The sequence below is a fragment of the Mytilus trossulus genome, chromosome 1, assembly GCF_036588685.1.
Source record: "Mytilus trossulus isolate FHL-02 chromosome 1, PNRI_Mtr1.1.1.hap1, whole genome shotgun sequence".
Classification (NCBI taxonomy): domain Eukaryota; kingdom Metazoa; phylum Mollusca; class Bivalvia; order Mytilida; family Mytilidae; genus Mytilus; species Mytilus trossulus.
In genome coordinates, this window is record NC_086373.1 from 19,610,985 (window position 1) to 19,899,342 (window position 288,358).

Consider the following 288,358-nt stretch of genomic DNA (forward strand, 5'->3'; position numbering starts at 1 on the left):
TACATCTACCACACAAAGTGTTCAATGGGAACTTAACTTAAACTTGATATGTAATTTCCTATCATATGAATATACATTAGTGTATGATCATATTGAATCAAGTAAAACAGAAACAAGTGCTAAAAGCTTCATATGGAATTCCAGAGCTTGCATTTCCCATCGCAATTGCCTTGAAAGAGTACTTCTGCTTGCAAGTTTACGCTATTCAACAAGAAGATGACATCGTTCTATCCAAATAGTTATCAAAGGTACCAGGATTATAATTTAGTACGCCAGACTTTTAGTCTACATAAGAATCATCAGTGACGCTCAAATCAAAATATGTATAAAACCAAACAAGTACAAAGTTGAAGAGCATTGAGGATCGAAAATTCTAAAAATACAAAAAAAATGTGCCAAATACGGCTTAGGTAATATATGCCTGGGATAAAAAAAATCCTTAGTTTTTCGAAAATTCAAAGTTTTGTAAACAGGAAATTTATAAAAATGACCACATTATTGATATTCATGTCAACACAGAAGTAATGTTACGGCTGCCATCGTGAGCTTGTTGGCCTTTATGCAATATTTGCCTGTAAGATAACCACAGATATATTCCAATTGTGATAACCACAATCCCGTCCTTTTTCATCGAATGAGACCCTCCGAATGAAGCTTTTTACGTACTAGCATAAGCAAAGATACGAAATATCTACTAACGGTAACTTGAATACGATTGATTCAAACTGTCTTCTGTTTTAAAAATTAAGTAAATGTCTTTTAGGTTTCAAGTTACTTTTATATTTGCATCTGTTTAAACAGTTATGGTATGGTTAAAGATCTAAAACACATGTAACAGCCAGATTGTCAAACGATGGATGTATTCTTGATATAAAAAAAAGTATACATCTTTGATCACACAACTCAAAACATGTTAAATCCAGCATTATCGACATAAGGAAATCCCTGTACTAAGTCAGGAACATGGATATGACAGTTGTTTTTCGTTTGTTTAATGACTTTTCTATTTGAATTTTCATTGAAGTTCGGTATTTGTTCTATTTTACTTTTTACATATACATTATATATGAAGTAGTATTTTATTTTGAAATATGAAAGTGTTTAAATTTTTTTAAATATTACAATATTTTTATAATGATAACTTAGTCTCCCTGCACCCACAAAACGTAAGATTGTTCATAATGTAGTTTAAATATTCTATTAGATCTATGATAAAAATAAGCCCAGACACACGTTTCACAAAATTATGAAATTTTCGTCTATAAATACACAAAGCATGCACGTAAGGTTGTAATAAATTCTAACTTAATTATAAATAACGCTTTTTGTATATAAATTATGAGAATAAGTACAGTTTTTGAATAACAATGCACTTTCAGTTAGAAAAATTAGAAAACTCCCAGTTATCATTTGTGTTAATTGAAAATCCTCTTTTTTGTTCCTTTTTAGTTTTTTTGTAGGGTTGATTAATTCTTTTAAGTTTAAAAACAAACGTTGTCTGCATATTTCAAGACATTATTTCATACAATTGCTATCCATTCGTTTGATGTGAATAAGCTTTTGAATTGCCATTTGTTTTGAGAAGTTCCGTTTTAAATTCTCCAAGCATTGTATTCAAAACTGGATTTTTTTTTGTACAGTAATAAGACCGTTAGTTTTCTTATTTGAATTGTTTTACATTTGTGATTTCGGGTCCTTTTCTAGCTGAATATGATATTTGAGCTTGCTCATTGCTGAAGGTCTTACGATGACCTGTAGCTGTTAATTTCTGTGTCAGTTTGTCTCATTTGCAATCATACACCATCTTTTTTGTATGTTAAGGGCTAGCATCAGATCGAGTTAGATAAAGAATCGCCAAACATGATTTCTACTTTTTTTACTCACAATGGATTACATCGCAATACACAACCAATGTCGTTATTTTGTATTATATCGTATACGCGTTGATATCCTCCAAATTCAAAACTACTGGCTACACCAGAAAGATAATATACATATACTACTGCTTTGTTTAAAACTACATGAAAAACACGAAACTGATTTAATTTATCGACTCTCGACCAAAATGAAGTACAAGAGGACAACAATACTAGGACGATTACATCTATGTTTTTCACTAAGATACATCTTATTAATTAGTTTGTTTCAAATTTACTTGTTTTTTATTGTGGTTTTGTTTAAAACTCGTTCACAAACTTAAGTTAATCTGTTTTACTTGATAAACTTTCCTTCAAAAGTAAAGAGGAAATATATTACTTTAAAAAAAATTTACCATTAGTGCATAGTGACAATTATCTAACATTAAGGTGACACATTTTTGCAAACTCTGTAAAAACATAAAATCTATTACGTTAGCTGTATTTGGCAAAACTTTTGGGAAATTTAGTCCTCAATACTTCGCACTTCTTTGAGGCCTTTTTAACTTTTTTTATTCGATCGTCACTAATGATTCTTTAGTTGACAAAATAAGCGTCTGGAGTAAATACAAAATTTAATCCTGGTATATATGATGAGTTTACTTCAATAATATACACTTTATGAGCATGCTATTGTTTGTTCTTCTGTATCTGATAGTATGTCGTTGGTGGTATAATGTTTTATTCAAGAATCTATTCATGTCAAGTTTTCGAAAGAGGAGGAATCACCGGCTGGAAGCCCGCTATAGGGTATAAAATATTGCGGCAGCTCTTAAGCAACTACGATGAACGAGTATCATCAAAAAAAGGGAATCTGCCAGCAAAGAAAAAACCTTTAGGCAGAATACTACATTTTCTTGTTTCCAACCTAAAGACAAAGGAAGTAATACCAACAGAATGGAATAAAGGCATAATAGTGAAACTAAAAAGGAAGACATTTCTGGAGTTAAATTACTGGCGCATATTCCCCCGAGTCATGCAATCAAAAGTATGATTCGTGAAGAATGTAGTTGTTTAGATTAACATAGGTTCTATGGGTCATATATCATAACACCATAGAACGGTGCATACTCTTGTCAACAGGTGCCTTATTTTCAATCATACCATATCTTCCTTTTTATATAGACTGGAAGAACAGCATTTGACAGTTTAAAATGAGATGATGGGAAATCGTAGAACATTCGGGGTTCCATCAACATTCGTAAAGCTGATAACGATATGCTATGGTAAGTATTAATGCAGTCTGTAACATAATGATCAAATCTGGTTAAATCTCAGTTGGAAAGGGTTCAGACAAAGATATGTGAGCTCTCCTCTCTTCTGATAGACGTCCATTGGTTTATAAGATCAAAGCTAGGAAATCGAAATACCGAAATTACGACTCAATATGTTATTTAGCCACATTGTTACATTTCACAATACCTGCTTGCGAAAAATCTATAAAACATGTTGATCCAATACAAAATCTAACCAAGAATTAAATAGAATGGCATTAAAGAGAGACATTAGAAAGCATATCTAAATTAGATAGAGATCGATTTGTCACTTCTATAGGGAAAAACATACATAAATAAACAAAAGTGTCACGTATAGGTGGATACAGAGTTGAAAGCGGACGATCAAAAGAAACAAGGATACGATCAATGAATAGTTAGATGAGGTGTTTTGGCTAGAAGCAGAGAAGAAAGCACAATTTAAGACAGAGGGTTACGAAAAGAACTGAAAGAAAGTACATGGCATTTGTGCCTCAAACTAATGATGAACCTTGAAAATGAGATCAAGTTCAGATTATCCGTTCCAGAAGGATATGTACACTTTAAAGTTAGTAATGTCAATGAATCGGCAGTAGCGACTACTAGTATCATATTTCTATCTAATACTCGATTCATCGGTTTCAAAAACAACTTAGTTCAAAAAAGCGTATCATAAGTTTGTGCTATATTATCATTCAAAGAGCTTCCGAAATCTTCCGTTCTTTTGTAATACTTTGTGAAGATAAACGGAAGTTGTTTTAGGCCGGGATCTTCAATTAAGCGTGGAGCACCATAGAAAAAAATCGTTCTGTAGAACAAATAAAAGTTAAAAAGACAATGAGGCATCTCATTCGTGACTTTGTATTACATAATACCGTAGTAAATTAGTTTTCTTTTCGATTATAAATTTAACTGTTGTTGGATATGGTTTGACATTGTAATCGTTCATTTACAACAGGTGTTCTATTATTTGTTTAATTAAGGTATTGTTTACTAAATAGGAAGTGACTGAGCGATTAATTATGAAAGATCACTGAAGGGACAATCATTATCTAGACCAAGATAACGATGAAGTCAGTTTTGTGTCAATTAGGTAACGACCACCAAAGCGTAAAATTCGTATTTATATTGGTTACCATTTTGTTGATACTTTCAAGCACCCGATTATCGATCGATAAAAACAAACGAGTACTCGATTGGCAATTCTTTCTCGGGTTATACTTTCTATATCAAATCATTCCATACTCCTATTATAGTTTTATAGCGTTTGGCAGTGTTTGGGGAACATAGTTGGTCACGAATACGTAACCATGAAATAAGAGCAGGGTCAGGCGAACCTTGAATATAGACCTTCCAATGATTCTACATAACAAAAATAGTTATCCAATCACGGCTCAAAATAAATAATGCGCAGAAATTAATACGACCGCAGAGGACGAACGCCTAAATGTTTGGACAAGTAAAGACACAACATTCAAGCTTAATACATATCTGAATTTGGATTGAGACTAAATATTCGAGAGCATAGATTTTTGACACAGTAAATAGAAATTGAACATTTCCCTTTATGGTTTAATATCCATATTTTTCTGATATAACGAATCAAAGAACTACAAACATTCAATTTATAATAAAAATCAAACGAAATTTAATTATGGACTATTCGGACCTCAATGTTGATCAGTTTGATGACAGGACACAAAAATACCAAATCAATTATTTTTACCATATCAAAAACATTCAACAATTGCTGGAATCGATCTCAATTTGAATCCGGACAACTTGAAAATTTGAATGAAACAAAAAACAAGGTTTCAATTTCTGTTAAACTCTAACTAAGTTTTGAAACCTTTGGACCTTAATATGCACCAATTTGAAAACTGGCATGTCAAAGAATACTGTCCTCAATTTTAAGTACATGGTAAGATTACGCATATTGAAGAACCCTAATAATTCAATTTTTAATGAAAGCAAAAGTTTAATTGTGACCCCTTTTGACTTCAATGGTGACCCATGGGGCACCCATGAATATCCGAAATCATAAATACATGGTTAGATTCAGTATATTGAAGAACGCCAAGAATTTAAGAATTTAAATTAAACACAACAGTTATAAAACTAATGAAAATTGAACAATTTATACAAAGTATTACAGAAGTGTTGTTTTTTGTCCCTTTTCTTCGACCGGTTATTTCGTAATCCCCATCTTCCTTTTTTTTGTACCAAACCTTGTTACAATTGCATAGAGATCCATACACTTATACACCATTTATTGTCCAGATAGAAGAAAAATGCTTGTTTTGACCACTTATTTTTAAAGAGTTATTACAATAACCATGAAAATTAATCCTAATCGTCCTTAAAGTTGTGTTGTTGAACCTTGTGGGGATATAGAAACTATAGAACATGAGATGTCTTTGGGCATGGATGGAATGAGATGGAAAATGCATATACTTCTGCAAATATCATTGACTTAACATTGAAGTTTCATCTTAAACGAACATCATCACAAACATTACCACATAAATATGAACATCCATTAGTACACAATTTTCCATGGTGGTCTTACAATAATCAATGATAAATGTTAAGTAATAGTAAAAATGACTTTCATTATGTAAAAGGTTGATATGAAATTGGATAATAAGTGCTTAACAATCCTTGACAAAGACCTTTTTATGTCAACTTGTTAGACTGCCGTCGTCTGTGTTTCTATATTAACTTTTATTGTTCTATGTTTTTATGTTTAGTGGTTGCACCTTTGACTTTTGCTGTATGATTGTATTATGTTCACAACATTTGTTTTATTTGTTATAAACATATAGAAACGAGATGTGGTATGATTGCTAATGAGACAACGCTCCATCAGACCAACAGATGTAGAAGTTTACAACTATAAGTCATTGCATCAATGAGCAAATCTTATACTGCATAGTCAGCTATTAATGGCCCTATATGAAAAAACAATTCAACCAAGAAAAGTAATGGCCTGATTAAGATACAAAACAATGAATGAAAAGAAAATATGATATATGGTATCAATTGTAAGACAACCACATGTTTGTATTTTGACATATACGAAGAAAAAAAACCAACAATACAACTGTAAACAATAATAATTTTTAATGTTTTTATTTTAAAAGTGCAAACATATACATCAATGTATTTTTGAAAACAAGAAGATAAATAGACACATGACAAATAATCCCGCTTCAATGAAGGCAAGAGACATTGCGGTTAACATTTTCTGTAAGACTTGAGGTTGTTAGAATAAGGACTAAGTATGGATTTAGGAAATAGGCCTTCATTTACTGGTTGTAATCACTAAGGATACAAGTACATTGAAATTTAAATGCATGTAATTGTGCATGTTTACTTAATACAATATATTACAAAATATTAAACATCAAATTTATAATTAATTAACAAATAATTAAATGCATACACCATAGAATTAAGTTGCATATGGATTATGTGTCGAAAATCCCCTGCGTATCAAACATATGGATGTTTAGTACCTCATTAAAAAGTATGAAGATAAAAAGTAAAATCACAAAAATACTGAATTTAGAGGAACATATTACAATACATATATAATTTCATAGTACAGAAAGTCTATCCTTTCTTACACAATGACCATGTACATATTTGTGAGGACTGAGGGACTATCAATCATGAGATATATAAGGCATAACATGGGTCAATTCTTATCATTATGAAATACATTTTGTAATTAGGAGTAAATTTCAGCTACTAGTTCTACAAGATGAGATTCTGAATATAAAAGTAAAAATAAGAAATTGGAATGTTAAAAAAAAAAATATTCTACAAGTATCTTAAAAAATTATTTACATGTACTGCAATTGCACATGCGTAGCTTCAAAATATTTGAGTAACCCGTAATGTTTTGTTATACAATCACAGCAGGGCTTTGGGTGAACTGATAAGCTATGCAAAAACAATGGACTTACATACATGACATAAAAAGAGATTCACGAAAATAGTTAAGGTTTGCTCCTAGAAGATCAAGTTATACTTCTGATCTGCAAGGCTACCCACAGTAGTATTTATTTGTATTTACCAAAGCTGACTTTGTGAGTTATCTCTTTAACAGAGTACAGGATGAGTATCAACACCAGATAAATTATTCTGGCCTGCATTGGGCTAAACAATCAATGTCTTACTTCATTTACATAAACTTCAACATAGTATTTCTGGAATATTTAAAAACTGACAACACATAAGATACCTGGAAAATATAGAAGAACTTTTTTTAAATGTATAACAGTTTAAGGTATCAATTTCAAAAAATATTAGCAAAAATAATTTTTAAATGGATTTCAAAGCTTTAATACTGGGTAATACAAAATTGATATGGTAGTCAGGTATACAACATATATCTGACAAAAAAATGTTTGCTACATTACAATTTCCAATCCATTTATTATATGAGTTCAATAAAAATATTTTGACCTCATCTTATAAGAATATTTTGTCTGACATCTAGAATAGTTAACATAGAGATAAGTATATTTTGTTATAATGCTGGTCGCTATTGTTCAGTGGTATGATCTTATTTGGAGATGAACCATATTTCATTATGTCTGTTGAAGATCCTGAAGGGACTATCATAGCCTGCTGTGAAGTAAAACTCAGTATGATACTTGCTGGGGTCATTTATAGACTTGATCAATTCCTGGGCTTCCTTGATCCAATCTTCAATCTTCCTATAATACCCTCCAAATTGTCTATAATTAAAAAAACAATTATATTATTCAATATTTACATTGCTTTCTGTTCAGAAGTTAGAACTAGCAGTAACCTTTTTGTTTCTTTAGAGTTCTTATCTTTTGATTTTTTCATTCTTAATGAAGTTGCTGGTCTACATGTACATAATGTTAATTCACATTGCGATAAGACGTGTCACAGTACTTGTCTATCCCAAATGCGTGTATGTATTTGGTTTTGATGTTATATTTGCTATTCTCGTGGGATTTTGTCTGATGCTTAATCCGTTTCTGTGTGTGTTACATTTTAGTGTTGTGCCGTTGTTCTCTTATATTTTATGTGTTTCCCTCAGTTTTAGTTTGTTACCCCAATTTTGTTTATAGTCCATGGATTTATGAGTTTTGAACAGCGGTATACTACTGTTGCCTTTATGTATCATAGTCTAAGGTGATTACATAAGAAACATTATATTGTGGATTCATATTTTTTTGTGGGTACCAATTTTTTCGTGGATTAAGGAAAACCTGCATATTTGTGGATATTTTACATGTTTAATTTCCTGGTTTTGCTGCAGTCTGCATACATCTATAGAAAATTCATCATTCATTGAACATTTAATTTCATGGTTTAACTGTACCAACGAAATCCATGTTAATTGGTACCCAACAAATAATAATGATTTCACAGTAATCAGACAGAATATTAAATAATTTTTTGAATCTTTTATTTAACAATAATATCATTAGATATTTTTAGAAATTTAAACTTATAATTAGCCCAAAAAAGTAATAAGGTCAAAAATATGTGATATTAATGCAGAAACTTTTTAAAAAGTCTTAGAAGTTGGAGCTATTTAAAGCCATTGTAAGACCTGTTACTTACCGAACATATGCCCTAAATGTTGGAGCACTCTTTAATGTCACTGTAGAGTCTGTTGGTGCTGGTGGATCTGCGACTTTGTTTGACATGAAGAAAGACATTGTGAAGTTGCTCTCACATGCTGGCCCCTGACCTGGGATAAGTCGAACCAAAACTGGAGCTGTCATGGCTATTTTTTCCTCTAAAAGAAATTATATTTATTAAATATTTATGCAGTTTTAGGTAAATTAATTTACTGATTCAGGGTAATGTTGTCAGGCACTGTAGCCTTTGGGCAACATGCTGCATTATAATTATAAGTAATAATTAAATGTGTGACCAGCATGACAAATGATTAGTACCCTTTTATAGAACAAAATTCTACTGAGCTTTAAAGGTATCAAGAAATCAATACATTCTGCAAATTAGGAATATCTGGACACATTGAAGATCAAGAATTCCAAAGTAAATCAAAAAGTATATAGCACATCTCTTTAAAACGTATAATGATTTCTTGAATGTTTGCTGTTGTTGTTATGCTTGCTAATACCAGTATATAATTTGGCATGTGACTTTTTCACCATCTTTCATTTCTATAAAGCACTATAATATATGTTTATGACAACTATAATTATAGGAACTATAATTAATTCATTGAAACTTCCTGTTTATTTAACCTGGTTACAAAGTTGAAACTGTGGCTAATTACCAAGGTCTGTCACCCTAAAGACATGGACAAATAGTGAAAGATAATAAATGGACATGATTTACATTATATAGCATGTATAGTGAAAAGTTCTAAATCAATGTTTGTACTGTAATTACTGTTAGTGAAAATTCAGCAATTTTGGATCATTTGTATACATTGCCTTACTTTTAGCATTTTTCCCTTGGATATATGCAAATAATTTCATAAACATCTCGCTGCTTGCTTTGCTGTAGTCTATTCCAGCTAGGGCAGTGGACACCCAGTGTGTGGCTGTATATTCTCTCAACTCATAGCCCTGAAATTGTCAAATTATTCTAGTTGACGAAAATCATAAATGATTAGAAAAAGAATTGTTTGAATATCTTACTAATCATGATATCTATTATCATGAATTATCCTGATTATAGACACTAAGATAATGTTCTTTTGTATGTATTATGCTGTAAATTACAGATAGTATAATGTTGCCTTAACTTTTTTCTGAACTTATGAACTGAGCACATCTTTCTTACATCATTGATCAAGTGAAGTTTACTGAAGTGTATACATGTAAATTATAATGAATTAAATATTTTAAGTTACCATGAAAACTGTCATATCACAGTATGGGAAAAAGTCAGCTCAAATCTTACATGAATTAAGGTTAAGTTTAAAATGTTCATAGATGCAAACAGCATCATGTATAACAGATAATATATATATGTATTATACAGTATATCAGTGTTGAAGGCCTCACTGTGACTTTGATATGAATAGCAATTAAAGAGCTTTTCCATTGCTTTTTGTGTGTTTTGGCTGTGCATGAACTGTATTTCTGTCTCGAATGGATACCCCAAATCCCTTGATTTGCTATTAAAAAAACCATTACACAAAAACAAGGAATTTGGGGTTAGATCCATTAGTCGAGTGTTGCAGTTATCATGGTTATAGTCATTATACATTGTAATTCTACAAATAACATGAATATTAAGGATCAGCGTTAACACTTTTAAAAATTGTTCCATAAAAGATCTTCTAAGTCAAATAAAACTTTTATATCTTATGTATAACAGATCATACCGAACTAGATTCTATGACTTTGTATTCAGGGCAGTCAAGTTTGTTGCAAAAATCTGGTTTCTTTTGAGGTTCAATCTCATTGCTAGGAAGAACTTTTATCATCCTGGGCTTGTAGAACAGTTTTTCTCCTTGGCAAATAACTGCCATCAGGAGGACAACTGCTAGTTTTATTAACATGCTGCAAAAAAGAAAAATCATCACGTTAATGTCTTTCAAAAAAATATACAGTATACCCAATAAGCCTAGTCCTTATAAAAACCTAGCTTAGACCAACAGTGATTGGAGAATCCCATATTAAACTTCTAACTTTAATTCAATCTTAAAAGAATTTAAACAATGTAAAAACCTGAGAACAAGACGTACCTGAAATATATATACAATGTTTGAAAATTTGAAAATAATTATAAAGTGATACTAACAAGAATGCACACGCTGAAATGTTTCGCCTTCTTACTAATTCAGATATTATGTTGATAGTCCTAAATATAAAGCTTAAATATTATAACAACTTATTGTCACATAAACTCAACATTAACTTAGAAAACTAAACAGTAAACATTGATCTATACATGAAAATGAGGTCAAGGTCAAATAAAACCTGTGTGACTGACATATAGATCATAAAATATTTCCATACACCAAATATAGTTGACCTATTGCATAAAGTATTAGAAAAATACACCAAAACTCAAAAACTTAACTTTGACTACTGAACTATGAAAATGAGGTCCAGGTCAGAGGACACCTGTCAGCTAGACATGTACACCTTAAAATCAATCAATACACCAAATATAGTAGACCTATTGCAAAAAGTATAAGAAAAACAGACCAAAACACAAAAACTTACCTATAACCACTGCACATGAACTATGAAAATGAGATCAAGGTTAAATGACACCTGCCAGTTGGACATGTTCACCTTACAGTCCTTCCAAACACCGAATGTACTAGACCTTTTCTTATAGTATCTGACATATGGACTTTACCACCAAAACTTAACCTTGTTCTCTGATCCATGAAATGAGGTTGAAGTCAAGTGAAAGTTGTCTGACTGGCACAAGGACCTTACAAAGTATGCACATACATTGTACCAAATATAGTTATCCTATTACTTATAATAAGAGAGAATTAAAAACATTACAAAAAATCTGAACTTTTTTTCAAGTAGTCACTGAACCATGAAAATGAGGTCAAGGGCATTGGACATGTGATTGACGGAGAGTTCACAACATGAGGCATCTATATATACAAAGTATGAAGCATACAGGTCTTCCACCTTCTAACATATAAAGCTTTTAAGAAGTTAGCTTACTCTGGCGGGGGCAGCTACGGATCACTATCCTCTGTTACATATATAGAGCTTTCTGCAACAAAAGTTGCAGGCTCGACAAAAAAATGGCAACACCAATGAACTGAATAAATTTCATCATAATAATAAAGTTTTGTAGACTATGACATGTCATGCATGTGTGAGGTGTACATGGTGTAAGGGGAGTAAGAACAACAGCATTAGCCATGTTATCACTTTCAATTCATTTGTGAAAAAAAAATCAACTGCAATTTATCTTTTACAGGTTTTAAATTAACACAATATGCACAATGCAACTGTAGAAAATTTGTTGAAATGTCAGTCGTCAAAATCTTCAAATTATATTTTTTTTGTTACAAGTTTTTTTAAAAATTAAAGCGTATTTAAAACTAAGAAATAGATTTCTGTAAAACATTACTCATGATTCTGTTTGACAAAAGAGCAAGTAGGTTGGGGACAACCCACCAACTTACGAACTATTCCTCAAATGAGTAACACTTAACACCTCACTTGCATGACTTGAATAATCATTTGTTCATTTGATAAAGCTAAAAACTAAATATTCTTAAAACAGGTCTCTTTACTTAACATGCTTAACATATACATGTAGCACAAATTCATAGATGGAACAACTTCTTCCAAAGAACAAGATTTTTGTTGTGGGCTTCTAAAAAGTTATAGAGGTTTGAACATTATCAATTTTTCGAAGTTTTTATGGAAAATTTGCTGCATTTTTCATGAATATTTGTAAGAAAAAAACTTTAGAGAATTTGAAGAAATTTTCTTTAGCACTAACAAACCTATCCTCAAATGAGGGATTCTCACTCGTCTTGGGAATAGTTCCCCATTTGGTGAGTTGTACCATAACAAGAAAATGTAAGCCTATAATATTATAAAAGAATATGTACTGCATGGCCACTCTCTCAAATCTCTTAATTCTGCAAAGTACCTTCGATGCACCATCAACTCCAATTTAAAATGGAATGAACACATCAAAAACATATGTGTTAAGGTAAACATATGACCATAGGCTTCCTCAAACGTAACTTGAACATCAGTAACAGAACAATAAAAGATACTGCATACAAACATTTGACAAATCACTTATAAAACCAACTCTAGAATATGCATGCACAAGTCTGGGATCATATATCTACAAAACAACAAAAACCAACCTGCTGGAAATGGTACAGAGAAGAGCCACCAGATATGTCACTAACAGATATCATAACACATCATCTGTTAGTGACATGCTTAACCAACTAGAATGGAAAACCCTCAAAGACTGTAGGAGAACATTAAGGCTTACAATGATCGATGTATAAACTTGCCAAAGGGATGGTGAAAGTTGACACCAGTACTGTACAATACTCTCCTTCCACCATATAGGCAATCCAGAAATATCAACACTAATAGATACCAAATACCTTCTTGTAGGACCCAAGTGTGAAAGGAATATTTTTACCCAAGACTTGCCTATATGAAATGAACTAGATCAACACCAAGGCCACAATTAAAAATATTTTGGTTTGCCCAAACACTTAACCCTGAGGTTAAGACAGTCGGTAGTTAGGGTTTGGGCAATCGAACCCATTCTTTTTATGGCTAAAGATATTTTTAAATTCATTGTATAAATGATGCATAGCACAATTCAATAGTTTGTCAAAATTTTAAATGCACATCCAAAAGTGACAAAATAATCAACTTATTGATGGTGGCCGTGTATTGGCAGTTCTAAGTAGAACTTATCACAGGGATAATCAGGTTAGGGACAATCCTCCAAATGGGGAACTATTCCCCAAATGAGTAACAATCCCTCCCTTGAAATCATCATGTTTATGCAAAAAAAATCTTTAAAAATTGTCTTTTATCATGTTTATATGTTTAAATTCATTTTAAAGCCATTAAAAATGGCACTAATTTGAAGAAAATGGAACAACTTTTTGCAAACAACTATATTTTTTTAAATTTTTTTTTTAAGTTAGTTATACGTCCTTGGTTATATAGTAGCCTTGAAAATTAATAAAGTCTACAGGTATGTAAACAGTGTTTACCTTGAAATATACAGTTTACCTGATAACTGAAAACAACTGTGTTAGTTTGGTGTTCAAACGCCTTTTTAATTTCTTTATCAGAGCTTAAGATAAAATTTACCTGAATATATCTCTCTGTCTGTTCAATTACTGTCTGAGACTGTGTATCATTCGAATAACTGGAACGTGAAGTTGTATAACCAAAGAAGTTCACATGTACCTGTGGTTAAAGAAGAGTCCAATATAATTTTAGAGGGTAAAATCCTATCACAACAGTAGAGACTGTCGGTCGTTTCGGCATTATTTATCAGTGTGAAATACTACATTTGTATTTAGTTATCTTCTATCAAAAATCTATACTAAATGAAGATAAAAATTAACGAATACTACCTTTGCTTTGCGCTTTGTCTTCTCTCCCTTACCTTCAACATTTGGTGTCGTCCAAGTTAACTTTAGATCAACCCGGAAGCATTACCCCACGTGTTTCTTCACGTGGTGGATGTAAACAAGCGGCTTACACAACTAAACTAAAGTGGTAATTGGTATGTCACAAGACATAAGATTTCTTGCATGATTTAATCCAGAAACTTCATTTTATATAACTTTTGATGAATATTTTAAACAAGAGTATAAAATCATCCGTTTTATTTAAATTTCAAACAATTAACCATTTGCAAGCATCTGAGAAGTATTTAGAGGTAACTATTTTATAAATAGAACACATTTATACCACATAAAAGTTCAGCTCTGTATTTACATCCAATTAATAATTGTAAATTTAACCTTACTTTTTTAAGTTAAAAAAAATCCTCATATGGATATTGTGAGTCGATGAAGCCAATTACAGATGGTTATGTACAATGGATTAAAACAAAAGTTAAATTAGCCACACAGGATCCTCCCAATGTTAAGTTGGATTTACCACCTTTGAAATCAGAGGCGGATTTAGGGGGGGGGGGGTTCTCTTTTGGAAAACATTTGGTTGCTTATGTATACATGTATAGGGAGTGACTGGAGCGGGCTCCCTCTTGAAATCTGTTTCTTTGAAATATTTTTGTTTTGATGTTGGCATCATGTTCCACTTTGTCTTTATACAATTAAACATCATTAAATGATGCCAGGATTCTATCTTCAATTACATACATAATGAGAATATCAACATTAATTAAGCTACAACTATAAACAATGACACGAATGACTAATACATGTATGTTAATAAGTAACTTATAGTTATCTTAATAAAAAAAAATTAAAGGATCTGAATCTACAAATTCTTATTAGACAAGGGTAACCATCAATTTCACAATATCAATATATTCAGGGGGCGGGGGTCTCTTTTTGGACTATCAATGCATTTGAATGTAGACATGTTATGACATCCCCCCCCCCCCCCCCTTATCTTGGGTCAGGAAAACCCTGCTATTGAAAAGGGCTGGATACAACCTGTGTTAATTGTTCTGGAGATAGATTTTACCTTTGGTTCATATCATTATAGACATATATATATGAAATTCAAGTCCTTTAAGATATTGAAGTAGATTAGTTTGTCCAAAAGTGGTCTTAAAATGCCCCTCAACTTTAATTAAGTTTTAATTTGACATTCTTACATATTTAATATTGGGATAATTCCATAATTACATAGTCTCCCTTGTAATCCTAGTTCATTTTGTATATGACTAAAGTGGAAAGTAATAAAAATAATCCCCAATTAACTCAAGAGCTCTTCAATTAAATCATTTTAAACTGTAACCAAAAAGGCAACATTTGGAATGGGACATGTGAAAGCCTATGCATTAATCATATACATGTCTTAAATCTTTTTAAACTGTTAACAAAGAGGCAACATTTGGATTGAGACATGTGGAAGTGTAGGCAATTAACCATATACATTTATTTGCAGCTCTAATTAACTTGGGCCCAGATACCCTACCCCGTCCCACCTCTGCCTCTGAAATTAATGCATTTAAAATACCAATGATTGTACATAAGTACAGGTCAATTTGTCTAGAAAACAAGAACATCAGGCATATAGCCATGACAGCAGAAATTCTGACTGAAAAATTCTGGATATATAAATCAGAAGATGTGGCATGAGGCAAATAGAGACAACTTTAACATCAAATGCTGTACAGGTCATGTTTTGATTTTATTTTTTAGATAAACAACAAGATGACCAGTATATTGAAAACAGTAGGATCTGCTGTGACCGGTAAATTCCTGGAGAAACCAAAGTATGAGAAAACATCTACCAGTAGTTCTGAGGATGTAAGTACATGTACATGATATATGGAGGTATAAAACTACATGTGTGTCACTGGGGTATTAACTGTACATTGCTTAAATAAATTGAAATTGATATATTATTTTATATAGTGACTATAAGTTTGAAGACTATACAAACATGAACTTGTATGAAACAGTAGTAGACATTTTAAGATTTTTGAAAGTTTGCAATGTTGCCTTCACATAAAGTAAAAATAGTAGTGTCTTATGTCAGAATCTAGATTTTTCCATATTATGAAGTGTTACCCGGTACTAGCTGAACTCAATGAAGGATGCATCTAGTATAGTATAAAAGACCTATTCAAAGCACGCTTCATTTTTGTATATTTTAAATGAGTTAACACAATGGTTAAGTTTATACCTAATTTTAAAACTTCATACTTCCAATGACTTCATGTACTTAAAATTACCATCAATAAAATTGAGAATGGAAATGGGGAATTTGTCAAAGAGTCACTCACCCTATCAAAGAGCAGAAAACAGCAGAAAGGCCACAACTGGGTCTTCAATACAGCGAGATAAATTCAGTACTCGTAGGATTGCTTCAGCTGGCCCCTAAACAAAAATGTGTACTATCACTGAACATCTTACTAAACTCTGAAATATATATAAGAAAAACCAAAATTAAAAATCATACAAGACTTACATAGGTCAGAGGTTACTGACTTGGGACAGACACAAAAATGCGGAGGGATTAAATATGCTATGTGTGAGATCTCAATCCTCCCTCTTTACCTCAAGCCAATGTAGAAAAAACAAACACTAAACAATACACACATTACAAGTCAGAACAGGTAACCAATGAAACGAAACAATAGGACAATAATGCATAAATTCACAAAGGACTACTAGCAGTTACTGACATACATGTATACCAGTGGCCTTTTTTTCAGAATTCTAAAATTGATTTGAATATTGAATACTCAAACATAATATTGTAATTAAGTTTCTTATTTTTAGGGTGTAGAGGAAAGACATTATGAAGCAGCAAAGTGGGTTAGTACCAAAACAATGGGCATGAACCGTGAAGAAGCAGTGAGCGCTGGATTTCAAAAACTGTTTAAATACATCACAGGAACTAATGAAAACAGTAAGTCCTACAAGATTATGAAGGCTGTTGAGCATATAACTGTCATATGTCTGATAAATATATTTTTATAATTGCTTCAATTTAGGAATCTGTAGTCTGACAAGTTATGTCAAGGTCTTTGTGCCATATTCATGATTCTTTACTTAAATTTATCTATTTTAAAATGTAGGTGTCTCTAAAGTTATATGCATTTAGAGCCTCATGGACTTATTCAATATTGTTGAAGACCAGAACTGTATTATGGATTGCTATAGGACTAAATGATCAGATATTTGAAAATTGCTTTAAGTAAGCTGTACCAAATGTTATTGGTGTATGTACTAAAATTTATAATCACTATATGTCCATCAATTTATAAATTATGTGAGAGATGAATGCAAGGATCTTCAAGTGTTATTTTGTTGTGTTTTTTTTTGTAGATCAAAAGATAGATATGACTGCACCAGTAGCTACAAAGATTCTCCCTGGAGCAGGTCCAAACTGTGAAAATACATTCACCACATCTTTCTATATCCCACCTGAGCACCAAGACAATCCACCAAAACCAACAAACCCTGATGTGTTCATAGAAGACAGACCAGCTATGGATGTATATGTTAAATCTTTTGGAGGCTTTGCAAAAGAACAGGACTGGCTCTCTGAAGCACAAAAAATGACTGAACAAATTAAGGATAAAACTACAATAAATCAAGACTATTGGTTTACAGCTGGGTATAATAGTCCATTTCAATTGTTTGCAAGGACTAACGAAGTCTGGTTAATCAAAAATAAGGAGAAGGAATAAAAATGTTGAATACAACTTATCATGAATGTAACACTTGTTCAATGGTGTTGTTTAATTATTGAGTTTAAACTATCAGCAAAAAAAATGTAACTACATGTATTTAGTATTACAAATTATTTGGTAAGGAAATCATGTTGCTGTGTCTAACTCTAGTCTCATTAGTACTCAGCCTTCAAATCATATCATCAAATGCAATCACATAAAAAAAAAATCGAAGGGGGAATTATCAATTTTGTTTCACAAGAGCAATATAAACCATTAAATTTACAAAACTGTTAAATTAAGATTTTTATATATATATAACATATTCTTGCAAACACTTTAAAAATTAGCTCATTACCTTATTCTGATTTCTGATGATAATAAAATCATTCCTTCTTGTAAATTCAGCATGTGCACGTTAAAAGCAGGGCTCACCATAAGATATTTATGACCATTTATGTAGAACTTGATATAGATAGTTTATTTTTAATAGTTTAAATTTGTTTAGAAGTCAATATATGTACGGGTAGAAAAAGGAAAAATATTACAAATGGAAATTATTTAAAAAAAATGAAAATAGGCAATCATACAACCTGTTTATTTATTGTAATAAGTCTGCAATTGTTAAGCAGTTTTTGTTATATAGGTCAAAGGTTGATGTCTTGTGTACTTTTCCTTTATTATAAAATAATGTACAATGTATGTGCCTGTTGATAGAGAATTCTATTTTGACATGCAAATTCAATATGCTATAAGAGGCTGCAAAATTGCCTTATAAATGCTTTTTTATATTATTATTGAACTCCTTATCTTGTGTATAAAATCTGAATCATAGTAGATTGTGGGAGATCTCAAAGCACATGTTTGTATATATTTTTTTGTTGAAACAATATAAATTGAATTGTCAATGAATGGTTTTATTTATTTTTGTTATAAAATGGGAAAAAATAATTGATCTTATTTTTTATGAGACTACTGTATTCAGATGGCTTACACATTTTGAATTCAAATTTTTTTTGTCCTGGTCTATCAGACTAAATTTCAAAGAAAGATAACAAACAAAATAAAAAGGGGGAGATAATCATATTTCAACTTTTTTTTCAAAAACAATGTACAACATTTTTGAAAATTACTGATTGCAATCATGATAGAATAATTAACTTCTCAGAGCCCTAGATCTGGCATAAGTTAATGGATATTTTCTTTCTGTTATTTTTTAAACATATATGTACATGTATAAACTATTCAGATATTGGAGAGAGAACCATATGCATTTTCATACAAAATTATAGTCACATTTTTTGTCAATTTGGGCATTAGCGAATGATTATATGTTGTCTTTTGTTATGTTTTATATTCATTTACACAACCAATAAAGGAATAGAATATAATTATTTTTTCATAAAAACACTCATTTCAGTCTCTTATGGTATTGGTGGGCTTCAATTATCTTATTGTATGTTTATTTCTTAATTTTTTGTCCAGTCAGGCAGTACAATATGAAACGAAACACAACTTTGCACAATAGGGATGGTAGAATAAGTTCTGCACATACTGGTTACTGAAAAAATGTCTAGTATTTCTTATTGCAATCACTTGATGTGCGTCATTTCATGATTTTGTAAATCCATGTCTGTTATCTATTCTATCATTAGACTCCCGCTTCTTTTACTGTACATATTACTGTGGGGTTTTTTTCCACATTGGCTAGAGATTTAGGAGAGGATTGATATCTCACAAAACAGGATTAACCCGTTACATTTTTTATGCCTGACCCAAGTCAGGAGCCTGTGGATTTTGTAAGTCTTGTAAGATTTTTGTCTAGCCTGCGACTTTCATCACAAAAAAGCTCGATATAGGGAGTGATCCAGCGGCGGCCACTACATTGATAGCTGCGTTAGCTAACTTCTAAAAAGCTTTATATTTAAGAAGGTGAAAGACCAGGATGCTTCATACTTTGTATAAAGATGCCTTTTGTTACGAAGTTTCTGACAGTCACATTGACCTTGTTTTCATGGTTAAGTGACTACTTATATAAAAGTGAAGATTTTTTGTAAGGTTCAATTCTCTCTTATTAAAAGTCATTGGATATCTATATTTGGTATGTGCAAACCTTGCTAGGTTCTCATGCCCATCAGATAGTTTTCACTTGACCTCGACCTATGGATCAGTTAACAAGGTTAAGTTTTTGTGGTAAAGTCCATATCTCAGATACTATAAGCAATTGGTCTAGTATATATGGTGTATGGAAGGACTGTAAGGTGTAAATGTCAAACTGGCAGGTGTCATCTGACCTTGACCTCATTTTCATGGTTCAGTGGTCAAAGTTAAGTTTTTGAGTTTTGGTCTTTTTTTCTAATACTATATGCAATAGGTCAACTAAATTTGTTGTATGCAACATTTTTAATGATCTATGTCCTTCATGCAGGTTTTATTTGACCTTGACCTAATTTTCACAGTTCATTGCTCAGTGTTAGGTTTTTGTGTTTTGGTCTGTTATTCTTAAACTTTAAACAATATAGGTAAACTATATTTGTTGTATGGAAGAATTGTGAGCTGTTCATTTCTGCCTGGCATGGTTCATCTGACCTTAACCTCATTTCCATGGTTCATTGGTCAATGTTTAGTTTTCTTGGTTAATGATAAGTTGTGACAGTTGTAATGAAGCTTTATAATTAGGGCTATCAATATAATATCAATTATTAGTAAAGAAGGTGAGACATTTAACATTTCAGCGTGTGCACACTTCCTAATTTTAGTTTATGTATATGTTTTGGGGAGTTTAGTATTGTCTCAATTATCACTGAACTAGTTCACATTTTTGTTTATGGCAAGCTGAGGTACAACTTCGGGTGAAGGAGTTTGTCACTGAATTGAAGACCCATTTCTTGCCTTCTGCTGTTATTTTACTCATTGGTTAGTTTGTTTTTTTACACATTCCCTATTTCCATTCTCAATGTTATCATACCCTTAATGGTGCCACTTATTCATATATAAATGGCAAGGTTTTTTTTTGTACAAATGCATGGTAAAGTTCAACAACTTTTTCTTACCCTGACTTTTAATGAACAGCATCTTCCTTGTACAAGAGTAACTAGTTGTGGTGAATTATCATGCCAAGTGTCAATACCTTCTCCATGGGGTTTGAAAGTTACTTATAAGACGTATGATTGCCAATGAGACAACTCTAACCAAGGGACCAAATGACATAGAAATGATCAACTATTTGTCTCCGAACAACATAGTCAGCTATAAATGGCCCATAAATATACTTAAATAAAACAAAGTTTTTACCATGCCCTTTACACTACAGTACACATTCTGGTATATTGGTGTATAATCATGCCTGTCTACTTTAACAACTACAAGGGTATGAAAGTTACAGGACAAAAATGATTTTGTACATATGGACATAGGTGACTAGGTAAACATGGTTAAATAAGTTTTTGACCATAATTTAGACTACAGTTTTCTATCCTGTATTTGACACATCTTTGTAGTAGCTTATAATCATTTCAGAAGTTTTTAACTATATTCTTATTTCCTTAACTGTACTTCTTGCCTACATAATGATGATAGTATTTCTTAATTGAAAGATCTATACAGAGACCAGGATGTAAGCATAATCTCAACTTCAGCCAAATCTAGGATAAAATGTTATTTAAACCTGTAGCAGGCCATGTTCATTTTCTAAAATCAGAGAGTGTAGGACAATGTAATACTTGTCACATAATGAGGGCATAAAATATATAAACTATGAAAGATGACAATTTATTAGCTAATACTTGTCACATAATGAGGGCATAAAAATATAAAGATATGAAAGTTAATATTTTTTATTAGCTAGATATCATTTCTAGGTCATATGTATTGATCAATTCTCCCACAATTTGTTTGATTATATCTAATGTAATGTCTTCAGCAAACACTTTCCACCATGGTGTAACAGCAGTATCCTCAAAAGGTATGTCTGCACCATGACTTTCTAATGTCATATATAAAATGGCTACTGCAATATGTTGTGGTTTGTATTGTAAACACAGGGTACTATGGTAACTGTCTCTAAGCAACGCCCATGAAGTTCTTGCTAGGGGTAGTTCATCCCACTTGTAGGGTTCCATCCACTCTTTTATAAATGTCAGATAGTGAAGAAGATACTGAAAAACAAACAATTATAATTACACAATGCAAGTAAACAGGTAAAAATATAAAAACAAAGGTATCTGACTGGGATCTTTCAACTGGAAAAAAAAATACTGCTTATTATATTCACCAAAATGTACTAGATAAAGCCATAGAAAATGAAAATTTTGTAAATTTAATCAAATAGCTAGTACAGGATTTTAAGTTTGTCTGTTTTGATGATGTGCAATTTTGAAGAAAACAAGAATGTGTCTCAAGTGCATGGATGCTCCATCTGCACTATCATTTTCTATGTTCAGTGGACTGTGAAAATGGGATAAAATCTTTAATTTGGCATTAAAATAAAAAAAGATCATATCATAGGGAACATGTTTACTAAGTTACAAGATGATTGGACTTCACCTTCATCAAAAACTATCTTGATCAAAAACTTTACAGTGATATGCAATGAAGTTTAGCATTTGATAGTTCATTGATAACATTCTGGCGTAATCATAAACAAACAACTTGTAACGTCTCATTTCATTGGCAGAAAGATTTAAATACAACAGCATTGTAGTCAGTTTGCACGTGAATTGACACAGGTGACCGACAATGGAATTTACTATATGTTACTACGAACGTAAAAACAATGATTTGTATAGTTTATAAACCTTTGGCCAAAAGATTTAAATAAATGTTTTGTTAACTTCAAATAGTGGGGTCGAAATAGTATACTGATATTCTAAGTTCTTTATGCATGCAGCAACTCAATTATCTTGTACCCGGCATGATGAGAAATATAAGGATAAAATAAAATACATGTGCCGCTTTTATACAGATGAATAAATGAACCACTTTTAATTTCTTTCATACCTACGATAGGTTATTATCCTTACAATGTCATAGTCACTTATAAAGTATTTCATAATACTGACCCCGCTTTACAATAATTAATGATGGGTTGCACTGACATTCCTCTTTTATTATTGTCATGCTAAAACACACACAGTAGCAACCATAAAAGGAGGAAGTTGTCCCCCAAAGATAGACACAAAATAACTCTAATCGTATCATTTGTGCACCTGAATGAATTCAGTGAAGATTATTTCTTTCGCATGTTTGGAACTAAATAAACATTAATACTTGTGAGAAATGTCGAAGTTTGTAAGGAACAACTCCCGTTTGAATTGTTTTACATTGTTATTTCGGGGCCTTTTATAGCTAACTATGCGGTATGGGCTTTGCTCACTATTGAAAGCCGTACGGTGACCTATAGTTGTTAATTTCTGTGTCATTGTGGTCTCTTGTGGAGAGTTGTCTCATTGGCAATCATACCACATCTTCTTTTTTTACATATATTAAATGTACTGTTTTCGATTATGAATGGGTGAATATTTATTTTTAAAATTTATACTGTAAGAATAGAGTTGCATAACATTGTTGAACAATCCGCTAAGGAATATGTAGTATGTATTCGTATTTAAAATAAAATACAAAACGAAACTTGTATGATAAACTGAAACTCACCTTTTTACAAATACATTTAAATGATTTAATGAATACAGACATTGTTTGTTTCTATTTACATAGATATAGGAAGATGTGGTGTGAGACAACTCTCCATCCAAATAACAATTTATAAAAGTAAACCATTATAGGTCAACGTACGGCCTTCAATACGGAGCCTTGGCTCACACTGAACAACAAGCTTTAAAGGGCCCCAAAATTACTAGTGTAAAACCATTCAAACGGGAAAACCAACGGTTTAACATCTACAATATATAATTTACGTTCGTTTTTCAACCGAGAATAGTAAAACCTCATGAATTATATCGTTTGTATAAACTTCATTTAATTATCCGCTGTGCTATGATTGGCCATCTCCATTTTTTCTTAACTAAGCCGTGTGTTACATGTTATGAATTTACTTACAATTTCGGGATTTAATTTTTTTCTTCAAGTTAATGGAATCAGAAAAAAATCTCTATTCTATGAAGAATACCTAAAACTTGGCAAATAATATGAAAAGTGTTTGTAGTAAAGTATACAGTTTCATTTTTCAAGTACAACGTTAATTCATCGAGTCCATTGAGTAAAAGACAAGGCAGGATAAGCAACTTTGGTGTGTCAATGAAAAAAAAATGTGAATTGATTTTTTTTTTTATCCTACATCAAACTTTTGATGTCGTCCCTTGATTAAGAGGAGATATTTAAATTTAGTATTTTAACTGTTAAGATTTTAAAGTTTAAACTTTACTACCAATTAATTGCAGAAAATTATAAAACAAATGAATTTCACATGCACTGCACATTTCTAAAGCTAGAATTGTGATTAGAATCATGTATGCGGATACGACGATAGAAGCTTTAGACGACCTTGACCAGCTACGTGAATATTAATCAGTCCATTCAACGTTAAAGTATGTGTGGTTTGAATTGACCAATGAAAACGATCGTTCATTAGAGAGTTAATCTAATAAAGTTTGTTTGTCTGATTATGTCGCACGACCCTTCGCGAAGCTTGGCCGCATTTGGGTATAACCTGAAGCCGGAAGATGAACTACAGAATGCACAGATCAGGAAAAATAATGCCCATAAATGGGGCATAATAAAAATACATAAAACTTACCCTATGTGGATGGTTGTAGACAACTCTAAACTGTAATGCTCTCAGGACAAATAGTTCACACTTAGCTATAGTCTCCTTCAATGCAAAGAACATGTCCCCCATTTCTAATGGAGGCTTACTTCTGTGTAAAGTTCTGCAAAACATATTTACATTAAATAAGGGGAAGTGGTGTGCTTGCCAATGAGATTGACTTATGCAATGTAAATAACTTGTAACATACTTATAAGGTTAGTACAATGGTGGAGTCAAAATCAGACAATGCATGCCAACTAGTGTGAATTAAAAATGCAATTTTCTGCAGGAAGATATATTAAACTATAAACTCAATTGATGCTTTGCTTATGATGCTGTCTGACTTCTTGTTCTACCATATCTTTTTTAATTTCAAAAATTCATCAGAAATGACAAACAAAATATTGCAAAATTTATCATGTTCATTTAACATGTTTAAATAGTTTCAAGGGTACAAAAATTTCAGCAATATTTTAAACATTTTTTTCCATTACAAATCTTATTATTTAGACTACTAGTTGTTACTTTAAGATATAGTACAAAAATCAACCAAAAAATTCGATTTGTTTTGGCCCCAGATGACTTTTTAAAATGTTTATTTTATTGAAAAAGCTCTAAATTATCTCCCTTTGGTGCAAAAATGTCATTTATTTTTTTGCATTAAAATTGAAACATCTTTTATAACTCATCAGTGACCTTTATTTTTTTGTATTTTCTTCAAATAAGCTGTTCTCAAACTAAACAATTGTTTAATTTCAGCGATAATTTATTTATTTTTTATTTTGATATTACCTCTATTTCTTCTTATATTAGTTAAAAAGAAAAAATGTACCTTAAACAAAAATACATTCTTCTTTAAAAGGCAAATTGTGAGCTTAAATGAATGATGACACATTTTTTTTAATTTTAATTTTTCTTTTAAGTATACATGTATTATAAAGTTTATTTATAGAAAAAATAGCAAAATCCTATGTGTAAAAACAAAATAAGATTTATATCCTTGAGCCCCCTTAATATTGAGAGAGACTTATGATATTTTTCTTGGTGTGACATTTTAATGGCCTTACCTATAACAAACATTGACTACATCTCTAAGAGTGACTTGATTCTCCTCTACTTTTCCTGCTATGTATAATGTTGTAGAGGCTATCAACTATAAAACAAAGCAAAATAAATTAAATACTACATGCTAATGTTGATTATGTAATCAAACCCTTCTCTAAACTGATTTTTATAGTTTGTTCTTATGTTTTCCCAGGTTTGGGTGAGGGTTCACTTCCAAAAACTAGTTTAACCCCACCTCATTTGGTATATGTATGTCATATTGGGGCTTTTTTTATAGCCAACTATGCAGTATTGGTTTTGCTCATTGTAAGCAGTATGGTGACCTTAAGTTTTAACTTTCTTTTGTCTTGTTGTATCATTAGCAAGCATACTACAAATTTCATTTTTAAATACTTATAACATTAATAAAATTAACGGTACCAATTTTCTTGCACCAGATGCGCATTTCGACAAAACATGTCTTTTCAGTGATGCTCGTGGCCAAAATATTTGAAATCCAAAGCTTACATAAAAGATGAAGAGCCATGTATAATCCAAAAGGTCCAAAAAGTATAGCCAAAACTGTGAAAGGAATCAGAGTTACATGATTAATGGATCAAAACTTCTGCTTATGATAACAATACAACTTAAATATAAACAGCAAGAAAAATACAACACATCAAAAGGTACAAATGTATCCTGTCATCATTGTCATGATTACTTGCCAACTATTTGTTTATTTAACAAAACATTTGATACTATCTATGATAATACTTACATAAGGATCGTATTGTTGTAAAGTATATTCTTTGAAAAATCTGTGATAAACAATACAAGCTGTGGCAAGTGGCACTGACTTTAAACGTAGTCTTAAACCTGCAAAAAGAAATACATGATTAAAGTAAAGGTTTAAGTTCTCTTGATTTTTCAGCATTTACAAGCTAAGTTTCTTGAAGATTATCAAAATTTTAGTCTCCTATAATTACTGTTTAATTTTATCTAAAACTAAAAGCATAAACTTTTTGAATTTGTGCAAATCGCCTCTGTCATGTCTATTAGCTTAACTGCTTATCATTGTGAACAGTAGCAAGTTTAAGATTATTTTAAGTTAATAAATGTCTTATTCAAGCTTAAGGATTCAGAAATTTTTCGCACAATTTCTTCATTATGATAGGAATTAAAAGTTGGTATCATTTTTTTCAAACTGTCAAAATTATTCACACAAGATTCCCGGCATCAACAATTGACTGAATTCATGAATTTTTCATGATTTGCTATAAACATTCAAGTTCAATTGAAGGAATATGGTTCATTTTCAATTGAAATGATTCTTATGATTCAAAATGGTCAATTTTCAAATTGAACATGTTGAAAGTTAAATGAAAAGAGAATTCAAAATAAAAAAAAGCTAAAATTTTAATACATTTTTTTTCCAAATTTTTAGCTCTAAAATTCTTTGTTGGCTATACACATTATCGTCTTATTTTGTTGGTGTACATGTACCTTGTGTTGTGTTTAATTTTTACAAACCACTTGAAACTTGTTCATGTTGTTTGCAATTCATTCAGTTATTTCTTTTTCAGAACCCCAAACCCTTTATTATTAAGTTGCACACAGTATCAGCCATGTGCCCTCTGTATAAATGGATATGCCCTGGGCCCTTCCCCAAAGCACTAGGACAATCAGTGATTAAACATGTAGTTGGTGAATACAATTATATTCTTTTCATATATTTAACAGTACAAAATTCACAAGATCAGGACACCTTATCACTAAACCTGGCTGACCCCAGAATCTGTCCCGCTCAAACTATTGGGTATCAGGTCTGTTCGCGCCCAATATACTTATGCACCCTACATGTTGGCACCTCGCACGTTCTCACCCAAGGTCCGTTTGCACTCTACACGTTCGCGCCCAATTTCAATTCGAATTCCAGTTTAATAATTGGAAAATCAAGATTGTTGTTTTTAATTGCTTTCGTGTAAATACTGACAATGACTGAATGTATTTATAGCTTGGTATGTGTAAAAGATTAAAGATTTTAAATGAAAAACACAAAAGATAATTGTTTTGAACAGCTTGGTCCCTTTAATCTGAAACAATGAAACAATAAAATATAGCAATACACTATTATCATGATTATAACCAAAATATGATCAAACATGATAAAATTTATTCAACACCCAAAAATAAAACCGGTCAGAATCTCACTCCATTTTGAAACAAGATAATGAAACAAAGTTATAGCAATACACTAAATATAACCAAAACATGATTAAGAGTTATTCAACACAAAATAAAATGTTGACAGAATCCCACTTACATGACTTAATTTAAAAAGGAATATTATTTTTTTAACAATACATACACTATCCAAAACATAATTAAGATTTATTCAACACAATAAAAAATGCTGTGCCACTTTATTTTGAGACAACAAAAACAATTCTACTTATAAGAATACTACTTGCAAAACTTGATTATAAAGTTATTAAACCCAAAACCAATTAAAATTGGCCGCGAATATGTAGGGTGCGAACGGACTTTGGGTGCAAACATGTAGGGTGAGAAAGTGAAAAGGGGCCAACATGAGTGGGTGCGAACATGAATGGGCACGAACGGACCCAGATTCAAACTATTGAAGTTATACAACATCAACAATCACTTTTCCATACACCTTATCGCTATTAGCCTACTTGGCCGCTTGACCTTTTGACGCATACAACAATCACTTTTCCATTGTGGCGTCAGACATTTAATTTTATGACGTCAAAATGTTACGGGAACCTGTGTGATATCCAGTAATGGCGGACAAATAGCGATAAGGTGTATTGTGGCTTCAGATATTTTGTATTATGGCGTTATATATTACAGGAACCTGTATGATGTCCAGTAAAAGGGGACAAATAGCAGTAAGATTTATATGAAAAAATTGGACCGATTTGACTGCGCCAAACTGGTAGTGTGGACGAAATGGTATCGTGGACGAAACATCTCGAACTGTCGAAAGCTTGCATTGTAAACAATTTTTTGTACCTGCTTCATGAATGAATCTTATCACTCTAAAGTGGACTTTTGCTGTGTTATCTGTCATTTTTAGATTTTAAAATTCTTGCTTCAAACCACAAACTACACTCTTGTCTATTAAACAATGGATTTATGGATATTTATTTTTAACAAGCTTCTCTGTTTTCCATAATGGTATAGTAAAGTGTAGATTACCGGTTGTTATCCCCAATTTCTATATGTATCATCAAATATTTTGTTTGTACTCGATAAAAAAAACAATTTTATTTTTAAATCTCAAAATAAATTAACATTTATTGAAACTGATTGAGATACATATTTATAGTAGTAGAAATTTTAAGTTGAATGACCACTTTACTTTTTGATAACACAGCCGGAAGTGCAGTTGTTTCCCTTTTGTAAACAACCGCCAGTGTTTGAAGATTAGAGCAAGACTGGACCTGATTCCTGACAGTTTCTTACAACCGATCAAAACAAAGTTGGACAACCTAAGAACAAAATGACAAATGTTTTGGTTTGTTTCTGATAATAATTGTTAATTATCCTTGCTTGCATTACCATGTTACTGCATTCTTTTGAAAATGTTGAATATTTCAATTTTAAACTTCTTTTCTATTCTAATTTATGGGTTCCTGCTCTGGTCAGTTCAATCTTAGATGTTTGGAGTTTAATCATGCTGTCCCTCTCCTCATATTTCCATGAACTTAAAAGGCAGAAAATATCAAACAAGAAATTTACTTGCCTCACTTTATTTGATAATAATAGTCTAAGTAATTGTGTCAGCTGTCTTGCAAGGCTGTTTTTTCCTGTCACGCCGTCTTCTTTCCCCAATAGTTATATAATCATTTTCGATTGCATTAATGCCATTACTGCATTCTTTTAAAATTGTTATATGGCCTTTATTTATTTGACAAGACAAGACCTACCTATTGTATTTATTGTGAACTTGTTCTTGTCCTGAATATGCATGAAGTATTTGCCACTGGACGTTAATCAATCAATCAATTTTAAACTTCTTTTCTGTGATCTGTGGGCATTGAGCATCACAGATTTTTTTTTAAATAGCCTTGCATGACTTCATAATTATTTGGACTAAAGCGTCACAGAAAGAAAAAAAAAATTGCAAAATTTGGTATCAGTTCTGTTCGCGCCCAAAACACGTTCCTACTCAAGGTCTGTTTGCTCCCTAAACATGCTAAAGGTCTGCACCCAATTGTATATCAAATTCCAGTTGAATAATTATAAAAAAATGATTGTTTATAATTGTTTTAAATTGCTGTAATGTAAATTAAATAATGTATGTATTTAGCTTGGGTACATGTATTTAAGCAAAACATTGAAGATTTTAATTTTTTTATTTTAATGTTTTTTGTTGGATTACTGATTTCAAAGTTTTGATGTACTGTTTGTAATTCATGTAATTTTTTTTGTTTAGAATCTTCTTTATATTAGCTATATATATAGATATTAATATTATTATGATGATCATGATTGCAGCTGATTACCATGTTGTGATTTTTTTTAGGAGGATCCCTCTCTTGAGAGGCACTTCAAGGGACACAGGGATACAATTACTAGTGTTGACTTCAATCCAAGTATGAAACAATTAGGTAAGTACACATGTATATATCCACATATAAAATAAATAGGAAGATGGGGTCATGGTGGTATGAATGTGAATGAGACAACTCTCCATCCAAGTCGCAATGTGAAAAAAAGGTAAATAATTTTTTGTCAAAATACAGCCAAAACACAGATCATTGGCTCACACCAAACCTCAAGCTATAAAGCTCCTCAAAATGACTATTAATGTATTACATGTACATGTATATAAAACAATTCAACAGGAAAACCAACAGTCTAATCTACATGTAACTTTAAAATGAAAAACACTTATGAACCACATACACATGATACATATTAACAATCTGATGATACATATTAACAAACTGAAACAACTGAATACATGATATACATGTTATAAGACCTTTCTTTATAAGTTCATCAACAACCAAATAGACAGCAAATTTTAAGTATCTTCAGTTTGTTTACACCGTGATCAATCAACTACATCTGACGTTAAGAATCTGTTCATTGCCTGAGACAAATAAAACAGGTTTGGATTGTTAAAACCACCTGTGTGTCACACACTGTGCATATAATAAAAATGACTGCCAATTTGAGGAACTATTTTTTATGAAATCTATATTTTTTAGCATCTGGTTCTATGGATTCATGTCTGATGGTATGGAATTTCAAACCACAAATGAGAGCTTACAGATTTGTTGGTCACAAAGTAAGTTTTCTATAATGGGTACAAATAATTTAGAATGAATTTTAGAGTAAATGATTTAAATAACAATGACAAAACTATACACATATTTCCAAGTATTTGAGTAATAAAAATGAGTTGATACATTTTGTTAGTTTCTGTGTTTAGAGACAAAAAAATGTAGCTGAACATGACACTGGTGGTAGAGTGCTAATGCGGAGTAAAGCAACCAACAATCAATTAATCACTGGTGGTAGAATCGTGGTTACATATATTAATAAAATGACTTGAATGGCTGTACAAAGTTTTTTTTAAATTCAATTAAACTATTCTATGTCATGTATGTATTGTGGTATTTCCTGGTGATTTTTTTTTTTGATTTTTTAAGTGCATTTGTAACATACAATTAAATAAGATATTTTCATCAGAAAAAATATTAGTCATGCCAGTAGATATTAATTTTGATATGTTTCAATACTAACAGTAACAACGTCATACTTATTTGTGGTTTCAGGATGCTGTTATGGATGTAAAGTTCTCACCGTCAGGACATCTTGTTGCTTCAGCCTCAAGAGACAAAACTTGCAGATTGTGGATACCTACTGTGTAAGTTAAGTTCTCTATTGATAACAAATGTGTACATTTAGACAAAAAAGTAGTCACATAACAATAGGACTTCAGGTTTTTCTATTCAATATTAAACACTACTAAATTATAAGTCAAAACAAATATACTTGTTTCGTGTCTCCTGGCAACAAAAGGGAAGTTGTTAAAATATTGTGCATACACTATAAAGGGGAATATTATGGACTTAATATGGGCCTAATTGACCATGTGACAATGATTGTCCATAAAATGTGCTAGGGAAAGTATAAAGTATAGGATAGCCTAGGTATGGAGGTAGAAAATGCAAGAAAATGTATAATGTTTGAGGATTTTTACCTCTTGTGTTCATAAGAGATTAAAACGCAATATGATATAAATGTTTTGAATAAAATCTTCAATGACAAAATCATTGAAGTCCTTTACATATGGTAATTTTGTGATTGTTTCATTACAGGAAAGGTGAATCAACAGTATTTAAAGCTCACACCGCCACAGTTAGAAGTATAGATTTCTCTAGCGATGGCCAAACATTACTAACTGCTTCAGATGACAAAACTATAAAGGTATGGTATAATTCACAAAGTTCAACTTGGTTTTAAAAAGGTAGAAATTGTTTATTGTTTTACTTTATTTATCTGATTATATAGATATTTGAAGATGTGGTATGAGGGCCAATGAGACATCTGTTCATTTGTATGCATTTATATTTTTACATCATAACATTGTGAGTTTTATCAACAAAACACCATTAAAAAAAAATCAAAGTAAGACTCAAATTCATAAAACATAGATTATAAAATATAATACAGCTATTTAACAATAAAACTTAGTAAAAAGCAAGTGACAATATGTGTATTTCCACGTGAACAACAGATACAGAAAAGTGAAATCCCTTTAAAAAAGACTATTCAGCAGACAGATATTGTTTATCCTACAATATTTTGTAGACATAACACACATCTGTGTATACAAGTGGAATAATAGTATCTCTGATAAGTTTATTTTATACATTTAATGCAAAAACACACCACATTCCATTTGCAATGTATTAAAAATATGTGATTTATTTTTCAGTTATGGACATGTCATAGGCAGAAGTTCCTGTTTTCTTTAAATCAACACATAAACTGGGTCAGATGTGCTAAGTGAGTTAAAATTTGTATTTTGTTATGATGCTAAGATTGAAAAAAGAAGAAGTTGCATTTCAAAGCCTTATTTGTACGCAAATGAGGTCTTTTAAATTCATAGTACTGAAACTTTGAGTTAGATAGGCATTTACAGTGCATTATATATGAGATGTAATACCACCATTGATTTTCCCCTATTAGTCTTTGTTAAATTTGCACTTTTCAAAAAATTGTGCAGAATTCATCTTTGTTTCAAATAAAAAAATACTTGGCATGAGTAAAGTTTTATCCTGTCCAGTTCTATAGAAAAAGTTTCACATAACATTTCATTGCATATAAGAAAATAACCATCATTGGAAGTTAACCAATCAAATTTATCCCCTTATTCTATCTGTGTACAAGGTTTAGTCACCATGTAACCTCAAGATTACAAAATTTTCTATAGAAATCACAAATAAAAAATAATGGTGTTTTGAAATACCCAAGACATATGTTTATGACACAGAAATAGTTTTACTGCAATAAAATGTAGGATTAATTACCTACAACGATCAAATTCAAGGGAATATTTTTTTAGACCTACTTTCGTATGCAACCGGATGTGACGTACCATGATTTGGTGGTATTACACCTTTAAGGTTTTTATTTCATTTTTTGGTATAAGATTTTTTTTAATTTCTTAGATTTTACATTTATTTTTTTAACTGGAAAATTGAATTCACACATAAACAAGTGTCCACATATTAAAACACAAGATTTTAAGATTATTCTTTTTCTTATAAACACAAACTTTTTTATATTTAAGAATCAACCAAAAGAATTTTCACAGAAACATTTAAGTGGTTTTTAATGGCATTTTTTTTATTTTGATGCACTAGCCAACTATTTTTTTGTTTCCTAAATCCTTCTTACATATGATTCCATAATTGACCACAAACTAATGTATATTATCAATTTATTGTTGTACACATAATAGTTTAATCTTCTTGGAAAAAAAATATTTCGATAAGAAAAATAAATGTTTTAATTTTTTCTCCAGATTTTCACCAGATGGAAGATTAATAGTATCAGGTAGTGATGATAAAACAGTCAAGTTATGGGACAAGAATAGTAAAGAATGTATCCATACGTTTTATGAACATGGAGGGTAGGTATATTGTTGATACAGTAAAGAATGAATCCATACATTTTATGAACATGGAGGGTAGGTATAATGTTGATACAGTAAAGAATGTATCCATACGTTTTATGAACATGGAGGGTAGGTATAATGTTGATACAGTAAAGAATGTATCCATACGTTTTATGAACATGGAGGGTAGGTATATTGTTGATACAGTAAAGAATGAATCCATACGTTTTATGAACATGGAGGGTACGGTAGGTATAATGTTAATACAGTAAAGAATGTATCCATACGTTTTATGAACATGGAGGGTAGGTATAATGTTGATACAGTAAAGAATGTATCCATACGTTTTATGAACATGGAGGGTAGGTATAATGTTGATACAGTAAAGAATGTATCCATACGTTTTATGAACATGGAGGGTAGGTATAATGTTGATACAGTAAAGAATGTATCCATACGTTTTATGAACATGGAGGGTAGGTATAATGTTAATACAGTAAAGAATGTATCCATACATTTTATGAACATGGAGGGTAGGTATAATGTTGATACAGTAAAGAATGTATCCATACGTTATAGTGTTGATACAGTAAAGAATGTATTCATACGTTTTATGAACATGGAGGGTAGGTATAATGTTGATACAGTAAAGAATGTATCCATACGTTTTATGAACATGGAGGGTAGGTATAATGTTAATACAGTAAAGAATGTATCCATACATTTTATGAACATGGAGGGTAGGTATAATGTTGATACAGTAAAGAATGTATCCGTACGTTTTATGAACATGGAGGGTAGGTATAATGTTAATACAGGTAAAGAATGTATCCATACGTTTTATGAACATGGAGGGTAGGTATAATGTTAATACAGTAAAGAATGTATCCGTACGTTTTATGAACATGGAGGGTAGGTATAATGTTGATACAGTAAAGAATGTATCCATACGTTTTATGAACATGGAGGGTAGGTATAATGTTGATACAGTAAAGAATGTATCCATACATTTTATGAACATGGAGGGTAGGTATAATGTTAATACAAGTAAAGAATGTATCCATACGTTTTATGAACATGGAGGGTAGGTATAATGTTAATACAGTAAAGAATGTATCCGTACGTTTTATGAACATGGAGGGTAGGTATAATGTTAATACAGTAAAGAATGTATCCGTACGTTTTATGAACATGGAGGGTAGGTATAATGTTAATACAGTAAAGAATGTATCCATACGTTTTATGAACATGGAGGGTAGGTATAATGTTGATACAGGTAAAGAATGTATCCATACGTTTTATGAACATGGAGGGTAGGTATAATGTTGATACAGTAAAGAATGTATCCATACGTTTTATGAACATGGAGGGTAGGTATAATGTTGATACAGTAAAGAATGTATCCATACGTTTTATGAACATGGAGGGTAGGTATAATGTTGATACAGTAAAGAATGTATCCATACGTTTTATGAACATGGAGGGTAGGTATAATGTTGATACAGTAAAGAATGTATCCATACATTTTATGAACATGGAGGGTAGGTATAATGTTGATACAGTAAAGAATGTATCCATACATTTTATGAACATGGAGGGTAGGTATAATGTTAATACAGTAAAGAATGTATCCATACGTTTTATGAACATGGAGGGTAGGTATAAATGTTGATAAAGGTAAATTGGAAGTTTGATTACTGAACATTGGAGGGTAGGTATATGGTTAATACAGGTAAATTGGAAGTTTGAATGCTGAACATTGGAGGGTAGGTATATGGTTAATACAGGTAAATTGGAAGTTTGATTACTGAACATGGAGGGTAGGTATAATGTTGATACAGGTAAATTGGAAGTTTGATTACTGAACATGGAGGGTAGGTATATGGTTAATACAGGTAAATTGGAAGTTTGATTACTGAACATTGGAGGGTAGGTATATGGTTGATACAGGTAAATTGGAAGTTTGATTACTGAACATGAAGGGTAGGTATATTGTTGATACAGGTAAATTGGAAGTTTGATTACTGAACATGGAGGGTAGGTATATTGTTGATACAGGTAAATTGGAAGTTTGATTACTGAACATGTAGGGTAGGTATATGGTTGATACAGGTAAATTGGAAGTTTGATTACTGAAAATTGATCAAGGATTGAGTTTTGGTATCATACAGAAAAACTTTCTGAAATATATACCAGAAAAGGCAATATGAAATTAATCATCTTGTTGACAATGTGCACTTTTTAAAAATAAAGTACTTGTGCACTTCATACAAATGGTTTTGGTCAATGTTTTTACAACCCAATAAATTAACAAAAAGAAGCATTCAACTCTTTATTGAATGGACTTACCAGTTTGTAATGTATTTTGTTTATTTTCAGTTTTGTAAATCATGTAGAATTTCATCCCAGTGGTACATGTATAGCATCAGCTGGCACAGACAGTACTGTCAAAGTCTGGGATATCAGAACTAATAAACTACTGCAGCATTATACAGGTAATATAATAAACTACTGCAGCATTATACAGGTAAACTAATAAACTACTGCAGCATTATACAGGTAAACTAATAAACTACTGCAAAATTACACAGGTAATATAATAAACTACTGCAGCATTATACAGGTAATATAATAAACTACTTCAGCATTATACAGGTAATATTATAGGGTTATTGCATGAATATTGGGGAATATTGTCCTGAGTAGAATTTTATATTGCACAAGCTTGCGAGTGCAATATATGTTCTATGAGGGACATTATTTCCCAATATTCATGCAATAACCCTTTTATTGTATAGCAACATAATATTTAAAAGTAAATTGGTTTTAATTAAGATTTTGTCGTTGATGATGTCATGAATTTTGAAGATTTATTGCACTAGTGCAATATTATACAATTACTGTCTTTTGGTGAGGTAAACAAAAGACAGTAAATGTTTTATTTCATATTCCGAGAGAAATTGATGTAATGGAAAATATTAACCAAAACCAATTGTACATCAAACGTTTTTTACCAAAATTATACACGTAAAAGCACGCGACGTTTTGCCCGGTGAATATCCTTTTTCCGCAGGTGAATATGCTTATTTATTCAAAATCCCATTCATATACAAAAACCTACTAATATTTTATCAATATGGAATAATAGAATTTATTGCATGCTAACTTTTGGTTACTTTCTGTGGGAAATATTATATTGCTATACAATAAAATAAGATACTGCAGCATTACACAGGTAATATAATAAACTACTGCAGCATTATACAGGTAAACTAAAAAAAATACACTGCAGTAGCACTGTACAGGTACAATAATAAACTACTGCAACACTACATAGGTAAACTTATAAACTACTGCAGCTTTATACAGGTAAACTAAAAAAAATACACAAATGTAGCATTATACAGGTACAGTAATAAACTACTGCAGCATTATACAGGTAAACTAAAAAAAATACACAAATGTAGCACTATACAGGTACATTAATAAACTACTGCAACACTACATAGGTAAAGTTATGAACCACTGTAGCATTATGCAGGTAGAGTTGTTAACTACTTCAGAATAACACAAACACCAGTCAACTATTGTGCACCACATGAAACATATAAATAAACTTTTGAGACAATTAGAATAATTAGTCTGTGTTCTCCTCGGACCTTTTTAGCATCTTGGTAATGTGATGTTATATTGCTAGGATGTGATGCTTTCTAATGATTTTCTTAGTGTTATGGATGTAATGCTATATTTTCTTGAAACAAGTTGGTATATGTTTTTCATTATTTCAAGTCTACCAAGATTATATTAAAAAAAATTTGGAAAATAGAGCTGATTAATCACTATATGGTGTACTAGATTTGCTGCATTATACTGTTTAAAACCCCAAAAAAAGTTTTACTATATTTTCTAGCCAAAGTGTTGCAACATTGTAGAATATTTTTTGTAAGATATTGCATGCATGTAGAAATTTCCTAAAGACCATAATATACATGATGGTTTGATCAAAAGCTAGTTAAAACTTAAGTTATACACATATATAGAGTGGACAAACATAGACACACATAAACATTCTTCAAGTTATATGTGATGTATTTTGCGTATTGAAAACACCTACTCCGACTTAAATTTAATGTATTTATTTTCAGCCCATTCAGCAGCAGTGAACAGTTTAGCTTTCCATGCCAGTGGTAATTATTTATTATCAGGGTCTGACGATGCTACTCTGAAGATTTATGACCTATTAGAAGGAAGATTGTTTTACACCTTACATGGTCATCAGGTATTACATTATTTTAGATATTACTTATAAAAAAGATATGTGGGATAAACATCAATGTGACAGTATTGCAATACATTGTAGTACCAAAACAAAACACACAATCTTTTTGCTTGAACAATGTATAAAGTGTGAAAGGGAGTTTAAACAAAAACACCAATTCAACCAGAAGAAAATCCTCAAAGAGATAAAAGTTGGTGAATTATGATAAACAACAATTTTAAGAAATAAAAACAATAGATATTTTTCTTACTGTTTGTTAAAGAGGCTAAAATTAAAGGCTAAGTAATCTATCAGATAATTTATTTTGCTTATTTCTATTAGCCAATAAGTTGAATATTTTATATTTGACTGGATTAATTGTGTATTTCTAGGGTCCTACCACAGCTGTAACTTTTGCAAGAGATGGTGCTTACTTTGCTTCTGGTGGTTCTGATGAACAGGTAAGACTTCAGTTAATGAAATATTTGATGTCATACAATCTGATTTAAATTAAGATCCTGTGTTAAAGCTTTAGTTTATACAAGGTTCTGAAAGTATTGACTGCTAGGCAGTTGCATTTGAAGTGCTCTCACACTCTGAATTTATTGTATTTTCAAGATCAGTTGCAGATTTTATTGTTCCAAGTCTGGTTCACTAGCAGCATGAACAACCAGTGTAAGCTATTTGCGTCAACATCTTCTTTCTATTTTAAATGTGTAAACTAGGAAATTTTTTTCAAACGATTTGGAACGAATCCTTTTTTAAACTTGAAATGGTGTCAAGCAGATGGCATCTTAAATTGTGCCTTAGATATCCATGGAGATAGAATCATTTATGATATCAACAATTCATAATGGACCCAGATCTGATGCTTTAAATGATGAGTCTCCTGTACAAATGAATGTATAAATCTTATTGTAGGTCTTAGTATGGAAGACAAATTTTGATCAGCTAGATTTTGATGATGTCTTACAATCACATAAAGAGAGGGCAAAATCAAAAGAGCCTCCGAAAGTCAGTGACATTCCTCCAAGAACACAAAAGAGATCTGGAACACCTACCAGAGTAAGTTTTTGACAAATGAAATGGTTTGTTGTGTTTCACAGTTTTAATGTATAGCTTACTACTGTTAAATTTAGAAGGATTATGACTTCTGACTCTTATTTTATTTTAGAACTTAGATCAATATAAATCTTAAAAACCATATTTCTGTGAAGCACAACATTTTCATTTCTTTAAAGCTTAACATATTTATTTACATGGGTATTATATTTTAAAAAATGCTTCAATTGTGTTTAATGCATGTATTGTATTTGTTGTGAGAGACAGCATGTTATTGCTGCATGTCAACTGTCAAAGATATATATCAATTAATATATGATTTTATTTTGTAACTGTATTTGTTAAGACTGATTTTATATTGAGTATGTTTATTGTGGCATACATGTATGTAAATATGATGCCTTAAAAACATATACAAATTACTTATGAAAATAAAAGTATCAGAATTATTGTTTGTTCAAACTGAGTTTGTGTAGAGTATTTATACTATTTGTCATATTTGACAGTTGGATTGTAGAGCAGAACTTAAAAATATGGAAGATGAGCAACCCTTAGTTACAGAAGTGGGACCGGCATTATTTTCTACTGGACAGGTAGTGTGTGTGCAATGTGTGATCTTTCTTTTCTTTAGAAAACTTTTAAGCTTTAGAAGTTAAAAAAATAGTTTCTTACTTTGCATATTTTAGTAGCGCAGTAAAAAAATAGCTGCACCAAATATACAACTTCAGCTATAGTATTTTCAGTTGAGTTTAGAACTTCAAAAAACCAAGGATGAAGGTTTTGGAAATACTAAAGAATTGTGATTATAAAATATACAGTTTATTGGGGAACTAAGAAAGACTGGTTCTATTTACAATACATTCTGGAACATTGTTGTGTAAAATAATATCATAGAAAGGCTGCTTCATCTTTAGAATCCAAAAGGCTCTTCTGCAGCAATTACAAGATTTGATGCATGTTCATTTATTCTTTTTGTTTGTCAAATAATATTTATTTTACCAAATATAACAAACCAAAATAACAATTTTATTTGAATTAGAGTTGTCTTTCTTAAAATGTTATTGAATAATTTGCCACACAGTTACACTCTTAGGCTCTTTCTCTCATGAAAGTTACTTGATTTTCTACAGCAATGCCTTATTTAAACATTGCTGTGCATGTTTATTTTTTAACATATTTATTTGATAAAATTAAGTGTTAATGTGCTTAAGTGGCAATCTGCCTCAGTATCAGGCAGTGGTGAAAGCATGACAAACAAAAACCCATTCAAGTTGACATTTATGTTCAAATTGAGAAATGGTGCACAAATTTTGATTTGTTTCCTCTTCCTGTCCTTGTAATTCAAGGTATAATGAGGTTGAAACAAAAAGAGGGCTAACTCTGTAGTTTGCTATCTTTCAAATCAAAAGTTATCTAGAGATTTCTTGAACTACCAGGCAAGCCAAAACGAAAACCCTACCATACTAACTCAGGATAAGAGTAATTCCAAGATAAGATGGTGAGGTCAGTGTTTTTCTTTTCAGCCTTGTTTTATAAATTTTTCTTAATTGACTTGCACTTAATTCACATTTTCCCAATATGCACTCAACGAGAAAAGTTTATTTTTAGGGGATCGCAGGTATAAATATTTCTTTTTAAATATAGGATTTTTTTTTTTTTTACCTTAAATAAACTTCATCCTATACTAAATAAATAAATATTAAAGAAAGGTATGGTGTCACCATTTATTTAAGCTCACAATCTGCCTTCCAAAGAAGCATTCATTTTTGTTGAGGTACTTTTCTTCTGTTCAACTAACATGACTAATAGGAGAAAAAAGGTAATATCAAAATAAAAAAAAAAGAATGTATTACAAAAAAAGTTTTATTTAAGTACACCTTATTTAAAAAAAGTAATAAAAAATATAGGTCAGCAATGAGTTAAAAAAGATATTTCAATTTTAATGCAAAAAAATGGTTATTTTTCACCAAAGGGAGATAATTTTAAGCTTTTTCAATGATATAAACATTTTAAAAGACATTTGCCGCCAAAACTATTTTTTTTGGTTGATTTTTGAACCAAATCATAAAGTAACAACTTATAGTGTAATAAATAAAATTTGAAATGAAAAAGGTTTTTGTACCCTCGAGCCTCCTTAACACTAGGTATCTATGTTCCGTAGCACATAATAAATATTTATTAATTCTATTGCTATATATGAAAATGTTTATGTTAATATTTGTTAAGACTTGTGTATTGAATTGATTACTGATTGAAATATGACTGCACAAATTTTTCGCTACATTGAAGTCCCATTGGTGGGGTTCAGCTGTTGTCTTCTCTTTGGATTGGGTTGTTGTTTCTTTGACATTCTTCATTTACATTCTCAATTTTTATGCTAATGATACAGATCATGACCAATGACTTTTTTTTATGCCCCAGCTACAATAGTAGAGGGGCATAATGTTTTCTGGTATGTGCGTCTGTCCGTCTGTCTGTTCGTCCATTCGTCCCGCTTCTGGTTAAAGTTTTTGGTCAAGGTAGTTTTTCATGAAGCTGAAGTCAAATCAACTTAAAACTTAGTACACATGTTCCTTATGATATGATCTTTCTAATTTTATCTAGCCAAATTAGTCTTTTGACCCCAATTTTACAGTCCACTGAACATAGAAAATGAAAGTGCAAGTTTCAGGTTAAAGTTTTTGGTCAAGGTAGTTTTTGATGAAGTTGAAGTTGAAACTTAGTACACATGTTTCCTATTGTATGATCTTTCTATCTTTAATGCAAAATTAGATTTTTTACCCAATTTTACGGTCGGTTGAACATGGAAAATGATAGTGTGAGTGGGGCATCTGTGTACTTTGAACACATTCTTGTTTTATAATCCTTCATTAAATCATTAAAATCAGAGATTCCTTTCCTTTAAGAAAGAAAGCAATGAATTATTTATTGAATGGCTATTAGATGAAAAAGATCAATTGCATCTAAGAGTAAGTTCGGTTAGGGCCATAAATGGCCCTGTTTATAAAGTTCAATGTAACCAGATGAAAAATGATTTAAGTTGACTTAAAGACATGTGTGAAAGTTAAATAGAACTATTTTTGTTAAAGTTTAATTCCAAACTGTTGATTTTTACATCCAAAATAGGTAAAGATAAGTGATTTTGGCCAAATTTGACAAAATCAGCCAAAATTTCAACCAAATTTATTACAAATGTACCAGGAAACCAGGAAGGCGTCGACAAACTAAATATTCAAGGTTACCTTGAAGGTAGACATGTAAAATGTTTAAAACACATTTTTGTTAAAGATCTTTGTTGTTGACGGATGTGCTCTATGTTTTCTGTCCAATAATCGATGGCAATTTAACCATTTTCATTGACTTTTGCGTGGAAAATCAAAATAAGTACTATTTGAGAAAAAAATGCAGGAATGTGAATTTTCAAAAAAACGGCTTATTTACCATCTAGGCTATATATTAGCTATGTTTCATTGTGATATTGGTTAATAAATCCTAATTTGAAATTTAAGCTAGAATAGGGAGGCATTTTAGGACCTTATCAACCTATTCCTTTGTCATTCAAATTGAGATGCATATAGTCTATTTACCATATTTCCTCAGCCTTTCTTTCAGTCACCACTGACTTATATAATTTATGTTGCTAGCACATTTCAAATACTGCATGCTTGTAACTATTTTACTTCTTATAATGTTAGAATCAATTTGTATTTTAATTAGAAAATGCTGAGAGTCAGATATGCAACATGATGACATTCTATACATAATACTGTGAATAGGCTGGATTCTTTCCTTCAAATAAAATAACATTATAAATAATTGATTACAAATAATTGCATGTAACAATAGAAACATTTGAATAGAATGGAACATTACAATTATTTCATGCAACCTGCTCTTCATTTATTGGGACATAGAATGTCACTAGTCTCTTGGGGGAATTTAGCTAATGAAAATATCTTTTATTAAAAATATTGATTCTCTTTGAAACATTTAAAGAGGTTCCTGGAATTTGAATATCATTTACTCAATTGTTATATAATCTTGTAAAGTAAAAAAAACTGTGTGTAACTTTTGCACATCTAATTTGGCTTTCTCTTAGACACACAGACTTTATTTATTTAGAATATCATATCATTTGCAAATACATGTATAAGCATTATTTTAACCGAATGAAAAAGAAATTAAAATTTTACTCTATCCATGCTTTTTATTTGTTGATTACTTCCACTTTTTAGTGGTTCCTTTTCGTCAAATAACAACTTTGATTAGATTTTATAAAATGTTATGCAGTTTTTATCATTATTCTTTAATTAATTACCCTATTTTTTTTTAGTTTCTCTGAATCATGTCTTTGAATAAAAAGTAGTGTCTGATGGGTTATGTATAACTATCATCTAAGGTGGTTAAAATTCATTGTCCGCTTTCACATTAGTACAAGTATTGCCAGATTTGGTGAAACTATCAAAAGTTAATATCAGCAATGTCTTGGACAATTTTGATATAAGTGCTGATCAATTATTTTTTAACAAGTTATGCCTCTTTGATATATTAATTGTAACAGAAATCATATTGCATTTGATCTGAAGCCTGCATTTCCATAAGATATATAAAAAAAAAAAAGTATAAACGAACAAAATAGAGTGCTTTTGTTAGTAAGGGCTGTTCCAGAAAATACTATGTCCCCCCCAGGGAAGGCAATTTTTTTAAATATTATGTGGGTGGTTGTATTTGAAATACCAAAATGCAAAGGGAATGCTGTAATAATTAAATTTTATTTCTGTGGGTAGTGGGGGTTAAAAAAAAGTGCCGTCCCTGGGGGGGACATAGTATTTTCTGGAACAGCCCTAATTTGCCCTTGTACTGGTGATAGTTAATTAAGTATGTGCAACACATTGGACATTTAAACTCTGTTCTTTTATTGAAACAGAAATGATATCTGAACATTTCAGTGGATTGTGTCTGCTTTGACCTCAGTGTTACATCATCAATAATTATTTTCTGTTATGTGTTTATTTCAGTCATCCTCAGCAGTAAATGGACTTACACAAGAATATGATATAACAACGTCAGAACAGTGTGTGGGATTTGAACCTGCCTCGAGATCTAGATCTTCACAGAATCAATCTTCACGGTCCACTACTCAACAGCTAGAAGCTAAATCTATCCCTCCACAGTTATCCAATACATTAGAACAAATTGTTGGTCAGCTAGATGTTTTAACACAGGTTTGTTTTGATAATCAAGTAAATTTGTCTAGACCTGTCTTACAGTTTTGTGGCCTCCCACTATTGTTTTACCCTGACTCCCTGAGTAATTTGTTATACCATGAGATGTGTTTTTACATCCATCACTCATCCCCCTTCCTGTTAACATTAAATACTTATGGCTGGAATATCATTAGTGAGAAATAGTTCACACCACATTTCATTATTGGTTTGGTGCTCATTTACAGTTTTATTAGGTATGTGAAAAATTATTTAAATATTTTTGCAATTTGTAGACCAACACTGGCTCTTATTATACATGCTCCTCCAAAATATTTATAGTTATGTCAATAGAAGTTAAAATTGTTAATACATTTATTTTAAATGCACTCAGTTTCCAAAATATCAGGTTAGCAATTATAGGCTTTCAGGAATCTGACACCAATTTTTAGCAATACTCTGCTGCCCACATGGTAATAATGCACACATAAAATCACATGCATATTAGTTTAAATGTTGTAAAATACAATTACAAAATTGATTTATTATTATATCAATATCTAATTAAATAACTTGAAATAGATTTGCAAGTAACATAAGTTTAAGTATTGATCTGTACATGTAGATTTCTAATAACAAAGTTTATTTTTGTTTGCAGACAGTTTCACTATTGGAACAAAGATTAACAATGACAGAAAACAAATTACGTGAATGCCTGGACAATCAGCAGAAAATAACACTACAGATTCGTCCCACAGATTAGAGCGCCATGATATGTGCTACTGTCACCCGTAACAAGATTTATGCCAGATAATAATCACTTGACTAATGGACCTACAGATTGGATAGTATTATGTCAAATAGATATGTACCAACTACACATGTAACAAGATTTTATGTTGAAGTTTGTAGGTGTTTTAGTAATCTCAAATAAAACGATGATCTGAAAAACAATAAAGTTTAAATTAAATTGAGAATGCATTTTACATAAATTTTTATTAAAGTTTGATCTTTTGTTAAATGCACATATTGTAGAACAAAACAGAAGTATTTTCAAATAATTGAATGCGTAGTTTTATTTTAATGTATCTATTTATTGTAGCCTTCATAGGAATAGTGAGTAAGTTAACCTGTTTGAACATAAATTGTTTGAGTCATGATATCATTCAAGTTAGTCTGGAGTAGGCAGTTCATATTTTTATTATGAATCAAGTTATCATGCTTCTGTCTCTTTATATGTTTATGAACATAATTTACTCTTAAATTTATGCATCGCCACAAGCACATGTTCACCTAATACTTGACTAGAATCTCCTGTTTCTAAAATAAGATTCTGTTTTGAAACAGTACTATTTAATGATTTTATGTTATTTTATTTTCCTCCTTTTGGTGAAATGAGGCATAAAGTTATTTTGTTTGTTATTTGGTCTATTTATAAAACCATCCACACTCTTTCTTGATTATTGACACAATCTCCACTCCGTGATGGTATTGTGTACCTCCAATTTTATTTGTTGGATTATGTTTTTTTAGATTTTCATGCGGCAAACGATACATTTTGCCATGTCTGTTGAAATAGGTGATTTAATTTGTGATCTATTAAGCGATGTTTGAAGTTCTAGTTGCAAGTCTTTTAAAAAAAAAAAATCAACATATATCATGCCAAATAGAATGTAATATGTTTCCCTATTTTTGATCAAGAGTATATACTCTGGTACTGTGGATTCCTTTATTTTCATGGATACTAATTTTTGTGGATTGAGATTCCTGGATATTTGATTTGAAAGATTTGCATAAGTCTGCTTAGAAGTCTACAGACAATCTATTACTGGTTGAATATTAAAATTGTGGTTAAACTACACCCTATGAAAACATGAAATTGGTATTCCAGTAGCATTGTTACTAATATTGATATGTCTCGAAAAGATTGTTTAATTAGATTTGTGAAGATATTATTGTTTGTTTGTACAGCTCTGTAGATATCTTATAAGAAGATGTATATAATCATTAATTTTATTTGTAAATTGAAACTAATACATTTTATTGTACATATTATATCAGTAAACATTGAATCAATTATGTTTTGTTTATTTCAATGGACAGTTTTATATTGACACAATTTGGCTAGAGTTATTTCCCTTTTTTGCAACCCAGGATGTTATTTTGCACAAATATTCATCATTCAGCCCTACCCAACTTGTTATACTGACTGCTAGACTGCCTAAGAAAAGATTTCGAAATTTTAAATTTCAGCCTTGCTTAATTTATTACTAAATTTTATACTATATGTGTACTGCATGTTTAGTTATCCAAATAAGAAATTAAACAACACAACAAACATGACTGCCAAGTAAAATATCTCAAACCCAAATAACATCATATGGAAACACATTCTGGAAAAAAAAAATACAGACCTAGTGAAAAGGAAGGCTCTGTTGTTGATGGTCAATAGACGACAATGATAGATTGTACTCAGAAATAACCAAGTTTTAAAGAACAATGGATTTTTCTAGCTTGACAGAGTCAAAAAGTAAGACATAGGTATGCTGTTTCCAGCAGCGTCACAATTGTATTAGTTTGTGATTAGGTCTAGTTTATGGTGAACCACAAATCAATCATATTTGGTATGCAGTTGTTTAAGCATTGGCACATCTCATTTCCGTGGGAATTATTTGGGCATGCCCTCTCAGTCATGATCTATTAACTTTGAAACTTATAGATATAGGAAGATGTGGTGTGAGTGCCAATGAGACAACTCTCCATCTAAATAACAATTTAAAAAGTAAACCATTATAGGTTAAAGTATGGCCTTCAACACGGAGCCTTGGCTCACATTGAACAACAAGCTATAAAGGGCCCCAAAATTACTAGTGTAAAACCATTCAAACGGGAAAACCAATGGTCTAATCTATATAAAGAAAATGAGGAACGAGAAACACGTATATATTACATAAACAAATGACAACTACTGTACATCAGATTCCTGACTTAGGACATGTGCAAACATTTGCAGCGGGATTAAACGTTTTAATGGATCCAAACCTTCTCCCTTTTTCTGAAACAATAGCTTATTTTATGCTTATTTTACATGTATTAGTTTGTGATTAGGTCAATTTATGGGGAACCACTAGTGATAAGTCAATGGTATTTGGTATGCAGTTGTAATAGCATTAGAACATCTCATTTTCATGGAGATTGTTTAGCCATGTACATCAGTCATGGTTCATTGACATTGAATGTTTGCCTTATTTGTGTAACATATAAAAGTATTGCTGTTTTGATTTTAACATTTGCCAACAGATGGTTTTTCAAAATTATCTAAACAGCTCATCAATTATGAAATACCTTTTGAATGAATTAATAAGAGCTGTCCTAGGCATCTTTACATTACATTGAATGGTTCGTACGAAATAATAAAAAAAAAAGTAAATTAAAAAAACTGGGGAATAAATTGAAAATGGTACTTCAGTTAAGTTTCTGGTCCATAAAATAATCCATCTTCAATGGGTCAACATAGAAATAAATTAGAACACTAGTGAACAACTTTAGTTTCAAAAATAAATTATTTAAATACCCAATTTCCTTTATATTTTTACTAAAACTATGTTTGTCATTTTCTTTGTTGATAATGTTTATTTTTGGTTATGCCAGTGTCATGCTAATAGTCAGTCATGTAACTAAACATTAATTGCAGTTCTTTTTTACAACTCTCATTTTTAAGCTCACCTGTCCCGAAGGGACAAGTGAGCTTATGCCATCACTTGGCGTCCGTCGTCGTCTGTCGTCCGTCGTCGTAAACTATTTCAAGAATCTTCTCCTCTGAAACTACTGGGCCAAATACTTTCAAACTTTAACTGAATGTTCCTTAGGGTATCTAATTTATAAATTGTATCCGAAGTTTTGATCTATCAACAAACATGGTCGCCATTGCTAAAAATAGAACATAGGGGTCAAATGCAGTTTTTGGCTTATAACTCAAAAACCAAAGCATTTAGAGCAAATCTGACATGGGGTAATATTGTTTATCAGGTCAAGATCTATCTGCCCTGAAATTTTCAGATGAATCAGACAACCCGTTGTTGGGTTGCTGCCCCTGAATTGGTAATTTTAAGGAAATTTTGCTGTTTTTGGTTATTATCTTGAATATAATAATAGATAGAGATAAACTGTAAACAGCAATAATGTTCAGCAAAGTAAGATTTACAAATAAGTCAAATGACGGAAATGGTCAGTTGACTCCTTTAGGAGTTATTGCCCTTTATAGTCAATTTTTAACCATTTTTCGTAAATCTTAGTAATCTTTTACAAAAATCTTCTCCTCTGAAACTACTGGGCAAAATACTTTCAAACTTTAACTGAATGTTCCTTAGGGTATCTAGTTTGTAAATTGTATCCGAAGTTATGATCTATCAACAAACATAATGGCCATTGCTAAAAATAGAACATACCTAGGGGTCAAATGCAGTTTTGGGCTTATAACTCAAAAACCAAAGCATTTAGAGCAAATCTGACCTGGGCTATATTGTTTATCAGGTCAAGATCTTTCTGCCCTGAAATTTGAATGAATGAATCAGACAACCTGTTGTTGGGTTGCTGCCCCTGAATTGATAATTTTAAGGAAATTTTGCTGTTTTTGTTTATTATCTTGAATATAATTATAGATAGAAATAAACTGTAAACAGCAATGATGTTCAGCAAAGTAAGATCTTCAATTAAGTCAATTTGACCAAAATTGTCAATTGACCCCTTAAGGAGTTATTGCCCTTTAAGGACTTTTTTCACAATTTGTTCATCATGTTGACTTACTTTAAAAAATCTTCTCCTTTGAAACTGCTGTATCAATTTCAGCCAAACTTAGGCTAAATGAGTTTCAGATTATTTAGTATAAATTTTATATTTTATTTCCTTGTATGTCAAGAAATATAGCTACTATGGCTAAAATAGAACATAGGAGAAAATTATTATTTTTTTTGGCTTTTGAAGAAATTAGGACGATCCAAAAAACATTTAAATAAATTGAAAAGCCAAAATAATCATTGATGAGAGATTTAACCAAAAGAATTAAGGTGAGCGATTCAGGCTCTTGAGAGCCTCTTGTTTATGAGATACAAGCAACATAAACAGAAGGATATGTCTTATGATTGCCAAACAGACAACAATTCACCAAAGACCAAAGGATGTAAGGTCAAGTTACAGTTAATTGACTATATCACAAATTTCAGTAAAATTTTGCCTATACAACTTTGGCTCGATGAATTTCAACTGAAAATCGAAAAAAATAATGAATCTATATCATTTATCATTTGAAATGTTACTGATTAAATTCAAACAAAATTGTTAAATAATTGCATAGAAAGCATATAACATCGGCGAAAAACCTAAAAATTGTCTTAAAACTGCCAAATTTCTTATTCTACTCCATAAATTGTTGTTGATACATTTCAGATAATAAAAGAGAAAATGCAATATTTTTTCGAATTTCAGTTGTAGTTCAACGGACCAAGATTGTATGCAAAATCTTTGACATAGCCTATTTACTGTTCCTTGACCTTAAACAACTATAGGTCATTGTACAGGCTTTAATAAATAGGAACATACCATAACAAGACATGATTTTTCATGAACACAAAAGTATTGCTTTGGATGTTCAGTTCTGACTTGTTCAATGATAACTAAGTCAGTAAGACCTTTATGTAGTAAGATGTAGTGTGAACAAGTGCTTACTTCTTTATATCTTCATCTCCCTACACAGTGTGGAAATATAGAAATGAGAGTAGATGAGCATACGTTTTACAAACCGTTGTATTCCTATGAGAACCAAGTGTGCTCCTCTTCTTTCAGACTATTTTCTGTCATGATTCAATCCAAGTAGCCTTCATACAGGACTTTTCAAAATTAAAATACAAAGAGGCTTGAATTATCCTATAACCTTACGTTCTGACATATAGTTAATGTTATGAGTAAAGTCAAAGCTGACTGACTTTGCTCATCTGATCTATCCTATTGAACTTTTACAATGAAGTATATTTCAGATACAGATTGATCTGATTTATATAACATTTGATTTACAACTATTGTACGGATATAGTCCGTAGTGTGGACAGTGTGTTACTTGCCAATCTTTTTATAACCCCTCCAAATTTATTTCCTCATGTTTTATGCCTCAAATAGGGGAATAAAATTACACTGTCAAAAAATGTTATCCATAAATTTTAAAGTAAAGTAGTGATTTGATCAAGCTGAAAAAAGGTTAAAAATAAGTATTTCGGAAGCTGTCAAAAGATTTCAAGACACTCGAAACATAAAATTGTCCATATTTTGAGTTAGAGCCGATGAAGTTTTCTATAATTTTGATATAATTTGTTCCATAAGTAGTACATAACCCTGTAAAAATATTATTGAGAAAGCGCAGGTGAGATTTTTTTAATTTCCATTTATTGTCTAAAAGAAATGCACTACGAAATAACTGTGTACTAGGACCAACTTCTAGATTTCAATGTATCTATTTGTCAATGTTAATAATAAGTTATTATTTTTCTGCTGTTTCCTAATTACTATAGCTATTGGCATAAGGTTGTTAGTTTTAGGCAAGCAAGAGAAAATTAATTTATTTACAATTGAAGGATGTTGAACATTGTAAATCAAGAAACTACGGACTAAGCTGTATGAGTTTTATTCATTATTGAAGACTGTACAGTGACCCATAACTTCTGTGGTGGCATTTGGTCTCTTGTGAATAATTGTTTATTGATAATCATATCACATCTTCTTATTTTCATATTTTCATATATATGTTTATACATGATTCGTTTAAGTCAATACTTAAGTATGTATGTTAATACTTAAATATGCATGTTTATACTTAAAAATTATGTATATTCGATTTGTTAGACCATTTACCCAACCATATTAATTTATTGATTATTCTCTTTTTCTATATAGATATATTTTTTTATTCTATCTTTTAACTCTATTTCTATATCGCATTCAAAACAAACAATACATATAGATGGAAAGTATGTGAACAGCGGAACTAAGAAAATTAGTTTGATTTTATTTTCTTTGACCAATGAATTCGTTAAACTTACATTGTTTACGACTTATATGGAATGGTTAGTTTGTTGGATGCTTTCTCACTACTCCATATTTCCTTTTATAGACTTTATATAACATGTAAATGTTTGGGTAACATAAAAGGTCTTCTTCACGCTTTATATGTTAATTTATTAATGACATAATAGAAACTAAAAACAAAAATAAATAGATAGAAAGTTCATGTAGATGTTGACGATGGTTATTATTATAAAAATGTTAACTTGGTATATATTTATCGTAGCTGTATACATTGACTATAGCAGATGTATGACCGCTGGGGCCCTCACTAGCTCACTAAGAGTTGACTCGGCCAAGGTTCTGTCGCCGCGGCCGGTCGCGTGACTATATCCCAGTTCACACTACTCACAATACAATACTTCTTCAGAGATTGGAACCTTTAAGTGATTTAGGTAAAATTCGTTTCAATAAGATTCAGAACGAAAAGCTACATTTTTCATCACGCATTCAATGTACCTCCTTACTATCGATCGAATCAGAGAACTCTCAGACTGACTCTTGTTCCTAGGACTTGTTCATTTTGACTTGTGGTTTTCATGCTATCTGGGTGAAATAAACTTAAGTAATTTCAATTAGATTTCCTGGGTTGCATGTGTCATTTTTACTCGTCTCCAGTTGTGTAAATTTTTATTTGAAATTCAGCCTTGTAGTTTTCATGTTTTATACCTTGTAATATCATATTAGAAGCACCATGTTGATGTTGATGTCAGTGCCATGCACTAGCGAATCATATATGCAATTTTTAATCGAAGCATAATTGACGGCGATGGTGGAGATATATCTGTACCAATCTTTTGGAGTCTACAGCTTACAAATGAAGAAAAATTAAATTAAGAAAACAAGAATTAAAATAAAATGAGAAAACCACTAGCTTAAATTCAAATTACGAAAGGAAATTTTGGTTTTATGAAATAATCAATCAATGTTAATTTGAGACAACTTAAAAAAATGTAACTATGGTAGAATTTATTCATATTTATTATTCTTAACATGAATGAAATGTGCCCATAAAACGGAACACCGACAACAGAAAATTAAGTGACGTGACATCGATTTATAAATATTTCGTCACACGATCTAAATACAAATTAGACAAAGATGCAAGATATATCATAACATAAGTCTGAATCAAATATATATTTATTTATTTAAAACAAAACATTGAAATAATTACAATTGGTTTTACTCGGATTACTTCAAATCAATATCTCAATTTCCCACATCAAATCATTGTTCGCGGGGACAGCTGTCGCAGACGATAACGTACACCATTGTATGGAGCGGCTATGTGGTTTATCGACCATTTACAAAATGGAAAAGACAATTTAAAATCAAAGTTATACTGTACTTATCATTCGGAAATATTGTATAATAAAATGTTTGACAAAATATGGAAGTGAACTTGTTGGAAAGATGGAAGAGGAGAGAAGTATGTCCGCTGATCAGAACAGGTGTTGTGAAAGTTTGGTTCAAGAATTTAAGCCAGATAATATCGGATTGGAATATGAAAACCCAGCAGATCTCGTAACACCCCAGGTAGGTCTTTATAAACTATAAGGAACTTATCTATGTCCAAACAGTTACTGTTGTACTGTAGGTTATGTTGTCAAGAGCCCACACACTACTCATCCTCTGTTTGTTTTTAGCTTGGTATGAAAGATCCGTCCACTTCTCTTTTCAATATTATTTCTTTGTAATTTGTTCTAATTAAGTGTATTTACAATTTGGAAATATATTTCTAGTTTTGCTTGAATATCAAGTTACTAATGACTTCAAAGTTTTAAACTTTGAAAGACATGAAAGAAAGCACCAATTGTTTTACAAGGGAAACACAGATCTCACTATTTCAAGTGCGAAGAGACTCAAGATCTTTGATTGTGTATCCTTCTTTTCCAGTTTAAGATCATTGATGGTTTATTGATGAAATGCAGTTTAATATTATTCAAATTAACATATAGGCATGCCAAGACTGGCAGAACCCACAATTTTCATACTAAAGTGTCCGTGTTCTTAGTTCGTACTTTTACAGCTTATTGTAAGGGTGTCCTTTTAAAAGTAAAATCACAAAAATACTGAACTAAGAGGAAAGTCAATTCTGAAAGTCCATAATCACATGGCAAAATCAAATAACAGAACGCATCAAAAACGAATGGACAAAAACTGTCATATTCCTTACTTGGTACATGCATTTTCAAATGTAGAAAATTGTGGATTAAACCTGGTTTTATAGCTTGAAATATTAAAATAGCTTTCCTAAAATTTGCCATTGATTTTAATAGTGTACTTTAAAGCAAGTACATTGTTGTTCCCTATCCTTAAAGTGGTTCAATATTAAGATGTGACATTACAAATGTTAAGTCAGAGTCACATGATTCCGTCATCATTATCAATACTTGTAAAAATGAATACATGATTGATATACACGATACAAAATTGAAAACAAAACTGAAAAAAATAACCTAATATGAACGGAAGCGCGTTTATCTACTCTTGATAGTCATTTCTGAAAGAGCATAACGTTGAACTAAACCGCATCTATACAGAAAGTGCAATACGCACACTATATTTTTTCATCGTTTATCGTGAAAAAATATGTTTTGAAACTCTGAGATAAAAACGAGTTCTGCTACAGCTAAAGACATATCTATTTTGATTTTTCAGCGTATTTTCTCCCCTGCAATAAAAGGAATGGCTGCGATCAAAGAGGATTGTATATTTTATCGTCATGATTTCAAAATTCGTGAATTGTTGTTCATCTTGAACGCATATATTGATAATTGTAACAAATAATTTGGTTTAGCGTTTGTTGATATGACAGTTTTAGTTCGTGTTACGACTTCTGAATTTGGCAGCAATCCCTTTTGGTATCTTTCGCCTCTCTTTTTCAATAGTAATCTGATCACATATTATTGTTAGATTTCATGTATAGTTATAACCACTTAATACACTTATGAATACTATTTTTTTATGTCGACATCGCTTTTACTTCTGAATCACATAATATACCTTAGTTCTTAACTCTGACCAACAATTTAACCTTCATGTGCCTGGTTTCCCCCTTGCGATTATATATACTTTACAATATTGCACTTAAACGGATCTGGTTGTGGAAATCTCAGAACGATAAATTATTTATAAGAATTCTTATGATAATTGCATTTAACGTTTTGTTTTGAAAACATTGAGAAACTCACAACAAATGTATGTTTCTCTGATCTGTATTACTGGAGTATATGATAACAACCCCCAGTTATTACTTGCATTTACTCCCACATAGCTGTTGTATTGACGCTCGCCAATGTAACACACTTTGCCTAGAAATCAGTTATGTTCATTCAATATTCATCGACATTACCCTAACTTTGATTACATCAGTGATATCTATTGAGGGTTCTTAAATAAGCTAATTTGTAAATACAAATGGAATCCGCCTTATTTACATTCACATCAATCCTTACTACAACATTGTAGTAATTGCTGGCGTCTACAACCCGTCATATTTTCGAGAAAAAAACCCACAGAAAATGTCAAGAGAATAGGCACATTTTCGTCTGGGTTCCACTCACAGAAAAGGTTTAAAAAGCTTGATAGAATCCTAGTGTTATTTCAATACATAAGAGCATAAACAGAAATATTTTGGTTGAAACATGTTTTACTTTAGCTTTCAATTTTATAAAAGACGATTTTACAATGCTGTAGCCTTAAATTCCTATTCATATTATCTCATATTGATGTATTAAATATTTTTAAAAGGTAAAACCAATTTTTCATATATTTCTTTGTATTACGGTAACCAATATTCCTATTTATTGATATGTATTATTGTGTTCGACGTGTGTTCAACATGTGTTCTTGATATGTTTATCCTTTCTGTTGTGTGGTTACAGTAATTTGACGTAAAATACGAGCAACATGATGTCATAATTGTTCATAAAGTTTTTGATATGAGTCATTGAAATTTATCATTTGATACTTCAAAGATACTCGATTATCAGTTTCACAAAAGAATCATACCGTATATCGTCGTAAGATGTTTTTTGAAACTAATCACTGACATTTGAAAATGAACCGATAAACTAAATTATATGAAAAATGTACATGATCAGCGTGCCTCCCTTTTTAAACAGCAACAAACAATTTGAAACAAACCAATAACCATACAATCACAAACACCATGCAAATAAGCATAGACACACAATTCAAAATAAATCAAGGAACATTGATATATGACATAAGGTTGAATTTGTATATATATTTTTTCCGGGGATTTGACTTCCGATTAACATGCTTCACCTTGGGCTTTCAGTTTATTTGTTATAACCAATTTCGTTCTTTCTTTCTTTTTTTGATAAACCAATGACAGGGTTTTATCAGAAGTCTACGTAATTGCATTATTATCAATTAAGTTGGTTCACCCACTTGATACTAGATATATAGCGGCTTCCGGAAGACACATTTATTTTTAGCCCATTTCATGTATGCAGCCTTATTAGTCTAATTAGTTTTTGAGATACAACTCCAGTATTGGAATTGATACTCAAAGTATGTTCTAATAGAATGTATAACTTGACCAATCAATATTTATGTACAAAGCTAATTTCCGTTTGGTATAATAATAATACTGTTAGTACATTCTCATTTCCTTGCAATTTCTTTAGTTTAAAGAGTCTTGAATATGTATCTAGTTTGCCGATGGACAAAAGGACAATGCCGTAGCACAAAAATTAAACAACAAAAGAAAATGTTGAACGGATCTGATTATTTATAGTATTGATGGCTCTTGATACAGGTACACTCCGATAAAAAACTTTGCGATACATTGAAATGGCACCATAACTTTTTTCCTTTTTAGTCTCTTTAAACTTTAAGGTAGTACCCACTTTCTAATAGCGTTGGCACAGTGTAACTTCGTATATATGTTGACCTCTGAATGTATTTTGTGATTGTTGCTGTCGTTGGGTTACTGCTCTCTTGATATATTTGACTATTATACTATTACAGTGGCCAATTAATCATAAAGGATATGCGGTGTACCGTGTAACAGTTGCTGTACTGATGGTAGGATGGATAGTAGCCGATCTCATGTACGAATCTCAAAAGTTTTACCATGATAGAATATGGTTATACCTGGTATATGCTACAAACTGGAGTTTCGTGCTATTAGTACTGAGCACGTGTTTTCATGCAGTGTGTGTTATGTTCTATACTACTCGAGCTGCATCCTGTGTAGGTAGGTACAATGAGTATTGATATTTTTAAAATGTTCACCATTACTGAGTTTCTTTGCTTTGAACTTGATAGAATATTCCCAGTCTTTTCATCCTAAATTTTGCTAATGATGGTTGATCCAGAAACGCACGTTTCACACACTATCATGTAAAATTAGTTCCGGGTTTGACGGTGCTGTGAGTATAAATACATCACATTTGCGAGTCGAGCAAGTTATTTATCCTATCATTGAAATAGTATTCAAACTATGTGGTCATGAAGCATACTTATCTAATATCGATAATAAGCAGTTATATGTGTTACATAATTTCTTCTTTTTAAAGCGTTAGACAAATAAAAAGTCTTTCAATATTTAATTCTATGCTATCTTTGATACTTCAGCTTGAAGATTGATTTTCTTCTTGTTTTAAAGCAATGCTAATAAATACCTCGCAACCAAAGCAATTAATTGCAAGCCAAAGACTGAGAAAATTTATCTTGTAGTTCTCAGATACGAATATTAAATACGGATGACAGCTCGGAGGAAAACAAGATCAATAAATTCAATTTAACTCAGACGAATGAATCTTTAGTTAAGCCAAAGATAAGATACAGATTTTAGAAATTAAATTATTTTATTCTAGCAAAAATACCTGACAGACAGACGAATACTAGTACTAGCTAAGGAACCGTCTAAATCCTATATTAGCATAACCTGTTGGCGTCTTAAAATCCTCATGGTTTGTTGTTTCCAGTTTTACCGCGGTTTTTGAATTATCTTGAATTAATTATAAAGTCTACCGGACAAAAATATGCTTTGGTATGCAATTTTTTTGATTTTGATAAAGATGCCCTTCGATGAAAGATTTTACACAAAAACATATAACATATAGAAAAAAACATAAACAATTTTCACTAGTGAACACCAAATTACTATTAAATTATTGATGTGATGGTTTTATGTACAACCAGTAAAACAAACTCTATAACAAGTATAAATTTGATATATCACACAAACAAACAAACAAACAAACAAAACTGGGGACATAAGACATCCACAATGGCTGACTAATGTACAGTATGTGTGGCTTGTTTCATCAGTTTTCTTCATTATGAAATCGTTGTAATCGTGCAGATATTTTGCTAACTAAGAAGCACATTGATTCCACAATAATTGGACATTTAATAAAGTCTAGTACATAGATACGACTTCATACCATTAAATCGACTGAGGCGTGCAAACTATGATAAACGATATAAAATGCCATTAATATCATCAGACGTAACTTATTAGGAAACCAGAACAAAGATAGAGGTTTTTAAGAAGCTGTAGTTTAGATGATAAGCAGAATTTACTTGCTAACACATTTGACCTTTATATATGTCATTGCATTATTGATTCGGAGGATAATTAATGGTCAACCAAAGAGCTGTTTGGTCTAACAATATCGCCCAAATATAACAAGGCTACATCTCATTAATTAAAGTATTATATACTACCATGACTACAATCATCTCGCCTGACCGTTCACGCTGGCATATAAAGCAACGCACTTAAGAATTGGATGCTTCGTTTTGTAACTTCATAGGGTTGTAAAAGCGTTGACCGAAGTACATTTTGTATGAAGGGCGGAAGTTCCGCGCTTCCTTCTAAAAATGTGCACACGGTCAACGCTTTACAACCGTATGAATTTATAAAAAGAAGCATTCAATACTTTTGATTACATTTTTTAGCTAGGATCATGAAAACACGTTTTTTATCAAGTTTTTATTTAATTTATCTGTGCACTTTATTGTGGGACCTCTTGTCATCATAAATGATAAATTTTTTGTGTAATGCAAAACATCGCAAGGAATAACGCGAGATTGCAGTGTAACCAATCAGAATAACATATTATAGTGAAGCATACATCTAATGTAATTACTAGTATAGTGTCTTATTGAACACAAGTAGATGCTTTCAAAAAAAGGCTAGCTTGACATTAACACATCCTTCAAATAATTGACAAGAACAGGATGACAGATATTCTGAGATATGACAGTTGTTAATATTCAAACCACCTTTAAGTAATTTCATTACATTTTCAGAAAAAAAAGCTAATTCGCTCAATCTTCGTTTCTATGGATGTAATGCTACAAGTCAGTCAGAATGTAACAAAGTTGATTATAAATGCGCAATCTACAATAATGCACGACATGTAACACTAATGTTAGTAGTCACAGGCCCATATTGTGTGTTCATTATTTAAAACGGTTTGAATGAGCTAAAATTTGTCAGATAATAGTCGGCACAATTCTATTTGTTCCTTCGGTTGTCATATAATGGTCGGTACAAGTCTATTTGTTCCTGGATTGTCATATAATGGTCGGTACAAGTCTATTTATTCCTGGATTGTCATATAATGGCCGGTACGAGTCTATTTGTTCCTGGATTGTCATATAATGGTCGGTACAAGTCTATTTGTTCCTGGATTGTCATATAATGGTCGGTACAAGTCTATCTGTTCCTGGATTGTCATATAATGGTCGGTACAAGTCTATCTGTTCCTGGATTGTCATATAATGGCCGGTACGAGTCTATTTGTTCCTGGATTTGTCATATAATGGCCGGTACGAGTCTATTTGTTCCTGGATTGTCATATAATGGTCGGTACAAGTCTATTTGTTCCTGGATTGTCATATAATGGCCGGTACGAGTCTATCTGTTCCTGGATTGTCATATAATGGCCGGTACGAGTCTATCTGTTCCTGGATTGTCATATAATGGCCGGTACGAGTCTATTTGTTCCTGGATTTGTCATATAATGGCCGGTACGAGTCTATTTGTTCCTGGATTGTCATATAATGGTCGGTACAAGTCTATTTGTTCCTGGATTGTCATATAATGGCCGGTACGAGTCTATCTGTTCCTGGATTGTCATATAATGGCCGGTACGAGTCTATTTGTTCCTGGATTTGTCATATAATGGCCGGTACGAATCTATTTGTTCCTGGATTGTCATATAATGGCCGGTACGAGTCTATTTGTTCCTTGATTGTCATATAATGGTCGGTACAAGTCTATTTATTCCTGGATTGTCATATAATGGTCGGTACAAGTCTATTTGTTCCTGGATTGTCATATGATGGTCGGTACAAGTCTATTTATTCCTGGATTGTCATATAATGGCCGGTACGAGTCTATTTGTTCCTGGATTGTCATATAATGGTCGGTACAAGTCTATCTGTTCCTGGATTGTCATATAATGGTCGGTACAAGTCTATTTGTTCCTGGATTGTCATATAATGGTCGGTACAAGTCTATTTATTCCTGGATTGTCATATAATGGCCGGTACAAGTCTATTTGTTCCTGGATTGTCATATAATGGTCGGTACAAGTCTATTTGTTCCTGGATTGTCATATAATGGTCGGTACAAGTCTATCTGTTCCTGGATTGTCATATAATGGTCGGTACAAGTCTATCTGTTCCTGGATTGTCATATAATGGCCGGTACGAGTCTATTTGTTCCTGGATTTGTCATATAATGGCCGGTACGAGTCTATTTGTTCCTGGATTGTCATATAATGGCCGGTACGAGTCTATTTGTTCCTTGATTGTCATATAATGGTCGGTACAAGTCTATTTGTTCCTGGATTGTCATATTATTAAGAAATAATTCATGGGGCTTGAATATATCGTGATTTTACCACGGGTTGGCCCTTTATGACAAATATTTTACCCCTGAGCGAAAGCGAGGGGTAAAATATCGGCATAAAGGGACAACCCGTGGTAAAATCTAGATATATTCAAGCCCCCATGATTTATTTCGATTCTGATAGGACACATACGGCAATTCTTTTGGATCGAAGCGCTCTAGGTGTAGGCAAATATTTGCCGTTCCCATAAATAAACGCACTAATAAACTAGCGTAAAAGAACGGAGCATACTGCATAAGTGACATGCTTAAACTATTTAAAATAATGTATTTAGACAGTTTTGGATGAATTTGAATGCTAATTTATTTATATGTCTTATATGATGTACAATTAAGGGCTTTTGCCACATTTTAGCATCATTTGTGTATGTTTCCTTTGATGATTTTCGGATTCGCAAGCGTGTATTTTCCCGTAAAATGCTTATATTCTAACGTCATTGTTCTATGACGTCGGGTATCTCATTCATAAAAAGCATATGACGTGGGAGTACAATCGAAGCGCTCTAGGTGGAGATTATTATTTGCCGTTCTCACAAATTAACTCACTTTTAGATTGGTGTAAAAGAACGGAACAAACAGAAAAAGTGACATGCTCAAACTATTCACAAAACTTATTTAGATAGATTTGGATGAATTTAAATGATAATTAACTTATATGTCTTCTGTGTATAAAAAAATGGGCGTATACCACATTTTAGCATCGTTTGTTGACGTTTCCTTGTTGTGATGAATTTCGTTATCAGAAGCGTGTATTTTCCCGTAAAATGCTAAAATTATAACGTCATCATTCTATGACGTCGGGTACTTCATTCATAAAAAAACATATGACGTGGGAGTACGATCGGAACAGCCAATGCAATATATTCATATTTTACCACGGGTGTGTACTCAAAGCGTTTGAAGGACGTCATGTTAGAATGATCGGTACAAGTCTATTTGTTCCTGGATTGTCATATAATGGTCGGTACAAGTCTATTTGTTCCTGGATTGTCATATAATGGTCGGTACAAGTCTATTTGTTCCTGGATTGTCATATAATGGTCGGTACAAGTCTATTTGTTCCTGGATTGTCATATAATGGTCGGTACAAGTCTATTTGTTCCTGGATTGTCATATAATGGTCGGTACAAGTCTATCTGTTCCTGGATTGTCATATAATGGTCGGTACAAGTCTATCTGTTCCTGGATTGTCATATAATGGTCGGTACAAGTCTATTTGTTCCTGGATTGCCATATAATGGTCGGTACAAGTCTATTTGTTCCTGGATTGTCATATAATGGTCGGTACAAGTCTATTTGTTTCTGGATTGTCATATTGTTATATATATCCTCTGGATTCTAAATGTTGGTAACCCGTTAACAAACTCGGTAAGTTATATTCTCCCTGTTATTTATAACTAGAGGCTCTAAAGAGCCTGTGTCGCTCACCTTGGTGTATGTGAATTAAACAAAGGAAGCAGACAATTCATGACAAAATTGTGTTTAGGTTATTGTGATGTGTTTGTACATCTTACTTTACTGAACATTCTTGCTGCTTACAATTATCTCTATCTATAAAGAACTTGTCCGTGTAGTTTCAGTGGAAAATGTTAGTAAACATTTACAAATTTTATGAAAATTGTTAAAAATTGATTATAAAGGACCAATAACTTCTTAGGGGGTCAATTGACCATTTTGGTCATTTTGTCTCATTTGTGAGTCTTAAATTGCTGTACATTATTGCTGTTTACAGTTTATCTTCATCTATAATAATATTCAAGATAATAACCCAAAACAACAAAATTTCCTTTAAATTGCCAATTTAGGGGCAGCAACCTAACAACGAGTTGTCCGATTCAGGGCAGATAGATCTTGACCAGATTAACAATTTAACCCCTTGTCAGATTTGCTCTAAATGCTTTGGTTTTTAAGTTATAAGCCAAAAACTGCATTTTACCCCTATGTTCTATTTTCAACCGTAGCGGCCATCTTGGTTGGTTTGCCCGGTCACAAAACACAATTTTTAAACTAGATAGCCTAATACATTTGTAATAATGATTCTGGCTATGTTTGGTAAAATTTGGCCCAGTAGTTTCAGAGGAGAAGATTTTTGTAAAAGTTAACTAAGATTTATGAAAAATGGTTAAAAATTGACTATAAAGGGCAATACCTCCTAAAGGGGTCAACTGACCATTTTGGTCCCGTTGACTTATTTGTAAATCTTACTTTGCTGAACATTTTTGCTTTTAACAGTTTATCTCTATCCATAATAATATTCAAGATAATATCCAAAACAGCAAAATTTCCTTAAAATTACCAATTCAGGGGCAGCAACCCAACAACGGGTTTTCCCATTTATCTTTAAATTTCAGGGCAGATAGATCTTGACCAGATAAACAATTTTACCCCTTGTCAGATTTGCTCTAAATGCTTTGGTTTTTGATTAATAACCAAAAACTGCATTTAACCTCAATGTTCTATTTTTAGCCGTGGCGGCCATCTTGTTTGGTTGGCCAGGTAAAAAAACACAGTTTTTAAACTAGATACATCAATGATGATTGTGGCTAAGTTTGGTAAAATTTGGCTTAGTAGTTTCAGAGGAGAAGATTTTTGTAAAAGTTAACGACGACGGACGCAGGACGACGACGACGACGACGACGACGGACGCCGGACGCCAAGTGATGGGAAAAGCTCACTTGGCCTTTTAGGACAGGTGAGCTAAATTGTGAAATAATGAATGAGTTTTGATAAATCCACAACTGAAATCAAACAAACCACACGTTGATTATAAAAAAAAGCCACATAAGCAACTGGTAGGATAAGTATAATTCAGCCCAGTACAAGAGAAATAAATATACTCATCTGTGGTATAATGCTCATTTATTTCAAGCACATTTTTCTGTCGGTCTTCATTATCAAAGATATAATATAAATTCAGGGTTTGGAAATGACTTTCCGGAAATTGATATTCAATGCTTGAAGGATGATTGTGCTACGAACCTTCCATACACACATCGTTACAACATTGGAGAACATAATTGATTGTTAAGACATTCAAATGTGTATTTTCTGAAGTGAGAGACTTATTATAAATCACTTTGTAATTGTCAGCTTTTAGGAAGAACTTAATGTAAAAACACTATCAGTGGTGGCAGCATAATCTCTAGAAATACAGTCTTATTGATTTTCATGTCATTAGTTGTCTAGAAAATGAAAATAAATTGAGTTTTGGAATGTGAAAGGTTGATATTATGTTTAAACATGTCTCTATACATAATCACTCATAAAGTAGTGAATACAAACATAAAGTACTGTTTCAATTTAACTTTGACCATACTAGGCATAAGAGATAATTACTAGCATTAGTGTACCTGGAGAATTTGATTTTACGCATTTTAGAACGTTACCACTTTTAATGGGACTTGTCTTTTTTACTGTCATTTTCTACCAAAAAACTCACTATTAAGGAATGTTTCTTAAAAGTCCAAAACGCGAGACACGATTGTCACAAATGAAAACGAGAGTCGACAGGTACCAATTGACATTCAAACCTACAAGTTGAAAATAAACTGACAACGCTGTGACAAAAAAGGAAAGAAAAAGACCAAAGCACAAAAAACTATTCAAAAATACAACACAGGAAAACTAGACTGGGCAACACAAACCTTGCCAACACCAGATATAATCCTATGTGCTCTGAGAGAGTTAGCAGATCCTGCTCCATACATGGCACCCCAACGTGTTTCTCTTGTTAGTACAAAGCTTGTGATGAGCATAATTATGCTGGTCACATTCGAGGGAAAGGAGGAAATTCACTTTACAAGTGTGACAATGATATCATTATCACCACGACAACATTAAATTCCCTATTATGATTGGATTGAAATACATTGTCACTCAACTGGTAACGTTGCCGCCTTAATAAAATTTCTGATAAAACAGTGTCTGATATTTTCAACAGTCCTAGCAAGTCGCTTTCTTGATTTTCTCGATCCTTTATACTCTTCTTCTTTTCCGATTCACTAATTCTAAGAATGAGACAACATTGGTCTTAGTGTCGGAAACGATTTTGGTTTGGCCTTTTTGATTTGATACTACCAAACGAGAAATATACCTTATGGATTCTCGAGTGAATTTAGTGTAGATTATTCAATATTCTAAACGGTGTACATGTGTTCTTTAAAATATTTATTGATTAATATGTTAGTTTACTAATATGAAACACATCTGCATTGATATTGTATGCATAATTTAGAATTTACATTTATTTTGGAATAAATTAAAAAGATTTAAAGAAAGACATTGTATTTTCTTTTGCAGATAGACAGTCGTTTGAAAAGATGCCACCATCTTTAAAGCTTCAATGGGTTCTTCAAAATCTAGGCTATAATTCTGCAATAGTAGTGACTATATCTTACTGGTCATTCATAGCCTTTCTTGACCATACAGGTATATTTCATTAGAATTTGAAAGGGTTTTGTAATACAACTACATTCAAGATTGAAATATTATAAGAAATAGAATGATCTGCAATTCCATCATCGCTATTTAGATACTTGAAAGTTAAGTAAAACGTGAATGAATAGAAATAAAGCCGAATGAAGTGAACCTTGTTGTGTTCCAATCTGACCTTCACCTTAAACGACGTAAAATTACAATCTGAACATTAACTGAAGTGATAAGTTTAACTTTGACAGCTGTCCTACGAATATGTATAAACGAAGTAAAATATACAGTTTAAGGTATTTAACATATATTTTTGCTTCTATTTTCAGCAATCCTTATGACAGACATGAGCCGATTGAAGCACACTCTAAACACAGTATTTGTTATCTTTGATTTAATGATATCAGCAACACCAATCCGGATTTTACACATGTTTATTCCAGTCATGTTGGGGTCTATATATTCGCTTTTTAACGCACTCTACTTCCTGAATAACGGAACAATTTTAGAGGGAAGACACTACGCGTACAACGTTCTAAACTGGGATCATCCTCAGGAAGCTGTAATCACATGTATGTTATGCATGATTGAATCCGTGCTAAGTCAAATTATTTTGTACGAATTGTATAAATTCAGGCGTTGGATATATTCAAAAACATTCTTTGGACGAGAGAATGAACCGTATTCTGAAATGCAAAGCATAATGACAGAAACTCCGAAGTATTCAACTATGGGAAAGGACCAGCAACCAGATTTTTCTTGATACAAACTGCTCCTTAGCCTAGGATTTAATTGTAACGACATTTTGTTTGTAATACTTAAGTATTTTAATAATCACTCATATTTCTTAAAGATGATTGTTATTCAGTAGTATGATTGACATACTTATATAGATATATACCAATATGTAGATTTGAAATTAAAAGCAGTGTCTAGCTAAATTAAATCTGTGAACAGTAAGCACTGACTAAAAGTTGTGTTTCATTCATGACAATTTGTATTGACCTATAATGACCTACGTTTACAAATTATGACTTGGATGGAGTTGTCACATTGGCACTCATACCACATCTTCCTATATATATTTAACATTAAAACTCAATATCAACTTAGCAGACACTGCTATTTTCAGTGTTTGGTACATGTTGGCTATCACTGGGAACAACATAGAAGGCTATGGGGAATAACCAGAGTACTCTTTTTGTAAGAAAACACCGTCAAACATCCAAACATACTATCCACACTAATTTGTGTCCACACTTATTATTATTTACATATATAGATATACCAGGGACATATAATACATATATGTATTATATGTCTCATATAATACATATATGTATTATATATGTCTCTGGATATACTATGATTGACCTTAATATTTCTTTAAAATGTGTTTTATTCAGTTTCATACATGAAAGTATTATATTGATAAAATATTTCCATGGATTGACATAATATGATTGACCGTAATATAAATGATAAAGGTGGTACTTAACAATTTGAATAAAATAAATTTGGCTGCTAAATTTTTATGAAATTTTGACAAAATATTTACTTTACCAGTTGCATGACAAAAATATCAAGATTTCAAGAAATTTGAACCACTCAATTTACCGGAATAATTTCATCAACTATAAGTAGTTTGACAGACACTTGTGAAAAAAACGTGCAGTGTTTTAAAAAGTATCTTTTTTAAATTCTATCCCCCCTTAATCAGATCAAATAATGGAGGAAACAAGGTTCTGCATTCAAAAGAATGATATGGTATGCTTTGCTCATGCTCAAGAGAGGGATCTGGTATATAATACTTACTACAATAGTTTTGTTAAATCAAGTGTTACTGTATCTAGTTGTATACTGTCAATATGTAGTAAAGCTTTATTTTTATAAGTGTTGGCTGTGCATGTAAATGAACGATGTATTTATCTTTAGTATTACTTTTCTATATCAACTTTATAGCACACTCTGAACTAACAACAATATTATACTCATTTAATTAAGTAGTCGCCTTGGATTGAACATGACGATTATGGTTTATATGACGTTTTAATGAATCAATTGTTTATATAATTAGTTTATTGTTTTGTCATTCTAAATCCCATTGAAGAGGTTAGTAGAATGTCATTATGTAGCATTGACTGCTGAAATATTTCAGTTTGTAATGTTCTTTAAATAGAACATCTTCAAACTGTAAAGGTCTAAAATAATGCTTGTAATTATAGTCTATTGATTGGTGACAACAATTTTAAAAGTACACCAGTAAAGTCCAAGGTTGGGAAATGATAGCTTGTTGTTTGGTGTGAGCCAAAGCTCCGTGTTGAAGGCCGTACCTTGACCTAAAATGGTTTACTTTTATAAATTGTTATTTGGCTGGAGAGTTGTCTCATTGGCACTCATACCACATCTTCCTATATTTATATGATAATTCAGTTTCTAACTCTATTTGACTATCGTAAATCACCGGTTGGACTTATGTTATGCAGACATATTCGATCGGTTGATGTAGAATTGATTTAGGTTCGCCTATAATTTATTCTTTTTATAGAGACAATCTGTTTATTAGAACTTGATAATTGTGTCATTATATTTATTTTTACGAGACACGCTTTAATGTATGATACGTATAAAAATTAAAATCAGTTAAATGATGTTTTAAAGTAATCTGTATGTATTTTATTTATTCACGACGACTACGAGTGCAAGAATAGTAATGCAAAAGTTGCATAACTCTGTGTTGCAGCCAATATGACCAGTGTTGTTTAGATGATTTTCTCAGTTACTATATGTTAGATTCTGTTAACCCTTTTGGCGTCAGTGATGGTTTTTTTTACAGATTCCAATCGGAAAGGCGATGTTGCACCGTCTTTGGACACGCGATTTTTTTTGTCAGTTTGTTGTGCGCCATAGAGACAGTTCAAGAAATTCTTTCAATTTAAGTATTTAATAAAATTTAGAATGGAAATGGGGAATGTGTCAAAGAGAAAACAACCCGACCACAGAACAAACAACAGAAGGTCACCAATACGTCTTCAATGCAGCGAGAAATTCCTACACCCTTCAGCTGGTCCCAAAACAAATATATATAACTAGTTTACTACTTAAGAAGGAAAGCCGATGATTAAACAAATATCTAGGCTGAGCTTGTTTCAGGAAATTCTTTCTATATTTATGTACAAATTCTCTGATTTAGCGCACATGTAAAAGGCAATTCTGTAAAATTTGTCAAATTTGTGTCTTTCTTGTAATGAAAGAACATAAACAACTACTTTATAAATTCGGATTTACTAATGCTATTTAACTTTGCTTACATGGGGTCTTAAATTGTCAAGATGAATCAAATAATTTTGTATGATTAAAACAAACCGAGTGCATTCAGAATTTGGCATTTAATACGTGTGGTTGCCATTTGTTTGATATGTTTTGTCAGTTGATTTTGCCATTTGATTAGGGACTTTCCGATTGAACTTTCGTCGGAGTTTAGTATTTTTATGATTTTACTTTTTTCACATATGTTCATATTATAATTTTGATGATATTTTTGCGCAACATGTAGTTTCGGCAACATGGTTTATCTAAGTGTAATCCCTCTCAACTGTCGTTTAATGAAATTTATGTATTATTTCATTTTTTCAAGAAAATGTTAAGTTTTTTTTTTTTTGCGAATTGGCATCCTAACTTTGATAAAAATATTTCGTCGTTCATATTCTGCTACATTCGATAACCATGTAATGTACTGCCTAATGAAATGTGTGTACCTGTTCGTTACAATCATTATATAATTTAACCTAATGACATGCATACCCGTTTGTAATAATCATTGTAAAACTAAACCTTTTTTCAATGTAAAAAAATATAAACATTGATGTTGCTGCTTCCAAATTTTGTTTAAAATATATATTTCATTATTATTATTATCATATACTTGTTAAGATTTCCACTTTTCTGTTGAATTTATTTTGGTATAAAGTGTTGAATAAACGTTGTTAAAGTTCGCATTGTTCATATTACTTTTCCAAAAGTTTGACTTTGATCGTAACCACAAGGTCACCAAGATAAGTTATCTCTTCTGGTGCATGTGATATCACTTCCGATATTGTCCAATCATGTAAAAGAGGGACGAAAAGATACCAGAGAGACATTCAAACATGTATATAAATCGATTCAAATTCAAAAGTAAAAACAAGTGACAACGCTTTGGCTGAAAAAGAAAAGATCAACATGAATATGTTATTTCATAAAACAAGGTATACATCGACACCCCCTTGAAGCATCGATTTTCTGATTAAAAGACTGCGGCTAAAATTATATATGCTTATATATATGCTACAAAAGTAGACGTTACTACAATAATGTACCTTTTGGGGGCCATAGCACTTACAATGTGATATATACAAAATAGAATGTTTAATGTCCCTTTTATAATTATTATATCTATATCATATTGAAATTGCAAGCACGTATAATATGGTATACCACTCGAGGAAACTATTTCTCATTATTAGTCCAATAATCTTAATATAAATACTGCATTGACACTTTTTTCTGTGAACTTTGCGTTTTGTATAATAAGATTAGTTATTGAATGACAATATAAACTGCACAGAATTTTGTCATGCAACTGTTCACAACTGCTAGAAAATTTGTAAGCTTATCGATTCAAAATTTCTCAAGAAGATATTTTAATCAAATTTCAACAATATCCCGAAAATCAAATTGAAATCTGCATAATCGCATTGAGTTATTCAAAACTTTATCCTTTACATATTCAAAATTTGGTAGAAATGGAAATTAAGTTTCGCTATCAGATCATTTAGCATCCGTCACGATATTATTTTGCGTCAAATCAACTCTTCGACACAAAATACTGGACGAATGTTTCTAAAAAGAACAAACTCTCAGGAACTTCTAGATGATTTTAAATTTCGATCTTTTTTTAAATTAGTTCTATGAAACTTTTGATTTTTCAACGCTGTATACCACCAATTTTTCCCCATATGAAATAGAATAATCGTCAGAAAGAAATAATCCACACTGCTTTTCAGCACAACATGGTAGCATATGTTTTACATTTATTGCTTTGGGATACCATACGGCATATTTTGTTAATAGTGAACAAAAAGGTAAAAATGCTTCACAAAAGAACAAGTGATGAGAATGCTGGAGTTTCTTACTGACAATATATTTGTTGAGTTTGAAGGTAGACTTTTTCAACAAATTGTCGGCATTCTAATGAGAACGAACTGTGCGTCTTATTTTATTTTAATTTCAGAATAATCAATTTCTCCCACCTTTGTAGCAATATACCAGCTTCACCTGCATATGGGATATACATTTTCCAACTTATTCGGTATTCAAGAGCGTAAAGCACCTACTCAGACTTTGCAAAACGTCACCAATGTCTGAGCAGAAAGTTGAAGAACCAGGGGTATGTCATCCTTTTCAAAAAAAAAGTTCATTGGAATGTACCAATACCTGTTGATAAATATTCCGTATCAACTTCACTAATAATACACGATGGTTTTTAAAAAGTATAGATTCTGGGTATTGACGTTATTTATCATGTTTATAACGTGTCACAGTATTCTTTTATTTGTCTTTATGAAAATTTCTTTTACTGTTTGGTCTGTTTTTTGGTGATATCATTATGCCGTGGCTCTGTACTTATAATTCAATCATTGTGCTTTTGTTGAAACTTTTGTATTCTTGTATTTCATTTTTACTAATGTGAATGCTTATCTATATGCCTTGTTTCGCTTCTTTGTTATATACTTGTGTGTCTTTATAGTGATTAAGGTTATAAAAATATGTTGACTGATGTACCCTTGTTTTTGACATTTAACCATTTTACCAACAGCAAAAAAACAAAGAACGAACAACCACAAAGTTAACCATAACAACAATCATACAAAATTGGTAACTGCTAATGATTATCATGTAAACTATAATGATTAAATAATGACAATACGATGATAATATCTATTGGCTAGCTTCAATTAAAAAATAAAATACATATATCCCGAGGCTTAAATATGTCAAATGGATACATATTTTCAATCATAGAAATCAATGCTGCGGAACACCATTTTACTTCCGTTGTTTTTATTGTTGGATCTGTAACTCCATACTACATGCATAACGGGACATTTCAAATTAGTAAAGCGCCTTTCTTTTATTCAGCATCATCAGATTCACTATTACAGACTATTCAATTCCGCTTTTAAAATTTCTGATGTCTAAAAATGGATCTTTAATCAGTTTAATGTTTTAAACAAAAATATGAATAAATGCAATTCTTATAATATAACTAAACTAATTTCAATATACCATTTATAAGAAATGTTATGTATGTTATATTTTCAGGTAAAAGGAAGTTTCCAACAAAACCCCGGGGACATTTTTGACCAGTATACGACGTCGTTCCTGTACTTACATGGAATATATGAAATTTATAGAACCTGTAATTCAAACAATGAGGTAAGTTTTTTGTATCCATTTATTTGTTTAAAAAGACAGAAAACATCATGGTAAATTTATTCAATCAGACAATGTTATTCATTGTAACACATACACTTGTCACAGCAGTGCTATAAATGTTTTATTTTATAAATTTCCGATTCCTTCCTTCCAATATAAAAACATTATTTACTACAGAAATGGTTTTAATTTTTGATAACTAAGGGCAATCATAAACCAGTTTTGGGGTGGAGGTGAAGAGGATAGGGAGGCTTACTTTATATTTGGTGGTAGGGATGGTCCGATAAAAATCATCATTCGTTCATGATTGTTTGAATCCACCTCTGATAAGGTTGAAGTCAATTCAGGCCAAACTGCTCACATCTAAAGCGCATATAAATCGAAAAGCACCAACATCCATTATCATAATGATTTAACAACAATAAGAAATGCATTATCATAACTACATAGAAAATGAAATAAATATATAAAGGAATACGTAAATTTAAAAAAAAATGTTTTTACAGATTGAAAATGTTATATCAAAGAAAATATTGTAACCAGTATTTACTTCTTGCAACTGGTCTCTTGCTGTTTATATATGGACATAATCACACTGGAATAGAAGGTAAACATTTAATAGTGTACACACTTTCTTTAATGATTTCCTATTTCTTCTGTTGATACGGATGTCATTGACTTTTATTTCTCCTTAATACTGTTGATTTCTTAAAATCGTTAACACGCCGATTTCTGTAAAATGAGATTTTCGTTTCTTGAAATTTGTCTACAATTACAGTTCAACAAGTCATTCAAGTAACATTCTGTTGTATGTCATTGCAACCACAGCTTTATCGTTTCCTCGGTGGCAAAGTTAATATGAAAATAAGAAGACGTGGTATTATAGTCAATGAGACATCTCTCCACAAGAGACAAAATGACATAGAAGTTAACAACTACAGGTGGTCACCGTACGACCTTCAACAATAAGCAGAACCAATACCGCATAGTCGGCTATAAAAGGCCACGAAGTGACAAATCACAGTAAATCAATTCATTCAAACGAGAAAACTAACGGTCTGAGTTATGTTCAAAATAATGAACGAAAAACAAATATGAAATACGCAGCAAACATAGGACAACCACTGACTTAAACGCTTATGTCTTTGGACATGCAGATACGGAATATGGTGGTGGTGCCAACACTCACTTAACCTGGAACTTAACCTGGTACAGTGGTGAAGCAATACAAAATAAGAAAAAACTACAAGTATCAGTTGAAAAGGGCTTTTTTAACTCATCAGAAGGATACAACGCCGAAATACCTCTAACAAAAACACAGAGCGAGCCTTGCAGGGTACTTATACATCCCTACAACATAGTACAGATCTGAGAGTACACACAGTTGTAACAGCTAGTTCAAAGCCAATAACAACAAATGGAGATAAAAAAAAAACCTGCATCTAAGACATAGATATCAATCAGTACACACACATTAGTTTCATGGAACATATCACAGATAGCTCTGAGTCGCTCACAACAAGCAAAAGTCACCTTCACACCAAAATTAAAGACACAACTCGAGCACGGAGACACACAGCATGAGTAACACACCCTGCGATGAAGTCATATGTTGATATCGAACAGAATAAAAAGAACAGCTGAAGGACGCCTCCGGGTGCGGGAATTTCTCGCTACATTGAAGACCTGTTGGTGACCTTCTGTTGTTGTTTTTTATTTGGTCGGGTTGTTGTCTCTTTGACACATTCCCCATTTCCATTCTCAATTTATTTATTTACTTTGGTGTCTAAGTTTACTATTTAAGGCTTGTTCACAGTGTTTCGTTTAAAATACAATGTTTTTTGTTATAAATAATAATGTTTTTTTACAGTGAATATTTACTTCGTGTTTAAAAACTCGATTGCTATTTTATTACAGATAACATTCTGGATAAAGGGAAAAAAGGGGAAAATTTTATAAAAGCAAAACTACTGCACGATCAAATGGACAATATTGGTAAGTGTTATTGTTCTAGGGAAACTAAGTATAATCTTGTATTTCTTAATCACTTTGTGTAATACTTCAATACTATTCTGTATGTCACACTTTAAAATTAAATATGTTTAAACTAAGGCTTCTGCGCCGTCTGAAATATTTCCACAAACAAACAGAAGGAAAGAAAAGTTAAGGATAAAATAAGACGGATATATAACAAATATATCAAACATATACAAATTATTCGTTCCATATGTTTATTGATAACAGGAAAATGATTTGAGAGTGAAAACTTGAGATATAAACCCTACATCTTTTAATTTGGATCAGTAAAATAAAATTTATAGAAAAGTATAGAAGAACCATTAAAAACTTTCAAAACTGTTGCGGTTTTCTAATATGTATATTATTTGTACTTGCCGAAAAGGAAATATCTACACACATAATATATCCTAAACAACTAATAATTTAATCATCCTGGACATGTAAAAATATTTGCCACTGGACGTTATTATTCAATCCTAACAGTAGACGTGCTTACCTTTCATGCCTTATGTAATTTGAATGATAAAAAAAACCAAGAAAAGGGTGCTTAATTTGATTGGATTGAATTTCTACTTAATTTACTTTTACAATTTACAATGCATTATTTACTTATTGAACACACATTTTGCTTTTATTAATTCAAACAATTATACCGACCATTCCCTTTTTGTAGGACGGACCAAAACAGTGCAGTTTAATATAGATGAAATAATGAATAAACGAATAAAACATTTAAAACAAAATTGTAATATACTAAAGAAAACTAAAGGTTCCAGTCAAATATTTTCACGTGGTATACCAATAGCTAATACCATGAACACGCATCATATATGCAAAGTTCCAAAATCTGGATCAACTTTCTGGACTGAAGTTTTTCTGACATTAAGTAACGTGACACACGTGGATAATTTGGGTAACCTAACCAGAGATATGATTCATGTGGAGTTACAAGAAAAAATTGTTTCAAGGAATTTAAACGCAAGATCGTCAGACACACTGCTAATGATTTCGCGGGATCCATGGAAACGAATATATTCTGCTTATATGGATAAAATATATCAAATTCAAACAGCGTATAGAGACAAAATTAAACAAATGGTTGGTAAGTACCGTGGTTATTGCGGTGAAGTTCCAACTTTTGAACAATTTCTAAAGTACATTGTTGCTCAATCTAAGTACAAACTACTTGATCCACATTGGAGACCGATTAGCTCCCTTTGTAGAGTTTGCCGATACTCATATAAATATATAATGAAAATGGAATCATTCGAAAAAGATTCAGCGTATGTCTTAAACAAAATCCTACCTGAGAATTCAGACAAAAAGGAAGCGTTATTTTCAAAGTTAGCTAATAAACAAGATTATTTGAAAGGATTAGTTAGAATGTTTACATCACGATTTCTAGAAATGAAGGATAACTGTGTTAGTTTCATTGACACGATGAAGAGGCTTTGGTTTTTGTTGCAATCTCAAGGATTACTAAGTGACCAAGTGAATTTCTCCCCACGCTTCTTTTTACGATTGTCTGCAGTTAATGAAGAAGAAATTACTGAGTTGTTTGTGGAGAAAAGTAAAGAGATAATACTTTCAAAGGCAGAAGAACAGCAACAAAGAAGCAAACATTTCAAAGAAGCGTATGCCTCAGTTGATGTCAACGTTTTACTCAAGGTACAAAAAGTGTATGAAAACGACTTTAGACTGTTTGGTTACAACATGCGCTTAATGTAAAGTTTGAGCCTTTTGGTAAAACATTTTCCAAGCTTTATTTCTTTATTTGAAAACAGAGGAAGAAATCAGTCAATGAGCATGTCAAGAGGCATCTTACGCGAGTATTCAATAATAGGTATCGAATGGTTTTTTTATTGTTTGGTCACTGATGCCTGATCCATGTCTGGACTATTGTTATCGCTATTTAAGGTATCATATTGTGTTAAAGTATTCAACAAGAACCCTTAATGGAATTTGTGATATAAAGGATTAGATTGAATAAGATTTTACATCAAAGACTGAATTTTAAAACTGTTATAACTGTTATATTGATTGATTGATATTTCTGCTTTAATGTCACTTTCTGCACTATCGGCTTTTTTGCCGGGACCAATGTTTATTGGTATAGAGGAAGACCTAGCCAAACGCACAAGCCAAGCGGGTAGATTTAACAACCTCAATGTCTTTATACCATTGTACTTAGGTTAAAACGAGAATAAATATATGTTGAAAAGCTAATTATGAATCAGTTTAGTTACTTAGATAACGAGGACACCAGGCCCCTTCTACTACGTTTATTAGTCATTTAAATAAAGTAACTACCGATTACAATAAAATGTTACCATAATGTCAGTGAAATGACTGTAACTTACAACTAAAATATTTCAAATGATTGGCAAATGCAATAGTGTTCTGCCTCAGTACTTCCTCAGTACTTACGTTATATTGTCAAGCCTACTCTAGCATAAATATTGACACTTTTGGTTGTTAGTCCAGAGATTGTTCTTTATTTGTCTTGATCCCATTTCCCTCCTTGCTGGTAGAAAACAACATACAATTTGATTATCGAATTGTATGTTGTTTTCTACCTTCAGGTAAATTTGCCTTGAGAGAAAAAAAAATACTATAACTTTGGCGCAGATCCGCAAGGTTACCAAACGAATGAAATTAGAAAAAAAAATGTATGCATAATCTTTTAAAATTCCAGAAATATAGAAATATACAATGAAAAATTGAAAAATATAATGAAGAAACATATGCGGCTTCCTTTTCAATATAGTATAAAGATTAGAAGGAACAACAAGGAAAGGAATACTATATCTTTACATCACAGATACATGTGTAGAGCAATACGAAGATGGCAAACTGAACCATACAAAAAAGGTTTTACATATTAATCAATCTAAAGAGACCGACACTTCTAGGAACCTATTTGATAAATACAATTAAAGGACATGATAGATATAGTAAGATGTGGTGTGCGTGCCAATAAGACAACTCTCCATCCAAGTAACTATTTATTTAAAGGAAACCATTATAGGTCAAGATACGGCCTTCAACACGGAGCCTTAGCACACAACGAACAGCGAACAGCAATCTATAAAGGCACCAAAAATTACTAGTGTAAAACCAAAGCGAAGAATGAGAAACACTTTTGAACCACATAAACAGACGACAACCTTTACTCCGTTAAACAAAATCCAATATAAAATAAGTTCATGTATATTCGAATATTCTTCCTTTCTGTATATCAAATAAATATATATCCCCCGCCTTTGTACTTTCAACATCTTTTTTTAAAGTTCGGCATCTTTCTAACATGCCCCATAATTATCTGCTACATAGACTCTTTAATAATGACGCAAGGATGCATTGACGTCATAACAATATATCTCTATTTTACAAAGTTAGCGTAGCGACAAATTAAAACAAATGGGCGGAAGGTGTTCTTTTATCGCATCAGCCGAAGACAAATAACCGATAAAAACTGTGTAAATTCATTATTACTATAGACTTATATACATGAGCAAAACGATCGATATTTTTAACGATTCAAAACTTTTGAAATTTGAAATCCTTTGACTTAAAGTAGTCCAGAAATATTTTATCTAACCAATATTTATTCACGGCGTGTAAGAACAATTGAAAATCGAATTCGTATCCCACAATATAATATTTGAAAATAATAAATGCTAAGATATTGGATTATATTTTGTAAAAACTAATATAACATATATTTGTCTTTTTACATTAGTTCAAATAGACACCAGTTTAAACATTTGTGGAGGATAAAACTTATCATTTAATACAAACTGTAGGTAAATTTTAATATATTTTAATTGCATGGTACATATGATTATTCAAGTCAACGGAAAAAGTTAGAACGTACAAGCTAGTATTCATAGAGGTAGGAACATTTTTCATGTATTTTCATTCGGTGTACTGTTAACAGTTTTAAGGCTTTCAGCTTATGATCTTCTAAAACATTATATAAGGGAAATTCGGGTTAAGTTGAGTTATCAAAAACCGATAGAAACTAAAAAAAAACCGCAAATATGATACAAATGAAAAACGAACGAGAAAGAACATACCAAAAAAACAACAACAACGCACTATATGTATGGCAAATACAAATTTTCCCAATTCAATTCTTTAAAAACGTGAAAAACAATAATAGATTAATGCAGAATTTACATTATGCGCCTTCTAAATTGTCATTTTTATTGTCAATTCCAAAATTGTGTAATAGAATAAGATTTTCCAAGCAAGTGTACACCGTAACGTTTTGATATGTTTTGTCTTTTTCTTTTGTTGTTATTAAGTTATTGTTCTTTCAATTTCTGTGAAACAAACAAGGCTGAATACATTTTGGATTAAGTGATTCTTTTTCTTTATTTAAAAAAAACAGCCACAAGGAACACATGGGTATAGAGTAAATATTGCATTTAGAACCTATTAAAAACCGGGATATGACTGGTTTTGTGTATGTTCTTTATACTTATGATATTTTGCACATTTGATATAAAGCTAGATCGATTTGGGGTGCAGAAATCCGGCCATCCATGTACTGAAGTCTGTATGTAAAACCAATGTCGTCTGTTTGGCTTGCGGGAGGTATGATAACGCAGCCTCTTTCGATATAATAACGTCATCCGATGCTCTTTTCACGTTTAAGAATCATTGCATAATCTTTATAAAGATTCGATATGTGGCATTTGGAAAGCAAAATGTCTACCCCTATACCATTATTTGTGAATGAAAGTCGCAATTTCCTCCTCCTTTCTTTCCGGTTGACCAACATTGCCCTACTTTGTTGATAGATTTCCAAATTAGTTGTTTGAGTTTGTCATTCTGGACCAGTCGGGTCAAACGTTATAAATAAAGGCAACAGTAGTATGCCGCTGTTCAAAACTCATAAATCCATGGACAAAAAGCAAAATCGGGGTAACAAACTAAAACTGAGGGAAACGCATTAAATATAAGAGGAGAACAACGACAGAACATTAAAATGTAACACACACAGAAACGGACTAAGCATTAGACAAAATCCTATGAGAATAACATATATAACATCAAAACCAAATACATAAATTTGGGATAGATAAGTTCCGCGACACGTCGTCCATCTGATGAGTTAGGCCTTTTTCAACTGATTTTTATAGTTCGTTCTTATGTTGTACTGTTAAACCACTGTTCCAGGTTAGGGGGAGGGTTGGGATCCCGCTAACATAGTTAACCCCGCCACATTATTTAAGAATGTGCATGTACCAAGTCAGGAGCTTGTAATTCAGTGGTTGTCGTTTGTTTTATGTGTTAAATATTTTTTTTTTGTTCATTTTTTTTGGTATAAATAAGGCCGTTAGTTTTCTCGTTTGAATTGTTTTACATTGTTTTACATTTTCTTATCGGGGTCCTTTATAGCTGACTATGCGGTATGGGTTTTGTTGAAGACCGTACGGTGACCTATAGTTGTTAATGTCTGTTTTATTTTGGTCTCTTGTGGACCGTTGTTTCATTGGCAATCATACCACATCTTCTTTTTTATATTATCGTAATGTGAATTCACACTCAAAAATAAGATAAAACAAACGACACAACGGAAACGCAACGTTAAAATGTAACACACAAAAACGAACTATAATATAAAAATGGCCATATTCCTGACTTGGTACAAGACATTTTTAAAGGAAAACATGGTGGGTTGAACCTGGTTTTGTGGCATGCCAAACCTCGCACTTTAATGGCAATGTTAAATATAACATTAAAATGACAACAAAATATTACAGGACTACAATACAAATAAATAGGAGAACATATTATACAAAGAAACACATGAATAATAGATAACAAAAGGCATCAGGTTTAAAATTCAATACTCACCAATGACGCCCAGATATAAAAGTTCGAAAGTCAAAAAAAGTACAGAGTTGTACCGAACTGAGGATCAAAAGTTCAAAAAGGTTGTGCCAAATACGGCTAGGTTTTCCTGCTTAAGATAAGAACATCCTCATTATTTAGAACAATTGATGTTATTGCAAACAGTAAATTTTATCAAATGAATATAAAAGATATACAAGAAATAAACTGTAGTATTAACTAATTACAGAAAACAAAACCCGGATACAAAGACCAACACAAAAAATAGACACACCCGACTTAGTCAAAGCCTCAACGCAAAAAGTGAAACAAGTGACGTCACAAATGAAGTGGTGAAAAGGCACAAAAATTACGTCGTATTTGAAATTCTGAAACAGCGCAAAAATTACGTCACTTTTGAATGGATAAAACTATATCTCAAAAGTAAGATATAATCAGGATTAACAATGCACATTTCAATACTTATAAATAGCAAACAGAGGTAGCAATTAACTATATCATATAGCTATGTCCGGTTTGATTTGAATCTATTTTTAAACGTAAAACATCTTTCAAGAACAATTAGAATAGAAGTTATTCCTTGATTGAGATTGTGACACAGTGATGACTGCTGTAACCCTGTTTTGAAAATTGTACGTATTATGTCTGTTTTGTTCACGCATCGTTGTAAATATAATGGCATTTGATGCGACTGTCATACAAGTGAGAGGTTAATTGTATAAAAAAACTAAGTTCAATTCCCCATTTTCTACATTTTAAAATGCCTGTACCAAGTCCGGAATATGAGAGTTGTTGTACATTCGTTTGTTTTATCATTTGATTTTGCCATTTAATTTGGGACCTTTCGTTTGAATTTTCTTGGAGTTCAGTATTTTTGTAATTTTACTTTTTGCAACATATCAAACCATCCAGTATTACCAGGATTCCTGACAAGCATATAACATAGGTTGACAAGGATTCCGACCATTCTACATTCCGACCAGGCGTAAATCTACGTATTTATTAATATCGCACAGGCGAACAGACAACCGATTAAACATGGCTTTTACTGTCGGACTGGAGAAGTCCAAGTGAAGACAAATTTGTATACCCAAGACAATCTAACTTTGAAGTCTACAATATTTGAAAATAATAAATCATCCCCAATCTTTAATTATGAAACGCCACGCTTGCTATTTGTTAAGAAAATTTGACAACAAAGATCTTTTTAACCCTTCGATATCAAATAAAAGCTAGGCTAATTTTTAGATACAACATTATCTGCGTATCCGAAGTACATGTATACGAGAACCTTCATACTTATAAATTGTTTATATTCAATTCCATTGTATAATGGTCTTATACCTCATGAAACGTTATGCTATGATATTTCTTTACGATAATATGAAATTTAATGCGCAAATTGTGAAAACCATTAAAAGGATTAAAGCAGTTTTGACTTACAAACACTTTAAAGGAAATTTGATATATACCTCTGACAATTGTAACCAAATAGAAAACAATTACATTTCACCCGTTTAATTTCTGAACAAAATTTAATAAAAGATTGTTATTTACCGTTACCTAATTAAAATCTTAACTTTTATTTTTTTTATAGATTGTATTTCATAATAAATAGTATATAGTATACATAAAGTCTAAAATCTTGCCAAACAAGTAAGTTCTTAAACATTTAATAAATTAAAAAATCTTCTTTTGATCCAATAATTTTTTTTCATCAAATGTTGAAAATGCTAATGTTTGAATTTGTTTTTATATTAACTTACATTGTTTTCCTTTCAAAAGATATACAATAATTGATTTTGACTAAGATTAAACATGTCAAATATGTTTCACTGCACAATTAATTGACATGTCAAAGTATAATAATATCATTTCTTCAATTGAGTAAAATTTAATATATCTACAATATTGAAGTCACAATTTTATCAAATTAAAGAAAAAACTAAAATGTCATATTTTCTATACCAAAACAAAACTATTGTTCACTTCCAACTGTTTATAACTGTGTCAACATCAAACACAAATAACTGATTAAAATATTGAAAAAGTACATATGCATATTTGATATGCTTCCATGTAACGCTAAAAAAACAATAAACTGATTGATGATGAATTGATATGGAGTGATATAGTTGAATTCAAAGATACCACATGTACAATTATATCCTTTTAATACACCGAACTAGTATATATTCGTTTAGGTACCAGCTGAAGGACATCTCCGGGTGCGGGAATTTCTCGCTACATTGAAGACCTGTTCGTGACCTTCTGCTGTTGTTTTTTTATATGGTTGGGTTGTTGTCTCTTTGACACATTCTCCATTTCCAGTCTCAATTTTATGATGACCACGTGTTCCCAAACAAGTGATTTTGTTATTTGTGTCTAGCAGCATTTAATCATTATTTCCGTACAAAGTATAGTTTTTTTTTAATTTGTTAAATAGTTTAAGTTTTAGTTTTCCAAACTTCTGGTCTACAGAACTTATGTTCTAGTGTTCCAAACTTCTGGTATCCCTGCTTTTGTTATGAGTCTATTATCTTCGATGAGCATATAAATATGTGATGGAAAGTGGGATAATATTGCCTTTTATAGTCAATTTTTAACCATTTTTCGTAAATCTGAGTAATCTTTTACAAAAATCTTCTCCTCTGAAAATATTGGGTCAAATCAATCCAAACTTGGCCACAATCATCATTAGGGTATCTTGTTTAAAAAATATGTCCGATGACCTGGCCAACCAATCAAGATGGCCGCCACAGCTAAAAATAGAACATAGGGATAAAATGCAGTTTTGTCGAAGTATTATCCAAGATAATAGACTCATAACAAATAAAAACACTATCTCATTGTTGATGGTTTAGAAGTTAAAAAATGAATTTGAAAAATGTATAAGTTTGGCAATATTTAGAACATTTGTTTTATGCTATTTCAGGTTTTGTTGTAGCGAAGATTCACAAACATGCCGCAAAAACTTATTCAACATAGCCTTGGGTTTTCCCGAGAATCGAGAATGGATTCAATAATGCGCTCAAGCAAAAACATAATGTTTTCAACAAGAACTAAAAATCAACAAATATCAAATTTACTTGAATTTGAAAGGAAAAAAATAGATAACAGCGAGCAGTTAGTATTAGTTCAAACCACTCGGAGTATTAACAATGAAAGAGATTCCTTGTCTAAAATGTTAGCTCTGCGAAAAATTTATCAACGACATAGTTTTGAGAAGTACGATCCTGTACTTCATCCTCAGAAAAGAAATCGATATTGTCACTTAGATGCTAGAGATTTGATGAAGATGTGGTTCAAAGGAAAAACTGTGTCAATAGGGAAAACTGAATCAGATACTCTATCGCAAGCAGAATCGCGTCCTATGTCTTCTATGTTTCGTCGAATGCGCATGGCTAGTGGGAGAAGCAGAAAGATGAGTTCCGTGTCAGGAGAGGCCGGCACATGGGGTAATTTATTGACAGAGACAATCCACGAAGAACCGAAAAGTGACCTTGGATCACTGACAGGAGAGGAAAACGATGATGATTTGGACGAAGTTGTGTACCGTTTAGATGATAAGAAACTGCACATCGTACCAAATAAAACTGTTCTCAGCCCTGAAAGTAAAACAGATGTAAAATCGAGTGTGATAAATCCTATGAATAAAACAGAAAATTCATCGCAAGATAAAGAGCACGCGGGAGAGAAAAACGTAATTCCCTTTATAACAAGTAGTCAAGTAACAGAAAACAATAGTATTAATCACAATACAAATTCATCTACCTTAGAAGAAAACCACATATCAAAAGAACAGATAGACATCAACGAAAATAAAAAGAGAGACCTTTCCGAAGACATCGAAAAACACGATCAGTTGAACGATTCAAAGAAAACAGAGAAAACATTCAGGAGAAGCGTTGTAATAGATAACGGAAACGTCAATCAAAACAAATATACTTCTGGAGAAAACATGCAAATTGAAGAAAAACAATCTGAAATCATCGGAACTGACAATCATACTTCCACAATTATTGTTTGTTCTGATCCTGTTAAAATTGGTGTAGAAAATGTAAACACTTCGAAATCTACAATACAGATTGACAAACAACCTTCAAATATTTTAGAACATGATTCCTCGTTTCCAAAAATAAAAACAATCGATCAAGAAACTAAACCAATAACTAGTTCTAAAACGGAATACCAGTTGAGAAGCCCAAAGCTGGAAAATCAACTTACAATACTCCTAGAAATGGAGAAAAGTGTTATGTCGGCCACATCAATATCGTCAAATAAATCCCAGACTACAAAACACTTACCAACTTCAAATGGAGGAAAGACAAGCCATCGCGCAAAAAGTGAGAAAAATGCAGATGGGGCTTCAGCACACATGAACAAAAGCGTTGTTAATAACCACGCAGAAAATGCAAATAATAAACATTCCCAATTATATAGGGATAAAACTAGTATGTCTGCAAGATCAAATAATTCAGCAAAGAAATCACCATGTGTAGCAAGAGAAAAATCTTCCACGTCAATACAAACCCTGTCGAAGGAAAAGACATCAGTATCCAGAAAGTCAATATCAAGAAAAAAAACCAGCGTGTCAGACAGAGGAAACGAAAATATTGACTTGCCTTTAGTAAAACCGAGAAGGACTGACTCTGGTAAATCTGTAAGAGAATCGACAGCAGGTGATAAATCTGCAAGAAAATCTAAATCGCGTGAAACATCTGTAAGAGAACCGACTTCGCGGAAAGATAATATAAGGAATGAAACGATAACGGCCTCGGGTTTGAGCACCATGAAACAGCCAAATCACTCAGCATTACCAATCGATACAAATTTACCAATGACCGCTCCTAGTATTCTTAAACGGTCAAATCCGGAAACAGAATCCGGACATATTCAAAATAAAAGTACAAACGAAACAAGAAGATCTAGTAGTGCTTCTACTTTAAGATATGATACCCATCATATTCACAATGCAGCTACGAACAAACCTGTGAACTGGAAAGGACTGATCAATAAACTGAGGGGTCAAAATACAGGAGCAATAGTAGACGATCGGGTCATTGACGCAAAAAGCACAAGACGTCTCAAACGCCGCGAGAAGACGTTTGTTTTAAGTCGAGAAAGAACAATATTTCCGGGCGAATGTAAATCAACATGGCAAATGCGTAAATTTATTGAACGCGAAGTAAGTGACCTCATGTTTTCGCAATCCCCAAAAGGTAAACGACAATATCAAATCGAGTTACTGAAAGAGCGGGAAAACTTAAGACTTCCGTTATTTGTAGACAATACAAAATCGACCTCTGCAATATTGCGAGATTTCAAACACATCAGCAAAGTTGGAAGAACTGTTACGGCACCGTAGATTTTGTACAGAATTTTCCCCACAATAATGGGAAATAAATGAAAGCGATAGATGTAGTGTTGAAATGTGTAAAGCTGCGTTTTATAGTTAGTTTGTGAATACTATGACAATACAATTAGTTGTGTTTGACCAAGAAACTATTGCAATTGCCATAGATGTCCGAAACCCAACTGAACTAGTCAATGCATGGTTATATATGAATATATATTTCAGAAACAACGATCAAAACAATAGTTTTGGAACAAAGTAGAGAATAAAATTAGTTTTTTTTCGACATTTCTTAACTGTTTTTCGAAATACTAAGTATTTTCTATCCCAGGAATAGAATACCTTAGTTGTGGTTTGCAAAACTTTTCGTCTTTTTGGGTTCAAAATGCTCTTCAACTTTGTACTTTATTTTGCCATTTCAACTTTTTTTTATTAGAGTGTCACTGATAAGTCTTTTGTAGACGAAACGCAGAGCTGGCGTACAAATTTTAAGTTCTGGTTTCTATGGTGAGTTTATAGTTTGTCCCTCGGTTTTAGTTTGTTACCCCGATTTTGTGTTTTGTCCATGGAGTTATGAGTTTTTAACAGCGGTATACTACTGTTGCCTTTATTTATCTAAAACCACTGGGCTGACGCCATTGCTGGTAGGGATTCGCTCTCCGATGATATCACCAACACTAAATGCTATTTCCAGATCAAATGTTTATGTTGCCCGCACACTTACAGAACTATTCAGCCTCTTTAATTCATACCCATGACGTTTAATTGGAATTTATACACATATAAACAGTTTTGCTGCCCTGGTTCTTCACAATGATATGATCTTTACAAGGACGGTCATAATTAAGACAAGTCATTACAACTTTTCATCTTTACTCTCTCATCATCTTACAACAACTAAAACAAAAAAGTATACAGCTCAGACCATGACATGAAATAGTCCTTCGAAACGGATTCAACAGTACTACATAAAAATGTTCACCGATTGGAAAATATTTACTATTGGTGGCTGAATTGTTGTTTGCTTAACGTCAAATGATCCTCTAATGAAACAAATTATATCTTAACTCAGAAAGAGAAAAAATGAAAACATTTAGTAGTTATGTTCTGCATTTGGACAAAAGGGTGTTTTCGATATATAAATCATTTAGCGTTTCGGTAATTTGTAAAAAAGAAATGTCATATTTGAACATACACATAACGTAACAACAAATAGAAAAGAGATATCAAAACTCGATTTGACGTGAATATATGAGTTAAATTATTGATTGCTCATAGTTGTACGTCAATGGGTACCATATTACTTTAAGAAAACACTGTACCAGCAGAAACATTGAAGGAATATGTGCCCTTTTTTATTCTTTATTCGAGCATCATTGATGAGTCTTTTCTAGTAAACAAATGTATACACCTGGTATCTTTGATGAGTTTGTACAGACGTAAAGGCCACATGATGAATGCCAGATTGACATTTGTATATAAAATTTAACGTTTAGCTTACTTCCCTGCTTGCTTAGTTTTCTGCGTATTCGCTTTATTTTTTAGCCATGGTATTGTCTGTTTTTTTTTAAAATTGTCAGGTTTATTTCCCTCATAGTATCTTATAACCCTTTGTTACAATAAATTTATGGAGTATTATTGGCCGATTTATAGATCGTTTCGATTTAAAAGATGTCAATATTTAGATTTGTTTTTTCCCCAGCTTGTATTGGTAGGAGAGGCCATAAGATGAAAATTGTCCATACCATAGTTAGACATAATGATATTTACAGAGCTAATTGAGATGCTAAAAGTCGTTTTCAACAAAACAAATTACACCTTAAAGACTTTTAAAATCCATTGAAGGTGGTACCTAACACTACAGGGAGATAACTCTGTAAAATCAGCAGAACGTTTTAATGACGTTGTGTTGTTAAGGATATATTAAGCTTATCAATGATCAAAATAAGTTTTTGTCAAACTGCTATATAACCAGTGTAATTTTTCTGATTAAACGGTTGGTTCAAATTTTTGAAATTTTTATATTTTTGTCAAAGGGTCGAAGTAAATACTTTGTCAAAATTTAAAAAAAAAATTAAACGAGCCAAATTAATTTTAGTTCAAGTGTTGGGTACCACCTTAAAGGCAGGAAACACAAAAGGCATATACACATGTAAAATTATAGAAAACAAGACTGCTATAAGTAGGTTCTGAATGATTCATTTATACATGCTCTCAAACTGACATGTTTTATTTACTATAAGGTTGTTATTACATTCAATGAATGTACCAATTTATATTTCATTCTGAACATAACTGTTATCCTTTTTTTCTCTCAGATATTTATGTTTAGAAATGACTTTTTTTTTAAATCCGAGCTATGAACATCTTCGGTTTTGATGCAGCAAAAGGAGGATAACTCAATTTCAGCGATAGTGATATGTGTTCATTTATTTAATTCAGATTGAGTATTTATTTAACTTGGTACCTGGAAGAAAGTTTATGTTGACATTTCGAGATGGTTACACAGATATATATATCATGTTAAACGCGTACCAAACTTATTGATTTTTCATCTATTCTTACCTAACAGTTTTCAGATTTAAAATTACGCTACAATGTCCAAATGTCTTAATGTCCGATTGCCAAATGGTAGATTTTTTTCGAAATTCACTTTTTATGTTTCTCTCTTTGCGTGGCCAACTATTGACACAGCTCGTACAGATGTGAGTATGTAAACACGTGTCAACTTAAGAGCTTCAACAATGAGATAAACACATACTACTAATATTTATGTATCTGTAAAATGAACAAAAAGTCTGTGAATCAATTTTGACAAGAAAACACAATCAAGTGAGATAACGCATAGTGTATTAATCAGTACACCTCAAATGGATTTAGTGAAACGATTTCATAAAAAGTCTGAGAAGAAAGTATAATCTTGTTAATTTTTCTGGTGTTCGTTTCACTGTTAATATTCATCATGACAACTAGTGCGTATGTCTTTTTTTTATCATATAGAATATCGTATTTCTTATTTTTAAATGCAGTATCATATTTAACTCCTACTAAAAGTTTAGGAAAAAATGTATTACATTTTTTTGAGTTATATGAACATATTTAGCTGACAAATAATCGAATTATTATACTGCATAATCGTAGTTTTCAATATATATCCTAGATCATGTTTTCGTTTTGTCTGTCCTCGTCGTTATCAAATTATTTAAGTTTGAGGAAAACATATTCATTATTAAAGAAGAACATAGAAAAATGATACTGACATTAGTAATTGATACATTTTATGGAAACTAATTTCATTCAGCTTAAATGTATAATCAGTTTATTATATAATGAACAGAAAATGTCATCGGCTTATAATACTAAGTGCATGCATGCATTAAATTACTTTACTATGAAATATTTATCAAAATGAATAAGGGAATTAACAAAAAGCCACACAAATCATCGATGTACAATTATAAAGATGTAATGCAATTATGTAATTGAAGAATTTATGTATTAACAATAAGTTAACTATTATGTAACCAATTTAAAACCATTAAATTAAATTTATGTACCTGAAAGTATATATCTATTTTTGACCTGTATTTAGAATGAATGATCCATAAAGAAGAAGCTCTGTATTTTGTATCATCGGTAAAATTAAGTTTAATTATTTGATGCAATACAAATCAATAACAAAATGTATACTTTAACTGGTGAGACTACTATAACACAGTGTTGTAGTAATCTCAGGGTTAGTTGAAAAAATATAAGTATACGTTTTGAAAAAAAAACTATGAAGTAGCAACTATTTATTCGAAGTCATTCCTGTAAAATTTAAAATTCTGAAAATCTTCAAAACTTTTTTAAATTTTGAATCCTCAATGCTCTTCAACTTTGTACTTGTTTTGCTTCATAACTATTCTGATCCGAGCGTCACTGATGAGTCTTGTGTAGATAAAACTCGCGTCTGGCGTATTAAATTATAAGCCTGTTACCTTTGATAACTATTTACAACACTGGATCGATGCTAATGCTGGTGGACGTGTCGTCCCCGAGGGTATCACCAGCCAAGCAGTCAGCACTCTGGTGTTGACATGAATATCAATTATTTATAGTATTTTTTTTTAATTTCTTTTTACAAAAGTGTAAATTTTTCAGAATACTAAGGTGTTTCGTATCCCAGGCATAAATTCTCTGAGTCGTATATTGCACAATTGTTTGGAATATTAGGCCCTCAATGCTTTTCAACTTTGTACTTGTTTTGCTTTATAACTTTTTTTATCTGAGCGTCACTGATGAATCTTGTGTACACGAAAAGGGCGCTTAGCCTTTTTAATTTTAATCCTGGTACCTTTGATATTAATTAAAATGCAATACCTCTAATATGCATGTGGGGACAAGACAATATCAACAGTGTACATTAATTTGTTTGGTTATTTAGTTTCTATCTATATATGACAGGTTGTTTCTGATATAAGGTAAAAACACAAAAACTTTATAAAAATCTTTTTAAAGGGAAATAACCCGGGAATGTCACAGTATATACCCTTTCTGAGACCTGAATTACACATATATTCCGGATTACCCCTGACTTAATGTTATTTTCCAGTGCAGGTTTTTGTTCACAACACATATAAGTTGAAAACCCTAATATGTTCGGCATACGTGAAGGATTTTCTAATTTGCTGTGATCATAATTTTATGGTGTATGTAATAATTTATAATAACCGTTTTAATATTAAATTTAAGTATTAAAAGTGTAAATTGCGTGTTTTGCATCAAAAATGTATTATTGACTGAAGCATGTCATTATTTTCCCTCTGTGAGCCTCTGCCAATCTGATAGCTTTTGACTACGTCACATAGTAACCGGTGTTATGATGACGTTTTTGAGGTTCCAATTGGGTTTAAAAACGTCGTATATACCCCGGCAGTTTCCTGAATATACACTGACATCTCTGTGTTGTTATCCAATCACAAAGCGTCATTTTGTTTCGAGGAATTTCAAATGCAGTTACATGATTAGAGGATCGTGAGAATATTGCGGAATTTGCGACGTCGCGTTTATTTACCATTGCTGTATTTGCCATAACTTTTAGGATTTTTTGGTCCTCTATGCTCTCTCAACTTCGTACTTTACATGTATCTGGCCTTTTTATTATGTTTTTTTGTTCGAGCGTCACTGATGAGTATGTTGTAGACGAAACGGGCGTCTGCCTCAAATGCAAAATTCCAATCCTGGCAGCTATGATGAGTTTATTGTATACTATATGAATAATTGGACACGAAGTGTTTTGTGTTTGTAAATCAGTGGTGTCATTAAGATAAACGGATGTGAATAGAATACTATGTAAATTTTACAGGAAATAAATGTTATAGAAATGGCTATAGTTTCCTTGAAAATATATTTTTAAACAATTTAACAAACAACATGCAGCTGAGAACCTATTCATATATAGAAGTTAATAACTTTTTTTTTAAATCAGCCATTACTCAAACAATAAAACATTTCACCTTCAGAGGCCTCTTGGTTTTTGACTAAAATTTATCATAAGATATTCTAAAACTATATATATATATATATTACGGATTACAAATGTGTCGAGGTTTGTGATTGGATAACAACACAGAGATGTCAGAGTATATTCAGGAAACTGCCGGGGTATATACGACGTTTTTATCTCCGATTGGAACCTCAAAAACGTCATCATAACACCGGTTACTATGTGACGTAGTCAAAAGCTTTCAGATTGTCAGAGGCTCACAAAGGGAAAATAATGACGTGCTTCAGTCAATAATACATTTTTGATACAAAAACACGCAATACACACTTTTAATACTTAAATTTAATGTTAAAAGTGTTATTATGAATTATTACATACACGATAAAATTATGATCACAGCAAATTAGAAAATCCTTCACGTATGCCGAACATATTATGGTTTTCAACTGATATATGTGTTGTGAACAAAAACCTGCACTGGAATAACATTAAGTCAGGGGTAATCCGTAATATATGTGTAATTCAGGTCTCAGAAAGGGTATATACTGTGACATTCCCGGCTTAGGGCTTATATCCCCTTCGCCTTCGGCTCAGGGGATATAAACTCTAAGCCGGGAATGTCACAGTATATACCCTGTCTGAGACCTGCATAACATATAATATATTCCAATAGAGTTTAATGCTGTCTCTGACCTATACTGATAACATATCAGATGTAGTTTGTGTCTGATGCAGATCATATACATTGATTGCTGCATTCTGAAGCAGTTGTTGGATATGCATATTAAGGAAACATAGGTGACCATGGCGTCATCACGTCAGCAGTACAACTCATCTGAATGGTAAATTTTTACATTTAACATTTTATTAAAGATTTTTTTTAATGAAGATCTTTATCATGCCATGTCATTAAAACAGTTGTGTTGTTCATTATCATGTGTCTGTACGATAGAGGTCGGTTTACTTATCTATAATCCTCATTCGATACACATGGTACAGATAAACAAATTGTTTTCAGGGAAATTTTCTGTTTATCATTTGAAGGCATCAGAACACAATTATTCTCCCCCTTTGGCTACAATGCATTTTTTGATTAAAGTCAAAGTGAATTAAAAAATTTGCACCGCCACAACCATGGAATAAATTTAACTGCTTATAGACCATTATTATTCCAATAAAATATGCTTGTCCCAGGACAATCCATCAGTGCTTTTTCTTTTGAGAGCCGTATTGACATGCCAATGGTAGGATTTGAATCTTGAATAAATGACGAAGGCTAATTTCTACCCTACTTTCATTTTGACCAAATCACTACTTTCACTTTCAACAATAATTTTTTTCCACATGTTTTACTTATTTCAATATATATGCAACTGTGAGGACCACTTAAATAGTAAACATTTCAAAGATAACAGTAGACATATTACCTAGAAAGTAATACCCCATATAATAATTAGGAACTATATTCCTACGAATACCACGAACAAAGGGAATTAATTGTGATCTTAGGCCTGAAGAGGCATAATTTTTCTTTCAAACTCTTGAATCAAACCGGTTGTAAATTATTTTTCAACTTGTTTACACAATTTTGCAATGATTGTTTTTTTTAATTTTTCTACAGGCATGCACTTATCATTTTATGTTTACAAAAAATATATTAAAAATAATATGTGTTTACATTTTTATTGTATACTTAGCATTTAAAATGATAGTTTTTGCATGTGTAACCAGCGGAGTAATCTAGCCGTAAATTTACATCCAGGCTGATAATCCATATCAGTTCAATGTGACGTCACGTGGTCGGTCTGATATGGGGTTATCAGTCTGGGTGCGTTCGTCATCGCTAGAGAATGATAAAAAGATGAAAAATTTGCAACGATACTGTTCAATTTTAGTTTGAAAGAAATTTGCTCGTTAGTATTAGAGTTATAATGTAGACGCAGTAACACATGCATACATAAATGTATCAAGAATGTAGTTCAGTTATTACAAAGATCAATTAACAGGTAACACACGTATTTCATATTAACCAGTAAAATGGTTAATAAGAGTGAAATTATTTAAATGTGGGGGTTGTTATGATTTTGGGATGAAAAACACATAATAAACATAATGTAAGTTGTATAGATGGAATTACTAGAAAAATGAAATGATTTAGATTAAAGATTAATCGTATATCAATTTTTAAAGTAAACATTAATGTATATAAATTAAACGAATCAGGAAATCTCTTTAAATTTAAATAACTTACGTCTATTATTTTAGCTTACAATCGGAGCTTATATTCCCATCTTACAATTAGGTCATACATTTACTAATTAAGTTTTGATGACCTATATATAATCTGAAATCAGGAATTGAAACTTTAATATTACAAATGTAATGTCAAATATCATTAAAACTACTAAGACTGGAGATTTGGAGCATAACTTACATGCAAAGTCATATGTAAGAGATCTGAGAACTGAAATCTCGTTTTACTAGTTTTCATGTCAATATATTATGTGTCTGGGTTTTTAAAATGCTTAAAAAGAAAAGAAAAAGTAACAATAAATAATTACAAAAACAGACCATCGAGTTAATTACCCTTAGGTCAAGACAGAAATTGAATTGACCGTCACGACGGATGACAAATGTCAAGCAAAATATTTTTATCCTGCCTGAGAACGTAAGAACATACCCGTTTTTTTAATGGGGTTCCTGGTGCTCAGTCTTTAGTTTTCTTTATTGTGTTTCGTTTTCTGTTATCTGTTTGTCGTTTTTCGGCATTTTCAGTTTGTTTTCGACTTGTGACTTGGATGTCCCTTTTAAAGTCCAGTGCCAAATACTACATACATTTTTAGAAAGACTAGAAAACACCCGCGAAATCGCGGGCATATACAGCTTGTGAACTGTTGTAGGATGATTTTTTGTAAAAGATATTATGTATTGAGAATTACATAAAAGCTTAAGGTATCTCCCTTTTTCCAAAGTCCGATATTTGTTTCCTTTCGGTTAAATTCAATTTTATTCGTGTTTCTGGTTTACGACCACAATTATTCCTCTCCTTTGCTACAATGCTTCTTAAAGGTAAAAGTCAAATCAAATTAAAAATTTGCACCGTTTCAAACATGAAATAAATGTAACTGCTTATATATAGACCATTATTAGTCTAAGAAATATGCTTCTATGACAATCCATCAGTGCTTTTTATAAAGCCTTATTAATATGCCAATAGTAGATTTGAATCATGTATAAATGACTAATACTAAGGCTAATTTGAGGGGTTGTCGATCGGAGGGGTCCTGATCCCGAAATCCCGGGCTTAAAACCATGAAATCCCGAGATGCAGAATTTAAAGAAATTCATATCTCGAAATCGAAAAATATATTCCCGGATCCCGTAAGGATCAATCCCGAAATCCCGAGCTTAAAACACCCGATCCTGACGCCCCGAAAAAAATCCTGCTTCCCTCTAATCTCTACCTTACTTTCATTTTTGCCAAATCACTTTTTTTCCCTTTTAACAATAAAATATATATAGAAATTCCCTGAAAGAATACAGAGAGTCTCTATATATTAAAGTAGTATAATCGAAACGCGAAAAATATTTGTCCTCTCTAAAGGATATAATAGTTGTGATTTTTGCGATCTAAACACCGTGATATGGAGAACGCTCTACGATTGGTTGAACTTGTGTCACATATTTTACTTATTTTAATATAAATGCAACTTGTATGACCCACTGAATAGTAAACATTAAAAAAAGTAGACAGAATACAGAGATTCTCTATATATTAAAGACGTATAATCGTAGTTTACACGTAGATAAACGCGAACAATAATTGACATTATTGTCCAAAGGAGGTATAATAGTTGTGGTTCTTGCAATGTAAACACCATGAAATGAAGAACGCTCTGATTGGCTTATCTATTTTTCTTTTTTGTTATCTATCATGCGATTGGTTGTATTTGTGCATGTTTCAAACAGGAAGTCTTATCTATGACTAAAAGTCAGTCTGATGACGGAATCATTTCCGGACTCCTTTTTTTGTCGTTTTTCTTCCAAAATAACTCAATCTGAATAATCATAAGAATGGATGACAAATGCAACTATGCATGTTACCTATAGGACACAGAGGCATGATAATTGATTTATTGTGGAAGGAAGAGAAGCGACAGCAAAAATGAGGTCTCCTCGTTTAATAGTATAGATGTTGATTAAACAATGAATACAAAATAGGAAGGTTCTTTAACATGGGTCAACGCGTTACGTTTCGACTGCGAGGAAAATATTTTTTTAGAATTTTTAGAAGGATACATATTAAGTTCTGATATATCTACAGACCCGTCTTGAATAATTTTGAATGATTTTTGCGTTCTTTTCAATCACATGAAATATTCCAATTCTGATGACATGTATAGATAATAACATCCAAAGGTGGATTTGTTGGGTTCCTCATTTGCTTCTATTTATCGATCTTTTTTTATCATTCGACTAGCACTCTAAGGTTTTTTCCTAAAAAAAAAAAAAAAAAAGACAATTATGTCTTTAAGATTATAAAAATATTTTTGGAAATCATCGTCAGTTTTATATTGGATAATTGAGATGCTTTTTCACTGATCGTAATTTTAAGATATACGACAGCTGAAACGTTTTGAATGTCTGTCTTTTTATTTACCATGTGTTTTGGACCATTGTTCTAACGAGATATTTTGATTTTTTTTAAATGTCAGTAAGATCACATTCTGATTTTTTTTTTTATCTTGCTTTCATTTTAACAAAGTAATTTAGATCAAGAAGCTTAAATATTTTCCTCACTTAATTAAACTTCATTAACTTGATGTACGGGAAAGTCATCAAAATTAAAACCATACATTGCAGTTCTTCTTTAGCTGTACCTTTCTCTCTAACTAATTTCTGTTAAAGCCAATAATTCATAAATTAAAAACATAAATAGACTAAAAATGATACAAAAAGAAGTAAACTTTAATTAATTAGTAGGTAGTTTTGGGTATTTAAATTCCATTCTGTTCACATTTCTTGTCGAAACGGCGCAATATTGATTTATATTATTAACACCAGTTTGTGGCTCTGTGTCAAGTTCTATAGGTATAAAGCTACGATTAAAAATGTCTAAAGCCATTAGAAGGATGCCGCAAATAAGGTAAGCTGGTATTTAATATAAGTAAATACACTTTCATATTCTTTTGTATAAAGAAACATGGTTTTTATTAAATGGCAATGGCGAACTACCCTTTAATTCTCGTCATTTTAATAAACGGAGATGTTAGGTATACATGTTATTTCCATTCATTATAGTTATAGATTCATTGTCCATTTATCATTGTAGTAAATCGATTTCCAATAATGAAACAAATGTGAAACAAGTTGGAGATACTAATAAATGCGTAATCTAACTTTTCATTGATTTGAACAACAAATAAATGCGATATTAAAGTGCATACATATAGAAGAATATGTTTGCATGGCACAGGATTTACTATGTTTGCATGGCACTTCATACCAGGATATACAATGTAAATAATAATTATTGATATAATTATAGATTTGTTGTTATACTGACACCGTCCAGTCAGAATGGGGACGTCAAATCCGATGCCACGCTCTTTGCAAGTTATAAGAACCCTTGCAACAACTCTTTTGTGGTTAAAAATACTGTCTTTTTAGATTTGTTAGTATTGCATAACTTACTTACAGTATGTACTATGTCTCAATACAATAGTATTTATTTCATTTTTTTCCTCACCGTTAACATACATAATTTTTGTCTTTTTGAAAAAGAAGGGAAAAAAATAAACAAATAGCAATTAAACAATGGCTGAAAAATAAACAATAATTGTAGGTGTGGAATTGATAGTGCGATAGTGCTACCTAATATCTTTTATATAAATATACTAGGTAAATTAGTTTATTTCTTATTAAAGGCTTCTCAACTTTTAAATTATTTGTTTGTAACCCTATGAACCATATAAACAAGACCTTTATATAGATTAAAAATACATGATTGTTATTTCATTTAAAAGGTTTACTAAATATAAAAAAAATGTCTAAATTTAGCAACTTTAGGGTAAAAAGTGTGTTTTTTAACCGGTTGATTTATTTTAACCCTATGATTTCCAATCTGCTTTTGTTATCTTCGACATTTTGAAAGAAATCAAATCAATGCATAATAGGGTTATGTATATATTTATACCATTGTAGCTCAATGACCGTAGACAATTTAAGCTTCTTTATAAATCGAAGAATATTTATAAAATGTTAAGTTCTGTACGAACATATACATTAATTACTAGTAATGAGACGGCAATCCAATGACTTGGAACAAAAAAAAGACAGTTTTGATGTTCAAACTCGACCATTTGGTTTCTTTAATTTTTTTCAGAGAACCGAGTGACCGAACATTTTAAGTGGCCATTATCCATCTGTACAGGTTACCCCAAACTATCGAGTCTAGAAGTCTCAAACGTTCACTGATCATTTTGTTTTTATAGATTCTAAGATATATCGGTGCATATTCATGATATCGTTGTAGTTGGTGCGACCTGTCACAATAGTGATGTGTCATGCTGTATATAACTTTTTGTGTTTTGCAAATTTAAAGTAACAATCTGGTATGACAAACTGTATCTCTGTACATATAATGCAATTTGAATGAGCATAATGTATTGTACGGGACCTAAAAATTGTTTTACATCGTATTTGGATAGCAAACTAGAGAATTTCGCAGTTATATTCAAAAACGCCAATGTACATCTGGTTTGTTTTTCGCATGGCTATAGTTCTTACTATATTAATGTTGTATTCCTTTGAAGAAACAAAACTTTGAAACAAGATCAGAATTTATTACGTGGACTTTTGATGAAGACAGTGTGTGACTTTTAAATGTCTTTCGTTTTTTGTATCGTTTTGGGCTTTTGTTGCTGTCTTATTGACCGTATACTACATATGGCCTTTCATTCATAGTTATGATACATAAGGGTTGTTGAATAACCCTTTTTTCTCAAAAATAAAAAAAAAAGTATAGAAATAAATCAAAAACACCAATTTTCTTATTTATTCATACGGTATTGATAAACATGTATTAATTGTATCGTATATATTAAATATCCTGGAAAGATACAACCAAAAAACTTGAATTCTTGCATTTGCTAATTTTCGAAATCATTTAAAAAAAAAATGTGAGATTTGTAATGGCGTTATATCTCTGGAAGTGTCATATCATTGAAAATCAAACAATTGACTTAGAAGAAAAAAATAATGAGTTATACTTCTACTGTCAAATATTACACACGTATCAGGACGAGAGCATATCGATGACCAATTATAATTTCCGGGAGGAGAGGGACATACATTAATAGATGAATTGTATTTAATGTTCCGAAAAAGAGTTTCAGAAATATATTTTCTCATTTAAGAACAATGCAATTTTAAGTTTTTGTTTGTACAACATGCACGCAGTCAATATATTTAAGTACATCGTTTGTGACATATATAAAGTCGAATTGTCGTTTATAATTGATTTACCTATCATGTACTAAAGATGTCAGTAATAATTGCAAACGTTCGTAATCTGGGGCCGTGTCAATGAAAGTATCATAGGATATGTCCTAAGATAGGTCTTAGGACATTATTTAGGATGGTCTTAGGACGTGTCTGAGACATGTCTTAGGATGGTCTTAGGACGTGTCTGAGACATGTCTTAGGATGTAAAACAAAGCTGTCTTAGGACTGTCCTAACTACGATGGTCCTAGGAGCATCCTAACACATTTATTTAATTGAAAATATATGTATAGAGATTTGTATGACAAAGATTGAATTGTATTTTATAACCTATGTGTAAAGAGAGGACTCTTATATAGAAAACAATTAACGCAAAATAAAAGAATTACGGAATACTAATAAATACGTTATAAAATATGATAAAATATATACATGAATTTAATACAAAAACAAAAGTAAATGGTCACAAAACTTTGTTTTATTCGTGAGCACTGCAATTTTAGTACATCAACTAGTTTTGTCCTTAGGTCCACTCGATTTCATTACATGTATCGAATCAGGATTAGGTAAAAAAAAAAAGAAGTAAACTATTTCCAATATTTGAATTATAAAATATGTTGCTTATGATGATAGTATTGTTTAGGCTTAAAAAAAAAAGGCAGCACGAAATAATTTAATATAATACAATAAAATCACTAACAATGATAGTTTAATATTGTATTAGTGTTTTTAATATTGAGTTTATGCCATATTTGTTGTTTTTATTACGTTTCAGGACGATGTAACCTTTAGGACTATCCTAAGACACCTAATTGTATATCCTAATTTTAGGACCAAATTTAGGACATATCTTATTTTAGGAGACTTTCGTTAACCCGACTTAGGACTAAGACGTGTCCTAAGACCATCCTAAGACATGTCTTAGTCCTAGGACAGCTTCGTTGACACGGCCCCTGGTTCCTGCATAGTAAAACTAGTAATTAAATCAAATCCCCTGGTGATATATATTATTTATAATGTAATGGCGAATATCTGTGATCGTCATCCTAAATCATACTTCTTGACAACGTAATTATCAAACAAAAATATATATATATATATATTATATATTTCAGGATTAAATATTAGAAAAATTGTTTCTGTTAGTTGCAAGCATTTTGATACGTTAATGAAAACGGAAAGCGCACTTAGCTTACCATCTAAATATTTTATGAAGGTTTAATAGTTATATTTGTCATGCTGGGTATTCGGTGACAGTTTAATGAAAATAAGATCTATAGTCCTAATTATTACCCGGAATAAATTAAATAGGTTGTAACGCATACAGCTGTAACAATTGTAGTTTATATGTTGCCAGGTAACCCAGAACAATTCTAAAGACCGTATGAATGATTCTATGAACATGAAATTTGAAGTTAGCAAAGAAAGTTAATTTTTCATTTCATCTTTTTCACAAAGGACAGACATTTTATTTATAAATGTTTTGCAGGAATTATACCACCTTCATTCTACGAAGAGGAAATGAAACGTTTAATGCGTAATCAATCTTACAAAATGGTATATTTTTATGCCCCACCTACGGGACATTATGTTTTCTGGCCTGTGCATCTGTTCGTCCGTCCGTTCGTCTGTAAACCCCGTTTGTCCGTCCGTCCGTCCGTCCGATTGTTCGTTCGTCTGTCCAGTTTCAGGATAATTTTTTTGGTCGAGGTAGTTTTTAATGAAGTTGAAGTCCAATCATCCTGAATATAGTATATAATTATGTTCCTTATGATATGATCTTTCTAATTTTAATGTCAAATATACAAAGAGTTCTGACCCCCAATTTCACGGTCCACTGAACATAGAAAATAATAGTGCAAGTGGGGCATCCGTGTTCTGGGGACACATTCTTGTTTTTTATATTTTACATTCTGTAGAAAATGTTAATAAATATGGGAATGAACCAATCTTGCCTTTTAGTAATCTTATTTGCTATTTAAAGTTTAAATGTTAATTCCTGTATCATAGTACGATTGCTTGTTTCTTGATTGACGTCCAGTTGCAAATATTTCTTTTATGGTAAGGACAAATTACAATGAATACGATAGGCAGTTACTGCAAAGTAGTTTGATCATTTGGACTCCGATTGGAAAACGAGATTGACTCGGATTTAGTGTAAATACCTAATAAGACTGGGCTGAGTATTTCCCCAATGGGTAATCATTGAAGTGTAACAGGGTAAATCAAGAGAAGCTTGGACACTTGGTTCAATATTAACACGCAATATTGATCAATAATTATTATTACGAGTATATTGAAAACCCATGTCATTTTATAAATACTACATTCGGTAAAGCCAAAACGAACGCTCAACTTTAGCAAGGGTTTAACTGCTGCATAGGCGAAGTCTATGAATGATCATTTATCTATACTACAATCAATCCTTGAGTCTTTGGGTATCAAAAGAGTGCTTTTAGTCTATACAATTGAAAATTCCTCTTTTTAACTAAATGTTTCAGTATATATAAATAGATTAATGCCATATTTTGTTTTAGTATATAAAAAGACTCATTTCATATTTTGTTTCAGTCCTGCCGATGAAAGTGATGATGGAGAGTCGGGTGATGATACCGTAGATCACGATGAACCAGGTATACTAGCTTTACAAGACATTTTCAATCATAATGTTAACATCATCAATATTTTCTTGGATTTAAGAATTTATACTTACATATTTAAAGAAAAATCATCTAATGAAACATTAAACATCATCTTTCTGAATAAATTTACTTTTGTTACTATAAAAATGGAAATAAATGTTAATAAGTCGTTTATTGCGCCAAAATTTACGTTTTTTACTCTGATTTTTTTAAATCGAATATCCCTATGAGTAGTTTACTTGAAAAATATAACTATGAAATTGCTGTTATGTTGGCTATTGGTACTTTACGGAACGGAACGGAACGGAACGGAACGGAACAGAATTTCATTTAAGGTATCCAAAGGGGGCATTTATCAAAATTTCGAAAAATCTTTAAAACAAAACAAACTTTAAAATTTCTGTGTTTTACGGTTTTCCATATACAAATAACACAAATGTATACTTAATCTCATCTTCACAGGTGAAATGTGCAATAATGTATAACATCGGGAACTATTCTGTAAATGAATATGTCGGATTGTCCTGATAAATTATCATGAAATTAACGCATTTGCAAGTCATGCATTATGATATCTAGACTGACCTCACGTCGTCCTTTCCGACGATGATTAGAAACATTGGTTCTGATTTTAACTTTTTAAATTTATTATTCCGTTCCGTTCCGTTCCGCAAAGTACCAATTGCTCTGAGGAATTGGTATTTAACGGAATCGAACGGAAACAGACATCTTTAATGTAATTAAAGCAGTATGATAAAAAAAATTGTCTGACACCTCTTTTTGCATAAGTGGTATGTGTTTTAGATAGCATTTTCGACTTGATCAATAATAAAAAATTTAACACAAAGGCAGGTTACACAAAAAGTCTTTCTCCTTCCATCGGTAATTATATTTTAAAAAAGAGGCCTACAACAGCCCGATCCGACGATGATTAGAGACAGTGATCAAGTTGAATCTGATTTAAACTTTTTAATTTATTATTCCGTTCCGTTCCGTTCCGCAAAGTACCAATTGCTCTGAGGAATTGGTATTTAACGGAATCGAACGGAACCAGACATTTATAATGTAATAAAAGCAGTATGATAAAAAAAAATGTGTCTGACACCCCTTTTTGCACGAGAAATAAGTGTTTTTGATAGCATTCCCGACCTGATAAATAATTAAGAATTTAAAACAAAGTCAGCTTAGACAAAAAGTCTTACTCCTTCCATTGGTAATTATATTTTTTAAAAGAGGCCTTCCACCTCTCGTGCCGACGAGGATTAGAAACAGTAATCAAGTTGAATCTGATTTAAACTTTTTAATTTATTATTCCGTTCCGTTCCGTTCCGCAAAGTACCAATTGCTCTGAGGAATTGGTATTTAACGGAATCGAACGGAACCAGACATTTATAATGTAATAAAAGCAGTATGATAAAAAAATGTGTCTGACACCCCTTTTTGCAGAAGAAATAAGTGTTTTAGATAGCATTCCCGACCAGATAAATAATTAAGAATTTAAAACAAAGGCAGCTTAGACAAAAAGTCTTACTCCTTCCATTGGTAATTATATTTTTTAAAAGAGGCCTTCCACCTCTCGTGCCGACGAGGATTAGAAACAGTAATCAAGTTGAATCTGATTTAAACTTTTTAATTTATTATTCCGTTCCGTTCCGTTCCGCAAAGTACCAATTGCTCTGAGGAATTGGTATTTAACGGAATCGAACGGAACCAGACATTTATAATGTAATAAAAGCAGTATGATGAAAAAAAATGTGTCTGACACCCCTTTTTGCAGAAGAAATAAGTGTTTTAGATAGCATTCCCGACCAGATAAATAATTAAGAATTTAAAACAAAGGCAGCTTAGACAAAAACAAAAAATCTTACTCCTTCCATTGGTAATTATATTTTTCAAAAGAGGCCTTCCACCTCTCGTGCCGACGAGGATTAGAAACAGTAATCAAGTTGAATCTGATTTAAACTTTTTAATTTATTATTCCGTTCCGTTCCGTTCCGCAAAGTACCAATTGCTCTGAGGAATTTGTATTTAACGGAATCGAACGGAACCAGACATTTATAATGTAATAAAAGCAGTATGATACAAAAAAAATGTGTCTGACACCCCTTTTTGCACGAGAAATAAGTGTTTTAGATAGCATTCCCGACCAGATAAATAATTAAGAATTTAAAACAAAGGCAGCTTAGACAAAAAGTCTTACTCCTTCCATTGGTAATTATATTTTTTAAAAGAGGCCTTCCACCTCTCGTGCCGACGAGGATTAGAAACAGTAATCAAGTTGAATCTGATTTAGACTTTTTAATTTATTATTCCGTTCCGTTCCGTTCCGCAAAGTACCAATTGCTCTGAGGAATTGGTATTTAACGGAATCGAACGGAACCAGACATTTATAATGTAATAAAAGCAGTATGATAAAAAAAAATATGTCTGACACCCCTTTTTGCACGAGAAATAAGTGTTTTTGATAGCATTCCCGACCTGATAAATAATTAAGAATTTAAAACAAAGTCAGCTTAGACAAAAAGTCTTACTCCTTCTATTGGTAATTATATTTTTTAAAAGAGGCCTTCCACCTCTCGTGCCGACGAGGATTAGAAACAGTAATCAAGTTGAATCTGATTTAAACTTTTTAATTTATTATTCCGTTCCGTTCCGTTCCGCAAAGTACCAATTGCTCTGAGGAATTGGTATTTAACGGAATCGAACGGAACCAGACATTTATAATGTAATAAAAGCAGTATGATAAAAAAATGTGTCTGCCACCCCTTTTTGCAGAAGAAATAAGTGTTTTAGATAGCATTCCCGACCAGATAAATAATTAAGAATTTAAAACAAAGGCAGCTTAGACAAAAACAAAAAATCTTACTCCTTCCATTGGTAATTATATTTTTCAAAAGAGGCCTTCCACCTCTCGTGCTGACGAGGATTAGAAACAGTAATCAAGTTGAATCTGATTTAAACTTTTTAATTTATTATTCCGTTCCGTTCCGTTCCGCAAAGTACCAATTGCTCTGAGGAATTGGTATTTAACGGAATCGAACGGAACCAGACATTTATAATGTTATTAAAGCAGTATGATAAAAAAAAATGTGTCTGACACCCCTTTTTGCAGAAGAAATAAGTGTTTTAGATAGCATTCCCGACCAGATAAATAATTAAGAATTTAAAACAAAGGCAGCTTTGACAAAAAGTCTTACTCCTTCCATTGGTAATTATATTTTTTAAAAGAGGCCTTCCACCTCTCGTGCTGACGAGGATTAGAAACAGTAATCAAGTTGAATCTGATTTAGACTTTTTAATTTATTATTCCGTTCCGTTCCGTTCCGCAAAGTACCAATTGCTCTGAGGAATTGGTATTTAACGGAATCGAACGGAACCAGACATTTATAATGTAATAAAAGCAGTATGATAAAAAAAAATGTGTCTGACACCCCTTTTTGCACGAGAAATAAGTGTTTTTGATAGCATTCCCGACCTGATAAATAATTAAGAATTTAAAACAAAGTCAGCTTAGACAAAAAGTCTTACTCCTTCTATTGGTAATTATATTTTTTAAAAGAGGCCTTCCACCTCTCGTGCCGACGAGGATTAGAATCAGTAATCAAGTTGAATCTGATTTAAACTTTTTAATTTATTATTCCGTTCCGTTCCGTTCCGCAAAGTACCAATTGCTCTGAGGAATTGGTATTTAACGGAATCGAACGGAACCAGACATTTATAATGTAATAAAAGCAGTATGATAAAAAAAAATGTGTCTGACACCCCTTTTTGCAGAAGAAATAAGTGTTTTAGATAGCATTCCCGACCAGATAAATAATTAAGAATTTAACACAAAGGCCGGATAGACAAAAAGTCTTACTTCTTCCATTGGTAATTATATTTTTTAAAAGAGGCCTTCCACCTCTCGTGCCGACGAGGATTAGAAACAGTGATCAAGTTGAATCTGATTTAAACTTTTTAATTTATTATTCCGTTCCGTTCCGTTCCGCAAAGTACCAATTGCTCTGAGGAATTGGTATTTAACGGAATCGAACGGAAACAGACATCTATAATGTAATAAAAACCTGTTCTTTATATTCCTTATAAATTTTCTATTTGTAGACTGCCTACGGATTTAAATTGCTCTTATGGGACCCGAGATAAAGGGGGCCAATGGGGGGGGCCTGAAAAAATGTATTTGTTTTTTATTTCAAGTCTGATTTTGATGAGTTTTTTTTACATTAAATTCCTGATAAAAAGCCATGCCTGCCGGGCATTTTTCACATTGCACGTTCCGCAAAGTACCAATTGGTCTGAGGAATTGGTATTTAACGGAATCGAACGGAAACAGACATCTACAAATGTAATAAAATCAGTATGATAAAAAAAAAATTTTTTTTGAATGAGTGGTAATTGTTTTATATAGCATTCTCGACCTGATCATTAATAAATAATTTAACACAAATGCAGGTTACCCAAAATCCATCCATTCCTTATTCAGGTCGAGAACTCTACATTTTCTGACGTCAGAATATATTTGCATAGTAATTTCTAAAACACAAGGCCAATATGGCCTTGAAAAACTGACCAATCGAGTCAATGAACTACAATGCATTGTGGGCTACTACGAGTAAACTACTACTTAAAACACGTGGAATTAGTGGGAAAACAGTCAACTAATATATTGTCTGGGACTCTCATTAACAATATTTTTATTCTGCAAATATATTTAATGTAAAATATATAACGTAATCTTCAATTTGCATGCTCAGATTAAAAAAATATTGTTTACTGGCTTCACGATTCAACTTTCTTTCTTGCCTTGCAAAAGTAGTTGAACCGGTTTTGTGCATGGTTATGAATTTAACCTGCATTAATTTCACGACATGAAACAGTGAAATATCCAATGAAGTGACCACTGTCCAGTAAGAAAATCTTTTTTTTTAAACAAGTATAATGATGTCATTCCAAAATCATTTCTGCCTAGAAAAACACGAAAACTTTCATTGAAACATTTCTTTCTGTACTGAATGTGTAATTTTTTTTTTTTATCAGGACCTGAACTAAAAGTAAGAATTACATCATAATATTCAGTATGCTAAAAATAAGTGTCATGATAGCGACAGGGGCGGATCCAGCCATTTAAAAGGGGGGTCCTAAACCTTGACAGAAGGGGAGGGAGTTCAAACTACATTTTCCCATTCAAATGCGCTGATCGTTCAAAAAAGGGGGTCCATCCCCCCGGAAACCCCGCCCTCCTGGAGCGGGTACGGTATATAATAGCTCAATTCATTTTTATTGTTACATCCATCGATAATATCCGTTTGTTGTAAATTTTATCACAAAATATAACTCAGAGGTTTTTTATCGTTCGGCTGCTGTCCTGTTGACATATGTATCTATATCTTTAATATTAAAAGTATCTGGATCATAGTGGGTGCCATATTACCTTTTTTTTTTCTTTCTAAAACGTGCTTTGTATATAGAAATAAGAAGATGAGGTTTGAGTGCCAAATGAGACATCTTTCCAACAAAGACATAATTCAGTAAAGTAAGCAGGCATAGGTTCAATGCTGAAAAGTAAGCTATAAATGACACAAAAATTACTTGTGTAAAATAATCCAAGCAACCACCAAAAAAACAAAATCGGTCCAATTAAATATATCAAAGGAGAAGAAATCTATCCCATTTATAAAAAATATATTCTATAGGAGCCTGTATTTCAGTGGTTGACGTTTGTTTATGTGTTACATATTTGTTTTTCGTTCATTTTCTTTTATATAATTAAGGCCGTAAATTTTCTTGTTTGAATTGTTTTATATTGTCATATCGGGGCCTTTTATAGCTGACTATGCGGTATGGGCTTTGCTCATTGTTGAAGGTCGTACGGTGATCTATAAATGTTAATTTCTGTCATTTTGGTCTCTTGTGGACAGCTGTCTCATTGGCAATCATACCACATCATCTTTTTTTTTTATCATAGGCCCAACGCTGCAATTTTCACAAAACATATCAAATTTTCCACCTTGTCGCACATACATATGGATAACATTATTACAGCTTATTTCCTAATGCATGCAGAGCAAAACTTTGGTTAGCTTGCTTGCTTTGTATGTATATTGTACAAAATATAAAATATACAAGTTAAACTAGTTTAACTTGTATATTTTATATTTTGTACAATATACATATATATTGTTTAAAGATGTCAATCTTATTTTCAAAGCTTGTATAAACAACTATACAAACAAAGCGAGCAAGCCAACCAAAGTTTTACTTTGCAGGTATAAGAAATCAGCTGTATATAATGATTTATTCAGTTTGGCAAAAGTACGAGCCTGTTAAAAACGAAACTGAAACTACAGTTGCTGACTTCACTACCATGAAAACAAACGGAACAGTTTGGAAATCCCATATACTGAAATGTAACAAAAATAAATACTTATAGATTTTGTTAACATTGCTATGTATGTAAATATTTCTTCGCCTTTTTAACGAACACAAGTTCAATGATCACAAATTTGCCTTTAATTATCTATACGAAAATTGCTGTACTCGTGAATATTAGCACTGGCTGTTATCGATGGCTTGTTCTTACACTAGTAAGTTTGTCTCATGGGTAATTGTGTTTTTCGCTGTTGTTTCGTTGCTGTCTGGTAGACGAATACATGAAATCTCTGTGCCATCATCAAACATGTTAATGGCTATATATCGGGTATTTCAAACCCTGTTTTCTTCGCATAGAAACAACTCTTCGTTAATCTGAGCATGGAAGTAATACTTTATATCACGAACTATAAATGAGGATACACAAAATGAAAAACTAAGCGAAATTTTGAATCCCGCACTGCACGAAAAAATGTGTTGTATTTAAGTAAATAACACGTGTCCTTGGTTGATTGTAAACACGTAGTAGTCCATCATGCATTGTGACTCATTTAGTGGATTGGTCAAAAACCTAGGTAAAAATAAATTGCGTCACATGTAAATAAACAATTACATGTGCGAGAACATAAGTATGCTAATTAATGCAGTTCCATATAAGGTAGTGGTCCTGACCTGTTATTATATTTTAAAATTTTCGGGAAAAAAAATGATGAAATGGGCAAAAAAATGTTGTCGTTAATTATTAAAGTTCGGAATGAGTTGCTACATTTGTATGTCTAAAGTAATGTTGATCCTCTTGGAATTCATTTGAATGTAAGTTTTAAATTGTGCTAATGAATATCATGCATGTGTATTTAAGTTAAAAAAAAAATGAAAAAAAATGTCTTGAATAAAAACAAAGCTCTCGTCAATTATACCCGGCGTCATTACAGTGGTTACAAATGAAAATATCAAAATCAACCTTTTATTAAATTAGAAGTCCGCAACTTTGACAATATACAGTGCGAATGACATAAGCTTTTGATGTAGAAATATAAGTGTACTTAAACTATGACAGTGTCAATTTTTTAATTACTGTAACGGTTATTGGGTTCGGGATTGTGTACTTGTTTTTTTGTTGTTCGTTCTATAAATAAAGTTTGAGTACTGCAGACGTCTTTTTGTCACAGCCAAGCTTTTTGTAGATCTCTGCTATTTGTGGTGCCAAATAGGACCCACGTTGCTTGAGAAATGTTTCAGGCATCACACTGGTGTCAGAAGTGTCGACTATTGTGAATTTATTCGACTGAGAAGTTTGGAAATTCATCGGAAAGTTGCCAGTTTGGAAAACCACGTGAGTCGACGATTGGGCGATCCAGAAGCGGATCCCCGTCAATCACAACCCAAACATAATTATTCCGGTGAGATCGTATGATTTTTATACTTTAAATACTGAAAATTGTTTTAATTTTACAAAAAATTTAGCTGACGAAAATTTGCATTTGAAAAAAAATAATTCCAGTGGCTCCGACCTCGTCACCAAATTACCGGACATACAAAAACATTTTAATTTTTTAATTTTTATTTTATTTTAGTCAAGATTTGCATTTTGTATCATAATAATTTGCATATTTTTAGACTGTTTCATGTAATTCATGTTTTTTAAGTATTACAGATCGAATTTAGAAAATAAAGGACTTATGAGTGAAACTGTTCTACACAACTATCTCAGGTCTATTCCACTCGTCATCACACATCAGACAAAACATTAATTTTCACCTGCTAAGAGACGGGCTTCATCCTAAAAGAATATGGGCACAAAAGTGGTTTAGAAGATTACCACTTGACATATGCCAAGAGTACTGGTTAGATAGGGAATCATTTTCAGTACACGTCGATCCACAGGATTGAAAATTTCAATCTTTTATAAATTGCAATTTAATAATAAACATTAATGACGATACAGTAGTAGAGACGGGTTCTGATCGAAAAGTCAGCGAAGATTCCCCGCCAAATGGTGATCAGTTGGGCATAAAAATGCTTAACGTGTTAGAAAGAATGGGGAACGACATGGGAACCTTGGATGACACCATGACATATGTTTAGAAAACAGGATGAGGTTTCTGCCAATACAATGCAGCTACTCTACCAACAAAGTAGAAGTATAGAAGAATTGAACAATACGTTTTTGCAGAACCGGGAGACATCGAAATCCGACATTTAGAGCACAGGAACTAATACTTCCGGTTACACAGTTGACGATTTTTCTGGGTCTTCTATTTGTCCAAAGTATGGATTATATGATGGAAATAATGAACACCTAGACCCTAAGTTAGGCGAAAACAAACCAGTTGACAGTTTTCAGGTTGGCCAAGAGAACAGTCACAGACAATCTCTGTTCGGTCAAGATAGCAAGCCGAAATCGGTTTTACAGTTCGGTCGTGGGAACAGTCCCAGACCACCTTCATTTAGTTTAGATAATCAACCAATAGGATATTTGCAGTTCGGTCGAGGGAACAGTCCCAGGCCATCGTCCCAGAATACAGATGATGACATACAGACCGGAAGTTTGCAGTTTGGTCGCGGGAACAGTCCCAGACCAAATGCAAATTCACACACACCATTGTCATCAACACAAAGGGATACAACAACACAGAATTTAGATGATGACAGACAGAACGGGAGTTTGCAGTTTGGTCGCGGGAACAGTCCCAGACTAAATGCTAATTCACACACACCATTGTCATCAACACCAAGGGATACCACAACACTCCCCCCTTTTAAACCGTTGTTAAGCACTATAGAAAGATGGGAGTCTAGGTCGAGTTCTATGAACACAAATAATAGACAAGATTTAATAAGAAACATACAACCTTCGTTTTCTAGTGATATTGAAGCTATGCACAGTAGTAACAATACTCAGCAGACAAGACAAAAAGTACCAAATAGTGACGTTCCCCGCCAAAAAATTCCAACATTCGACGGGAAGGATGATTATGAGGGGTTTATTATCCCATTCAACAGGGAAGCTAGGAGAAACGAATGGACAGAGGAGGAAAAGTTAGATAGGTACATTGAATGCCTGCGAGGACAGGCGAGTAAATTTATGACCGCAATTCCTCGACAGGAAAGAGATACTTTTGAATCCAATTCGCGTCACATGGAAAACAGGTTCAACCGAAAAGAGTCCCAATCCACTGCACGAAAAAAACTATCTGATTTAAGACAACACAATGAAAAAAATGAAGAGTTTGCTGAAGAAGTAAGACGATTAGTCTCAAGAGCATACCCAACAAGTAGTATCGAGTTACAAGAGGAACTTGCAGCGGAACACTTTTTGAAGGGCCACAAGAACGCCAAAATAGCATATGAAGCTTTAAAACACCAACCTAAGACTGTATCTTCAGCACTAGATATTGTTGTACAACTACAACACAATTATCATGCTACGTTGGGCAGGGATGTTGATTATAATACAAAACAAAGGACCAGACGCGTTACGTGGAAAGATGAAGAGGAAAAGAGTACTGACCAATATGAAGGGATGGACAGCGTTAGCCAGTTGGTAAATTCATTTCGGAAACCAGATAATCAAACATTACAGAATGAAATCAAAGCACTAAGAGATCTTTAAGAAAGGGCCATGCTGCATGATTCAAAACCAGCTACCTTGACAGCACAGTCAACGGGATGTTATTTTTGTGGCGATAAAAGCCATTTCAAACGTGATTGTCCAAAAAGATCACGATCCCCCAGCCCTATGAGAAGACAAGATACTGGTGCTGATTGTGAAAGGAGATATATTATCAAATTGGCAGAGGACAAGATTTACTCATTCCAATTCAAGTCAATGGCAATAAGGTCGATGCTATTGTTGATACAGGAGCAGATGTAACGGTACTTTCAAGATCCTTTGCAACTTGTATTGGTTTGAGCGGTACTACCGGTATAAAAGCTTGCTTATTGAATGCAGAAAATGGGAAAGAAATGGAGGCTGACATGAATATTGTTGCAAAGCTTCAACTGGGTAAAAAGGAGATAATTTGGAAAGTATGCATTGCCCCCATAAGAGATGATATTTTGATTGGAATAGACTTACTGAAAGAAGTAGATGGTATCATAATGGCCAAATAAGGTGATCTGCTGATAAATAATGAGCTGATACCAGGACGGTATCGAACAGAAAATGATTGCCAAATATCAAGAGTGACGGCTGAAATGGAACCCACTTTAGATACTTTAAAGCCCATGGACGAGACAGGTGTATATGGAGGAGTTGAAAGTCTAAAAGAAAGTATTGTTGATGTTTTAGACCCAGCTTCCTTACAAGACAATAACAACACTGGGTCGGTTTTAGTGGAAACTCGCCTACAGGATAATCTTGAAAAAGATAATGTTTCAGACATGGACGAGGTAAGTGCGATTGGTTCAAATGTGCCACATGAGCCGAGGACACAGAATATTAAGCTATCGCAAGAATTTGTTGTCGAAATTTCAGATGCTTATGATGCGGCTAACGACGATAAATCTGATAGTTCAAAGAAAGAGAATTCACTATTTGAAGACTATATCAAATGTTCATTAGAACAGACGATACAAAGTTTAGATTCGGGCAGGAATTCAACCAAACAAGATGATGAATCAGAACAGAAGGAGATTATATCACGTGATTCGGGGACACTGAGTCCAGTCTCAAGTGGTAGTAAGACCCATGCAAACGTAACCAAGAAGATAGGGTCTCTCAATGATGCCTTAAATCCAAAGATTTCACCCAAGATGGATGACAGTTCAGATTCCAGTGAGTCGAGGACACAGGCTCCAGACTTACCTGGGAATCATCAGATGACAAAAGAAGAACACCCACCTAAAATCAGTCGATATGGACGCAAAACAAACCAACCCTTACGTTTCAAAGATTGACAAAAACATTTGTGCAAAAAAATAAGAGATATTCTTATTGAGAACTGTCTGTTTATAAAGAAAAGGGGGGATAGTGTAACGGTTATTAGGTTCGGGATTTTGTACTTGTTTTTATGTTGTTCGTTCTATAAATAAAGTTTGAGTACTGCAGACGTCTCTTTGTCACAGCCAAGCTTTTTGTAGATCTCTGCTATTTGTGGTGCCAAATAGGACCCACGTTGCTTGAGAAGTGTTTCAGGCATCACATTACATTGTGTTAAACTCGCACGTCAATCTTTTGTCTGTCAAGTTTTGATCACTGTTTCTAATCATCTTAGGAAGGCCCCTTTTTTAATTTATAATTACCAATGGAAGTAGAAAGACCTTTTGTCTAACCTGTCTTTGTGTTATTTTTTATACGTCCGTCAATTTTGACGGGACGTATTATGGTATACAAATGTCCAGTGTCCGTCCGTCCGTCCGCCCGTCTGTCCGTCTGTCCGGTGTAAACATGTCGCACCGTAACTTGAGAACGACTTATCCAAATTTCATGAAACTTAACATAGTTGTTTCTTATGATGGTCAAATGATCTGTATACTCTTTTGTGAAAATAAGATTACAACTTTTTGAGTTACGGCACTTTGTAACTAAAACAGGGGTGTGTTTTTTTCACATGTCGCACCGTATCTCAAAAACGATTCTTGATTATGGCTTTAAACTTTAAATACTTCTTAGTTATATTAATCTTAATATCTGTATACTTTTTGGTGATGATTCAAAATTTAATTTTTGAGTTATTGAGTATTTTGTAAAAAGGGGGAGGGTTTTTTGTGAAAATAAGATTACAACTTTTTCAGTTACGGCACTTTGTAACTAAAACAGGGGTGTGTTTTTTTCACATGTCGCACCATATCTAAAAAACGATTTATGATTATTACTTAAAACTTTACACACTCTTTGTTATATTAATCTTAAGATCTGTATACGTTTTGGTGATGATTCAAAATTTCATTTTTGAGTTATTGAGTATTTTGTAAAAAAAAAAAGGGGGGGGTTTACATGTCGCACCATATCTCAAAACCGATTTATGATTATTGCTTAAAACTTTACACATGTCTTTGTTATGTTAATCTTAAGATCTGTATACGTTTTGGTGATGATTCAAAATTTCATTTTTGAGTTATTGAGTATTTTGTAAAAAAAAAAAAGGGGGGGGGGGGTTACATGTCGCACCATATCTCAAAAACGATTTATGATTATTGCTTAAAACTTTACACACTTCTTTATATTAATCTAAAGATCTGTATACTTTTTGGTGATGATTCATTTTTATATTTTCGAGTTATTGAGTTTTTTGTAAAAAAAAGAGGTTTTTTTTTCACATGTTGCGCTGTATCTCTATTGCTTAAAACTTAACAGGCTAATGTTGCGTCGGGTTTCCAAATACATCTTGTACAATGATGAATCTTCCTATTGAGCGGGAATAAGGAAGGAGTCAGGATATACTAAGCATGACATCCTGTACAACCCTGTGTTATTCAAAAAAGATTTATGTTTTTTCACAAGACGACAGGCGTATCATGCGCTCATGGCGCAGCTGTTTATTTAAATATTGATCAAGTCGAAATGCTATCTAAAACACTTACCACTCATTCACAAAAGAAGGGTCTGACTTGTTTTTATCATACTGCTTTTTTTACATTATAGATGTCGGTTTCCGTTCGATTCCGTTAAATACCAATTCCTCAGAGCAATTGGTACTTTGCGGAACGGAACGGAATAATAAATTAAAAAGTTTAAATCAGATTCAACTTGATTATTGTTTCTAATCCTCGTCGGCACGAGAGGTGGAAGGCCTCTTTTAAAAAATATAATTACCAATGGAAGGAGTAAGATTTTTTGTTTTTGTCTAAGCTGCCTTTGTTTTAAATTCTTAATTATTTATCTGGTCGGGAATGCTATCTAAAAAACTTATTTCTTCTGCAAAAAGGGGTGTCAGACACATTTTTTTCATCATACTGCTTTTATTACATTATAAATGTATGGTTCCGTTCGATTCCGTTAAATACCAATTCCTCAGAGCAATTGGTACTTTGCGGAACGGAACGGAACGGAATAATAAATTAAAAAGTTTAAATCAGATTCAACTTGATTACTGTTTCTAATCCTCGTCAGCACGAGAGGTGGAAGGCCTCTTTTAAAAAATATAATTACCAATGGAAGGAGTAAGACTTTTTGTCTAAGCTGCCTTTGTTTTAAATTCTTAATTATTTATCTGGTCGGGAATGCTATCTAAAACACTTATTTCTTCTGCAAAAAGGGGTGTCAGACACATTTTTTTTTATCATACTGCTTTTATTACATTATAAATGTCTGGTTCCGTTCGATTCCGTTAAATACCAATTCCTCAGAGCAATTGGTACTTTGCGGAACGGAACGGAACGGAATAATAAATTAAAAAGTTTAAATCAGATTCAACTTGATTACTGTTTCTAATCCTCGTCAGCACGAGAGGTGGAAGGCCTCTTTTGAAAAATATAATTACCAATGGAAGGAGTAAGATTTTTTGTTTTTGTCTAAGCTGCCTTTGTTTTAAATTCTTAATTATTTATCTGGTCGGGAATGCTATCTAAAACACTTATTTCTTCTGCAAAAAGGGGTGGCAGACACATTTTTTTATCATACTGCTTTTATTACATTATAAATGTCTGGTTCCGTTCGATTCCGTTAAATACCAATTCCTCAGAGCAATTGGTACTTTGCGGAACGGAACGGAACGGAATAATAAATTAAAAAGTTTAAATCAGATTCAACTTGATTACTGTTTCTAATCCTCGTCGGCACGAGAGGTGGAAGGCCTCTTTTAAAAAATATAATTACCAATAGAAGGAGTAAGACTTTTTGTCTAAGCTGACTTTGTTTTAAATTCTTAATTATTTATCAGGTCGGGAATGCTATCAAAAACACTTATTTCTCGTGCAAAAAGGGGTGTCAGACACATTTTTTTTTATCATACTGCTTTTATTACATTATAAATGTCTGGTTCCGTTCGATTCCGTTAAATACCAATTCCTCAGAGCAATTGGTACTTTGCGGAACGGAACGGAACGGAATAATAAATTAAAAAGTCTAAATCAGATTCAACTTGATTATTGTTTCTAATCCTCGTCGGCACGAGAGGTGGAAGGCCTCTTTTAAAAAATATAATTACCAATGGAAGGAGTAAGATTTTTTGTTTTTGTCTAAGCTGCCTTTGTTTTAAATTCTTAATTATTTATCTGGTCGGGAATGCTATCTAAAAAACTTATTTCTTCTGCAAAAAGGGGTGTCAGACACATTTTTTTTTATCATACTGCTTTTATTACATTATAAATGTCTGGTTCCGTTCGATTCCGTTAAATACCAATTCCTCAGAGCAATTGGTACTTTGCGGAACGGAACGGAACGGAATAATAAATTAAAAAGTTTAAATCAGATTCAACTTGATTACTGTTTCTAATCCTCGTCAGCACGAGAGGTGGAAGGCCTCTTTTAAAAAATATAATTACCAATGGAAGGAGTAAGACTTTTTGTCTAAGCTGCCTTTGTTTTAAATTCTTAATTATTTATCTGGTCGGGAATGCTATCTAAAACACTTATTTCTTCTGCAAAAAGGGGTGTCAGACACATTTTTTTTTATCATACTGCTTTTATTACATTATAAATGTCTGGTTCCGTTCGATTCCGTTAAATACCAATTCCTCAGAGCAATTGGTACTTTGCGGAACGGAACGGAACGGAATAATAAATTAAAAAGTTTAAATCAGATTCAACTTGATTACTGTTTCTAATCCTCGTCAGCACGAGAGGTGGAAGGCCTCTTTTGAAAAATATAATTACCAATGGAAGGAGTAAGATTTTTTGTTTTTGTCTAAGCTGCCTTTGTTTTAAATTCTTAATTATTTATCTGGTCGGGAATGCTATCTAAAACACTTATTTCTTCTGCAAAAAGGGGTGGCAGACACATTTTTTTATCATACTGCTTTTATTACATTATAAATGTCTGGTTCCGTTCGATTCCGTTAAATACCAATTCCTCAGAGCAATTGGTACTTTGCGGAACGGAACGGAACGGAATAATAAATTAAAAAGTTTAAATCAGATTCAACTTGATTACTGTTTCTAATCCTCGTCGGCACGAGAGGTGGAAGGCCTCTTTTAAAAAATATAATTACCAATAGAAGGAGTAAGACTTTTTGTCTAAGCTGACTTTGTTTTAAATTCTTAATTATTTATCAGGTCGGGAATGCTATCAAAAACACTTATTTCTCGTGCAAAAAGGGGTGTCAGACACATTTTTTTTTATCATACTGCTTTTATTACATTATAAATGTCTGGTTCCGTTCGATTCCGTTAAATACCAATTCCTCAGAGCAATTGGTACTTTGCGGAACGGAACGGAACGGAATAATAAATTAAAAAGTCTAAATCAGATTCAACTTGATTACTGTTTCTAATCCTCGTCGGCACGAGAGGTGGAAGGCCTCTTTTAAAAAATATAATTACCAATGGAAGGAGTAAGACTTTTTGTCTAAGCTGCCTTTGTTTTAAATTCTTAATTATTTATCTGGTCGGGAATGCTATCTAAAACACTTATTTCTCGTGCAAAAAGGGGTGTCAGACACATTTTTTTTGTATCATACTGCTTTTATTACATTATAAATGTCTGGTTCCGTTCGATTCCGTTAAATACCAATTCCTCAGAGCAATTGGTACTTTGCGGAACGGAACGGAACGGAATAATAAATTAAAAAGTTTAAATCAGATTCAACTTGATTACTGTTTCTAATCCTCGTCGGCACGAGAGGTGGAAGGCCTCTTTTGAAAAATATAATTACCAATGGAAGGAGTAAGATTTTTTGTTTTTGTCTAAGCTGCCTTTGTTTTAAATTCTTAATTATTTATCTGGTCGGGAATGCTATCTAAAACACTTATTTCTTCTGCAAAAAGGGGTGTCAGACACATTTTTTTTCATCATACTGCTTTTATTACATTATAAATGTCTGGTTCCGTTCGATTCCGTTAAATACCAATTCCTCAGAGCAATTGGTACTTTGCGGAACGGAACGGAACGGAATAATAAATTAAAAAGTTTAAATCAGATTCAACTTGATTACTGTTTCTAATCCTCGTCGGCACGAGAGGTGGAAGGCCTCTTTTAAAAAATATAATTACCAATGGAAGGAGTAAGACTTTTTGTCTAAGCTGCCTTTGTTTTAAATTCTTAATTATTTATCTGGTCGGGAATGCTATCTAAAACACTTATTTCTTCTGCAAAAAGGGGTGTCAGACACATTTTTTTATCATACTGCTTTTATTACATTATAAATGTCTGGTTCCGTTCGATTCCGTTAAATACCAATTCCTCAGAGCAATTGGTACTTTGCGGAACGGAACGGAACGGAATAATAAATTAAAAAGTTTAAATCAGATTCAACTTGATTACTGTTTCTAATCCTCGTCGGCACGAGAGGTGGAAGGCCTCTTTTAAAAAATATAATTACCAATGGAAGGAGTAAGACTTTTTGTCTAAGCTGACTTTGTTTTAAATTCTTAATTATTTATCAGGTCGGGAATGCTATCAAAAACACTTATTTCTCGTGCAAAAAGGGGTGTCAGACACATTTTTTTTTATCATACTGCTTTTATTACATTATAAATGTCTGGTTCCGTTCGATTCCGTTAAATACCAATTCCTCAGAGCAATTGGTACTTTGCGGAACGGAACGGAACGGAATAATAAATTAAAAAGTTTAAATCATATTCAACTTGATCACTGTCTCTAATCATCGTCGGAACGGGCTGTTGTAGGCCTCTTTTTTAAAATATAATTACCGATGGAAGGAGAAAGACTTTTTGTGTAACCTGCCTTTGTGTTAAATTTTTTATTATTGATCAAGTCGAAAATGCTATCTAAAACACATACCACTTATGCAAAAAGAGGTGTCAGACAATTTTTTTTATCATACTGCTTTAATTACATTAAAGATGTCTGTTTCCGTTCGATTCCGTTAAATACCAATTCCTCAGAGCAATTGGTACTTTGCGGAACGGAACGGAACGGAATAATAAATTTAAAAAGTTAAAATCAGAACCAATGTTTCTAATCATCGTCGGAAAGGACGACGTGAGGTCAGTCTAGATATCATAATGCATGACTTGCAAATGCGTTAATTTCATGATAATTTATCAGGACAATCCGACATATTCATTTACAGAATAGTTCCCGATGTTATACATTATTGCACATTTCACCTGTGAAGATGAGATTAAGTATACATTTGTGTTATTTGTATATGGAAAACCGTAAAACACAGAAATTTTAAAGTTTGTTTTGTTTTAAAGATTTTTCGAAATTTTGATAAATGCCCCCTTTGGATACCTTAAATGAAATTCTGTTCCGTTCCGTTCCGTTCCGTTCCGTTCCGTTCCGTAAAGTACCAATAGCCGTTATGTTCACAAGTTCTTTTAAGAATACGCTGTCGAATCCATACTTTATAAATATATAGTTTATATAGTGTATAAGTAAACTTCTTTAATATATTATGTGTTACTGTCCTTTCAGTTATTGCTGGAGAAGGTATTGGAGAGAATGCCAAGGTTGCTCCTCCACAAGACATGGGATCAGTACCCGGATATCCTAACGTCAAGTTTGATGCATGTAAGAATGGACAAAGATTTTTTTAATTTTTTTTAAATAAGATCAAATGAATATTATAAAAATAAAGTGTGGTACAATTGCCAATGAGACTCTCCATTCTAGACCAACTGACATAGAAGATAACTATAGCTTACCGTAAGGCCTTCAACAATGAGTAAAACTACTTGAACCAGTACCACTTAGTCAGCTTGTAATGACAAATGTTAAACAATTCAAACGAAAAAACTTAACTAGTAAACGAAATACATATATGATATATACAGCACTTAGAGTATAGGTGCATACTGCTATTACATAGATTGAAATTATAAAAAGATGTGGCATCATTGTCAATGAGACAACCCTCTACCATAGACAACCTCTGCCATAGACCAAATGACATAGAAGTTATTAACTGTGAGTCATTGTATTAGTTCTCTCATTTGATAATATGATTATTGAGAAAGAAAGAAAATATTATCTGAGATATAAATTCTCTATATTTAGATTAACAAATAGATTTTGGGTAGGTGTGAACGTGGAATAATTCGTTTTTGTTGGTTTGTTGGTATTTGGCTATAATTGCTGGAATGAAAAACCAATTCTTTGTAAAATAATAGATCTTTATTAATTGCTGGTCAATGTTCAAGTGTATACATGATAAACAATACATAATAAGTTCATACATATATAATTGAAATAAACAATAATAATTTAAATTGAATGCAGAATAATATAACGATGGAAAATATATATTCGCATTATAAAACAGTAAAGATAAAATGGGGGAGCTAACTAGCTCAATTAAATTAATGTGCTGATGCCAAATAATGTCAACATGAGACAGACAAGGGCCTCTTTTTGAATTTTAATAAAGTGTTGCTATGGTAACCAAATTATTCACTTTAAATCTAAGTTAAATTAATGATGCGTAAACAGAACATTATTACGTTAAACACAAGAATATAAAAACATGATAATAATAAACCATAATGGAATCTGGACCATAAAAATGCATATGGACACAAGGAGAGAAATGCGCTTTATTTTCATTTCTCGTTCTGACTTTAAAACAAACATTTATACTTGATTCAAACGCATACTTAAACTGACTAAACTATTAAAACAATATACACAACTCTGGTTGTTACCTTTTAGCCTTCATAGTTAATAAAATACACATTCTCAATAAATTTGCATTTGACGCTGTTTATTTTATTCTTTATAATGGGAGATAACTCTTTAAAATATAGCTAATACCGCTATGTTAATTGAAATAAATAATGGAATGAAACGTACAATAACTACTTGCGCTTTATGATCATATTCAAATTAACTACTTAATATACATAATAAAAACACCAACGCTAAATAATATTTACATGATAAAGCAAATGACTAATATGAGAAAGTCTTGTCTTTCAAATAATTAAACTTTACGGCTTTCAAAAATATGTACAAAGTCGCTTTATTTAAAACATTACAATTAGATAGTTAAAACGAATGATAAAAATGCTAAATTCAATAATAGAAAACTTAAGACTTTGTCTTTAAAAATAACTATTTACATTAGAAAATTCTGTAAATGTAAAAATACTTTTAACTTCAATTAAGCTGTTACGGATGCAACTATACCCTCTTTAGTTTCTAATTCATAGTTAATAAAATACACATTCTCAATAATTTTGCATTTGACGCTGTTTATTTTATTCTTTATAATGGGAGATAACTCTTTAAAATATAGCTAATACCGCTATGTTAATTGAAATAAATAATGGAATGAAACGTACAATAACTACTTGCGCTTTATGATCATATTCAAATTAACTACTTAATATACATAATAAAAACACCAACGCTAAATAATATTTACATGATAAAGCAAATGACTAATATGAGAAAGTCTTGTCTTTCAAATAATTAAACTTTACGGCTTTCAAAAATATGTACAAAGTCGCTTTATTTAAAACATTACAATTAGATAGTTAAAACGAATGATAAAAATGCTAAATTCAATAATAGAAAACTTAAGACTTTGTCTTTAAAAATAACTATTTACATTAGAAAATTCTGTAAATGTAAAAATACTTTTAACTTCAATTAAGCTGTTACGGATGCAACTATACCCTCTTTAGTTTCTAATATCTCAACATGTAGAAAATATTCATTTAAAATATCAATGCATAAACATAAAAATATTCATTTAAAAATATCAACTTATAAAACATAAAGTGACACTCACCTGGAATGAAAAACCAATTCTTTGTAAAATAATAGATCTTTATTAATTGCTGGTCAATGTTCAAGTGACCACAATTTCATAAAATACAAGTTTTGTTTCATTCCCAGGTGAGGCCCAATCAAGGTAAAATAATTATGTACACAAAGGAAAATATCTCATAAACCCTGTCACTGGCCCCATGTCACCTCTTGTTGCACGACCCTAAAAGTCATCCTTATTTCCCCGGTGACAGATTGGTGGAGCTTTTGTAAATCGTTTGTAGAAAAATGTCAAATAATAGCTATTTTAATTCTTTGTCAAATTCTAGTATTCTATATAATCTCTTTTAAAATTAACTTATAAAAGTTGGGTGACATGACCACAGTGAAATTCTTTTATTTATAAAATAATTCAAAACTCATTTCTATTAAAACTATAGTAAAAATATGTAAAAGATCTATAAGAAAAGTGATGGTGCATTTTTCCCTATCACATAGGAATGAAGATAAGATCACCGCTTTTAGTTCTCTTTAAAAACACATAAATATCAAACGCTGTCTTATGTCAAATAGTTTGTTGTTTGATTCATAATTCCTTGGCCTGGTAGCTAGTTTTGTCGTTTTTCAGTTTGCTTCGGTGATAAAGTATATCTCGTGCAGTGAGAGACAAGTATATTCTTCTCTCTTTAATGAGATTAATAACACAAGAAACTTTTTGATTTATTGATTGATTGTTGGTATTTAACACCACTTTTGATTAAGTCATTTATATTTTTAGCGTTGCTGCCACCTCCACCATCTAATGTACCTAAAGCATCTGACTACAAACAACCGGAGTTTACAAAGTAAGTTAAACAAATGTCATCTAGAAAAATAGACTTAGGGAGCAACCATTTAACTTCAGAGGAGGATATGCTTTTTTGTCTGAGCCCCCCAAAAAAATTGCGAACAAGTTTATTTAGTTTTTTTAACGATATCAATCAAATTATTTTGTTCAAAATTAAACATTATAAGGTATTTGGGAAATCTTGATTCTGAATATTTTATCCTCAGCTGAAACATATTTTTTTCCCATCAATATGGGAATCAGAATATTTATCAGAAGTTTTGATGAGGTGATAAAACAGAAAAAAAGACCAAAATATATAGCTAACTCCTGTTAACCTTTGTTTAAGAGAGAGAAAAAAGATGATGTGAAAAGTTAATAGAGACAGAAACAGCACCCTAACGAGAAATATAACAGAAAAGACATGTAGTGGGCAATTTAGTCATCAATCAAATACTGGTGTCAATCTCTTTATCGTCCCAAGACCATACATAGTGGCCGAGTTCACTTGAAAATCTCGAGTTAACTTTACTTACTCGGGTTTCAACAATACGATTTTACTTGAACCACTCGAGTTAACCCCTCGTACCCTAGTTCACACCCTCATCGAGCCAGGGTTAAACTCGAGAAACTCTTGAATGACGTCAAACCAATGAGAATGTTTTATTTTTTATGCTTGGTCAGGGCCTTTAATACCCTAAAGTTACTTAGAATTGTTCCGAATATCAACTCTAGTTCGTTCACGTGATAATCTAATAACTCTGAAGTCGATTGTAGAGTTTCGAGTGAACTCGGCCATTATGAAATCACCCCGATTATCGGTGGGGTTAATATTACTTAATCTAATGCTGTGTTGTTAGGAATTTGTATTTTCGTCGATTGTCTTTCTCACATTGGGATTGTTTGAACATTTTAGAAGTTTTTGAATTTCGCCCCTCTTCTAATCTTGTTTGATAAATGTCAATACACTGTAACAATGATTTTCTTTTTTATAGAGTTCCTGTGATAACAGAAGAAACAGCTAGAACTGCATTGCTTGATTATGTTGAGGACCAGTTTTGTTGGGGGAAAGGAACGGCAAAAAAACTTCAGTTCACAAATCTGCAATCTTCTACGTCTTACCATGTGAGTAAAGTTTCATTGAAGATATGTTGGTTTAACGCAAAACATTTTATGTCAAAATTGTTCTGTCATGTAAATTGAAAAGATATGATTTTTTTTTATTACCATTTGAGGGCCCATGATTGGATAATAACAATCTTGAATCTTGGACCTCGAATCTTGATACACTGCTGCACATGTACATGTACTAGTAATACAACGTTTTGCTATTTTTTCTAGTACATCTTAGAGACATACACAGAGACAAGATCGACGAAATATGAAAATGTAGCGTTTAAAGGTACATATATATATATACATACTAAATAGCAGTTAATGTTTTAGTTATATTTTATTTCTTTTACGGACTTATTTCTTGTAGAACAGGGACGAAAGATACCAGCATGAGAGACATTCGAACTCATAGATCGAAAATAAACTCACAACGCCATTGCTAAAAACGGAAAAGAACAAAGATAAATTAATTGTAAACAAGACACAAAAAACTAAACTAAGCAATACGAACTCCACATGTTGCAGCATGTATGATATGCATGCTCTGTATATTCAATCGAAAGCCCGTTTTACGTTTACATAGTTTGAATTCTGGCATTGTCTATATAATTATTTAACATCGCATTTTTTGCTACCAAATAGTATCCCTTCAACAGATTATATTAACGTAAATGTCAAAGGAAATGTATAAGGAACATCAAACAGACATGATATAGTAATGCATCATAATTTTAAAGTAATAGCTTATGAAAAGTACATAAATTTGTATATGAATTTGAACATTTTTTATAGGTTTAAAAAGTTTAACGTAGTTTTATAACGCAGTGCAAAATGTATTCCTCCAAAAATGTCGTGTAGAATTCTTTTTAATAAGGGTTTACATCAAAGCTACCTGGTAGTGGTTGTAATGTTTGTAAAAGCCTTGATTAAAATTGTTGCATGATAAAATTAAACAACTGATAACAAAAAGATAATCTAAACATGAACAATACCTTCATCTTTCCATTTTGTTTTAAATCCAAAAATCTGAAAAAGCTCGTTATAATCTTCATTATCATATAACGTAACTTTGGATTATTACTAGGCCAACCCATTGATGGACCACAAAATGGAATTCCACCTGGACCATGGGACATCATCACAAATCCATGCGATATCTTTAGTGATGAAATTCGTAAGATGGAGGTACCACATACAGCGTCGGTTAAGGTAAAAGCTTTTTGTAAAAAATGCGACAAATGTGTGTGTTTTATTTTTATTCCAAACATTTTAGTAAAGTTTGACCTGTGTTGGATTTCGTTCTGTTAATTGTGGGTATAATCAAACAACGTATTAAAATGCATTGAATCGTGTAAGGGTATAAATATATAGCTATGGTGACCAAAAAAATATTTACAAAAGTCCATGTTAAAGTGTACGTCTGTTAGACTCTGATGGAGAACTGTCTCAAAAACAATCAGAGAGATACTTTGATGATGATATAACATTTGTGATTTGATTTTATAATTTCAGCCCTGTCACAGATGTAAAGCCACTGGCTATTTGATATGCTCGTCATGTAGTGGGAGAGGAAGGGTGAGTATAACGAGATTGTAATACTTGTCACAAAGTATCACGGGAATATGGCGCAATTGTATTATAAGCCGTTTCAAAATATATTTGCGTTCTGGGTAACATTTGAAACAAGTGTACACCAAAGTGTCGAAATAGGTTTACAAATGTCGAGTTAGGTTTAAAACGTCCTAAACAATGGAAATCCAAACTATGACGTGACGTTATTTTCATTTTGGTGTACGAACAATGTCCTTTATATTCTGAAACGGTTAATTGTCTATAGTGGATTGACAAATGTTCTATTGAGCAACTCAGTCAAATCTAGTCGATAAGAAGACATGTCGGCCAATTAGAAAAAAAGGGGGGTTGGAAATAAAATCAACTATTTTTTTTCTCAAGTTATAATTTCTTATTTCTAGAAACGATGTGGAGGGTGTAATGGAAGAGGAAGAAAAAGAAGACGCGTTAAGAGAAAGAATGGATGGAGAACTGTTACACGGACTTGTGGGGGATGTCACGGAACAGGAAAAAGAAGGTTGGTGGTGAACAATCAGATTAAGTTGTCCCTACGTACGAAACTAAATTTACTATTCAAAACTACTCTTAATTTTATTATTTGTACTGCTTAATAAAGACAAATTAAAACTAAAACCAGCAATTATTCACGTTGACAACAGTCCGCTCATAGACAAAACACAGCTCATGGCCACTTATGTATCTTCAATACAGCGACAAAAATCCCACACGTAAGGAGGGGCTTTAGCTGATCCATTATTAATGACTATCAATAATGTATTATTCTAACTTGTGGACGTCACAATAAAATCTGAAACAACATATGAACAAACCAATGAACCAATTAAAAATTCACATTCAAGACTAACATAGGCTAGAGGTTCCAAACGTAAGACAGACGCAGTAATGGGGTATAACACGCCTATTTCTGTTGTTTGAATCGGCGCAGACCCATAGTTTAGCTTGACCTCAGTAAAGTATATATTTGATCGACAGTATGTGTACAATGGGAAGTATTATGCCAACGGACCTTGCCTTATTCTCTATGCAGTAAGTGGTAACTTTGTTGTTTAGCATATATATTGAGCGTTTTATATGCAGACATATTTTTTGTTTATTTTTAGGGTTCTGTTTTATTAAAGGTTGACTATCTATATTTGCAGATGCAATAGGTGTAGTGGTACTGGTCGTGTTGTATGTGGGACATGTGAAGGAACAACACAACTCAAATGGTTTATAGAGCTCACAATCACTTGGTAATCATGTAAACCTACATATTCATCTTTTAAAATCGACTTTCATATGCGTAAAACGTAAAAACATTTTCTTCTCCCCATCAAATGAATTGGATTTTTATGTATTCACTTGAACGCGGACCGCAATGAAGACCCCAAATTGGAATAAGACGTTACAGTTACTAGTATTAGATTATTATCGCTCGCTAACAACCAAACCAGATGACTATTGTTTGTAGCAGTAAAGTAGAAAGGTTGATTGTAGTATGAAATACAATATTGTCTGAACATTCAGTATGATAAATTAGATACAACACAGCCGAGAGGCATCAAGAGGCTAATAGAGCAGATTGTTATCTGTTGAAAAAATATTGTCAACCGATGATTCAAAATGTCAAAAAAGAATTTCCAACCACAGCCTGAAAGTACAGGAAATTCTATATACATACAATACTTTGATTTATTCAGGGTTTGTCTGATTATTTCATTATGCAATGTATGTATTCCAGGAAAAACAACTTGGGTCATCATATTGTAGAGAAAACAGACTTACCAGATGAGCTGATAAAAGATGTCGCTGGTACTTTAGGTTTTCAAGATACACAACCACGGGTAAGAACACCAAGTTCCTTTTAATTATGTTTAGTCCCTGAGAACGCCAAAACACTATAGTGTTACTTTTTTAATTTTCGATCAGATAAGCTACATCATTTAGACCAGACGGTCCAAGAAATGCAACGATAGGTAATCACAATTATCACAATTCGTTGTACACCATTCTGCCGTGTTTGTGCCTGTTGCCACCATTACACAGATTTATTATAACAATGTCATTTATTATTACTTTGTAGGTTCTTCCGATTGCCATGTTTCCTGAACCAGAAATCAACCAAGCATCTCATCGCTTAGTGAACGAGCACAGTAAATTTCCAAATTGTAGAATTTTAATGCAGGTATGACTTATTGGTTTTTTTTCTAAATAAGATTATGATGACTTCACGATTTCGTTAAAACATGCAGAGACATATATACACATATGTCTCTGATACATGTTACTTAACTTTAAGCATAAAATATACTAGGAAACTAGAAGCTGCAATGCGATTCTTTTTCTTTTATGCATCTATACGTTTAATGTCCATTGATAAAAGTCATATTTTGTTAGACAAAAATGATACCTCTCGCACTGAAAATGATTGACTGTAGCAGATTATGTGGAGTATACTGGATTATGCTCTAGATACTATAACTGTCAAAAGGTTGTGCATGATCTATAATAATAAAGCTATATTCTGTAGGCATCTGTGACTTTGAATCTTATGAGAGTGCCACGCTCATTTCAGTTTGGAAACGGGTGGTTTATGATCACATCTTTATAATTAATCAAACTATTTGGGTATTCTAGGGTGACTTCATCAGTTAAGTTCAATATACATGATTTTAATTTTATGTCTTAAAAAAAGGAAAACAGAAATACATGTCGTTTTTTGAATGTTCGTCGCCTCAATTTTAAACCTAGTTTAATTCAGCGGTATCGTTTAAAAAAGTCCTTGGTAAATCAATGATATAACGGCCAATTTATTTTTTCCCCATGTTTTGGAATCCGTAACAGGAGTTTTTTGAGAATATATTTTTTAATTAATAACATCTGGAATTCTGTATTTTGTAATATCAAAGCGAGACCGGGTTATTACAAAAATCAGTATAATCTGGTGCAGAACTCCAAAAGCTGTGGAAGTTATTTGCCCAGGAAACATTATATCTAATGATCTGATCTGAATAATATGTATACATGTTCTAAGCCTCATTTTTAATACATGTTTTTCTTTTTGTATTTCAGAGGCACGTGATAAGGATGGTACCAGTTACTCAGTGTGATTACCAGCATAAAGAAACGACCCTCAATTATTTTGTTTATGGTTTAGACTGTAAAGTGCATGCGCCGACATACCCAGATCAGTGTTGTTGGGGATGTACAATTCTGTGATAATTTTATATACGACTTCTAACGCAATATCTGACTATTTTCTAAGAGTATTTTTTATACAAACCGTTTGTCTGTCATACATACTAATACATCTTATCCGTTGTGAATGAATGAAGTACCAGTCTGTTTTGTTTCTACATGCTTTTTAACTTACTGTCTTCTACAGTGTTGTGGAGGGATTCTTATATTTATTTATTATTATAATAGCATGAAAACTAATATTAAAACTTATAAATTAAATTATTTTTTATTTTATTAGATAATTCGTCTAATAGCCCAACAATATTAGATCTTGAAATGCGGAAGCAAATTTTTCTTCTTCCCTGGACGGAATTTGAACTCAAGCTAGTGAGATATGGTGGCACCAAATCGCCTTGCACTATGCTCGGGGCGATAGAAAAACTCTACCACCTAGGCTTGACGGGCGCATTGCATTTGCGCCAATGTTTGAAAATTCCAATCTTTTATTTGCGCCACAAGGTTATATTTCATTTGCGCCAAAAATTAACTTCTTCATTTGCGCCATTTTACAGGTAAAACAGGTTATATATAACAGGAAAGAAATAATCATCGCTCTATTAGACATTTACGGAAAGTCTCGGCACCGACTTTTGACACCAACTCTGACAGGTAAAAAGAAGGGGGTCGTCCCAAAATAATAAAAGGTACTAATAAATTAGCATTTCGATGTAAAGTTTAGTTTAAAGTTGCTAGGGCGTCTTTATAAAAACTGACAGAATTTTTTGATAACTTGTCAAAATGAAGCTTTTATCATGTTTTTTTAAAACTGTATTAAAAAGTATAATTCACCGGAATTTTTTTCACGCTACAGGTTGCTAAAAATTGTCAGATTTTATATAGATTATTCATGGAAAATCAAATTGTGTGTGATGAAAAGAAAACGTTTTACAAGAACTTTAAGATAAAATGTTAGAATATTGCTCTTATAACATGCTTTCAAATGAGCAAAAGAAAAAAATGGGGTCACTGGATTTGTTTTCTTGCTACATATTGAAAAAAGTAAATTCATAACACTTTCTATTGTAAAAACTACTTTATCGGAGTTATCTCCCCTTATTTGGCAAATTTTGAAAAAATCTTATGAAACAGAAACAAGGTGTTTTTTTGCAAAACTACGACTGCAATTATGTTTGAAAACACAATTTTCTATATTCATATCAAAAGTCTTGTACAAAAATTACATACAACTCTCAAAATTTGCACATTTCACCAAATATATCTGCTTATTCAAAATCCAAGATGGAGGAAGACACAGAGCCTCCCTAACGAGATTTTACATTACGATTTGTTTTGTCCTCTGTAAACAAATCCTGGAACAGTCTCCACAATTTGTCTGAGTTTTTCTGTTGGGTGCCCTTCACAAAGAGTTCCTGAATATTCGAAAAGAATTCAATATTCGGCAATGATTCAATTTAATTTTGACGCTTGCATTTCTGGTGATCATGTTTTCTGATGATTTGCTGTCGCGTAAATGGTTTTATTACAGGATAAAATTGTGAATGGATGCTGATTTGGATAAATGTTATACATTAAAGAATTATCCGAATTATTTTTTTAGAAACTCCGTTAAATCAGGAGAGTGAAGATTTAAAACAGAAAAAATCTGAAGAAACTTTTGTTTTCAAATAAAATTAACGGTACCAATTTTCTTGCACCAGATGCGCATTTCGACAATACATTTCTCTTCAGTGATGCTCGTGGCCAAAATAACAGGATCCATTTATTGTTATCTTCAACTTAGCGAACTTCTGAACACCCCCTTCCACCCGACGCGGAACCATACATTTGAAAAAGAGGGTCGGCTACTTTTGTTTCTTGTAAAGAGACCGGACCACATTCTTTTTAAATTTCCGTTACCATTAACGGGGACCGGGATCACTGGTCTTCTTTTTAATCCGCTTCTGCCCCTTTTTCCCGTAAATTTGTATATGTAAATCAAATTGAGCTTCTTTTTTTTGGCTTTGAACTTTTGGAGTGTCTAAGTATGTCTAAGTACCTAACCTAAAATATTCAACATGCGAGCTGATTATTTTTTTTGGAGAGGGTGACAACAATTGAGCGCAGCCTTTTCCGTTAAATTAAAATTAACTTTAATTCCACGTGTTATCGGCATACAAATAGTCAACATGGAAGACTGATAAAAAGTTTTTTGGGTAAATTAAACAAAGCAAACATTTAAAATATTTTTGCCACAATTATTTCATCTCCGCATTAAAAAACAAATATTCTAATTGAGTAAATCTGATTATCTCTACTGATAAATAATGCAACACTAATGACACATTTAAGTTTTGGAATGATTTTATTCACAAAGAATGTTTCTCATTGGTATACATTTCTATGCTCTTGTCTTTTCAGAGTTTATATTGGAAATTAAAAATTGCTGCATGAAAGACACTAGCTCCACATTCCTATGCATATGATTTTATATGTATGAGAATCATTCCATAAAATATCCGTTTGATATCCTTTCAATGCATGACACTGTCTAGTGGTTTTTCTGCCACAATTACAAGGAAAACCTGGCTAAACTTTTGCTAAATCAAACACTTGAATCTTACATCGCTATTGATGTTAAGCAATTATTTAAAGGGCCATCCGGAACTGTTGGGTTTTATGACAGTCTTCCTTCCATACACACCATCGCTGCAAAATAATTTGAACATTCAATTTAATTATGATTATATAATATTATTTGGCAATCCAAAGATAACCTGAAACATCAGACCACAATAAACAGAGACCCCAAAAAATGCCAATTTTACTTTACAATGAAATTGAAAAAGTAGTTAGGTACATGTCAAATCATCTTTTGGCTGTCGACAAAAAATAAATAAAATCTAAATTTCGTAGCATTTTACCCCCTGAATTTGTTCAAGGTATGGTGGTTTTACCCCTTTTCAGTTTTCAGTATGTCATGTTGTATATCTTTTATAAATAAGATGAATTTCTAGCAAGTTTCTACGATATTCTTTATCATTTGACAAAATACTATGCATCTGAATTAAATTGTTTACTATTTGAAAAAGCGCGCCTTCTTTTACTTTAATTTACTTCCCTTTATTTCACATAGCAACAAATATTAAAACTGCCACATTTGACTGCATATCATTTTTTTTCCCCAAAAAAATATATGTCAAGCAGCATAATTAACTTTACAAATTGGGAGAAAATCAAGATGTTCCGACTATAGGTTAGTATTAAAAAAAAAAATGAAAGGTTGGCATGATTCCAGGTTTGAACCCTGACGACACTTAAAATCGAAAATTCACTTATTTACCTATCATATGAAGATACGATGATGTGAAAAACTTAACAATTAATAATTTACCTGGTGCATTATCATATTCACATTACGTTGACACGTCTCAGTTCGTCTGTGTTAGCTCATTTCAAGCTCGTAAACAATGTACACCATTTTCCGCTATTCTTTACCGATTACCTCTAGTCAGAAGAGCCCACTGTTTACAGGGGCGATAATATTTTGTCACCAGTTCACGCACTGTTTCGACTAACAAGAGCTTTTATCAAAAGTGTGTTTTTTTTAAATTAATACCTGTATGAATCTGTATCATGCGTATTTACCTGTAATATTGGCGCAAATGAAAGGTTTAATTATTTGTGCAAATGAAATAAGTTTGTGGCGCAAATGAAAGATTTTTTTTAGCGCAAATGAAATGCCAATTGGCGTAAAAGCAAAGCACCGGACTTGACAAAAAATTCAAGCTTTAGGTGCTCGCGGATCATTTTTGATCATTGTTTTGATAAATCAACCATTTTCTACATAAAAAATCGTTGTCAATATTATGGATGTGTATGCGACTGTTATATAAGATACAGGTTTTGCTAGCTATAAAACCAAGTTTAATCCTCCATTTTTTTACGTAAGAAGATGCATGTATCAAGCTGTGTTTGAGTTCTTTATTTGCCTTTTGATAAGGTACTTTCCTTTTTGAATTTCCACAAATTTCAGTATTTTTGCGATTTTACTTTATCCTACACAGTAACGCAGTGAAAGATAAACAATGCTGAACTATTATTTTGGATGAATGACACACTCATACCACATCTTCTTATAATCTTTTAGCAAGGTATTTGTTCTATTTACAAATACTTCCGTGCTTATTATCATCGTACTCTCTGAGGTTATATTTTATCATGTAGACCTATAGCACCTTCGGTGGTTTGCGTACTTTCTGACCAGCGATATAAATAAAAAAAAGGGGGTGCATCAGACCATTCCAGACCAATATATGACATTCTTAAAGAATAAACGTAATTAATTATCTAATTTTGATAATTAAGCTTATTGTAATTGTCAAGACAATTTGTCACTTATGAAATAAAACGTGTCACACCATGTCAAAACTGAGAAACACATTAGAATAGCTTGATTAAAGGCACTTAATAAAAATAATACAAAATTACAAATTTAAATGAATGAGTATGCTGTCCAAATGACACCTTCATGTATCTAATGAAGTCATGAGCAAATTTTACTTGTTCGAATTACAATTATAGTTTTTAATAACAGTAGTTTTTTTTAATATTCTATTGACTAAACAACCTAAACAATTAAACAATATAAAAGCTGCGAGTACTCTCAGATCTGTACTTAATGTCTTTTTGTTGTAAGTGATATATAAGTATACGTCCACGCTCACTCCGTTTTTTGTGATTTTTTATATGTATTCTATTACTGAAGAAAAAAATCTTAAAAACTTCTTTTAACTATAAAAACAACAACAAGAAGCCTGTAGAAATATATATATATAATATAGAAAACCACTGAGGTGACTTTACCAGACTTTTCCTAGTATTATTGTATTTATTTATATTTTCCAATGGGTTGTTGAGAAGTGCGAAGCTATAATACTATTACAGTAACGAAGATGCTACACCCATTTATGGTTTCAAATAAAGCGTTGTTGGTCAAATCAGCTTTTAAACGTAATTCATGAAAAAAAAATGAATTTGAAAAGAGTAAAAGTCGAAGTTAAGATTCAGACATCTATGTCCGTCTTCGCCTCCTACTCCGCGGCAAAAAAAACATCATTTATTTTTAGAAAAGAAATAAAGCCATACATTGTCCTTTTGTTGACCAATGTTGTCCTAATATGGTCATTTAAAAGAATACGAGATGGAAGGCCTTATATTTCAATAGGTTTTAGCTTCAGTCTTTTACGGTGTAAATAGATATAGGAAGATGTGGTGTGAGTGCCAATAAGACAACTCTCCATCCAAATAACAATTTAAAAATTAAACCATTATAGGTTAAAGTACGGCCTTCAACACGGAGCCTTGGCTCACACCGAACAACAAGCTATAAAGGGCCCCAAAATTACTAGTGTAAAACCATTCAAACGGGAAAACCAACGGTCTAATCTATATAAACAAAAGTTTTTTTATGAAATGTCTAATGATACATACGTCATCATGTAAAATTGGCAAAGTTATAAATTATTTTATATTAATTCAATTTGAAAACTAAGGAATTCATAAACGAACTAATGGGCGAATATAGGATAATCGTACACGAATCACGAAACTATCTCAAAATGTCTTTAAAACAGAAAACAATTAACATGCCATCTAATTGTGACTTCGGAAATTTGTTCCTGAAAAAAATCTATTCACAAATAAAAATATCCTGGACGATAATTGATCTAATATTCACTAACATCTTCAAAAATATTGTGAATTATAATCCTGGTACCATTGATAACTATTTACAGTTATAGTAGGGACGTTGAATGAACCCTTATTGAACTATATATGCATATGTGTCATTGAAAATTACCAAATCCTAAGGTATTTAAATATTTGAACTAATAACTAAAGGTTACCTGTATATTGGCCAGTCAGAAATTAAAAGCCTTTGCACACGACACACTCACTCTGACCAGTGGTCTTAATTTCTGACCGTTAAATACCATTGATTGATTGAAATAGACAGAATACTAATTGGTGGAATCTAACCGTATTCGTACTGTTATTTAAATCATTTTGACAACAAGAACTTCAAAATGTCACAAATAGGGTAAGAAATGTTTATCATTCATTATAGAGGTTTATTGTAGCCTTTTTATACTAAAACTCTCCACTTCTTGTGCTATTGATTTGTTAGTTTAATTAATAATTGATGCATGTAATCCTTCATGTACTTACTTTTATGGTAGAAATTTACAACCTTCATATTAATACATTTAAAACCTATTTTTGTTCTTTGTTTGTTTTGTTTTGTTTTTTTGGGGAATGGTCAGGGTAGGGCAACAAGTATGCAGCAAACTTATTACAGGGAATATATATTTTCAATATTTTAGATAAGACGGACAAGGTTAATCTAAATTAAAGATTTCGTCCTGTGATTTCATGGCTGCCATATATAAAGTTAAACATCCAGTTCAATAGAGAAACTTATAGTATTTTCTTAATAGTACTTAGATTTCAAATAAAAGTGAACTTCGACTTTGCTGACCACCGAAACCTATAGCATTGAGTAGTGTTAGAGAGAGGTTTACTGACTGTCGACTGTCCTTATTTGTCGTGCATTTTGGTGGATAATTGAAAGTTATTTGAACATTTTACATTGAAAAATTCAAAATATAAGATGGTTTGGCATACATGAAATCTAACAGTGCCTACTGGATCACGAAACGATGGGGCCATTTCCAAAACGTTATGCGGGTCATATGTTTTTCATACGTCATTCAAAGTATCAAAATGCCATTTGTTTTGTTGCAGTTGACAAACATTTAACCTTTTTGTCTGTTCTAAAATTTGAAAACAGTACAAAGGGGGTAGATCTTGTAGAAAATAGCTTGTTTTTGTTAACATTGAAGGTTCAAACAAACATAAAGCATCAGATTCTGGCAAGATGAAATACTCAACAATATTTGAACATTTAGTTTCTTACATATTTTCTTTTAGAATAATAAACATTTTCTGATAGATTATATACACACAGACGTCTCTTTATCTTTCCTATTCTTTTTCAGACCCAATGCAGGTGGTCCTGATTCTGTCGACAAAAACGATCCAGGTTAGTTCAGGGAAACATGTGCAATTTCTATCAAAGCATTTTGGTCATTAACAAATTTATAAATTAACATTTTCTAGAACTATCACGATTACAATTGAGTGACCGTGCTTATAATGTAAACGTAAATTGCGGACACTATTTAAATTAAGCAATTCACAGTAGAAGGTACCATAAGAGTCATTATCAAAACATACAAAATTAGTAAAAAGATATTCGTTTTTGTTTCACATGTAATATCCATTTTAAACCTTGGTTAGGGTTTCGGACACATTTTTGGGGGGAAACAAACCTTCTAATGACAAAATTGATATGACATCTCTGATAAGAGTAGTTCAAACTGATTTAGATTTACTTATATGAAAAAAACTATGAATGAGTAACAAAAAAAAAAGATGAACCTAGTCTGATCAGCAAAATTATATACGAACACATTCATTCACGTGACAACTTATAATTTTTTTTGGCATACTAAGCATTGTTCTAGCGAATTAGGTAACAATTTGGGAAACTCCAAAAACATATTGCAATAAAACAGAAACACCAATCTTTCAAAGTATATATTTAATGCACGAGTAATTAACATTCTTTTTCAGTCATACTTGAGGGAATAGGAGAAAATGACAAAGTTGGTTTACCGACGGATTTGTATGTTATTCCTGGATATTCGATTGAAGGAGGTAGGTTTGATTCAACCATAGTACCATGTCTCAAAAATCATCGAAATTAAAAGCAGACTTTATTCACCCTTACCATGAGTTCCACAATATTTAAATGTGTTTATGACCGTGCTACTTGGGGCCCAATGACTACCAAAGAGGGAACCCGCTCCAGTCATGCTTCAGTGATTCCCTATATAGATAAAAAAAAATCACAATAAAGGGGGGTTCGGGTCCCCCTAAAAAACCCTCTTAATTCACCACTGCACGAGAGGAAGTTAACGATAGCCTCATTAAGATATATTTACTAGTACTATCCCTTCTGGTTGCAGATATATTCCTACACGGTTATGTTCACTAATGGTAAACTTGGATTTGTCTATGGCTATTTGCCATTAGTATCCCCATTGACATTTCCAACGGACTGTTAACCAATAGAAGAGGGAGACGTCTGTTTGACTGTACATTTCTACAAATCCATAGATACATTCGGTTGTCTCATATACGAGTAGTGACACGATAAAAGGTTCGTTGCATGGTGACTCTAATCCTATATTCCTGTAAATGACCAACATACTATCATTTTCCAGCGTCAGAGGAACTCTTATACGTATGAGTCTACATACCAGCAAGTCTACGGACTTTACACAATCATCATGTTTAATTACCCATTATTTTATTATAGTCCTGGATAACATTACATGTTTGTCTGTTGGTGTTCACCTATCAACATTGAAATATAAAAAAAAAACTTACTGCTATGAATCACATTATATTGAGAAAAAGACTTTGACTGTAATGACCCAAAGGAACACCACATAAATAAGGGAAGATGTGATGTGAGTGCCAATGAGACAACTCTCCATCCAAATAACAATTTAAAAAAGTAAACTATTATAGGTCAATGTACGACCTTCAATACGGAGCCTTGGCTCACACCGAACAACAAGCTATAAAGGGCCCCGAAATTACTTGTGTAAAACCATTCAAACAGGAAAACCAACGGTCAAGTATCTATATAAAAAAAAACCGAGAAACGAGAAACACGTATAAATTACATGTATGTTCAACATTTGATAGTAAATTCTCTATTTTACTGAATGTATTAACCATACTAACTTAGTTATTGTTGAGGTACATGCAAGCTTTCAATGAAAAGGGACAGTTTGCATCTAGTTTTTTTTTAGTTTATTCAATTTTTGTTTTTGATTACATGATTACCTATTTTAAACAAATTTGATTATTTTAATCTTTTTTCTTTAAAAAATCATTTTTAAGGTTCCCCCTCAAAATTTATCAGCCTGTTTTTAGCTCTGTGATATCTTTTTGTTTTGTTTTGAGGGGGCGGGAAAATGAAGAAAAAACTATGATCAAATAATCAAATATACTTCAGGCAATGCTGTGTCTTCCAACTGATGGTTGTTAAAATTCCATGATAAATACCTTAAAAATATTATTTAATGAATAATTACGTATTATCATTTGAAATATAGACCAAACATAATATATAGGTGACGAATAGTTATTTTATAACACTGTAGATATGCAAGTAATATTTATGTATATCTTTTGTGTCAATATTTAAGTTAAGATTTTAAACTATTCATGTTAGATCTATAAAGAGTACATCACTGAAGCAACATATGTCCTAAAAGTCATCGATATTGTTTTGATTATATTTTGACATTTGAAAATTCTACAAAAAAAATATATTCATAAGAAGATAAAAAAGAAGTTGTGGTATCATGAATTGCAAATGAAACAACTCTCCACAATTGACACAGAAATTTACAGCTATAGTCTTCAATAATGAACAAAGCCCATACCGCATAATCTTCTATATGAAAGGCCACGAAATCGCAAATGTACAACAATTCGAGAAAATTAACGGCCTAAATATTTTTTTACAAAATAATGAACAAAAAATAAATATGAAAAACAACAAACGGCAAACACTGAATTATAGGCTGTTGACTTGGGATACGCACAGACAGAATGTGGGGGAGTTGAACATGTTAGCATAGCATATTTAGAATTTAATTTTTAGCTTATATTTGTTGCAGGCTTACTACCACCACCAATGCCGCCCCTCTCAACAAGTGTCCCGGATAAAGCTACGTATAAGCAGCCAGAAATGCAAGAGTAAGTTACAATAGTAAATGTGAAATCTTACAAGGGAACCATTTACTCCATATATTAAAGTTTTGGTGTTTGGTTTTAAATCTTAATGTTTATTTAATTGTATACTTAAGTATTTTTTGTTTACTTTCTTTAATTTTCCAAGTAAACGCGTGTCCTTATGTTTGTGCTGTTTAAAGAAAAATATGTCTGAAACAAATTAATACGTTTTCCCATTAACATTGTAGGGTTCCAGTTATATCACATGATAGAGCAAAGAAGGCCCTGCTGGACCACATAGAAACACAGTGTTGCTGGGGAAAGGGAACAGCCAATAAGATAACAACGTTTGAAAACCTGGAATCTTCAACTACATATCATGTAACTAATATATTTATAACATTAAAATGATGTATATCTTAAAAATGTTACGCTTTTATTATATTATACATAATATAATGTAATATGATATATGTCATCTTAAGCAGGTACTGATTTGAATGCTTCAAATGTTAAGGAAACACACTCGGTGCAAAGCGAAGAATTTGGATTTTTTCACTCAGAAGGATTTAGGGGGAACGGGGCTAAAACTAGTTATTGGTGTTAAACCAATAGTTTCTAGATTTAAACCCATCACAGTTCGGATGCACTGACGGGACTGCAAATACAATACAACAAGTCTGTAACACGCAAAGTGAAAAAAAAGGAGAGATTGTGCTGATTGGCACTGCTACTTTTCTAATTTGTCATAATCATATAACTTAAGTTATATCATAAACAAAAAAGGTATGACAAAAACATAATGTTATTTTCAACATGCTTTACCTTTTTGTCTTTATTTCGTTGACTTGTGATTTATATTCAACGAAATGATTTGATTTTGTTTTGCTACCACTTTTCTTGAATATTCATATTTTCAATTCAATACTTAACTTGGTACATTTTTTTACAGTACACATTGGAAACCTTTACAGAAACAAGATCGACGCAATGGCAAATGGAACCATTCAGAGGTACGAAGATTACAAACTTTATTACAATAAGTTTTAAGAATTTACGATGCATGGACAATTGTCCATTCGTTCAAACTAAAGAGTCATAGAGCTAAGGCATCATTCAAATTAGTGTGTAGTCGATTAACTTAATTCAAGATACAAATGTTGAGGATTATTGTATCAATTTTCGTGAATAACCAGGTGTAGCTAAATGTCACAACAAAAACATACATTAGTAAAAAAAAAATCTAGATTAGCACTCCTTGTCGACCGAAATTGTCGAATACATGTTTACATCCAATATGGGTGTAATAAGTATGCAAATAAAGGAGCAGTTAAAATGTCCTTCAAACAACATATGAAAACTGAACGTGTTTTTTTTGCAATAACAGGTCCTTACCAACATTCGACTATGTAATTCTAAGTTTTCTTATTAGAATGAGTAAGGTGGTGATAAGAAAAGTAAATTAGCCACATTTTTCAAAAAAAATTATAGGACAATTTATAGACGGACCAGAAAATGGAATACCAGTGCACCCTTGGGAAATCCCACTAACCTCGGTAGAACAGTTTAGAGATTTTGAGACTCGCAGTGTGGAGGTTCCCCATACAGCTTCCGTCAGGGTAAGTGCCTATTTGTCATACATTGCATAAGAGTAAAGATCTTTTTGTTTAGTTTGGCATATGGAAGGTACTTATTTGTTTATATTGTGTAAGGGTAATTGCATTTGTTTGTATTCGATTGACTGAAAGCACATTGTTTCGTTTGCATCACAAATAATCTGTAATATTTATTGACAACCATTCTTTTAATTCCATTGAACCTTATATTGCATGAACAGTATATTGCCGAGCCTGCAACTTTTGTTGCAGAAAGCTCGACATAGGGATAGTGATCCGGCGGCGGCGGCGGCGGCGGCGGCGGCGGCGACGTTAGCTAACTTCTTAAAAGCTTTATATTTTAGAAGGTAGAAGACCTGGATGCTTCATACTTTGTATATAGATGCCTCATGTTACGAACTTTCCGTCAGTCACATGTCCAATGTCCTTGACCTCATTTTCATGGTTCAATGACTACTGGAAAAAAAAGTTAATATTTTTTGTAATGTTAAATTCTCTCTTATTATAAGTAATTGGATAACTATATTTGATATGTGCGTACCTTGCAAAGTCCTCATGCCTGTCAGACAGTTTTCACTTGACCTCTACCTCATTTCATGGATCATTGAACAAGGTTAAGTTTTGGTGGTCAAGTCCATAACTCAGATACTATAAGCAATAGGGCTAGTATATTTGGTGTATGGAAGGACTGTAAGGTGTACATGTCCAACTGGCAGATGTCAACTGACCTTGACCTCATTTTCATGGTTCAGTGGTTATAGTTAGATTTTTGTGATTTGGTCTGTTTTTCTCATATTTTATGCAATAGATCTTCTATATTTTTTGTATGGAATGATTGTAAGGTGTACATGTCTAGCGGGCAGATGTCATCTAACCTTGACCTCATTTTCATGGTTCAGTGGTCAAAGTTAAGTTTTTGAGCTTTGGTCTTTTTATCTAATACTATATGTCATAGGTCAACTATATTTGGTGTATGGAAATATTTTAAGATCTATATGTCAGTCGCGCAGGTTTTTATTTGACCTTGACCTCATTTTCATGGTTCATTGCTCAGTGTTAAGTTTTTGTGTTTTGGTCTATTTTTCTTAAACTATAAGTAATAGGTCAACTATATTGGTTGTATGGACGCATTGTTAGCTGTACATGTCTACCTGGCATGGTTCATCTGACCTTGACCTCATTTTCATGGTTCATTGGTCTTTGTTTAGTTATCTTAGTTAATGTTAAGTTTATGTGACAGTTTTTAATAAAGCTTCATACTTAGGACTATCAACATAATATCAATGATTTGTAAAGAAGGCGAGACATTTCAGTGTGTGCACTCTTGTTAATAATAAATTATAGATAAAATAACCTTGTTAATGTTTGTATCATTTTGGTCTTTTGTGGATAGTTGTCTCATTGGCAATCATACCACATCTTCTTTTTTATAACTCACCCATGTGCCCAATAATCAGATATTCCAAAGTCAGTCGTGGTCGACTCAAAGATATACTTGTATGGTTGATTATATAACTGGACCAGAAACCAGTTGCTAGTTGTGAATTCATGTATCAATTTTAGTATTACAATTGTTTTTACTAGTAATTAACAATAAAGGATTGTAGGGAGAGGACGTCACTAATGTTGTTATAACTTATGCCCAATCCCTTTTGCTACTTTGAACAATTAAAATATGTCTAAAATAAAGCATTATACTCTGCAACCATTATCGAAATGTTGTTTATTTTGTAAATAAAAGAAATGTGTTAATCTTTGTTCGTTTACTTAATTCAAATACTAGTTTAACTCGTCTTCTTTATTACCAAAAAGCTTTTTATGACCAGTGATATTTAATGTCAACAATTTTGTTTAGCCTTGTCACAGATGTCAAGCTGGTGGATGTCTTATATGTGCTGGCTGTGAAGGCAGAGGACGGGTATGTTTATCTGAATATTTCCCCTGTTTTTCATAGACAATAAGTACACTACCGCACTGTTAAATCCAGCCTCGTGATTTTACTAAACATCCCGATAAATCATATAACTTTAAAAAAGAAGGGTGTATGTAAAACAAAATCCGTAAATTTTGTCCAGAAATAATGATATCGAACTGCCATAAAAACCTACCTGGGGTATTTTTTCTCTAGCGACTCTGTTTCATATATTTTATTTCTATTTGCTTATACGTGGTGGTTTTCTGCTATCATCTTTATTGTGTATACATGATATTCAGGATGGGTCTACAGAGTAGATAGGCAAAAAGTACAGAATAAAGGACACACAATAAAAAACAGGGAATAATGGACCATACACATATAGAATAGAAAAAAATATCTTAAAATTATAAGAAAAACAGAAATGATAAATCCCGTATCCAGACCCTCATCATCATGAATTAAGTATTGTGTTCTGTAATGACTTATTCAAAGTATCTTTTTATGTGTACTATTGTCTTAGTTATGGCTACATATTAATTATATTTACTGTAATCTTTCAGCTTCATTGTGGGATGTGTAAAGGAAAAGGAAGAAGACAACAGCGTGTTAAGGACAGTCAGGGTGTATGGAGGTCAGGAGTTCATAAGTGTGACGTATGTGATGGATCAGGTAAAAAGCCGTAAGTATCAATTGTTACATCGAACGTTGTGTCGACGAAAAGACAAAGTTATATGAAAGAGAGGCGAAAGCTATCTAAGAAAGAGTGAAAAATGATGTCAACGAGAGTCCTACAACTCATTATTGAAGAACGGAAAACGATGAAAAGATAATGGCATAAAATATTAATAGAAGGGCAGGCTTACTTGTTCCCACAAAAGTTACTCTGCAAGGAGAAGAAGATTCTACGCTACAAGTGATACCCGCAGTGTTTCGCATGATTGCAAACGTACAGTACAATCCAATATAGCTAGAGGATGCCCATTTATACATAACATCGATAATTTAGTGTTTGAATTTTATTTGGGAATTTTGAATTGGAGTTCATGTGGTTAAAACATATGTTTTATAATAATTTCCATTTGATTTGCTTTAGTTGCACAACTGCCAAGAAATATAAAGTACACTAAAAGTAATGATATTTATGTACCTCACTCTAGGAATGATACTTTCCTTTTTATAAAATGCATTATGCTTTTACAGGTCATAAACATTAATAATACCTTTTTTGATATTTTAGTTGCTCTCGCTGTAATGGAACTGCACGAGTGACGTGTCCAAGTTGTCAGGGACAAACTAAGCTGAAATGGTACATTCAGTTGTTGGTTACATGGTATGTTACTTGAATTTTACATGTATCGTGTAGTTAACCTACACCATGGACCATGCATGCGTGTGAATTAAAGAGGTTAGGATATCGAAGTACATATTATGTACAGAGGAATTTTTGGATAAGGACCAATGTCTTCTTTTCCTGCAAATCATTTAATTTTTTGAGATTTTTCTGTCGTTGTTTAAAAATGAGCATGTGTTTGAATGTCTGCGATCTGTTATGATTTATGTTACGTTTCAAAAATTATCGATTAAGCATCTTAAATGTTACGAAGTTTTGTCGGTGTGATTTTCATTTGCTGGCACCTGGCCAATATCGTGACTTATCAACTGTTAGTCCCTGGACTTATCGGTAGCTCAATAGTCAATGCGTTTTTTATGCCCTACCTAGGATAGTAGAGGGGCTTTATGTTTTCTGGTCTGTGGCTCCGTCCGTTCGTTCGTTCGTCCGCAGGTTAAAGTTTTGGGTCAAGGTAGTTTTTGGTGAAGCTGAAGTTCAATCAACTAGAAACTTAGTACACTTGTTGCTTATGATATGATCTTTCTAATTTTAAAGCCAAGTAAGACTTTTGACTTTTATATGGTGGTTGATTTCTGTGTCATTTTGGTCTCTTGTGGCGAGTTGTTTCATTGGCATTCATACCACATCTTCTTTTTAATATGTAGATGAATCTGGCTATGCTTATTATATACCAAGACATATTGCTCCTTAATTGTATATGTATCGATATACTCCTGACTTGTAAATGATCCAATTTGATCGTTCCTGGAAGCATACAATTTATGCAGTGTTAATAACATTGTCAGGATTTGTAAACACACTAAAATTATATAGGATTTGTGATTACGTAGGAAAATCAAAATCGCAATGAATTGAAAAGAGGGACGAAAGATACCAGAGGGACAGTCAAACCGATAAATCGAAAATAAACAACGCCATGGTTAAAAATGAAAAAGACAAAAGACAAAAAGTAGTATCCATGACACAACATAGAAAACTAAAGAATAAGCAACACGAACCCCACCAAAACCTTGGGGTGATCTCTGGTTCTCCGGGAGGGTCAGCAGATCCTGCTCCACATGTGGCACCCGTCGTGTTGCTCATGTTATAACAAATCCGGTAAATAGTCTAATTCGGTAGGTCACATTGATGAAAGGGAAAAAGACTGTAGTTACGACGTAAAAAACATATCCGATATCATCTGTACGGTAATTGCATAACGGTCAACCAACTCGTGATGGCGTCCGTAAAATTTACGAAGGGATGATTTCAACTGCACCATTTGAAACTCTTGGATTAATTGCTTCCTTGTGAACAGCAACCCTCTATCAAGAAAATCATGATAAAAAAATCAAACACACGAATAGCGAAATGTCAAACGGCCGCAATGCATGCTGGACTATTTAAAGTGTTTTTGTATACAACCTCCTGAGCTGCATACTTATATTATTACTTTCCGGAAAACTTTTGTAACCACTTGTAAATTCCTATTGTTACTTTTCAGGAAAACCTCATGAATATTCATATTGTTGCTTTCAGGAAAACCTATAAAGGTGATCATGCTGTTGGAAAATCCAATGTTCCAAAAGTACTTGTGACCAGAGTTCCTGGAACAATAGCTTTCGAAGATGTACAACCTATGGTATGATTGATTACAATATCATATTTAATGGTCTCAAAGAACATAAATCCTATGCAATCGGTTATTTTTTTAAAAGTAAGAGGGAAGCAATTGGCCGTTTTGGAATCTAAAGAATCATGGGTAATTTCATTGTTTGTACCCCAAAGTGAAAATAAAGTTACGTCATTGGTTGAATTCCCATTGTTTATAACGTTTTAAACCAATGACAACGTTTTGGTGTACGCTTTTGAAGATATTATCCAGGATGCATTAGATTTCTGAAACGGCCATGAATTCGATACAGGTTTCGCTCCTTTTGGTAATCATGTAGTTCCCTTTTTTTGTTATCTTGATTTATATCTTCTCAATTTATATATGTGATTCGAACATCATTAAACTACTGTTGCCTCTAATTTACTGTTAAAAGGGTTGATCAGACTTACAAATGTAGTTCCTGTTATTCAGATCGCTACTCCCAAGAACAATTTACAAATTTGCAAATTTGTCAAAAAAATGTTGGTGTGAAGCGCCTGTGAAGTTAATAATGTGCAGAACAGAGTATTTTGCTGAAATAAATTATTTCATGGACCTTGAAATACAGTTTTAACTTCAAATGGAGAAACATAAGGAAAGCTCCGACAGTTACATCCCAATACATTAGCGATTTTTACTAAATGTTTTTTGTGATAAAATATTGAAAACAAAGATGGTTAACGATCTCACATTGAAAGAAAATTGTGTTTATATTTCACATTTTTAGAGCATTCAAATTTTAAAATTCATATTACAAGATCAAAATTCTTTAACAAGCAGTCACCATTGGGAAAAATTTTAAAAGCCAGTTTTCTCTAAGCATGTCTTAGTTCTGGAATCTGTTAATCAGTGGTAATCGCTGGAGGCTGTATTTCATATTGCATTTTGCTTAATGAATTTAGCACTTATCAGGTCATTTGGTTTTTGGTTTTAAGTGTTTCACAGTTTGTCATCCCAGGACCTTTTATAGAATACTTTACTGTATTGGTTTTGTTCATTGACGACTATCGTACGGAGACCTACTATTGTCCTTGGTGGATAGTTGTTTCATTGACAATCTTACAACATCTTATTATTTTTATATTGAACTATGATTATCTAATAAACAGGACTTGAAAGAGGGTCGAAAGATATAAGAGGGACATTCAAACTTATAGATATAAGAAATCTTATATCTCAAGAATTTTCTGTAAGAAACAGTTTTCAAAATAGTTTACGATTTTGTGAAGCTAGTTATGTTTTTTTCTTCTATTCTTTAAACAGGGAAAAAATACTTCTACTCTTTATCAGGGAATTATTAACATACGTATACATTAAATTATGAAACATGCTTTGACGATACTAAATATTTCAGTTATACCCTATCACGAAGTCTCCAGATCCAGAAATTATGACCGCTTCCGCTCGCTTGTTAGCAGAACAGAAATTTCCACACTCTCTTATTTTGATGCAGGTAAGTTATTACAATTCTTGTTTTAATTAATTTATTGAAACATTAAGCTGTTCGGTTATCACAATATTAATTTTGATGGAGTTTTTACTAACTGATAATTTAAATTAGGTAAATGCCGCATGTCAAGCATGGTAATGTAATCATTCCTGAATAACTTATAACAACTCTGCTTTTCAATAAATAAAAAAAGGGTATAAAAAAACAACAACAATTTGAAGACAAGATACACAAAACTGTAGTAAAATAAAAAAAAAAGCTTAAAAAACTAGAAATAAGTAAAATACCAAAATTTCCATGTCCGAGTAAAATTCAACAAACTGAAAAACACTAATCACATGGCAATATCAAAAGCTTTTATTACACAAAAGGCAACAACTGTCACATTTCTGAATTTGCACAAACAAAGCCTTATTTATAAAAAAAGGTGGATTAAACCTATTGCTAAATAAACCTCTCACTTGTAAGACAGTCGCATCAAACAAATCATCATATTGACTTTGATGTGTAAACAAAACAAAACAGACATAATAGATAAAAATGTCAAAAATTACAGCAGACCAATACTGTGTTATAATCTAAATCACTATAAAGAATAACACAATTCTGTTACAAAGAAACCAAAAAAATCATATAGACAAAGCAAAAAGAAAAGCAATAGTTCCTACAATTATACAAAGAACTTTACATTGAGCTACATTTATCCACCAAAACAGAGGGAAGACCTCCGATTTCTAGAAAGGACAAACAGTCTTGTTACGCTTGTGATACCAATCATGTAGCCTAACCAAGTAAGAAATAAACTGTTCACATAGACATACAGAGATGATTATTTTAAGTTTATTATCAGTCAAGCTTATAACGCCAAGGAATTTAAGTCTTGCCTTTCAGCAGAAAATACCTTTCCACATTTTAAATTTTATTCTATTTTCAGCGACATAAAATAAAAGTTATTCCTGTGACAAAATGCGAGTACAGACATAATAACAAACTTTTGAGTTATTATGTTTATGGGTTAGATTGTAGAGTTCATGCCCCTGATTATCCTGACCAGTGTTGTTACGGCTGCGAGATTATGTAAATTTGTCTCCATTAGTTTGAAACGTTGGAACTATTTATGCAGTGTATGTTACTTGTTAATGTTAGATGCATTATGTATTTTTATCATATACTCTTTTTATTAGAGCATTTATTTGGATTTTAGCCATATGTGTTACCTTTTATTATAAAAGAAACATGACGTTATTTGTATTCAATGGTTTCTTTACAGATTTTGGAATTTCCGTCCATTGTATATGCTTTCTAATCTTTTTAAACGTTATTCTTGTTGAATACATATTTTAAATATCTTTTGTTTTTAATTATATTTTGGTTTTATGAACATTTATTATACCTACGTTATTACAGTTTAGTCTGACGTCTTTATTGAATTTGATTGCCGGGTGTTTATATTTCGTTTTTATTTGTCGTAAAAACGCAATAAATTTTGGATGGTTAGGACTTTGAATATGCAGCATTAGATGGTTCTCTATTGGAAAAATGTCATCGTACGACCATGGCTTGCTTATGGACCGGTTATATTGATTAGGAATTATTAAAAATTACCTTATTTTGCAAAACATTTCGAGATCTTTTTGGTCCTTATTGCTCTTGCACATTATTTGGCCTTTTTCACGTTTTTCTTTTATTCGAGCGTCACAAATTAGTCTTATGAAGAGGAATCGCGCGTCTGACGTACAAAATCAAAATCCTGGTATCTATGACGAGTTTATTTGTATTTTTACGCTATGGTTAGGAAATACAACGATCATTATATTATTTGCACTTTTTTTTATCCATACGAGAAAGACACATATGTCATAATGACTTGGAAAGATCTGAACGGGACGTTTCATCACTGCACTTGTAGTAAATAACCTATCATGCTGTAAGTATCTGAGTGTGAGGTATTAAAAGACACAGTTATGTCCATACTAAACATACGTTTTAGTTACACAGCTTCCGCACATTTACAGAATTTTCATTGTTGGGTTAATGCTCAGACGTATTATATATACAGAATGTGTTTTCAGCCTTGTATCACCATCACTGGAGATCCGATGGATGAAATTTGTCGTATAGTTGTCACTGGTTTAGACGTACTAATATATGTACAAATCGTCTAAAATGTACAAGGCTTATCATTGCGTACGCATGTAAAGTATATTAAACAAAATATGATGGGCCTTCTTTGGAATAGTGAAATAGTTTGAATCACCCGAGTTGTAGCTCTTTGAATACATTTGACGCTGAAAATCGAAACATTGAAATGATTAAAAGACGACATTGGTAGATAGAAGAATGTTGAACGCTGATTACGTGGACAGTTGGTAAATATATTGTCTGTTCTAACATACTCTCAATATAGATTCTAGTATTGCAATTTTGTATTTGCGCCAGACGAACGTTTTGTATACAAAAGACTCATCAGTGACGCTTGTATCCAAAACAGTTTAAAAGGCCAAATGAAGTACAAAGACGAAGAGCATTGAGGACCAGCAATTCCTATTTTTGTTCTCCAAATTACAGGTAAGGTAACATATTCCTGAGAAAGAAAAGCCTGTGCACTTCAAAATTGTAAAGTTTTGTAAACAGTTTATTTATAATTATGACCATTTCAATGTTAATTCATGTCATCATGAAGTGCTGACTACTGGGCTTGTGATACCCTCGGGGAATAAAACTCCACAAGCAATGGCATCGACCAGATACAATTGAAGAAAACATTTTAAACCAAAACCCATAATTGATGAGTGTATTATTATTACTTACGGAATTTGGTGTATGATAATTCATAATGTTTTCACCCTGTTTTGAATTTCGATCGAAAACATAGTCATTATGATCTGAAGTTGGTGTATCTTGGCGCTGTTATTGCTAAAAGTAATGGAATGAAATAAACATGCATTGGTTAAACTTGGTAAAAATATTGACCAAATTTTGCAAAATGTTTTCCCATGAATAGCCCTGACAAATTGGTGCAAATTGACAAATTTGATTTATTTTTGAAGATTGCCACATGTATTATTATCTGAATAGACCAAATATATTCTTTTCGAGCTTTTGCATTTTTTTGCAATGTCGTCCATTTACATTTTTAAGTTTTTTTTCCACTACAGCTGAAGTACATCACCAACCATTTTATTGCCATGATAGTTATTAAATGTACCAGGGTTATAATGTAATCTACCAGACGCGCGTTTCGTCTGCATACCACTCATCAGTGACGCTCATATAACAACTAGAAAGCCAAACAAGGATAAAGCTGAAAAGCGTTGAGGATCCAAAAATTCCAGAAACGTTGTGCAAAATACGGCTAAAGTAATTTATGCCTGGTTAAGAAAATCCTTAGTATTTCGAATAATTCATACTTTTGCAAACATTTAATTAATAAAAATTACCATAAAGTTGATATTCATGTCAACACCAAAGTGCTGACTAATGAGAAGGTGATACCAGCTCGGGGACTAAACTGCACCAGCAGTAGCATTGACCCTTTGGTGTAAAGAGTCATCAAGGGTACAAGGCTTATAATTTGATTCACCAGACACGCGTTATCAAAATAGTAAGAAAGCCAAACAAGTATAATATTAAAGAGCACTGAGGACCCAAAATTCCAAAATGTTGTGCAAAATACGGCTATGGCTATTAATGCCTTGGATAAGAAAATCCTTAGTGTTTAGAACAATACATACTTTTGCAAACAGTAAATTTATAAAAATATAACCATATCATTGATATTCATGTCAACACCGAAGTGCCCACTACTGAGCTGGTGATACCCTAGAAGACGAAACGTCCACCAGCAGTGGCATCGATCAAGTGGTGTAAATAGTTATCAAAAGTATCAGGCTTATACTTTAATGTTTAATGCCGTGTTCGACGAAAAAATATCTGGTAACTCTGCTGCAAATATAGCTTAAAGGTAACCATTAGCATCCTTAAAAATCAATCGCAAACTATAGGTACATATTTTTTAGGAGAAATTCATTTAATATATTACTTTTTCAAAACTGCTGTTAAACATTACAACCAGTCACTCTTAATGAAAAGGTGAAAAAATGACAAAAACCAGGAAGAATGCGTGTCAGATGAGTCTTATGTAGACGAAACGCATGTCTGACGTATCAAATTATAAGCCTATAAAAAAAGAAGATGTGGTATGATTGCCAATGAGACAACTATCCACAAAAGACCAAAATGACACAAACATTAACAATTACCGTCACCGTACGGCCTTCAACAATGAGCAAAGCCCATACCGCATATAGTCAGCTATAAAAGGCCTAGTACTTTTGATAACTATCCTCCGCGGTTATACGTTTTTGGTTTTGTTATTTTTAATCGAGATTCTCATATGGCAGCTGTCAAATATATTAGTTTTATACTACAGCAAGAATACTTCCTGTTGTTCTTTCATTTACAAAGCAATAAAGTGACATTTTAAAGATTATTTTACGTCGCATCAATTGCTAATGTACAATCAAAGACATACTTGGCGATGGAAAATAGGTTTTATTTGAGTTTTACTATTTTAATGACTATATTGTAGCCATTGTTCAATGTAAATAGTTATCAAAGGTACCAGGATTATAATTTAGTGCGCCAGACGCGCGTCTCGTCTACATAAGACTCATCAGTGACGCTCATATCAAAATAGTCATAAAGCCAAACAACTACAAAGTTGAAGAGCATTGAGGATCCAATATTCCAAAAAGTAGTGCCAAAATACACTGGTAGATTAATGTCTAAAATATATAAACTTTTTGTGTTGGATACGAGACTATTTGTTTAACCTCGTCCTTCCACTGTTTCGAAGCCTTAATAAACAAGTTGATATTTTCAGACTTCCTTATGACAACAAAAACCCACACTGTTATGTTTTGAATATGACATGATAATGCCATTATTCTGCTTCCTTCCCTTATAAGCATTTAACATATCATGTTCTACTTGGCCCTTATGTTACCCTCTATTAAGGAATAACCAAATTTTAGAAGCGAAATACCTTAGCCCAACTTTGATTAGGGAGAGAACACTCGTTATACACACTCTACAATGTACGTTTTAGTTTGTTGATTTCTAACAACAAAGTGTTTTGATTGGGACACAGGAACTGAACCAGACAATAACACATTAACGTCATCCAGGAAATTTAATTTACGTGAGCCTAAATGTTTAGATGTCATGCAACGTTTGTTTGATGTCATTATCACAGACAATTTACTCTAGCAAGCTGGTGAAAATTATTCAAGATCGATTTCATTTGATAAAATTATGGGTTGTTGATTTAGGGATTGAGCTGCAAACAAAAGAATACACTTATCTAAAAATGAAATTGTACATTATGAAGTAATCATTTCTTGCCATACAACACAAGTTGGTAATGATATAAAAGATAGAATCGTTGTGTGAAGGGCGAGTTGATTTAATGGTAAAAAAGGACTTAGCCATGCAGAAATGTTTATAAACAAATACACATTAACTCTTACTCAACAATTCGCCATTTCAGAATCTAATACATTCTGGGTAATATTTCAAAAAGCGTACACGAAAATGTTTTGATTGGTTAAAAACGTACTTAACAATGGATATTCAACCAATGAAGTTACGTTATTTTCATTTTGATGTACGCACAATGAGTCCTCTAAATTCGGAAAAAGCGAATTGGAATCCCAAAACATCGATGAATGTACTCGTTTTTCGGGAAGGATTAGAAATTCTATTCAAATCCGTGAATGAAATCGTAGTATATTCTAGAATGATTAAAAGATCTTTAGATCCAGTACTGAAACCCTTTATGTTTTAATTGTTAAACATATAGGTTATAATCGGCAACAAGGATTCATACCACTGTGTGTTGATAGATATTTCGTGTCTAACCTTACCATATGACTACATTTATATACCATGGTACATATAATTTCTGTAACCCCTTTTAATTTAAAATAGCCGAAATCAGGAGGGGAAAAAATTAAGACAAAGCCTTAAAGTAAAAAACATCGACAATTTCTTAACAAAAATCGGAAACCTTCTTAAGATTGTGAACAGTCTTTTTGACGTGTGATTTATTACATGCAGTGTTGAATTTATATATGTACTTCTAAGATACAATTTTGTCATAATAAATGGATGCAATTGAAGACAATTTAAATATTAATTGTTAAAAACTTAAATTACTGGTACGTTAAGGGATCATACATAAATGTACAAAATTCAATCAGGTGAAAACGCAAATGTTTTAAATTCTCATTTGTAAGATAAAATGTGAATGTAGTACATGAGGCGAGCGTCAAATAAAAGCCTTTATAGCATGTTTAAGGAAAAATAAGTAGAGAGACACAAAATATAAAACCTCTGCAATTTTAAAAAAAGCAACAGTAGTATACCGCTGTAAAAATTATTCAAGTATGTTCAACAAAATATGCAACGCAGGAGATTAAAAAACAAGCATTAAAAAAACAAAAAAACAAAGATTAAAGCAGCTGTTTTGAACTACTGATGTATACTATCCATCGACAGCTTCAACATCTCTCTTACTATAGTAGGAAGCTTGTTAGGCGCCTCCAATAGTTATGGATGATTCAATATTAAATATGTCCTTGTCGCGCGGTAACCTGGTGCCTAATATGAAGATGTCTTGCTGACTTGTAATTACTCTTTTGGAGAGTGTCGCTCGTTCAGTTGTTGAAAGTAAAACAAATATTAACATCTACTTTATGTCTCATTCTTAAGTGGCTGTTCAACCTTATCTGGCTATCTCCTTGGTCTAACATCTGTTTAAAAGTTTTTTCGTCTGATATTTTTAGGTTCTGTATATGTTTTCCTTTTATATGTTATTCGATGGGTCAACCTATAAATTGAGGTGGTGACATTGTGTTATTCAGCACAGCATCTGTAGATGATTTGTATCATGTAGTATAAACTAGACTTGCTTGAGATTGTGCGATCGATATAGTACAATTTATTTCATATAATGGAAGTCTTAATGACCACATAATTACCACCCATCGTACTAACAAGGAGGTGTATAGCCATCTAATATTTAATTGCTGCTTTGTTGAAACCACTAGATAGAAGACAATAACAGTTTGTCAAGAACTCCATTTCTTTCAGTCCTAAGATATATATTTGCATTCGATATATCTGCCGGGCTAAAACACTATGTGTTCAATTGATTTATTCAGTTTGTTTTTGATAGAATCAAAATAAGAAATACTTGAGACAAAACAGTGTTTGGATATTTATTTACATTCGATAAGTACGCACTGTTGTTTGACCTTTTCAAAACAGTTTGTATAGTGTGAGATTGATTTTTTTTTTTTACTAATAACGATAAGGATTACTGGAAATTAGAATAAGGAAGACATAATATAAAATACTGCCAGACACTCATTGATATAGGAAGATGTGGTGTGAGTGCCAATGAGACAACTCTCCATCCAAATAACAATTTAAAAATTAAACCATTATAGGTTAAAGTACGGCCTTCAACACGGAGCCTTGGCTCACACCGAACAACAAGCTATAAAGGGCCCCAAAATTACTAGTGTAAAACCACTCATGACTTGATTTCATTATAAAATTGTTTTTTTTTGTTTCTATTTCAATACGTATGTTATTATAAAAACAAATGTATGGTTAATAGATATCAAAGGTACCAGGATTATAATTTTGTACGCCAGACGCGCGTTTTGTCTTCATAAGACTCATCAGTGACGCTCATATCAAAATATTAATAAAGTCAAACAACATTTTACTTTACGGAGAGTGTACTAAAATTGGTTTAATAGTTAGACTGCCCTTTTGGTTTCCTACATTACAACGATTTATAAACTTTGAGTATTACATTCCGGATGATGGGAAGAAACGTCTCTTGCTGTCAGAAGTAGGTATACTACGTTAATTCCAATAGGCATGAAATCAAGAAGTTCTTACAAGAAAGGTTTAAACTCATTTGAATCAGTCGTCTTAAAAACCAGTTTGACGTATATTCATTTTCCAAGTATTTAATATTTCTATTATAGTCTTTATGTTTTCGCTGAAAACAACTATATTAATAGACAAGTGTTGCTTGAATAAAACTTATTGTCCGTGAGTAGATAAGACCGAGCCTGACATAAAATGCCATTGAACAAAACATGGCCTGTTACGATGTTTTAAGAAATAAAAAAAAGGAGAAAACTTTTATACTGAAGTGTGAATACTAGTATCAAATATTACCAGTTTCAGCAGCACAAATTCGAAAAGACCGAAAGTGGTGCAATTATAAATACAAAATAACTTGTACTTTTATTACAGATATATTAATTAATAAGTTTACGTCTGATATAAGTCTTTATTGCAATATCCTAACAAACTTAACGTTTGACAAACAAAACACAATGAAAATTGTGTTTATCAGATTTATATATATATAATATATATCGAATTTGGGGATTTCCTTCAGTTCATTCTTTTTGTTATTTCACTTTTTCTTTTAACAAATATCCTTAATCTTAGATTGAAATTGTAATATATAAACACCATGGAACTTGTGTTCATCAGATTTATATATATATATAATATATATCAATCAGATGAGGTTTGGTATTAAGCACTTACATATATATTGAGTAGTCATCGACTGTCATAATTTGAAAGCAAAGAGAAATAAATCAAGCTATTTTTCGTAACCTTAATGGCGATATAGATTATTATGCCTTTAATTCTATACTACACAACAAGACCCGACAGACATAAGTTTGCGTGTTAAAATAATATTATACCGTTTTATAGGATAACTTGTATACTGTAGTAAATTTATACTGTCTTGGGGAAAGATTATTCATACGGAATACTCCTACAATATTTTCTTGCTTCGTGTTGTTCAATATTAAAGTTGATTTTTTAATTTTTTTTTATTATACCTTTGCATAGATAGATTATCAAATACATGTTCACGACACAATGTCTATGCTACTCAATAAAGGAAGAACGACTAACGGTTATGCTCTTCAACTTTTTACTTGTTTGGCTTAATAAATATTTTGTTGTGAGCGTCACTGATGAGTCTTAGGTAGACGAAAAGCGCGTCTGGCGTACTAAATAATAATCCTGGTACCTTTGATAACTATATTCGATTCAGAGGTTTCATTTCTTTTCTTATTAATTCAAGGTCAAAATCTTATCCTTGGAAATAGAAATGGTTAAAGTTGCCTAACAACAGAATATTTTTAAACATTGAAAAACATAATAGCAGAAACTAATATTATTAATAAAACTGCAGTAAGTTATAAAAATGTACAATTTGATATGAAAATATTAATACTAATGTTTTTTTTCTTCAGTTTCCTAATAATATAATTAGTTCGTCAATACCATTCCCAATCTGTTATGACATGTTTCTACTCATGTGTAGTTTTTAATACATTTAATTATAATTAAGACAGCCACCACACGTAGATGTACATAAACATAGGAGGGAAGGTTATACCAGTTAATTCAGTTATAAGTCAGATTTACGTTCTATTGGTCGTCAACTAAAGTAAAACGGGGAGATAATGATTGTTATCTTTTCTGAGGTCTACCAAAAGACTTTCAATATATTGACATATAATGCACGTCTACTTCTACGGTGACTATCATTATCCATTCATGAAGCTTTATCGATATTTTTAAGGTTTATGCTTACAATCTGCTATCTCTAAACTGATATCACCCCCAGTTTTTGGTGGGGTTCGTTTTGCTTAGTCTTTAGTTTTCTATGTTATTTCTTGTGAATTATCATTTGTCTGTTTCTTTTATTTTTTAATCATGTCATTGGTTTTTTTTTCTATGAATATGAGCACTTTGCTAGTTTGAATGTCCCTCCGGTATATTTCGCCTCTCCGTCATAATGAGTAGCACAGTAAATACTTTCCTTTAAAACCCTATTCAAAACACCTTTTTTCTAGTGGGTTATACGATAAGGTAAACAGGGACATAAAATTAATTATCTATTCTAAGGTCCAATGCTAATAAAAGATTTTTAATATACAGACTCAATACTTTATTTACTTTCGAATATTGCTTTTTTATACTTGCAAATAAAAGTTCAAAATATTGAAAGTTTGTGCCTTTTTTTTTTAGATTAATACATTATTCTACAATTAGCAGAAACACACTAAAAGTTTACCTCTCTCTTTAAGGTAAGAAGGGACCGAAACAAAGGGCAAGCATCATTCCCTACAATATTTAAATAATCATTTGCCATGTGAGTATGGATTGCCGATTAGATTTTCCTCTGAGTTCGATATTTTTGTGATTTTACTTTTTTAACCCCCAAAATACCAACAGATGATTAAAACAACTCAGGTGAAATGTAATCGTATAAGTGCAATAACAACAGTAATAATAAAATTATATTTTATCATTGGGAAATATTATCATCACTTTTCAAAATCTGTTTCATTACGACTGGTCGATTAAAAGCATTCAGTGTTTCGAAGTACAAAGATTTCCTAGTGTCATATACAGGAAATAAGTCTTCGATCCAAAGGAAGATTAAAGTAGATAATTACAAACATGAAGCCCTTTTCTATCAACAAACACACCCCCATGTCTGCGAAGAATAAGATAAGGCAAAACCAATTAACTAAACCAATAGCTGATGCATTATCTGTGTACACAGATTTACAAATATGATGGTTAAAATAAATTTCTCGTTGCTGGTATGTTAATCCATCCAACTTGCCTATAGATGGACAACAAACTACAAAACATTTACTTTTTCTTTAATTTCTTGATTGTGAATTTCTCTTTTCTAAGTAGTTATATCAAGTAAAGCGTTAGTTGTGAATGGGGAATACAACAACTGTAAACATTAACCGTTTATATTAAATTATAATCCTGGTACCTTTGATAACTAATTATATAACACAATACTACATCACTTTGTAATTAGCCTAACGTCATTCATTCAGTGTAACTATTATGAATAGAATAATAACACCTCTCAAGAAAAATGATAAACCTTTGTAAGAGTTGTATGTTATGCAGAACGTTGTAGCATTATCTTCGATAAAGCATCTTGTGAAGTAAAAATAGAACCATGTAATGTTAGCACTACCACTTGTTCAATACCATTGTCGGTTGACTGTTGATAACCTAATGCATCGACACACCAATTTGTAGGTCGCTACAAGCAAGCACTAAAGGATATTTTGTATTTCTAAAAATCTGTTATGAAACTAAGGAAATCAATTGAAGTTAAGACATAGATATTCATTTCACATAGCTTTACTTTCTTGACGAATTTAGCTATACTTTTGGTCCTTTTATACTTGTTATTCTACGTTTGTTTTCAAACATTTTGGCAACGAGCATCACCTGACTCACATAAAAGGTGAGAGATACCAAAGGGATATTTAAACTTCTTAGTTAAAAACAAATTGACTTTTTAATGGCAAAAAAAACCCCGAAAAACGACTTAAAGACAGACAGTTAATAAAACACAACAAATTAAACAATCTTAAGACTGAATAACCCTGACATGATAGTGATCACAATTGCTCTGGAAGAATAATCAAATTCTATTCCACATACTACAACCGTCGTGTTATTGTCGACATGTACAAGGTTCGTGTCTGTTATTGTTTATTGTAATTATATATTAAAGCAAGAGGTTTTGCTAGCTACAAAACCAGGTTCAACACACACACATTTTTTTTCAAATGTCCTGTACCAAGTCAGGAAAATGGAAGTTGATATCTTATAGTTCGTTTCTGTGTTTGTTGCATTGTTGTTTATTTTTGGTGTACTTCAGTGTGTCTGTTGGTTCGTTGTTTTCCTCTTATAGTTGAAGTGCTTCCCTCCTTTTTAGTTTGTAACCCAATTTTGTTTTCTCTCAATCGATTTATGACTTATTTGTAATATTAATCGCGAGCAACGCTAGCAGCTCGGCATTTGGTTCCTATCTGGTCATGGGGGACTTTATTTCCCTGTTTTTATTCAGTTTTTTTATGAAATGTCTCAATATTCTGAAGAATTGAAAACTGTGTTCCCAATTCTATTTAATCATGTTATGTATTTTGTGTCCATGTTGTTTGAGACTGCATGCTAAGGCAGACATCATACAAAACGTTGACTTCAACATCCTTTCATCTAAAATAAAACTATAGAAATATGAACAAAAAGTTGGAAAAAGGTTGTTTTAGATTCCAATTGACTCGCATTATCGATATCTAGGTTTGCCCAAAGTCAAGGTATGCATGTTACAATGGGGTATTTTCTATTTCCTGTTTAGTTGTATTAGTTGTATACATGCAAACAACAAGGTCACCAAAGTGTGAACGATAATGAAACGAAATGTATATGGTGTAATGAACGCGAAATAATATGTTGGCTTCATTTTCTTTCTTATTGTGAATGCACTGAACGAAGTATCCTTATTCCAGTGAATATTGATCTATAGAATATTTTGTTAATCTTTGTTTAGTTTAAACATATTGTATTGTTAAAAAAATGACATATGGATTAGACACAAGTTGTTCAACTTAGTAACGTCTTCTCCAATCTTTTTTGACATATTTTGATTGTTTTAATATTGATTGAGATTATAACAGAATGCTGCCTGCTGTACATTGTTTTTACATTTTTACCTTTTATGTCTGTTTGTGTTCCTCCCACAGTTTTGTTAATATAATGGAATTATATGCAACTGTTATACAAGAGAGATGTTTCTCTAGCTATAAAACCACTTTTATTTCACCCTTTTCTACATATGGAAATGTCAGTACCAAGTGAAAAAAAATTAGTTGTTTTCAATTTGATTGATGTGTTTTAGCGTTTGGTGGTGCCATTTGATAAATGACTTTCGAATTTGGGGATTTCCTTGCAGTTCATTCTTTTTGTAATTTCACTTTTTTTAACAAATATCCTTAATCTTTTAGATTGAAATTGTAAAATATAATATATAACAGCCAGTATTTTGACCATGAGGCCGTCATCTTAAAGTAAAGATTGACCACATAATTGCAACTACTTTTTTTCTTTATCAAGCAGTTTTCATAATATGAATAACATACATAAATATTGATGTTAGTTGTCCTGCTTTATTTTTACACTGTTGTTTTTCTGAAACCATACATACAATTTCAGAGAACCTAGACAACCCTTTTGCTTGATTTTTAAAACACATTGACTTAATCTAATTATCGCTAAGAAAAGACCCAATAAAAACCCATTTGTATCCACTTGATGACGTTCGACCTGATATTGCAGATTCAAAGAACTGTGTATTTGGATGATTACTACAGAAAACTTTTACACATACTTGAGCTTTTGTCGTGTTATCAATCAGGTAAAATAACCTGCCATTAACTTTATGTTCCTTTTTGTGTCGATTTGTTGATTTGTAATATGTTGTTACGTTCTTAAGATATTTTTAGTTATTATCATTGATGTGTGTTTATATAGCACAAAAAGCTGCCAATTATTTCGAATAAGAAGACGAAAAGCAAATCTAAATAATAAGCAGTTATTTTTAAATCAAGTTGACATTCCAAAATATGTTGGTTGAACGTAAAAATATTACATTATAAAATTATAGCATCCGAATTACTTTTCCATATTAATCTTATTGGAGAAACGATCAAGGTTTCTCATTGAACATTGTTAAAGGGAACTATTGATAAATACTTGAGAAATAGCCAAATAAACCAAGGTTAACTTTGCCTAAGGGAGTTGGAAATGTAGTTTCGTAATAACTGTTGATTTTATCCCGAAACAATTGATGAAAGTTATGATGTAAATCATACCAGTGCCCGACTACTGAGCTAATGACACCTTCGAAAAAAGTAGCAGTCCAGCAGAGGTATCGACACAACAACAACAAAATTCTTATCAATTTTTGTTCAAACTAAAACTATAAAGTTTAGCAGGTACTTTAACCTCAGAAGACACAATGAGCGCATAATCCGCTTCCTTTATTGTACCCGATGATAGGAATCCTTACGATGATTATATATTTGTTATGAATATAAATATTTCTTTTATTTTTTTGTGCTTTTAAACCTCTATGTAAATCATTAGTTTTGTCTCATTCATAAATGGATTTGAAAAAAACTAAAATTAGTCCATGATATTAGAAGTGATAATAGATATAATTTTTGCTTTCGGTTGATTAAGCCGGCCAAGATACCTGGTTTTTTTTTTTTTTTTTTTCGTGCATTCGTGAACAATTAAGTAAAACGAAAAGTTTAAATAAATAACTCGAAAAAGTTGAATGGGATTTTATTCGTAATCAAAAACAGTAACAACGGGAATAGTTAAACTATCTACTAATATTCCAATATTGGTATTTGGAATATTGGAAAAGAAAGGAAAAATCATGCAACCAGTGAACTCTCAAAATGCTATAAATGACTTTGTTTTTGATAAACTTACTCGAACTAGAGGCTGGGATTGTGTCACCTTTCAAATATTGGAAGGTAAAGTTCGATTGAATCTCCCAAAACAATAATCCTTTGGATTTTTTTTTAATTTTTTTTATGATACGAGAACATGATATGGTAAATCTTCATTTTTAAAAACATTCAATAGAATGCAGAATAAAATGATGAAAATTGACTAAATTGAAAGAATGAAAGTTAAAAGTAGTGACACTCATATCTTAATCGTTGTGAAAATTGGAAAGCAAATTTTGTCATAATATCTAGACAGGGTAAACGAATAACAAATATTTGTAGGGCATGGGTCAACTAATTGTTTTGTTTAGTCACGAGAATTCAGTTTAATAGTATAACTTTTAAATAGGTTCTTATCAATTTCAAGAGTAGTTTCAAAACAAAGGCATTTATAACAAATAAATAAATTCTTTCATTAATCATTCATACTTACACTCAAACAATGAATTTGTATCTAAAACATAACAAAACACTGCACAGCATTGAAAATATGGGATGTATTGTTTAACATGAAATCACAGCTTTTCAAATAATATAAAAACAACATTCATAAAATTGAGCCAACTTATTGACAAGGAATAAAAATACTCATGGTTGTTCAATATCTACACATGGATTATAAATGTATGTCACACAATAAATGCACACGATGTGTACTACTCGCACAGACATACCATTATTGCAAAATATTGTTGACAAACATAGCAAATAGTGTCAACATTTCTAATAAAAATAAATATATAACAGACAGAACGGTTAAAATTTAACTGGTATTTGTACAATTAAAAAATATGTTTCTACATGCATCATATGCTAATTCACATAAAAGATTTGTTCAGTTGCATGAAGTGCCAGGTCTGGTTCTTAATAAATTAAAATTTACACAGAAGACACAATAGCCATTGATTAAACTAGCACTTTTGGCAATCATTTTATTTACTGATACTTCATAAAAAGCAATGTAACTAGAGAGCGACCAAGACAGTAATGCCTTTTTCTTAGTTATTACAAAAAATATGTTTTAACGTTAGAATTAGGTTGAATGAGATTAAACATAAATCAGTGATGTCATTTTGCCATAGTTAATCTCTACTATGGTTAAAATTACTCACGTTAATCAGAAGTACATTTATCAGTATTATTTAAAAGCTTATAAATTGTTGACAAAAATTACTGTCACAAGCGAATCACTGATTTTAAAGAGTTGCTTCCCTTTTACTGGGTATGAGTTATGTACCTTGATCTATGTATACCTTCTTAGTGTATTGAAAACACATCACAACACTATTATTACAAAGAATTATCGCCATTTGTATTATCAATGTAATTTACATGTTTATATCTAAACATATTGCTGCTGTTTAAGACTGTCTCATTTTTTTTAAGGTGGTACCTAACACTACAGGGAGTTAACTCTGTAAAGTCAGAGTAACGTTTTAATTACGTTGTGTTGTAAGAGAATAGGAAGCTTCTCGAAGATCAAAATTGGTGTTTGTCAAACTGCTATATAACCAGTGTGATTTTTCGGACAAAACGGTTGGTTCAAATTTTATGAAATTTTTATATTTCTGTTAAAGGGTCAAAGTAAATACTTTGTCAAAATTTTATCAAAATTAAACGAGCCAAATTGATATCAGTGAAAGTGTTAGGTACCACCTTAAGAATAGAACAATAGTTTGTCAACGTCATGGTTTTACTTATATTCAAATATTTTGGTCACATAAGGGTCATGTGATGTATAACTAACTTTTGAACCACTGTTCAAGTAAATTATAACTATGAGTTAACTATTTCTACAAGTAATTTCTAACCTAAAACAATTTTGATTGAGCTTATCACAAAACAAGGAAAATACCGTAAACCAACTTATTTTAGCCAGCGATTTATTTTCGTGACTTTCGCGAGAAGAAAAATAACGCGAATATAAATCGTTGCGAATATGTAAACATTGGATCTTTCCTTATTAAACTTCCTCAAGTAAATCAGAAAATCGCGAAATTAAATAGCCGTGAAGTGGTCAAGAAAGGTCAAAACGCGAAATAAAGTATCCGTGAAAATAAGTTGGTTTACTGTAAACAAAACACCAATGCTTAATTGCTTACTAGTAATTGCATAAACAAAGATCAAATATAGTAAAGAAGTATTTCCGAACACATGTGTGACTCCTTTTATAATTTGACATGAAAAAAAATGATGTATCTTTGTCGAAATATAGAAAATAGTTAAAGTTTAGAAAATAAAACAATGTAGTCTGACCAACATCATGTTATATTCTTTTAAGAGGTTATGTACTATAGATATTGTTTCCAGAATAAAACATGCAAGAAAGGTTTTATGTTTAATTTCGAAAGTCTTCAATAACTATCGTTTATATTGACGTGCTTTCAACAAATAGTATTTATAATTATTATAATCATGAAGAGAAATAGTTTAAGAGGCATATATTTTTGGATTGACATACAATTCTATTTACTCAAATGGATACTTAAAGAAATACAAACTAAACACCAGTGAATGGCATCCACTCTTTTAGTATGTTAAAAAAGGTCGCTTAACTTTCTTCAACTTATAAACAAATAAACTAAAACTGACCCCTTCAACGGCATCTGACAACAACCACGAAACAAAGTATTGGAAACGATATTTCAAAATTATATTTTTATATTTAACTTTTATAATAAAAAAAGTTTTGTATTGCTTTTAATGATAAAACAACCAAAATCATCTCATATATAATAAGGACAAAAAACATATGCAGGAAATATTCAGTTATGGGAAAGTATTTTGGCGTTCATGTGGATGATTGTGTTGTCATCATCTATTGTTTATCTTGATAAATATATCCTGGCATTCACTATTTGAATAAGATATTATATAATGACTGGAATGTTCCAACCAGAAGAAATGCAAGACAAAACGACGGTTTGCGATATTTTCTTATTCTCTTATATCTTATAGGCATATGTTGTATACGGGTAAATTGTATCAGCTATCTCAAAAGTGACAGACACGTTTACAGAAATCAAGAAACAGATTCCTTCCTTTGATTTCAGAAAGTCGCTCAGAACGAAAGACGATTCTATCTTCAGCATAAAAGCAAATATTTCTTCGGTAAACATACTTATTCTTTATTAAAAGATCTTAATTGATGATTCAATATAAGAAAGGTTTCATACAAACAAAAAGGAGATACACTTTATTTTAAGACATTTCTCTTCAACTGCTGGTGAATTTATAAACGATTAGACGTTCGCCGAGGATTTTCAAGTCTTGTGTTCAAATATTGTAATGGTTTTCACCTGTTGTTATATGTTACAGATTTAATATTTTACACATATAAGATCTGTCACAGACTGGCAATAAGTTAAACCAATTACGACTTCGATTGCTAGTGTCTTGGAGACAAATCGATATAATAATTACTTCACGACAGTCTGGATATCTAAAAATACACACAACAATGTGCATTTGATTAACTTATTTTAGACGTTCCCCCCCTAAAACTCAAATATGTACAGAGTATTTGTAAATCAAAACAAGAGAAAAGATGACAAAAATAAATATAAAATCATATAGTTAGTCTTATGGCCTATTTCGATAAGAGAAAAAACCTGAAATTTAATCTAACAATAAGATAATTTACAATTTAATTATTTGTAGTCAGTGAACTATAAGAGGGTACACGAAGAACACATCTAGGCCTTGAAGAGTGCGTAGCAAGCAATACATGATCAATACGTAAATAATTTAGTTATTAAAACACTGTACACCACGAAAAAGAGAAATTCAGTACAACCATGAGTGAAAACTGTTATATCTGTTAGCGACATTTTCGAACGATATTTTATTAAAATATGAAGTTTGTTTATCGAAAAAAATAATCATTAGTAGAAGGAAGAAGCTGTGTTTAACAAATGATTGTGATCCTATTTTTGTCAGCGTTACTGTTTGTCTTTTGGCACGTTAATTATGTATACACAAAGCACTTTAATAATAATGTATTTTTCATTCAATCGTTATTACAGTCACACACGATGAACCTTTTAGTAAACATTCAAACCCTTGGTGTGTGCAATATATGCGTAAAAGGTAAAATTGTGCATGCGATTTTTTTGTAATAAAAAAGGAAACAAATCTTATATATCTATAAATTTTGAAGAAGGTGTAAGAAAAATCAATGTGAGACATATTTTGTTTACCATCCTTGCAGACAATTAACAAGCAGAACAAGTTTGAATAGCATAATGTGACACTCTTTAGAATTTGCATTAAATATTTCTGATTTTTTCATCTTTTTGACTAGATTGAGTATGGTCCATATGTTTCTGATTGTCTAATCAATTTCTTGTCTAACATTACTTGAAATCCAGAGTAATATTTATATAAACTACAATTTCAAGATTTTGAATCTATTCGTGTTTACACAAAAAACCTTTATGTTTTTTACAATGAACTTAAAAACAAATTGAAGGCGTTTTAATTCTATAGTCAAGGTAGTGTAAAGTGTATATGGTAGCTCGAGTATATGTCAAATTAACATTAATACTTAAGACCGATAACATCATATTAAGAGAGCCATTACTTCAATTTGAAAAGATTTGAATTTTATTGATTCAATGATAAAACAGGAACTGGCACTATTGCATCGGTTGTAAAAAGTTGAGGCAAAGATCAGGCCCTCAAAAATGAGTTGGAAAAATATTATTTCCACCTTTTGTTAAGCTTCATTTAAATCTTAATAATTTCAGAAAAAAACATCCTTTAAGTATTAGGATATGTATGTTTGTAAAACAAAATGATGCATTTACAAATGATCCTAATTACACTACAAAATCTTTATAATGAAGATAACAAGCGTTGAAAAATGGTTAAACAACGTAGAGAAATAATGAATATATGTATTGTACAGTGATATTGTTTTGATTGGATTGTTTTGGACAAAAAATGGTATAATGGATATGAAAAATCTAAATAACAATTATATAAAAATGTACATTATAATGAATGTCATATATTCCACATCTCACTTTGTGCTTCCATCCTTCATATACAAACGCTTACCATTTATGTAGAATATGTGAGCAGGAAAAATCTATGGTATGAAAATGTAAAAAAAAGTATTGTAAATATCATACATAATTATTAAATGAATAGGTTTCGCTATTTTCCTCCAACTAAGGAAAACACCAGGTTTTTGTTTGACCATTCAAAGTGAAACATTCCGATTTAGGCCATCAATTTCGTTATCACTTTCATTGGGATTGTGCACAAATGGAGGTTCAAACACGTCATTCATGATTAAAATATGGATATTATTTCTTCTATTTACCAACAATTGTAATTATTGTGTTTGGTTTAAAAACAGTATCCTCCAGTTTTGATTGTTCTATCGGTTTTCTACTAACTTCTGTATAGAAAATACTTTTCCTGGTCTTGACAACATCTCGACTTTATTTCAGCCATTCAAAACTATTTGAAATATTACTTCTGTATCACATTCAGTCGACAAAATCACAGACTATGAGCAAATCGGTTTCATTCTCATACTAATACTTCTCATCATAACGTTGAGATCCTTACACTTTCTGGGTTATGAGCTTGCGTCTGCGTATATGAAGGTGGTTGCACCATTGGCCCGCTTGTGCCCTGTGTCTCCATTTCCGGTGTTGTGCTCGGAGTTGGTAGATTAACTATTGCAGTTGTAACCGTGAGGTTATTTGATTTACTATTGTTTACATTACCAACTGCGTTTAGACTGGAACGAGACGACCGGTTTGCAGATGGAATTCTGACTTGGATATCATTTAACTCCTCGTGTTCTGAATCATTGTGGTGCCTCTACAATTTAAATTAACAATTGAATAACATGACATATATGCAAATATTACATCAGTTGTTAAAAGAGGGAATCGAAATGTTGAAATCACTTCAGAACTTACATTACATGATACAGTAAAGGACTAGTTGAACATGTATAATATGTCAGACCGATAAATAAATATCCTTTTTTTTGGCACAAGTCCAAAATAGGGATTGTTGTAAAATTTGACAGCATCTTTCTCATTCAGGCCTAGAAAGCTTTTGTTGCTAGATTCGGCAATATAATAGTTAAAGGGGCACTAGTTGTCAAATTCATGTTGACCGATTTTAAGCAACTTCTCATATTTTATTTATAACAATGTAAAACATTTACCAAAACTATTAAAAGTCCAAAATAAATAATAAACAGGGCAAGAGCATGAAAATACGTATCATTGTTTAGTGTGTATTTTATTCCAGGCGCCATCTTATTAATTATCGAGTTGTCCTCTAAAGTCATGCAATGAACATAGAAGTGATGTTAACATAAATATAGATATAAATAGATTAAGCAAACTCGTGCCGTTGGATACTTCTAGGTCTACTTAATTTCATATTATATATGAAAAATAAATGTTTATCATGGTTTTTTTTTATTGTATAAGAAGGAATTTTTGTGGTTCAAATCAGTCAATAAAATAATTTATCTCTATTTCACTTTCAATGTTGACATTTTTTCCCTTTAAAACACTTTACAAATACACTTCACGTTTTATCCATCTCAAGCTAAGGGATTAAATTAAAGTTCACATGAATACGGATTCAATGAGGTCGAATTATTAACCTGCTTGCTTGCACACCGATTTTTTATACATCTCGTAGCTAGTGCCCCTTTAAAGTCATATAGGTTATTTTGGTGTTATAATAAACATAATATAATGCTTCATAACATGAACGGTTTCAATTTTACTGTGACAGATGTGCATTAAAAATCTATTTATAATTAATTAACAATATGTTTCCAAAAAAATGTGCATGCCGTATTGATAAAAGGAAAACAATAGTTTTTCCCTAGTAGTACCCCTATCTTTGACATTTTAGCCTATTATGTCTGTTTGTTTTATTCAAAAATTGTTGTCAAAATAATGGAACTGGATACGGCTGTTATAGAACTTAGAAGTTTAGCTAGATATAAAACCAGGTTTCATCCACCATTTGCTACTTAAGAAAATGTCTGTACAACGCCAAGAAAATGGCAGTTATTATCCATTCGTTTGATGTGGTTGATCTTTTGATTTTGCCATTTGTTTAGGGACTTTAGGGAATTTTTCTCGGAGTTCAGTATTTTTGTGATTTAACTTTTTACTGATGATCACCTTATATATCGCTTAAATATTTGCTATTTACGATTAAAACACACAAGTTGAGCCAATCGCATGACCTCCAAACAGATCGACACCGGGGACATCAACAAGGAGTAGGTGTCTCAAGATTTGCATGCTTCATCTGCATGCAGTAAAAAATTTGAAATACATGAAAAAATTGAAAAATCTTATTTTCATATCATTTACTTATTTCCAAATTGTTTAAAGCATGAAATGGCATTTAATTTTAATTTAAAGTTTATATAATATTTGAGCCTTATCGAACCTTCTCTTGAAATGCAAAGACTTTCAAAAACAGTGTTCCTGTCAATTTCAATTTTTTCAGATTTTGTATTTAAAGTTTGGAGATATTAAACGATGGTAGTTAATTCTTAGATGCATGATTTATTTATTAGTTGTTAGTGGCTTTGAACAAGCTGTCAAATAACTGCGAGTACTCTCAGATATGTTCATTGTGTCTTTTTGTGTCAGGATGTATAAGTACCCGGCCACGTGCACTTTTATTTTTGTCCATCTGATGAGTTAAGCCTTTTTCAACTGATTTTTATAGTTCGTTCTTATGTTGTACTGTTATGCCACTGTCCCAGGTTAGGGGAGGGTTGGGATCCCGCTAACATGTTTAACCCCGCCACATTATTATACGCCACGTAACGAGTTGCGGAGGGTATAATGTTTTTGACCCGTCCGTCAGTCCTGTTTCTTGTCATCGCAACTCCTCTCAAACCACACAACAGAATTTCACGAAACCTTTTCAGATAATAAGACATACTATGTAGTTGTGCATATCGACGGGAAATTGCGATTCATTTTTTTCCAGGAGTTACGCCCCTTTGAACTTATTTACTTTAATGTACTGCTGCAACAGTTTGTCATCGCAACTCCTCTCAAAACACACAACAGAATTTCACGCAACCTTTTCAGATAATATGGACATACTATGTTGTTATGCGTATCGACGGGAAATTGTGATTCAATTTTTTTTCTAGGAGTTACACCCCTTTGAACTTATTGACTTTAGCGTACTACTGCAACAGTTTGTCATCGCAACTCCTCTCAAACCACACAACAGAATTTCACGAAACCTTTTCAGATAATAAGGACATACTATGTAGTTGTGCATATCGACGGGAAATTGCGATTCAATTTTTTTTCTATGAGTTACGCCCCTTTGAACTTATTTACTTGAATGTACTACTGCAACAGTTTGTCATCGCAACTCCATCCAAACCACACAACAGAATTTCACGAAACCTTTTCAGATAATAAGGACATACTATGTAGTTGTGCATATCGACGGGAAATTGCGATTCAATTCTTTTTCTAGGAGTTACGCCCCTTTGAACTTATTTACTTTAATGTACTACTGCAACAGTTTGTCATCGCAACTCCTCTCAAACCACACAACAGAATTTCACGATACCTTGTAGATAAGGACATACTACATAGATGTCCATATCGACAGGAAATTACCATTCATTTTTTTTAGGAGTTACACCCTTTTGAACTTATTTGCTTCCATGTACTTCTGCAACAGTTTGTCATCTCAACTCCTCTGAAACCACACAACAGAATTTCGTGACACTTTGTAGATAATAAGGACATACTATTTAGATGTGCATATTGGCAGGAAATTTATTTTTCTTATACAATTTTTTTTTCTTACACTTATTTAATTTCTCCAATGACAATGTGGGGATTTGGGGTATGTGAGCGTGCTCACTAAGGTTCTTTATTTATGTATGTGCCTGTCCCAAGTCAGGAGCCTGTATATTCCGTGGTTGTCGTTTGTGTATGTGTCACATATTTGTTTTTCGTTATTTTTGTTTACATAAATAAGGCCGTTAGTTTTCTCCTTTGAATTGTTTTACATTGTCTTATCGGGGCCTTTTATAGCTGACTATGCGGTATGGGCTTTGATCATTGTTGAAGGCCGTAGTTGTTAATGTCTGTGTCATTTTGGTCTTTTGTTGATAGTTGTCACATTAGCAATCATACTACATCTTCTTTTTTTTTTTATATTGGTAGAATAATAAAATGTAAAAACAATTGAAAATCCAAACTTATTTAAAAAGAATGTTAGGACGTTATACGGTGGATCGATTATCATGTTTGGGTATCAAATTGGTGGAGTTAAAGAGTTTACGTAAACTAAGGATTTAAATGTCCAATAAAGTACACATATTTAAGGCTCGTTTCTAGACGTTGGTAATACAACGAAATCAAATATCCACGAAAAAAATCCTTAGTTAACCCTTAGTTACTTTTAATAGTGTTACTTTTTTTGTTACTGACCACAAAATTGTATGCTGAATTGTGTCCTATATTTAGATATAGATTGTTTTAACTTTTAAAATTCTGTTTGGTGCAACAGTGCAGTATACACTACCTCCCCTGGACCTTACTAAGATACTTAAAAACATCAGCAACGCACTTAACATTAAAGGCACAAAATTAAAGATGCAGAAATATGAAGAACTCTTTAGTTATAAAGCTGTGTTGATGTTGTAGCAGTAATCTTGTTTACCCAGTATTTCAAACAATGTATAGATGTCCACGCTCAAGAAAGTAATTGTACAAAAATCACTTCATTTTGTGCATATTGCTATATACACTTTTGGCTTGGTTAAAGTTCCTTAAAATCAAGTGTACTGTGCATAGGTACATGAATAATGATCTATTTTGTTCATTAAGTATGCAGTGTAGAATTCTTTCTGTTAGATACAATAGCAATAACAATTAATTGTATAAATGTTTATGTGTGGTTAAGTATGCAAACAACTTGCTAACATGTAGTCAAAACACAAACCTTTAAAATAAATTTGTAGAACTCAAGTGCAAAACTTCGCTAACTTATTTTGAAATATTGCATGATAATCAAGATAATTATTGCACATAAGTAAAAAACAGAAGTTAATGCGCATGCATGAATAAAACAATCTTCAATATAGTAAGAAAACAATCAAACTAGTGTCAATCGAAAATTTGATAAAAAGCAACTTGTGTTCATTAGCAAAGAGGAGTACACAAATATACAACAACGCATACCCAAACATACACAGAAAACGCCAATTCTGACGAGTAAAACCATTCTCAAAAGTGATGATAAAAGCAAGTGAAAAAAAGCAAACTAACGAAATAGAACCCAAGGACCAAATGGGAATACACTATACCTTACCTTACTGACAAAATATCTTCGATGTGTGATGAACCTACGGGAACAACAACCCGTGGAACGCCTCCTCTCCAGGGAAACAAGGGAGGGGTCCGGGGAGGGAGGGGGAGTCTCTGAGGGATTATTGGGTGCTCCGTTAAAAGCCATGTCCAATTCAAGAAATGCACGATCCTACAAAAAGTTATCCCAACTATACAATAATGATGGAAACAAATTTTGCAATCGCATGATAGTCGGCCTTTCCCGTCTTACGCTTTCTAGATTATAATTACGGGAAACCGAATATGACACGATAGCAAAGGTTCAAAACTTTGTCTATTAATGTTTGTCCAATAGCATTTGAATATTTTCATAAACATTATTTTTACACTTTACATAAATATAAGCAAATTTTGGTAATTTGATTTTTGTTTAATTTTAGAATTCTAACTTACAAATGCACGTTAGGCTGTCTCATTTCTCTCCTAATTAACAGGAGTTTAAATGCGTATTCCAGATTCGCTTTTACGTAAATTAGAAAAATTGGAAGTTTAAAAGTGTGCATATATAATTATGCGTGCTTCAATGACTTGCTTGTTGATAATTTTATCTAATCTATACAAGAAAAAGCATATATATAAATTCCAGCCATGATGTGAAGATTTACCATAGTATTTGTTTTCCGATTACAATCTTGTATTTGTTTGATCTGTAAATTGAAATTTAGCTTTAATGACATAAAAACATAGCTAATGCATGTGCAGATAAAAGTTAAAAGGAAAAACCTGTATTACATTCAATTATTTGTAGGTGTGTTATCTAGTGTATTGTGGCATGCTTTAGTGAACAGCTTATGACAAACAATATATGTATTTAATCAAATAAATGACTTATTTTCAAGAAATTTGACTAGTATTTTAACGTCCCCTAAAATTTTCAAAAACATATGGCAGTTAATTTTAATGAACAAGTGTTCATTAATGCATTCCGTAAATATTTATGAATTCCGTAAATATGATTCCTAAACAGGAACAAAGGAATACTATGAGATAAAAATGTGACATCTCGAGTTTTATAATGAATGCATTTTAATAAAGGTTTCTCACTGTACTATATGCTTTTGTTACCAAATGTTTGCAATATAATATCTACTTTTTAATCCAATCTCAACATTATAAAATAGTTCTTTTGGTATATTACAAATGAAAATTTTATATTTATGAAACCTTTTCAACTGATATTTTTGCACACATTAAAACATCATACGCCTTTTAATTAAAATGTTGTTTTTTTTTAAATTAAAAACAAGACTGAACAAGATTACTACCACCCACCATACATATAACAAGGGTGAATATTGACATAAAAATGAATGATTTACTGGAGAAAGTATAAAGACTCAGATGCAGGTTTTAGCTAAATGCAATAAGTATCAAAACTCTATATATTGGAATTTTTTTTCTGAAAGCAGGAGTTATATTTTGCACTCGATCATTATCATGCATTAAACATAAGAAATATTACATACAAAAGAATACAAATCTTACCGTTGTTTTCTCTAAACAGCTGAGTAGATGATGATGTTGCATTTCTAAGAAATTTTCTTGACAGTCGTCTAGTTCTATACCACTCTCTTTTGCCCGTAATCTTTCTTCTGCTCGTTTCTTACTACTAATAAAGGCAGCCCCGCTAGCATTTTTAGCCATTCTTATACGTGCTAATCTGGCTTTCTACAGAAGAAAAAAAAAGAAAAAAGTCAAATATACGTTCACAAAATTGAGGATAGAAATAGGGAAAATAATTAAATTTTATTATATGAACAAGTGAATTCATAAAATAAAAAGAAACGCATTGAAAGTTGATAAGATAAGTGTAAACAGTAAATCAGAGTTCGGATTTGTAATGTCATCCATGAATAATTCCTTACTGGAAATCTTGCAGTTTATGTAATGGCATTCCTGATTGTGACGTGAAATAATAACTAAAGTTAACAATTAAGCAATGTTTCTATCGTAGATTCTGATTAAACTAAATCAATATTGGACTTATTTTAGGTTGAAAATTGTCTATAAAAAGGGAAATAATATGTATAAAATATATCCCGTCTAAGTGTTCTTGTATACAGAGTAACAAATTGAAAAAAGCGTCTATATATTGCAAATGAAATGTGCAGGACATCCGCTAAACCAAACTACATTGTTATATACAAATATGTGTAATTTTATATTACAATCACACATGAACGCTTTTGGTTGTTGTTTATTTATTATTTTTTTTTGGGGGGGGGAGGGGGGGGGGGCTGTTGCCGCTTAAAGGTTCCCGTCAAATTTTCCAAATTTAATAAGGATAGAAATTATGACATTGGACGATTATAACTTTGTTTAAAACAAATGTCGAAATCAGCTACAAAATAGAAGAATGAGCCTTATATTACCTTATTGCTATTTATTCGAATCCAGTTGAGTACTGATATAACACAACTTTTGTCATGGCGTCATTATCTAGATAAAGCCATTTGGGCTCTGTTTAAAATATTAATTTGCACAAATCTTTTCAAAAAGACATCTTTTAACTGTCGTAAAAACTGGAAATATCGCATTTGTATGACTTTAATTTGTGTATAAAAAAAAATGGATCACAATCTATCAAGCTTTCTAACTGTTTCGTCCCTCATCTCATTGTTGATAATCTTAGCTTCTGTGATACTTGACCTAACCTGTATGTTGGCTATGAGACAGAGTACTGGACTAAACAGCGATAAAGATAAAGCAATGAGACAATACACTCGTAAATAACACAGAATGTGATATGCAATAATGTCTATCATTAAGTATTCATATTGTGCACTAAATATTAACAACCGTCAAAGTGACCAGTATAACAATATGTAAAAGTTGCCTACATGTACGAAAAAATTCCTTCCTGAAATTTCGGATGATCGCAAAGCAATAGTGTCAACAGTAGACTAAAATGGACAATAATAGTATACCAAAGCAAAACATTAGACCTTTTTAGTAATTCAATAGAACAGAAAACGAAATTGCACAAGAGAATAAAACACACACATAAAACCTGCTAAACTAACGAATTAAAGCCTTTTAATTACAGTTAGATATATTAAAAAGGTTGTGCTGCAACATACATATTAAGTTCAGTGTTATAGTTTGCTATCAATAAATTCAATATATACACTTAAGCGAGAATTTTTCTGTAAAATGCTTGTATGATACTTAAAAGATTTCAATGAATAATCTCCCATCAATCTCAAATATATTTCCATATTTCACATTTTGCCGATGAAAATGGTCATCAATATCTGATAATTTATACGACGGCATATTTTCCTGGGAACGTAATGCTTCGACAATTCTGCAGATTGAATGACTTTTTTTTCTAGTAACATGTGCAGGTATTTGTTGTCGAAATGACAAATTATCAGTTTTCTGGCATTGTTTTTCGCAGTTTCAAATCATCTTGAGAGTACAATAATTGCTTAGTATGATAAAAAAAAATTATCATAATTTTTATTTGACAATATATCGGTCTTGGATCTATCGGGTTATTTTATCACTGGACGGCGTTATACGTATTAAATTTAGTCGACAGGTTGCGTTGTACTCTTTAGAAGTTTTTACTTGTGAGAATTTCTCTGTTGCATTGACTTTGTAGTCTCTAACAAACTTAATAATCGTTAATATTTTGCAAGATTTTTTATAGGCATAATAAAAGTAAGTAACAGACATTGCTGTCAACTTTCTTGTGCAAGTTCAGAAATAAGGTAATAATGTCTGGGTATTTATAGTTATCCAATTTACTTTTATAGTTGATGTATCGATCTATTATGGAGAAAGGCAAATGGCATGCTTGACATGGATTGCGATGATCATTAAAAGCAGATTCAATTACGCTTAATTAGTGTGATAATATAATGAGAAAGACTAAAGGGTCATAATTGTGTCAGTAATTGCCACCATACAACATATGTCAGGTTTCATATTCAAATCAATTGCATAAGCAGTCTATATTTTGCAGAAGCAAAATCCAACTGGGATCACGGCACTCGGGCTGATCATTATTGCGTTTGACAATAATGTATATTTAGATCATAATTTGAGTTGGCATGGTTATATGAAATTTCAGAAAGGCCTGATCTCATCTATGATTATTGATGTAATAGTTTTGATCCAATTTTCTAATCTAGTAGCGCTAAATAATTAGGTCACAGGAGGAAGGCTATTCTAGTCAACTTTTGTTCTAGTCACAACACAAATTTAAAAATCCCCGTGTCATTGATGGAGGCTTATGTAACGTCATTTTCAGAATTATAAACATATACGTAACAAACGTTTTTAACAAACAAAATATCAAAAGATTCATCAAATACCATAATCATTTCCAAATCAACCTCTGAAGGCACCCTTGGCCCTACCCGGTTTTCGGTATGGTTTCTTTTACTCGGGTTTGAGTTTAAGGCGTAGTGTTTGAATACGGTTGTTTGTCTTTTCTGCGGTTTTCTGTGGGGTCATGGTTTTGTCTGTTCTTCTACTTTTAGTGTCTCCTTGGCATCTTCTAGCATTTCTTATCAACGTAGCCTTTGTTCGGAGCAAACGAGTAGCATGTAAATAGACCCTTTATTTCGCTGCTATGATTGGATGCCTACTTCTATTGAATTGTCTTATCATGCTCACACATAATATATATATAGATATAAATTTCAAATGTCCAAAGTTACCAAGCAAATAATACATTAGCTCCGACACCCAGATGCAAAAACCCCTAATAGTTATCTAATTTTAGTCTATTTTTTTTAAAGGTGTATCTTTAAGAGTCAGATATCAGTATATTGCGGCTGACGTATCACAAATAGTTATGAGCTGTCATACTTCGTACCAAAGATTGAATATATGAATTTGTAATAAACCGATTACTTTTCGAAGTGACCTTTTACAATTTGGAAAGTAGTTTATTTAACTTGAGTTCTTAAAATTGTCTTAACTTAAAATTTGTTTTTAAAATATGTGGCACCTATATAATGATTATTCTGAAAATTTTTGAACATAATGTCAAATCAACTCTTGAAAATCTAAATACAGTAGTATGGACGCTTTGTAAAATTGTGCATTATCAAAAGTTGACCATTAGGGTGAGAAATTGCAGTACCAGTTTTGTGTAACCCCATTCAAACATTAGTTTTTAATTTCCAGCTGAACCAATCCCTCTCTCCCTACAAATAAGCTAGTTTGAATACTTTTAGTCTCTAGAAATCCCACTCCAATGGCATGGTTAAGAGGTTTAATATATCATAACCATTAAAGAATTTTGGCATCCACCAAATAAAGTTAAGTTTTAAACAAAGAATTTTCAAATTGAATTTCATTATATTTGTTTTAAGAAACCCCATGCACAAACAAAATATTTCATGCAGAACTAGGCCTAAATACTATAAAAACCTTAGTTACATCTGACTTACGCTTGTTGCCAACCTCTGAAGACAAGATCATTGTATGGAAAGAAAGATATAATGATAAAAAATAATAATTACAAGGTAAGAAAATAATCTACCGATTTCAAAAGTCTCCGATACGAACCAGAACTGATAGACCCAAAGTATATTTGGTCTCCAAATAAAATAAGAAACATTAGACACATAATGGTTTTTTTTGGCGAAAAGTAAGTAATTGCGAAATATTACCACAGTGAGGAAAGGCTGTCTTTAGTGGTATTCATTTTTTTTTGTTCAGCACATGAAACGACAGAAACTAATAAATTTGTGTTTGTCATCATTTACAATGTAATACAAGCAAGAAAATAACAGAAAATCTAAGCTGCAAGATATTTAAAGTCCAGTATTGCTGACAGGATAAAACGTAACAGCCTAACTAATTTATTTACAAAAATTCCAACAAACCTTCATTTTGGTAAAAAGGAACGAGTGATTTGAACTCTTTTTGCACGTAGTTTTACTTTCGTAGTCTTTTACGGTTCATCAGAAACAATTTGCATATCAAAAGAGCATCACTATGATGTCAGTTAGTTCTACCAAGAAAGCTGATGTTAAGAATACTACTATCAAACCTTCGTGTAATGCGTTACTACAAAGACTATATTATAAATATGTAAGATAATATCAAAGACCATACAATAGTTGGGAGGCGAATAAGGCATTAGTCCAAAAAAAATAAAACAAAAAACTATTGTTCGAAGAATACCAACCCAACAAAATACCAGAAATAAATTCGGGAGATCTTTAAGACATGCAATGATTTCAAATCTCTATTTTCACAAGTCATTTAAAGAAATTTTATAACTTCAAAAGTTTAATTGCAGTCTCACATTTTGCTAAACAGAAACCATACTACGAACAAAGTATAACCATCTTTTCATTCAAGGCACAGGGGGAACATAAAAGGCTAAAAAAAACCTCAGTAATGCTTTTATCGGTACCAACATTACCAACATTATTGTTGAGTTTGAAAAATTACAAATAACTTAGCATACATTGTATATATTTACAGTTATTTGTAGTCGTACATCCTGTCGACATTGTGTACTTATATTATGGTATTGCACAAGATCATGCGTCTTTATACTATACTTAATCCGTTGGACGTGTACTGATTGATATTTTATTAAAACAACCGAGAGTACTCTTATATTCGGTGCTTTGAATCTTTTGTTTCTCTGTTAGTTCGTTTTATTTGTACTGCGTATCGATTTATTCAGTAAAGCCATTTTTTCAGGAATATGACAGTCTTTGTTTGATGTGGTTTATCATTTGATTTTGCCATTTGATTAGAGACTTTCCGTTTTGAGTTTTCCTCGGAGTTCAGTATGTTTGTTATTCTATTTTTTTGAAACTGAATTTTACAGTGTTCTATAATGTTGTGCTTTAACACCACTGTCCCAGGTGAAAGAAAGATTTTACTATCACAAAAATGTTTAACCCCGCCACAATCTTTATGTGCCTATCTCAAGTCAGAAGCCTATAACTTAGTGGTTGCCGTTGGTCTATGTTTGTCATATTTGTTTTTCGTAAATATATTGCACACGTTTGGCCGTGTTTTCTTTTTTACATTTTTCATGTCAGGGCATTTTACATCTGACTATAGAGTATGGATTTTCCCCATTGTTGAAGGCCAATTGGTGAATTATAATCGAATTGCCTTGAGCATCACTGAAGAGACATGGATTGTCCAAATGCGCATTTTGTACAGCTAACATGTACTTTTTATGTTATGAATCATAAAAACATATTTATAAATAATAAGTTGAAGATGGAGACACACGTCTATATATATATATATATATATATATATCATATAAATGATAATAACATATTCTACTGACCACAAAAGTTTACAATTAAAGAAAAAATTAAGACACATATTCACTATTTAAAAAACTTATTTTAAGAAACTTCGTATTATTCAAAATCCTTAGGATTTTCTAACCCAGGAGGAGAGTACCTTAGCAGTATTTGTCATAACCTTTCGGAAGTGTAGGTCATTAATCCCTTGAGCTTTTTAATTTATTGTGACATTTCAATTTTGTTCTATTTAAGAGTCACAAATGAGTATATCGTTGACGAAACACGCGTCTGGAGTACAAAATTGTATGCCTTGTATCTATGATGAGTTTGTTAAATGTTTCCAAAACCGCATGCCTGAATTGCTTAATTTAAGACTATAATGTAAACTTTTTCTTCGACAATACTTCATTCTAATAAATGTCTGTGATGACCACATCATGACCTTATGAAATTTTGTTAATAAACATTATAAAGTACGGTCAAGCAAGTCAAACGTCAGTCTATAAAAACTGTGAAGATTCGATTTTGTACAGGACAACGAATATCGTGTGTTACATTTTAGTGTTATGTCGTTAGTTTGTTACCCCGATTTTGTTTTTTGTCCATGGATTTATGAGTTTTGAACATCGGTATACTACTGTTGCCTTTTTATATCGATATTTGTTTTAAATCACTTAGTTGTCAACATTGATCTGTGTAGAAAAATCCCACCAATAAAGCAGTAGTACGTCTTATTGATATTTTAAATGCAGTGTTATAAGTCATTGTTTTGTGAAAGTTAATTGCTTGTAATTGTCTTCAATTTGGCCTTTTTTGCATTTAAAAGTGTAAATGTTTCATTGTCAACATTATGAAGTTATATTCGACTATCATACAAGTTAGAGGTTTAGCTGTGAAACCGGGTTCAATCCACAATTTTCCGCATAAGGAAATGCCTGTACATGGTTAGGAATTTGACAGATGTTTTCAATTCATTTGATTTGATTTGTTTTATTTAGACTGTTTTTGTTTGTGCAATCTGATAAAGGACTTTCCGTTTTGAATCTTTTTGAATGGCATTTTTGTTATTTTCCTTTTTTTATGATAAAAGACATGATTCAAATTTTGATTACCTCGCTTTGACAATACACATAATTGTAAGCTTACAGTGAACGTGATAGGTCAATTGAACATTTTGAACCGATGTTAATATTTTTCATAAAAGAGAGGTAGAACATTTTGGATATATTAAATCTCTTGAGTAACTGAAACAAAATGACCAAAGATAAATCACAACATAGGAAATCAAACCCATAAGCAAACACGAACAAGCAGACCCTTTTCCAAATGAGGCAACCATCGTACTGTTAATGAAGTTAAAAATTGCTTGCAGAGTCTACTTCTGTGATTTCATATTCGAGAGAATGAGGACGTGGTTGTGGTTACGTCAACTTGAACATATCCATCGTTATCTATGAGACATAAATTACATTACATAACTGTCAACTATCTCGTGATGGAATTTGTAAAATTATCAATAGGATGACGTCAACTTTAACAGTTGGAACCTTTAATCTTATTTCAACCATATAAGCAGCAACATCAACCCTCAATCAAAGAAATCGTGATAGAAAATGAAAGCTCTAAATTTTCGTCTCAATATATGCTTCTGGAATACTCCTACATAGAAATAGGGAAAATATAAAATGTGGAAGCTGAAAGCATCTCTTTTGTCGTTTTCTCAATTTATAAGCATTGTCATTTTCTATTTGTGGGTTCAGATATGAGGCAGTATTAATAGTTGTGTCCTTTATTCTAAATCCCATAGTATATAGGCGTTCATCGTAGTCATGAAAGTTTTAATAATGTAGTGAGACGACATCATCTATATAGCGAAACTTAAAGTCAAAAGCTACTGATTGTTTCTTTTCATTGGAAGAGGTTTCTGTATACAGTCTGTGATTCCATTGAAGGACAAAACAATATTTTTTTTTAAAAATACTGAAAGATACATTTGATGGAAAACAGCATAACATTAGAGGCAATAGTAGTTCACATGTGTTAACATGTTAAAATAGTTGACAGTGCCTTTCACAGATCACAAGTATTGTTATCAATGTAATCTCTATTCAGTTTAGCTAAAAACTCCACTTCCATAGGTGTAATGCCTAAAGTACGAAACCGCCTAATTCTATTAGAAAACACCGTCACAGAATTTTTTTTAAGACATTTCCCCGAAAGTGTTTGCTTTCTTAAGTGAGACGGAATCCTACATAGACAGTAGTTAAACGATAAATTAACAAAAATTGACATCTTCACTTCATATGATCAAAATTGTCACTCTACCTGTACATATCAACTTGCAAATGATCATAACTTAAATTTTAAGTCATATAATGATCTTGATAAATTACTTGTAAAATATATAATTGGATTTTATTTAATAGGATTAATGTCGAAACACGTTTGTCGTCTATTCAGTCCTATCCATCAATACAGGATAATTCAAATGATTACAACTTAAATAGATCAAAATGTCGAAGTCAAGGGAAAAAAGAACAATATCATGAACTGCATTGGCAGAAAACTAAGTAGTCTTCAAGTGCCGAATTGCACAGACACAAGTTTTTTTCAACTTAGTCACGTCTTCTCCAAAAGCAGTTTTATTGAAAGAACATTTCTCTCTAGGCAGCCATTTATAACTTACAATTGTTAGAATACTTCACAGATAAGGCAAAGTTGTCAACATATACGACAATACCGAAAGGAGATATGAAACCTAAGGTTAAAAAATGCAGATATTGCAATAGACAGAAGATAAAAGGAAAACAGACTTCTAAAAACAGAATTATAAAAATTTATAAGGAAACAGGTCCTATCAAAAACGTGAGTGAACTCAGGAATTATAAAACTATAAGAAATCCTTTTTTCAAAAAATGACTGCGTCGTGTTGCATGTGGAAGGTAAAATTCAGAGTTCTTAGTATGGTACAGTGTCTTTGCAAAGTTACACATAGCCATGATAAAAACTTCGTTTGACTTCCTTTTGTGATCATACGTATATTTTTTTAATTACAGACCTTTTCATAATGAACCATGTTAACAGTTCAAAGGACTTCGTGTAATACTGTGTAAATCTATCATTGCAACATGTATGGCACTACTGATACACAATTCTATATAGAAAAAATACGTAATGTGTTTCTATTAACATTCCATCATATATTCATTTTACTCATCTTTTTTAAAATTCTGTATTCAATGAATCTCATTACCGTCTCCAAATAATGACTCCACATGGAATGTATACGTGAGCTACCGATGTTAGTGCGCAAGGCACGCGTTGTATACTTGTAACCTTCAAAATATGTGTAATTAATTGTTTAAGATATAGTTCTTACCTTTTGAGCTTTTCGTTTATCTGCTCGTTGATTTTGATGATAAATTCGACTAAAATTAGAAACTATAACAGGTACTGGCAATGCTATAACTAAGACACCACTAAGTGAACATACACCACCTACTACTTTACCAGGAATTGTATGAGGTACCATATCACCATAACTGTAATAGATAGAATAAAAACATAAATATAACAGTTTTGTTGGTATTAGGTTCCATATATCACCATAACTGATCATAACTGTAATAAATAAAATAAAAACATAAACAAAACAGCTTTGTTGGTATAAGGTACCATATTACCATAACTGTAATAAAGAAAATAAAACATAAATATAACAGCTTTGTTGTAATGAGGTACCATATCACCATAACTGTAATAGATAGTATAAAAACATAAATATAACAGCTTTGTTAGTATAAGGTACCATATCGCCATAACTGTAATAAAGAAAATAAAACATAAATATAACAGGTTTGTTAGTATGAGGTACCATATCACCATAACTGTAATAAAGAAAATAAAACATAAATATAGTAGCATTGTTAGTATGAGGTACCATATAACCATAACTGTAACAAAGAAAATAAAACATAACAGCTTTGTTGGTATGAGGTACCATATATCACCACAACTGTAATAAAGTAAATAAAACATAAACATAACAGTTTTGTTTGTATGAGGTACCATATCACCATAACTGTAACAAAGAAAATAACACATAAACATAACAGCTTTGTTGGTATAAGGTACCACATATCACCATAACTGTAGTAAATAAAATAAAACATAAACATAACAGCTTTGTTAGTATAAGGTACCATATATCACCATAACTGTAATAGATAAAATAAAACATAAATATAACAGCTTTGTTAGTATGAGGTACCATATCAACATAACTGTTACAAAGAAAAGAAAACATGAACATAACAGCTTTGTTGTAATGAGGTACCATATATCACCATAACTGTAGTAAATAAAATAAAACATAAACATAACAGCTTTGTTTGTATAAGGTACAATATATCACCATATTTTTAGTAAATAAAATTAAACATAAACATAACAGTTTTGTTGGTATGAGGTACCATATATCACCATAACTGTACTTAATAAAATAAAACATAAAAATAGTAGCATTGTTAGTATGAGGTTGTATTGTACTGGGGTGAAATATCATAGTTAATACTGCAATATCCATATCCTTAAGAAGGAAAAACAGATAAAAATGTTATTTTGTGCTGAAATAAGCGCAGTTCAGTATAACACAATTCTTATTCGGGCTTCATCGGGGATAAAGGCTCATAATCCATGTTAGTGCATTATATAAAATTGATATTACGAAAGCAAAGCATAAGTGTATCACACAGGCGAAAAAGATGAAGCACTTGTTTTCAAAACAGACATCTAAAAACTTGAAATTTGCTTTACGATATTTTCTAAATTAAACTTAGGAAAAGAATTAGGAAAAAGATTGTCAAACATTTTTCAGTGAAAAAAAAATATGAACAAAACATAAAACATGATTTGACATTTGTATAGCATGATGATGTGACAACTTTACGACAGACGTTTTCCGTGCCATTATTGAATACTAGTAACCGAGGATTATGCATGGTTAAATGTATACTCTATTTAGGGGCCAGTTGAAGGACACCTCCGGGTGCGGGAATTTCTCGTTACATTGAAGACCTGTTGTTGACCTTCCGCTGTGTTTTTTTCTATGGTCGGGTTGTTGTCTCTTTGATACATTCCCCATTTCCATTCTCAATTTTATTCGTCTGAAATCGAGCTATTTAAGATCTGCTAATTTGAGTTATCATATTTGTGTTCTTCCCTTTGCGGGATTCGAGCCCTGCATGTAACAATAGTATGTCTCAACAAATAGCTAGCTTTCTTCAATGTCAGTTATACCAATGAATTATAAATTCTGCTCATGGAAAGCAATGACAGCCGCATGTCATGTTAAGACAGCTTAAATCTCAAAACGGCTGATAAAATTGGCAATGTGTAAACATCATGTTTTTGATAGATTCAAATCCGATAAAAACAACATTGTAACATCATTATCTTTCTTATTTTTTTGTTATATAACTTTTAACATTAAATTTCAAATCAATATGTTAACTTCTTGCGTCCTTGCTTTAAATGTCACAAATTCAATATTCTGATAGAATTGAAAAAGCAATTTCTTTCGCGATACTTCTCTGCATGATAATTCAAAAGTATCTAATGAAATGAATATTTAAAATGCCAAAAAGTGTGTTGCTTTATAACGGATAGCTGACATATTTTTGTAATCATACTTTAACGCCAACAGAATTGATGTTTGTATTAAAATTATATTTCAGTGATTAGTTTTTGGTTTTTTTATGAAGATAGCAATGCTTCAAGAAATATTTCATTTCAGCGAAAATTAATATGTCAAAGTTTACCAGTTGCCTCATGTAGCGGACAACACTATGTACAAAAAAGCACAGTTGACTTCTATAAATGGAAGCTGAAATAAAAAATTCGATGAAATAAATGTCATAAAGCTTTAAATCGAATAATTCTTAATTTTATTCTATTCAGTATCAAAGTATTTTTAACATACAATCTATTAATGCAAGCTTAAAAACTAATGATCTGTTTAATAAACGGAAAAATTATTCTGGACCATAGAACATATTTCTTTGAATGCATTTTAAATAAATCTTAAATCAGTATTAAAAACCGATATCTTCTCATATCAACGCTTGTAAAGCGTAAAATCCTAACTGACAGATACGACTTAAATTTAGCCTATTGAGAGTATTGGCGCGAACTAATTGTATTCCGAGAAAGCTAAGGCATAAAATTGTCGTTTCACGTCTGAAGAGATAATCACTGATTATTCCTATGGAATTGCTTTGTAAAATGCAATGTGGATTTAAAAGTTTCCGTTTTGCATCCTGGAAACATGATACTAAAATCAGACAACTCTTTTCATTTCAAAGACATTGTCTTGCAAAACCCCTGATGTATATCCTAGAAACATAAAGCTAAAAACTGTCAACTCTTTTTTTTTTTTTTTTTTTTTATCAAAACACATCTTCCTGTAAAACCACTGATTCACTGCCTAAAATTTACAGTAGTCAACTATTGTCAATAACATCACCTTGTTAAACCACTGATATACATCCTGGAAACATAACACATGAAACTAGAAGCGATAAAAAATTCAGATTCTAGTAATCATCTGTTTAATCATTGATATACAGCGCAAACAAAACTAAAAGCAGTCGAATACTTTCAATACATAGAACAACTGATATGCATCCTTGAAAAAAATGCAACTAAAGGTAGCTAACTTGTTTTACTTAAAGATGGTGTTCTGTTCAACTCTTGATATACATGCGGTACAGGTGGAATAGGGGAAATATCAAAAACATTTAAGATTCGCTTTTCCATTAAGTTCTAAGATATGTTTTTAAGAAGAAAAGGAACTAATTTACATTATTTGTTTACTTAATTGTTTAAAACGCAAACATTCCAGTAATACTCCAGTATTTGACGTTAATATAATAAAAACTATGTTATAAAGCAAACTCCAACTGCTCACATATTGTAGTATGCGAAGACGATAAAAGACGAAAAGACGAAACATCTTTCAACACAACACTTCTAAAGACAACTTAATGTTGAGCAACACGAATTTCATTAAAACTGGGTAGAACAAGGATGCTTCGATAGAGACAGCCTATCCTGCTCCACTTGAGAGACCACTGTTGGTAAAACAAGACGATTCTTTAGCAATTTGAGATAGCTTCATACCTGAAAACTACTCCGGCTTTTCTAAATTTCTGTTGCAGGGTATTATACTAGTATATAATGTATGAACAAGAAAAGTATCAATTTGTATCTTTTTGTTTTGAAAAATTATCAGGGAAAGAGAATTATAATTTTTGAAGAAAAATAAAACTTATCAAATTTTCTTTAAAAGCCGATCAGACTTAAAAGACGATGAGACATATTTTGTTTATGTGTATCAAAAAATTATGATCAAATAAAATTCAGACAAAATAAGGCTGGCTTCAAAAGAGGGACGAAAGACACCAAAGGGACAGTCAAACTCGTAAATCTAAAACAAACTGACAACGCCATGGCTAAAAATGAAAAAGACAAACAGAAAAACAATAGTACACATGACACAACATAGAAAACTAAAGAATAAACAACACGAACCCCACCAAAAACTAGGGGTGATCTCAGGTGCTCCGGAAGGGTAAGCAGATCCTGCTCCACATGCGGCACCCGTCGTGTTGCTTATGTGATTACAAATCCGGTAAATAGTCTAATTCGGTAGGTCAAATTCATGAAAGGGAAGGGGATTGTAGTTACGACGTAAGGAACATATCCGATATCATTTGTGAAACGGTTATTCCATAACGGTCAACCAACTCGTGATGGCGTCCGTAAAATTTACGAAGGGATGATTTCAACTTCACCATTTGGAACTCTTGGTTTAATAGCTTCTTTGTGAGCAGTAACCCTCTATCAAGAAAATCATGATAGGAAATGCAAGCACGGGAATATCGTATCAATTGGGAGATATATACCCCGTATGCAGGTGCTGCTGGAATGTTGCTACTTAGAAATGGAAAGTTCACAATTGGAAAGCTGAAATCATCTCTTTTGTGGTAAAGTTTTGTCTTCAACCGACCCTCATTGTCAATTTCTAGATGTAAGTCAAGATATGAAGCCGACTTAACTGTATCTGTAGTATCCTTCATCTCCAATTCGATGGGATAGATGCGATCCACATAGTCACCAAATTTTGAATTGTTTAGTGAAAGAATGTCATCTATATAGCGGAAAGTAGAGTTAAAGGATATTGCTAACTTCTTATTTTTTCTTCCTAAGAAGTTCCTGCATGAAGTCAGCCTCATAATAATAAAGAAACAAGTCAGCAAGTAGAGGGGCACAGTTTGTTCCCATTGGGATGCCGACAGTCTGTTGAAAAACACGTCCTCCGAACGTAACAAATATGTTGTCAATCAAGAAATCAAGCATCTTGATAATATCGGTTTCAGAGAATTTTTTGTTTGAATCAGAATGGTTCTTTACAAAGCATGATTTATCCCTCCCTAAGACAAGATACTTGTATCTACGTTGGCCATTCTTTTTTATGAAGCAAAGTAATACCAACTCTTTTAATTTGTCTTTTAGTTTGGAATGTGGAATACTTGTGTAAAGAGTAGAAAAGTCAAATGTTTTAATACTGTTACAAGATGAAAGAGAGTTAGATTGTATGTACTCTAAAAGATCTTTGGAATTTTTAAGTATCCACGTCTGATTCACGCCACCTCTAGAATAGGCAGTTTCACAATAACTTTGAAGCCCGTCTTTGATATTCAACTTGCTAGTGGTGAAAAAAGGCGTCTTCATAATTATCTAGCGTAAAGAAGATGGTTTGGGTTCCAATAATTGCAAAACATGGTGAAATTATTCAATCTGTTTAGTTTTATCAATTAATAAATAGGATGTTCAAAGTCTTGTTACTGTATTCATAGAAGAAGTAAATAGTAGCACCTTATTTTTCATGAATTTTTGCTTTACTTAACTACAGGGGCATTTATCATGTTACACTGGACCAGGGACTTTCAATATAGTATAGAAAGCTCTTGACTGGACGTTAACCAGTCAATCAATTATGTATCATGTCTTTAATTGGCCATACTGCATTTTTTTTAATCCATCATAGATACCTGGAAGGTTATAAGATTCTACTTTGTTTTAATAAAATTTAATAAACTGCTAACCAAATATATCAACTTTCATCAATAACCTTGTGTATAAAATTTGTAAAAAGTATGAAAATAAAAATAGGGAGATATGCCATTATAGACAACTATTTACCAAAGACCAACTAAATTGGACGTCAGCAGTTATTAGTCTACGTACGACGACATTCAACAATGAGAAAATACCATGTTAAAATTAAGTCGGACAACAATATGTAGAACTAGGTCTTTGAGAGCAATATCATAAGATATAAATAATTCCACTAAAACTGTGTCAATAAAGGTCATATTAAATCTATAATGACTCAAGTATTTTATTAACTCATCATAGATACCAGGACTAAATTTTGTATATACACCAGACGCGCGTTTCGTCTACAAAAGACTCATCAGTGACTCTCGAATCTAAAAAAAGTTAAAAAGGCCAAATAAAGTACGAAGTTGAGAAGCATTGAGGACCAACATTCCTTAAAATTTTCCAAATCTAATTGTCTAATATATACTATCCTAGAAGGTTAATAAGTGATAATAGTATATATGAAAGACAACTAAAGGGTTTATTTTCAAATATCAACTACAATGAACTAGTATTCGAGCAATACTTATGTAGTCATGCACTCCCTTCAATAAAGAATATTGATCTGGACATAGTATTTGTAGTATTTCTGACGAAATAAACAAAATAGAAACACTTAAACTTAAGTTCACACCACTCCTTTATGGACTATCAAAATATTTGTTGTATACAAGCGTGTCTATAAGTACACACATATGATTGAAAACTTAGAATCGGATCTAAACAATATCGATATTCAATCGCCTTATCTCATGAAGTCGGGAAATGTTGAGATCAAAGCCCTTAGGTAAAACATGTTGTCATATTCGATATGAGTTAGAAAATGAACAATCAATTACGTCCATTGGATAAGATTGTAAATTTTGCCAGAATCACTCATTCTGCAACTTATTTCAACCCAGCATTGGTGAATATGCACCAGGCAGTCTAGACTCCGAATATAATTATTAGGACTAGACTATGAAAACATACAATAAATCACAAAGATAGTCATATAAATATCGTGCAACTTAGTCTATATGCGTGATTGTTTTGTAAAAATGTTTGTCTTGTTTTGCGTCCTTTATATGTTGTTCGTAACTCTGTCAAATGATATTTATTGATTCTGAGTTATTAAAATTCTCCTATTTTTAACATTATAATTAATAATTTAAGAACAGGTTTGTAATTACAATTCAATCTCTTGTTACACATACACATCTCACTTTTTAAATGGTCTGTTCAAGTTCTTAAAACCATTGAAAATGTTTGCTGAATAATCACTATAAAATTCAAAGTAATGACACATTTTATCACGACTCCCTAGCTTACTATAACATGTAAACTATCTATATCATCATTATACAGAACGACAACATTGTTACAGTAAGAAACTGGGAAAAATTATGAATTATTAATAAAATAAGTGTATATATCACTGTAAAACATAAATGTTTCAATAAGGAAATAATGGCTTTCCATTCCCATAGTCCCACGCTGACGTAGATACCTTAATAATCAACTCTCAAATTAAAATTATTTTCTACTCGTTGAAAATTATACCACTGTGCATATGCATGTAAAATTAGTCCTTCGATCGTAAACTCAATAGGAAAACCAGAGTGTTAACGGTTAAGGTCTTTCAAATAAATATTCTGGGTTTTTTTTCTCTCACAAATATGAAATATCTTCAAGCCTATCAGTCAGAAAGATAACATTTCTTGAAAAATCGAGGTAAAAAAAACCAAATGATTGGATTTCGTTCGCAAAACACGTGTTTCGTGAATTAAACATACACTCTTGACAAGTAAGCTACTCCATGGTTATTCTTGCAAATTTTAAGAGCGTCATTAGATTATATAAATAACACATAGGTGAGTGGATGATAGACAAGATTGTTACCCGGGGGGGGGGGGGGGGGGGGATTGTCAACTTAGACGAAGCCATGTGTTTTCGAGAGGTAACAAACTTGGACAATCATGTTAATCCATGTTGAGTCATTTGTAGAAGGGTTTGTCCAGTAAAATCGAACATTGCAAAGAATTGGATGTTCTGCATTACCTCAATAAATTCGGTCACCAGAAAGTTTTTTTCATGAACATTAGTTCTTCGAAGACAGTAATTGAATCTTATTAAAAGTCTGAATTGATCTTGTGTGTGGTAGAACCTATTTTCTTTCTCACCGATTAAAAGTAAAAGCAGCACAATTTAAGTTTAGAAAATGGAAAATCAATGTTAAAATGTTTATGATAATGAAACCGTTGTTTTAACATGATCACGACATGCAAACGATGCTTTTATTTTCACTCAAATCGATAGGTTGTCCAATTGCAAAACATTTTTTTCAGACATGTCTGTCTCTTGTGTAAATTAATATTTAAATCGTCATAATTTAATTTTTTCCATTTAATAATACTCAAATCTCCCTTTGTATTTACAACACGATATATTACGTAATCGTCAACAATATACAACAATGCTTTTATAAATGATGACTTGCAACGTTTCTATTAAAATCACATTACGAATTACTGGAAAACGAATAAATTGAGGTTTAGTCAGTTTCTTTGATGTTTTCCCCACAGTAAAAGTTTTGATTTCGACGTTTTAATCAGACTATGCTACATTACAATTGATTGAAAGCTATTATAGGAGACATGAAATATATTACCTGCAGAAGTATAGAAATAACGACGAGATTGGCCATTTCAGACGGAAATGTCTCATTTTAAGAGTTTTATAAAGAAAGACGTATCGGGTACAGCAAAAAATGTTATACTACATTTTAAAAGTCATGTTTTAACGTTTATCTCAATTGCTTTAAATGAAAACATTGTTGGTTGCCATAAGCAACTAGAGTGACTGTGACATGTAAAGTTAATTACAAATGTAAGAAAACAAGTATAAACAAAAATACCCAACTCCTAAGTAAATTCATAAGAATGGAAGGCCATAAATAAAGGCAACAGTAGTATACCGCTGTTCAAAACTCATAAATCCATGGACAAAAAAACAAAATCGGGGTAACAAACTTAAACCGAGGGAAACGCATTAAATATAAGAGGAGAACAATGACACAACACCGAAACGCAACACACATAGAAACGGACCAAGCATCAGACAAAATCCCACGAGAATAACACATATAACGTCTAAACCAAATACATGAATTTGGGATAAACAAGTACCGTGCCACGTCTTATCTTAATATCTCAAAAATAAGAGAAAACAAACGACACAACAAGTAAAATGGAGAGTAAACGTCAACTAGACAGCAACCAAAATATATAAATCATTTGTCAAGGTCAAATATCTCATGAATACAAAATGACATTTTGTTCCGATCTTCCTATGTTAAAAAAAAAACTAAATCTTAACCGTTTCTGCATACGGGTATTTCATTTTAAAAGAAAATCGAGCTGTCGCTTATTCAGTTACGCAGACAATATGTAGATCCCAAAGCAGAAAATGAAGACTATTTAGAAGTTACTTTTCTCGTCGTCAAAATTAATAGATCAGCATTTATTTTAGGTTAGAGGAAATAAAATACCCACTTTATTTACATCTAGCCAATTTAAACGTACTGAACAGCAAATCAAACACCCACAAAAAAACACATTTTTAGTTTTTAATGAATTAAGTAAATAACTCATCAGATTTTCAGTGTTGGTTTTGGCGCGTTTAATAACGACAATACCACAGACGTTGTATCTCCTCTCAAGGACAAGTGGGGCGTAATTTTACACTTTATAAGCACGTCTACTATACTATGAAAAGTAACAGCTGTCTCGCTTATTTAGGCTAATATACTTTAATAGCATTTTGTTTAATCAGTAGAAAATATTTAATAAGCCAAAACTATAAACTAAAGATATAGTTATTATAGCATTCACAGTAGTCTGCACCTTGTAGTCTAGATTATCCAATTGAATTTTCATTTTCACTATACATAAAAAATAGGACCGAACAGAAATCGTTCAAATTATTTGAATATCGAATAATGATTTTGTGAAATATGCAAACATAACTGCATCCTTTCAACTTGATGATTATGTTCCATTCATTGAGAAATATACTTTTATATTTCATGCTTTTGTGAGCACTCCTATAAACATCTGTAACATGTGCATCTATGTCATTATTATTAAAAGTTATGTGACAGTTGTTTATTTTTTCTTGAACAAATATTTTATATATAAATTTTTCAGTTATTTGTAAATGTATTTAGTGAGCAGAAGATGACATGACATGTTATCATCCTCTAAAGTCCCCTGATTTTGGAATAATGATCTGATCTCATTAAATGAATGTTACCCTGTAAGCATCTTCTTAGAACATAAAGTGTCATATGTATATTTCGAAGAACATATATGTACTTTTTAATTAAATGCAGACATAAATTTCTATCAAAACCTGTTGTGAAGTGACAAATGTTTTATACAGTAAGTTACCGTTATTCAAAAATGTTCAAACTGACTGTGAAATCAAACAATTTAAAAGTCAACAATGCAATTGACCATATAGTCATTGTAAAACCTAACATTCTACGTGAAATAGCAGATTAATTTTGAAATGACGCCAAAACAAGTACAGTCGTTAGTTAGCAAACTTCAGCAACTGACAAAACACGTGCATGTTTAAAACAACTGTTTGCATAATTTTCAAAAACAATGACATAGATAGATATATGACACCTTTAATAGGAATGCTCACTAAAGCGTGAAATAAAATTATATTTCAAGTAGAAATCTTTGGTCGGATTGTTGTACATGTATCTCTAACACATTTCCCGTTTTTGTTCTTAATTCTATAAGGTACCCTTTTCCCAAACGAGACAAATCTCAATCATAGACCTAATGACATAGAATTTTACTACTATGGGGGACTTCAACAATGAGCAAAGCTAACATTTTTCGAGATATTTTGTATAACACTTCCATCCACTGCATATCAATTTCACCAAGATTTTCAGGGGATATAACAAATTCGATCTAGTGACACTTTAGAAGATGTTTTTATCATAGATTGATTTGACATTTTTTATGTCTTTTTTTTTGTGTCATATAGCTTTTGAACTGTTTAAATTATATTCTGTTTGGGTCATTCAACTATTCGGCTAAGAGCGTCCCGAAGAAAGTAAATCCAGAAAAAAACGCTTCGGACGCACATAATTTATGAAGTGTTGTTTTCATTTTTTTATATATCAAATCAATACAAATATGAAATCGTTACAAAAAATATACGTTATGATTTTGAAAGGCTTAACGCGAGTTATAAAATCATTTGTCAGCTCTAAGTCTAATTTTTTAGGATAAGTACATCAAGTTATCGATAAACAACATGTTTAGTCAGGTACAATACACAGCAAAAATCATTTAAGATCTTTATATTGCCTTAGGATTTTTAGAAGAACTTTTTGGATATTTTTGTTTGTATTGCTCTTCAACTTCGTATTTATTTGGCCTTTAAATTGTTTGAATCGAGCGTAACGGATGAGTCTGATGTAGACGAAACACGCGTCTGGTGTACCTATATTATGTAAAACATTTGGTTAATAAAGAATTGAAATTGAAAAAATACAAAATTGTATGCCTTGTATCTTTGATGACTTTTTATATACTTCTTTGTTCAGTTCTTCTTAATTCAACATCTCCTTTTTTCCCCCTTATTTCTCAACAATTTCTTTTTTTTTTTATCTATTTCTTTTTCTTATCATGATTTTTATGAATTAAACTTTCCCCCAAAGCTGAAATACTGACATCAATGTTAACCATCTTCGGCATGTTCAGTGAAAAAAGTACAAAATGCTTAACTCCGAGGAAAATTCAAAACAGAAAGTCCATGATCAAATTTGCAAAATCAAAATCTCAAACACATCAAACGAATGCATAACAACTGTCATATTCCTGACTTGGTACAAGCATTTTCTAATGTAGAAAATGATGGAATAAACCTGATTTGAAAGCTAACTTAACCTCTATCTTGTACGACAGTCGCAACAAATTTCATTGTATAGACAACAACGTGTGAGCAAAATAAACACTACAGGTAAAAATGTCACAAATACGGATACAATAGCAACACGAACACTACCAACAACTGGCGGTGATCTTAGGTTCTCCGGAAGGGTAAGCAGATCCTGTTCTACATGTTGCACGAGTGTACGAGACTTTTTCAATTCTTTTACCATGTGCTTTACTTAATCAACACGCATGTCCTTGTACCTGAGACATTTTGTTTGACTGTAGCCTACCGCAAAATCCGAGCGATGTATATGAAAAATCGTGTTAATAAAAGTTAACCTTTAAAGTGATCGTCTGCAATTTGCTATAATGGATACAAGAGACTAATGTCCCTATAAATTGTCTATGCAATGTCACGTGTTTACAGAATACAGCGAAATACCAAACAAATCATTTATTAAAACACAAGTTTCCCTCAAGATAGACTTATGGGATAAAAAAAATGTTTTGTCAATGCAAGAAATAATTGTACTCCTTTGAGGAATCCATACGACTTTTAAATTATATAAACAGAGTGACATTATACAATGGGAATAATTATATCTTCTCAAACATAAAATATCACTTAAACTAAAAATAGGACACAAATAATGCACTCGTTAAACCTTGTTATTATCATGATTTAATAGTACGTAACAGGTTCAACTGTTTTCAATAGAATCTTCTTGTACGTCTACTATATATAAATAGGGTATGTATAGTATTCAATAAAAACATCAACCTGTGTCAACGATCGCCATTTTTCATATTAAAAGTCATACAATCGACATTTTTTTCACATTACGATCGCTTGAACAGAGTCGTTATATTTGGAAAATACTGTATTAATATTCTTTAATTTTTAGAAGTTTTATGTGTTGACGCATCGCTTTCTTGTTTACGCTATATGAGCTTCCGTTTCTTTTCATATTGACCTCCCGTTATTTCAAAATATTTGAGCACGAAAATAAGTCTGTCGCTTTCAAAGAATCATGGTTCGTTCAGTCTTTCGTACATAACACGCCTTGTATGTTTTTAGTTCATTAATGCATTATACAGCTCTCGTATATTTTATAAAACAAATGTGTTACCTATGATAGCTAGGATTATATTCTGTAAACTATTTGCTTTACATGCATGCTTATTGTTCTAGTGTTGTAATATTTATATTCTTTTTCTAGAAGACTTATAATCTACTTGTCTAATCCATTTTGCTTTAATTTTGCAAATAAAATATGCATAAAAACTAAAATAAACAAATGGTGAGTTTTCAAAGCACTACATTAATTACTGGATCGACGATTTATTTCCTCATTTTTTTTAACGATCATCATTATGAGCCCTTGTCCATATTTAATCATCCCAATGTCAATTCAATTGATATTTCTTCAACACATAGTATTAATTATTCAACATACAACTGTTCGGTCTAGGTTTTTGTCTGTATACAAGAGTTTTTTATTTGCTTTAGTATAACAGCTTTAATTATTCAGAGCCATTGTTGGAAGACGTAAAACTAAAATAAACACTTCACGTTTATTTTGCTGCAAATTAGTCTAAATGAGTGAGAATATACTGACTTTTAAGTGAAGTTTTTACTCGTATGATAATGGCAATATTGCAAGTTTATTGGGAAGATATCAGCTTTAGCGATAAAATCAATTGTAAATTTCATTTACTAGAGAAACAAAGCGTTGAATTACTGAAGCAACAGGATCGTCGAAATTGCATACCAGTTATCTGGTTGTCCTGGTGACGGAAAAAAGATATACTACCTCCAATTGGTCAATTGCTATATTCATATAATAAAATGCTCGTTGACAGAATTGATATATATTTTTATCATTAGGTCATTTCAAACTGGCTTTTAGCTGTTATCTTACCAATATATTCTGGAAAGTTATTAATTAGCGGAAGTTGCAGACGAAAACTGTAAAGAAAATGTCAATCACTCGCCACCTAATAGATTTCGTTAAGGCAAACTAATTTAAAATATAAAAAATCATTCAGTATTTAGTGATCAATATTGTGAATGTATTCCTACAGCATATTCCGATAAGGTCAAATGTCTAATTAATCTAATTCTTCAAAAATGCACGTTTTACCTACAGATAAACTTGGGAAATTAACTATTAAGGATATTTAAAAATTATTAATAAGGCAATCTTCTTTCCACTAGGAAGATTTAATATCTTCGTCAGAGTTGAATTGACATTTCCTATCTGTCTAGAGGCAAGACAAATGCGGAAATGTTTAGTAAAATTATGCAACAGAAAACATGAAAATGTCAATACAGTGTTTGCAGTATTATATTTCAAAATCTTTTAAATGTTTACGTATTCAAAAGAATATTTTGTTTTAAATGATGAACTCATATGTTTTTCATAGATACAAGAAGATGCAATATGCGTGCCAATGAGACAACTCTCTATCCAAGTCAAAATTTGTAAAAGTTAACTATTAATATAGGGCAAAGTACGTTTTTTACCACGGAGCTTTTGGCTCGCACCGACCAGCAAGCTATAAAATGCCCTAAAATAACAAATGTACAACAAATCAAACAGGAAAACAACTGACTAATCTATATATAAAAAAATGAAACACTTATGAACAAACGACATCCACTATCCCAATGATTCAGTCGTTTGATTTCAAGGCCGTTGTTGTCAGAAAGTTATAACAGGGTTATCGTGAAACACAGCAACAAAATCTTTATTTTCTAAAATAACTATTAACAGAAAGCACCACCTGTTTTCATTATAAAAACAAAAGCAACATGCACGAGTAATTATGAACATGAAGACGTAGATGTTTGGCTGTCAGGCATTGTGTACGAGATACAGTCTGGTTGTCCTTAAGCTTTGATGTAAACGATTAAGCGGTTGAAGGTGTAAATAAAAAGAAACTAACATGGAATCTGACAGATAATGTCATGTAACTGACAAAAACTTATTTATTCGGTACAGGTGAGTAATAATTAGGCTCATATTCCTGGCATTCTGTTTCGTTTAGGAGTTGTGTAAACTCTAATTGTACTGTCATACAATGACCTTGCACTTGTATGCTGGCAGTGGTTATAGCGATGTTTTCATTTAAAATAATATTTCGCTTCTGTGGAATTCATAATAGTTGCACTGACGTCATACAATAATAAACATAAATGTTTGTATGCATTCCAGGAGGACAACTTGTGGAATGAAACATTTGAATTTTTTTCAAAACGTATTCACAAATGAAATACTTAAAATGAAATTTAAAAAAAAGGTAAAAAAAAAATAGGCTGAGATTTTCATTTTATCCTTGTTTTGAAATATCATTTCTAGGTTTCAAATCTTGAGAAAAACTTACTCACACCTCGTACCCTATAAATTTAACCACATCTGCAAAAAAATTTCAGGTATGAAATGTGTCATCATGCATATCCCAGCTTGAGGATACTGACAGGGAATGATAGAGAAGACAAGTAGTTTATGTCCAACTTTATATTCCTACTTTTGAAAAATATCTAGGAATTTTCAAATATTTATTTGCGTTTCGAGAAATTTAATCTTGTTTTAAAATCAGAAGATTTACATGATTTTAAAAGGCTTTATTATATCAGTTGTCACAATCAATTATGTAAAAGCAGTTGATAAATAAAATTATGACGTTGTATGTTATCATAAATTTCCTTCTTGGATTCCAAAAATGAGATTTCATGAACGATCAGATCAATTTTCATTTGTTTACATTCATAAATATATATGTCTGTATATCCTCTTTCAACACAAGAGACCAGAAACACTGTGTTATTACGTACCAACAAGTTTATACACAAGAGACCAGAAACACTGTGTTATTACGTACCAACAAGTGTATACACAAGAGACCAGAAACACTGTGTTATTACGTACCAACAAGTTTATACACAAGAGACCAGAAACACTGTGTTATTACATACCAACAAGTTTATACACAAGAGACCAGAGACCAGAAACACTGTGTTATTACGTACCAACAAGTTTATACACAAGAGACCAGAAACACTGTGTTATTACGTACCAACAAGTGTATACACAAGAGACCAGAAACACTGTGTTATTACGTACCAACAAGTTTATACACAAGAGACCAGAAACACTATGTTATTACGTACCAACAAGTTTATACACAAGAGACCAGAAACACTGTGTTATTACGTACCAACAAGTTTATACACAAGAGACCAGAAACACTATGTTATTACGTACCAACAAGTTTATACACAAGAGACCAGAAACACTGTGTTATTACGTACCAACAAGTTTATACACAAGAGACCAGAAACACTGTGTTATTACATACCAACAAGTTTATACACAAGAGACCAGAGACCAGAAACACTGTGTTATTACGTACCAACAAGTTTATACACAAGAGACCAGAAACACTGTGTTATTACGTACCAACAAGTTTATACACAAGAGACCAGAAACACTGTGTTATTACGTACCAACAAGTTTACACACAAGAGACCAGAAACACTGTGTTATTACGTACCAACAAGTTTATACACAAGAGACCAGAAACACTGTGTTATTACGTACCAACAAGTTTATACACAAGAGACCAGAAACACTGTGTTATTACGTACCAACAAGTTTATACACAAGAGACCAGAAACACTGTGTTATTACGTACCAATAAGTTTATACACAAGAGACCAGAAACACTGTGTTATTACGTACCAACAAGTTTATACACAAGAGACCAGAAACACTGTTTTATTACGTACCAACAAGTGTATACACAAGAGACCAGAAACACTGTGTTATTACGTACCAACAAGTGTATACACAAGAGACCAGAAACACTATGTTATTACGTACCAACAAGTTTATACACAAGAGACCAGAAACACTGTGTTATTACGTACCAACAAGTTTATACACAAGAGACCAGAAACACTGTGTTATTACGTACCAACAAGTTTATACACAAGAGACCAGAAACACTGTGTTATTACGTACCAACAAGTTTACACACAAGAGACCAGAAACACTGTGTTATTACGTACCAACAAGTTTATACACAAGAGACCAGAAACACTGTGTTATTACGTACCAACAAGTTTATACACAAGAGACCAGAAACACTGTGTTATTACGTACCAACAAGTTTACACACAAGAGACCAGAAACACTGTGTTATTACGTACCAACAAGTTTACACACAAGAGACCAGAAACACTGTGTTATTACGTACCAACAAGTTTATACACAAGAGACCAGAAACACTGTGTTATTACGTACCAACAAGTTTATACACAAGAGACCAGAAACACTGTGTTATTCCGTACCAACAAGTTTATACACAAGAGACCAGAAACACTGTGTTATTACGTACCAACAAGTTGATACACAAGAGACCAGAAACACTGTGTTATTACGTACCAACAAGTTTACACACAAGAGACCAGAAACACTGTGTTATTACGTACCAACAAGTTTACACACAAGAGACCAGAAACACTGTGTTATTACGTACCAACAAGTTTACACACAAGAGACCAGAAACACTGTGTTATTACGTACCAACAAGTTTATACACAAGAGACCAGAAACACTGTGTTATTACGTACCAACAAGTTTACACACAAGAGACCAGAAACACTGTGTTATCACGTACCAACAAGTTTACACACAAGAGACCAGAAACACTGTGTTATTACGTACCAACAAGTTTACACACAAGAGACCAGAAACACTGTGTTATTACGTACCAACAAGTTTACACACAAGAGACCAGAAACACTGTGTTATTACGTACCAACAAGTTTATACACAAGAGACCAGAAACACTGTGTTATTACGTACCAACAAGTTTATTCTCTCACTAATAATTAATGTAAAAGCTTTAATTTATTCTGAAAAATTATACAAAATTTGAAGCTGACAATGTGAGATGTATTTCACAGACGTTTATCGTGATCTATTGACAATAGGATATTCACCAAAAACACAAATCCATAAGTAGTAATGTTTCCCCAACTCAATCAAAAATGCAATAAATCCAATATATTTGTATCGATTAACGAGAAACATATGTAATTTAACATTTTAAAACGGACCCTATTTCAATTTTCTATTTTAGTATTTAAACAATTTGGGAAATCAGAAAGCCAAACCGCTATGAAGTCAACTTTGTATGAAGGGGGAGTTGGAACATTAGTTTATGAATAATTTCTTAGCCTATTTACGGGGACAATTTTATAAAAGGTATGTATTATGTCAGCAGCGAAGCACTGTCTACTGAGGTGATGATAACCCTCAAAACTCTTCGTTGTACCCGATGACATTTTGGCAATAATAAAGTATTCAGATAAATTCATAATACATAAAAATAGATGCTGAGAATTTTGCCTTATTTGACTTTTTAACATAATAATAATCATATTTAACATATTTATTTGATAAGAACACGAATTATATATATAACAAATATGATAAGTGTCAGTTTTCGTTAACGTCATGTCGTGTTAACGCACGTCAACATTTTGTTAACAAATCTTTTCTCCAAGGTTACTAGTACAAGGTTTTAACAAATTAAATAATAGCTGTTAATTTTGCACCTAAATTGATTATCAAAACTAGAACATTATACGCGTTGATAGCATATCATGTACAGTGGAGTTGCTTGCGTCTTTTTTCGACTGCACTTGTACTTATTTAAGAGGCTTGTAGAGAGGTTCATGCCTTACTGGCATACTTACACATTTTCAAAGGCAAATAATGACGTTTAGCAGCATGTTTATATTGTGTTTCTCCTCATAAATTTCCACTTACATTTTCTTAATCACATTGAGATTGAAGTATTACATTATGTAACACCTCCATCTCTGTATGCTTTGCTCGTTAATAACTTTGGGTAGAACCAGTTCAAGCCTTAATTGTGTCTCATTAGTGTAAACATACTTTTACGCTGGATAACAGTATATATAGTAACAATTATATATCTCCCTGTTGATTCGCAATGTATGTTTACATTTATAGTAATGCACGTGTCAAAAAGTTACAAGAATTGCGTAACAAGTACCTAGTTCAATGATGTTCGTAAACATTTATGACATCATGTTATACGAAACGTAAGCAGGACTTCAGGACAAAGAACACAAAGTTAATACTAACATGAATTTGTTAGATTTATGTTCATACATGTAAAATTAAAATAAAATTGAGAATGGAAATGGGGGATGTGCCAAAAAGACAACAACCCGACAACAGCAGAAGGTCACCAACAATGCAACGAGAAATTCCCGCACCCGGAGGCGTGCATACATTATAAATTCCCCTGCTTACATCCTTGGCGATCCCATGTTACCAGCACGTGCCTATTGTACAAACATGATTAACACTTCAACCTTATGTATTTGTCTGTCCCAAGTCAGGAGCTTGTAATTCAGTTTTTGTTGTGTGAATCTGTTTTATATTTTGTTAATCGTTCCGCATTTTGTACATAATTTAGGCCGTTAGTGTTCTCGTTTTAATTGTTTTACATTTGTCAATTCATGACCTTTTATCACTGACTATACGGTTCTGGCTTTGCTCACTGTTGATTGTCGTACGTTAACCTAGTATATAGTTAATATCTGTGTCATTTGGTCTCTTTTGGAGAGTTGGTTCATTGGCAATCATACCACATCTTCTTTTATAAATTGAAATATATATACTTCTGAACATTGTGCAAACGACAACAAATAGTGCAGTGCTGGATGGAAATAAATATTGATAAAAATGTCTGGTTCATTAATAGAAAACTAGGCAGTATAGCTTTTCTTATTGTTGAAAGCCATACGTTGACCGATAGATGCTTTCATACACGTCTTTTGGACTCTGGAGGATAATTGTCTCATTGACAATCATACCACATAGTTCATTGTTATATAATGTGACGCTGTATTATGTAATAGGATAGATGCATAAAAATATTCCGCTGTAGTATAAAAAGGAATGGCATCGGTACATCTGTACGATGATAACATCAAATCATAATTATAATTGATCATTACAAACAACAATATAACTGTTTTGGAGTAAAACTAATTCTGCTTAGTTTCGCCATTCAACCAGAAATAAACATCATATGCATTGTAGCACGTTCTAATATATTGCATCATGGGAAACACGTTTTATTCATCCAAAGATATAACAGAAAATCAATATGTTATTATATGCTTCGTCTAAGAAACTTTCTCATCAGTTATAACGGAATCTGTTTTCCTCAATACTTTTATAGATTGATACATTTTGTTAAAAAGAGTAGATTAAATGAAGAACGGTTCATATGGATATGCAATTATATATGATCTAAAATAATGTAATAAAAGAGCGTGTGCCTTATGTTTTGGTTTATTTTGATATATTATGTATTAGTTAGTACTCTGGCATATTATCGTCCTAAAAAAATGGACTGCTGACCCTGCTTCTCCTTGTAAATTAAAAGACAAACATATAGAATCAGTTCGTCTCCTTTACTAAGTCTCGTTATATATGATATTGAGAGTCATATATTTCATACGTTATCTTTTTTTTAAATCTACTGTCAGAAAGTCCTAAAGTTTAAGCAAGAGTGCAAACTTGTACACACTTCGGATTCACTTTGTACTTAATCGAAGACAATCAGTTCATACTCGAGTTTCGTCACTACTGGGGGGGGGGCTAGGATGAAAAATTGTGTCCTGCCTTTTTTTTTTATTTGTAATCTCTGTCCTGCCTTTTTAGCTCACCTGGCCCGAAGGGCCAAGTGAGCTTTTCTCATCACTTGGCGTCCGTCGTCCGTCGTCGTCCGTCGTAGTCCGTCGTCGTTAACTTTTACAAAAATCTTCTCCTCTGAAACTACTGGGCCAAATCAAACCAAACTTGGCCACAATCATCATTGGGGTATCTAGTTTAAAAAATGTGTGGCGTGACCCGGTCAACCAACCAAGATGGCCGCCACGGCTAAAAATAGAACATAGGGGCAAAATGCAGTTTTTGGCTTATAACTCAAAAACCAAAGCATTTAGAGCAAATCTGACATGGGGTAAAAATGTTTATCAGGTCAAGATCTATCTGCCCTGAAATTTTCAGATGAATCGGTCAATCGGTTGTTGAGTTGCTGCCCCTGAATTGGTAATTTTGAAGAAATTTTGCTGTTTTTGGTTATTATCTTGAATATTATTATAGTTAGAGATAAACTGTAAACAGCAATAATGTTCAGCAAAGTAAGATCTACAAATAAGTCAACATGACCAAAATGGTCAGTTGACCCGTTTAGGAGTAATTGCCCTTTATAGTCAATTTTTAACCATTTTTCGTTAATTAAAGTAATCTTTTACAAAAATCTTCTCCTCTGAAACTACTTGGCCAAATTAATCCAAACTTGGCCACAATCATCTTTGGGGTATCTAGTTTAAAAAATGTGTGGCGTGACCTGGTCAACCAACCAAGATGGCCGCCACGGCTAAAAATAGAACAAAGGGGTAAAATGCAGTTTTTGGCTTATAACTCAAAAACCAAAGCATTTTGAGGAAATCTGACATGGGGGTAAAAATGTTTATCAGGTCAAGATCTATCTGCCCTAAAATTTTCAGATGAATCGGTCAATCGGTTGTTGGGTTGCTGCCCCTGAATTGGTAATTTTGAGGAAATTTTGCTGTTTTTGGTTATTATCTTGAATATTATTATAGATAGAGATAAACTGTAAACAGCAATAATGTTCAGCAAAGTAAGATCTACAAATAAGTCAACATGACCAAAATGGTCAGTTGACCCGTTTAGGAGTTATTGCCCTTTATAGTCAATTGTTAACCATTTTTCGTAAATTAAAGTAATCTTTTACAAAAATCTTCTCCTCTGAAACTACTTGGCCAAATTAATCCAAACTTGGCCACAATCATCTTTGGGGTATCTAGTTTAAAAAGTGTGTGGCGTGACCTGGTCAACCAACCAAGATGGCCGCCACCGCTAAAAATAGAACATAGGGGTAAAATGCAGTTTTTGGCTTATAACTCAAAAACCAAAGCATTTTGAGGAAATCTGACATGGGGATAAAAATGTTTATCAGGTCAAGATCTATCTGCCCTAAAATTTTCAGATGAATCGGTCAATCGGTTGTTGGGTTGCTGCCCCTGAATTGGTAATTTTGAGGAAATTTTGCTGTTTTTGGTTATTATCTTGAATATTATTATAGATAGAGATAAACTGTAAACAGCAATAATGTTCAGCAAAGTAAGATCTACAAATAAGTCAACATGGCCAAAATGGTCAGTTGACCCGTTTAGGAGTTATTGCCCTTTATAGTCAATTTTTAACCATTTTTCGTTAATTAAAGTAATCTTTTACAAAAATCTTCTCCTCTGAAACTACTTGGCCAAATTAATCCAAACTTGGCCACAATCATCTTTGGGGTATCTAGTTTACAAAATGTGTGGCGTGACCTGGTCAACCAACCAAGATGGCCGCCACGGCTAAAAATAGAACAAAGGGGTAAAATGCAGTTTTTGGCTTATAACTCAAAAACCAAAGCATTTTGAGGAAATCTGACATGGGGGTAAAAATGTTTATCAGGTCAAGATCTATCTGCCCTAAAATTTTCAGATGAATCGGTCAATCGGTTGTTGGGTTGCTGCCCCTGAATTGGTAATTTTGAGGAAATTTTGCTGTTTTTGGTTATTATCTTGAATATTATTATAGATAGAGATAAACTGTAAACAGCAATAATGTTCAGCAAAGTAAGATCTACAAATAAGTCAACATGACCAAAATGGTCAGTTGACCCGTTTAGGAGTTATTGCCCTTTATAGTCAATTGTTAACCATTTTTCGTAAATTAAAGTAATCTTTTACAAAAATCTTCTCCTCTGAAACTACTTGGCCAAATTAATCCAAACTTGGCCACAATCATCTTTGGGGTATCTAGTTTAAAAAGTGTGTGGCGTGACCTGGTCAACCAACCAAGATGGCCGCCACCGCTAAAAATAGAACATAGGGGTAAAATGCAGTTTTTGGCTTATAACTCAAAAACCAAAGCATTTTGAGGAAATCTGACATGGGGATAAAAATGTTTATCAGGTCAAGATCTATCTGCCCTAAAATTTTCAGATGAATCGGTCAATCGGTTGTTGGGTTGCTGCCCCTGAATTGGTAATTTTGAGGAAATTTTGCTGTTTTTGGTTATTATCTTGAATATTATTATAGATAGAGATAAACTGTAAACAGCAATAATGTTCAGCAAAGTAAGATCTACAAATAAGTCAACATGACCAAAATGGTCAGTTGACCCGTTTAGGAGTTATTGCCCTTTATAGTCAATTTTTAACCATTTTTCGTTAATTAAAGTAATCTTTTACAAAAATCTTCTCCTCTGAAACTACTTGGCCAAATTAATCCAAACTTGGCCACAATCATCTTTGGGGTATCTAGTTTAAAAAATGTGTGGCGTGACCTGGTCAACCAACCAAGATGGCCGCCACGGCTAAAAATAGAACAAAGGGGTAAAATGCAGTTTTTGGCTTATAACTCAAAAACCAAAGCATTTTGAGGAAATCTGACAGGGTAAAAATGTTTATCAGGTCAAGATCTATCTGTCCTAAAATTTTCAGATGAATCGGTCAATCGGTTGTTGGGTTGCTGCCCCTGAATTGGTAATTTTGAGGAAATTTTGCTGTTTTTGGTTATTATCTTGAATATTATTATAGATAGAGATAAACTGTAAACAGCAATAATGTTCAGCAAAGTAAGATCTACAAATAAGTCAACATGACCAAAATGGTCAGTTGACCCGTTTAGGAGTTATTGCTCTTTATAGTCAATTTTTAACCATTTTTCGTAAATTAAAGTAATCTTTTACAAAAATCTTCTCCTCTGAAACTACTTGGCCAAATTAATCCAAACTTGGCCACAATCATCTTTGGGGTATCTAGTTTAAAAAGTGTGTGGCGTGACCTGGTCAACCAACCAAGATGGCCGCCACCGCTAAAAATAGAACATAGGGGTAAAATGCAGTTTTTGGCTTATAACTCAAAAACCAAAGCATTTTGAGGAAATCTGACATGGGATAAAAATGTTTATCAGGTCAAGATCTATCTGCCCTAAAATTTTCAGATGAATCGGTCAATCGGTTGTTGGGTTGCTGCCCCTGAATTGGTAATTTTGAGGAAATTTTGCTGTTTTTGGTTATTATCTTGAATATTATTATAGATAGAGATAAACTGTAAACAACAATAATGTTCAGCAAAGTAAGATCTACAAATAAGTCAACATGACCAAAATGGTCAGTTGACCCGTTTAGGAGTTATTGCCCTTTATAGTCAATTTTTAACCATTTTTCGTAAATTAAAGTAATCTTTTACAAAAATCTTCTCCTCTGAAACTACTTGGCCAAATTAATCCAAACTTGGCCACAATCATCTTTGGGGTATCTAGTTTAAAAAGTGTGTGGCGTGACCTGGTCAACCAACCAAGATGGCCGCCACCGCTAAAAATAGAACATAGGGGTAAAATGCAGTTTTTGGCTTATAACTCAAAAACCAAAGCATTTTGAGGAAATCTGACATGGGATAAAAATGTTTATCTGGTCAAGAACTATCTGCCCTGAAATTTTCATATGAATCGGTCAATCGGTTTTTGGGTTGCTGCCCCTGAATTGGTAATTTTGAGGAAATTTTGCTGTTTTTGGTTATTATCTTGAATATTATTATAGATAGAGATAAATTGTAAACAGCAATAATGTTCAGCAAAGTAAGATCTACAAATAAGTCAACATGACCAAAATGGTCAGTTGACCCCTTTAGGAGTTATTGCCCTTTATAGTCAATCTTTAACCATTTTTCATAAATCTAAGTAATCTTTTACAAAATCTCCACTGAAACTACTAGGCCACAATCATCTTTGGGGTATCTAGTTTGAAAAATGTGTCCGATGACCTGGCCATTCAACCAAGATGGCCGCCAAGGCTAAAAATAGAACATAGGGGTAAAATGCAGTTTTTTGCTTATAACTATGAAACCAAAGCATCTAGAGCAAATCTGACAAGAAGTTAAATTGTTAATCAAGTCAATATCTATCTGCCCTGAATTTTTCAGATGAATTGGACAACTGGTTGTTGGGTTGCTGCCCTCCAATTGGTAATTTTTAAAGAAATTTTGCCGTTTTTGGTTATCTTGAATACTATTATAGATAGCGATAAACTGTAAACAGCAATAATGTTCAGCAAAGTAAGATCTACAAATAAGTCAACATGACCTAAATGGTCAATTGACCCCTTAAGGAGTTATTGCCCTTTATAGTCAATCTTTAACAATTTTCATTAATTTGGTAAATTTATGTAAATTTTTACCAAATATAGTTCTCTGTTACTAATGGGCAAAGTTCATGATAGATATAATTGTAAGAAGCAAAATCGTTCAGTAAAGTAAGAACTTCAAACACATCACCATCACCAAAATACAATTTTGTCATGAATCCATTTGTGTCCTTTGTTTAATATGCACATAGACCAAGGTGAGCGACACAGGCTCTTTAGAGCCTCTAGTTTTTCTTAGCTTATCCTGACTTTTTTACAATTGTCATCTTGCCTTTTTTTTTTGCCAAGTTACTCATCCTGCCTTTTTTTTTAACTCAAAATCCTGTCCTGCCTTTTTTTTTCAAATTTCAATTCTATACTCGATATTAAGGTGAGCTTCTTTTTAAAACAAAATTTAGTTATTCAAGTGAGAACTTACAATGATAGAACTCACAGGGTTTCTTATTAGATCATAAACATGAAGAAAAAAATCTTTTGTGTTAAAACATCAGACCTTGCAAAATATGCATAGCCCTTTCTAAAATACCGGAAATCTCCTCAGTCTCGCCCACGTGTATTTGGCATCTGAATCCTATCGTGCAATTCAGTTTTCTCGGAGAGATTTTATTCTGTAATGTTTTTTTTTATATCGACAACTTATGAATCGGATAGATCATATGCCATTTGAATTCCAGAAATTGGACCACTGATATCAATTTTTCCATTTTGTTTTACAAAAGTAGGTCACGCATGTTTGTCTAATGAGACATTGTCTGGAACTGATTCTGTTAGTATGACGTCAGTGACACTTCTGATAATTGAAGCTAATTACACGTATAACCGAATAACCTTGAACTTTTATAGTTGAGCTGTATTTAACGTCTTCTTCGTGGTTTTAACTATTTTTGCTTGAAACGCTACATATGCTTAGTGAAAAGGGAGACTGAGAAAACGTATGCACAATACTACACGAATAAAACTCAACAACCTACAACTCAATCATATAGACACGAAGAGATCAATACTGTGTTATAATACCTCATTGTGTTGTAAAAGATGTAAGAAATAAGAGGTAATAAATGCCATATCAGCAATTTATAAGCATTATATATTGTAGCCCAACATTCAATTCAATTTACAAGACAATCACTGAACAAAAAGTTCTTAAATTGTACGTCTGCATTTATTGGCATAGAAGAACTAAGAAACACCAAGAATCTTCTACTACACAAGCAAAATCTGTAATCAATTTGCAGACCTATAAATAAGATGCTATAATTAGAGTCGCCTGTGTGAGTTCTACAACTAATTATGCTTTAAAGTGAACCTTGTCTACAATTAAAACACAATAACATACTACAAGGTTGAAATAATTTGACATTTCGCACGCTGTTCCGTCTAAAATTAAGAGTATATCATTATATTGCTAAGAGGATGATGTATACAAATATTTGATTTTGACACGAACATATATATATATATATATTGTTATAAACAGAATGCTGTTATTTAGTTTTAATTAGAATGTATGGTCATACTTTTATAAACCAGACTCAAGTCACACGCGATCTCGTTCAATATACCGTAAGAGTACATATATCATTCACGCGGTGACTACAATTACATTAGACCTTTGCGAACCAAAGCACATTAATTTGTTTGTTTTTACTGCCTTTCATCTCTAATACAGCATATAACATACTGTAGCTGCAAACAGAACTTCAAAGAAAATCGTTAGTATGCAATACCACATAAAATTCTGTTGACATTCATGAATTTATGCTTTAATATGCATACATAGTATGTTTGTTTATCAGAGCATCAGTTGTTTAATTACAATAAACCATAATTTCTGAATTAATAATTGTATTCAGGATCATCATCTCGATGTTTTTAATTCATAGTTTCAATAAACCGTCAACAGTATAGGGGTAATTAACTGATTCTACAAACGAAAATATCACTTCTCCAGGCTTTATAGTTATCAACAGATGCATAATTATATAACTTATTGTCGATGAATGGAGTTTGTTTTCATCAAGCATGAAAAGACTATACGAAACACAGTAACAATCCCCAGCGCTCTATAAATTCAAATATTTAGAATAATTGTCAATTGTGATTGGTCTATCTGTCGTTCTTTCGTTCGAGTGCATCGATATCATATTGTTATTTTCCCTCAAATTATGAACTTTGATAGGACTTTTTATTACTTTTGTCTCTGATTATATATTCTTTTCGTATCACTTTAAAAGTTAAAAAAGATAATTGTCAATCAAAACTTAAATAGGGCTTTGACCTTATATATTTTGTGAGAGTCTTGGTCTGTTTAAGTTATCGGAAAACACGGTATTTTTTCATTTTATTATATTTCTGTCAGATTTTTCAATCTTTCGGCGTCACATGACACTTTTTGATATTGAAGATTTGCGCAACCGCAAACGGATGGCTGGACGAATTGAGATTCTTAACTATTCGTCCGGCTAGCCGGACGAATAGACACTCCGTTTTTTAACATTGTATTATAACCCTTTTGAAAAGAAGATTTTTTTTGGGTCCATAAAGCTTAACATTACGATAGTCCAAGAAATCGTTAATTGTACATTTGAAACAGTGTGTTTAGTTAGGCCTCCATACTTTTGCAATTGAAGCGAAACTGCAACACTGTTAGAACTGTAAATTTTATTCAATATGTCCTTTTTCAGATAACAGCTGGTTCTACAAACCGGAAGTTAAACAAATAAATGTGACATTAGAAGTAACAATTCTTATGCCACTTAAGGCATATAGGGACAACACATATATATGTGCAATACAACAACAAGATAAGTATTGCTCTCACCACGCGTCGAATTTTCAAAGTCATGTACTTGGGAAAATTATCAAAGGACCTAATGTCAAAATTTAATGCCACGAAATACAGATATAAACATATAGGGTTAATGAGTCAGTAGAAACGGCTACAATGCGACAGTAGTCCAATTTGACGGCAATTATCTGTACGTATTGTTATTCCCTATGATACCACTTCATAGGATGGCGATATTTACGACAATACATATTATAAATAATCAATTCTTCATATGGGACATTTGTTTAATGGATGATTTAGAATTGCAATCGTTGAGTTTTTCGAACAGTTTATTGCTTTAAATCCTTGTATTTTCACGTTTGAGTAAAAATTCGCATTTTATTCTCCCCAGCTTTGTAGCATATGATTGAATAAAGTTTAAAATACGAACGTACATTGTATGTCGATTGAAGAATTGTTCATAGTACATATACCACCGAAGTGATATATTCTTTCAATCGAAGGTGGTTCCTTTTTGTTTGGAGAGGAAGGCTGTTTTTAACAACAAGGCGAATTATTTTGTTTACAATTGTTTTCTAACGTAAAAATACGATGGGGAAAAAACCAAGAGATACCAATACAAAGTTGTGGGAGGTCAAAAGTTGTGGGAGGTCAAATCAAATTCTGATTTTCAGTACACCAAAATTAATTTAAGATATCTCAGTGATCATATATTTTTATTTCCTTTTTTGGAATTATGTTCCTAACAATCAAACTTTAGGGGTAACAACTATCTTTTGTTTTAATTCTTTATTTGTTCAAATTCATCCCCTTTTCGTACTGTTGAAATACTAGATACTAAAGTAAATGAACTTATATGTCATTAAAAGTTCCTATTCATAAAGTGTTCCAGTTTTAGACACGTATTTAGTTTCCGATCTCCGGTGATAATGGACTGTTCCATATGTGCATTCCATTATCATCCAGGATAGCAACGATCCGAACTTTATCTATACTAATTTAATATAGTTTCAATGCTGATTGAATTTAGAAATCATGACTTCTTAACGAGCGTTTTGAGAATGCATTGATCACCCGGTGTTTTTGTCGGTTTAAACGCTGTAATTTGCATTAATATCTGACAGAATAAATATGGATACATTGCAATTGTTCCAAAAAAGTAGATTAGCACTTTATCACCGAATATAGGAAAGATGTCGGATCTGTTAAATTGCAATCCATTATACCACTCAAAAAGAATACCAACCGCTATTCCTATAGAAGATATTCGATCAGCTTGGAATGAAGAACAAATCTTTTTCTATCTAGTCTCTGTATTGAAATTAATATAGATAAATTGTAGTTGCATTGCAAATCGATAAACCGTTTATTTTCTGCACAACATTTAGAAACTGCCGGCATGCAATATACAACTGGCATTTAAAAGACCAGGTTAAAGGCTTTACTGAATCAGCGTACACATGTACGAGAAGCATTCATTTTCGATGTGTCTGGTGTAAATAATATGGCTACTTAAAAACAAAATCAAGACTAGAAAAATAAATAAAACATGCTCATTGTACACTCGTTAACCTCGTTAACATTTGATGCCATTGTCTTACAGTTTACATTCTATAATTCCAGACAATATTTTCAGAGCTACATATTGCTTTAACTAAGCTTATTTTTCTAAAACTTAGCTTGTTACACTAATAGGCAAAGTTGACCTAAGACAATATTGACTGTTCTATGAGACTCTTTGAGATATGTTCCAAAAATGGTTTTGATGTCTCGACTTAAATTGTTTTAGGCACAGACATACAAGCTAAGAGTATGCAAGGTTTTTCTAGAAACGCACAAAAGTTGTATGATTTATTGTATTCAATAGATGCATTAAATTGGAAGTGAACAAAGTCTTAAAATAAGCTTCTTCTCTGTCAGCTATAAAAAAAAACTAAACATAACCCACAATACATTTTACAGCTTTCACACAGTGATGTTTGCTTTGAATATAAAAAAAGAAGATGTGGTATGATTGCCCATGAGACAACTATCCACAAACGACCAGAATGACACAGACATTAACAGCTATAGGTCACCGTACGGCCTTCAACAATGAGCAAAGCCCATCCCGCATAGTCAGCTATAAGTCTTTTATAAATTAGTTAAGAAACCATCAACCACTATATATCATGGGCGCATCCATTTTTATAAAAAAAAACACCAAAATAACTCAGGGTAACCATCCTGGTACGTCGATGTGTCCAACCCATTTTTTTTATCATTAGCAACTTCGTGCACTGCATAATACCTAAATATCATTCTATATTTCTTCTAAAACTTTGCAGAGGAAGGCAATGCCTCGACTTTGTTCAAAAAATTATTTTTTTTACGCCGTGAAGAGATACGTATTTCTATGTGCACAATTAACAGGCTAAGGAGAGAAATACAGCAACGTACTTTTTTCATATAAATGTGCCTTTTATTTTCTTTAAAGTTTCGTTCTAAAAATTATATAAATTTCTAAATTTCTAAATTTCTGTATCTCAACTTTTGTAAGCTACGAGAAAGATTCTATTTTTTATTTTTTTTGCAATCTCAAGGATAAGCTATTGCAACGACCCGGATGTGATCAATGAGATGGTTTTGTTTGTCGTGGTATATCTAGAAATACTCTTAACTCGAATATTTCAAGCCCTTTCCGTGTCCGATTTTCTCCCACACGAGGTTAATGTAGCCTTTGTAGATCAGCGGAATATAACGACTGAATTATTCGGGTTAGAAATACTCCTGTACTTTTACTACATCATTTATTACATAGTCTTTGTGATTCCAGGTGTACAACTTTTTATTAGTTTACCGTTTTTAATTAGTTTATTGTGACATGCACTTATATACGCTGGGGATTAGTAAATATAGTCATGATTATAGAATCAACACAAATCTCTTCCGTCACGAACACAAACTTCTCTCAGTTTTTCCCTGTAAGGATTTACAATATTCCATTTTTGAAATGACTTTATTGCATTCTAAATTTATATGCATCGATATTAAATTTAATTAAACCTGGCAGAACTAGACAGTCATGCTCTTTCTGTACTCCTTGGTCCGAGTCTTTCCAAATTGAAAGAGCGTACATGTGGAATGTAACCAACTGCAACACAAGTAACTTCTTAATAAATTAGGTCAAAGGCATTATTTTTATGTGATTTGTCATAATTTGCCAATTGTTAGTTGAAAGGGTGTTTTTTTTTATAATTGTAACCAAGGACATTTAATTCAAGCTATAGTACACGTGTGTCAAAGAGAGAAGCTATAGTACACGTGTGTCAAAGAGAGAAGCTATAGTACACGTGTGTCAAAGAAAGAAGCGAAAGTTACCATATGAAATATTCAAACTCAATAGTCCAAAACATAACAAGAGACAAATACGTATCAAAAGCAACGTGAAAACTTTTAAAGACGGTGAATCATGAACCTACCCATAATGCATCACATATTTTGTATCGGTTTATATATGTTATTAATATCAACTTCACTTTTAAAAAAAACATTTATCATGTATAGTTATGTTTCTTGTCACTTGTGTATACAATGTACTATGTTTGCATTTTAACCCGTCAGGGTTTTATGTTTTTTGCAATAAAGATTATATTTTAGATAAATAATGCAATTTGTAAAATGGATTTTGTGTTTCCTGTTATTTCTGAGAATACCTACTGTGTTTTGTGAAAAAAAGTAGGACAAAGTTATGCTATTCAATTTAGAATCAATTTTGTACTTCTAAATAAAATTATATAAATGCATATGAACTGTGAATATATATCAATGAAAGAACCTTTAGTAAGCAAGCTGACATATATACATACTCTTAAGTTCACAAGAGTATATATATATATTTCTCTTATTCTTCGTCAATTTATCCCTTTCTGCACCCATTGTATAAAAAATTTAATCAACGAGTGGTTCGTTTGATCTCAGTACTTCATTGGCTAGAATCATATTATGACGTCGAATTTTCTTGCTTTTCTCTGAATTTCCTATTGTGACGGCATGAAAAAAGGCGACCATGTCTGATGACGTCACATAGAAAGAACACATCTTTTTAATGATCATTCGAAAAGAAGGAATAAGTTTGCCTGCATAATGTTAGAAAATCATTAGAGAAGCAGATTTGACCACCAAATCTCGTGTATACGATATTTATCCACTCTTGACAGTTCAATTTTAAATATTTAAAACGTTCGGGCAAGCCTCGCGTTTTGAATTTGAAATTGTAACTGTCTCGAGTGGATAAATATCGTATTACACTCGATGCAGTGGTAGAATCTATATTTCGACTCCATACGTACTATAATGCATCAGAGTATATTCACCATATATACTGCATGAATTTTCATATTCACACAGGAATAGTTACATTTTAAAAAAAAAATTATATTTTTGTTTACTTTTTTTTAAAGACAGGATTTAGAAAAATCAAACATATCCTTCATAAATGACACAACTTACGTGCATTTTATAATTCGCAAATAACGTGTTTTTTTTTCACTCGAAATATAAATGCTGCTTATATATAAAAAAAAATCGATTTTCAGCTTAATATAACAAAATTACCAGCCAATTACTTATATACTTTGCGTTAACGGGTTGATTGAATAAATAAGGCTTCTTTGCATAATAAGAAACACGTTCCAGTCTAAGAACGTCTATTGGTGATAATCTATCATAGGATGAAGCCGATTTGATTATCTTTATGACAATTTCTTACTAAAATTTGATAACATCAACAAAATTCAATTATAAGGCTAAATGTATGACGTATATACGTTACTGTAATTTCAAATTTGTTTCGGTTTTGGCACCTCGTAGCAGAGTCAGACTATTTGTCAAAATAAATATATGTCTTAGAAATTGGATCATTTCCATTCTGTATGAATATAGATATTTTAAATTTGAGGTCTACAGAATATTTCGTTATCACAATAAACTGGGAAATAGCATTTCTTCATCTTTGTTTATCAAATCATATCCTACTTCATTCGATGTAAAAGTAATACCTATTAAATACAAAAAAAACGGTAATATAAAAAAAAAAAGATATGGTATGATTGCCAATGAGACAACTATCCACAAAAGACCAAAATGACACAAACATTAACAACTATAGGTCACCGTACGGCCTTCAACAATGAGCAAAGCCCATACCGCATAGTCAGCTATAAAAGGCCCGGATAAGACAATGTAAAACAAATCAAACGAGAAAACTAACGGCCTCATATATGTAAAAAATGAACGAAAAACAAATATTAACACATTAACAAACGACAACCACTGAATTACAGGCTCCTAACTTGGGACAGGCACATACATAAATAATGTGGCGGGGTAAGATGATAATAAAAAAATCTGAATTTTTCGATATGAGCACAGTATTTTTAAAAAATACAATAGCGTGCATGCAAGTTTTTGCATGGCGTGTATATATTATGAATGGTTATGTGTTTGCGTGTATGTATATGTTTTCTTGGCTTGCAGCAAGTGGTGAAAATGTTAAGATACAAAATAAATGTAAAATTAAACTCGGACACATCCTCACTTTGTATTATGTACAATTGCCATGAAATAACAAAACCTTAAGAGCTAATTGTTGTTCACTACTTTGAAACAATTATTAATGACATATTATTTTATCATTGTCAGAAGTGATTCTAAATTTTAAATTTTATTTCTGTTCTGAAATGATTACTTGGTCCTAATGACCGCAATTCAAATAATCGCCATTTCTTCATCAGTCTCGATTGTTACCAAGTGCTTTATCAAACCAATAACATTGTGTCACTGAACAGTACATTGGAACAGATTACCAATCAAAAATAAGAAAATTATGGCTATCTTTCCGCACAAATGGATGTTCTGAATGGCATACACTTTTCATATTATATATAAGAAATATGACAAAACAAATCCAAATTTACTAATAGACTTCCATCAATTGTTCAAGCTTATCAGCAAAATCCAAACATACGAGAACTTAAAGCAGTTATGTTTGCTAGAAAAAACGCAGCTAAAAATAACAGAAAAATACATCATATCTGGATAACCACAGATAACATTACTGACGGATATCAGTTTATTCTCACTCACCATGGTTCGCTCATTATAGCTGCTTGTTATATTTCGCCATTGTGTCAAAAGGTTCTTATATGTTACACTCAATTTCCGTTATTTTTTATATACCTGAAGCAAAAAGGAGGAGTAAAGAAAGTTGAAGTTAAATTGCAAATGAACAGTCCTAGGTAAGAGGTTATTAGGGTAGATTTTACAAAAGTATTGTCAAACCCGCTGCTTAGCAATAACGGAACACATAGAAACTTATAAAAAAAAAAATACCGTTTATGTGTTTAGTATGTATGTTCCTATTATATTCTAATTAATTTTTAGTCTCTTGTATGACAAGAACTAGTAAACATCAGGTATTGGGTGATTGCTTGGTGTTTGCTTAACATCCAGTGGCAAATATTTCATATTCAGCACATCGTATATGGTGCAATATTTTTCGCCATTACTATCGATTTCTGTTTATTCTGCATAATCATTTTTTGAAATGTAAGCTTAGGATTGCTTTGATGGTTAAATTGCTCTGCACACGATGTAGGTAAAAAGAAAACTTATAGCCTAAAGCTAGCCTGACGCTATTTTTACATTTCATTTAGAGCTAATCATATGTAAGGTAGAAGTCATTGAAAAAACAACAAAATATTCTATCAAAATATTTTAACAAGTCCTAGACATAAGAACAAGCTCTAAATCGCCCAAAATTTAAAGAAGTTGTGGAACATTTAAAATTTGCCATAGTGCCCAATTCAATATATACCCCTCCCCTTTTTAAAATAAGAAATTAAACATATGACGTATAAGACAATACCCATATAGGTTTCTGAGTTGTGACAGCCTAATCATCAACAGGTGTATATAAAAAAAAGTAATCTTTGTTTCGAATTTTAGTACTTTTTTGTCTTCTTAAACTTAAATGTATTCCTCCGCATCTAAACCGACAGATTTTATAATAAGAAATGTCAGCAGCTTCTTTGGAAACACTCATGCGCGATACGTAGCACGATAAGAGAACTAATATAACCTCCAGGAGAGATAGTTTTGATCCTAGAACAATCGATTATACCTGGAAATACACACATAAATCCGGACGAGGGAAGTTCAATTTCCTATTAAAAGGATGGAAACTTGTGTTTGACATTCATAAATATTTGATATTTAACGATGTTTTGCATTAGAATCTGTAAACATCTTCTAAATCTATAAATCATGTTTTCTTGTAAGGTATATCATCAATACAAACATATGCATCGTCAAACCAAGTTTTTTTTAATTTTGTGAACTGAATGAAAAACTGAACGGAGAAAGGGATTTGCTAGATGAAAGGAAAATCATAACAGACCTTCGATTACAATGGGGATAAAACTGTGTCTCTTTTAATATCATACTAAATTGATTTCAATAGACCTATTTCTATATTCAATAAAACTAATCATCATGAAATTGTCAAATGTATAGAAATTGGAATGATATCCAATCAACTAAAATGAACTTCCTCTAAATATTACCGATAATTTCTTTATTTAAGTCCTAAATAGGGGAAATTGACTGCTACAATTGAAGAACGGGTTGAACTAATAATGGTATATAAAGGCAACAGTAGTATACCGCTGTTCAAACAGCTGTATATGTGCTTCAACGGGTTGATAAGGTATCGACAGAAAATGTTTTTTTTCTGAATCAGTATAAAAGAGGGACGAAAGATATAAGAGTCCGGGACAGTCAAACTCATAAATCTAAAACAAACTTACAACGCCATGGCTAAAATTGAAGAAGACAAAAAGACAAACAATATTACACATGACACAGCATAGAAAACTAAAGACAACTAAACAACACGAAACACACCATAAACTAGGGGTGATCTATAAAGTCGCCTAACTGATTTCAGTTTGCATAGAACCTTTTCCAGTCTGTTTTATATTTTACATAGACAATATTGATTGCCTAACACAATGCAATAGGTGTGCAAGTCAAACCCAATGGTCGGTACATACCAGATGAGAGAATGCAGAGTTTAATAGAATTGACAGAGATTGTTTGTGAAACACTTTACTTCAAAACAGTCAATTAAGGAATAACAGTACTGTAGTTGAAGAGTTGCCACCGTCAATTGTAGATTTGACGGTCGCAAATGCAGTTTTACTGGCGACGCGTAGCGGAGACAGTAAAACGGAGATTTGCGACCGTCAAATCAAAATTGACGGTGGCAACTCTTCAACTACAGTACTGTTATTCCGATTCTAATGCATTACAAAAAGAAAAAATACGATAAAACTTGATAAAATGTCTAAATTTGTCAAATAAAAAAAAATCCGCGAAACTTTATGAATGATTCTGGCACAAAGACGTCATGGCTAAACGTGACGTCATACAAACGAAAACTTACAAACTGGAGGTTCTTACGTTACCTGTACGCTTCAAATTTGGATAAAATTACATTAAAACGGCCTTTTCGAGGTAGGTGTTGTTTTATTTTCGATTATATAGTAGTAATCGGACATTTGTTAATTCATCAATTCAAAATGGTGGGTCTCTCCTTAGTTACGCCTGGTCAACTGTGGATTTGACGGCAACTTTTAGCCAATGAAAAATGTTGTTACATAAAGATTGCATTAGAATGAATAATATACCTTTTGAATACGTAGATATGGCATGAAAGGAATGTAAATATGGTTAGACTAAACTTAATGCGATAGGGCCAATTTACCACTGTTTGATGTTATGAAAGAAAATCCTTTATTTCTGTATTCTTTATTTTTTTCGCTCCATATTCTTTATCCTTGAAAATAATGGCTATTCTGTATTTCTTTGTATTAACTGCATGTATTCTGGACATTTTTCTATTCTGCAATCAGTACATTTTTACTCATTTCTTTAATTTTTGCAGTTATTTTTTATATTATAGCACCTCATTATTAACGATTCTTTTATTTGTATTGTCATTTTTCTCCTTTCTCACAATGTGCATTACTAGTACAAAGCATCACTATACAAATGAATCATAAAATGTCATGAAAACGGAGTTATTTTGTTGATGGCATGTTGAAACGTTAAATATAAGTATTTGGATTTAAAACACACAGTGATTATAAGAATAACCAAATGTCTAACAAGTACTTGTCTGAACAATACCAGTATTGCTAGTGTTTCAATATAACATGTCGATAAACAATTCTTTACTCAGCCTCGTTTTAGATAATGTGGCGTAAAGTCATTGTATGCATGAAAATATAGTAGGATCGGTCTAAACATGTGACTAAAGTCAATTTTAATTTTAATTTTCGAAGCTATATATATATATATATATATATATATTTCCACATTTAGAAATTCTTTCAATTAAAAATTAATATTTTGAATTTATAATGACCCCTTGTTATAATCCCATTCATTGTGTTAAGTCTGTTAGAGAAAAATATAAACGTTTTTTGCGATCAATACATGTTGTTTGTTGTTTGAATATCATAATATTGATCCTCATGCTTAGTTTTGACACATTGCATATACACATATAAAATTATTCCATATATGGTATCAAGTTTACTTAACATTGCTGCTTTCTTAATAGGTTTTCACACGAGTTACATTTGACAGGTTATCTAGTCGTGTATTGGTATAAATTGAATGATTTCTTTAAAAAAAAAACTTGTGCAAAAATAAGATGATTATAATAGTATGCAATTATAGTTGTCTAAAAAAGACAGCGAGATAATAAGAGAGCAATCAAAAATCATAGTCCAACCAAAATAGACGACAACATGGCCAAAAAGGTTAAATATATACATACAGCAAACACTACACGGAACCTTAACAACTCAAACCCCATCAAAACCCTACATTTAATTCAGGTGCTTCTTAAGGTAGCACTCCCTGTTCTACTAGGGAGAACTTCCGGCCCCACAAGTGACACCTGTCGTTTACTCCTGTTAAAATACGCTGATGAGTCGTTTGTGGTGAGGTTTTAACTCTTATCTATAAATCAAAAACATAAAACATTCATTATTCGTAGGTCTTTTCATTTTCTAACCCCAAATATTTGAAGAACAAGTGTTTTCAGGATTAAAAGTGGCCATGATGTTGGCAGAAGAAACACCACATAAATTAAAAATTGGTAAGTTAATAATAATAATGACCAATTGTAATTATTCAATATTATGCTTTTAGGGTATGTTCTGTTATAAACTATTTTTATATCACTTTTATTAATCATATAAGTAAGAAGACGTGGTGTAACATGAGGAATGTTTTCGTACTGAAGTTGAATTGCAACTCGATCGAACAAAGTTGACCCTGGACAGTTCGATTGTTCATACGCCCTCAAATGTATACATTCCTTTACTTCTGTCCTATATGTTCTTGCTCCGAGTTTTCATGATGAATGTTATCCAAGAATGCTTGTTTTGGGGTGTAAAACCTCAAACACAAACTTAAACATGTTTAGTTTCTAGGGCGCAAGAGAGCAAATTTCGTTATTCGATAAGATCATAGTTTTACAGAGTTCCTATGGTTTTACTTGCTACCAATTAAATAGACTTGAAAGACTGGGTTAGAGCTCAGGGTTAGAGCTTAAATAAGATACTGTACCTACACATATATAATAGCGATGACACATTTTTAACATTTCACACATTACAAAGCAGACTTATACCTTTATATGTCACTATAGTCTTAAAAACATATGAATATAAACATTTTTTATGTCAGGCTCGTAGATGGAACGAGTTTACCTAGAATTTGACCTGATTATCAAAAGCACGACGACATCCACAAAAACACCTACTGATATTAAGTAAAGTCTGTTGAATAATGCTCATACTTGAACTATATACATTTTATTTCATTTGACGCGTCACGCATATTTATCTGACGTCGCAATGTAAGCCGCGTCATAAGTAGTAGTAATAAATGTAATAACTTGTGTACAATTTCAATAGTTACGTGTAACATAATGACGGAGAAATGTAATTGTATTAATTTCCTAACTTAAACTCTGATATATATCTAAAACAACATGTTGCACATAAATATATATTGTTTATATACATTTTGTACATGTATAATTTTGTATTAAAAGTCGTAACACAATGTCACACGTGATGTTTAACGGTTTTAAATCAGAAAAAGGATAAAAATGTGTCATTCATCGAAAACAGCTTTTATTTACTGATGCATTTTTTTTTATTAATATATAACATCTTATAAGGATTTAAAAGCTGTTTAAATGTGCAATTTAATAGATTTAGATTCATGATAAAATGCGATATCTATTACATTGAAAACATAAATCCATAACTTTGTACAAATCCATTACCTCGTTTTTCAATATCACATTATCTATTCTTATAAAAAAAAAATCATGAAAGGAGACATAATGTCAACTATGGTTAACCAAACAGTCAAATACTGTTCTATAATACGGAAATCCATGACTCTTAATTGAACAATAGAACCAATCTACTTTTATGTCTCCGATTATTAATTAAATGCATAAAAGAGTAATAAAATTCTATATTTAGTAGACAAGGCATTATCTGAAGTATAAAATTCACTCGTGTCAATATAAGCCACTTTAAAGTAAGCAAGAGACAAAATTTGCGCTTACGGTCAGTGTATTAGTTTTTCACGCAAACATAGAATAGAACATTTACTACAAATAAACAGTATTTTCTATTCGGAATTCTGTGTTACGTCAAAGTGAACACAACGTCACTTGAAACTATTAGTTTTTTTTGTATTCTCATTGTTATACTGCAACATGTGTTTCATATGCAACAGGTTATGTGGTTAATGTTTTCATGTACTTTCAGTAAAACGTGGCATTTTGTATTATGTCAATACAACATATCTTATAATGAAGTGGTCTAGCTCTTTGAAACAAATTATATCATAGGAAAGAAAGATTTATAGATCTTTAACCATGATCATCTTCGACAAAACATATCGATCGCATTGCAACAGTTTGAATTTCTATCCGCAGAAATCCTTAAAAATATGTACAAATTATACATATACACCCATTTGATCCTTACAAATAATACTTTAAAACACCTTTGCGTTTGTGTAACATTGTTTTTGCGCCTGTCCCAAGTCATGAGCCTCTGGCCTTTGTTAGTCTTGTATTATTTTAATTTTAGTTTCTTGTGTACAATTTGGAAATTAGTATGGCGTTCATTATCACTGAACTAGTATATATTTGTTTAGGGGTCAGCTGAAGGACGCCTCCGGGTGCGGGAATTTTCTCGCTACATTGAAGACCTGTTGGTGACCTTCTGCTGTTGTTTTTTTTATTTGGTCGGGTTGTTGTCTCCTTGACACATTCCCCATTTCCATTCTCAATTTTATTGAGTATACTAATCTGGTATCTAGTCAGATCCGTCGTTTTGATGTTGTAATGTTGACACCTTAGCTCCCCAAGGACAAACAGACAAGCACACGACAAGTAACGGTATAACTAAATATCTTAATGTGTAGCTTACGAGTATTCGGTGAACTTTTCGGGGCCATACGTTCGCCTAAATTTAGGAAATTTCTGCTCTCATATCATAGATTATTTGTTACTATAGTTCTTTGCATTATTAATGCATACTTAGTATAATATAGTCAGACACTAATTACTATGTACGGCTATAAAAACTGAGTCGATAATTCAATAATATAACATGTGCAAAACTCCTGTTAACATTAAAAACATTGCTATAGGACGTGTTTAATCTATGTGATAACCATGATCCTACAACATCAAACGAATTAACACTGGTTGATCAAGTTATTTTTAGAACGTTAAGGGGCATGTTTCACTAACTGAACTTTCTAACATCAGTCATTATTTCGACTGAGAGAGGTACCAATAATTGTTTAATTATAAACATGTATAAAGAACATATGGACAACCACAAATGAATGGAGGGATATATCATGGATAAACAGCTTGTTTTCAATACACATATATAAATGTTAACCGTTAGAATTTAATTGTTAAAAGTACAAATTGTAAAATAAGTTATACTGTACATTCAATAATACCATAAACAATACTAAAACATACTAAAACTGGAATCAATAAACATATTGGAATCCAAAAGACCAAATAAAACCACCAAAACTCGATTCCTCCAAAGAAATAGGCGTATATATACAATATTAGGTCAATGTCAGAAAAATATCAACTTTTATGTATGAGGCTAAGAAACTGGGAAAGAGCGAGAATCTACCGAGCCCTTCCCCAGTTTTGCGCCGAATAAATAAAATTTAATATTTTTCTGACATTGACCTAATATTGTTTTGATACTGCAACTTGAAAAAAATAAATTCATAGCTTTTTAAATTGAAAGACGCATTTCAAACTTATTTTTATCGCTAAATGAACCCCTTTTAATAAGTGGGAACCCACTGACTGACCTAAGAAGAGCCCGCTCCACTCACGCTTTAGTAATTCCCTATATAAGCAACCATTTTTTTTTCAAAAAAAAGGGGGTCCGGGCCCCTGTCCCCCTAAATCCGCTTCTGCAATGTGCTAGTGTCTTAACAAGAACGTGCTTTCCCCAAATTTTATTGTCATCTCTTTAATAGATAAATATGAATGTAAATGATATCAAATATATGTCTCTATTACTTTTCATATGTAACATCTGGTAAGACATATGTAATAACGATTTTGTGATATTAAACGGTTCAAACAGGTTGGTTAGTCTGACCAAGGAGGTTTGACCATGACATAAACGTAAAAATTTAAAGCGGTAATGCATTACACCCCTTCAACATCATGTTGAATAATTAAGAATGCAAAATAAGTCAAAACACTGTGTCACTTTTATGATAAATTAAATTGATCACCTTTCATTTAAACCTTACCAAATTTGACGTTATAATGAAGTTCGTTCTTTTGGTTTCACGATATGGCGCCATATTTGTGCACAATACAAAATATGTCTGCTAATGACATTGAGTCGTCTGATTTTGTTTTCATATTTGTATTAGAATCAGAATAGTTGATATCGTCTTTTTGTATCGATTTAAAATAGAGAAGTCTAAGTTTTACGAAAGCAATTTAAGGCTTTCCCAGGATTATGTCTAACGGACCACGGACCACGGACATATACATTTTAATTAATTTTCTTTGAATACAGATTACAATTTATTTCATATTACAAAACTTATTTTTCGCTGTCATTTTCGTGTATCTCTTATCACTGATATGAAGCTTGGTATTGCCATTAAACAGAACTTATACAGACAGAATATAATCTGTATTTTTTCTTCAGTAACAAATGTAATGCATATTCTATTAATATAATTGAATAATACAGATGGCAAACTTGCTGTCTTAAAATATTTAGTATGAACTGAAACTTCATCTTCACATTTCCATTCAAAACTAGACTATTTATTTTGGTCATTGATTTGTTAATGGATACTTTTTTACAATATCTTCCTGGTTGTTTCGTCTACTTTTCGTGAAACTTTCTTATTCAATAAAATGCTCTCATTTCATTTCCAAGACGATGACAAAGGCAATTTAATAAGACTGGAGTAGAAAATTTTGTCTCATAAATTTTTTGTCAATATATCAACCAGAGAGGAAGACTAAAAAATGAAACTAGTAAAACCGTTTAGATATTACTTTTACATCTATAATACATGCGATCATCTGATATCATCATAGAAATATATAGACATGATCATAGAAAAATACAGCCATTACTGTCGTAAAGCAATAAACCATAAACATTATAATTGATTTCATACAGTATAAACTAGTTATAAATCAAATTAACCAATCAATAATTAGATCACAGTTTTTTTGCTATCACGTGATCTAAAGCAACGGAATGTCCATCCACAAGTCTTGATATCAGTCATAAAACTGGTCTGAAATAATAATGAACATTAACAACTGTGATTAATGGACTACAATCGATTACAACCACTTGAGTTATGACGTCAAAGGTATGATTACACGTGCGTCTCGCACTTAGTATACACACTGGCTTGTTTTACTTAGATAATTGAACCTGTAAGAACCAATAATCGGGGCTAGCGATGGAATTCTTTGTCATACTAAATAGAGTAATCATTTATATTTAGTGGCAATGAATTTTCAGGTGCACATGAAAATACCAAAACAACTGAACCTGTTGGTCCGTAATGAACACGTGGTTGGTATAAAAACACTTAGTAAGTTTCATTTCGTATGATGACTTGATTTAATATCATATACACACCAATTGCGACAATTTTAGAAAAATGAAAAATATTTTGGCGCAAATTGGAGATTTTATTTTGCGTTAATACAAAGCACTGTCAATATCTGGGGTGTTTACAATTTAAACAATTATGACTGCAAGATGTATTTCTATTCTAACTGTATTCTACTAAAAGCTTTGAATAATGACTGACTATGGAAGTAAATGAAGCGTATCGAAAGTTTCTAAATTTTGAAGAAGTGAATGAAAATGCTGCTATTTTCCACATCATTACCATGTAACAGTGTATTGTATGAACATTTGTTTGAATTTGTTCAACAAATTGTTTTCCCGTGGCGCAATGATGAAAATAATTCGGTGAGGGAGAATGATGTGTATTTATCTGTAGCCAAACCAAATGATCGATGTACTGAATTAACCATCAAGAGCATCAAACGCATATAGTTCATAAATGTAAACACGGACTAATAGGCCATTACGAAAACGTGCAAATTGATTTGGAGAATAGGGCGTCAATATATACATAGACGATATAAATATTGAATTCTTTCCAATACAGCTTATTGTTCTTTTAATTTGCTGTTAATGTAATTAGTACAGTCGGATCTTGTTCCATATTAACCTGGTTATGTTTTGCTTTTAGATAGAAGTACATCTAAAAATAACATCTGTTTTCACATGATTCATTTTTTTTCTCTAAATTTGAAAGCATGTATAAGGTGAAATATATCCAATGCAAACTTCAACACAAAGATCATCTTTTCAGTAAAATTAACCATCACAGTGAAATTGAATAAGTGATACAAAACACTGGCTTTATGACCTCTCTTCCTTTTACTTTATTATACAGTTTGGTGACTGAGCTCTTACACTTAACTCCCTGTCTTGATTGTTGTGGGTGCTTTGATGAACATTTGGGTAACAACAGGGTTACCGGTATGATGATATTTATATTGCAATCGTTATATTTGAGAAGTAAAAATTATTAACTGTATTTATAAACCTATGTGATCATAAACAGTCACTGACCGTATAATGCTTCGCCTACCACTTTCAAATTCGAAAGAAATATGCAGACTTTCGCCTACCATATTTGCCTGCATTAATTTATTTTAAAATAAATTGTTTTTCCAATTTCTTAGTATGGTTGCATATGAGACAACTCTCCACTAGAGACCAAATGACATATAAATTAACAACTATAGATCAACGTACGACATTCAACAATATGCAAAGCCCATACCGCATAGTCAGTTAAGTTCGTTTTTATTGTTAATATTCTATATGTTTGAATTGGTCGTACTCGTTCACCGGACTCCTTCAACATTCCCCATATTGAAACATTAGCGTTTTAATCTAACAAAGGCCTTTGATAAGGTGACACAATAAAATAAGTTTTAAAAACAAAATGATTACCAAAATTGGAATAAAATGGTTCCAGATTGTCGTTTAAGAACACCACTTGTGTAGTATGTGTAGTGACAAAGCTATTGTCAAGTGTTTTGTCATGCATTTATATAAACATGTTCTACATGTGGCGACAACACGATTGTTTATAGAATTGCAATGTTGTTAATGAGAGGCGAAAGATACCAAACGGATACTCAAACTCATTAATCTTTCACAAACTGACATTGCCATGGCAAAACAAAAAAAAACAATAAAAAAAAACAGTACTACACAACACAAAACATACAAAACTGAAATACTAGGAAACACGAATCTCACAAAAATCCGTGGTAATTTCAGGAGCCCCCGTAGCGAAAGTAGATCCTGCTCCAGGATCAGGTATTTCAATTTTCTGCAGTACTGATATATATCAGTTATTCACAAAATATGACTGAATTCCGTCTAAGCTAATTGGGAAGGTCCTTATCTAGAAACGAGGACTTGTATGAAATAAGGAAAAAACGTGATATGATTGGCAACAACTATCCATATCCGTACATATATTAAATTCATAGGGCTTCTTCGGCTTCCTGTTTGAAATGTGAAACCGTACATCCAATAGAGAAACCCAGATGCTTAATTAAAGTACAGCAATGAAAATAAAGTATATATGACAGACATTAGCCAATGGCAACCATTAAAACTTTAATAGTCGTACTCCTGGAGAGGTTGTTTCGATATGATAGACAGCAGCCAATGACAAACATTTAAACTTTAATAGCTGTACTCCTAGAGAAGTGATATACATCTGTTACGCAATGGTATTACCGATTTAAATCTTTGAGACAAAACAGATAGATTTCTACACCGTAAACCATGACGTACATTTATTTGGAACCACTAGGTTTGGAGCGCTAAATCAAGGTTTCATTTACAAATCTATTCATGGAAAATCTCTTATCAGATGATCTCAAAGGAAATTAAACAACTATCCTGGAACAAGTTTGTCTCTCTAAACTTTCATACACGACTCAATTACCGACAATACAATCTGTATAACATTTATTGATTGCATTTGTCTGGCGATCAATGCTCAATATGATCAAATTGAACAATTATAGAAATATATCTTATTATCAATGCAACATAGTAGTGGATGATTTACATGTGCAGCAACTGTTTCTTAATCAAGTCGGGAATGACGACTATTCTGACTTATTTTTTAAAATGTTGAAAAATCGATCAAAAAGAAAAGGAAGACTTGAAATTATCGTTTTAACCTTTCTACAACCAGACATTGAATGTTTCTCATAATCCTGATATCCTGTTTATTTGTATCATTTCAATGTATTGTATTTGAGTAAATTTCCTATTAAAACTCGTATAAAATATCAATTATTGACCCCTTATTATGAATGAAAGTAAAGGAATTATACAAAATTTACAACTGTTTATTTTATTGTACATTTTACTAAAGAAAGTTTGGTTAGAGTGATCGATACATCACAATGATCAATAAAAACAGGTTTTAACAAATCATTGTTTATATTTGTATTGACTTGAAATTGAAAGTACGCCTTCGTCACACCGTCATGAGAAAAAGACAGCAATGTTATGGCATATCTTAAAAGGAAAAAGAAAGCATTTCAGTTGCAACCAGATTCTTATATTATGACGCATTGGCCGTGAATACCCAATATATTTGACAAAATAACTTCATCATAAAAAGTCGTTTAAGAATCAAAATCATTACTGAAGGGGAAAAGTTCCGTTTAGCAATCTTTTATGGCCATGTATCTGTCACAGGTCACGGCATCTGACATTGAAAAAAAACAATTAATAAATCTTACACACGCAATTGGTCGATATATATATATTTTTTTATTTTGAACTCGCCAAGTCAGAAGTCTTACATTTTTTTTTTAAATCATGATGACTAGGATAGCTCATCCAAATCATAACTATCTCAAATAAAGTATAATTGTCTTGAAATATAATAGTATACTCAAATTGGGTAAATTAAAATCAAACTAACTTTCCGTTTGAATATTAAACAGAGAGTCCCGTATGTTGAAAAAGTGAAGAACGATTCAGTAGTAATTCGAAACAAAATGACGTTTACAAAAATTAGTTTCTGTGACATGTCTGCATGTGTACGTTGACGTCAATCATGTTGACACTGTTTCTGGTCATCAACATTGTATGTTTGCTGCGGAAACACAATTTCGCGTTATGTTTTTCTAATGATAACTTTTCACATATATAATGCCATGTTTGGAATTCTTTAATATATAATGCCATGTTTAAAGTGTAAATAGTTCACATTTTTCTAGACACAGGTCGTTTTGGGAAATTGTTTAACTGTATAAACTTTTATTGAGACTGTATGTCAGTTGACCACTATAAATTCGGATTCTGTGTCCTCCAGTTACTGTCTAGCTCATTGATATATCCCCGACAAATCATTTTAATGTCAAATTTGATTATATTTCATAAGATAAAAGCTACAGAACATATAAATGCAGCCATGAATCTTCAAAAATTGTAGACCATCAGATATTATGCCATGATATATCATTTCAATGTATGTAAATAATATACATCGTCGCTTATGCATCCATCTGTACAGATCTGAGACAAGGTTAATACCGGGTCTTAGACAGACCTGAGGCAATCGACGGAACTAGGAGATTTAAACTGTCAAGCTTTAATTTTCTCCCGTATAAGTTTTATCCTAAAGCTATTGACAATGGTGATTCAGGACTTATACACCGTTTGTTCACAATGGAATCAGGATATCAGGGGATATTATTAATATAGTAGGCATGCTATGTTATTCTCAGATGTCTTTATCACCATTTGAATAGCTGACTTCAGGATACAAATTATTACAAGGTCATATAAACTCTTGTTCCTAGTTAAAGAAGAAGGTTGATGAGTTCAGTTTTTTTTCATTATTCTAGACACTTTTAATTAAATATTCATGTATATACAGTATACATATGCTATACTGTTGTCGTTGTGATCAATTTAAATATATTTGTTATTCATTCTGTTTGGTCCAAGATCTGATACGGGAAATTGTAATAATATAAAGCAATCAATTATGTGCAATTCAATATTGATATACAGTACAAGTTATATTAAAAAAAAAATGTGACATCCTAGTTCCAAGTTGCCTTGACATATGCAAGAAGTCTTTTCTTTATTCAAACCTGCATCTTGGTTTTATATTCAACGCTTTTTTCGTGGCTGATTCTACTTTTTTGAAAGTAAAATTAACATTTGATAATAGTTTCGCCATATCATCTCAGTAACCTCAAAAATAGCAAAAGGTTTCCACTTCACAGTGAACAATATCATCAAGTACTCGGAATAAAACGATACACGTGATCCGTGGGATATTGATTTTTATAAAACGGCAATACAGCATCAAAAGCTGCTAGTTGAAGCGTGTTTATGTCTCAAGTGCGACTTGATGTCGACAGACAAACCAAAATTAACATTTGCGTTTTTTTCGCTTTTAAAAATGACTTTATTGAGCCAAAATTCATAATAACGTGTACACTTAATAACTTGTAAAAAATAATAATAAACGACTCAGTGGTTCTTTCAAGTAAAAAGAATGTGCAGGATTCAAAGTTATATTACCACACCAACCTGTTCTCGTCCTGAATATGATTGAAAGATTAACTGCTTCATAGTAAACGTTCATTCATCCAGCTATCAAATTGTCTACTGGTTTGTTTTTTTTTATAAATAAATCATAAGTGATCATTTTCTCCCTGAACAAATCACGTCAGTTCGATTCTTATAACTTTTAAAAGAACATGTGGTATGATCGACAATGAGACAACTCTCTACAAGAGACCAAAATGAAATAGAAATTAACAACTATATGTCACCGTACGGCCTTCAACAGTGAGCAAAGCTCGTACCGCATAGTCAGCTATTAAAGGCCCCGAAATAACAATGTAAAACAATTCAAACGAGAAAACTAATGACCTAATTCATGTACAAAAAGTGAACGAAAAACATTTTTTTTTATAGGAAGCAAGATATTTATGACATTTATTTAACACTATTATTTTCTTTTGGGACATCTTGGTTTTTAGTCCTCCCTCAAGTAAGATTTTTTTCTGTGTATATTTGGGGTATAATGCTAAAGATTAAAACTGAACAATCTTCTGCTGCTTTCAGGTAAGGGTCAAATTTATGCTAGATTGACTATCATAAGATTCTTCAAATATAAATAAAGCATTTACGCCTCATTCCCCCCGACTTCGTTTGTAGTCATGTAATGTTTGCCGCTGACACTCAGGCCCCTGCCAATCAATCGATCATAAAGGCTGCTGAGAATGTAGGGAACAACATAAACTTTCAATTTTTGGATCACAAAATCTCTTTGGATAAAGGATATTTGTATGAGGGAAAAAGAAGCATTAAGGGTATACGCTAATGAGTTAGCAACCCAATCACAGGGACCTCACAAAACAACTATAACTCCGTATAGAACGTTCTATTGACGGGTGTCAACACAATATGTCAGCTGCTTTTAACAGTCTACAGCCTATACCATTATATTTCTTTTAGGTGTAATACCACCATTGATTTTCCCCTATTAGTCTTTGTTAAATTTGCACTTTTCAAAAAATTGTGCAGAATTTATCTTTGTTTCAAATAAAGAAATACTTGGCATGCGTAAAGTTTTATCCTGTCCAGTTCTATAGAAAAAGTTTCACATAACATTTCATTGCATATAAGAAAATAACCATCATTGGAAGTTAACCAATCAAATTTCTCCCCTTATTCTATCTGTGTACAAGGTTTAGTCACCATGTAACCTCAAGATTACAAAAATTTTCTATAGAAATCACAAATAAAAACTAATGGTGTTTTGAAATACCCAAGACATATGTTTATGACACAGAAATAGTTTTACTGCAATAAAATGTAGGATTAATTACATACAACGGTCAAATTCAAGGGAATATTTTTTTAGACCTACTTTCGTATGCAACCGAATGTGACGTACCATGATTTGGTGGTATTACACCTTTATGAGACAGAGAAAGAATAATATTTATATCGACTCGTTTCTATTGATAAAATAATGTTATTAGAAAATTAGCATATACATTTTTTTGTATGTATGTATGTAATATTTATTTATTAATTTAATTGTCTTTTCATTCAACATGGTCAACATAAATATTAAATTATATACATACTATATAAATATTTAAACTAAAAGTCGATTTTAGAATCACCTAAACTGAAAATCAATGTTTACAACACACAATATAATGCCCTTTGGAAAATGTCGATACAAAGTCATTATAAACAAAACATAAAGTCTCGAAGATACATAAAACATATGCTCTATCTCAATACAACCTGTAGTAATCAATTACACATTGTGTATTAATAAAATGGCATGTTATAAATTATGAAGAATGTGTAACAAGTGAATATAAAAAGTTATATTTTGTTTTTGTTTGTTAAAACATAAATCATATTTCACTAATGTTGATGTAGATGAAAATAAGACTGTGAAATGAGGGGAACGGAATGACCGAAGATCAGTTGATTAGCTACTGAATATAAATAGGGGTTAATAAAACTGCAAAATTATGGGAACGGACGAACCGAAGATCAATTTATCAACTGCTAAAGAAGGGTACATGATTAGAATTCTCGCGACAATATTAAATGATCTAACTATAACATCCAGGCTTAATTAAGACACTAAAAAAGAAAAGAAGTTAATTCAGTTTAACTGCAACTAATTTTTATATGCCTTGTCCTTTAACATCTCAGTATCACTTCTAACAGATATGAAAATCACACAATCGTTTGTTCGAATCACTTCCTTTGAAAAATTGTCTTCTGGGAAATACGTAATTTCTGATATACGTACATGGTAAAAAGAATGCCATTTCTTTTCAATCTCATCCATTTCGAACTCCAATATACTGAAAAAACTAATTCGCAAGAAAGAGAATTGTGTCTCTAAGGGATTATAGATCATGGTGATATAAGAACCTCATTTATACCAGTCAATAAATGTTTAAAAACAAATATCGAATTGTCCATAGGCTCTCCGCATTGCTCAAAGGGAATGATAATTTGAAATAGTTGAAATAAAGTTTAAAGTGCTTCGCTTGATGTTATTAACTAAAACCAGGCTATTGGTTTTCTCTTTTTTATGGTTTACACAGCTTGCTATATGTTAAAGGTTAAGTCAGGCTGTTAGTTTTTTTCTTCTTTTTGGATTGCTTGTATCACCAGCCCAGTAGCCAGTACTTCGATACTGGCATGAACATACGGATTTTTTGTGTTATTAAAATTTACTGTTACAAAATATTAGAAATGATTATAAATTAAGGAATGTATCTCCCTCATGCAAAGCTCTGATTCCTTTCACTGATTTGGCTAAACTTGTTGGACCTTTTGGATTATAGCTCTTCATCTTTTATATAAGCTTTGGATTTCAAATATTTTGGCCACGAGCATCACTGAAGAGACATGTATTGTCGAAATGCGCATCTGGTGCAAGAAAATTGGTACCGTTAATTTTATTACTACCACTGGGCCGATGCCTCTGCTGGTGGACTATTAGTCCCCGAGGGTATCACCAGCCCAGTACGACTTAGCCAGTACTTCGGTACTGGCATGAAATACGGATTTTTTGTGTTATTAAAATTTACTGCTGCAAAATATTAGAAATGATTATAAATTAAGGAATGTATCTCCCTCATGCAAAGCTCTGATTCCTTTCACTGATTTGGCTAAACTTTTTGGACCTTTTGGATTATAGCTCTTCATCTTTTATATAAGCTTTGGATTTCAAATATTTTGGCCACGAGCATCACTGAAAAGACATGTATTGTCGAAATGCGCATCTAGTGCAAGAAAATTGGTACCGTTAATTTTTATTTCTACCACTGGGTCGATGCCTCTGCTGGTGGACTATTAGAGCCGAGGGTATCACCAGCCCAGTAGTACTGTACTGGCATGCAAATACGGATTTTTTGTGTTTTTAAAATTTACTGTTACAAAATATTAGAAATGATTATAAATTAAGGAATGTATCTCCCTCATGCAAAGCTCTGATTCCTTTCACTGATTTAGCTAAACTTTTTGGACATTTTGGATTATAGCTCTTCATCTTTTATATAAGCTTTGGATTTCAAATATTTTGGCCACGAGCATCACTGAAGAGACATGTATTGTCGAAATGCGCATCTGGTGCAAGAAAATTGGTACCGTTAATTTTATTGTTAAAGATTTTACTCAATATTTGAAATCCGTTCAGTAACTCATAGTTGTTTACATTTTTGTACTTTGATATCTGGTGTATAGCTGTCTCATTTGCAATCATCTTTGGCTTATTTTACTAGTAAAGGTAAAACATCATGACCTATTCTTACTTTTATAAATTCTATGCTTAAAAGGAATTTAATACCCATTCAGTTGATTTCTTTTAAAGAAAAAAAAGCTAATTGAAAAGTGTTGTCTCTTTTTTTTTAATTACAAGCATAAATCTGTATTTTTATCTAACGTATTATGTATGAAAACAAGTTGTAAATCAATTTTGTGTTTCCGTTGATGCAAGCTTACATTGATATTCGATATGTCACATATAAACCCATAAGGTGTTTTACCTAATATCATACGGTAAAAAGGTACTAAAAAATATCGGAGTCTTTGTAAAAACTTTGTAATCATCTTGTCTTATTTATTTTCACCGACTTATAAAGTTCAATCTGATTATAGTAATTTGTGTTGTTTTATTAATATCATCATGTTTTTGTTTTAAATTGTTACTTTCATTTAATGGTGGTTTGAATATTCAGTACATATAGTTCGACATATGTGTGTGTATGTGTGTATTACAGACAACATACAATGCAAGCACATGTAATAACATTTACAACTATTGGATTAAATCAACCTATAAAGCTTTTGCTTTTCTGACTAGACCAGAACTGTCCACAACTAGCTTTTAATTAGATTAGTTAATATTCCTATGTGTAGTAATACCTGTGGTCATCTAAATATGACATGAGCACAAACAAACAAATAAAACGTAGTTATGATCAGCATGTCTAGAACAATTTTCACTGTGTGAATCCCGTTTTATATAAGTAATTTCAAGAACTATCATTTTGTTTAAAGAGCACCTCTCTGTAGGTACCATCATGACCACCATAGGCACTATTAAATTTGCTGAAATTTAGGCCATATCTTTCGGTATATATCACTGGGAATGCACGATCAGTCGTTCCATATCCCTTTTTCTAATATGCATCTAAATGTAATTGATATTTGATTAAACGTTTTGTTTTATGTCAACGGTACAAGTGGCACTGTAGAAAATGCAAATGTTTTGACAGATATTTTCTTACGTTTATTTCGCATGATAAATGATGTTCAAGTCTTAAATGAATAAGAATAAATCGATAAGATATGTGAATGACAGCAGATGTCGCCACACAACTATTATTTGACAAAATACTCCACATACCATGTACAAGGATTTACTCATCATGATAATTGCCCTCGAATAAAAACGGATGCCATCATATTTCTAGTAAAATGTTTATACAATAAATATGTTTTATACCATTATGTTCGTGTACTGTATCACAATACCGTCGTTATATTCCACGAACAGTACAATAACCAAATATACAACTAAGATTCTTACTCCCTCGGGAAGGTTTAATGTTCCTGGTTGTCAGATTTTTTTTCTATTAAGGATTTTCATACCCCTTCATGTTTAATAGTCTGGCTTTCAAAACATTAGGTCTCATCATGCCTGATAGGTCTCATCATGCCTGATATGTCTCATCATGCCTGAAATGTCTCATCATGCCTGATGAAAACCATTCGAGGAAAAAAGTTCAGGTGCAATGGTATTGGGTATGACAAACTTTATGTTCGTTCATTAAGGTAACCAATTATCGTATGTACCTATTGTACCGATAGAAGATTATATACAAAAGTTTAATGATTTTGATAAAAAGTTACATTAAGCATCGTTTTGCAACACAGGCACCTGTCTCATATTTTTTTCTTTTATATATAAAAAAAAAATTCTGAGACAAGTGTCTGTGCTTTTCAAAATGAAATAAAATGCAGTAACTGCCAAATCCACAGCTCAAAGATAGTCAGATATCGTCCTTCAGACCATATTGTACTTTCTTTAACCTATCAAATGCCAAAACCACACCTCAAAAATACCTAGATATAAAATTGAGAATGGAAATGGGGAATGTGTCAAAGAGACAACAACCCGACCAAATAAAAAAACAACAGCAGAAGGTCACCAATAGGTCTTCAATGTAGCGAGAAATTCCCGCACCCGGGTATATACCATACTCCAGACCATATTGTACCTTCTTTAACCTATTAAATGCCAAATCCACACCTCAGAAATACCCAGATATACCATACTCCAGACCATATTGTACCTTCTTTAACCTATCAAATGCCAAATCCACACCTCAAAAATACCCAGATATACCATACTCCAGACCGTATTGTACCTTCTTTAACCTATCAAATGCCAAATCCACACCTCAAAAATACCCAGATATACCATACTCCAGACCGTATTGTACCTTCTTTAACCTATCAAATGCCAAATCCACACCTCAAAAATACCCAGATATACCATACTCCAGACCGTATTGTACCTTCTTCAACAAATTCAATACCGTTCAATAAATGAAAAATCGCAAACAATTGTCTTCACCTCCTGAAGTTAGTCATGTTAAATGAAGCAGAAATGCTGTTATAAAATAGCCAGTAATTACTGAAATTATTCGATAGTGCGAATCACATGTAGTGTTTTCTTATAGATCAAAACGGTGGACAAGTAATGAAGCGAAAAATTAATTACCAGACTACAACAGAATCCCGTGGAGCTCAGTCGACCTGATGCTATTCTCAAATTCTAATGGAATAAAAATTTATCTCAGAAATTGCGCTATGAAATTTACACCAATTAATTATTATTCAATTGAAAATGTATCACTGGATTCAGCCATGATTGATGGCATTTGGAACGAAATCAACATGTTGTAAATTAAAAGATGCATCGATAAGCACAGAGAGATTTCGATTGTAACTGAAAAAAAAGAGTAGAAAAGGGCATGCCTTCATAGGAAAGAGTGGAGTTTGGGGGGATGGTGGGCAGCGCTGTTGAATTTTAGTTTTAAAAAGAACATATTTGTATGCCAGAAAAACATAATGGGGTAAATCCGTAAAACATAATGTTGATGTTTAATGATAAGCGACTGTAATTTGCCTTTCACCACACACATGTTTCTTAATCCCACCTTCTATCGGGGCCTTTTATAGCTGACTATATATATATATGCGGTATGGGCTCTGCTCATTGTTGAAAGCCGTTAGGTGAACTATAGTTGTTAATGTCTGTGTCATTTTTGGTCTCTTGTGGACAGTTGTCTCATTGGCAATCATACCACATCTTCTTTTTTATACATAAAATTAGCATGTCTCAAATGTGTTAATAGCGAATTAAGGCGCAATTTATGTATTTCCAATAACCAGCCTCCTATAGGAAACTTATCAAATGACCATCACTAATTACTTGTTCTATTGAGTTTATACTGAGAATATATAACACATTGTCAAAATGATATCCAATATCATCAAATATCTTAATCGAAATGACTGATTAAATAAACACTGATATAAAACTTTCGTAAGCAGTCTTATGTAGTCTCAGGAATCTGATGTTCAGTAGTTGTCGTTTGTTTATGTAATAGATACGTGTTTCTCGTTTCTCGTTTCTCTTTTTGTTTGTATAGATTAGACCGTTGATTTTCCCGTTTGAATGGTTTTACACTAGTAATTTTGGGGCCCTTTATAGCTTGTTGTTCGGTGTGAGCCAAGGCTCCGTGTTGAAGGCCGTACAGTACTTTAACCTATAATGGTTTACTTTTTAAATTTGTATTTGGATGGAGAGTTGTCTCATTGGCACTCACACCACATCTTCCTATATATATTATGTAGACGAAACGCGCGTCTGGCGTACAAAATTATAATCCTGGTACTTTGATAACTATTTCGTCATCCTTAACATGACATTATTTTTCCTCAAAAGAAAGCATATAACAATTCATATAGAAATTCAAATAGGCTAAACACATAATTAATATTTATTTGTTCCAATATAGGTTATGTATCTTAAAATTAACTTCAAGATGGCACATCCAATATTCTAACAGCCTAACCTTTAACTATGGATTACAATTTTCTTTAAAAATCAAAGAAGCATAGAAAATTTGTAAGACTATTCAAAGTCAATCAACAGTTGCAATTAAAATGTTGTGGTTGCTGTGTAGGAATCTATAAAATTCAATACTTCATCATTAGCCTGTATTGATCAGTTCAGAATAACAATAGGAGGTTGCCATACAACCATGCAACTTATTATCTAAATCAGCTGCAGTTGTACAATTACTGTTTCATCATAACTTTATAGTGCGTCATAATTAATCATATAAGCTATAGCAAGCTATCGATTTACTAAGAGGGAAATCAAAGCATTAAGAACAAGAACAATATGCAGCATATTAGAAAAACGTATCACAAGCTGCAATATCTGGTATTCTTTTGTTTGTTTATAAAAAATGCCTTTTTTTTTGAATGGTCTACCGTTTTTATCTTATTTTGCATCTTCTTATTTCTTCCGCTATAGAAATATTATTTCAGCCATTTAAACATCACGGCGGAAAAACATCAACCCACTTTAAAAATTCACATGAATAATTTAACACAACATGTGATAATATCAATTATATATCGAACTATAGATGGATCCGATCTCATTCCAAATTTAATATTTCAAATATACTAATTTTCAATCAATATATTAATTATCATTGGCATCACATATATGTGTGAATTGCATCATAATTTCCCTTGCATCATAATGTTTAATACATTATTCGATCTCAATGAATATTAAATGATATCAAAAGTGACTAGTCTCAATGTTTCTATAGAATACGATCTCTATTTTAGATAATTTTACATGTCATCAAATTAGTGGACAAGTGACCATACAAAATTGATGAGAATTAGAGTTTGATATTGATCACTGGTAAAAACAACAGATACACGTGTTTCGTATTGTTTATGATTATATAAAAACACACGCAAAGAGATCCCTGATCAAGACAGGAATAAATATATACACTAATCTTTCTCTGACGAAGCAAAATAATTACAAACAGCACATAGATGTAATTGTTGTGATATAGGTAATGATAGTCACTGGTATATAGCGTGAAATATGCTACACTAATTATCATTATTGAATTTACTTACCCAAGAGTAGTCATGGTAACTATTGTATACCAGAATGCAGACGGGATACTTGTGAACTTCGTGTTTGGAACATTCTTTTCTGCATAAAACATCACTGTGGCGAAAATAATAATGGCCATTGTCAAAGAAAATAGTAAGAATCCTAATTCACTGGCACAACTTTTTAATGTGTATCCCAATATACGTAATCCTTGTGAATGTCGAGAAAATTTGAAAATACGGAATACTCGGAAAACTCGAAGTGTGACGAATGCCCCGCTGACGTCATCGTTGTCCGTGATTCCTAGTCCAATATAATATGGAAGAATAGCTACTACATCAATGACGCTCATGACACTACGACAAAATAAACATCTATCGGGAGCTGCATAAAAACGTAGAAGATATTCGGCTGTGAAAATCATCACACAAGCGGTATCTAAGCAAAAGAAAGGAACTTCATAGCGCTCCCCACAGGCTGGGGTTTTGTCCGTCCCAGGTATTCTGCCACAGGGAATAGTTTCTATAACATTAGCTAGTACTGATACGGCTATGAAGAACCCAGTTACATAATAAAAAACTAAAGCTGCAGTACTAATATGAGGGTTTTCAAACGCTCTCCACAATTGCTCCCTGAGGTTTTTAGCTGGGTCTAGTTCGTTATCTTCTGACCCTTTATCATCCAATAATCTCTCTTGGTTTTCTCTTTTTCTGTCTCTGTAATCCTCATAACAACAGTCTCTTATAAGATCGGGCATAATACCGAAAAATGCTAGTTCTTCGTCGTACGATGAAATACATTCATGTTTTGGATAATGTAATTTACCAGTTCTATAGTAATTTAAAATATGCCTAAATAATTCTGGATCTCTATCAAAAAAGTAGTCCTTATTTTCATCATCAAAGAAAAATTCTTTTTCATTTGAACCTAATAATGTATCTGGATATTTTTCTAGAGTCGTTCTCCATGTTTCAAATTTTGTTCCGCTTACATTTATAGTTATTCTGTCATCTCCTCTTTTTAAGTTTGTAGATGAAGGTTGTCCCGACTGAATAATTGGTTGAGGAAGAGGATTTTGGGCCACGGGTACCCATCCTATGGCCGAGGCCCGTGCAAACGGCAACCAGGCGGCAACAGATGCCATATCAATTGCCGACTCCTCACTCACCGACTCCTCAAATTCCGGTAGACAGACAATTTTGGAAAGTGAGACCTATTGCTAGGATCCGAGATCCTATTAATCATCAGGTTCAATTAAAAAAACATTCGCGCTTTGACATTAAATTCGAAAAAAACATGTTCTAATTTGTCTTACCGTGATTGTTACATTCGCTATCGTATACTATACTGCATCCTATATTTATTATGTCGTCTGTATCAATATGTCAACATTTTCCTTTACTTTCCGTAATTTAAATTTGTTGAAATTATCTCATACTACAATTATTAACATCATCTAGATATTCCATATTTCTCCCGTTCAAAACTATCCCCTTTCATATAATAATCCATAGCTTCGTCATATTTTGGGGTAATATCGTCTGCTTGCACTCTCTTGCACACGCGTAATCTGTTACATCCACATGTTCTCATGCAACTTTCGTCAGAGGGAGGCAATCAACAGATTGGAAGAACAGCTTCCCTTGGTCGTCGCTGTTTCTCACTTAACAATCTATGCGGTAGTCTCTTCTTGAATGCAGAAATGTACGATTCGATATTGATTTTTTATTAATTTACAACAAGAGGCGGGACAAGGTAGATATAATTAGATTTCTCTCATTGAAAATTTATCAATAACATTTTAAAAATTGCTACAAACCCACAAGAGCTTTGGACGGTGATGTTAGTCATTTATTTTCGGCTTAACGAATATACATTATTGGTATAAACAGCTTTAGGTTGCTTTACTAAGTGTCAACCGACGGCTTAGAATGTTATTGTTTCGTAACTCATTCTATACACACTCATTGATTTTTCTATTATATACTATTCCCTAGTTATACACAGTTTGTTACAAGATCAATAATCAAAGCATAAAAGCTATTGGAAATAATTTAACGTGTATTCCGGATATGTTAACGATGATTGAACAAAACATAATTATTCAACGCTAACAGATGTTTGACTTCAAATTTAATTTTGGTCTTCTAATTGAAACTGTATTCTGTCAAGTCCAGCCCTGAAGATATTTATTCCAATGGTGGAAATATAAAATTCTAGCCTAATATAGACGTAAAAAAAGACTATCGCTCGAGATGTGAAGTCCAGTGCTATCAAAGATCTCTGGTGCTATAGAGGTAAAAAATCTAGTGATGGAGATGTAAAGTCTATTGATGTAAAGTCTGAAGATGTTAAGTCAACGTCAAGCGAGCGTCGGAGATGTAAAGTCAAGCGCTGGAAATGTTAAGTCAAGCGTTAAAGATATGCAGTCCAAGGACTCTTTTCACAAAAAAGTTCTGACGACTAAAACTGATCTTAAGGTGGTACCTAACAGTACAGGGAGATAACTCTGTAAAATCAGCTAAACGTTTTAATTACATTGTGTTGATAAGCGAATATTAAGCGTCTCAATGTTCAAAAATAGTGTTTGTCAAACTGCTATATAACCAGTGTAATTTTTCTGATAAAACGATTGGTTCAAATTTTTATAAAATTTTATATATTTTTGTCAAAGGGTAAATACTTTGTCAAAATTTTATAAAAATTAAACGAGCCAAATTAATTTTAGTGAAGGTGTTGGGTACCACCTAAAGTTATACTGAAATGTTCATGAGCTGCGTAAGATTACCTGTGCTGTAGATGTATACGATAAATTTTCAATTAAATTAAATTTCCACTTCAATCTATTAAACATTAATGTACTTTTGTATAAAGTAGTTAGTATATATTTAAATGTCTTTCGTCGTTGTTTAACGGATCTTATTATAAAGAGCACATAAATAGACCGATGGTTAAAGCTACACGTGTATGAAATACTTGCCACTGGCAAACACCAATACTTTGATGATGATGAATTAAATTATCATATTTTCCTTTTTTTTATTATTTAGAAACAAATTTCAACTTTGATTGATTATAATATTATATATACATGTAGTATCAGAAGTCCAGTCCATTAGTGATTACTGGACTTATGGTAGTATATAAAGTAATAAGTAAATTTTGATGTCATGCCATTCCCTTCCATACTTGTGCATTCTTTTTATTTTTACATAACACAGAAATGAGAAAAGTTTTAACATAAGATAATTTATTGTAGCCTAGACCTGTTGGTGACCTTCTGCTGTTGTTTTTTATTTGGTCGGGTTGTTGTCTCTTTGACACAATCCCCATATCCATTCTCAATTTTATTATTTATAAATTCATTACATTTTCTTTCCTCAGAATGATTAACAGCAATGGAGACAGGAGCAGACATGGGAATGTTCGATGTGAAAATTGAAGACCTATAAACAAAATGATGTATCTAGACAATATGGCACTCATCGGAAAAAAAACCAACATTTAATCATGAACCATTGAATCCTGAGTTTCGTACAAGTACCAAAACATTAAAGGTGGATGCTTATAATGAGCTCATATTAGAACTAAAGTGTCCTCTTGAATTACCACTGTACATGTAAAAAGACAATCATATCCGGGACTGAAATGAGGAAAAGAGCCAGGAAACTGACAGTCAACAAAGCATTCCAAAGAAAAGATGGCATAGGGGGAGAGCAATGAAACATGATACATGCAAAATTAATTGTTTCTTTGATTGTTTTATTTATGAGCTTTAAAGGGTCATAAAATAACCAAGGGGCATGAAAATGACAGAGATTTTTGCCACAAACTTCACATGTTGGTATGACATTGAATGTTTTATTATATATTAAAAAATGGTTATGATCAATAAAAGAAATTCCAGTTATGATTAAAAATAAGGTAATCGAGACATTGTTTTGTGTTAATTATAATGCATTGCCTAACATAGTAACATATAACTGCATTAATTACAACATATTTTAAGCAATAGCAAAATACCAAAAAATGAACAGTATTGAAGATTCTTATCTTAATTGATATATATATAAATTATGCGCTATTATACAATTGATACTGTAAAATATCAGCCTCGAACCACAGTGTGAATCTTCCTGATGTCGAGTGCGTATTATATTTATAAACACTGAAAGACAGTCACAATCAAAATCAAGGAGTAAGCAAAGAATCACAAAACGAAAGGGCATTTACAACAACACATTGAAAAATACATATATAAAAACAACACGAACTCCATAAAAAAACCGGGAGTGAATTCAGGTGCTCCTAATGCGTATTATTTTTATAAACACTGAAAGACAGTCACAACCAAAATCAAGAACTTGAAGAAGTAAGCAAAGAATCACAAAACAAAAGGGCATTTACAACAACACTTTGAAAAATACATAAAAGACAACACGAACTCCATTAAAAACCGGGAGTGAATTCAGGTGCTCCTAATGGGTAAAATCCGATAAACTGCTTATCTTGCTTCATTTCTGTTGTTTTCTCCTTCGCTTCAATAGTATTTCGATAGACGAGAGTAAGCTTGATAATTTTCCTTGGTCATGTTCACGTCGCTAAAAAAAAATCTGCGCAGCAGGGTGATATAGTCTAAGAGAAAAACGTAACCAGCAAAAAAGGATAATAATATTGTCACAGAATTATCAAACCTATATTTGGATACCAATTGTACTGAGATGCACATTGTAAAAACTTCTCTAATGATAAACACTTAATCAGAGATGTCTACAAAAGATACAAAATATGCCACAAATTATTATATAGCATACTATACTTACCGAGTTTAAAAGTTTTCAGTTCCAAATATTTTTTGAAACAATACACATTCAAGTTAAAAAGATTAACAACACCAAATCTACTGAAACAGTACTGAAAATAACAATACCGAAATAGTACTGTCAACATCAGTACTGAAACAGTACTGTCAACATCAGTACTGAAACAGTTCTGACAAAATTAGTACTGAAACAGTACTGTCAAAATCAGTACTGAAACAGTACTGTCAAAATCAGTACTGAAACAGTACTGATAAAATCAGTACTGAAACAGTACTGTCAAAATCAGTACTAAAACAGTACTGTCAAAATCAGTACTGAAACAGTTCTGACAAAATTAGTACTGAAACAGTACTGTCAAAATCAGTACTGAAACAGTACTGATAAAATCAGTACTGAAACAGTACTGTCAAAATCAGTACTAAAACAGTACTGTCAAAATCAGTACTGAAACAGTACTGTCAAAATTAGTACTAAAACAGTACTGTCAAAATCAGTACTGAAACAGTACTGACAAAATCAGTACTGATTTCATTGAAAGTATAACATTATAAGTTTTCAGTCTTTCCTAACAGTACTGATATGCACGAGGGTAGAAATGTACCAAAAAAGTATGGGTAAATTATTGGTAGTGTAAGGTCAAGCGCTATAGAAATGAATATCCGGCGCTCCACTTTTATTTGTGGTCTTCAAATTTAAACTGGAATCTAAAAGGTGGATGTTCCGGGGGAAAGCCGGATAGTATTGACTCACAACAAATACCTGAAAGGGCAAAATCCAATAACAGAACAATCGAATAAATGCAACATATAATAACAGTTATTGTTTCACAGATACTCCAATTCTGCAAAACATATGGCAGCATTTATATTTCGACAAAAAAAGATAAAGACGTCAAAATATTCTTCACATCGAAATCGTCGATCATGCATAAATAAACATAAGAATATCTGGTAAAGTTGCCAATGACACAACTCTCTACCAGAGAACAAATGACTTAGAAATTATCAAATATAGGTAATATAAAGTCCTTCGACAATTGACAAAACCTTTACCCCATAGTCAGCTATTAAAGGTATCGAAATGACAAACGAAAGACACTAGCGGCCTAATGTGGAAAAAAAACAATGAACGAAATACACCTATGATGTACAGTAATAAACGACAACCACTGAATAACAGGCACCTGATTTGGGACAGACAAAGACATAATGTCATGGCGCCCAACTCTCCCAAGCCCGGGACAGTGGTGTAACAGTACAACATGTGTACAAACAATAAAAATTAGTCAAAAAGTCTTAAATTATAAGATCGATACAAAGCAGAAACAAACGTAACGAAAACGCGGACAGGACGTGGCAGGTTAAATATATGCATACTTACAACGTTTTAAAAAAAGGTGACAACGAAAAACACTCTTAATTTTCCGTAAAGTTTATAATTTAAATTAATTTTAATTACTTTATCAAGAAGACATGATGCAGATTATTTTCCAGATCGAAGGACTTTTGGAATATTATAACAAAAATCTGATATTTGGATCGAAATGACGTATATTATTTGTACCGTGAGTTTGAACAGTATTTATTCCTTTTAGATGTCAACGCGTTATTCGAGCACCACAAACATTTATCGAAATATGATATTCCCGTTCCTGAACAAGAAGACCGTATAATAATGTCATGTTATAGCATGAAATATTGGATTACAAGGTACATCAAAAAGAAAATAGGTACCTCAGTGTCGAGTGTTGGTTCTGATATTACAGATACCAGCATATATCGAATAATACTGGAGAATAGAAATCAATTGAATACTAGCAAACGAGTATTCTGACCGAATTTTTCGCTTTACCCTAATATTTCATTTTTCCGAAAGTGCACAAGTTCCAATTGTACAATAGAAATACGGGAATTTAAAAGTAAGAAGAACTAATATTAATCCGCCTCCCTTGCCTTTTTATGCTTTTAAAATGTCCTCTACTACGTTATCAATACCAGGTAGACACCAATGTATTGGCGAGGACCGTCTATTGATCTCTATATGTCTTTTGTTTGTTTTGTGCTGCAGGGTTGCTGTAGATACGGTATACCCCATTTTGTATTCATACATGTAGTATACCAATACTAATTACAATGCGTAGAAACGATGTGTTCTATATAACCCCATTTGGATATGCTCGATACAAATTGTTCGATAAGCAAATTCCATGATTTTTTTAGGATTCCGCGTTCAAAACCTATAACAATTTCCGATGAATATGCCACTACAAAACCTGTATGAATTCGTTATTTCGGTATGAAGAATCGAATTTGTGACATTTTTTGTAATTATAAAAAAAAACATTGTGTTGGTCATCTCAAAGTTATCTCTTGTATATTTATCTATTGTGTAAAAAAGAAGAAAAACCAAAACGGACACTGAACAAGCAAAACTCTTAGTAGCAATATACCAACTTATAAAAAAAGATGTGGTATAATTGCCAATGAGACAACTATCCACAAAAGACCAAAATGACACAAAAATTAACATGCATATGAGATATACGTTTCCCTAACTCATTCGGTATTCTAGACCTTGCAGATGATACCCAGACTTGATAAAATGTTACCTATGACGGAGCAGTTGACGAACCAGGGTTATTTTAAAGAATGGCTTTTCTGTGATGCATGATGGTCTTCACGTACATATTATAGGAACTAAGTTTGTATATCATCATAATTACAATTAATAGTGTTCTTTTATTTGTCTTTGTAAACTATCAACCCTTACTGTTGAGTCCGTTTTTGGTAATATCCTTTTGGCGTGGCTCAGTACTTATGCATCCCACCAATTTGTTGTGCTGTGGTCATTATGTTCTAGCTTTTGAGTCTGCCATTTGAAATGGGACTGTCCGAATTGAATTGTCTTCGGAGTTTTAGTTTTTGAGTCTGCCATTTGATATGGGACTGTCCGAATTGAATTGTCTTCGGAGTTTTGTACTTGATATTTTACTATATATTAGTATAATAGAAGATAAACCAAAATAGGACAATAAAAGATAAATAACAAATATCAAACCAATATGCATTAAAAAAAAAACCGACAACGGTCCACAGAATTTTATATCAAAACATTAAGATTTGACAAAAGCCTTTTTTCATGACGGGGCCATTAAACGTAAGTTGTAGACTTGAGATGACCTATTATGTAGACTTGAGATGACCTATAATGACCTTATTTTGGACTACGAGGATAGTCGTCTGTTTGGCTTATGTACAAGAAGAAAATGATGCAAAAATATTTGAGGAAGAATTTTTGCCGTCTGTTTATCCTTTTTAACCTTTTAATACGTTTTGTATTTCTTTATTAAACAAACGAAAGGTGTGTTCCTAACTGAAATCTTCAAAACCGGGATAGTTATTTGGCAAGTGGAATCTGCCGTAATACAGTGACAATAAATGTATTTTTTAGAAGAAAATAACTGCAAATGGCCTCAAGTTATCACTTCGGCGCCGTCATTCAGACGTTAGACAATTTACATTATCGGTATTGGTTGCACACAGTTCCATTTGAAACCAAACAGACATAAAAAAAAAAAAAAAAAAAAAAAGATGTGGTATGATTGCCAATGAGACAACTATCCACAAAAGACCAAAATGACACAAACATTAACAATTATAGGTCACCGTACGGCCTTCAACAATGAGCAAAGCCCATACCGCATATATTCAGCTATAAAAGGCCCCGATAAGACAATGTAAAACAATTCAAGCGAGAAAACTAACGGCCTCATTTATGTAAAAAAAATGAACGAAAAACAAATATGTATCACATAAACAAACGGCAACCACTGAATTACAGGCTCCTGACTTGGGACAGGCACATACATATATAATGTGGCGGGGTTAAACATGTTAGCGGGATCCCAACCCTCCCCTAACCTGGGACAGTGGTATAACAGTACAACATAAGAACGAACTATAAAAATCTGTTGAAAAAGGCTTAACCCATCAGATAGACAAAAAATAAAAGTGGACGTGGCCGGGTACTTATACATCCCGACACAAAACGACACAATGAACAAATCTGAGAGTACTCGCAGTTATCTGACAGCAAGTTCAAAGCCATTAACAACTAATAAAAAAAATCATGCCTCTAAGACTAAGCAATCAATCCGTACACATCCAACATACAATGGATTTAGTGTAAAGACGTCATAAACAGCCAGAGAAAAACATGACCTTGTGCAATGCCAGGTTACAGGAATCGACAGATTGTAAATCCATGAAAATGTATATGTATATAACATACTAGTAATATCTAGTTAGCTTTTAATCTACTTATAACCACATTTTCATCTGTCTCTTTAAAACTTCTTGTTAATATAAACCATTACAAGTTACAATTATAATGAATATGGATTGTCTTTTATTTTACAAATTATCTTCATTTATTTCAATCAGATGAAAAATATGATCAATTTTCAAAATGTTCTCCTCTTCACATGAAAGCAATTATGGCACACAGTTCCCGCTGAAACCCTATCACATCTTCTTTATAATAAATCTATTTTGCTAATTATAACCATGCTCTTCAGGAAACCCTGTCTAAAAGAGGTATGTTACCAATTCTAAATCTACACAACACATAATATATAAACAACATTAGGTCAATGTCAGAAAAATATAAACTTTTTTGTATGAGGCTAAGAAACTGGGGAAGTGCGAGGTTTTAACAAGCTCTTCTCCTGTTTTGCGCGGAATACTTTTTTTTTTTTAATTTTTCTGACATTGCCCTAATATTGTTTTTATACTGTAACTTAAATTAATACATTGATTGCTACTCAAATTGTAAAACTAATTTCAAACTGAAAGGAACCCTTGGTTGCAGAAAAAGTGCTCCATGATGAAATTGACATTGCACATAATATTTCTGTGTTACTATATTTAGGAAATAAACACAACTAGTTGCCCAAAAAACCCACGGCAGCCAAAGGCAATCAATGATTTTGATTATCTAATTTAAAAAAAATAATCTCCGAAAAAAACAAAACGAAATGTTTTGAAACTGTAGGATATTCATAATTTAATCATATTCTAAATCCTCCTCGTTATATGATGATGTAGTGGCAACCATGGCGATACTGTTGGCACAGACACCAAGTTCTCATTGAAAACATTACGGACTTGGAAATCCTATTTTTATGATCTTCTCTGAAATCACTTAGCCAAATTCACACAAACTTGATAGGATTTCAAACGTGAACACATTTTTAGGAATTTTTAGACTTAACGACACCATGCTCGTTTCAACACATTACAGGTAGATAAGTTATTACTATGTTCATGCACAATTGAACGGGCTGATAGTCTTTGGGTAAATTGGTAATTTTGATTTGGAACGTCTTCTTTTTCACTTTTAGATAAATGCTTAAATATTGTAATAATCAACACAATTTACAGTTTTACGCCTGGCACCTGGAAGTGATAACTTTAACTGTCTTTACCATTATTATATGTTGGCCGAATCTGCAGCAAAATGCTGTAAAACTGTGCATTTTTAGTAGTTAGGAACCCTGAAAAAAATTAAATGCCGCAGCTTGTAACTAGACAAAGGTGGAGCAGAAACTGCTCACACTTCAGGAAAATACTCACTGAGTTGGGTGGGGTTTGTGTTGTTTGGTCTTATTTTTCTATGAAATGAATTGTATTCTGTTGTTTGTCTTTAATTCTTTTTCCAATTTTTGCCATGGCGGTGTGAGTTTATTTATTTTTTAACTCCGACGTGAGTTTAGATTTCCCTTTGGATTATCATCTTTTTAAATGCAAGGGAATTAACCTCCTTTTTATATGCATCATAGACATATTTTTCAACCTGTTTACTTTAATAAGCATGCCCCTCTATTTGCGACTGTTTTCATGGGTGCATACTAGTACTACATAAAACTACACGGGTGATTGATCTGTTAATAGAAATTGAACAGATAAACCACGCTGATAGTTCTACCTTACTACTGGATAAGACAATTGGGAGTGCGACACCATATGGTTGCAATGACAAAATTGATGGTATAGATAATCTATCTAGTTCTTCGTGTAACTCGGTGAATGTGATGAATATTTTCAACTGTACTGCTCGACGTAGACGCAGTCTTGGTCATCTTCATCGTATATCACATACTCTCGTGATGTCTCTATTAATGACTTGGTGCCATTTATACAAAAGCCGTTAGGTATTCATCACATTCGCACAAAACTTTATTCATTACCCCTTTCAAAACTTCATTCTCTGTTCAATTTATGTTTGGAAACCACCGTTACAAACCCTCATTCAAACCAATGCAAACTTACAGCTATCATTTCGGATATTGCAAGTCACAGATTTTTCAAACCAGTTGAAAAGATAAAAAAGAGAAAATATTTTTTCTTAATCTTTCCTTTGCCAACAAAGGTCTCGATGACAATATCCTTTATCATAAATTAGTTTTGTACATGAATTCGTTTTCAGTAAGCATGCTGTTTTGGTTTATTGCCACGTGTTCAGATACATTATCAACTTTTACTAAAATTTTCTATACATGAAAGTATTTTAAATTTAGCATTTCTTCTTACATCATTTAAAAATTTGCTGTTTTTAGCATTAATATATATGTTAATTTCGTATGTGTTTAAAAATACATGTCTGAAAACTGCATAAGCGTCAACGCCTTTTTGTTTATAATTTGATATGTGAGTACTTTTATGGATTAAATATATATTAAGATAGTTAGGAAGAGATTTATATCGTGATACAAAGGATCATGTATTTTATACATTTTTATACAAGAATCCGGAGGTTGTAGATGCTTTATCCTCTTTGCATGACAAATATGTTGTTGTTCCAGCTGATAAAGCCTCCAATAATATTTTCTTCATATGTAAAAAAACAAAACATTATTTGCAATGTCTCACTACAGAGCTTGGAATTGATAAAACTACTGGTAATCCTACATATTCTTTAACTTCATTTACCAAGGACGAAATTTTACAAAATCATAAATCTGTCCTTCTTTCTTTTGGTATCAACATCAAAGAAAACGAAGAAAACTTGCCCTCATTATACTGGATACCTAAATTACACAAAACTCCATATAAAGAACGATACATAACTGGGTTTCAAAATGTTCGACTAAACATCTTTCTAAAGTACTGACTACTATTCTTTCTACAGTTGAAGATGGGCTTCAAAAATATTGCGAGGAGATATATTCTACCAGTGGTGTTAACCAAATGTGGATTCTCAAAAATTCGAAAGATCTACTGCTTTAATACCTTCGATCACAATCTGCAATTTTGCAGCAACATAAAAACTTTTGATTTTTCTACGCTATATACTACTATTCCCCATGCTCAGTTGAAAGATCGACTTCACCATCTCATAAAACAGAGCTTTTACTATAAAAATGGGAGTCGTAGATACAAATTTCTTATTATGGGTTACAATAATTCATATTTTGTGAAGACTCACACTGAATCTTCCAGAAAATATACTAAAGCTGGACTTTTTGATCGACAATATATTTGTTGAGTTTGGAGGATTTATATTTCAACAGACAGTCGGTATTCCAATGGGTACTAATTGTGCACCCCTGCTGGCTGATTTGTTTTTGTACTCGTATGAAGCAGAATTCATTCAGAACCTTCTAAAAGACAAAAAGAAAAGGCACCTTGCAAACTTCTTTAATTTTACTTTCCGATATTATATGTTATTCAGGTCTCAGACAGGGCATATACTGTGACATTCCCGGCTTAGAGTTTATATCCCCTGAGCCGAAGGCGAAGGGGATATAAGCTCTGAACCTCAACACATTTGTAATCCGTAATATATTGATGATGTTCTAACATTGAATAACCAATACTTCAGCCAATATTTACATCTCATATATCCCAATGAACTTGAAATTAGGGATACTACTGATACTAGAAGGACTGCTTCATACCTTGATCTTTTCCTCAATATTGACGTAGATGGACGACTTCACACGAAAACCTATGGTAAACGGGACGATTTCAACTTCCCAATTATCAATTTCCCATTTCTCAGCAGTAACATACCCTCCCCTTCGTATGGTGTTTATATATCACAATTGATACGTTATTCACGTGCTTGTTCACACTATACGGACTTTATATACAGGAGTGTGCTCCTTACGAAGAAACTGCTCCAACAATGTTATGAGGACAGATTAAAATTGACACTCCGTATTGATGCCATCACGAATTGGTGGATCCATACGATGCGTCTTTGACCAAACTAGCTAAGGACATTTTTACCACATGGTAGATTGTGGTTTGTCATTATGTCGTCTAATCTTTTAATTACCAAACGTTACTTATTCCCGATTGTGACTGTTTTGATGAGTGTGAATTCGCATTACTATAAGACGTGTTACGGTACTTGTCTATCCCAAATTCATGTATTTAGTTTAAATGTTTAATGTTATATTTGTAATTCTCATCGGATTTTGTTCAATAATGTGTTGACGTCTTTTCTATTATATGTATGTGTTATGAAAGAAAAATTAATCACCGCCTTCATTAATTAGATTTAATTTTGTTCTACGTAATCTGTAAGCTAATTTACGTTTGAAGTTAGATTCATAACAAACTGGACATAGATATATTATAGTTAATTGCTATTAATAAGTATTGCAATATGCACTGTGTTTAAATGTAATATCAGTATTTAGTTCTAATATAATCTTAAATCAATCCCAATTCTATCTTAGGAGCTCACAAGGAAGCTATTAAACCAAGAGTTTCAAATGGTGAAGTTGAAATCATCCCTTTGTAAATTTTACGGACGCCATTACGAGTTGGTTGACCGTTATGGAATAACCGTTTCACAAATGATATCGAATATGTTCCTAACGTCGTAACTACAATCCCCTTCCCTTTCATGAATTTGACCTACCGAATAAGACTATTTACCGGATTTGTGATCACATAAGCAACACGACGGGTGCCGCATGTGGAGCAGGATCTGCTTACCCTTCCGGAGCACCTGAGATCACCCCTAGTTTTTGGTGGGGTTCGTGTTGTTTATTCTTTAGTTTTCTACGTTGTGTCATGTGTACTATTGTTTTTTTGTTTGTCTTTTTCATTTTTAGCCATGGCGTTGTCAGTTTATTTTTGAATTATGAGTTTGACTGTCCCTTTGGTATCTTTCGTCCCTCTTCTTTTACTTTTGAGATATAGTTTTTTATATGTGACATCATTTTTGTGCTGTTTCAGAAATTTCATAAATTCAAAAGTGACGTAATTTATGTGCATTTTCACTATCGTATTTGACGTCATTTTTATGATTTATTGCGTTGAGGCCTGGACTGAGTCGGGTGTGTCTAATCTGTGTTGGTCTTTGCATTATGTATTCGGATTTTGTTTTCTGTAATTAGTTGATACTTCAGTTTCGTTATGTATGTCTTTTGTATTCATTTGATTAAATTTACTGTTTGCAATAGCATTAATTGTTCCAAATAATAAGGATGTTCTTATCCCAAGCATAAAAACATAGCCGTATTTTACACAACCTTTTGCAACTTTTGATCTTCAGTGCTGTACAACTTTGTACTTTTTTTTCACTTTCGATCTTTTATATCTGTGCGTCACTGGTGAGTCTTGTGTGAACGAGGCGCGTTTTTTGGCGTATTGAATTTTAAACCTGATGCTTTTTGTTATCTATTAATCATGTGTTTCTTTGTCTAATACGTTCTCGTTTTTAATTGTATTGTAGTCCTGTAATATTATGTTGTCATTTCAATTTTATAATTAACATTGCCATCAAAGTGCGAGGTTTGGCATGCCACAAAACCAGGTTCAATCCACCATTTTTTCCTTTAAAAATGTCCTGTACCAAGTCAGGAGTATGGCCATTGTTATATTATTGTTCGTTTCTGTGTGTGTTACATTTTAACGTTGCGTCGTTTGTTTTCTCTTATTTTTGAGTGTAAATTCACATTGCGATAAGACGTGTGACGGTACTTGTCTATCCCAAATTAATGTATTTGGTTTTCATGTTATGCGTGTTGTTTTTTAGTGTTGTGTCGTTGTTCTCCTCTTAAATTTAATGCGTTTCCCTCGGTTTTAGTTTGTTACCCCGATTTTGTTTTTTGTCCATGGATTTATGAGTTTTAAACAGCGGTATACTACTGTTGCCTTTATTTATAGTCCAGAACTAAAGTTTTAAAATTAAATATATGTGCCCTAATATTGATTTTGCTTACAAGTACATATATTTTTTTCCAAAATTCATGGCAGAATTGACATTTAAGAAAAAAGTTTTCGTAATCTTCAATCAAGTTACACAAGTCACACATACTTGTGTTTTGTGTGTTCCATTGTAGTAATATATGTTTACATGGGAGGATATAATGGAGTAATTTCCATCTTAACATTTTATATTTGTTATTAATTAAATAATTAAATGTAAATTTGTAACATATTATTTATTGGATTGATCGATTCTAGTTTTAAGATTTTTTTTTCATTTCGAGAATTCTATGGTTCTGTACACATTTATGTAATTTAAATGGTCGTACATGTCTTTGGGTGACATATTTTCAATAAGCTCTGTTTGTTTTTTAACAGTCAAAAAGTTTAATTTTGTTTTCACAAAAGTTTTCAACGTTTTGTCAGATTTTAATATATTAACCCAAAGTTTTGGAATAGAGTTTTTCAATTTTAACAGCTCAGAGATCCAATTAGGTTTTGATGTTAATTTCTTCAATATATTTTTCCCTTTTTGATCTATAATGTCATTAATGAAGATAATGCCGTCTCTTGTACAATTTAGGTGGACTAAACATTTTGCTTTAAATTTTATATTTTTATTACCCCACAACATTAGTTGCCTTACATTTTTGTAGTTTGTGATTTATGTGTTGTTTGTTGATGGTGGTGTATTGTTTGTCTTTAATATGTTGAAGTAAAAAGAGGTTAGTTTCAGTTTGATACTGAGTTTGTTGTCTGGCATCATATGAAATATAAGGGTTTTTTTTTACATACAAAATTTGTTGAAATATTATGTTGGAAGGACTTTCCGATTGGCAAATTCCTCTGCCGTTAATCGTTTAATCCATGAAACTTGTAATGCATTTAAGAAATCATCAATGTCTGTCATTTTCAGACCTCCATTTGTGTAATCTTTGGTAGGTGTTTAATGTTTTACCATTTCTTGTTTGTTGTTCCATATAAAATTGTATAGAAGTTTTTAAAAATCTTTTATGTAGATTTGGGGTATCGAAACCACCGAAGCTAAAAAAGTAAGATTGGGTAATATAAGTGACTTAAGGTAGATAAGGTGTCTTCCTCCATCTTGGATTTTGAAATACTAGAAAACAAGGTCTAGATCTTTGAAGAAATGTGCAAATTTTTATAATAGTAGGTATTTCATGTGTAAAAGTGTTCATTATAATATAGAAAATGCCATGTTTGATCATATTTATGATTGTATTTTACAAAAATAAGAATTGTTTTGTTTGATTCGTTTTTTTCCAACACTGTCAAATAAGGGGTGGCAACTCAAATGCAAGGACAGATAATTTAGATAGTGTTAATTTTACAATAGAATGTGTTAGGAATTTACCCATATTTACATGAAGCAAACAAACAAGTCCGGTGAAAATAAGTCTGGTAACCCATTCTTTTTATAACTGTTTTTAAACAAGCAGAATATGAATATTTGGCAAACATTAAAAGATTCTATGGATTATAATTTAGACACCCCATCTAGCTTAACAACTATTATTCAACCTGTCATTGTTAATTTTCTTTTTTCCCAATCAAGTATATTTTTTTTACTGTTTTATTGTTTTTTCAATATTTAATTTATCACATTTGTTTTTATTTAATCCAAAGTAAACTCCTAAACTTTTAATTGGTTCTTTGCTCCAGTGTATATTTTCATTTTTTACAATGTTGAAGTCTACCTTACCATATACCTTCTGTTTTAGATTTATTTAGTTTTAAACCGGAAAGTGTTCCAAATATTTCTATTAGGTTCAATGCTTAGTGAATTTCATTTTTAGAACTGAGAAAAAGGGTTGTGTCATCAGCCAATTGGGAAATATTTAGACTACTAGTATGTGTTTTTTCATCAAGTTTAATTTGAAACCCTTTAATGTTAGAATCTTGTCTTAATCTACAGGCCAGGACTTCAACTGCTATTACAAAAATAAGAGAACTTAAAGGACATCCTTGTTTTATTCCACGGTGAAGGTTATAGGTTTCTGAGAAACATTCGTTATTAGACAGGCATCCTTTAGTATCATTATATTTAGATTTTTCCAATTTTAAGAAGAAATGTGGTACTCCAAGTTTGAATACGGATTCATACATGAAGGGCCATTCTAAAGAACCAAATGCTTTGAAAAAGTCTATGAACAATAAAACTCCGTCTATCTTAAATTTTTCTGAGTAGTCTAGTATATCTTGAATCTGGCGAATGTTAAAACCTATGTACCGACTATTTAGATATCTATTCTGATCACTATGAATAATTTTGGACAACACTACCTTTAATCGCTGCGCTAAGGCATAGGCCATAAGCTTAGTGTCTACATTTGATAAAGTGATTTGCCTATAGTTATATACCGAATTTGTTATAATAGTTATCAAATGTACCAGGATTATAATCTAGTACGCCAGACGCGCGTTTCGTCTACATAAGACTCACCAGTGACGCTCATATTAAAATATTTATCAAGCCAAACAAGTACAAAGCTGAAGAGCATTGATGATCTAAAGTCCCAAACAGTTGTGCCAAATACGGCTAAGGTTATCTATGACTGGGATAAGAAAATCCTTAGTTTTCCGAAAAAATCAAAATTTTGTAAACAGGAAATTTTTTAAAATTACCACATTATTGATATTCATGTCAACACCAAAGTGTTGACTACTGGGCTGGTGATACCTTCGGGGACGAAACGTCCACCAGCAGTGGCATCGACCCAGAGGTGTAAATAGTTATCAAAGGTACCAGGATTATAATTTAGTACGCCAGACGCGCGTTTCGTCTACATAAGACTCATCAGTGACGCTCATATCAAAATATTTATCAGGCCAAACAAGTACAAAGTTGAAGAGCATTTAGGATCCAAAGTCCCAAACAGTTGTGCAAATACAGTTAACGTTATATATGCCTTGGATAAGAAAATCATTAGTTTTTCCGAAAAGTTCAAAATTTGTAAACAGGAAATTTATGAAAATAACCACATTATTGATATTCATGTCAACACCGAAATGTTGACTACTGGGCTGGTGATACCCTCGGGGACGAAACGTCCACCAACAGTGGCATCGACCCAGTGGTGTAAATAGTTATCAAAGGTACCAGGATTATAATTTAGTACATGACATGACATGAACAACACTACGAGAGCCACATATGGAGCAGAATTTGCTTTACCCTTCCGGAGCACTGGAGATCAGCCCCAGTTTTTGGTGGGGTTCGTGTTGCTTATTCTTTATTTTTTCTATGTTTTGTCATGTGTACTATTGGTTGTCTGTTATAATCGATTTATGAGTTTGACTGTCCCTCTGGTATCTTTCGTCCCTATTTTACATATATTTTATAAACAGTTCTATTGGGTAACAATTCATAACGTGACATGAAATAATTCTCGATTTGATAATACTTGCGTTGTACACGAGTTATTTCCTGTAAAAATTACGTCACTGACGAAACTGAATGCAACGGCAACGTTCACGTTGCAGGGAGTCCATCGAGTGACGGGAATACAAGGCTTTGGACATGCATATAGATAATTGCCGAATATACCTCCTATAAATGGTCCTTTCCAGAGCCATTCATATTTTACTTAGTCCTGGTATCTATGATGAGTTTATTTACAAAAAGATTATACCTTTGTTGTACGTACGTGAAATTCTAATACACAAATTGGTTTCAAACATTGAATTTCGTTTGTTACTTTACAGTAAGATAAGTGCTATTTTCAAAAGACCCTTTAACTATTGGAATAAAATACCTTTGCGGCCCCTTAGATGCAAAATAAATATCCAAACTTTTAGCCCTAAAAACGTGTTCACAATTCTGAATATTCGCCTTTTATACGAGCCATAATTGTATATTGTACCAATAACAAAAAGTTCTATAAAAAAAATAATAAATGCCACTTTTGCAGATATTCATTTTTCATTTCGTATTTAAAATATTTATTAAGATAGTAAAGCAAATTTTATATTGGAAATCCTCCATCCCCATATTTTGTAGGATAGTTATAATCCAAAAATTACTTCATTAAGTTGATACTTGCAGAAGCATACTATTTATAAACTGGAATTACACACTCTGTTCGTTATCTCTAGGTTTCTTTATATGTATGCATAATTTTATTATCTTGCTTCACGCAAACTATATATAAATCTTCTGATTTAGTAGGAGTAAACAGTTATATATATATAATCACAGGGCAAGGCGAATTGGTGCCACGCTATCACAGTTACATGAGTTTGAATCCCGTAAAAACAAAAACAAATCAATCTCAATTTACAGATCTAACATCAGATTAACTACTTATAGAGTTACGAATGTTTATGTATATATTTATAGATTATCGTTGATCATCTCAACGAGATTGATTTTCTTGCTTGAGCCGGGACGGCGAAAGTGAGAAAGACAATCAAGTTGAGATGACAAATGATAATATGTTTATCGCTATCTTACCTTTGACGACGTTGTCAATTTCATTAGCAACGCCACATGCCTCCTCAATTTCTAGCGATAATTTTCCATCTCAAGCAAGTAGCATGATACGAAAAATTATCACAAAAAAAGATCAGGGGGAAAATGCACAAAATAGCGATAAACATGTATATATATATTCCATCTCGTGATCAATTTATTTATTTGTGGAAATCCTTATGTTTGCGGTATACCATGTTCTCCGCAGGTTTACTGTTTTTTGTTTGGTAATAAGTTATTCCTTAAGATATTCCAGTATACATATTTTGGAACATATGCTTTCATCAGAAAATACACTTGTAAATCCAATTTTTTTCGTTACAAATTTTTAAAGCTCCTAGGTTAACTAAACTAAAATATTTAACAAAACTAAGAATATTCGTATCTGTGGATACAAGTTGTTTTACAAAACAGCACATAGGACAATTCAAACAATGAAGTTATGATCAGTTCATGCAAAATCAAAAAGCAAACATACAATAATCTTCTTATCTTAGATTTCTTTTTTACACTATACACAAGTATTCCCAATTCCAAACCAAAAGACGAATTGAAAAAAAACTGATATTGCTTTATTTGTTCAGCAAAAAAGAATGGCCAACATAAATTCTACTTTGTAAAAAATCACTCTGATTCAAAGAAACAATTGTGTATACTATTTCTCTATACACTATGCCGTTGTCAGTTTATTTTCGATTAATCATTGTATGTCCCATTGGAACCATGAGGTTTTCTTGTAAAAAAAAACCACTTAGTTTTCTGAACGACAACATCTAGATAACGTTTGGGGACAATTTTTTTTTTAAATACCAATAAACCAGTATTATCCTTTAACTTCATGTTCCGCTTTTTAGATGATGTGATTTTAAATGAAGAGTACAACAGATAAAGTTACGTCGGCTTATCTCTTTACAAAATGTTCGTTTTAGAACAAAACTTTAAAACCAAAAGGATCACCTCAGCTTCCTAAAATTGAACTTTCCATTTTTATAAAGCACCATTCCATCAGTGCCTGTGTATCCATTATTTGTTCACCAGTTTATATGACATTTCAGATTTTTCTGACGATTTCCTTGGTAACGGGTTTCTGCTGACAAAAAAACTCTAAATACAAAGCTTCCCGAAGGTGAAGTGGAAGTCATACTTCGAGAATTACGGAATGTCTTATTTACAGATGACAAAAATATATGTTTCAATTGTCGTAATCAGAAATCCGTCTATTTTTCCTTGAATATGACATCACCAAATTAGACTTATCACCAGCTCTGTACTCACATGTGTCACATGTCGAAGAGGATTTGTATACATTTACGCTGAATCGGCGAGTTTGATTATGAGTGGTTGATGGATGAGAAAATTGCCTACACCTTGCAACCTTATATAAGCAAGCCACATACCAAATATACAACCATTTCCATTTTATAAGGAAGCTCAGAAAAGACATGGAAAACTTTTTTTGTACATTATGTGTTGTAAATAAAGGCAACAGTAGTATATTGCTGTTCAAAACTCATAAATCCATGGACAAAAAAAATAAATCGGGGTAACAAACTAAAACTGAGGGAAACGCATTAAATATAAGAGGAGAACAACGATACAACACTAAAATATAGCACACACAGAAACGGACCAAGTATCAGACACAATCCCACGAGAATAACACATATAACATCAAAACCAAATACATGAATTTGGGATAGACAAGTACCGTGACACGTCTTATCGCAATGTGAATTTACACTAAAAAAAAATGATAGTATCGACAAAGAGGTAGCGGAGAATTGTTAATCAACTACAAATGAATATTTTCAAGCTGCCTAGAGCTAATAAATCAAAAATTATTACATTCCAAAAAAGTGAAGACAAGATTTTGAATATGTATAAAACTTGTACTTTTTATAGTAGGGCTTCAAGTGAGAAAAAAAAATCAACAATAATTATTATCTTAAAAAGGATCGAAAATACAAAAGGGGAAATTCAAACTCATAATCAAAAATGAAGCAGACATAAAGACAAACGTTACGTTCTTTTCTAATATTTTGTTTAAGTCACTTAAATGCAGAACTGACAGATTCATACACCAATTGCCTTGAAACAACTTGACCTTTTGAGTGTAGAAAACATAAAACAGGTCACTTTATTATATAAATATTTAGAAAAAGCTTTTATCAGTAGAAAATTGTCGATGTGAACCTTTGATGTAAATTCCATGATCATATGTAATTTGAACGACCATGAACCATTATTGTTGTATACACTGTAGTGCTAATGAACATATTGGTTAAAGTTAATAGAGAATTGCCATCAAAATAGTTCTTATACACATACGGAAAGATTCATAATGAAACATTATTTTTTAGTTTTCATTATTAGATAAAGGTGTAACAAATAGTTGGTTTGATATCAAAACGATTGCTTTTTATATATAAAAAAAAGCGAATATTAGCTATATTTAAAGTAGAAAAGTAGTTATTTGTTTTATTTATTAAAACATCTGAAGATGTTTCATAACAACGACACTTTACCAGTTGGTTATTCGATATTAAAAACTTATCATTATTTTAGCTGTCGCAAGGAAAATAACAAAAATGCCGAACTCCTAAGTAAATTTGAAACGTCAAGTGTGGGTGATCATAAAGCTGATGATAAGAACGGATATTTATTGGTTAATCTCACTATTTTATTACCTCAACGAAACTAATAGGACCGGTCATCAGTTGCATTAACTTATCAATATTTATGTTTATCTAATTATTTATCAAATTTTAAAAGATTTTGAAAACTACCGTCAATAATATTGTTTGGGATATAATTCAGTGTAGACTTATTAGGTTTTTATCATAAATTTGAAACATATTTTTTTTATTTTTACAACATTTTGACCTCATTGTAAAGAAACTTGTTGTCGTGATTCGCACCTTGTGCAGACGCATTGCTTCTGTCAATATAATAAGTTGAAGTTACTTGAAAGCCACTTTTCATAAGACGTAACTTCGAAAGATCAGACATATGTCCTTGTACTTTGTGATATATTTGAATATTAGAAAAATGACAGCCTGACATTAAAATGCCTTTTTACAAATAGTACTATATATAGTGACGAATAGACATTGTAATGACAATATGCCCATAGTATTATTATAATAAATCTCCAATTTGGGAGAATTTTTTTTTTTGTATTTTATTTTATTCCAATATTAAAATACCCTCGGATTTGATTTTGTGACCCGGATTTTTTTTTCTGTCGATTTATGAGTTTTTTTTACATCGGTAGACTACTGTTGCCTCTATTTATTATTGTTGATATTATCCAGATTCTTATATCTTGATAGTGCTGCCATTATAAATATAACCATCACAAATGAATAGTAACGCTGATTACATAAAACATCTAAACAATTGATAACACTCTAAAAAAAATATCGTTTATTTATTTTATAAATAATTTCCAAAATTAGATATTTGAATATTAACAATTTCCATACATTTATTTAAATAAGAATCAAGAGATTATTTATCAGATAAAATTGAGAATGGAAATGGGGAATGTGTCAAAGAGACAACAACCCGACCAAATAAAAAACACAACAGCAGAAGGTCACCAACAGGTCTTTTTCGCATTAATTGTATTATAAGATAAAATAACATCTTTTGTGACCTGACGAAATGTTTCCAATCTTTCTTAGATGGTTGACGATATTTTTCCAAGTTTTTGTTAATTCTGTTGTTTAAATGTTTTTAATTTCTCAGCTTTGAACGTTACTTAGGTCCACTGTACTAATATGGCCATAGGTATCATATCTTAAATTCTTTGACTTACCGTCTCAAGTATGAGTAGTATTTTCTGCACTAACTTCTGGTGTTGTTATCGGCTATTGTGTATGTATCAAAATAATATATGGTTATGTGGTATCAGTAAAGGGAGGTCTACAGTTTGGTGATGTGGTATCAGTATAGGGGGTATACAGTTTGGTGATGTGGTATCAGTATAGGGAGGTATACAGTTTGGTGATGTGGTATCAGTATAGGGAGGTATACAGTTTGGTGATGTGGTATCAGTATAGGGGGTATACAGTTTGGTGATGTGGTATCAGTATAGGGAGGTATACAGTTTGGTGATGTGGTATCAGTATAGGGAGGTATACAGTTTGGTGATGTGGTATCAGTATAGGAAGGTATACAGTTTGGTGATGTGGTATCAGTATAGGGAGGTCTACAGTTTGGTGATGTGGTATCAGTATAGGGAGGTCTACAGTTTGGTGATGTGGTATCAGTATAGGGAGGTCTACAGTTTGGTGATGTGGTATCAGTATAGGGAGGTCTACAGTTTGGTGATGTGGTATCAGTATAGGAAGGTATACAGTTTGGTGATGTGGTATCAGTATAGGGAGGTATACAGTTTGGTGATGTGGTATCAGTATAGGGAGGTATACAGTTTGGTGATGTGGTATCAGTATAGGGAGGTATACAGTTTGGTGATGTGGTATCAGTATAGGGAGGTATACAGTTTGGTGATGTGGTATCAGTATAGGGGGGTATACAGTTTGGTGATGTGGTATCAGTATAGGGAGGTATACAGTTTGGTGATGTGGTATCAGTATAGGGAGGTATACAGTTTGGAGATGTGGTATCAGTATAGGAAGGTATACAGTTTGGTGATGTGGTATCAGTATAGGGAGGTCTACAGTTTGGTGATGTGGTATCAGTATAGGGAGGTCTACAGTTTGGTGATGTGGTATCAGTATAGGGAGGTATACAGTTTGGTGATGTGGTATCAGTATAGGGAGGTATACAGTTTGGTGATGTGGTATCAGTATAGGGAGGTATACAGTTTGGTGATGTGGTATCAGTATAGGGAGGTATACAGTTTGGTGATGTGGTATCAGTATAGGGAGGTATACAATATACAGTTTGGTGATGTGGTATCAGTATAGGGAAGTCTACAGTTTGGTGATGTGGTATCAGTAAAGGGAGGTATACAGTTTTGAGTTGTATGTGTATATGTATACCGACGCAGGATCATCCTTGGTTACAAGAAGTTGAGTATTCATAAATCAGATGAAGCGCATAATTGTGAAAATATAATGAAGTATTTGACCCAGTTAACAACATAATTGATGCCTACAATTGTTTCTTAATATTGACAGGACGCCAGAGAGTGTATAGTAAATACGATTTTTAATTTGTTGATGTCAACTGATACGTTTGCCACGAAACCTTGTATAAAGTTGTCTTTTGTCAACAAAAATAATGATATCAATAGAAGAGGTTTCAGATATAAAATAATTACGTGTCCCGTTATAATGCTATTTAGATCCAGGTAGTATGCTGTCGTTTAATCCAAGAAAGTTCGAGAATGTTACGAGAACATTTAAATGGTTAACCCAATTGTCCATGTTGTTTCTTGATCGTTTCTATTGGTTGGCATCTTATTGATATAATATATTGATTGTGTTTACCTAATGGTGGTCAATTATACTTTTGAATTTCTTATGCTTTCGGAACCGTCATAGATGTTCATGTGTTTGTCTAGAAAAAAATACCGTCTTGTCTGTCCTTCATATTGTATACCGCACTTTCGCTTTATTCAAGTAATCAGTAACCAGATAAATGAGGTTTTATGTTTTTTAATGGAATATCACAGGTAAAGGAAAGCCAACAATCTCCGTTCATTGTCGACCTAACAGTATTATTAGAATTTTAATCTAGAGCAAGTATTCATACTTTTTGAAGTATTATAACATTATTGAAATAAATCTGGCATTGTTTATTGAAACCCCCAAGAGAGGTTTAGCTAGCTATAAAACCAGGTTCAATCCACCATTTTCTACATTAGAAAACGCCTGTACCAAGTCAGGAATTTGACAGTTGTTATCCATTCGTTTGATGTGTTTGGACTTTTGATTTTGCCTTTTGATTTTGGACTTTCTCTTTTGAATTTTCCTCGGAGTTCAGTATTTTTGTGTTTTTACTTTTTTCTCTTATACTAAATTCTCAAAACTTTTCTCAGATTTACTTAAAAATACAAATATCTATACGTACATGTAGTTGTTGTAAATACATACACAATAGTATCTACCAAACCTTATTAAGTATTTAAATGTGTTATGAATACATAATTAGACAACTCTGAAATCAGTCTGGATAAGATAATAAACCATATGATTTTGACGTATTATTCAAAAGTCTGGGAAATGCTTTATGGTGTCGACATATAAAATCCTTTTACGTCATAACAGCTACACTTGACACTTTATACAAATGTAATTGTTGATAAATTGCACTTTGAATAATGCTGATCGCCTGTAACACCGTTACCTTCATAAAATGTCAGTTTGTCTGTTTAAGTACAAACAACGCGTATGAAGTGTCAAAAAACATTAAAAATAAAAGCATATATAACAAATAGGGATTCATATACACTAAAATAAAGAAGGCAAATTATCGGTGTTATAATTTATTACTACATTTAAGATTTAAATGATTTATTCTTCTTCAAAGTATCCTTCTCAGGCAAATAACTGTCCGTAACTGTTTGAAAACTTGTACACCACGAACAAAGCCTGAAGATGAGCACTGCTTTATGTGCACACTTCGGTGTTGACATGAATATCAATAATGTGGTCATTTTTATAAATTTCCTGTTAACAAAACTTTGGATTTTTCGAAAAACTAAGGATTTTCGTATCCCAGGCATAGATTACCTTAGCCGTATTTGACACAACTTTTTGGAATTTATAATCCTCAATGCTCTTCAACTTTGTACTTGTTTGGCTTTATAAATATTTTGATATGAGCGTCACTGATGAGTCTTATGTAGACGAAACGCGCGTCTGGCGTACTAAATTATAATCCTGGTACCTTATAACTATTATAAACAACTACATGTTCATGTTTCCAAAATACCCAGAACAAAACAACGTATAATAAAAGATATTTGACATAAAGTTTGATATTTATAGAGGCATACCAATTATTATTTCAGTGTTTTTTTTAATAATTGGTTGTGCATTTAAGTCAGTCAGTGGTTTCTAATCGCACCCCTTGATTGTTATATTCGAGCGTTAGTTTTTTAATGTCTTCCTTCATCCTTTTGAATTACCTTTTGAGGTTCAGTATATATATTGCTAGATGTTTAGCGTATGCATTTGTAATTCTGATCAGATATTGTTAAATGTCTTATCGTTTGTAGTTGTATTTCCATAAAAAAAAAAATTCTATTCGTGTAATAAAGTAAAGATTTTTGATTGCTTAGTTCATTTATAAGACTTTAATTTAAAGCAACACAACTTACACGAAGTTTTTTGGTTTACTTTGATTTAGAAGAAATAGAAATATAGCTAGATAATACAATTAGTTACACACTTCTATTTTTATAGTATTGTAAGTGTTATTGTTATTAAATACATCAAATATATAAATTACAAATCTAAACTTGAACTTTATCTAATCTTGTAGATTTTTTGGAAATTTCCCTGTGATGTCACCTTTGTTCGTCGATCTAATCGTTTGGCCGATAATGCGTGTTTCTGTTTATCTATTTTTATGTGCTGACCTAGGTTGTTTTACGTGTTAGTTTTTATTCTAAGTTAGGCCACCATTTCGGTGTCGACATTTAGATCAACTGTATGGTTATTTATTTGTTATTATAAATTTACTGTTTGCAAAAGTAAGAATTATTCTAAATACTAAGGATTTTTTTTTAATCCCAAACAGAAAACCTTTAACGTATTCGGTACAATTTTTTTGAAATTTTGGTCATTAATGCTCTTTGTCTTTGTTTGCCTTTCTTTACTATTTGGACTTGAGCATCACCGATGAGTCGTATGTAGACGAAACTCGCGTTTGGTGTATTATTTCATAAGCCAAGACCCTTTGACAACTATTTGCATGTCGGAATTTTCTATTGTACTGTTCATTTGTGTATTAATCTGTCCTGAATGTTCTTCCATTTATTTGTACTTTGGGGTTATATTTAACATTACCATAAAAGCGCGAGGTGTGGCTAACAACGATACCACGTTCAACCCACTATTTAATCTTAAAATGTCCTGTACCAAGTCAGAAAAAGGGAAATTGTTTTCTTATAGTACGTTTCTATGTGTGTTGCATTGTCGTTTGATTTTTTGGTTGGACTTTCGTTTCGTTGTTTTCTTCTTATAGTATATGTGTTTCCCTCGGTTTTAGTTTGTAATCGATTTATAACTTTCGAACAGCGGTATACTAGTGTTGTTTTTTTATGAATTTTGTTAACAAAACTGTAAATTTATGGGAAATTTGCAATCACATGGTACATTTCTACTGTTCTGTAGATATCTGCGTGTTGTTGTTGTTTTTTTTTATATCTTGCAATGATTATTTTATTGATGATAATATAAGCAATGGAACTATAATGTACTCTCAATGTTTGTTTTCGTGTATTGTAAGTCCTTAAATAAAAATTAATGATATATAATGCCAACATGTTAAATCTAACAAGTTTAATTGTGTCTGACCAAAGTCAGTGATTTTAATGGATGAAAGGGGTATGATGTACTTAAATATGACCCCAAATCCCTACAAACAATAAACGAAACTTAAAGCAAGGAATCAGCAGCTATTTATCATTTCCGATCAATTCACTTCAAGATAACTTCTAACCGAGGTTAGAGGAGAAAACCTTGTTAGATTACGATAGCGTAGCGCATATATACAGCCAACCATAGAGGAGGGAAGTATACGTTATCCTAAGAAACTACGTCATGGGGAAAGAATCTGAGAAATAGGGAATCTATTTGTCATGGGGAAAGAATCTAACAAATAGGGAATCCATTTGGCATGGGGAAAGAATCTAACAAATAGGGAATCCATTTGCTCGACATCTGATTAAAATTATACTGGGACACAGTAAAATCATTTTTTCAGTCAATTTAATACATGCATTTAATCCTTTCTGATGACTGTTTCAAGACTGGATACCTTGAAGGATGAATAACAATCTATCAAACTTTAAACTTCACATTACCTTACCAAGATGGTAGACTATAACTTAAATAAACATACAATAAATAAAACGTTAATCTTCATTAACTGAAAAACCATCAATTATTTACAATTCAGTAATCAACACCTTGATATTAACTATAAATAGGATATAAACAATGTAGAACAACGCTGAAACAAACGCAAACGAACCGCGAACAGTGCATTAATGTCAAGTAACATTAATGTAAAAGCAACAATGATCAGAACACAACGCAATAACGCAACAGTCATACTAAATTTTAATAAATTTACCTAATTAGTATATTAAATGTTTACTTCTGTCAGAACTTGAAGGTTTTGTAACAATTCATGTTTGTTAAACACTTTTAGAATCCAATTTTGCTGAAAACAAATATAAAGTATAGATCTAGGATACTGTTCAGGACATACCTTTGAGTACACCACATGGCGACGGACAAAACAGAAAACATTAATTCAGTAGATCTTCCATCTTATTTTTGCATTTTTAAGCAAACGTGTGTTCTATAGAAACTAGAACTTTTAAATCTTGATAATTACTTATAGTTATCCAGGGTACCAGGCGTATAATTTGATACGCCCGATGCGTCTTTCGTCTACGTAAGACTTATCAATGATTATAGAGCCTAACAGATATAATGTTGAAGAGCAACACACATCTTTTATTCTTGTAATGCTCAAGAAGATAAATTGCACTTTTTTCCCTGTGAAAATAGACTGATGCGGTTACTGAATTGAAATTATATGAGTGTCCAATACAGTACATTTAACTAACTGATCAGGGATACACAACTGCGTGTTATACTGAATATAAGTTCACACAATATGTTGCCAGGCAAACTAGTTTCACTAGAAGGGAAGCACTTCCGGTGATTATTAAGGACTAATGTAAAACGTAAAGCAGTTTATCTTACAATATATTAATGTACAAGAGGTTTTAGTGGACAGACTGGAATAGTATATCTTTCAGATCATTTTTTAACTTTGGGCCAAATAGTATTTTCAAGTTTAAACAATACTTTATTCCAACAAATCAAAACATACAAATTAAATACATAAAATAAATAGGATTCAGAAACAAGCAACAATTGCGTGTATTAATTTGTCTCCTGATATTTGTTCATCTCTCTTTCATTTTGTCCATCTGATTTAATGTTTTGTAACAGGTGCCTTTTTTCTACATTTTTTTTAAAATTTTGATTGCTATAAAAGGTGTTTTTTTGAGGCGCTTTGTCATTGGGGAGTCGTTTTAGTCCTTGGTATAAAAAAAACAATGATTGTTCAATCAGATGAATAATTTTATATCTGTGTCCCTTATTAGTTGTAGATGTGAAGTCTGCAACAACGAATAATGATATTTTCTGTATAACAGTTACAGGTGGCATAGAATAAAACTGCTTGGTTACTTTGCTTGTGACAGCAAGCCTCGCGCTTTAAATAATAAAATTTAACTGTCTCGATTGGAGAAATATCGTAATACACTTGTTGCAGTGTAAGAATCTATATTTAATCCACCATTTTCTACACTTGAAAATGCCTGTACCAAGTCAGGAATATGACAGTTCTTGATTTTTCTTTAAGTTCAGTATTTTTGTGAATTTTTTTTTGGCAAAATGAGGTATATAAGGAGAATGTGCTACTACAGGTTTGAAAACATTAATATATTTTTTAAAAATCATTTCACAACATGATCTTATGTGAAAACAAGGAGGTACCTCGTCTTTTATACAACATCTTCAACATCCTGCACATAACGAATATGTCGCACTGTGATGGAAGCAAAATGACAAATTCCTTTTCCGTAATTGAATTTTTCTTGTGACAGCCTATAATATAAACAAAGAAAATGTTAAAACAGTGTTTCTCATTTCATCGTATTTCAATAATCTCGTCAACTGATAAGAACTCTTCGTAAATCAATCAAACGGCGTAAAACTAATGCAAAATAAATACGTCATTCTATCTGCGTTGCAGCTCGTCCGGATGAAGGCTTTAATGCCATCAACTAGTTGTCTTCATGAAAGGGTTAAGTGATTGTATGTTGTACTGCGTTAAGTTTTGATACATATAAATTAAACTTTTTACTCAAGATGAAGAATTCACAACTACTTCGAATCTCCATATTATATAAAAAAAAAATAACATTGAAAGTTAGAATTCCAAACTAACAGACTGTATATAACTAAAATGTAATTGTGTTTCGTACTGCGTCCAGTCTAGTACATACACATTGTACTTTATACTCAAGACGAAGAACTAAATGACTTTCTCCATGTTATATAAAAAGCTTCACATCCAAAGTGAAAAGTTAAAATTGGCAGGTTTTATATTAACTAAAGTGTAAGTCTTTCTCGCTCACAAATTGTGATTAATGATGGGATTCCGTGTTATTAGATAAAACGAGTATCCATTTTAGCAACCCAATTCTTTACAACGGAAAGGTCATCTTAATTATGAAATATGAGAATGCTGTATGGCTTTGATAAATATGGTTGCTTCATTCCATAGTGTTACGATCGTGTTACCAATAAAGTAAAAATAAACCTCAACCAAACGACCAAATATGTGTTAATGGTGAATGATCTATCAAGTTCCATGAAGTTTAGTAAAGTAGGATCAAAGATGCGAATAAATATTCAGTGTCTACTTAACAAGTAATACAAGACGGTCGTGGTTTAGAAATTTAGATGCTGAGGTTTTGTATTTATTATTCACTTTAAATATTTTCTTTTATGTGTCCATTTGCTATTATGCTTCTATATGTCATCCAACTATCGGGATTTTACTTTGGGCTGTTGTGGTGTAGGTTGGTCCAGAGGTACGTTTTTACCGCAAGAGGTTTTTGCAGTAATTTTACAATTTTGTTTACTCTTGTATGGATCTGTTACTTAATTTGTTCTCTTTTTTTTTTAAGTTTATATTTAAAATATTCGATAACGCAATATAACGTTTTTGTCATTTTTTTTTATTTAAACAGGCGTTTTAGAAATTGTCTACTACAGAAACTTGTTTTCTTGGCGTCGCTGTTTAATTTACATTGTATTTGTGAGGATGGTTGTTTGTTTTTTGTTTTGTCAGATGACTCGTTTTTCTGTGTTGCATATTTTTTTCTCCAGAAAAGTGCCTGTACCAAGTCGGAAATATGCAGTTGTGCTTCTCTCAGTCTGTTGGTTGATATTGTTTGATTTTGTCTTCTTTTTGTGAACTTTTGGAATTCTCCTTGTATTTCGGTATTAAAGTGTAACTTTTTAATACTCAATAATAAATACTGTCTACACACAAGCAATTCATTAAGAAAATAGTTTTATTTTCATACACACTTTACTTTAAACTTTATGTGCCATGATAACGGATACTTTAGCCCTTAACTTGTAATGCTATGTCTTTATGTTATATTTGTTATTTTGGTGGGATTTTGTCTGATGATTAGTCCCCTTCTGTGTGTGTTTCATTTTAGTGTTGTGTCGTTGTTCTCCTCTTATATTTTATGCGTTTTCCTCGGTTTTAGTTTGTTACCCCGATTTAGTTTTTTGTCCATGAATTTATGAGTTTTGAACAGCGGTATACTACTGTTGCCTTTATTAAGTGTCCTGTTGATAATACTAAGCATAACAATTTATACAAAGTTAATATCAAATTCACGAATCTAAACCTGAATATATTTGAATATCCAATATGATTTTATTGTCTAACTAATAACAGTTTAAAGGTCACTAAAATATGGGCTTAGCAAATGAAATTTTAAGGTTATGTCTTGAAATGATTTTTTTTTAGTTCAATGAGTTATATATAATATAATATGTTTCATAGCATTAATACAACTGAACCTAAATAGAACAGCCAAAACAATCGGGAGTTATTATATTAAGAGCATACGATACAATTATGGACCCACGGTTAATTTTTGACGAATTTTCACATACCAGCTATTTTCGCCTAGTTAATTCACAATTAGGAGATAACTGTATTATATTTTAAGCTCCGACGGCATCAATTGGGGATTTGATGGTCGCAAATTAAGTTTACTGGCGACGCGTTAGCGGAGACAGTAAACGGGTTTTTGCGACCATCAAATCTCCAATTGATGTCGTCGGAGCTTAAAAGACAATATTGTTATCTCCATTCTAATGAAACTGACAGAAAACAACGCTAAAACGTGTATTTTAAATCTGTCATATGCCGTCTGCGCTTGCGAGTACGTCCCATAGCATCAATTGTCAATTGATGCCATTTAAATAAGTGACGTTATCCAATCAAAATGAACGTTACAAACATTGTTGCATTAGAATATGCCTTCACATGTTAAATTTAGAGATAAATGTGGTCGAAATTTTAGATTTCTCTTACAATTTCGGTTTCTTTGTTATTTCTATTCTTCGAACAGACAAACTCATTTTTTGTTAGATGAGATTAACAAACCGGGAGTGTTTTTAAAACGATTCGTAATACCTGCGTAACAAAAGAATGTGCATGATTTGAACAACAATTCGTTGGAAGCAATTCATTCATACAAAAAATTTCGGTATTTGGTAAAAAAAAAAAAAAAAGCACGGGTCTTTTTGGACGCGTATTAACATGGGTACCGTCTTAAAATTGGAATTAATTATTTTCATACAAATCATGCCAATTGTCATTTTAAAAGAGATGGGTCTTTGTACTCATTGTCATGTCAATGATTACTTTGGTGAGTTTATTTTTCCTTACGTTTGAACTTTATAAACCCCCTTATTGCTACCCAAATCTTGTGGAAAAACATCACGAAATATAATGCTCAAGTCATAACAGTATTTTGTTTGTTTTTCTTGAGGATTATAAAAGTTGACTTTTTTAAGTGTATTTTACATGCATTATTGATTACTTTCTGGGTTTTTTTATTCTCATTTCGTTGATGCACAGTTTCATGTAATTGTTTGTTTTACTAATATTGGTTTTCTCTCGTCTAAACAGATGGTTCACTTCACCCCATTGTTTTGACGACACAAGTTGAAGATTAGAAAATTGGTTATGCAGTTGAGTTATTAACAACTCAAATTTGATTTATTTATTGCATCATCAGATCCGGAAAGACAAATTTTACTTTGAATTAAGGATTTGAAATTTGCATCTGAACTTTTCTTCAAAACGATTAATTTGCTTGGAAAATCGTAATTTATAAAATAAACACATTCTACGTATTACCATGGGAATAATTCTAAGACGGTTGCACTTAATCTAATAAACAGACTCTCCCATTACGACTTTAAAACAATAACCTTAATTGGGTTTTCTGAGATTTTGTAACGTATTGCATTGTAAGCAATTTGACCGATGTCATTACCGAGGAAATATATACCAAGACATGCATAAAACTTAATTAAAGGTCAAATCTATTTCTTCATCGTATAATTTACGTTTCGAAAGGATAATCACATCAATGTCTTCTTCTAGCAGCATTCAGTTCAACAAACATGAATGTATATGAGGGAGAAGTTTAAGAGTACCCGATAGGAAAAAGAAATACCTGTTTTTTTACACACACAAAAAATAAAATACATTTTTTTTTACACAAAAAAAAGTAATACATTTTGTCATTAATATGTTAATGCTAATATCGATACAAAACTAGTTTGTCTTTAACCAGAGACTATATAGCATACTTATATAGCTGATATAGGATATAATATTTCTCTTGGCTGTTACATTTTCTTTTCAAATAATCTAGTTGTGCTATCTTTTTTATACAGCTAGTATATTACCCTTGAATGATATACTGCAAAAATGAGACAACAGATACCATAGAATTGATCAAACAAAAAAGTCAAAGACAAACAGACAACGCCATGCAGAAAAATCATCATAGAAAACTTAAACCATAATATCATGAACCCCATCAAACACTTAGAAATATAGGACTCTTTATGTGCCTTCAGTTGCTAGTCATGATACAACACAAAATACAAAGAGACATGGGTCTCTGTACGTGAATTCTAGTCATCAGAGTAGAATACACGGACAACAGACAGGGGAAGCCCTCTGTCCGAAACTGTATAAAATAAAACCAATCGTAGCAATCCTTTTGTAGACGAAATTCTCGTCTGGCGTACAAAATCCTAACCTGGCATCTATAATAAGTTTATAAGATTTGAAATCATCCTAATCGAATATCGGTTAGTAGGTTACAAAAAAAACAAATTCAGCAAGAAGTAATAATGTCAATTATCTTACCTCCTATACATTTATAGGAATATGATTGGTGAAAAGCGTCCTCGTGGAAACTGTGTATATTTAATATTAGGTTAGTTGGGAGGCGGGGCTTATTTCATACTGGGTTAGTAATGGAGTTACGTCCCTTTATATTCCATATAGGGTAATACGGTGGCGGGGCTTATTTCATACACGAATAGTAGTGGTGTTACGTCCCTTTAGAAAACCAAACAGTATTGAGAAAAAATCTTTAAGGTTTCAACAGACGAAGAAAGTGATGATAACGTGAAATAAATTCATAAAACATTTTAATCTAACAAGTTGTCATTGTTGGCATCTGTTTTTGTAGAATCAAAGGAAGTAGTTTCTTAATCATGTTAATGCTAACTGTATTGAAGACTTATATATAGTAAGATGTGGTGTTGGTGCCAATGAGACAACTCTCCATCCAAATAACAATTTAAAAATTAGTAAACCATTATGGGATAATGTATGGCCTTCAACACGGAGCCTTGGCTCACACCGAACAACAAGCTATAAAGGGCCCCAAAATTACTAGTATAAACCATTTCAAACGAGAAAACCAACGGTCTATGCTATAAAAAAAAACGAGAAACGAGAAACACGTATAAATTACATAAACAAACGACATCTACTGTTCATCAGATTCCTGACAGGTGCAAACATGTGCAGCGAGATTAAACGTTTTAATGGATCAAAACCTTCTCCCTTTTTCTGAAACAAAAGCAAAACATCAAACATAGAAAAACATTGCTCATTTTGATAGGTCACTTGGCTAAATTTTACACATTAAGATAGTCGGTAAGATAAATTCGTTACATATTGTGCTAGTGACCTAATACGGTATATACTCATAATACAAGTGTACGATTACTTGCAATCACAATAATGATTGGATTTTGTTCGGTGATGTATTATTTGTATATGATGAAGGAGACTTTCTGATTTGGAAAACTTGAGTATGACATTTTGTCATAAAACAAGACAATAACACATGTTTAAAATAAATTACTTGTAGTTGGTATTTTACTTTGCTGAATAACGAAACAATTTGAACTTTTGACAATTAAAGAGGAATTGAATTGTCTTTTTGTCAAGAAAACATTTTACAATTCCCATGTTTTTCATTTCTGTCTTTTGTTATTAAAAAAACACAAATTGGGAAAGAAAAACAGTTCTGAACAACATAAAGGGTTTGACAGATCTGAAATAATTGCACGGATCAGTAGAAATTGGCAGTTATTTGATTTGTTTTTAAATTCAAGTAAAATTGAAAAAAACGAACTTCTCTTCAACGTCGATATAACTGTTATTACAGACTTTTGTAATTTTTTCATAACTTTTATAAACAAAAAGAGCAGGCAGTAAATGCAAATACGATTAAATTTTGTGTCGTTTCTTTCCTCTTATATTTGAGTGTGAATTCACATTATTATAAGACGTGTCACGGTATTTTTCTATCCCAAATTCATGTATTTAGTTATGATGTTATATTTGTTATTCGCATCGGATTTTGTCTAATGCTTTGTTTATTCCTATGAGTGTAACATTTTCATGTTGTGTCGTCATTTTCTTGTATTTAATGCGTTTCCCTCGGTTTTGGTTTATGACCCGGACTTGTGTTTGTCTATCGATTTATGAGTTTTGAACCTCGGTATACTACTGTTGCCTTTATTTATATAAATATAAGATGTGTTGTGATTGCCGATAAGTCAAGTATCTCTAGGAAGCCATACGATCAAGTATATACAATTAGCCAAAAGTTTAATATGCACCTGTATGTAAAACAATATGAAACATTCAAAAAGAATATAATCAACCTAGTTGAATGTGTGTTACGTCTTTCAAAACAAACGATAGCAATAAGTATTGCCTACACAATTTTGTATATGAATGTAGCCAGGTTAATTGTTACTTTGTTCACGTGACGATAAAAATTGAAATGCAACGGGATTTAGGACAAAGACTGGAGGCAACAAACAATTAATAAGACAATGTGTCTTGTAAATTACTCTTTTCATGAGATTAAGATATGCTTTGGCATTTTGAATGGTATTGCCTAACAAAATTAGCAATTCGTTCTCCCGTGGTTCACCTGTATGTCAGTTTATGAACCGAGTTGGTCTTTTCCTCAAAAAGTGTATGGACAGAGGAGAAGCTGACGACATAAAATTTAGGAAAACCCCAAACGGTGTTTTAACAATTTTCACTATGAATAAAAATTGAATTATTCTTTGAATAATTATCATGATTTGCGATTTCATACAGACAGAACAAAACACTGACAAACGCGTTAATGCAAATTCACTTTTCTGAAAAGGATGATGTGTCAATAATATTGTATTGTTTTATTGTTTTTAAAATTGAAAGTGAATAACAATTATTTCGAAGGACACATCTTCCAAATCATCCATGAAGCCTTATACTGAGATTGACATTAGTGAATTGGATTTATAAATTTATCACCTAGAACTTTAACTGTAAAAGTCTTGTAATAAATTAAATTTTTCTAAAAAATTACATTGATTTAATTATTTTTTTTTACATTTGATTAACTTTTGAGATTTTGCCGGTATTCAAGGCCAGTGGCAATATTTCTTTATATTTTGAAACTTTTTTAAAGTTTGAATTTCAGCTTTTAGTTTGTCAATTCCGTTTCTTTTTATAATTCCCTTTTGTATACAATAAATCACCAGAGTGCTGGATAGTAATATGGTCATTTATTTTGGAATAAGTATTGTCTTCTTACAATTAATTTGTTGTCAAGCTCAAAATAATCGATAACGTGATAAAAGTCACTTTTTGTTAGTTTTCTTCATATTTAAAAAGTAAAAACGGTATAAAAGAGTATATTACGTTGAAGGTAATTTTTTCAACACATTTAATCATTTCGCTTGTCCTAAAGTAATCTTGCATCAGAATTTCATTTATACATGCATATTGTTCCTCTGATGAAGGCTGGTGTGCTTCTGTCATTGTCAATGTTACTGTCATATATTGGCATATATAGTTTTATAGATCGATCACTACAACCAAATATGGTGTAACAAGTTAATATTGTTTTTACATGATAAATAAAGGCAACAGTAGTATACCGCTGTTCAAAACTCATAAATCCATGGACAAAAAACAAAATCGGGGTAACAAACCAAAACCGAGCGAAACGCATTAAATATAAGAGAAGAACAGCGACACAACACCGAAACGCAACACACACAGAAACTGACCAATCATCAGACAAAACACCACGAGAATAACAAATATAACATGAAAACCAAATACATGAATTTGGGATAGACAAGTACCGTGCCACGTCTTATCTCAATATCTAAAAAATAAGAGAAAACACAAACGACTCAACGTTAAAATGCAACACACAGAGAAACGAACAATAATATAACAATGACCATCTTCCCGACTGGGTACAGGATATGTAACATACTTATGATCGATATTTCTAAAATAAGAACTTAGTTAGATAGTTTTAGACATAGACTGTGTCCGAACGTTTCAATATATTGCAGATTACAGTATCAACGACTGGTATCCTTTTTGAATAAGCTTACCAAGATACAAACCGGAATCATACTAACTTTATACGGAGGAAAACCGGTGGCTCCTTCAAGGTTGAGATACCCTGTTAAGCCATTCCTTACCACACAAATTAACTCAGTAAACATTTTCCATAAATGTTGAAAAAGAGTCAATAAATGTTGGAATGTTTTTAAGATCAGCAATTGTAATGTTCGTATGTCATGAGTTGAGACATTGCCTATCGGTCAACAAATTCGTGACCAGTGCAGTGCAGATTTCAGTTGATCCTCCTTTTAGTCCTTTTCAATTTGAATTTGATTTATGTTTGTGTTAGGATACGCCAAGTTGATAGTTATCCATGTAATTTGAACAAGAAATTGCGTAGCATATCAATTCAGAAATTTAAACCTAAGATGATGAGACAAAGGCTGCATATAGTTTACTACTGGCTGAAAAATAATTTGACATTTTCCGAATTTGAAAGTCCCGTATTAGGTTCTGGATACTAATTAGAAGTAAAGGTTTTATTATCTGAACCGAAATATATATATGTATTTCAAAAGTATAACCAAAATAGTACAAAAAATAAAAAGTAAAATCATAAAAATACTGAACTTAGAGGAAAATCAATTCGTAAAGTCCATAATCACATTGCAAAATCAAATTACAAAACACATAAAAAACAAATGGACAAGAACTGTCATATTCCTGACTTGGTACCGAAATATCGAATTTTAATGTGGATTAAAAAATTGGGAAGTCAATAAAAACTGACGAAATCAAACGTTAGATCAACCTATGGAAAACAACTGTCATTGTATCAACCAATGGAAAACAACTGTCATTGTATCAACCAATGGAAAACAACTGTCATTGTATCAACCAATGGAAAACAACTGTCATTGAATCAACCAATGGAAAACAACTGTCATTATATCAACCAATGGAAAACAACTGTCATTGTATCAACCAATGGAAAACAACTGTCATTGTATCAACCAATGGAAAACAACTGTCATTATATCAACCAATGGAAAACAACTGTCATTGTATCAACCAATGGAAAACAACTGTCATTGTATCAACCAATGGAAAACAACTGTCATTATATCAACCAATGAAAAACAACTGCCATTGTATAAACCAATGGAAAACAACTGTCATCGTATCAACCAATGAAAAACAACTGTCATTATATCAACCAATGGAAAACAACTGTCATTGTATCAACCAATGGAAAACAACTGTCATTATATCAACCAATGGAAAACAACTGCCATTGTATAAACCAATGGAAAACAACTGTCATCGTATCAACCAATGAAAAACAACTGTCATTATATCAACCAATGGAAAACAACTGTCATTGTATCAACCAATGGAAAACAACTGTCATATTCCTTTGTTAAAGCATTAGGGTCAAGTATGGTTGTGTCAGGTAATAAACAACCACTATATATTAAGACGTGTGTATTACTACATATAAACAAATATGTAATGAGATTTATAATTTTGCATTTAGGTCAGAAGTGTATTTAATGAATAAATAGTTAATTGATCTGGTTCTTTGCAATCATTGTGTGTTCATAGACATTTGGGATTTGAATTTGACCCCTAAATATGAATAAAATTAACTATATTTGCGTGGGCATTGGCTTTAGAGATTGCCACTGTTTACAGTAAATTTGCTAGATTTTAGTATATAAAATACCTCAATCAATAATTAAGAGCCAACCTAAGCATTGCAGGGAAAGAAATTCTTCATGTCGTGTCATATCAAGAAATTGTAATTGATATTATACCGATCTGACCGCTGTCCGACCTGGACCGTATGAACTGATGATCTACGAAAATAGACATATAAAGATTGATAAGAGAGAAAATAAGAACTCTTTATCTAGATGTGATAAATCGTAATACGATTTTTTGCTCTTCACTTTAAGATGAGTAAAAATAGTTTTACTTATTTATTATTTTTTTATTGTGATTTGATGATTTATGGACTTAATTAGAAAAAAATGTAAGAAAAATGAATAAATCGAATGTAAGACAGAATATAATGTCTTTAATTTAATTCTTCTATTGTAAAAAAAAAATAACATGGTTTTTTTTATTTTTTATAATAAATATCATTTAAAACAAACTGAGCGTCTTAATCATTGTTGGAAAAAGGCAAATCAAAAAATTTAGATGTGCAATACTGAAGAGGTGAAATTTACAAAACTGTTCCAAAACGAATGAAAAAAATAACAAATTGAAAAACATTATTTGTTTTAAATTTATAAAAACAATTTGAATTTTTTATCTCAAATCATAAACTTTAAAGACAAAGGGCGTAAAAAAATTGAATACGCAAGCAGGTCTATGACATAAAAAGAGACATGAAACGAATACAAAACTCCATCTCAGGTCAACTTTTTAAACATTTCTACGTTAACCAACTGATAATTTAGGTAAAGTATCTTATAACTTATGTCAGTTCCAAAACACTGACTATTGAGATTACTGTTTTATTTGGGGGCCTACCTTTAACCAGCAACGGTATCAAAATTAATGTCAGTGTAGGACTTTTGCGAGGATTTTGTATATTTCCATAAAATAAAATTATTATTCAATGCTTAGCATTGACGTTGAACAAGACTACATTGCAAGTTTTACATGTTTTGGTGAAATTTTACATAGGTTCACATGTCTAACTAATTTACAAATTACAAAATTACGAATTAAACCTTATTTTATAGCTAGCCAAAACCATTACTTGTATTACAGGGGCATAGAATATTGAAATTTTGTGAGTGAAACAAACAGACGTAGTATGTAACAACGATAAAAATAGGGGTACAACAGTCATCATTGTGTTATAATCTTAACCACTATCAACACAAACAACTTGTTAACAAAGAATAAAATGACATATAGACACTGTATATTCAAAACACATGAAAAAAAACCAAGAATACAGATAATGAAAATGGCACAATAACACAATTGGTGTATGTACAAATACCTTTTTAATAGGGAAAAATCATCAATTTATCTGAATATGAAATTACATGATTTGACTCCTTTGATCTTATTTATGTTTTGACAAGTGTCTGAAGGAACTAAGACTCATATAAATATAGAAGAGGGACGAAAGATACCAAAGGGACAGTCAAACTCACAAATCCGAAACAAACTGACAACGCCATGGCTAAAAATGAAAAAGACAAACAGACAAACAATACTACACATGACACAACATAGAAAATATAAAGGGTCGACAAAAGGTGGCGCACAGTTCATTCCACTTAGTATGCCGACAATTGTGAAAAGTCTCCTCCGATTTCAACAAATATGTAATCAATAAGAAATTCCAGCATATTGATCATTTTATCGTTAGTGTAGTATTTTTAACCTTTTATTTCACCATTCAATATTTCGAAGGTATTCCAAAGCAATAAATGTGTAGCATGAGCAACATTTTTTTATGTGTAGAAAAACATTATGGAAATATTCCTTGTAGACAATTTTTCGGTTTCACATGGGAATGGTGGTATAAATGTTTTAAAAATATTTATCTACTTTAGTCAAAGTGATAGGTACCCCTTCAAGAACGTTTACACGTCTAATCAAATAATTCATCATAGATACCAGGACTAAATTTAGTATATACGCCAGACGCGCGTTTCGTCTACAAAAGACACATCAGTGACGCTCGAATCCAAAAAAGTTTAAAATGCCAAAATAATACGAAGCAATTTATGCACCTCTTCTGTAGATTTTTTTTCCTCAAAAGTTTACTGTAGACAATTATCTACTGATTAGGAAACAATCTTCGCAACCTGGACTTTAAATTTTGACCCATTCAGAATGTTTGATGGTTGTCTGTCATGTCGATTGCATAGGTTACATTGTGTTTTGCATCTCTTCGATGTTACAATAGTGACTAATGATAGAAACTGGATGATACATGTAATCCGTTTACTGTAATGATTAATATTTTTTTTCATATCTGTTCATTAAATATTTCAAACAGAAAAACCATTTGTTTTGGTATTACTTTGGAGGTATAGGAACAACGTCATGATATAACATTCAGCTAATGGTTAAGACTGTCAAATATTAAAAAGAAGATGTGGTATGATTGTCAATAACTAACCTCTTCAAAAGAAACCAAATGACATAGAAATTAACAACTTAAGGTCACCATACGGCATCAACGAAGAGCAATGCCCATACCGTAGAGTCAGCTATAAAACGGCCCGAAATGACAAATGTCAAAAATTCAAACAAGAAAAACTAATGACCTATTGTATGTAAAAAAATAAATAACGATAAACGAATATGTAACACATCAAGAAACGACAACCATCGAATTAAAAGCTACTGACTTATGAAATATGGGAAAGTGGGGTAACAGTACAACATAAGAACGAACTATAAAAATCAGTTGAAAACTCTGTTTTGCTACCTGTTTTGATAATTTTAAATGGGATAGTTTGCATAATGTTTACAATAACACATGTAAATAATATTAAAATGTGTGTAATCTTACAAAGTATGATATAATGACTAAAACTGCAGGTTTCAAATTTTTTTATCCCGTGCTGTTTGATAATATTTAGTGTTTATAAAATGATACCTAATTATTGCGTACTTTATGATGACATGAGTTGCTATTCTATCATGTCTTATTGATGCCATGAATGCCAAAACCTGTACCTTTTACTGATAAACGATAATGTGAATTCGATCATTATACTGCAATTCTAATTTCACTCAATCAATTGGTACATAAACAAGAATAAAACAGGCAAAATTATACAAAAGAAGCAATTGCTTTTTAATTTTGAAACCTGACAGTTTTATTGTAATATAACATCGAAAAATCGTAACGAACGTCACCGTCTTTGCACTAACGATCAATTTAAGAGAAGATTGAAAACAATTTAAGATATGAAACTGTGTTTTCCTTGACAGTCAGATTTGATATTACCAGCTCAGACTGTAAACATTGCTTCCATTGATTTATTGTCTGCACGATGTCAGTAATGTTCCATCTTAAAGATAAAATGCTCACATATCTCATCCAAAAAACGACCGGACAATCATCTTTCCTAGAAGACAAACTGAATTAAGTAAACAAAAGTGGATTTCATGATCACACAATTGTTTTACATGTTAGGACAAAATGATAAAGTAGTCGGTGAAGAAAAATGGCGAACCAAAAAGACAACAACAGCACGCAAACGAATAAGAATCAATCGAAGTCTATTGTTTTACCAAGGTTTAAAAGGAAATTACGACCTTCGACTAAATGGAGAATACATCAACGTAATCAACCTGATAAGCTAGAAAAGATGAAAATGTAAAGCCGCAGTGATTGTATCTATAGATCAAGGACACTTAAGTATTATTTAAAGAAGATCAAAGAGACAGTCACGCCGACAAAATTTCATCGCCTGTTTAAAAATAGATGGTTAGTACATAATTGACAGTACAAGGAAACTATTTCATGAAGAAATATTTATATAAATTATGAAATCCATATATTTCAACTGCAAAGATAATTCTCGAGTCAAAGGTTACTGCATGGTTATTGCATATTCTAATATGACGTCCTTATTACGCTTTGTTAACAAAGCCGTGTTCTAATGTGCACAAAAAATATGTTTGACACATGCGCACGGACTTACTGTTTATATTAACGTTATTTCCATCGTTATCCTTTTAAATGTTTACATTTAAGCAGCTAACATAAACTTGTATTATATATTTTTATCAAACAACATATATTTGCCCTGCTCGTAGTTTTTAAACTTATCAAATATGAAATGTAATATATAGATTCCTTGGGGAAGACACGGGAACAGCCAAACATTCTAACGGTATTTTCGTGCGCTTCGACCTATAAATAAATGGTATTTGTCATATTAGAATCGAAATAATTCCTTCATGTCATGATCTATGCTCATTTTAACATGGGTAGGCATTACTTTTGACCACATTTAACACCTCGCTAACGCTCAGTATAAAATATCGACAAATATAATGCCTACCCATGTTAAAATGAGCATAGAGCATGACATGAAGGAATTATTCCTTAAACTAAGAACATCCTATAAGTGTAAGCGTGATTTTGTTTGCTTTTCAGGTTTTTATTAATTTTTATATACATATTTGCAAGAATACATCAAATAAAAACGCTCTCTCATAAAAAAAAAAGAGAGATGGATGAAATATAAATTACAACAAATACGTTTATTTGTTTTTTTTATTCAAAGATATTAAAAGAAAGAAGAAAGGCACACAAATAAAAGCAACAGTTGTATACCGCGAAATTCATAAATCGATTGAGAAAAAATCACCGGATTACAAACTGAAATTGAGGGAAACACATCAAATATAAGAGGAGAATTACGACACAACATTAAAATGTAACACATACAGAAACGAACTATAATATAACAATGTCCATTTTCATGACTTGGTACAGGAAATTTAAGTAAACAAATATGGTGGGTTGAACCTGGTTTTGTGGCATGCCAAACCTCCCGCTTTGAAGGCAATGTTAAATATAACATTAAAATGACAACAGTATATGATAGGTCTTCAAAACAAATAAATGTGATAATATGTAAAAAGAGAAACACACGAATAACAGCTTAAAAATGGTACCGGGTTAAGAATTTAATACGCTAGTCGCAATTGATAAAACCATAAACTCATTGTCATCACTTACGAAAATCATATACACTTTTACTTATAATTTAAGAGCTGTTTTATTTTTTAAAAATCCACCTAAACCTATTGTAACAAAGTCTTGAAATTTCAAAAGTGTGAATATTGTAACACTATTCACCAAAAGTTATTCAAATGTTATTAAACCAGGTATTAATTTTATTTTTCGAACCCTAAAATTTGTATTTTGTAAGTAAATGTAAGTAATGAACCTGATCTTTTAAAGATGTAACGATCACACGATAAAGGTTTATATGCAGTTTTATTTTTAGTAACTTAGTAACAACATTTGCTTCATACTCCTATATAACATAAGATTTTTGCAATTTTGAAGTCCACACTCAATTTTATAAGTACATAGAATTCTTCATAGCGTACTGAGTCATATGAAATTATGTCTATAGCATGAATATCGCCATTACAATGGCAATATATTCATCCCTAGTCTTTAAGGAAATATGATATTGAATAAGTGATTAAATGATTGAATAAATACCGTCTTCCAAATAGTTACGGTCAACAGATAATCGGGCTCGGCATTAAAATATCAACACCTATATTGTTAATTTTTCTGAAAGTTTAGACTAAAAGTAGTTGTTTTAACAAGTAAAAATCCGAAAGTCGCCATTTCAAATATATGATTGTCAATTTCCCTCTAGACGTGAGTCGAACCATTTTCCTTAAAATTCAAACGGTAAACTCGTGTTAGTAAGTGATAAATTCTGAAAATATTTTTATTTTATATTATATGATTTTTTATATTTTATTTTGGTACGATTATATTTCATTCATTAGTTTCTGTAAATGATATGTAAAATTTAAATTTTAGGTTCCTTTCTAACAAATATGGGTTACACAGAAAAGGCGATAAACTCATCATTTATACCGAATTGAACTATTTACCGGATTTGTAATCACATAAGCACCACGACGGGTGCCACATGGGGAGCAGGATCTGCTTACCCTTCCGGAGCACCTGAGGTCACCCCTAGTTTTTGGTGGGGTTCGTGTTGTTTATTCTTTAGTCTTCTATGATGTGTCATGTGTACTATTGTTTTACTGTTTGTTTGTTTCATTTTTAGCCATGGCGTTGTCAGTTTGTTTTAGATTTATGAGCTTGACTGTCCCTTTGGTATCTTTCGTCCCTCTTCTATACCAGACTTTAAAGTTTGTTCACCAGTCGCGTGTTTCATCTACAAAACACTGATCAGGAACTCTTATGTTTTATAAACGTCTAATGTATAGTATTTAAATAACCATAATTATATATTGATAAACTATCGAAATTAAATATGTTCCTTGCATAAGGGGGAGGGGAATCAGTTCTGTAAAAATGAAAGGACTAGGAAGTTAAAAAACTTATTTTAAGGGCTTTTTAACTTTGATTCTATGTTCATATTACAGACGATCTGAATTGGATATATTCATGACTATGCATCTTATCATTATTTCTCTACTCGCGAATGTCGTACATATGACGCGCTTTAATTTTGAGTACAGAAAATTATTTCGCATTTAATCCCCCAAAAAAATTAAGATTCAGTCAACGTTACTAAATAACGCCTACATTAGTTGCTGTTGGTTTTGGAACTTTGTGGTTTATAGATATCACTTGTTTTTAATCGGATAACCGTAAAGATTGTAAGTGGGACACATGAAGAGAATTGATAATCTCAATTTAAAATCGATTCTGATCAATTATTTAGGGAAACGTAAATATTAAGGAATTTGTGATTTTTTTTTCACAATGAGCATAATGTAAATTTACAACTGTTAAGTTTTGCCAGAATAAAAGCAACTGTAGAAACTTTTCAAAACTTAGAAAAACCTTTATTAAAGAATAAATTAAGAGTACATTTAACATTTGAATGAGGGATAATCTTAGTCACGTTTTTTTTTAATCTTAATTATTGTAAAATAACAGTAATCTTTTTACAACATTATAAATTTCTCTTTAGATTTGCGTTAATATGTTTGTTACACTGGAAGATTATATAAAACATGTTTTACTTGTTTCTATACCATTTTGATATGAAAAGTTTAAATATGCTTAACTGTTGTGCTATAGATAGGAAATTAATCCATATAAAACAGGAATGTACTTTAAAACATCAGGCTTCTGAAAAAGCAATAAATCTATTTCCTCCACCTTTTCCTAACATTATGACAGATTAAAAGTGCGATGGACAAAACTCATTCTCAAATGACAATGTTGAACAGAAATATACTTTAATACGGGTTATTCTTCCATAATAATAGTTGTGTAAGTATTATTTCAAAGTTTATGAGTATTTTTTGACGTAAGAGATTTTTCATTATCTCTTTCATATAATAATCCTGGTACCTTTAATAACTATCATAAGATATTATGAAATATTTTTTTTTTTACTGTGACTCGACTGTTATTGTTGCTCTCCACCTATTCCCGTTTTTTTACAATTCAGACCAAATTGTTCTTTATTTTGTCAAACCAAACTGTGTAACTGTTCAGAAAAAGAATTCAGACTTCTGTAGAAAACCATAGTGTAGTATTTGTGTTTTATCCATCTGATGATTTAAGCCTTTTACAACTCATTTTAATAGTCTGTTCTTATGTTGAACTGTAACACTATTGTCCCAGATTAGGGGAAGGGTTGGGATCCCGCTTACATGTTTACTCGCCACATTCTGTATGTATGTACCTGTCCCAAGTCAGGAGTCTGTTATTCCATGGTTGTCGTTTGTTTATGTGTTACATATTTGTTTTTTGTTCATTTAAGGCCGTTAGTTTTCTCGTTTGAATTGTTTTACATTGTCATAGCGGGGCCTTTTACAGCTGACTTTGCGGTATCGGCTTTGCTCATTTGTAAATTTCTGTGTCATTTGGTCTCTTGTGGAGAGTTGTCTCATCTGCAATCATACCACATCTTCTATTTTTAGCACACCTGGCCCGAATGACGAATCACACAAACCGTGATAAGGTTGCTGCCCCTGAATTGGTAATGTTAAGGAAATTTGTCGTTTTCGGTTATTATCATCTTCTCCTCTGAAACTACTAGGACAAATTTAACCACACTTGCCCACAATTATCAATAGTGTATTTATTTTTAAAATTGTGTCCGATGACCTCGCCTGCAAACTAAAATGGCCGACATTGCTGAAAGCAGTACAACGGGTTAAATGCATTTTTTGGCTCATTTCTCTAAAACCAAAGCATTTAGAACATCTATCTGCCCAAAAATTTCGGACCTTTCAGGCAACCCGTTGTTGGGTTGATGCCCCTGAATTGGCTTTTTGTTAATATCTTGAATATTATTATAGATAGAGATAAACTGTAAACAGCAATAATGTACAGCAAAGTAAAACCTAAATATAAATCAAATGACCCCTTAAAAAATTATTACCTTTTATAGTCAAATTTTAACAATTTTTTCTTAATTTTAGTAAGTTTTTACAAAATATTTTCCACTGTTAGTACTGGGCCAAGTTCATTATAGATAGGGATAGTTGTAAGCAGCAAGAATTTTCAGTAAAGTCAGATCTACAAACACATCAACATAACCAAAACACAATTTTATCATGAATCCATCTGTTTCCTTTATTCAATATGCACATAGACGCATGAGCGACGCATGCTCTTTATAGCCTCTAGTTTATATTTACAATCTGAATAGCTAACTAAAAATGTCCAACATATGGTTATTTCTTCTTAATTGATGTTTAACTGGGAATGCTAAATATAAATAACTTTGTTTAAATGAAAGTCTAAAAGCTTGGTGAGCTATACTTTGAACTTCAATATGTTCTCTTGAAGTTTTAACGGGAGACGAGAACAATATTTCAAAAGCTCAATGATTATGGGTTATCTCTCATGGAAACTTATTAACTTATTGTTGCTATTCCATATATAATTTACTGAATATAACATACATTGTATTTGAATCTAAACTGATTCAATCCAAATAGTACGGAATCGCGTAGGAATTTTTAAAGCAGCTCAAAATAACTACCAATCACTATTTCCAATGACTGTTTAAAATGCTCATAAGTATAGACTTTTTCAACCCTATTTCCATTACAGCAATTGAGTGACAAAAAATGTCTTATACGATTGAAGTTATGATTTTTTATCACTAACCTTGCAATTTACGCTGATTTTCTGCAGCAGTTGGTAAAACTGTCTGACCAGTTGAACAGTTTGGGTTAACAAAACAAATTGAAATTTGGTCAGAATTTTCAATAAACTGCAATAGCTGGACAGTTACACTTACAGTCAAGTCTTATTATTTAATAGATATAGGAAGATGTGGTGTGAGTGCCAATGAGACAACTCTCCATCCAAATAACAATTTTAAAAAAGTAAACCAGTATAGGTCAAAGTACGTATTTCGGTATTCGGTACAAAAAAAGTGAGAAATTTAGTTTTTTTCATTCTAAATCATATGTTTGAAAAATAATACTATAACAGATTTACCCAACATACAAATTTAAATATAAGACTACTATATTAAATATTAAGCTATTTTTCTCTGTTTGTTCTAATATTACAACAGATTAAAGGTGCGATAGACACAAATCACTCGCAAATGAGAAACTTAAAAAATATATACTTTTATACGGGTTTGCTTCCATTATAATTGTCGTGTGAGTTTTATTTCAAGATCAGTGACTAGATACTGACGTAAGCATATTTTATTATCTCTTTTAAGAAACGATAAGAAATATTTGCATTTTAACGCTAGTACTAAGTTAAAAAAACGTTGACATAAAGTGATGAATTTAGTTCTGTTAATCATCACGATTTTTTATAATTTTTTTCTGAAATTTACCCTACATACACCCTGCATTTGTTGATTATTTTGTATTATGCTAAACTGGATAAGTTGGATAGATGACTAACATTGTTAAAAGAATAACAACAAACTCATCAAAGATACCAGGTTGATACTTGCGCCACAAAAAAACCCTCATCAAGTGACACTCGAATTAAAAAAGTCGAAGATAAAATAAAGTATGAAATTGAAGAGCCCTGACGGTCCGAAATTGCAAACCAATATGTTTTTAGTAAATTGAACAGCAGTATAAAACATAAAGTTTTGAATCACAGGAAATAAATGTGTTCATCTGTTGAAGACAAGTACTCTTTTTTTTTTTTAATTTGGTCCGTTCTATAGAAAGAAAGAGTTTCCATTAATTATTTTCTTACTTTGTGGGTGTGGGTGTTCTTTTAAGCGACGATTCCAAGCTTGCTATATAGTCATGACTTTTTGTATTAACATTATTTCACCACTCGCGAAAGTCACAAATATAAATCACTCATGCATATTGAATCAGATGTTACAATATAATTAAAACAGGTAAAACACGCATCATTTTTGTACAAGATTATATTTACGTACTTTTATGCATTTTTTGTACAAGATTATATACACTTAAGTTTTATTTGTGTCTAAACCATTTTGATCTGAGAAAAAAGAAAATATGTTTCAACTATTGTGCTATAAACATGGGAAAATAGCTAAAGACAGAACAGGAATTTAACTCATCAAAGCAATAAATCTATTTGTGTTCTACATTTTACAACAAATTAAAAGTGCAATAGACAAATATCACTCCCAAATGAGAAACTTGAAGATAAATATACTTTAATATGGGTTATTCTTACGTTATAAGTGTGTTGTAAGTTTATTTTCAATATTAGTGACTAGCAATTGACGTAAGAACTATTTTATTATTTCATTTATTAAACGAAACGTTATAATATATTTTTTTATTCTTTTTCGCATGTTGGTAGTTCAATATGTCTTGCAACTAAGTGCGGAATTTAGTTCTTTCGTTCTGTTTATGTATCCTCGAGTTACACAAAAACTTACATTGTTTAAGTTCAAGCGGATTTTTTTGTACGTGCTATCTTTTCCCTTTTGTTAGATGAAATGAACTTAAATTGAA

The 288,358-nt window shown here is 32.0% G+C and overlaps 11 protein-coding genes and 1 long non-coding RNA gene across 20 annotated transcripts; 7 read left to right on the forward strand and 5 right to left on the reverse strand.

Moving 5' to 3' along the window:
• Positions 1 to 6,285: 6,285 nt before the first annotated feature.
• Positions 6,286 to 14,274, reverse strand: LOC134717951 (heme-binding protein 2-like). Its single transcript, XM_063580455.1, has 6 exons — positions 14,256 to 14,274; positions 13,987 to 14,085; positions 10,524 to 10,701; positions 9,630 to 9,759; positions 8,780 to 8,957; positions 6,286 to 7,917 (listed from the first exon to the last, which is right to left on the reverse strand). The coding sequence occupies exons 3-6, from the start codon at positions 10,698 to 10,700 to the stop codon at positions 7,743 to 7,745; spliced, it is 660 nt and encodes a 219-aa protein (XP_063436525.1). The 5' UTR covers position 10,701; positions 13,987 to 14,085; positions 14,256 to 14,274; the 3' UTR covers positions 6,286 to 7,742.
• Positions 14,103 to 18,707, forward strand: LOC134717923 (heme-binding protein 2-like). 4 transcript variants are annotated; one of them, XM_063580445.1, is made up of 4 exons: positions 14,103 to 14,121; positions 16,023 to 16,130; positions 17,109 to 17,238; positions 17,658 to 18,707. In XM_063580445.1, exons 2-4 carry the CDS (start codon positions 16,035 to 16,037, stop codon positions 18,020 to 18,022), a joined length of 591 nt encoding a protein of 196 aa, XP_063436515.1. In that variant the 5' UTR covers positions 14,103 to 14,121; positions 16,023 to 16,034; the 3' UTR covers positions 18,023 to 18,707. The 4 variants fall into 4 exon arrangements, with proteins under 4 accessions (XP_063436515.1, XP_063436508.1, XP_063436500.1 ...); XM_063580438.1 differs by lacking the exon at positions 14,103 to 14,121 and adding an exon at positions 14,275 to 14,400; XM_063580430.1 differs by lacking the exon at positions 14,103 to 14,121 and adding an exon at positions 14,298 to 14,407.
• A 3,117-nt stretch (positions 18,708 to 21,824) lies between these two features.
• LOC134717972 (cyclin-Q-like) lies at positions 21,825 to 29,036 on the reverse strand. The gene is made up of 5 exons (XM_063580475.1): positions 28,851 to 29,036; positions 26,593 to 26,690; positions 25,838 to 25,923; positions 24,759 to 24,891; positions 21,825 to 22,161 (listed from the first exon to the last, which is right to left on the reverse strand). The coding sequence occupies exons 1-5, from the start codon at positions 28,906 to 28,908 to the stop codon at positions 21,844 to 21,846; spliced, it is 693 nt and encodes a 230-aa protein (XP_063436545.1). The 5' UTR covers positions 28,909 to 29,036; the 3' UTR covers positions 21,825 to 21,843.
• Positions 29,037 to 29,196: 160 nt separating this feature from the next.
• LOC134717959 (POC1 centriolar protein homolog A-like) lies at positions 29,197 to 46,581 on the forward strand. Of its 2 annotated transcripts, XM_063580460.1 has the most exons (14): positions 29,197 to 29,355; positions 30,367 to 30,451; positions 31,058 to 31,137; positions 31,628 to 31,719; positions 32,174 to 32,282; positions 32,794 to 32,864; positions 33,886 to 33,993; positions 36,358 to 36,473; positions 38,124 to 38,257; positions 38,629 to 38,697; positions 39,158 to 39,301; positions 39,805 to 39,891; positions 44,317 to 44,523; positions 45,161 to 46,581. In XM_063580460.1, exons 1-14 carry the CDS (start codon positions 29,341 to 29,343, stop codon positions 45,263 to 45,265), a joined length of 1,422 nt encoding a protein of 473 aa, XP_063436530.1. In that variant the 5' UTR covers positions 29,197 to 29,340; the 3' UTR covers positions 45,266 to 46,581. The 2 variants fall into 2 exon arrangements, with proteins under 2 accessions (XP_063436530.1, XP_063436537.1); XM_063580467.1 differs by lacking the exon at positions 39,805 to 39,891.
• A 6,157-nt stretch (positions 46,582 to 52,738) lies between these two features.
• On the forward strand, positions 52,739 to 66,241 carry LOC134706971 (protein rolling stone-like). The gene is made up of 4 exons (XM_063566376.1): positions 52,739 to 53,151; positions 56,617 to 56,845; positions 64,820 to 64,948; positions 65,275 to 66,241. The coding sequence occupies exons 1-4, from the start codon at positions 53,029 to 53,031 to the stop codon at positions 65,706 to 65,708; spliced, it is 915 nt and encodes a 304-aa protein (XP_063422446.1). The 5' UTR covers positions 52,739 to 53,028; the 3' UTR covers positions 65,709 to 66,241.
• A 4,769-nt stretch (positions 66,242 to 71,010) lies between these two features.
• Positions 71,011 to 75,229, forward strand: LOC134706978 (uncharacterized). Its single transcript, XM_063566390.1, has 5 exons — positions 71,011 to 71,101; positions 71,309 to 71,422; positions 71,929 to 72,029; positions 73,340 to 73,417; positions 74,115 to 75,229. Exons 2-5 carry the CDS (start codon positions 71,379 to 71,381, stop codon positions 75,167 to 75,169), a joined length of 1,278 nt encoding a protein of 425 aa, XP_063422460.1. The 5' UTR covers positions 71,011 to 71,101; positions 71,309 to 71,378; the 3' UTR covers positions 75,170 to 75,229.
• Positions 75,230 to 82,248: 7,019 nt separating this feature from the next.
• LOC134695880 (putative mediator of RNA polymerase II transcription subunit 26) lies at positions 82,249 to 84,857 on the forward strand. Its single transcript, XM_063557755.1, has one exon. It carries the CDS (start codon positions 82,269 to 82,271, stop codon positions 84,672 to 84,674), a length of 2,406 nt encoding a protein of 801 aa, XP_063413825.1. The 5' UTR covers positions 82,249 to 82,268; the 3' UTR covers positions 84,675 to 84,857.
• Positions 84,858 to 90,939: 6,082 nt separating this feature from the next.
• On the forward strand, positions 90,940 to 127,413 carry LOC134717982 (protein SSUH2 homolog). 2 transcript variants are annotated; one of them, XM_063580484.1, is made up of 13 exons: positions 90,940 to 90,992; positions 100,226 to 100,287; positions 118,146 to 118,241; positions 121,219 to 121,285; positions 122,262 to 122,391; positions 122,608 to 122,668; positions 123,467 to 123,591; positions 123,895 to 123,957; positions 124,356 to 124,471; positions 125,115 to 125,207; positions 125,696 to 125,798; positions 126,038 to 126,139; positions 127,027 to 127,413. In XM_063580484.1, the coding sequence occupies exons 1-13, from the start codon at positions 90,955 to 90,957 to the stop codon at positions 127,171 to 127,173; spliced, it is 1,203 nt and encodes a 400-aa protein (XP_063436554.1). In that variant the 5' UTR covers positions 90,940 to 90,954; the 3' UTR covers positions 127,174 to 127,413. The 2 variants fall into 2 exon arrangements, with proteins under 2 accessions (XP_063436554.1, XP_063436559.1); XM_063580489.1 differs by lacking the exon at positions 90,940 to 90,992 and adding an exon at positions 95,172 to 95,296.
• Positions 127,414 to 129,477: 2,064 nt separating this feature from the next.
• On the reverse strand, positions 129,478 to 130,701 carry LOC134706983 (uncharacterized). The gene is made up of 2 exons (XR_010105674.1): positions 130,526 to 130,701; positions 129,478 to 129,840 (listed from the first exon to the last, which is right to left on the reverse strand). It is a non-coding gene; the product is annotated as an uncharacterized LOC134706983 (long non-coding RNA).
• A 2,359-nt stretch (positions 130,702 to 133,060) lies between these two features.
• On the forward strand, positions 133,061 to 146,273 carry LOC134717999 (protein SSUH2 homolog). The gene is made up of 13 exons (XM_063580501.1): positions 133,061 to 133,234; positions 134,193 to 134,236; positions 134,830 to 134,913; positions 136,956 to 137,034; positions 137,259 to 137,391; positions 137,963 to 138,023; positions 138,502 to 138,629; positions 140,482 to 140,544; positions 141,105 to 141,223; positions 141,782 to 141,874; positions 143,414 to 143,516; positions 144,883 to 144,981; positions 145,913 to 146,273. The coding sequence occupies exons 1-13, from the start codon at positions 133,221 to 133,223 to the stop codon at positions 146,057 to 146,059; spliced, it is 1,167 nt and encodes a 388-aa protein (XP_063436571.1). The 5' UTR covers positions 133,061 to 133,220; the 3' UTR covers positions 146,060 to 146,273.
• A 12,982-nt stretch (positions 146,274 to 159,255) lies between these two features.
• LOC134718010 (potassium voltage-gated channel protein Shal-like) lies at positions 159,256 to 239,129 on the reverse strand. 4 transcript variants are annotated; one of them, XM_063580512.1, is made up of 6 exons: positions 237,446 to 239,129; positions 180,467 to 180,629; positions 175,249 to 175,263; positions 171,326 to 171,508; positions 169,803 to 169,970; positions 159,256 to 165,281 (listed from the first exon to the last, which is right to left on the reverse strand). In XM_063580512.1, the coding sequence occupies exons 1-6, from the start codon at positions 238,567 to 238,569 to the stop codon at positions 165,003 to 165,005; spliced, it is 1,932 nt and encodes a 643-aa protein (XP_063436582.1). In that variant the 5' UTR covers positions 238,570 to 239,129; the 3' UTR covers positions 159,256 to 165,002. The 4 variants fall into 4 exon arrangements, with proteins under 4 accessions (XP_063436582.1, XP_063436590.1, XP_063436597.1 ...); XM_063580520.1 differs by lacking the exon at positions 175,249 to 175,263; XM_063580527.1 differs by lacking the exon at positions 169,803 to 169,970.
• A 21,785-nt stretch (positions 239,130 to 260,914) lies between these two features.
• Positions 260,915 to 262,528, reverse strand: LOC134696642 (spore coat assembly protein ExsA-like). Its single transcript, XM_063558908.1, has 2 exons — positions 262,510 to 262,528; positions 260,915 to 261,906 (listed from the first exon to the last, which is right to left on the reverse strand). The coding sequence occupies exons 1-2, from the start codon at positions 262,526 to 262,528 to the stop codon at positions 260,915 to 260,917; spliced, it is 1,011 nt and encodes a 336-aa protein (XP_063414978.1).
• Positions 262,529 to 288,358: the final 25,830 nt, after the last annotated feature.

Bases quoted from the DNA above. Each gene is read 5' to 3' on its own strand.
- LOC134717999 (XM_063580501.1), top strand. The intron at 134,914-136,955 runs GTAGGTTTGATT...TATTTGTTGCAG, and splicing joins TGGATATTCGATTGAAGGAG to GCTTACTACCACCACCAATG. The intron at 137,392-137,962 runs GTAACTAATATA...ATTTTTTTACAG, and splicing joins AATCTTCAACTACATATCAT to TACACATTGGAAACCTTTAC.
- LOC134695880 (XM_063557755.1), top strand. From the start codon at position 82,269: ATGCCGCAAAAACTTATTCAACATAGCCTTGGGTTTTCCCGAGAATCG.
- LOC134717959 (XM_063580460.1), top strand. The intron at 30,452-31,057 runs GTAAGTACACAT...TATATTTTTTAG, and splicing joins TCCAAGTATGAAACAATTAG to CATCTGGTTCTATGGATTCA. The intron at 36,474-38,123 runs GTAATATAATAA...ATTTATTTTCAG, and splicing joins ACTACTGCAGCATTATACAG to CCCATTCAGCAGCAGTGAAC.
- LOC134717923 (XM_063580424.1), top strand. From the start codon at position 14,474: ATGAATATTTTAAACAAGAGTATAAAATCATCCGTTTTATTTAAATTT. The intron at 16,131-17,108 runs GTAAGTACATGT...TCTTATTTTTAG, and splicing joins CTACCAGTAGTTCTGAGGAT to GGTGTAGAGGAAAGACATTA. The intron at 17,239-17,657 runs GTAAGTCCTACA...TTTTTTTTGTAG, and splicing joins CACAGGAACTAATGAAAACA to ATCAAAAGATAGATATGACT.
- LOC134717972 (XM_063580475.1), bottom strand. From the start codon at position 28,908: ATGACAGATAACACAGCAAAAGTCCACTTTAGAGTGATAAGATTCATT. The intron at 25,924-26,592 runs GTAAGTATTATC...TTTGTTTTATAG, and splicing joins TACAACAATACGATCCTTAT to TTGATAGCCTCTACAACATT. The intron at 22,162-24,758 runs GTAAGTTTTATG...TTTGTTTTTCAG, and splicing joins TCTACAACCATCCACATAGG to TATCTTCTTCACTATCTGAC.
- LOC134718010 (XM_063580512.1), bottom strand. From the start codon at position 238,569: ATGGCATCTGTTGCCGCCTGGTTGCCGTTTGCACGGGCCTCGGCCATA. The intron at 180,630-237,445 runs GTAAGTAAATTC...TATCTATTACAG, and splicing joins GTTACCATGACTACTCTTGG to TTATGGTGATATGGTACCTC. The intron at 165,282-169,802 runs GTAAGGTATAGT...TTTAAATTGTAG, and splicing joins GAAGATATTTTGTCAGTAAG to AGGCACCACAATGATTCAGA.
- LOC134706971 (XM_063566376.1), top strand. From the start codon at position 53,029: ATGGAAGAGGAGAGAAGTATGTCCGCTGATCAGAACAGGTGTTGTGAA. The intron at 56,846-64,819 runs GTAGGTACAATG...TTTCTTTTGCAG, and splicing joins TCGAGCTGCATCCTGTGTAG to ATAGACAGTCGTTTGAAAAG. The intron at 64,949-65,274 runs GTATATTTCATT...TTCTATTTTCAG, and splicing joins AGCCTTTCTTGACCATACAG to CAATCCTTATGACAGACATG.
- LOC134717951 (XM_063580455.1), bottom strand. From the start codon at position 10,700: ATGTTAATAAAACTAGCAGTTGTCCTCCTGATGGCAGTTATTTGCCAA. The intron at 9,760-10,523 runs GTATGATCTGTT...TGACAATTTCAG, and splicing joins AAGTCATAGAATCTAGTTCG to GGCTATGAGTTGAGAGAATA. The intron at 8,958-9,629 runs GTAAGGCAATGT...AATTTCTTTTAG, and splicing joins CCAAGGGAAAAATGCTAAAA to AGGAAAAAATAGCCATGACA.
- LOC134706978 (XM_063566390.1), top strand. From the start codon at position 71,379: ATGGAATATATGAAATTTATAGAACCTGTAATTCAAACAATGAG. The intron at 72,030-73,339 runs GTAAACATTTAA...ATTTTATTACAG, and splicing joins TAATCACACTGGAATAGAAG to ATAACATTCTGGATAAAGGG. The intron at 73,418-74,114 runs GTAAGTGTTATT...CCCTTTTTGTAG, and splicing joins CGATCAAATGGACAATATTG to GACGGACCAAAACAGTGCAG.
- LOC134717982 (XM_063580484.1), top strand. From the start codon at position 90,955: ATGGCGTCATCACGTCAGCAGTACAACTCATCTGAATG. The intron at 118,242-121,218 runs GTAAGAATGGAC...TTATATTTTTAG, and splicing joins TAACGTCAAGTTTGATGCAT to CGTTGCTGCCACCTCCACCA. The intron at 125,799-126,037 runs GTAAGAACACCA...ATTACTTTGTAG, and splicing joins TTCAAGATACACAACCACGG to GTTCTTCCGATTGCCATGTT.